The sequence below is a fragment of the Semicossyphus pulcher genome, unplaced genomic scaffold, assembly GCF_022749685.1.
Source record: "Semicossyphus pulcher isolate SPU_LCO1_2020_fin unplaced genomic scaffold, fSemPul1.0.p SCAF_16, whole genome shotgun sequence".
Lineage (NCBI taxonomy): Eukaryota > Metazoa > Chordata > Actinopteri > Labriformes > Labridae > Semicossyphus > Semicossyphus pulcher.
Genome location: NW_027211670.1, coordinates 20487516 through 20775873, shown reverse-complemented (window position 1 = coordinate 20775873; position 288358 = coordinate 20487516). Strand labels below are relative to the sequence as shown.

Below are 288358 nucleotides of genomic sequence, written 5' to 3'. Positions count from 1 at the left end.
GCAGGAAAAGAACCGGTGGAAGAAGTACTGTTAATAATGGTATGCCATTTAAGAACTCTAGTTAGCCACACCAGTGTGTCCAGAATGACTGGACCCTTGAACTGACACATCTAAATGGAACGCAGCCATCAATTAATGCTATTAAAGACACATGCTTTTCCTGCCATGGCATTTCAAACTGTCAAATGTTATTTGTTGATGTTTTTGGCAAATTGGAATTTTTGCATTTGCATAAACTTGTAATTTTATCTACTAAGTACCAAGTACTACTGTAAGCCAGGCCAGTGTGTGAACATGCAGAATAACTGGACCCTTGAACTGACACATCTAAAAGGAACGCAGCCATCAATTAATGCTATTAAAGACAGCTTTTTTTTCACTATGACATGGCCTATTGACCTTGTATGCCATGTTTGATTTGTGTCCAGTCTGAGCATGTTAAAACAAGCCCTGGCTGCTGTAGGGATTTGATAAGTAAAAAGTAGTAAGACAGAGAAATGAGAGGAATTAAAATAGTGGAATAAGAAATAACCTACTACATAAAGGCCAAATGTATTCCTTCAAATATTTCCAATCTACAAATAACCCTAAATTCATTGATTCATTATATTAAATATTTCCTTCTTCATTCTTGACGATTTAATCATCTAGCATATAATTAAGGGCTTCTGTTTGGTCCTTTTTTCAGCGTCTCAGGGAGAAGAAGTAACATGTTAAGTTTGCCCTTAACCTTTGGGAAGATCAGCCAAAGACACACTTCAACTTAAATAATTGTTATTTAAAACAAAAAAGGACACTAACCAAGACATAAACCGATTAACATAAAAGGAGTGGAAGCGTAAGCCATCATGGTTTTACACAAAATTCAAAGGATTTCAAAGGATTGCAGTCTGACTAGTTTCAACATATCAGGGTAGCACACTGTACTTTGGATGCCAATGTGTTTCTCTCTGTATTCATAAACATCTCTCTGTTATTTGTGGCATCACTCCTCTCGTTGCCTGGTGTGCATTATTACCTCAGAGACTTAGCATGTTGTTATTCGTGTTTGTAGGCGCAGCACTGTGAGCCAGCACTCGCAGCAGTCTGGATGGAGGCCGGGATCAGTCGAGCTGAGGAAAGTGACCTTCTCCACAGTATATTTTACATCAGGCCCCAGTGGCCCGCGGCCCTCAGTTCCAGCTGGAACACACTGTTGTGCGACAGATGCCACATTAAGCAGCACTCCCCCCGCCATCAACCTGCTTCCAAATATCCCTCCACTCTCACTCTGCCATGGCCTCTCTGCTGGACTACTGCACTGTATCCGTGTGTGCGTGTGTGTGTGTGTGTGTGTGTGTGTGTACTTTAACCAATGAGGTGAGCGTCTCAGAGGCGCAGGCCATCAGAGTCATATTGGACATGTGTGCGAATGTTTACACTTTAACACTTATGAAGGCTCTCCAAACACTTATCTCTCTCTAAAGTCCTGATGTTTCCCCTCATCCCATCCAGACTGAAATGATCCGTGCGTGCTTTAGAGATAATGGCGGGGTAATTTAGTTTCACTGCTGTTACGTTTCAGCCTCACATTATACAATTAGGTTTCATAACAAAACAATAAAGCTGTACTACGGTAGCATCACAGTACCTTGAAGAGGCACATTTAAAACCATTTTTCTCCAGCCTGACAAAAGCACATTGTCATTGCAATACTCGACACGTTTGTCCTCATCAGGTTACAGTGCAGCGCGGAATATCCTGTGGCTCGAGCAAAGCTGTGACAAATGACCAAAGTCTCTACAAACATCCAACACTAAGCCTGTAGCAGGCTTTTGAGCCCAACCTGAAAAGATTTCAGTCTTTGACAGCTCTATACTCCTGCATTAAAGGCCAGTGAATAACAGACGTCCCACAGGCCTAAATCATGTTTAAACTGCTGAAAAATAAAAACAGAACATAAAGAGCCTTCATCCTTTCTGAGGACAATAGCTAACAGCCGGTTCACACTGTACGCGTGGCGTGACGGCAGCGGGATGTCTTCATTTTCATTTTAAATGCATGAAAACAGGTTAGAGGCTTCAGACCGCCGGCGTGAGTCGCGTGTCAGATGTGAGTGTCTCGCGCTGCTCACGTGCCGAAAATCCAGAGAATAACAGGCTTGCCTATATTAACCGCGAGCTGTGCGCGGTTCTCGGCCAAAATACACAGTGAAAATGAAATGTGGAGTCCTCTTGACCTCGTACCAGCAATATTAACATTCCTGTAGAATATTTCACTGGGACGGAAAGTAAAGTACATCGACACTTTTTCAAAGTAAAAGCCCGATCTCGCATTCTTACTCCCCTCATTCGTAAACAATGCTTTTATTTTGATGTGTTCCAGGACTGTTGTGTTTTTTAAACTTTATTTGTAGCATTTCCAGGAAGTTGTTTGGTAGATAAAGTCACTCACAAGCTCCTTATTGCGATTCCTGCTTCATTTTCTTTGAGATAAAACGTAGTCATAAGTCTCGCGTAAATAACAACAGGTTACGGACGTAACTCTGGTGCGAGCTCTCTGTAGCCCTTTTTACACTGCAGTTCCACCTCAGCGCCGTAACGAAGCTCCGTCCTCATGCGACTTTTACCATTCTACATTGGACCACACAACGCCGGCGTAATGCTGCCCCAGTGTGTGTCTTTACAAAGCGTTCTGATGTAGCGGAAGCAAAACGTGCACGAGGCGTAAACAAACAGCGCGTGCTTCAAATACACACACATTGCGCTGTTCAGCCCTGCCGGCTCTGCAGTTTACTCAGACGCCGTTTCGCCTCTGTTACTACCTCCGATGCCGGCTCAGAGGCGGAACGACTTCGCCCCACCATTACGCCTCCGTGCGTTCTACATAGAAGACGGAGCATAACAGAGGCGTAATAATCCCGCTTAAACTGGCAGTGTAAAAAGGCTCATACGGTTGTTTTCATATGTTAATTAAGGTCCTGTTTCTAATGTTAATGAGATTGTTGTCTGAAAAGCCCCAAAACCTGTATAAACCCCGAAACGACCCCTGGATATGACAAACAGCCAGGTAAAGTGAAGATTGATTAATGTGTATTTTATTCACCTTTATTAATCATTATTAACAGTTTAGCAGACGCCTCTTCATTCTTTCCTGTATATTATAAGTCTTAATGACATTTACATATTCAAATTGTTTATGGCCTTTATTAAGGTAAAGCTCATGTACAAAGACAGGGCTGGAAGACCCTGACAGCACATGCCGCAGCCGTCAGGCTACACAGCCGTCACGCCATGCGCGTCCTGATGTTCATGTTTGCTGATGACATCACTGTGTTAAGTTGTGTGCCGTAAAATAGGCATCAGATGAGCGGCTGCAAATAAATATAATACCTGAAGCCTTCAGTCTGATGGCTACACAAAGCATGTTGATGACATCATTATGTTACATGTCAATTAAAACCTCGTCACAGGAAGCGTTCACTATCTGGCAACCGGAGATCTTTGTTTGCACAATACTGCTGAAAATGACCAAACACTCCAATACCTAATCTTCACTTATCTCTTAAGGACACATTCTGGATTGTAAAGAAATAACTTGTTCATGCCTATTATTGTATTTGAGCAATACTCTCACTGGCCATCACAATAAGCCAGGGAACAGGATGCACACACACAGACACACACAAAAGAATGATATTGATTTCTTCCTGTTTGCCAGCCAGTCCAACATCAGCCCAACTTCTTATTCACTCCCTGTTATTGCGCACAAGTCTTTCAAACCTTTGTAGAGTTTCTGCCGCTTGTCAGACACACAAACAAGCTCACATGAGCTCATATCACACCGAATATAAAATAATCTCCTTCCATTTAGAGCCGTTGTTCTCTTACTAAAGTTTAATTCAAGTCTTAAAAATGGTTCATATTCCTTGACCTCTGTTCGATCAATACTTTAACCACATCATTATTTATGGATGACCATAAACACCCCGGCCACAGTGACGGGTTAAAGGTTTTTCAGTAGAGCAGCACATTGTAAAAATTGATTTTATTCATTCTGGCTCTTTTCCTCGACTCTGTGTGTTGTATGGAGTCTTTTCAGAAGTGTGATATGTCAGGAACAGCCAGACATGCAGTATTATTAGCCGGGAGTCCGGCTAACGCCCACAGCCACCACAGAGTGTGATTACGCTTGCCCCTGCAGTTCAAAACAGATGCTCTTCACCGGCACTGGCAGCATGGAAGAGCCCGAGGCAGGCGGCTATTTTGGGTAAATTAGTAAAGACAACAGTTGCTCCCCAGGTTGACGCTGCCATGCTGAGGTGCGGTGCAAGGCGACAGAGTGGAAAACACAGACTCAACCTGGGCAGCACAGCCCCGCGGGCGTTTGTCATTTGGAGGCGCTCCAGCAGACAGGTGGCTGCTGTGGTCGACTGCTCCCCGTGCACCTCATCCAGGTAATTAGCCATTCAGCTCGAGCACGCAGCAGAAGAGGGCAGTCATTGACAGAGACGGCTATAATGAAGACAGGCTTGCTGGGGAGACATCATTTCTGTTCACTTCTTATCGTTATATTGCTGAGTGTGTCACTACATGCTGTACTAGGAGGCTTCTGTTTTATGCAGCTGCACACTCTGTAGAGTGAGAAAGAAGAAGAAGCTGTGTTCAGACGAATAGCAAAGAGTTGGTTACAGAAGTTTAACTGCAGGACAATTTGTGTTCACTGATTAAACACAAGCTGAGAACATTCAACATTACGTTATGTAGGAGAGCTCATCACCATCATCCAGAGAATCACACAGCTCAGTTGACTTCCTGCCTTCTCCAGGGACTGTGTCTGAATTAAATGAACAGTTGCTCCGAGCTCTTCTCAAGGCTGACCAGTAACCAATTGATGACGGCTTAGCTAGGTCAGGTTACTCTGAGGCACACCAACTAACAGGCCAGAGATGTGGAGCTGAGACTTGGTGACTTGAGGCATGATGACTCGGTTGACTTGCGTGTGTTCATGAGTTTGAATGTTAGCTGTTAAATATAAAATGATCATATTCAATGTTGTCAAGTTTCTGTCTAACTATCAAATATGTACGCAGCACAAACTGGGAATCATGATTGGACGACTCAAAAAGCTCCCGGGATGTGACGGTCATGATTGGATGTCTTGGCTGTCAGTCAAACTCCTCGCTATGGCAACATCAAAACGCAACATCAAAGCCCCCCAAAGAGAAGCCTCATCAGTCGTACTCGTTACTACTCAATGCGGTCTCAGAGCAGACCATCATCATGGCTGCGTCTGTGCCAAGATAATACAGATACACTTCATTGTCATACTTTTTGAACAGGTTATATAAATTGGCCAAGCTACTAACACCTTGTCTTTTCTCTTTATTAAGAGTGGATACTACAGGTAAGAGGGCTGCATCTTGGGTGGAAAAAAGTGACTTGACTTGCCTTAACTAAGGACTCGACTTGACTTTACTTGACATAACCTGTGACTCGACTTGACTTTCCCAAAAAAAAATGACTCAAGACTTGCTTGAGACTTGGACCAAATAACTTGAGACTTACTTGGGACTTGAGTAAAGATGACTTGGTCACAACACTGCTACAGGCCTTGCTTTAGCGTTGGACGCACAAGTCCTTCTGTATTTCAGGAGTGGCAGTTTAATTGTACCTAGCAAGTCAAGAGTCTGCTGCAACCTGGTTCACTACACCCGTATGAACCCAAATATACAGATTTTGATGCGAATTCATTGCAATAAACTGGGTGAAAGGATGTCAAATAGTTACATTATGATAGAGAATTGAAAAAAAAAAAAAAAGTAAAAATGAACGCTTTGAGAGGTTTGTCAGCAAGACAACATGCATCTTTTATCAATGGAGTTTGGAGCAACAATTTCAGATGGAATCTCAGCACATGAAAAGCATCAGCAATTATGCTCAACTTGAAAAAATGCTACCTGTAGCGTAAATCGTGTGATTCATGACACCCACCCTAATGTCTATCTTTGTTATTATTTATTTGCCAAGTACTTCTTTTAGCTCATGGGAAACTGTATTTAAATCTCCCTTTTCAACAGCTACGGCTACTGTCAGCGGTCAAGTACCAATTTTGGTAATTTCGATGCCAGGCTTTAAAAAAGTTAATGAAATATATCTGGAAGGGCAGGCAAAGAGCACAGACCTACACCGAGGCCAATAGCCCAGTCTTTCATGGTTTGTAAATCTGCAGTTCAATTACTTCATGTGGAAATACTTCACAAGCTCTAAGTACAAGATTGGTTGTTCCCTGTGGAAGCATCATTGTCTTAGCGCTGAGTTCATTATGTACTTCTAAAATGGAAAAATTTGACATTTCAGTTTTTATTCATTGAAAGCCAACAAGCACTTTCTAGTCATGTATATACACTGCCAGGCAAAAAGAAAATTCACCACCTGGATTTAACTAAGCAAATAGGCAAGAGCCTTCTATTGGAAAATTACTGCAGTGATTAATATGTTTCAGCTAGCAACAAGTTATTTAACCCCAACTGATGCAGTGAGCAGCTTCTCATTTCTTTAACAACCATGGTGTTGGAAAAGATGTGACTCATTGCCACATGGGGCTCAAATTGTGAAAGAGTGGCTCAGGGAGGATGAGACATCATTTTCACACATGGATTGGCCACCACAGAGTCCAGACCTTCACCCCATTGAGCATCTTTGGCCAGGCAGTGTATGTACAAATATTACATGCTGAAATAACATCATGAAAATTGTGGTTTGTTAAAAAAAAAAAAGTATATAAAACAGAAAGACTACATTCACAAGGAAAAATTGCTGCCAGTAATGCTTGTCGAGTCAGATCCTGATTCATTCAAACATGTGATGGGTTCATCCTCGGCCTCCCTCAAGTATCATGGAAATCTGGAGTCCTGCTCACAAACACACAAATAAACATCACAGAAAACATAACCTTGTTCTGCTTCTTAGTGTAATCTGTCCATCATGAGTGCCAGTGTCACACGAGTGCAATGCTGAATCGGTGGAGTGCTCTTGTGTAAGAGTTTTCATGCCCTTTTGCGGGTGCCTCAGGTCCTCAGAGCGGGGTCCAGGCTGAGACGTGAGTGGCCTTGACTTTGAAAATCCTGAGTTCACGTGTTTTTTAAAAAGACTTTATTTTCTTTGATGTATTCTTGATGTAAAAACTGGATCGTGTTGCTTCTGCAACGTGTTATACATTGGTGTTGACTGATTTCCTCTACTTCAGTCGAGCTCTTTGCAACACCACTTTCAAAAAGTGCTATATTACTATACTGTTCTTTGTCTTTATCATATAATGTTGGCTAATGGGATACTGCTAGCACTCTTTGTGCTTCAATGCACATTATTTTTCAACTCACCATTACTGGACAAAGTACAATAATGTACCCGCCTGCAGTAATTACAGCCTCTCTGTACTTTCAAGGAGAGAAAAGTTCAGCCAGTTGATTGGCATCTTTCTCCCAGTCAGCTCCGCTTCATTACAGTCTTGATTACCTATATTATGCTATTGTGCTCATATTCAGCATTACATACTAATTATACCTAATTGGCCAGTCAAACCCCAGTAACCCCTCCAGTGCTACATGAAAGCATTGACCTCTACCAACAAGCATATACCCCCAGTCGTGGTAATGAGCTGCTGTTTCCGCAGCATTATCCTAATGACGACTTTTTAGTGCCCTTTTGGCTGTCTGAAGTTTTGTAAATCGCTTGGTTTCAAGAAGAACGATGTGCGCAGAGTTTACAGTTTGGATTCTCTTCACAGAGCTGGAAGTTCTCTGGATGATTTCGTAGATAGTCTGGGATGAGTCAGTCGGCGTTGATGGGCAGTAAATGGGGAAAGGGAACTATGTAAATGGAAACCTGGCCGGTGGTGCTCTGTTGGGAAATCAGGTGGCCATTTGAATATGCAACCCCAGGGCCAGCGCTCTTAATTCCTTTCCCCTCAACATGCCACACAAGGAGAAAGGAAGTGACAAAATGGCAAGGAGTGCACGGGCAAGAATTTGCATTTTAATGTGCCTGTCGGAATCACTTTGGATAAGAGCTGGGAGTGTGAGAGACCACACAACCCCACGGGTCGCCACCAAACAACCTATAATAGCCGCCGCCCACAAAACAACATCCTGCGAGTGAGGAAGTTGTTGTGAAATAGAAAAAGGGGGGGATCAATGTTTAGAGACGGAATAAGTTTAGATCCTCAAGGCGGATAAAAGCCCAGGTAGAACGAGTAAACAGACGGGAAAATATTCTTTGGATGGTTCTCAATTAGGAACTTTTCTAAAGCTAACAACTAAACAACAACAACCTTGAAAGGACTTTCTTTAAGCGAAGGCGGTTAACATTTATCATTAATTGCAATGACAGTCTAATTATAAAGATTGTTCTCCTGAAGGACGAGTTTGTCACGTCTGAAAAAACAACCAACTCCCAAAGCAATAACTCGAGACGAGATGTTTCGGGGAACCAAACAATGTGCACACTGATCATTGTTCTTCGCCCTTTGTACCTACACTGTGGAAATATTCCCGTTCTCCAAATCAACAATGGAGATGCATTGTTTTTTTTTCATCTCTACAACTCCTAAGAGATGAAGATTGCAATTTGAAAACAGCTGCCTGGGAGTTCATCTTCACACGCTGGCACTCTGTTATTGCTGTTTAATGTCCTCAATCACATTGTCATTTGGCAGAAGGTGAGTCGAGTATCGAACGCCTTGATTAAATCAGTTCAATTTTATCCCCCCCGCCGTTACAGAGTATCTTTCCACCTATCGATGAGTGTGTGTCGCGCCCTGGCAGACGCAAGGGCACTGAGAGAGTGGCACTTAGACACTTCCACTGTCAGGGTCGGTCAGAGAGCAGACAGCCAGGCAGCGAGAGCAGACATCAGGATGCTATTGAGAAACCAGAGTCATCCTACAGGGATGCGTCGTTGTGGCTGATTCACTTCATCGATGGAGCCATTTTGTGCTTTCAAGGTCCTCCGTATAGCACAGCTTAATGAGTCCGCAGTCTCCTTGGATTACTAAGCGGCTGCTCCTAACTGTCTCTGCCTATCAATAGCTTGAATATTTAATAAATATGTTTCACTGAATTATGTTAACCTTGGATGACATTTTCTCTGGACCTATTTGCTGTACGTATCAAATTCCCTTACACTCACTTGTGCTGGGCCAAAACCTTAAAGTTATACACTTTGTTTCAGACTTATAGGCCAGACTGAGTGGGCACTTAAGAGTAACTTAATACAAAAGCTGAAAAGCAAAGTTTCATTTATCTTCCAAGTGTCTTCTAACAAAGTCTAGCTTTGTTGATGAAAGGGCTTCAGTTTAGTCAGCAAATCATTATGTCTGGTATTCACCATATTCACATGGCTGCCATTTTGCCCTCCTGTTGGGAGGCCTAAATGCTGTTATATTGTTGTACCACTGTGGCAAGGCTGTCCAGGCTGCACATCATATAAATGTATGGTATCTTATGAGTGTCATTTCACTGCTTTCTGACTGAGTAGTAGTTGAGCGCTGTGGGAGACGGCTGCCTCTCCAGTAGCTCTTCAGTTATTTAGCTCTTTTAACTCTTTTAATCGCTACCGACTGAAGAACTCCTTTGTCCCTCATGCCATCAGGCTGTACAACTCCTCACTTAGGGGGAGGAGGTAACAGGGACAGACTCTCTCACAAGCGGTAGCCACTAATTCAGCTCACAAAGTTAATAGTAGTTAACTTCTTTTATTCAATAGTAATATTTATTTATTTCTCAAAGGGTCATATGTGCAATAAAAATCTGTCAATGTGCAATAATCTCTCACCACAGTGCAATAACCTAATACCACAGTGCAATAACCTAATTTAGTTTAATTGAACTATTACCCACTGTTTACTTGTACATTTTCTAAGAGTGTATATTTTATATATTTTGTTATCTAATTTTGTACTTTTTTATATATATATATATATATCGATAGATATATATATTTTGATCTTTATTTTTTACCCTCTGTGTGCTGATTCTTTCCTATTGTATTGTACTGTATAAGCTGCTGGAGACTGAATTTCCCAGAGGGAGTCATCCCAAAGGGATCAATAAAGTTGAGTCTAAGTCTAAGTCTAAGTCTAAGTCTGATCAGCAACTAAAACGACAGTAACACCGGCCCTATTTTAAGGTCGAACTTAGCTAACCTTAGCTAACCTTTAGACAACAGCTAACGTTAGCATTAAACAACTTCCTAGCTAGCATTACTGTTTGGTAGTATTACATGATACAATTTCTTGGCTTGCTATATAGCTAGCTAGGAGCAGGTTGAATGCTAATGTAAGGCTAGCTTAGTCGTCCTAGCTAACAATACCTTTTGATGGTGTTACAACACACAAACTCCATGTTAATGGTTATGTAAGCTAGCAATTGGCTAAATGCTTATAGTAAAATGGACTGTACTTATATAGTGCTTTTACACAACACATCACACTCATCCTTTCACACACTGATGGCAGAGGGCTAAGTGCCAATCTCTCTTTTCATACTCAACGCTAATGCTAATGCTAATGCTAATGCTATGCTTTCGGAAACATTAGGGGTTCAGTGTCTTGCCCAAGAACACTTCGACATGTGGACTGCAGCAGTGAGGGATCGAATCCCCAACCTTCCGATTGAGAGACGATCGACTCTACCTCTGAGCCACAGCCGTCACTAATGTTAGCTGTTGGCTAACAGCAGCTAATGGGTTTTTTTACCTTGAAATATGGCCTGATGGCCAACTGGATTGTCAATATCCGTTATATTTAAAGTTGCTTATCATTCAAGAAGTGGTGAAATGATAGTTTTTGTTGGATTACGTACTTACAACATGCAAACCCTTAGTGTGATGTCAGTTGAAAATGGCCGCTTGTGAATGGCCGCTTGTGAACATGGTATTTAGAGGTGCTCTGAGGACGGACGTTGAGGTTACATGTTACAGTATAAGCGTCTTTTACCAGGCTAACAGGACACCAGGCAGATTTTTAAACTTTCAACATGTTGAATGTTGCAACATTTGTGATTTCGATGGACACAACTTTTCTGACTTCCTCCATTTCTCCCTCTATTTCCCATTCACTCCATTTTCCATCCTTCCTCTATCTTTCATAATTTTTTGTTTAGCCTCTCAGTCAGCCCGCCCTGCTCTCTCTGGGCCTTCCTTGCCCAGCTAAACCCTTTAGCACTCTGTTGTAATCTGACCCGGCCTTCCGTGCCATTATTGCACCAGCCCTCTCAGATCCGGGCCTAATGCAATTGGAAGAGCTTTTCCACTTTCACTGTTTCCCCCATTTTCACTTAATAAGCCCCGTCTCATTGTTTTTTAGGCCACAAACAGAATTTCACCTCAATTGAATTTATGCTTCTGCTCTGGGCTGCAGAAACGACACCCATCTGGCTCTAACGCTTATCACTGTACTGTTTGTTTGTTTGAAGCTGTAACACAGAAGTAAGACAAGAGGAAAGACTTGTGTCTTACAAGAAAATATGTGAAATCACATTTCATGTTTGTTACAAGTTGGCTCTTGACTTGAATTTCATGTTGGAAAGGTGTGTTTGGCGGTTTATGAAAGGGCTGGAATCTCATGGCTAGCTCATTCTTCTCCTGCTTGATTCAGCTCATTTAGCTGCTGTTCAAAAAAAAGCAAAACTCAGAGTATGATGCCTGACATAGAGCCCAATTTAGGGAGTCCTTGTGTGATCTATGTTACTTCCTGCCTTTACAGTAAGTAAATGAGCTAAAAAAAGGACCCGGCAAACTCACCAGAGCAGCTGAATCAATAAATCACAACTTCTGAGCTTCTTTTTCTCCTCCTCCCCCCAGGTCGTGCGTGCAGGGCCGGGGGGGGCACTTAAAGCAGGCTTCAGTCAGCGGAGATGAGCCCTCACTGCGCTCCTGAACAATCATTTCCTCGAGGGAAAAACGGTTCCTGTGGGTTTAACATGCAGCTGATGGCTCACTTGATTACCTCCAGCTCTCTCCACTTCCGTCCCGCTGTTTCCCGGCACTCTCTCTCCGGCTCTTGCTGCTTTCCATTCTCGTTTGACCCTATCGATTTGCCCCAACCCCGAGCTCCTGCTCACTTGCCTTTTCTTATTTGTTTGCAGAGTTAATCTGCAGCACGGCTCTGACCCATCGTCCTGACAATGAAGTGGAAACAAGCTGCAGTGGCTGACTGGAAAAGAATGGCAATTGTGTTTCAATTGCTCTGCAGCCCGAAAGGTTACGAGGTTAGCAAAGCAAAATACGTCCAGACCCCCAGGCCTCAGCAACAGAGAGCCTAGAGACAGGCATGGTCTTGTTATAATAGTGTATTTATAAGGTTAATGATAATAAATAGAATATAAAAGAAGGTTTGGAGTAATGGCATGTGATGTAAAATCAACTCCAACATTACAAAAGTCATTCTGTTTCTCTCCTGCACCTCCTTTGTTCACTGGACGACGTGAAATGATTTCCAGGACGTTTCATCCTGACAATAATTAAGACTCAACTACCCATGCTGCAACTTTTATTTGAGCTTTGATTTGGCAATAAAGTTCCCCCAGTCCCTGGCATTCTCATTTCCTTTTTTTTATTGTCAAAGAGCAGCAGAAATCAGAAAGGTGTGATGTGCTAATAAATGTCACCAATTCGAAAGATCACCTCTCGCATTTGATGTTATATCAATCTACGTGTGTGTATACTATTTGGAACCCATTGTTTCTCATGGTCTATATCTACCACAAGTACAAAACGGTGCATGTATAGACTGTGAAATTACACCTTTCACTACAGTTCCTATGTCTGTATCTGTAGAGTGTCTCAGATATAAAAAATACACTTCTTTTATCCATTTTAAGTTTCTGTCTGATGTCTGATAAGGCTGCACAGTGGTGCAGTGGTTAGCGCTGTCGCCTCACAGCTAGAAGGTTCCTAGTTCAAATCCCAGTTCAGACGAAATGGGCCTTTCTTTGGAGTTTGCATGTTAAAGACATGCTCGTAATTGGCGTCTCTTAAATTGCCTGTAGGTGTGAGCCTGAAAGGTTGTCTGTCTCTATGTGTCAGTCCTGTGATGGCCTGGCGATCAGTCCAGCATGTACCCAGCTTGTCGCTCAATGACAGCTGAGATAGGCCCCAGGCCCCCTGCGACCCTGAACAGGATGCGGTATGGATGGCTGGATGGCTAATGAATTTATAATGAAACGAATCATGCAACATCATCATAGAAAGGTAGGACGACCAGTAGCAGCACAGCTGAAGTTCGGTAAGGTAGCCCTCTCACATGGCCGGAGGTAGGGAGTATTGCCTGTTTGTTACATTGACCCGTGGTTTAGCGAGCTTAAAAGAAACAGGATCTATGACCCTTTTTTAGTTACAGGAAACAACAACATGTCCAATCATACAACACATACGCCAAAAGGATCTCATAAACCCTCTTCCTACCAATATTTTTAACGTGGACAGGCCACCAACTTGGGTCCCGGCGGGAAACAACTTTTGTATTTTCAAAATCACTAATGAAACAGAACAAAAAAGTCCTGAACAATTGGAGTGATAGAAGAATTACGTGACAAACATGACAAACATGAACCTCTGGGGTCTGCGTACCCTCGTCAGTTGGATTAGGGTTACTCTGTCTTGTCGCCTCCTTGACTGAGTTCCTAGAGCTGAAGCTTGGTGTCATCTCACACAGGCTGTTCCATGTTAATGTGACACCAAGACATCCGCTTGTACAAGTGCAGGTTAATTTTCTTTGAAAGGCCAGGAGCTGCAATACATGCCTTATTATTTACATGTTAGCTGCTCGATGGTGTACTTGCTCTTTTAATTACACTCAGACTCAAGTAGCTTGCAGCTGAAAAGGCCATGCTGTAGGAAGTAGGGATGGAAATCGCAGGGTAACTCACGATACAATACGTGACCCACGAGAACGATAGTATCACGATACAGCGATATTTGATAAGACAATCATATAATGATACATCACAATATCTGATTAACTTCTTCTATGGCCAATTTATTTCCTCTTACGTTACCTTCACTCAGGGGCGGCTGTGGCTCAGTGGTAGAGTCGGACATCTCTCAATTGGAGGGTTGGTGGCTCGATCCCTGACTGCTACAAGCGTCCTTGGGCAAGACGCTGAATCCCGAATTGCTCCAGAAGGCATCGCCATCGGGTATGAATGGGAATGGATCTGATTGGAGATTGGCACTTAAGCCTTTGCCATCAGTGAGTGTTAAAGTGTAAAGGCAGCTTTGAGTGGTCCGAAGATTTTAGCATTCATGTCATAAGCACCACCGCAAGGAGTCTTGAACGACGTGGTGAGTCAATATCGCAGGGAAATCTGTTTAGAGTGTCAAATATCTGTAAATTAAAATATTGATATTTGTCGCCAGCCTGTCGATAATTGTCTTGCACGAGTCAGACAATATATTCCCATATCAATATTTTAACCCACCCCTAGTTGGAAGTAACCCTGCGTGTTTCAGCTGTAAGAACAGACAATGTTCCAGTTGATTTTAACTTATTACGATTCCCATTAGTTTCAATTTTCTCCCTGGGCTCCATTGTTAAATAACAGCAGATTTTTTCTTCTTGGTTTTATCCGGCTCTTCTTTCTCGTCTTTTCAATCTCACTCCTGTGTCTCCTTCTGTCTTCACCTGCCGTCTAATTGGTAGAGGTGATGAGGCGAGAGTGCTGTCAGTGCTTCTAACACTCTTACTGTGAGTGGCAGGCAGGCACTCGTAGAGGATTCAGAGGGATTCTTGGAAACATAAAGGTAGACACGGCCCCTCATGAGTCACATCTGGCTGTATTATATTTAAAAGGCCTCCGGAGACAAACTCTCGAGTGGGTGTTAAAGGAATGAACTTCAGTGCTAAAGCAAAGCATCCTGCGCCCTCCTGCTGTTTTTTTCAGCCATGCTACAGAAAGGGCAGATGAAATTGACACGCTGCGGTCAGACCCACCATTTGAAAATAGCAGGTTTATTGTCATCCTCATTATCATAAATCATTTGAACATGCTGGCCAAACTCACCCTATAATTAGTTGAGCTTGGCAAAGGCAGCGTCCACTTGGCTGCAGCCGATGCTCATTTGTGACTTTGGCACATGGCTCACAGTTAAATTGTTTGCCTAATACTCTCAAAGAATTACTCCCCATGCAAGTCCCAACCTGTACGCCTGGACTTCTCCCAGCTTGGAACTGCTTTTGAAAGCCCCGGGTCTTTGTTCTATCTTAACTCAGATGCAGTGACAATATTTGGGGATAAAATATTGGCTCTAAAGGCGTCAGTGAGCAGCAGTGTTTGAAGAGAAAGTCCGATGGCTGTAATTACTACCTCAGCCCGACCATGAATTCTATCCCTGCTAAATGAATCAAACTTCACAAGCGATAAAAATGCGGCCTGATTACCATATCGTCTTCAGCTGCTGTGAGACAAATCCAGTTTAACCTCAACGCTTGCATTGTTAAAAACTTTCCCCAATAAATTATTCAGGCTTACAATGTGGTAGAATTCATCACTACACATTTGAGGCTCCACAATCTTTGACGTAAACAACAAATCATACCCATAGAGAGGATTTACAAGACCCTGTACTTCCCCTCCGCTTTACTGAGCTTTTAAGCCTCTTTTATCTCATTGCTTTGGCTGTAAAGAAGCTGTAGTTGCAACTTCATACAGCCAACCAGCACCACAAAGCAGGCAGAGAAGGTTAAGCAAACAGCTGGTGGAAAAAGTCAAGCTTCTAGCAGCTGGATAGATTATGAGAAGTTGGTGGGGACAAATGACTATAAAGGTGGACGAGGCTCCACCTCCTCATATTGTACAGCCAAAATGCCCTCGAAAGTGTGCGCTGCCATCTTTTAGAGCCAGAATCTGTGCAGTAGAGATCGGCTGTATACACATTTAACTCACCGACAAAATGGCAAAGATCGCTCATGTTGTGCGCATTCAACAGCAGAATAGCTTCTTGTGTTGGTATGAAGCAAATATTCACAGGTATGGATACTTCAATGACTGTAGTGTTGTTTTCATTACGTCTCCTCTCGCCGTTCCTCCTCTACTCTGCTAATCTGGAACAGATCGGCTGCAGGAGCCGGATTTGTCAACAGAGCTGTCAATCATCCTTTTTACAGCATCAAATAACTAATCAAAAGTAAACTTGTCAGAAAAATGAACACTTGGACACAGCATGATAAGGACTAACTATAATGACAGAAACCATGTTTGAGAAAAATGTATTTGGCGAATATTTTGATTTTATAGTTTGACTCATGTCCCATCTGTTAACATGGAGGAGGCGGGCTTTATGACCTATACTGCAGCCAGTCAGCAGGGGGCGATAGAGAGGGTTTGGCTTCACTTTTGGGGAGCTGTGATGTAATCCATATTTTTATACAGTCTATGGTGGAGACCAAAATAGAGCTAAAAAGAGAAAGGTATTGTTTGTTCGTTTGTTTACTTGATGACTCGGGATGAATGTTTATGTTGTGCCATGCCTGCTAGATGTGTAATCATGCATTGTAATGTTTGTAGTGGAGTATAATATGATCAATATATTACTTTGCCCCAAAGTGTATAATTGTAACTTAGCGCAGCTTCAACAATAATCAATAGTTTTACCACACTTAGGATTGATGGGCATTCAGGGACTCAGGGCACAAAATTTACTTTACAGCAATTTTTTTTTTTAAGCATATAATAATCACTAAATTAAGCTACCACATGGTATTGGTTTTCTTTGTTTCATGTATCAGACAGGTGAGTCAGAGGCTGGAAACGAGGCCACGCACCTGCTGGGATCAAGAACCACTGCCCAGGTTTGGCATTTGGAGCGCAACCATCTGTTGGGTGTCCGTGCAGATGCAGCTTCTCATGCTGTGTGCTAATGATCTTAATGAGATCATGGACGCAACGAGATCCCTGTTGAGTTAAGTGGAGAACATCTGCGTCACTGTGAGCTGATGTTTTATTTAAGAGAAAAAGAAAGGGGAGAGTCTGCAGAATGACATTACCATTGTACAGCAAGGTGTTGGGCAACCATCTGACCCAAGTCACAACCAGTGAATTTGAAGCTTCCTCAACAGACAGTATTTGCAAGTTGTGCAAAAAACAAAAAGCTTAGTTTATTGCAACTTTGAGCAAACTTCTTTCAACCAAAAGTCCCTTTAAATCCTATAAAACTTCTCTGTTCAAAGACAACTGAAACTAATCAGGTTTAAGAGTGTCTTAGTGTTAAAGCTCCACAATTACACTCACAGATTGTGAAGTTAGAGAAAAAGAATCTGAAGTTTTCTCGCGGCCATTAAATAAGCACCAGAAGTGCAATGTCCCGAGTCGCAACATGAAAAAATAATGCAGTCAGTGGAGGGAATGATGAAGAGGAGTGGCTCCAACTCTGCGGCTTCCATTATTTTTAGGACACCTCATCATGTTTTATCTCTTACATATCATTCACTGAGATTAATGCTTTTTTAACAGTAAGAACAATGCAAATAACACTTCAATGAAAAGTTAATTATGGAGATTTTCTTCTTCTTTCTTTAAGAATAAAGAAGGATCTTATAATATCACAAATTACAAACACTGAGGGCTTTGAATTATAATGTTGGACAGTCTAATCAAGTTCATATAGCTTATGGTTGTTTTATTTGCAGTGCTATTGAATAGGATTGCATTTCTATTGCACTTTTCCCTCTGTGATCACTTTATTTTCAAAGGGCTCACAAAACACTTGAGACAGCTGTGTCTAAAAGGTTAAAGGTTATTTTCATGGCCAAAGTTAAATGGTTAACAGATTTTTAGCTAGCATTAAATAGCTAATTAAGCTCTCCAAAGTATCATAAAGATCAGCTCAAAAAAGTAGACCCATACTTGACTCTGCAGAACAACCCAGTGGAACACCTCGATTTCTGGTGATGATTTAATGCCCAACTAATGTTAGCATTTCTCGTGCCGTCAATAATCAGGGCTCAGCCTTAGAAAACTTTTTGTCACCACATTCGACTCTTTTTTGAAATACAGTGTTGAAATTAGTCTTTTATTTATGTTGTTAATATGTGGGGGACCAAGTACGGTACCTTGAGGTCCACCTTTAATCAACTTCCTGTTTACCAAATCTATGTAGCAATCCATCGCATTATTCACTGCTGTTGAAGTGTTTAAAAGTCATTGTTATAAAAAAAGAGAGACATCTTAAGATATTCAGAAATTAAGTACATCCTTTCATACCCCCAGCATGACATGTTGTTCTTGTGCTGCTTTTTCCCTTTTTAACAGGAAGTCAAATGTCAAAGTCATTACCAACGAGCCAATTTTCTATTGCAGATTACAGGGTTAGCATGCAGCAAGGCTCAGGTTGACCTTTTTTTTATAATAATGATAAAAAAAATAACTCTTTTTGTATAGTACAATTACTGTACTTATACATTTTCCTCGAATTTAGTCTGCCTCTCTTAATGCCACAGATGTGTGATTACTCAAACCTTTCATCCTCCACTTTACACTGCTAAAATGAATTCAAAAAGTTGGATATGTAGGAAAGATGAACAACAAAGGTTTGTTTTGTACTGAACACCGGAAATGGCTGTGACACATTTTACTGTTGGGAATGTTATGATAGAGTAAAGGGGGATTAATGAACCAAAATGTCATTTGAAATGCTAATGAACACATCAGTTCTGTGTCTAACTTGCTAGCTTGAAATCCACATGATTTAGAGTCCAATGCCGTCAGCTTGTTTACCTGCAGGTTTTAAAAAAACCCCTCTATTTTATCCTCTTATATTGTTTAAAAGACTGTAAATAAAGAGCTGGAAAAATCTGCATCGACGTGTCATGAAAAAAAATGCAACCTCTTGAAGGAATGACTCCAAACCAATTACTTTGGAAAGCCGGCTAAGCTGCTGTTGCTGTTTGTTTCCGCCCGTACGAGAGGAAAAACAGACGCTGCAGCGGCGTTTGAAGTGAAACAAAAGACAACAGACTGCAGGAGAGACGAGTGAAAACAAACACCGGTTAGAGGATTTGTTCGCTCTCAAGAAAGAGATGGGGAGGAGGATAGTTTCTCTTATCCCGACTTGAGTTGCGGCAAGAATAAACATGAATGACAACAAAAGGAAATCTGCCAATTACTGCGAGGATTTGCATATGTGATTATTTTGTACATTTTGTTTAAACACGTGTTCAGCCGCCCCGACAACTGTCACCCACTTTTATCTCCTGTAATCTCACCCGGTGCCTCCCCCCTTCCTCTGCTTCCCCTCTTTTATTTACTTCTGCAACGTTTCTTTAGATTTTTTTTTATTTTCTGTAATCTCAGAGAAAGTGTCAGTGTCGGGCGTCCCGCTGCGTCACCGGCTGACATCTGACACAGGCCAGGCAGCAGAGTCAATAAAGCGCTCTAATTGAGTGCCACTGGCTGCTGTTTATTGACAAAATAAGACCTGGGAATTAGGTGTGTCTCCGTCGGGGTGCTCGCCGCCCCGTCGTCCCTCCTGCCTGTCGACAGCTGTCCACTTCCCATCCATCACCGGCTCAGCTCTGGTCAAAGGATTGAACCTTACTTGAAAAAAAACAACAACTTTACCTTCCCTCATAGTCCAGGTGGGAGTGTGTGCATGAGCCAGAGGGAGGGTAGGAAAGGAGACAGAGCGTAGGAATGGAAATGAGATGTGTGCCGCGTCTGTCTCCATCTACATCTGTGTAATCCTGTCACAACAGACACCAGCAGAGACGCTTCTCACAGTCTCTGTAATTAATTAGTGTTTATGCGTCTGAGCGTTATCTCCGTCGCCTGGCTAAAGCAGAGATAAGACTCTACCTGCTCAATAAGACCCTCAGGCCCTGATACAAAACTCCTTTCAATCTGGCTTTTAATTGTTCAGAATGCAGACTCTTATCTTTCCTCTCTCCAAACTTACTTCGTGCCTCCATGTAGCCATTTAGCGCCAAGTTATCAAAGTTAACGTACAGTGATGGGAATTCTGCTCTTTTTTTTTTCAATGACGCAGATCATTTGTCTCGTCTCGTTCAGCTCCTTCGCGGCTCGTCATTTAGTTCCACTTAAGCATTTTATTATTGGGTCAAAGTTAGCGATGCTTTGACCTTTGAGTGCACATTGTGGCGACCCTGAGTTTCTCCTGATCAGTGGGTGCGTCTGAGTTACTGATGTTTCCTGTGTTGTTTTCCAGGTTAACTAGAGGTGGGGTGAAGGCCAGGGTCGTCAAGGCAGATTCAACACACCTGATCTCACCTGGCTCATCTGTATTTAAAGACCAGCTCCAGTCATGTTTTAAGACGTATAAAATGCTCTGCTTGAAATAATAAATTGTGTCCAATAAGTTTTTTCTGGGGGCTGCACAGTGGTGCAGTGGTAAACCTCACAGCTAGAAGGTCACTGGTTCAAACCCCAGTTTGGATAAAATTGGCTTTTGGATTAGAATTCTGTGTGCATGTTCTCTCCAGGGTCTCCGGCTTCCTCCCACAGTCCAAAGACATGCTTATTAGGTTCAGTGGTGACTCTAAATTGCGGTGTGTGAGTGCAAAAATTGTACCCCGCCTTTTGCCCAATGACAGCTGGGATAGGCTCCAGCCCCCCGCGACCCTGAACAGGATAAGTGGTAAAGATAACGGATAGAAGTTTTTTCTGCAAAATATGTTTAATTACCTTATAAAAATCCTCCCAAGCCATCTCCTCCTTCTCCCTCATTCAAAATCCCTGAATCTGCATTGGCCCCGCCCACTGTGCACATTTCCAATTGCGAAAACAAAACACGTCTCTGCCATCGTTTAGTGGCAACTTGTTGAAACTTAGCTAGCTTGTAATGTAGTAATTAGTAGTCGTACTGTTAACGTTAGCAGTCAGTAGTGAGTTTGCAATAATTCCGATGACGGTTACAGCTGGCTCGCGCATCGCCATGGTTGCCATAGGTTACACATAATGATATTCATAGCGACACCCCGTCCACTAACGGGACGGGCTCCTTAAGTTTGTGACATCACAAACCCTGCCAATGTGAAAACGTGTTGTTCAGCCTGTCCTTGGTACACTGCAGTTTAAAAGCAGACAGGCCCAGCCATGGAGATGAGTGCTGATGTTGTCCCTGATATGTCTTGTAGCACATGAAGACCACCACATGGAGATGTTTACAAGGTTAAACACTTGATTTTCACTGTTTCAACATGATAGTGTCACCACTGAAGGAGTGCTTGGCTCTTAATGTTATCATGCAGCTGAGATGTTTCTGCATCATATTTAACAAATATGAGAAAGGAGCACCGTATTATTGAGCTTGTAATAATTTATCAAAAAGGAGAAAAAAAAGAGACGGGAGCTGACTCCTCGTTCACAACATCACTAATACAGAACAAAATTCAATCTGCCGTTCAATTGTTCGACACAAAGACTCTTATCGTCCTCCTCCATGCCTCCATTTCTCCAAATTGCCTTCAAACAAGTGATAATGGATTAGTGGATAGCCATGCCCCTTGTAGCCATTTACCAACAAGTTATCTGCATAAATGTGCAGTTAATCTCGAGATAAGTGCGGCGTCCATTTCTGCAGGGACGGTGACTGAGCAGCGTCTCCACCAAACCATCATCTCTCAGGCGCCCGAGCTCCCTCAGGCCTCCTCTCTTGCAAATCTCCACTTCCAGGTGGGAGCGATAAGGCCGAGATGGTAACGGGTCCTGCTGGTGGACTGGTGACGCCACACCAGCAGGCCTCGGCTGACAGTGATGAACGAGCCATCCAGCCTTCTGATAATTCGTCACTCAGAGGCACAGAGAGCTCCATTAATCAAAACAAGTGTGGCGGCGCCGCATTTTCCAACACCAACCTCCGTCTTTTCCTCTGTTTAGCTCCTCCACCTTAAACTGACGTGAGTAGCTGCACGCAGGAGAGCGACAAAGTGCTGCGCGATTGGATTTAGACCCTGAGTGTATGCACATAACGGACAGGAGGGAGCCGGTGATTTCTCTAACTGCCGTTGGAGGTGGACAAGCATGCATGGGCATCAAAGCCTCAGAGGGATCGCTGTCCTGGCAGGCATCAGACGGAGAGATGGGAGAGCTGGGAGTAGGTAGATTGATTGATCCGTTGCAGCCGTAATGCATCAGGAGTTTCCCGGCGGAGAGAGGCAGAATGTGTGCAGAACGATCGGCATTTCAGCTCAAATCTGGGTAGCGGGGCACAAATCAGCAGCACCAGAATCTCCTGAGAGGTTCCCATTACCGCTGCTATATATAACAGTAATCTTGTTAAGCCTCCATTCGGTCTGGGCCCTGTCAGGGGGGTTTGATTCAGTCAATAAGTGACCCCGTGGACTGTAAATGAGATTCAGGCTGTTCTCTCAGGCAGGCGCGCACACTCAAGAACAAAACACAATAAAGCACACATCTTTGCATGCACACACGCTCGCTCGAGCCTCCGGTTTGTTTTGTCTGATTATTTGTGTGTGCGGAGAACAGACCCTGTTTAACGAGAGTGGGGGGCGTAACCTGTGAGCTCTAACACGAGCCCCCTAATGACGGCCATTTGGAGCCGGGTCTGTTTACCCCTTCATTTGGAAAACACGCTTAATTAGAAATGGCTGTTTTTCAAGCAGAACAACTCGCGCTGTCGTCCTAAAAGGCCCCAAAAGAACGTCAGACGTTTTGTTGGGGAACATCTGCTGCACTTTTGTGAAAGAGAAAAGAATAAAAAGAAAGGGACGTGTTGTTGAGGGAGCGGGGAGGACAACATTTGCTGCCTAATTTTGTTTGTCCTTCTGTTAGCAGGAATTCTATCTTTGAATCGAACAAAACACCTGAGCATAAACAGACAAGCGGTGTGTTTCTGTCTCTGTGGACTTGGATGAAAATTAGCTAAACTTACCGGTAAAAAATATGTTGTGTCAATATGTTCGAAGTCAAAAGAGAATCCTCTCTGTTTAGTTTAGCCGTCAGTAATGAAGCAGGTGTGTGTGCAAGCAGAGCCCCTGCTCGGGCACAGAGGAAACCCTGTAGCTGTGTCGAGAGTAATGAAATAGTATGTGCACATCCCAGAAGTCCCCGGCCTTGTGCCTGAATCCTTGCGCCCAGTTACGATACAGCTTGATTTACCCCCCAAGAAAAGCAATGAAAATTCCCCTCAGAGTGACTCCATCAGTCTGTGCCTGCCTATCTGCAAATGCCAGCTCGTTTCTCAAGCTGGGCCCCCCCAGTTGGACTCCAAACGCTGCTAACTGCTCATTCTTATGCATCCCTGCTGCCAAACGGCACATCAACCAGGATGAGGAAAGAGCCTTAAGTTTCGCTGGATTATATTTGTGGGGCTTGGAGATATCAGAGGGAGCTGGTTAAGGTAGTTTTTTTTGAGGGGGGGAGTTATTGGATTGGTCCGGGGGCTATGAAGAGTTGAATGAATGAAATGGAAAGAAAGGGGAAGTGAAGTGATTGAAGCCTGGCGCTGTGTCTGCGCTGAACAGCTGGTGTGTGTGACACAGTGGAGCTCCAGGGTTGACTCTATTGTTTTTTTCTTTTATCTGAGTTTGGTGACAGTTGATAGCACGCTGAAAGTAAACTAAAAGTTACAGACAACTGTCTGTGATGGTGTTCAAATCTGTGACGAGGTTAAAAAGATCAACTGTTCATTTTTATGGTTTGATTTAAAGCTCCTGTGAGGAACTTTTTGTGTTGATGTTGGCGCCCCATGTGGACGAAGCCGTACCTCTCATCTCTTTGCTGATTTTGTCCTGTTCATGCTTAAGTGGAGGTTTTTGACAAGAAATATCATCCTGCTTCTGTAACAGTCATATTTATCACTCACTTATCACATCCATCCCCCCCCATCGGTTTGAGACAGTAAAAATAACTACATAGAAATAATTAATGTTGTTGCTGATGGTCTGGTTTGCTTTTCATATGTATATATATATATATATATCATAAAGAGTCATCAGAATTAAATTCAGTCTGTTTCATAAGCAGCAAAAAACTTCTCCCAGGAGCTTTAACCTCTATTGGTCTATTGTCTTTAAAGTGGCCCCAAACCAATGACTGTACATAAAGATGGACGACACATCTCCACCTACTCTCATTGTACAAAAGTGATGCCAAAATGCGCCCTGCAGCGGGTGCTACCATCTTGCTCATTTGAGTCTGTGCAGTAGAGATCAGCTGCTGGAGCCACAGCACTTATGTCCCGCCCCTTCCACTAACCAAAACACACATTTAATTAGCGACGACACAGCAAAGATCCTGCGCGTCGGCGTGTTTAACAGCAGAACAGCTTATTTGTGTTTGATCACAGATATGGAAACTTCAATGACTGTAGAGATTGTTTTAGTTGCGTCTCCTCTCGTCGTTCCTCCTCTGCTCTGGTAATACAGAACTGATCGGCTGCAGGAGCCGTATTTGTCAACAGAGCTGTCAATCATGAGGCCACACCCCCTTTTCACAGCATCAAATAACTGGACAAATGGAAAAATGAACACTTGGACATAAATCAGCACGATAAGAACTAACTATAATGACAGAAACCATGTGTGAGAAACATTTATTTGATTTTATAGTTTGACTCATGTCCCATCTGTTAACATGGAAGAGGTGGGCTTTTTGACCTATACTGCAGCCAGTCAGCAGGGGGCGACAGAGAGGTTATGGCTTCCCTTTTGGGGAGCTGTCATGTCGTCCTTCTTTTTATACAGTCTGTGGCTTAAACAGAAGAGCCTGAGATCGATTGCTTCTGTCTTGACAACGGTACAATCCTGGTATTTTCTGCATTATACTACATTTGTAGCTAAGTAGCTATTCGTCAGCCAATCCCACTCTCGATTATTTCTCTTTTCTGGTTATGCTGTCCATTTTAAAGTAACTTGGCTGTAATAACATGTTAAGGAGGTAACATTTTAAGTAGGTGAAAGTTAAGTTTATCAGAGAGTATGTGTGTGTGTGTGTGAGCGGAGCCCTGCTTGGCACAGAGGAAACCCCGTAGCTGCAGGGTAGGGCTACAAATTGTTAATCTAACTAATAAGTCATACAACACAGTATGTTTTTACCCGTTAAGTTTATTTCATGCACTTTGTAGTATTTTGATAAGTTCTGAGTATTAAAGTTCTCTTATTGCCGCAGCACTGTGGCTGTAGCTGGCTCCCTGGCTTCTCTGTATATCCCTTAGTCACAGCTGCTTCCTTCCACCATCTGCCCCAGTAATGCTGCAGAGTCCCAGAGAGCAGGGCCCTGCCAAGCTGCACACACCCCAGCCCATCAGCTATACCATTTAGACATTAATGAGAGGAGGGAACTCAAAGCAGCTTTCTGACTCCTTTGTGTGTTCGATTCTGTACTTCTCAGTCTCATAAGGACGGGCTGATGGAGGCTGGTGTGCCAGAAAAGACAAAAACTCTTGAAAACAGGAGCTTGCATTGTTTATTTACATCTATTGATCCCTGCAGTTAAGTGTTTTACAGGACGAAGTGAAGTTTAAGTGCTTTTTGAATGCTCTTTTACTCACTTCCAGTATAGATAATGTGTTTATAAATAGGGCCTGACTGATATACGGGTTGGCCGATATTACTAGGCCGATATGGGCCCATCATAATATATCAATGATGGCCTTTTTTTCCCCATATGCGCTGCCCATAGATGATATGAAAACTTTTTTATACAACATTTGAAGCAGAAGACATTGTTTGGGATGTGCAGAGCGCACGTTGACAAAATTATCAAAATACTTAGTACTATCTGCAGCACGTCATGAAGCAGAGCATCACAGCTGAGCAACTGAACTGTTTGAAAATATATATTTAAAATATTAAATATTCTTTAATAAAGATAATACTATAATCAAGCAGCCTCCTGAGTACCATTGGGTCGTCATATCAGTCTGAAAGTGGTGCACAAGCTACGTACCAACGTTTTTTTATTAATTCACCCTAACATTTCCACCATATGGGTAACTATAGTAAATGGTTAATGGACTGACCACATTCACCCTTTCATACACACATTCATAGACTAATTTAGGGCCACACAAGGCAACTGTACAACTAATCATTCACACACTACAGGCCATGCCTTGGGGAGCAATTTGGGGAACAGTATTTTGGCATGTAGACTGGACGAGCTGGGGATTGAACCTCAGACCTTTCGATTGGAGGGCGACCCACTCTACCTCTGAGCCACAGCCGCCCGCAATTAATTAAATTTAATCTAAAATCAGTTCTAGTATCGGCCTCAAAAATCCCATTTCGTGACGCCTCTTTTTGTTAACAATTAAAAAACTCATATTTGGAGTGATAATGTTCAGCGCCTGAAAAACTGTCCAATGTCGCCTTTCTTGCAGAAACACAACAGCCATAATGAATTCCTCAGGTGTGTTTGTTTCAGCCTCAATCTGCCTCAACAAGCAGCACACGACAACTGCAATGCTATCTTATCTCAGTTTGGTATTGTCACCTCAAATCAGATTTCACAGTGAATTACATGAATTAAGCCTGCCGTTGTTGGAGGAAAACAAGGTTTGGAGCCTTTCTTTGTGCCAGCAAACACAAAGGTTTTTTTTTTCTCTCTCAGAAGGGAAAAAGAACCACAGAGAAAAGTCTAAAAGTGCTAACAAGGTCATATAAGAGGCTTCTTTCACCATATATTACTTTACCTTTAAGCAATATAACCATATATTCCTGGCCACCCACTTACTGTCGATTCTATAAAGCAGAAAAGTTGTTGAAGACCGGAAAAAGTAATATAACAGCTGTCGACAGCTTCAGACGACAAGTCCTGGGAAAATAGTTCCAGTGTGTCTCATTTTAAAGAGCACGGTGGGCCACACACACGCACAGGAATGCAAATCAGCCGCTCTCTGCTAATCAAGTACTCCACTCCTCTGCATGTGTTAATAAAGCTGTCATCCCTTTAATTACAGTTCTCATTTTAAGTAGCTGGTTAATACACTACAGGAAAACTCTACTCTCTCTTCACATCAGTTCATGGATGAAGCAACAAATCCACATTATGCCCCGTCTTTTAAAAAGGCTACGGCACATTTGTGCACTTTACAACTTCCACCAAACATTTGCCCTTATCGAGCGCCGCAGCGAGCCGTTCCAAGCCGCCGTCCTCCTGTTAGTATGCTAAATAAGCTCGGCTGACTGAGGCGTTGCATATTCATGGCGGGTTTTGTTACCGCTGTGAAACCCCATTTTCACAATAAGGGACTTTCATTAACAGCTCTTTCTGTTGTGATGTTTCGGAAACATTTGGCCTTTCATCCATCATCTCGCCTTAATTTGTTCTGTCAGAGAAGAGGAGCACTTATACCATGGCCACGCACCATCTACAAGGGCTGCTGGGGTGTCAAAACATAAGGATGAGTAGAATTACCGCATGGTGGTTGTACTCCCCCGCCAAACATTTAACTTGCAGTTTTATCTTTGTTTCCCATGGAACAACAGCGGACTGTGGCTGGAAAAGGGGATATGACTGTATGGATACATAACCCTCAAAGCAAAGGTAGGCTTTACAGGAGAGCAATCATTTACAGGAGGGACATAATACCCGATGACAGAGGTAGAGCGATCAAAGATGGCGTCATTCTCTCGGACATATTACATAACAGTTATAAACCCAATGTAATAACATTTTCTCCAAGCGTTGCTGAGATGTTACAATCACAAGAATGGGATGGACTTGAGGTCACAGTGGCCTTTTACCTTTGACAACCAAATCCAGATAAGATCATCCTTAAGAATGGGTGGACATTTGTTCAGAATGTGAGGACATTCTCACCAGATGTTTCCGAAGATACTGTATTCACAAGAATGGGACGGGAACCATGGCCAGAAAGTGTTTTCAAGGAAATTATGATGTAACTCTGAAGCTGGTCTTTGGCGTTTCTGGTGAAAAAAAGCGAAACAAAATAAAAATTAGATCTTTTGACATTTGTGTTTAACTTCGTCAACTTGCATGTTGAGCAAGTATTATTGAGTTATGCCCAAAAGCGGTTTTCAATAGATTACAGTGACCTTGACCTTTGACCTTCCACCTCCAAAATCCTATCAGTTCATCTTTGAGTCCAAGTGGTTGTTTGTGCCAGATGTGAAGCCATTCCTTCAAGGCACTGCTGAAATATTCTTTTCACAACTTAGGGTCACTGTGATTTCAACCTTTGGCCCTTTTCCACCAAAATCTATCCAGTCCTGGAGTCCGAGTGGACGTTTGTGCCAAATATGAAGAAATTCTGATCCAGAAATTGCTAAAATATCACAAGTATGGGACAGACTAACGGACAGATGGGTTGATGTTTAGACAGACAGGTGGACATCCTGAAAACACAAAATGAGAAGAGGAAGCAACTCTCATTTGTGTGTCTGTAGCATCTCGCTTGATTGGCTCATATGTTAACAGTCTGAATAGGTAATTAAGACTGTGCTGCCTTGATTCACTTTGTAACACTTTGATAGGAAATGATGTAGTGTCCATCCTGTACACACCAAACCTACACTTGTGTCTCAGTGTGTCCGTTAATAATGAAAGAAGTCAGTCCAGCTTTATCTAGTGAGCCTGGCTAGTAGACTAATGATGTGACCCAGCTTTCAAGTCCCTTTCCTGCTCGTCCCCATCCACCTTGCTTCCTCTTATCACTCGCAGACACAACATACACTCTTCTATACACACATTCAAGCTGCAAATATACCCTACAGTTCTAATGAAACATGATTATGAAACAACAGAGAGAGAGGGAATGGACGTCCAAATGGACTGACTTCATATAGAAGCTTCAGGCTACAGGACTCGTGGACGTTCTTATCATCATTGGGCAAAAACTTTAATTAAAATGTGTCCTCTCAGTTTGTTATTGAGACCCAATTTGTTTTTAGGCAAAATTATTATTTATGCACACTTAACAACAAATATATTTGCCTTGGTTCTATCATCTCCCTATAAAAAAAACAGCTAAGACAGGGATTAAACAAAATACTTACTCTAATTAAGTTGTGTTTTTGTGTATCTTTAATATTTAACTTTTTACTCTTACCTCCCACATTTTACTCCAAAATTTCTATTCTTTCTCCACTTAAATTTGCACTTATTTGTTACTTTTGCTTTTACGCATTTGACAGGAATTACCAATTCATTTTATTTTGCATCATTTTGCTGCCTTCCCAACATCAAGACTAATTTCAATCTAAATGGTTTGCCCTTAGGGCCTGTGTCCACTAACAGTGTTTTTTGTGCTGGCAGCGCCTATTTTCTATACAAAACCAATGCAGTTCAGTGTCCAACGCGCAAAAACACCCTCAGCGTTAGCTTGCTTTTGTCGCTGCTCACAGCGCCCTTACCAATAGTTCAACTTTTGGAACACTGCCGCACTCGCCAATTAACATCAAGAAGGGGTGGGACTTAAAAAACGAAAGGATTAGCTTCTACTCCTCCATTGTTGTTCTCAAAGTTAATATTGTGAGGCTATAATATCCAGGTCTAGTGCTGCTGCTGCTGCCAGGACACGGTTCCTTTCCATTTTTTTTACGTGTTCTACATTAAATTACCTTGAATAAATCAAATATTAAGCATACAGAGCAATTTAGAACAGACTTATCGTAACCACCATGGGAAGCGGAAGTTCCAATAAACAACTTTCGTAACCTAGCTACATTAAGCGTCGGTGAGAAGCGCTCTGAAATGGATCGTGGCTGCCGCCGGCACAAAAAACGCTGTTAGTGGACACAAGCCCTAACACATAGACTTGAAGATACCTCAGCATATCTATGCTGTGGTCTGTAGGGAATGCGATGTCTGTGAGACTGTGTGACTTTGTAGCAGCATGGATGTCGAACAACATTGCTGATAAAGTTGGAGCCAATTTGCCGCCTTCCCAACAAGAGATTTCCCACTAAACTTATTTGCTCAATGAATCAAGATTAATGCGCATTTATTTCAGGAATCACTCAAGAAAGATTTGAGCTTGACATTTTCCCAAAGATGACGTGGTTCAGTTAGCGTTGCACAGAAACAGCCGATGAAAATAGCCTTCAGAGGACAAAATTTTACTGTTATAGTGTAAGTAAATTTAAGAGCCCGTACTTTTTCATATTTACTCCATTAATTGTTGAATCAGTACTTCTTCTTTTACCAAACTCATTTGTTCCAAAAGTATCTGTACTTCTACTTGAGTTAAGACCATGGCAGCACTCACTGCAGTAGTCAAGGCACTGAGCAGTGAATTCGTTTTTCTGCTTATGCAGGAAGAACTGCTGAACAGATTCCCCTCAGGTAAAAGCTCAGGGCTGGTGAACAGCGTTTCTGTATCTAATCTGCTTAGTAATACTCCTCAGCTGTCACCTGAAACAAGAAAGCTCAGAGTTTGTCATGGTGGGGTCTCAGCTGGTAGACTCAGCAGCTCTCTCCATCTTCTGCATCCAACCTGGTTTCTCCCTACACGTCGTCTTCTACAAACATGTCCCATCCCGTCATTCTCCATCAGGGAAGAACCACCATAATTGCACAAATCAGAACTCGCTGTGTTTGGCAAGCGATTCCTGAAACACTTGGCTTCACCTATCATTCTGTCAGTCACTTTCACTCCTTTCACACCTCTCCTATACGCTGTCACTGTATCATGACCACTGGCTGCGCTGTGACACCGCCGATACAAAGCAGACAGTTCTCAGAGATGGAGGATTCATTATTCAGACCCTTCTGCGGCCTGCTCCAGCTCCACCGCCTCGCACATTCCATCTCTCAGCCTGTGAAATAAAACCCCTGCCCGTCCTGCACATCTACTGTGACCCCATTACGCTTCCACATATACAACCCGCTGATGAGGGCTGTTGCTCGGGCTCGGCCATTCCAGAGAGAAAAAAAAAGTCATGTTACAATTTACCACCTTATATGTGCACACATACACGTTCAAACCACCTGAACATTCTTAATGGTACACCCACACACACACCCACACATGCATACAGAACAAAGCCTACTACTTACCTTTCTATACTTTGTCCCTGGCCTCATTGTTCATTCTAGATGAGAATACAGACACTATATATATATATTTATGTGTGTGTGTTTTTGTAACAGTCTGCATTAGAATAGGGCATCTGCAATATGTGATCATACTTCACACCCAACCCAGTTGTTAAAGAGATACAGACACAGAGAGGAACAGAATATTTGATAAATGCGGTTTTGTCGTCTCTTCCAGCAAATACAACCAACTCCCCATAAAATCAAATAAGTGTATAAGCAGTGAATTAGATGCAGCAGTGATTCTGGACTCCACTTCTATGCATTAATGTGCCAATGCATATTCTACGTCTGCAGGCTGCGTCTCTAGCAAAAGTCCTGGACTCGTCAAACCTCGTCTTTCCACTGACTGCAGTTGGGGATAATATGCATGTTAAAGGTGAGTGTCTTAAAGGGGAATTCCTGTTTTTTTCTCAACCTGGGCCTTATTTTCATATTTTAAAGTGTGTAAATGACTAGTGGGTTCAAAAGGGTTTGGAATCGCTCCAGTAGAGTGCTTCAGCAAAGCAGCCACACCACCGCTGCAAAGGCTGCAATGTAATCCTTTGGGGCAATTACAGGTAAGTAAGTTAAGTCCACTAAAAGTGTCTTTGAACGTACAGGTGGAGATTGTTATTCTAAGTGTCTGACAACATCTCTGAAAGCATGCTTACAGTATAAACTGGATTATAAGGGAAGTCTTGCACTTGCTTTAAATATCCTTGGCCAGTTACAACAGTCTTTACACTGAAAGAATAGTTCAGCGTACGCCACCTTGACAGTGCCAGCATTTAAGGGAACAGGTAGTCCCACATGAAGGAAGCTGTTAGCTGTATTAAACTATCCATGTTTGTAGCCCTTCTCTGCTGGATCATGAACAGCTCCACAAGAGAGAAATGTTTTACAGTTTCAACTGTTTTGGGACCGAATTTGATCGTATAAATGTCTTACTTCATTTCCATCAACGCTGTGTAATCCATCTTGTTATCCTGACTGAGCCAAGAAGCTAGCTAGTTAGCACACAGAGCTTTTATTCCACCTTTATCCACCTTGTTTATTACTCATTGATGGGTTTTATGTCCAATCCTAAGAATGAAAAACCGTGGATGGGATCTTATTTTTCTGACTTGCTAACGCGTTAGTGGTTAGCTTGCGAGTTTTAGTCGTTCACTACCTAGCCCTGCAATTACTCCTTATATAACTGTCAAAATCTTGACAGTAGCCTTATGTTACACTTGTAACAAGGGTCTGCAACCTTTTATCTCTTAGAGCTACAGAAGTTAAACTATGAAATCTGTCAAAGTCTACTTCTTTCTCCCCTCCTGATTTGAGTACAAACATGACATAACACACTAACCCTTCAGAAACACTCTTTGTCTCTCTTCTTTGCTCTTCTCTTGATGGAAGATAAATAGCAGCCAAGGGACGGTCAAAACAAAGTTCATGAACTACATCTATTAATAAAAGATCGACTTTTAGAAATTTTGATGTAAATATCAGAAGTGATTTTGTGTGCTTGGATTGATAAAAGAAGTATTTGCAACAAGATGTTTGCACCAATTATGTTCAACTCCACAAAAGTCTTGGGCCAGAAACCTGGATTTTTGAAATGGTGGTTAAAACATTCATATAAGGGTTAGATACCTCATACCTGTCAATGTGCATATATGAAGACCCACAAATCTTTGCTCTGTTTGCAGACTGACTGCATAATCAAAAAGTTTGCACCAGCCTCTTGTTTCATTTTCAATACTCGTACTCTTACACTTACTGCCCAGCTTCCTAGGTCTCAACATCACCCTTTATATCATTGAAACTTATGGACATGTTGTACATTGTTAGAACACTCAAAGCAATTGTTCAGTTTACATTGCAGTATTTTTGGCAACCAGGTATAAATCATCAGGATTTGTCTGTATGAAACACAAAAGAGACTAAGGGGGCTTTCACACCTGACAGCTTTGGTCCGAACTGTACTCTGAAAGTCGGGTTCGTTTGGACAGGTGTGAACACGCAATTGAACCAAACCACCGGACCATGGTCCCTGAGAAAAGATGGGACTCGGTCCGTTTCAGACGGTGGGCCACGGTCCAGTTCGAACCACGGTCCAGTTCGATTCAGGAGTGAACATAAACAGACTTAAAGTAGGACCAAATACAGGAAGCAAACCAAAACACTGCACGTTGTGGGTCGTTAACGTGTGCTGACTCTGGCAGAGACAGACACGCAGCCAGGCTGCGAGATGAGTAGAGGACAGACGTGGGGGAGCGACGACGAAAAAGAAATATGTTCTGACAAAACTATTTCACAAATGCTTGTGAAAACGCACAAGAACACGGAGGTGCTCAAACTTTTCAGTGACAAACTAAAGGAGAATGGAACTGACTGATCTGAGGGACGGTGTCGGTTAAAAGTAACATTAAAATCTGTGATCGTGTTGAGTATGATTGATGAGTGCGCGCTCCCTCTTTGTTTACTTCAGGGAGTTACCCACATGGAAATTCTTTTTTTTTTTTAAGATTATTTTTTTGGCTTTTTGCCTTTATTCGATAGGAAAGCTGAAGAGAGACAGGAAACGCGGGGAGCAGACCGCGGGGGCTGACATGCACCAAACGATCGACAGACCGGGAGTCGAACCTGCGATCAGTGCGACGAGGACTGAAGCCTCTGCACATGGGGCGCCCGCTCCACCGACCGAGCCAAACCAGCGCCCCGCCACATGTAAATTCTGACCAATCAGAGAGCATTTGCCCTTGTGCATCAAAACTTTTGGTCCGCTGGTAAAAGCTGCCATGTGAACACAAACCAAACTTTAGGCAAAATGCAACATTGTAACAATTTGGTCTTTAAGTTGGACCAAGCGAACAGACTTCAGATGTGAAAGCACCCTAACAGAACGTAATGTCTCCCGGCATTTGAAGGAGTCAGAAACGGTCAATACGTGTACACCCCTCAATTTTCTACATTCCTTTTGTCCGTGAGGGTCAACTGACCAAAAAAATAACAAGCAAACTAAAAAAAAACCCAACTTTTTTCTGCAGGGTATGCTTGTGTCCAGTAGTTTGCTAGCAGCAAAATGAATGTGTCACACAAGTTAACAGCACACGCTCCTTAGTTCGATAGGCCATTGTGCTTCTTCATGTTTAGTTCGTGCCGTGGTAGAACAGGCTGTTATTGGCTGTTATTCATGATTGTAGCCATGCATTTGACGTTTGCAATGGTGCACACCATGCATACTTTGGTTGCATTGAAGCCGAACTTTTGTGCTTTGCTGTGAACAAAACCCCCATTTTATACAACTGACTGAGGTGCTTAAGAGTGTCCCAAGGTCTGGGCTGGAGGTCTGACATTTTTTCAGTCTGAGAGTGATACCTAGTTATTAAAAAACTACTTACTGCAGACAAGGACTGAAACCTTTCTGAGCCATGTTTTAACTGAGGTTCAGGATGTGGCTCAGCTACATGCTTTTTCAGAAACTACCAGATGATACTTTTCAACATCCATTTTAGCTTTAAAGTTCCTCTGCGTGAAGCTTTTATAAACAGAAACTTTGAGAACTTTGACTTTACTTATTTTATGTAAATAAGCAAAGTGCATTCTTTATTACTTTAATCACCAACAGAAGTTTCAGCGCACAGCTTTAACTCATTTTTCTCGGTTTTGGTGGCAACACCTGAGCAACTGTCTCCATTTGGTGCGGCCCAGGCGGCTTCGACGGGTCATGTTGAATACTAAACAGGCGTAATCTATGGAGCTGTCAGGGCGGGGGAGGTGGCAGCAAAAGGAAGCAAATTTATGTGACTCTCACACACACTCACACACACTGCATCTGTCTGTTACCGCATCATCAGGCACACACTACTTTGTCACCTGCATGCTGGCACAAACACAGGTGGTAGTGAGGTAGGGGGGAGATGGTAATCGCTCTTCCTGCTCCCTTGGTCACAGGTTAAGATAAACTGCAGCTGTATTGAGATGGATCCCAGCCAAGGAAATGTGAATTTTAAGCAATAACAAACAGATTAGATAGAATAAGTAGAAGGATGCATGTGAGTGTTTGCAAGCCCATTCTCTCTGAGACGCCATTTAAAATGCATCGTCGAGTATGAATGTGACTCCAAATCCAAACATTGTTTTTGTTCTCTCGCTGTCAAGCTGCCGTTCCCTGAGGGCTTCTTCTCTGATCACAGCCAGAAGTGGGTCTTGGAACACCTTCATTAGAAATGCATATTATGCACAAGGTAAGCACTCTGAATAAAAAAGGCAAATTCAGTAACATTCAACATTCAAAAGTCGCTCCATACACTGTTCTGTGTGCTTATAATATGTCCAGTGTCTCCGGTGGATCGTCAGCAGGGGCAATGTTTGTGAAGCAAGAATTTTGGTGTTAAAATAAACCAGTTGGGGAATATTGAAGTAATCTACAGACTCAATTAAAATGTAATCAATGCAGTTTCCTGTTCAGGTTTTCATAGATTGATCAGGAGACAATTTAGGGACGGGATAATATTTAATTTATGGGTAGAATGCTGCGTTACTGGGCAATTTAAATGGCAGTAATTGAAACTGGCATTTTGGGAGACGGCAGACATCCCAAAGTGAACACGGATCAGAGGGCATACAGTGTTTTTTTTTTAACTTGCATGTTAATCAACGGTGACAGAATTTGAAAAACGTGTCCGTGTAGGTTCTCCAGGTCATGGTAATTCTAAGCTTAAACCAAAAGGCAACTGGACTTGGTTGAAGTTCTTGAAGACGTTTGACAACAAGAGGTGAAGCACCTTCAAGAACTTCAGTGTGAATGTCTTTAATGTCACAACTTCAAGAACTTAAACCAAGTCCAGTTGCATTTTTGATTGAGCTTAGGATTTGAAAAACCCATTACCTCAATTAAGAAACACCTGCACATCAGTTCTACATCGTTTCGAAATGCTAAATGTTATTCCAAAACGAGGTGTGGAATTCGCAAAACACATGACATTATTATACGACCTGCCTAATATTGTGTAGGCCCTCCTGACCCTGACCCATCAAGGCCTGGACTCCACTAGACCTCTGAAGGTGTGCTGTGGTATCTGGCATCAGCCGGTCCACTGGTTTTCCTTCCTTGGACCACTTTTGGTAGCTACTGTCCACGTCAGACCTGAAACACCCCACAAGAGCTGCAGTTTTGAAGATGCTCCAGTCGTCTAACCATCACAATTTGGCCTTTGTCAAAGTCGCTCACGTCCTTACAACAATTCCTGCTTCCAACACATCAACTTTGAGGACAAAATATTCACTTGCTGCCTAACATACCCAAGCCACTGACAGGTGCCACTGTAAAGAGATAATCAATGGTATTCACTTAATCCCTCAGTGGCTGATCGGTACACGCTTGAATTGTTTTTGGCAATTTCTTCTGGCTGAAAGAAATTGTGATTTCTTCCAGCCAGAGCTGGGTCCAGGAAGAGTTCCCGACCAGGCCCTCCAGCAAATAGACTGACCAACATGGGTGATCACCATAAAGGCTATGTGGTTTAGCCAGATCAGTGTTTGAAGCGGGCACGATGGTTAGATTGTTGGATTTCATGAAAATCAACCAACACGTAAGTTTAATTTAAAAAAAATCTTGCCATAGTCCGTCAAAGTGAACCAGTTGTTTTTAAAGAAAATGTCAAATTTACATTTGTTGCCAGAAAGTCTGCATTTTAACTGTATTACCACATAGCAATGCATTGGTTTTAACAACATTTTTACATTGCTTTCTGATTAAATTGAACTTAATGGAAGCCATGTCTGGGGCAGTGATTTTTCAGATGCTATAAAAGCAAAAGAGTAGCGACTAAAATCCGGTTCAGGCCGTGGACATTTGCAAATAATCCAAGAGACAAAGCACCAGCTTGGATTTTACTTTGAAATTCTATGCTGATAGTAAGCGCTGTTGCCTCACAGCTAGAAGGTCACTGGTTCAAACCCTGGTTTGGACAAAGTTGGCCTTTCTGTGCAGAGTTTGCATGTTCTCCACGTGCATGTGTGGGTTCTCTCCAGGGTCTCCGGCTTCCTCCCACAGTCCAAAGACATGCTAGACATGTTAGGTTCATTGGTGACTCCAAATTGCCCATAGGTGTGGGTGTGAGTGCAAAAGGTTGTCTGTATCTGTGTCAGCCTTGTGATTGAGTTGCGACCAGTCCAGGGTGTAACCCGCCTTCCGCCCAATGACAGCTGGGATAGGCCCCCGCGACCCTGAACTGATAAGCGGTATAGATAATGGATGGATTCTATGCTGATTTTAACAACCAACAATATAAATTGGCGATACTTAATTTAGCTGTCCTGCCTGTTAGCTATCAAAAAACCTTACTGAACTTAGACAGGAAATAAATGCTCATTCCATGCCTCTATCAGTGACCCAACAGTGTGATGTGGATCCACAGCTGTCCTCACTGTGATACACAGGTCTGGACATGCCCTGTCTGCAGCCACAGAAGACGATGAGGAACATTTCACTTTCACACACTGTTACTAAAAGGTCCACAGGCACATCAGCAGTCTGTTTGTTAACTATTAGAAGTATTGGTTTATCAAGGAAGAAGAAATCAGAGACAACAGTCTTATTCAAACTGAACCACATGGATCTCCAAACACTCACAGCTGAAATAACCGAGCAGCAGCTGCTGCTGCTAAATTGATATATTCTGCATATGCTGTGTTGCTTTGACTGTGAAAATGATACGTTGTGTCTTGGGGGACTTAACCACGAGGAACGTGCAAAAAGCTAAGGCTGGTAATAATTGCTGTAGGTCATGAACGGCAGCGTTAAGAGTGGAGAATCAAACAAGGTCTGCTTCATGCTCAATGCAGGGAGGCAGGGAGGGAGGCATTTCTTGTGTGCGAACCCCTCTGCTGTTTGATATGAGCATGGCATACAGGCGTATCGGCTCTCAGGTTTGAGTGACAGCATAGGATGATCTCATGTTTGCAGAACATGTCTGGCTGCAGCTGTAAACCCAGCGAGACTCCACATGTGAGCTGCAGCGCCGCTGTTAATGCCAATAGAAGGAACAGGTTCAGTCAATCAAATGTAAACTGTCACAGGGTTCCCTCCGGAGCTCTACTCACCCAGCCATGGCTAGTTGATTGGATCAATTAAGCAAACATACAGTATTTCTTGCTGGAAACCAAAGCCAGAAGGCACATTAATATCTTATGAGACAGCAATATATGCCACATCGATGGCACCTCAGAGGCAAGGGTAAAAGTGCTCGTAAAATCAAGTGACTGTTTAATGAGAGTCGTACAGCAAGCTGTGAGCTTCCAGCAGGGTTTTTCCTGGATGTTTTTATTCATACCACAGGTTTTCCCACCTGGGCTGCCCCGGTACACTACTAAGTAGTATACTCCCCTAACTCTACCCTTTTTGTACCTGTCACGAGTAGGGTCTGCACACGTGGTTTAAAAGCTTGTAGTAGGTGCTAATTTCATTCGTACCTCATCTTCCACACACGACTTACCGTCTGAAAACTCAATAACGCTAACTGATGTTTCAGGAAAACTTTATATAACATGCTGCCAGTGATGAAAGTCAACAGAAAAGACCAGACAGCAAGACAGAGACAAAAAGATGGGGGGCAAAGCTGTGTGTGCTGGGAGAGAGCAGAAGTGTAGGTGTGTATGAGGGGAAAGAGAACTGAAGGGAAGCAAGGTGTGAAGATTAAAGTAGTTTGTCACATAAAGTCTACAAGAAATGTGGTATTTTCTTGCAAATATGTTCAATAGACAATCCATCCCACCTTCACCCACTGGAACCGCAGGTACGCTGTCATTCTGCGGGAAATTGTACCACACAGAAGATCATAAAATATCAGGCTTTTAGCTTCACAATCTTTTTACTCGCTTGTAAGAAGATGACGTATTTACCAATACACTGCTTGGTCAACTGAAGAAGGAATAATCTGCAACTAATTTGATAATGGGTTAATAGTTTCGTTCATTTCGAAGCAAAAAAGATTTCTTACTTCCAGATTCTTAAATTTAAGGACTTGCTGCTTTTCTTCATCGTTTATGAGAGTACACGAAGAGCCTTTGGGTTTTGGACTGTAGGTCGGAGAAAAGAAGCAATGAAGGCATCACGGAAAACTCATTTTCCACAACTTCTTTAGCATTTTATAAGCTCAAACTCAAGGAAAAAATCAGCAGAATAATCACTAAAAAAAATAACGTGCAGCCCTAGTTGTGTCGAAGTAAAGCCTAACAACCAAGCATGAGACTCCTATGAAGTCTATACAGTCCTGAAACATCTATCGTGTTTGTTCGTTGCCTCCCCGTCCTTGAGCTTCAGTGTAAGTGACAGCCCGTCTGAACAGCATGACTCATCACTGCCATACCATAATGAGAGCGTCTTTGCATGGCAATCAACTCCCACAGTGCCAGCTTTTGCATCCACATACAGAAAGGCTGCCAGAGCTGCGGCACCTGTGACATCCCACCCGGGATGGATCGAGCTGCTTTCACCTTCTCCGGCAGGTGCTCGTCTCATTCCCACTTCTGACGGATCGTCCCTCAGCTCCTGCCGAGCATCCTCCAGAGAGGAAGGGGCTCGGTTGCGGCAGTATAATGTGTTAATCACCATATTCACACGGCGGCCATTTTCCTCTGAGGTTGTGCTAAGGGTGGGAAGCTAAAATGCTGTTATCATGACGTGCTTCTGCTTTCCAGGTTGTAAGTCATATGATTATCGGCCTATGGAAATCATTTTACCACTTCTCGATAAATGTGTGATATTCTGTGCACTTCCTGTTTTATTTTGTAAATCCTGGTGCTTGTGTATAAGGCTAGTGTTACTTCCTGTCATTGTTCAGTTTCCCGCCTGTTTTCTCCGACACACCTGTGTCTCATTTGTAATTTGTCTGACCTGTATATATATACCCCGGTGTTTCCACCTACCCTTTGCCAGCCCCCTGACTGCCTCATTGTGTGTCCTGAACTTTCCTCTGCACCTGAGTCCCAGTTGGTTCTGAATTCTTAAAAAAATAGCAACTAAACAAACAATTGACAGTGAAAATCTGGAGGGAAATCTGGCCATATTTCACAGTACAACAACATACTTATAACCAATTAGCTACCATTAGAAAACTGCTAAAGCTATTATTCATGCACTTCCTAGATAACATTGTTAGCTAACATTACGTTAGCTAGAAAGTGCCATTGCTAGTTATTCGTTCCAAGCTTAAGTGTGTTATTTTATCGCGTAAAACTACCGAACAGTAATATTAGCTTTTAGTGACTTCATGGCTAATGGTCATATTATCTTGTAAGTTGTTAAGTTAGCTGTTGTCTGACCATCGCTAATGTGTTACTCAATATGTACTTTTATCTTGAAATATTAACAGATTTTCACAGTTCATTGTCTTTTCAGTTGCAGATCAATTTACAGACGTTATAAACAGCACTTGAGCTTCCCAACCAGAGCAAGACATAAGCGGAAAATGGCTGTCATGTAAATATGGCCGATTAAGAGAATCTCAATATCAGTGACAGAAGCTAGCTCTCGTCTTTCTCCTGACTTCTTCACTACTTACTCCCTGAACATACATGCACACTTCCTCACTCATTCACTCAGCCGCCCATCCCCATCTTGTTTTATCCATTTCCAGTTGTCATCCAGCACATCCTTACGCTCTCACCGCCATTACCTGATATGTGGCAGTGACAGACCCACAGCATCAGCGCTGTGACGAATGCAGGGTCATGCTTTGAATATCATCTATAAAGCATGCTAACTGAAGACATCAGTCTTCTTGTTTGTTCATTCCTTTCCTCGCGTACGGCCTCTCTCTTTTCTCTCTCATCCTCTGCCCGTCCCACACTCGCTCCTCTGTCATAATATTGAATTTGCTCGCTGTCTTTGCTGTCGCCATCCAGTTCTTTATGGGTCTACTTTGGAGTTGTCCCGGCTCCACGGGAGGAGGGCTAGACTCCCTGTTAATGAGAAACGATGAGAGGGTGAAAAGTCTTGATTTAATGAGCCCTAAATACTGTAGCTCTCTATCTCTCTATCTCTCTATCTCTCCATCTCCTGAGATAAATCCCCTTGCCGATTTTACATGTGCTATACCATGTAACTATGCTCCTAACATGTAACACATAGTCTAGGGCTGTATCTGACTTTGAATCACATCGTCAAAATCATATTTGGCTTTTCTTTTGAAGTTCACAAAACTAAAAATCCAAACCTTATATCAGCTTAATTTTACCACACACGCCGGCTGTCAACCATACATTTAAACATTACTGGCATCGCTGTCTCCTCCTTGTAAATAATCTAACAAGGATTATAGTCAGCTAGTTAGCTAAAGTTAGCAACAGCTAGCCTCGCAAACAAGCTTGGGGCTAGCTTGCTTGCGAGGCTAGCTGTTACTGTTGTTCCAAAGAGTGTCCAATAAACATTGGATTATACATTAAAGCTGCTTTATTGAACATTTTGACCTGTTTTACTTTTTGTAATTACTTGTTCTTTGTTTTTGGAGAGGTTGAGACCTTGTGAACGATTCATTTGAAGGAATTCTTACCTTAAAACAAGCTGAGCACAGTTTGTCCCTCGGCTAATGAAGAAAAGAGCACAAGAGAAACACTGATTTTCACGTTTTTCTACTTTTTTTTAGTCTTTTCAGCAGTTTAAATCACCAGGTACATTTGTTATTGAGAAGAGAAGTAATAACCTTGTAAACAATGAACATTTCGGGGTCAATAAGAGCCTTTTTTTTTTTTGTTTAAAGCCAAGCTTTAGCTCCTGCTTGTTTTCAGTACAATGACTCAGCAAAAAAACAGACAAAACTATGTTTCTATTTGCCCACTTGAAGGGGGCAGTCCACATATTGTGAAGCCATGCCTATTGTAGCACTGAATGTAAAATTAAAAGATGAAGCTTTTCTATCATCATGATATGTAAATGTTTTCCATTAATATACAGGAAACCATTCACGTCTGTGGAGCTGTAACTCCAATAATGTTTGTCCTCTAGCCAATTTCCTGAAAGCATCTAAAATCAATTAATGCAAGTAATAGATTGTTTTGTTGGCCTGTTTAACTCCTCCTTCCTAAAGGTCAGTGGTGCCCTGACGATAGTAGACAACGTGCTGTAAAGTCAAATCCATGCAGCCACTTTCTTTTTATCCTGACCACTGATTTCATTCAGTCTTTTATGTTCTCTCTGTGTCCACCACACAGGAAATGTATTCAGGAAAAGGTCCACAGACTTCTGCCCAGATGGAAATGTGATAGCGCTTTACCCTTCAGCAGCAATGTGGACTTGCAGAACAATGGTTTAGCCAGTGAATAACGGTCCCCAAAAAAAGAGCGGAGGATGTAAAGAGCAGGAGATAGGGAGGACAATGAAAGAGCAAAGAGGGAGCCAAACATGAAACAGCAGCCAAAATTTTATTCCTCATCAGGCTTAGAGGTTTAGTTAGCAGATAGCAGGCACTGATGCCAGAGTCTGTAAATGGGAGATTTGAATTACAGAGCCCCTTTGAAACCTTTGGCTACTTTGAGCCTACTGAGACTCATTGGGACTTTTGTGCTCTTTTTATTGCGTTTGGAGCTAAACAAGAATCTTAGTTGAGGTTAAGGATCAATGAATAAAGTACATCAATAAAAATCCTGTCTAAAAACACTTTTGTCAATCAACTCTCACAAATTTCGAACGCATTCACTGTCAGGGTGATGAAGTCCATGCAGACAGATGGTTGGGATCACAGAAATGGAACTAACCATTGTGACGTTACCAACTGGTTTTTGGAGGACTATTTTAAAGCTTGAGTTTGGCATTGTAAACGTCGCCATCTTGGTTTTTTGGAGCCATAAGTGACCATATAGGTTAAAGAGGTTGTATTAGCATTATTACATCTCATTCCTGGTTGACAAGTTGTTTGTGTATGGACTTGTCAATCCCTGATAACCACACCTTAAATTATACCCTACTTTAGGGCGTAGTTACCTGTGCTAAATGCTAAATTGAAGAAGACTTGACTAGCAATCACACCCATAAAATCAAAGGTCATGAATCAAGTAAGAAGCAGGGTCATCTTATTCTTTACAACTTCTTTTTGCCATTAGGAAAGTCTGAATTTCCTTTCATTGTGAGACCAAGAGCCTACATTCGCTTCTTTTACACAGTGTCTGGAGGCATCAGTTGATTAAGCATACAACCTTTACTCGGCAGACAGGGTTTCAAGTTTTAAGTCCAACTAGAAACCAAACTCAACCATGCCTATCCATCTGTAAAGTCGTTAGCATGCTAACTAAGGCTAAAGGAATTGATAGTTTTGGATGTATTTGGTTATAAACCCAAGTATCAGACGAATTAAAGTTTAGACAGGATGATGGTGCAAAATACAAAGATAAAGGTATCACCAAGGTTTTTTTAATTAATCCCTCCGGGACGGCTGCATATTTACGCTAAAATTGGAAAAAAATAAATAAGGACTCTGTGATCGTGGAGGCTAAGTCAGGAGATCATGAAAGTCAATTTGATTGATCGAAAGGAAGCATTGCAATCAACATAATACTCAGATAGTGTCAATCAAACTGATTGACTGACCTGCAGCCTGACCGTTCCATGTTGCTATGACGGTTAAAATACAAGCAGAATATCATCCCTCGCTCCAGCATGTTTCTCCTACAACATAACAGGATGTCATGTTTTGAATATCACAAATGATATCCTTCATGAATACATTTAAACAGAAAATCTGATCTGCGTGCTGCGAGCTTTCACTCCGCTCCTTACTTTCGGTCCCTCTCTGCCTCTCAGACAGACTCATGATGAACTCTCTCTTGCTGAATTGATTACAGCAGCTGTTTGATTGTTGGCCGTCCATCTGCTCCGCCCTCTAAATTGTAACCCCTCCAAGAAACGGTGGCTGGCTACTCTCGCCCCCCCCCCCCCCGCCCCCCTCCAACCACCGTCCCCCTCGTCCCCTTCTGTGCCACTTCCATCAACAGCCTTAATTCAATTCCCCTGAAGCACATGAAATCAAATTTGCACACAGTTCTGAGCTTTGCCCCCGCTGATTTGTAGTGCGGGACAAATTATGTTTGCTTTGCGGAGAATAATCTGAACCCAATTACTTTTTGTACTTGTGCGTGATTGCAAAAAAAAGACACAGTTGGTGCTGAAAACACACTTTTTTTTCCTCCTGATTTAAAATAGTTGTTTGTTTGGTTTCACTAAACAGTTTGGAACTCCTTTGATGTGTTTCTGTTTACTGTTATTGTCTGCTTTGTGCTTTTACTTCAGCTGTTGTACAGTATGTTTCTGGGCGATGCGGCAGAGAATAAAGAGACAACAAGGTGGGTGGTTTAAGTAAAAAGTCAGAGCTGAGGTTTTATAAATCAAAGATTGTGTACAATAGCTAGAAAAAAAAAAAGCTTTCTGAATTTTCTCTGCTATCCTGTAGATATTTTAAGCTAACCTAACAGCCATTATTCTTTGCTCTGAAAAAAAGCTCATCTTTTCATGTAGTCGGGTCAGGTTGCGAGTAATTAGCATATTCTTGTCATTCACTCAACAACAGGGGGAAAGTGACCTTCCCTGAGCTCTGGCTATGTAATAGCTCCAATTTGTGTTTCCCCGTGTGTAATCTTTAGATTGTTCTGTAGTTCTGTAATTGGCTTGGCCTTTGTCTGCCTGGATCACACAACATGTGAGCTCTGGCTTCAAGAAAGGAAAAAACACACAAGAAAACACGGAAATAAACACAGCTCAAAGCTAGATTGGCGTGAATTACAAGGAAAAGGCAGATGTCGTATGTAAAAGGGCCGACAAAGTTTAGCAATAACTTAATTGGTTATGATATGATCACTTAGCCTCGTACAACAACCCCCGTTGTTTAATTTGGTATTTAACATATTTTAGTGTCGTCTTTCCCGGTTTTATTTTGTCATTCACCAATCATTCTCGTGTATGTAGCTTTACATCCTGTCTTTGTGTGTTTTCCCGCCCATATTGTTTACACCTGTTCCTTGATTATCACACCTGTGCCTGATGACTCTCACCTTTGTCTTTCCCCGTCTCTGTGCCAGTTCGTTTTCATCAAACTTTAACCTGTGCTTTTTGTGCAGATGCGTTCTCGTGGCTCTACCAGTTTTTCGCCATTTGTTCTGTACATTTTTCACTTCTGGATATTCTCTTGTTTGTTCCCATGGACTCTCCAACAGTTAGCCTTATGTTTTTTTCCTTTTTTGATTAAATATCTAGGGAAGGGGTGGAACTAAATATTGATATGGCAATATATTGTCATTCTGACTCGTGGAACTCCTCCCGATGGCGCTTCTGACATGAATGAGGGTAACGTGAACTAAAATGAACTTGCTGAAGAAGTTGACAGCAGGTTAAAAGAAGACAGCAGGATAATGTTGGACAGCAGTGAAAAGAAATTAAGAAATGCACCAACCACTTTTAAATCCAATGCCGTAATATGTTTACAGTTGTTCTGCAAATTTACTTGTTTCATCTCAGTTTGTGTCACATTCTGTGAAACTGACAGCAAATTGCAGTAAATAGATACATTGATCCAGCACTTTGGATTTTTAGGGGCATTTTGTATTCTTCAGTCAATCAGATATGGTGATGTATCATTATATGATTGTTATATTGCAATATATCAATCATCACAGAATCGCTGTATCTTGATATTATCGTTATCGTGGGCCATGTATTCCCACAATAGTAGACGCATCTAGGGCCTACTATTCGGTCCTCTACCTTACGTTTAAAACCCTAACTTTATGTACTTTCCATAGAAACCATCACTTTACAGGTATAAAAATATCAAACCTCATCGAGTAGGTGTTTTGATGGATTACTTATTTGTTGCAAAAATTAAATATGCAAGATCAATAAATCAATATTTTCGTTCCTATTAATGATTAAGAAAATACAGAATTATGGAGGCGACTGAAAGTTTCTTGGATGTAATAATATAAGTTTTTATATTATGAAAATATTGTGTTTCAATTATAAACTTTTTAAATTAAAGAGTGACAAACACTGATCAGTTTGTTTTTTTCTGGTGTGGGAGTCATAAAAAATAACCGTATTAGTTATATCTGTAGACAACAAGGGCATTTATTCTCTATGCATTGAAGAATATACTTAATTAGTAAGATATTATATGGAAGTGCGGTGTTCAAAGTGTGTTTGTTGTCGTGCATTTTTCTTTGCAATTTAAATGTATAGTGCAATCTGGATTGTAGACATTTACGCATCGTATTTAACAAATACTTATAATATAATCACTCTTTTATTATGCCTTATATTAATTCTGATTTGACAATTATACATTAATGCATGATTTTACGCTTTATATGACAGGTGGTCATGTGGGCTCCACCTGCTGTTTACTGACATCAGGTGACACCACCCACACTGAGCGTGGGCGACATACAGTACGGTATATCCATCATTATTTTGTGATGTGCAATGTGAAGCTGATCATTTAAGAACATGCCAGAACATGTCTGTTAAGAAGGAGTGCGTCACAGAATATAACACATCTTATCTGAATCACAGCCTGTAAATCAGGTCTGTATGTAACATTCATGTGCTGGCTCATGATAAGACGTGTACCTGTGAAATATGATTCCACCTGACTGTTAGAGGCCTTAATAATGAAGCATTTGAATAAATCTGAGTCAGCTGGGTCGTCTTGTATTCGTCTGCTCTGGCTCTTCACTCACTACAGAACTGTAAGGTCACAGCTGTTGGCTAGTATGTCCTCAGTTCCAACACGCTTTTTCTGGCTTGCTTTTGTACAGCGTGTTGCCATATGAGTGGAATCAATAAGAGCTTAAAGGATGGACATGTTGGGAAATACCCAAATTTGCTCTCACTCAGAGGAGGAGATTGTGTGCATATCGATGTCTTTTCTCAGCTCAGAATCATATCGAATCACATCGCTACCATATTACACGTGTACTAGCATCTTAGCACTGGCTTCCTGTTCAGTATTTCATTCCTTACTAGATTCTTCTGTTTGTGTTTAAAGCCCTGCAGGTTCGCAAACTGACTTATATTACAAAAGGTTTATATCCATACAGTAGGTCCTCTAGATCCTCACATCAAGGACTGTTAGCTTCCTAAGATCCAGGAAGTCTATCGAAACTATTGACCCCTTTAAAAAGCATCCTAAGACCCACTTTTACGCCATGACATGATTTATGTAACTCTTTTTTGAAAGCACTTTATAATTTGAATTTGTGCTGTTAATATGAAGCCACATTGAGCAGCTAGTTAGCTTAACATAGCCCGGCTCGATCAAACGGGGTAAAGCCAAAATACTCAAACTTTCTGCTGGTTAGCTAGGTGCTTCTTTTTGATGCTATAAATATATTTAACATTATAACTTCAATATTACAGTTGTGTAGAGGGTTATTCTGGTTTTTATGAGTATTGTTTTCTTGGTATTGGTAAAAATTTCGTCAGCTATTTGACGGGATCCACAAAAATGGCGACTAATGGCGACATTAGCAATTGCTTGGAGGGACTGATTCAGTTATATTTAGCCTTTTTTCGTGAATACAGCCTGATACTAATTAAGGCAAATGTTGACCAAAACTATGGAACTAAGATCACTATGCACATTTCCAACCGCCCCCTCCGTCGCGAAAATAAAACACGTCTCGTCCATCGTTTAGTGGCAACTTGTTGAAACTTAGCTAGCTTGAAATGTAGCAATTAGTAGTAGTTTCATTAACGTTAGTAGTCAGCAGTGAGTATGCAAAAGTTATGATGATGGTTACAGCTGGCTCGCGCATCGCCGAAGTGGTTGCCATAGGTTACACATAATGATATGCATAGCGCCACCCCGTCCTTTAACGGGATTGGCTCCTTAGGTTTGTGACATCACAAACCTGCCAATCTGAAAACGTGTTGTTCAGCATGTCCTTGGTACACTGCAGTTTAAAAGCAGACAGGCCCAGCCATGGAGATGAGTGCTGATGTTGTCCCTGATATGTCTTGTAGCACATGAAGAACACCACATGGAGATGTTTACAAGGTTAAACACTTCATTGAATTTAACAAAATTGTCAATTAACCCCCTTTAAGTCTTTTTCAATCCCAACCAGAGAAACTGTCACGCTTATAGTGCTTTAAATTAAAAAACTGTATCGTTCATACTGTGGTGTAAATGATATATAGCTAAGGGGGGAAGTCAGTGGTTAATCTTGATAGCATAGTGGTCTACATCACACTATGTGAGAGCAGAATGTGTCTCAATAAGGTACAGCAGGTTTCATCTTTCACTCCATGCAACAGTAACACAGTAACAGTCCACCACAGTCCACTCTCTTACAAACTCCCCGGGGCGAGAGCTCCTTAAAGACAGAAAATTGGTAGGATAGCTATGACTGAGCTGCGTGGCGGCAGCTCCACCTCAAACAGTCCATTCCAAACTCAATTACCACACATCTGCACCCCCGCCGCCAGCCGCGGCAATCCCAGGAAACTCCGAAAAAAAAAAAAAAAAAAAAGAGCTTTATCTTTGGCTGCTCGAGTAGCAGAACACCTTAGGCTTTGAGTCTGCCGAGCGCTGGGACTGAGACTGCAAATGAGGTCTGTCACATCAGCATTTGCAGCTTTTCATAGCTCCAAAATGTCATAAATCCTGGGAGGATAGAGGAAACGTAAGATTGATTTGAAAGGGAGATGCAGTTTAAAGATGGAAACATAACGCAGCAGGATGGCGCTGAATGCTGACATTTTCTCATCACGCAGGATGAGGAATGAGCACCGAGTAAAATACTAACATTTACTTGTCTTAGAGCGATTCCTTTCCTCCCCACGGGCTGCATAGAAAGCATAAATGCTGCTCTTTTATTGGCAAATACACGGGCTGAGACAAATGTGAGGATGCCATGTTTCTGGAATCATTTCGACCCTTTAAGCCAAGAAAAACTGCGTCCAAAAAACCACACTTCCCACCAAACAGAATGGCTCTGCGTAGGAACTAAAGTCCTTTGTATTAGCCTGATAAAAAAAAGATGCTAATTAGCTCTCCCTTTCAGGAATCGTCTTTGTGTGAGAGCATTCCTTCATTAATACAGTCAACAAGTGCTTGGGAGGGCGTCGGGGGGGGGGGGGGATTGGGTCTTGTCTCCCATGGAAGTTGGAACATTATGATGCCAGCCAGGGCTCAGTTTAATTACCTTCTCTCTTTCTGCCCCATTGATTTACATTGTGAGCCCTTTAATTATACAATTCATCACCTTTTTAAACATGAAAAACGGTGTAAAACGCATGCTAATTAAACCTTGTCGAAAGGTTTTCAGCGAGGGCCTACTAAATCACGCAAATGGGCTGAGTGAATGTATGTATGTATGTTGTTTCTGGGTATTTTTTTCTTCCACTTGTTGCCATCAATCCTCCTTAATTCTCAGCAGCCGGCCGACAAAGGCTCGATGTCCTCGAAAGCAGGTGCCTTGTATTCATTTTAACGCCTTCGCTTGCTGCGGCTTTCGAGTGCTTCGTTATTGTTTCTCTGTCATTATGAGATGAAGCTAATAGAGAGAACAAAGCTAGTGTCATCCAACGTCAATGGAGAGCGGGAATGGAGAGACTGGAAAGGTTCTCTGATAATGGAAGTTAATGGAATCACACCCCTTTGTTTTATCCACCTAGCTGAATGAGTAGGTGTGCCTCCGTTGGCAATTATTCACATTTACCATCATTTCATGCCTTTGTCATATGATATTAAACGATAAAGGTGGCGTCTGTGTAGCAAAGATTGATATATCTTTATGTTTTGTGCCATTGTTGTCCAAAAACTAATAAAGACACATCAATGGGGGGGGCTGGTTCTGCTCAGTTGGTAAAGCAGGCACCCCATGTACAGAGGCTACAGTCATCCACGAACTGATCGCAGGTTCTACTCCTGGTCTGCCGATCATTTGGTTTCACTCTCTCCTGCCCACATTTCCTGCCTCTCTTCAGCTACATGTTGACATGTTCTTTCTCTATGATGAACATACTGTAGGTACTGAAGTTGTTTCTTGAGTCAATACTTGGTAAACCACCCAGTTGCTTAAAATTGCCAAACTCGGACTCAGACATTAGTTTTGGTCAGATATTTACCCGATTCACGCCCAATGAAAATCAGTCGGGAAATCTGGTTTAGGCTGCTGCTTGTTACCAATGTTTGGTTTACTGACCCAGTCTTAAGCCTCTACAATGCTTAAAGATACAATCTTGAAGATTTTAGTTTTGTGCTTTTGAGCGCCACCCACTGGCAGTAATTGGTAATTACAGGAGCACACTTCCCAGTTTAACCAGACGTCTACAGTTGGCTCCCTTTGTCACGGTTGTAACTCTTGATTTTCCTGGCTGACGGTCGCTTTCCTTTTTAGACTGTTTGCTTCATCTGAGCGTCGAATTTGTTTCTTTTTCTTTGGTTTTCACTTATTTTTTTGTTGTATCTGTAGTCATCCATCTTTTCTTTCTTTGTTCAGCCATAGTAGATTACTGTTTCCTGGCAATGCTTACAGAAACCGCAAGTGCAGCCACTTAGCTCCGACTACCCTCTCTGGCAGACCAACCACTGCTGGGTGATGGAAAACACGTTGCTTGTGATTTTTTCTGATCGCCACAGACACCCGGCCCCGTAATAATACTATATACTGCCAATGCGAGGGAAGTCTACAAGGAGACGAGGCCACTAGCCACTTTAACACTGCCAGTTCAAGGCGGGATTATTACTCCACTGTTACTCCTGGTCTTCTATGTGAAACACACGGAGGCGGAATGGTGGGGTGAGGTCGTTCTCTGAGCCGACATCAAAGGTAGTAACAGAGGCAAAACGGCGTCAGGGTAGACGGTGGAGCCGGCAGGGTAGAACAGAGCCGTGAGTGTGTGTATGTGACGCTCGAACTGTTTACACCTTGCGCACGCTTTGCACAGTCTATCTTTTATGTAAGCTAGCACGCTATGATTGACAGGCTGACTAACTAACTAACAGGTTCAATCTTACCTCCAATTCTTGCCCTGATTCCCAAAACATTTTTTCTTCAGACTTTTTTCTTTTCTATCTCTACAGCAGCTTGTTCACATCTGCTTCCATTTGAGGTCACGTGACATCACACGAGATCATGTGAGGTTGTATGTTGCTCCCTCTGGCACCCACAATAATCCCAATAATATCCTGTAGTGGCTGTCGGGCCATTATTTTCATATCTTGTAGTTTGCGCCTGTTTGGGATTAGAGGGAAGAACATCAGTGAAGTTTCTTCTTCACTCAGAATTTTAAAGCTCCTGGAGCCTGAGCCCGGCCTAAAGCTCCGCATGTGTTACGCCTTCAAGTCGTGCCCATGCAAAAGCCCTTGTTGCTCTTCTTTGAGTAATGTATGTTAAAGTGTTATAAAAGCTTTTCTCAACATTAAAAGGGCTCAGTGGCACAAACATGGTAAAGACTAGAGCAGTGTAGTGGCAAGACACACTACACACTATATTGCAAATATATTCTACTAGATACTTGAAGCAAGTCAAAAATATAATTTTATACGAACTCTCACAAAATAAAAAACTGATTGTACATAAAACAAAATCTCTAAACAACACCTCAGAGACTCAGAAAGTCTTCATCCCTCAAATCTATCCCCTGGTGCGCGGATGTCTAAAGGTTTAGAGGTACAACTCACCTCCTCTCGTGGAAAAATATAAATTCTCCTTCCTGACGCCTCGCTCTGTCAGCAGCTGTCACCGCTGAAATGAAAAAATCTCGGGAAGCACAAACGGCACAAAAACTCATAAGAACAACTGCAGCCGAAACCATTTTGTTAAGGCGTCTCGGCGCGGAGGCTGGATGTCATCTTGTTTCTGTGTGTAAGACTGAACCGGAGCGGCCCTGAGCTTCGACACTGAGACGCAGAGGTCAGCAGTTCAGCTGTGTGAAACCTCTATGTCTTTATATTCTCTCTGTCCTGTATGAAGACTTAAAATGTACTTACAATGCATGAGGTAAAGCTGAATATATTGTTTCGAGGAGGTGAGAGGGCTGCGCTTAGAGCTGTGCTGCGGTATGGAGAATGTCAATCAAGCTGCAGAACTATTCCACAAGGACACGCACACCCTGATACACACACTCTAATACTAAACGGGTGCCGCAGTGTCATTTTCAAGTGTTTAGTTTCAAAACAGAAGCCGACGGTGCTTCCGCAATAACCTTGCCTGCTGTATAATAATATTTGAGAATTCCTCTGTATTGTTATGTCGTGCGGCTCGTATCCAAAGGCGAGTCATCAGTGAATTAATTTGTGTAACTGGCGAAAATATTTGGTGTCAGCAGAGAACCGGGGGCTTTTTAAATGTCACCTTCTCTATATTCCGGTGGATGCCGAGGCTTTTTAAATGGCACTGCATTAATGATGTGCGATTAAATGCTCACTATCAAATAGAGGCGGCTCCAATTACAGTTTAGCTGTTGTGTGGCCTTCGTGAAAAGCAACGCATACACGCAGCAGCGGCGAAATTCTCCCCGAGATGATACGTGCCGTTTCCAGAGCTGGAACAAAAGACTTCCTTTGTGTCTTTTTCCTCTCTTGATCCGACATCAGTGACCAAATTGAAATCCTCTCCTCTGTATGGTGACCTGCAAGTATCTGGGGACACGCGATAGGAGCGCTCACCGCCTCGAACAATGCCACAGAGTTAGGCTCTGATTCACGCCGGAAACGGATTAATTTCTCTGCAAATTAAGTGCTAATTCTTTCTCTTATCTTTGCCCCAGACTCTCATTGAGCGAGTCGCCCTTTCTCTCCTCGGCACCCTGTTTTCTCTCCCTCTCCGCTCGTGGCTCTGACTTTGTGTGACGGGGCTCAGGCGCGAGCTGTGACTGGCACTAGCCTTTGGCAGTGTGCTCGAGCTAAGAGACATGCCCCATATGTCCTCATTTCCTTTTTTAAAAAGACGACTGCGAGCTAATTTGCCCCCCTGAGCTGCTTAAGTTTTTAATGACAGTGACCGATTAAATTAGACGTGTGAAGTACACGCCTGTCAAACACCCGCAAAAAACGTTAATGTAGAGCTTTGTATACAGCAACGTGAAGTGATTTCCATCCATCCATTATCTATACTGCTTATCCTGTTCAGGGTCGCAGGGTCACTTTAGGTCACTGTTCTTTAGTAAAACTCCGGCCAGGGTAAAGACTTTTGGGAACTCCGTTTCCACGGAGACGCATAGACGGGGTAAGCGACGTATTTGGCTCGTGATGTCAGGCTGTGCGCCGTTATCTCCTTTGTGAGGTGTCACACACGACGGCGACATTCCTTGCAAAATGACGGACGTGACATAAACAGTGATGCTTAAGAGGACTTTTTACACGTTTACACATACAAGTACAGTTACTCGTCTACTACATCGAGGAACAGAGGCGTCGGTATAGATACATTTCAGACTTTTGACTGGCCGTGATTTTTCTTCTTTGCATGACTGGGTTGCACCGCCACCTGTTGGTGTGGCATTCTCATGACAGCGCCTCTGTTGTGTTTTTGTGTTTTCGTTTGGACAGGTTTTTTTCTGTGCTCGTGTGGACGGGGGGTTTTTTTTGTAAACAAAGGAGAAAATGATCTTACAAAATATTGCCAACAAGGAAAATGTTAAAAATATGGAACATAGCTGATGACAATCGTTGTAGATTTTCGTCATGATGAAGAAGATGATATTATGCATGTATTCTGGTATTGTCCCGTTGTTGCATCTTTCTGGCAGACTGGCTAGCTGAGCAGGCAATCCTTCTACCTTTATCCCCCATTTAATGTTATTTGGGGCTTTGAAGATGCTTTTGAATATCATTGCAGTGCTTGGCAAAGTTTCTATAATGAAGTGAGTCCAAAAGGTGTCTTTGAGAACCTTTATTTTAAGGATTAAGGATTATTATCCTCAGGACAAACTGATTGCGAATAGTAAAAAATGCAATAAAAATAAATGAGATATCCTGACATTATCAAAAGCCTGGGAAACAGAGGAATGATTCTTAGGATAATCTTCTTCTTCTGATGTTAAAAGAGTGAAGAAAATTTAGACCTGACCTAGACCTGTATGTAGACAGGTATATATATTTTGTTTGATTGTGTGTGTAAAATAAAAAAAACCAAAAGAGGCAAAAACAATAACACCCGTGTACGTGTAGACATGGCCATAGAGACAGACAACCTTCCATAGTTCACATTCACACCAACATTTTTAGTCCCGTTAACGAACATGTCTTTAGACTGTGGGAGGAAGTACCCAGAGAGAACCCACGCATGCACGGGGAGAACTCCACACAGAAAGGCCGCTGTGTTCAGACAGTTACACCGTGTGGCATTTCTTCTGTTTGCATATCACAGAACAAGACAATGACGGCCACAAGTCAAGTCCTCGGAGGCTGATCTGAGGAGACTCACAGACTTGCTGGCCATCCTCTGAGCAGCGTTTGATACTGGACCTTTCAGCTATGAACAGCCTCCACAAAAGAAGCTTCCTGTAACAAGGCGACGCAGTGAAAAGCTCAGCCCACCATCAGATTAGCAGCACCTAGCTCGTAACACGGGAACGTTCCGGCGTGTCTGCCATTTAGCCAACTTTGGAAAGGACACCAAGAAAGGACATGGATTCATCATTTATTCATGAAAGGTGAGCAGGGAATTCAAAGCTTTTTCTTTCTTTTATTTAAAGCGGTCTTATGGAGAATAATAAAATTCTGGTCGGGTGATCGGGGGATTATCTGGCTGCCGCTTCTGGTTTGACATCCCTAATGAGCAAACGGGCGAAATTAGAATGTGCCTACAGAAATGTATGCATGCATGAGCTCACATGCAAGGGTATTAATATGCACATATGCCCACATACACACAGGTAGGAGGTTGTACAGTTACATGTGCAGAAATATCCTCTTACATATGCAAACTCAGAAAGAACGGGCTCATTATGTTCGGCAACTCTGCCCACAAAGTTCCCGAATAAATCTGGTCTCCCGTGAGGGTTATGAGTCTCTTTAGATACTGTGACACGATTCAGGTGAAACGTCCTTTGAAGTCAAACGTGACTCATGCTGAGATTGACAGTGGCATTTAACTTCCCTTGGCAGCTTCTTACCCTTTCATACCTTGATTAATAAGCCAAACTTATTATTCGCTCAAACCCCCCTTAATATTGAGATAATGTGTCACATTAGTTTTTTTTAGAAGTCATTTTTCATAATCGTCGAGATAACCCTCGCTGAAAGGGGTGGCTGGGTGCGCGGAGAGCGGGGGTCGGCGAGGTAGCAGTCGGGGACAGCTGTAGCACTCTATAAATGAGTATGCTAATGCTGACTGACATTTCCTTGAACAGCGGTGAGGGAGAAAACGCTTGCTCCCAATTATCCTAAACATCCGAGCGAAATAGGAGTCTATACCCGTCTGGGGATAATTCGACAAACGCAGTAAAGGAACGCAGTAAAACAATAAAAAAAACGATGCATGTTAAGTTATTTTCTTGTTATTGATTAAACCCAGATACTCATCTGTGTTCATCTGTTTTTTTTTCATGAAAAATGCCTTCAAATGGTTCGGCTGCAATCTCGGATCCCATCGGCTACAGTCTGAGATGATAGAGCCTCTGGGGACACCGGTGAATGTGCCGGTCGGTAAGCGATAAACAACTTCCCATCAAGGCTTCCTTTTCCGCGTGCTGCATTGTTACAGAAAGAGAAACCGCTTTTCTTGTGATTCACTTGTTATTAACGGGTCTTACCTTTGCCGAAATTTCAACATCATGATGCAAATTTGTAAGAAGCAAAAATGAAGCTTTGTCAGGTCTGTCCTCGAGAGGAGAAGAAAAGTTTTTAATATGCTCGTTTGTTGAACGGAGGTCGGATCAATCTGATGCATTCGAGGAAGTCAGGAAATCGGAACGGCTTTTGTGACACAGTGTCAAGGGAATTCATCTTGAGTTACATTTTAGATCTAGAACAGATTGTTAGCTGTTAGCATGCAGATGTCTGTTTATAGAGAATAATAAGAAGCTAAATTGTCATCAGATGACGCTGATGGGGGCCATTATGGCCGATTGCACTCATCCTGCTTTTGCTCTCCTCACAGACTGTTTTTCCTGCATACGCCGCGGCCTGCTGACACGATTGGTCAATATGAGTCAGACTACAAGCGTAGTTCAAACACTTGCCTTCCCGGAAAATACACGTCCCTGCCTACAGATTCTACATTTCTATGTGGAATGATTAACGGTCCTTTTCGCATCTGGTTTAATACAAGCGGACTACTTTTTTGCTACCAGTGGAGTCCCCCCCACCCGCGATCGATTTGTGGACGATGAGTGAAAGACTTACCCTCGCTCTCGTCCCTTCGAGGTGCATCCCTGTAGTGATCGGCAAGAAATACAGAGAGTGAGAGAGAGAGAGACATCATCTTGTACGTGCCTCCTAAAGATGCTTCTGTATAATATAAACCTACTTGGGCCTGGTTCAAAGTTGTAGGCCGAAGGGGTGCCGATGTCTCTCCCAACCACATTCTACGTCATTAACAACAAGCCCCCTCCACACGCTGCTCACCTGCAGTTGGAGTCAAAAACATTCAAAATGTGAGTTGTGTTTTTGGGCGACTTTAAAAAACATGCTGCCAACGGAAAAGGTCAACAGAGCAGACAACAACAGGGAGAGAGAAACAGAAAAAGTCAGCTGGTGTGTGTGCAGTAATTGACCAGAGGTAAAGGTGTGTATGTGTGTGTGTGTGTGTGAAGGGAAAAGCAAGGTGAGCTGATGAGAACAGTTTGTGATTAAACACTAAAATAAGATGGAGAGAAATGTAGAACTTAAGTTACAATCTTAAAGATCTCAGTTTCGTTCTCTTTGGCGGCACTTGTGGTGATAAATGGTAACTACAGGAGCACACTTATCAGATATCCAGACAGTGTTGTATGTCTTTGTATTTTCACTTCTTGTTGAAGTTGTATCTGTAGTCATCCATCTTTTCTTTGTTTGTTCAGCCATAGTAGATTACCGTTTACTCGCAACGCTTGCAGAGAGCGGAAAAGCAGCCGCTTAGCTCCGCCTACTCTCTCTGGCAGACCAACCACTGCTGGCTGATGGAAAAGGCGTCACTAACTGGGCGCGGCTTGTGATGTTTCCCAGGAAAGTATACAGTATTACCCTGACAGGTTAAAGTGAAAGTGAAGCTAAACTTGCGTAAGAATATGTAACTAAACCTCTGATACCCATTGTTTGAAGGGATTGGTGGCTTAGATAAGTGACGTACGGAAGCTGTAGTGTATGAAAAGCACCACATGGACATGTAAAAAAATTAAATAAACTGGCTATTCATAATGAATTAAAACTTGAACTCTGAAGGCTGCATCAAAAAAGACATAACGATGATGTGAAGCACAACAAGGACAAGTTCTGCACGTGTACTACGGAACGGCAGGTTTATGTTGGTGATTCGTTTCATTACTGAAAAAATTGCCCCGAGGTATCTGAATGCTAGAATGACAAATTATGATGTCAGGTTCGCAGATGTGCAGGGAAATTGCAGTACTGCATGGGAACAGGATTATAATGATCACACAAGTGTTTAACAGTGAATTACTTTCCTGAGGCATGTTTGTGTATGTTCCATTTCTTACAATACACAGCCTTGAGGTTGTTGTGTTTTTACAGACATTACATGTACACTTGTTCCCCTCAAGAACAGATTATAGTTTCATCAATGTATGTTCTTTTTATTTGTTTTGACTCAATCGAGACAATAAGCACAATATAGATTCATCCTTGACATTTCAGCAAAGTCCTCTGACAATAACTTGCTGCTGTTTCTTCTAATGCTCCCACAAAGGCATTTAGAAGTGAACTGAATGACGTACATTCAATTTCCTGAGAATTACCTTTACAGTCTGTTTACCCAAAAATTAAAGTAAAAGCATTCTAACTTTTCTGGATGTGTTTTAAGGAGTTCAATAAAAAAATATCTGACTCTAAAGAGATCTGACCTTCAGGTATTGTAATTTCTCCAGTATAGTTTTAGTGAATGGAAAAATTCTTTGCAAGCTGTAAAAACAAACTTCAGTCTTTGTATAAACTAACTTTCTTTATTTATAGCAGCCCTTAAGACCGCTGCATTTGAGAATCTCGTGTGTTTGAGAAAGGTACTATCGTTCGCAGCCTCTTACAGATCTGAGAATCTGAACAAACACCAGAGGCTGGGGTTTAATGGGAGCTGTCCACTAGCAGCGGTGCTGAACTGCTGACTACAAGGCCGCAGCAGAATGGTAGTCTTTCACCGAGTTGTTCTCTGTGCTCTTTAAACACACACTGTGAGTAAAAAAACGGGCAGACTTTATTGAACACTGAGCAAGCTAAAGCCAAGCTAATCGATATTTTTTTATATTAACAATGGATCAAATGAAAGTGTTGCTCACGGAACTCAGATAATAATCACCCCGCTCTGCAGTCTCTGTCTGATCTACAGAGGCTTTAAGTGTACTTTAGATCTTTAAGAAATTAGTCTTGATGCCAGGAATGTTGGAAATTGTCCATCGCACTTCTAAGAATTCTGGTTCCAACCATCAGGTCAAAGCAGCTATATGTGGAACTTTCCTTTTGTGTCGTTTTCGGCGTCCCCTGTGGACAAAGCAGTGAGTCTCATCTCTTTGCTTATTTTGTCCTGGACGTGTTTGTGTAGTTTCTTTTAGAAAACTGGTTAACCTACTACTAAGTAAATAACTATAGATGGAAAAGTGTAACCAAAGCTTTTTCAGTCTGCGTCCTGTAAGTCACTGCAACAAAACCCGACCATGTTGCAGTCGGAATGGGCATCTTCTAGCTCAGTGGTTCCCAACCTTTTTTCCTTGGAGCTTTTTTGCTTGTATCTAAGAAAGGCTGAGCCCCCTTAGCCCGCACACACGTACACGAAAACAATAAAGTTAATTCAAATCTTTATTGGCCAAAAATGAACACCAATCAGCCGATAGTTCGCAGAGGTGTGGCCTACAAAGTAGCTAGTAGATTTGAATGAGGAACAAAAAAACATATTTTTTAAGTTAGTTGAACAGACTTGATTATCAAGTAAGTGCTTTTTTAATGATTTAATTTAATGTGAAAATCTAATCTCGACAATCTCCGGAGTCGGTCGCGTCCATTCAAGTCAATGTTCGTGATTCCACAGCACGCACCGCAGTCCGTCTCCGCCGCATCCCAGAAGCTTCTCTCCGCTCTGCTCTGCTAGAGATACGCGCCGAGTACCTGTTTTTGACAGAGCCCGCTTCAAGCACACGCCAAACTGAACAGAGCAGATCGTTCCAAACAGGAAGTCACACACGAAAAACAGCATACAGCATCCTGTCATTTCAAAATAAAACATCACGTACAGACCTGTACAGACTCCTGTTTTTTTCCGTTTTCATAACAACAACACACTGAACACTTTTAATGAAGTAGTGTACTCAACCATGTTAGAAGCACAAAAATCACAGAATGCTCTCCAAATGAGCAGATAATCAACCTCGGAGATGCAAACTGAACTGTTGTTTGTGTGTTGCTCTGTTTAACGTTGATGTTATCGCGTGATTTCGCATTTCTCGCGTGATAATGTAGTTCTCCCACGATCTTGTGATCGTGCAAATCTAGCTGCTTGGGCCAGCGCTCCGCTGCGCTGCGGATCAGACACGCTTCCTGTGGGCGAGGGCTTGCGCCGTCTGACGGACCAGAACCATGGCGCAGACGGAACGCGCCGGACACGGATCCTTGAGGATCCAGGCGTAAGGGGGGCCGGGACCCCAGGTTGGGAACCACTGTTCCAGCTGATGGTCTTGTTTACTTTTGTAGGTTATGAAGATGCATCAGTATTTAGCTTAAAGTGTTTAATGAGCATTTTAAACTCCTCACAGTTGGTTTAAATGTCATATAAAGCATGAAATAACACATTTTGTGCACTGAATCAGAGACTTTTGGGCATGTTTGCGTAAAAAAGAGACAAAAACCAGCAGGTTCATTGGTTTGCTGACCAAAAACTGATGCATCTCCTTTTCTGCTTGAGGTGTTAATAGGAAACATTACTGAATAAAAAACAGAATAACATTAAAACCTAAAAATGTGATCATTTGTCTCTGTTTTGTTTTCGGCTTGTTCTGCTGTCCTAACATCCATTTCTGTCTTTTAAGGCCCTCTCTGCTATTTATCTTAATATAACAAGGAAAAGGAAAAAGTTCTCATTACCAGTGCTGCATGAAAATTTCTCAAAATGTGAATGTTTTTCTTCTCTCCTCATTTTGTAACACCACGTAATCCTGAACAGGACCATTCTGTTCCCTACTTGAGTCGAGAGGAGCAAGGATAATTTTTTTTCCTTGACCCAATGATTAAATAGCTCCTCATATGTTATTTCAATTGGACTGCAGCCTATTCATCTGTTTGACAGAAAGTTGTGCATATTCCATATCAGGCGAGTTATTAATCCTGGTGTCATGCTTTTAGATTAGGGTCAGCAGGATTGATTTCTTCTGCGCCGGTTAGAAAAAGAAACAAGAAACGAGGAAAAGGAGCGAGCGGGAGGGAAGATTAAAGCTCACAACAACTATAATTTCTCATCGTCACATATGTGGGATATTCATACATATACATATATTCATACATGAATGCATGCAGTGTATGAATATATGCAATGAGGTCATCACTCACTACATGAAAAACAATTATTGGCTCTTTTAGTGTTCTGCTGCGTATGGAATCAATCTAATTCCTCTTTGAAATAAAAGTACCACGTCAGCACGGCGACTCATTGCCTCTGCCGTTTCTGATATTCTTTATCCTCAAGATGAAAGAGAATTTAATCTCAATGCATTTTCATTAGTCTTTGTCCCTTATACATGAAGTGCCCCTTACACATGAAGTGTTTCATGCCTGAGTGGTGGCACTTGTTGATTTTCAAGATACAGTGAGGAGTGCATCTTTAGGTCAAGAGGTCATCACGACTTAATGAAGAAGGTGGAAATATAATTCTAATTCTAGCTTTGGAGAATAGATCATATTTATTTATTCACAGCTATATCCCTATAAAACTGTATGGATGTTAATTAGTGTCATCATTGTCGTATGGCTTTTCTTAGTACACTGAGGGAACGCTAACATACATTCAAGCTGAGCTAACGTAAGCTGCAGCCGAAAAGCGTTGCTGAAACTCTGATTTTGGATAGAAAACTGCTTTATTTGGGGTTTTTACCTGTTTAATTTAGTTAAACTATAAATTTAGAGAAAAATAAAGCCTTAACATTTGGGATGAAAACATGCGTCCCAATTCAGGGCCTTCGAAGGCTGCATCATTCATAGCCTGTGCAGACGCTAAAGGCGAACTGAAATAAGACGGTCTGGTCTACAGAGGATTTCCTGTTTGCGTCACCAGCTGTCCCCGCCCTTACCTTTGCGTTATCAAACGCCACTCCTGTCGCCTAGCAACAGGTAGCAAGTGGGCTCACTAGCATAACTTACATGACATAACTTAACCTTTTAAGATAATTTGTTTCAAGGGCCCTTTCGTATATTTAAACATGTACAACAACACTAGGTATGTGGTTGAATTGAAACCAAAAACTTTTGTATTTAAAAGTGTATTCCACGGCTGCGTAAGTATCCTCCATCTTGTTTGGATTGGCGCGCAATCAATCTCAGGGTAACGTTCGACCGCGAAGGACGCAGCCCGGGAAAAGGAGGACGCTTTTGTAGGCCGCATCTACAGGAGCCTTCAAATCGGGACAGCCTTCACCGTGCTGCTGCGATGCCTTCAAATACGCCCTTCAAAAGGATGCAGCCCCTGGATTGAGACACAGCTATTCATTGCTGACATTTTGTTAACGTTACTTGCTAGCTTGGTTTGCTTGTTAGTAGGGCTGCAACTAACAACTATTTCAATCGACTAATCTGTCGATTATTTCTACCATTAATCGATTATTAATCGGATAAAAAGAAAAAAAGCTTTTTAGTATTTTAGTATTAGCATTATTTTCCAAACACAAAAAATATAATATCTTGTTTTCTTTTACAATGCAAAGTTAATGTATCAATAATGTAACTCAATCCTGATATAGTTTATTTACTTAATAACATGTGAAAAGGGAAAGTACAGACGAGGTCACTACAATAATAACAGGACATTGGGGATGCAGCCATGAACGGAGTATAACAGAGAAATGTAACTAACCAAAATATATTTTTATTTAAAAACCCGTAATGTTATGTTTGTCTGACGGACAAACACACAATTATACGTTAATTTAAACACAATGTGACGGACAGAAATACTTTCCGTCAGTGTTCTCTCCATGTCATGATGTTTTTATGAAGTCGGGCATTAGCTTGATCAAGATTTAGCTTTAAATTAGCTTTAGCAGTGGCATAAGCTTATTAACAGCTTTACTACCACGGTATACTGTCCTCCTCTGCTTTATCAGCGGCCCAGCTCTGGGCCCAGCACAAAGTGGAGAGGAGAGAAAATTGAGTTTAAGTCTGTTCTGTTTGTTTTTAAATGAAGCTTAGGAAACTGTAATCGTACGTTTGTCCATGTAAACGGACACTAATGTACCAGAGGCGGACACAGAATGAGCAACAACAAACGGATACTCCTCAATGAAAAATAATTCATGTATATCCCAATGAGAGACGGCGTAACTTCCTGTAATTCGTCACGTGAGCTACACAAGCCACGGTATTGGCTGACTGCCCCCAGTGACGTTTTCAATTTTAATCACTTTAATCGATTAGTTGTTGCAGCCCTACTTACTAGGGAAATTTTTGCTAGCTCTGCACAGTTGTTTTTCGCTATTTTCAGATGATCATTTATCTGTTCTTTGTGATTCCAGACTTGTAGTTGCCAGTGGCAGCCATAATATATTCATTTTTAACATTGGCTGGTGCTTTTGCTAATACTGTGTTGGGATGGGAACAACACTAAAAGCGACTACAACAATACTTTGAATAGGGCTCACTTTATATGCAAACTGAATACATATTCATTTCAGCTGTTCCTTGTTATTGTGTGCTGTATTCTTATGTCAACTATGAAAAAGGTAATACCTGTATAGATGGCCCGTTTCAAACAGAATCAGCCGTCACACACATCCAGGTCAATAGAATGAAAATGAGAAAGAGAAATATACAGTGCATCAGCAGCTAACTGGAGCTGGAATGAGATTGCAGGCTGATGACACGGCGGCTAATCAGGGCCAGCAGTTTGAGAGGGATGTAACATGTGGTCCTGCGGTCGTTTACCTGCGGGGGGGATTATCGATCAGCGCAGACTTTAGACCTGATTAAACGAGACAAGAGGCGTTAACTCTGATACGTGACCGAAAGCCGGAGCCTTACTGGCTTTGTTTCATTCCCCTGTCTTTGCTCTGCTAATGGATTTACCTATTAGTTGTGGAGAAGGTCATTACAAGAATCAGCTTTTTTTCTTCTTCTTCTTTTTCACCCAGACAGAAAAAGAAGCCTCCGTGAATTACACCTGCGAGAGTGGTGTCAGCACAAAAGACAGCCCGAGCCGCTCTGCGACAGACATTTGAGTGGCAGACAGTTGTGAAAATTGAGTGTAATTGTTTTGAAAATTGCCGCTGGAACGAGTCGTTGCTTCATGAGTGATTGTAACGTGTTCCCTTCACGAGGAGCTCGAGTCTCCATGAGAGGAGTTTTAGCGTCTCCAAACAGTGAGGGAATCTGTAATTGTGAGATTTTTCCCACGGAGAAGGTTGTTGATTCTGCGTTTGCCGCCGTTTTTTGTCATCATGACATTGCAAACTAAATGTAAGAGGACATGAAATTGAAAACTTTGCAAAGCCATTAAGCCGCAGCTCTCAGTGGGCCAGTTATATCATTTGGACTGGAGCAGTATCAGCATATGAAAAATATATTACATTTGCCTTTTATTGAATTTCAAGGCAGCTGAGCTCTGTTTTGTCAAAATTCTCCCACGGTGAATGATTCAGTTAGAGTGCATACCGACTTACTGCCTGGCTGCCTCGCTATCAGGCTGCAGTTTTATTCAGGTATGTAAAAAAGCTCTCAAGCTGGAATATATTTTTTTAAAGAGATTTTTTTTTTCCAGCCTGTGCTCAATTCTGTATCTTTGATGGGGGGGGGGAGAAGGGGGAAATGTTGAAGCAGAGTGGGGAGGAAGAAGCAGAGGAGGTTTTAGGGAAAGACAAATGGCGATGAGGAATGTGCCGTCGAGCCCGGCGCTCAGCTAATGGATCATGTGCTCTTCCCCCGGAGCGGTCGGCCTCGCCTCTTGCTGACCGCGGTGCCGCTGCACTGTAATTACCTGCAGGGAAGGAATGGCTATTGAGAGAGAGGCCAGAAAAATAGCAGATAGAGAGGATGTGAGTAAAGACGGACAGGATGGAGGACCACTTGTCGAGCCATCTAACCTGCAGGAGGATTCTCTCTGAGTTCATAAATGGCCTGAGTCATCTGATGTGGGTTTACAACCTTCTACTTTATTTATAGGGAAACTGGAAAGGGTTACACGTCGAGGGCTTTTGGTCCTTTTTTGCCCTTAAATTGCAACTTCTTTTGACTCCAACACTGACACCTGGTCAGTATTTTATAATCGCCCATGGTGATACAACCAGACTGGATTCACTGTGTGTTTGGATTCACAGGTTCCCTATGAAGGCTCGGCCCCATCACAAACTGCTACAGAAGAATTCACCTGCATGTGATACAGATCAAATCATACACATATACACATGTTAAAGTGGTAATCTTGAAGATCTCTTTGGCGGCACCTCTGGCGATAAACGGTAATTGCGGGAGCACACTTCCCAGATATCCAGACAGTGCTGCATGTGTGACGTCCACAGTTGGCTCCGGTTGTAACTCTTAATTTTCCTCTCTGACGGTCGCTTTCCTTCTTAGACTGTTTGCTTCATCTGAGCGTCGAGTTTGTTCCTTTTTCTTTGGATTTTCACTTATTATTGAAGTTGTATCTGTAGTCATCCATCTTTTCTTTGTTTGTTCAGCCGTAGTAGATTACTGTTTACTCACATCACTTGCAGAGAGCGGAAAAGCAGCCGCTTAGCTCCGCCTACCCTCTCTGGCAGACCAACCACTGCTGGCTGATGGAAAACGCGTCACTAACTGGGCGCTGCTAGTGATTTTTTACGTGAAAGTTGCCACCAGACACCCAGTCTGTAATACTGCAAATGCAAAGGCTTTCATCAGTGGGCCATAGGCTCGATCACCATTGTGTTACCTTATTCAGTGATAGATAGTGACGTAACAGACATTTATTTAAATGACAATCTTTGAGATTATCACTTTAATAAATAACTGGGGTAAAGAGATTGTAAATATTTGATCTAGTTGGAAAATGTGTTAATAGTTTTTTCTCAGCTAGTGGGAGGGGCTACTGGTTTATAAGTGGCTCCCTTGTGCTCTGGGAAGTCAGTCTTAGCTTGGTTACAAAGGGTAACTGCTTGTTATAGTACATAGTATTCATTTTTAAATGTTACATTTATACAGATTGTTTGACGAGTTTGAAATAGTACCCCAGGACAATTTTGATCTCGAGGCTTGATAACACAGAAACTGTATTTGCAGGGACACTTGATGATCTGCTGAACTGCTGCAGCCTCTGCTAACGAGCTAGCAGGACAGGCTAGCAGCGTCAGTCGCTTCAGGATACATTTTCCAACCGCTCCTCTGTTTGCCCTCCCTAACATGTGCTGTTCAACGTGTTGTACACTTTATTGTACACAATGTTTGATAATGACTTTCAGTTAGCTAACTCATTGTCCTGGCTAGCTGAGATTAGTCGCTAACAGGACAATAAACTGTTTTTCAAGCGATGCCTTTGTTTCATTGGTTTCTTTTTAAGCTAGTTAGCCATTAAAGCTTCTCTCAGGCTCTCTGTACCCTTAAACGTTATCACTGTCAAGAATACTTTCTATTGGTTCATTGGGGCTAATACAAGTCCAAATCTAATTAAGTTTCATTCTCTGGGAAATAATTGAAGGTATATTTTAAATGGAGTAGCTGGTATTTCATTAGTAATTTGCCTGTGTACTGCGCGAGTGACTTGAAGGCAGCCTCTATCTGTCGCTCAGACTTTTCATATGTCTCTGAATTATCCTGTTAATGTTCTCTAAGAAAGGTTAGAGGGAAGATTTTTCGACCTAGCAGCCCTCGTGCTTTTCCACGACCTCTGCAGCTCTCACAGACTATCTTGAGGGCAAAACAGCAACTCGTTCTCTGCCTTTGTTCCAAAATGTCTCCCTCCAGCAAGCTGTAACTCACTGTTGAAAGTGAACAATACTGTGAGAGTTTCTTTCCAAAAATAAACCTACATCACAATGGCCGTCGATAACCTTCACTGACATGTCGTTTTAGTTTTCTATAGAGGATTGAGATAACGATGCTAAAAGAAAAGTGCAGGGAAGAATAAAAATCCAACTGTTCAGACTCACACTCCAACCTCCAACTCTTTCTTTCTGCTCCTCTAATGAAGGCTAAGGCAGACGCCTTCTTGGTATTCAGTGAAAAGGAAGATGCTAGGAAAGGCAGGCTCGCCGCGGGCTCAGGGTTAGTGCAATTAAACGGCTGTCTTGTTGGATTATTGTGAATGTTGCCTGGGCAAAATTAATAGCAGCCAGTCCTTTTGTGCTCCCTGATCTCCCCCACCACCTCCACACACGGGTCATGGTTGTTCGAGTATCCAGAGGAGCTATTTGTGGGGTATAGCAGAAAGAGAGACAAGTAATAGTGAGAATGAAAAGAAAAGTTATTATATACTGTATGTCTTCCACATCCCCTGGTTTCCACTTTGGGACACTCATTCTTAAACTGGACTTTCACCAGGGAGACCGCGGTTGGTGAAACCACCTGTAAACACTGACTCAATATTTTCTGCCAAAATAAGATCTTTCTTAAATCTAACCAAGAACTTAGTACCTACAATTTGTGACCCAGACACAAAGTGGTTCAGGGACCAACAGTACTTGCTTAAGTGAAGGAAGAGATCCAGGAATGGCTCCAAACAGTAAGTCATTGTGGACTTTAACACAGGACACAAACACAGATCTCTTGTACTCCTGGGTGAAAAAGCATCCTTTGGCTCCAGGCCATGGAGCCAAGTGTACCAGCCAATCACAGCACGGTAGGGCAGGATTGGGCGAGACTCCAGCTTACTCCAGCTGAAATGCCATGTTGGTAAAATCTAAAAGATAATACTCCAGGGGCGCTGGTTTAGCTCAGTTGGTAGAGCAGGCGCCCCATACGCAGAGGCTACAGTCCTCGTCGCACTGATCGCAGGCTCGACTCCTGATCTGCCGATCCATTTGGTGCATGTCGTCCGCCACTCTCTACTCCCTACATTTCCTGTCTCACTTCATCTGTCCTGGCTTCATAGACCCGCACTTCAAAAAAGATGACAGAACACTAAAATAAAGAATAGTTGTCAAGGCAACGTTAAACTGGTTTTAGTATGTTGTAGACCGCATTTCTTTTGCGACCAGTTTCAACTGGTTGCCCTTCAAGAACACCTCAGTTGCTTACTTGCTAACATGGCTGATAGTAGATGAAGCCAAGGTTCTGTCACTACAAGTCTGGCGACTGTCTACACCAATCTGGCCAACTGTCACAGTAGCTTTAAAGGAGTACACTTGAAGAAATTTAATGTACTCTCTCATGGCAACCTTCACTTGGTGGTTCTAGTGTCTTTCAATGGAGGAAAACAAGTGCATTTCCCTCATAATGAGCACAGTGTGAGAACATTTACTCAGTAATTATCAGTAGGCCACCAGGCTTCCAAAGTGGAACATCAAAAGACTCAATAAATACCATTTGAAATGCTGCTTTTATGAGGAATTTGTGGGACTTGTTTGACCTTTTACCTAAAATAAGCCTCATTTGCGGAACAAAGACATCTGACGCAGAAAACATACTCTTATCTACAGTACAGAGACGCTTTCTTTGTAATCAGAGCGCTTCAAAGAAGCCTTTCTTGCATTAGAGACTGTTAATAAAACACAAGTAAGCTATTCTTGGTAATAGAAGTGTCAGAAGTGAGGTATTTTAGATGTCGCTTTCCATATTAAAGTGTTTTACTTATTCTACCTTGTAATGAATTGAAATGAGTATCAGTACACACATCACTGCAGTTAAAACATGAATGTTATTTCACAGCTGTTGGCTCCAGCAAATACTTCTTCAGTTTGCAGCATATCCAAAAATGTCCTGCAGATGTAAGAGAGCAAAATTAAATTGTATTGTATTTATTGTGTTTACATGGACACTATAAATTGGACAACAAAACTCAACAGAACTGGGATGGCACTATATTACATACCAGTTCTTCACCTTGTTATTGGCTTCGGGGGATCATGGGTAACAGATCAGTGACCGTGTAAGGATTTTCTTGAAAGTGGAGGTTGGGGTCAACATTGATCTTTGGGTCATAAAAGTAGCCTTTCAAAATTTGTGGGCTGGAACAGTGCTGCATTAGGTGGCGCCATTGACAGACAAGAACTTCGATAATGGGTTTTTATAGGCAGTGATGTACACTGATGTATTGTCATTTAAAAGGTCTAATGGATAATGAACCATGGCGCCTCGTGTCACTCTAATAAAAGGCGTGTTTGCATCCTAATGTTGGTTAAAAAGTAGTGTACTACCATTGTTCTCTTTTGTATTGCTTTGGCAAAATTATCCTAAAGATAATTCTATCAAATTCAGATGTTTTATATGTAGTTAATATGCCTGCCGGTATGTGACTGAGGGGCAAAAAGACATGGGGTCATGGGGCGCCAATTTAGCTCAGTTGGTAGCACATGGGCTCCTGGGTCGACTCAACCTTTGGCCATTTGGTTCAAGTCACTCTCTTCCCCATATTTCCTTTTTTCTATCCACTAGCTAAAAAATAAGAAGAAGACAAAGCTCTCTATCAGCTGTAGTTGTTATATCAGCAGCAAAGGACAACAAGCAGGTGGTTGAGGTCTGTAATTGGAATGTTTATTTGCCTTAACCAAACCAAACCTTCACTTTCTCACATTATAAAAGATATATTTTGTTCCAATTAGGATTTGCATCTAACTCAAAAAGGCAGCGATATTACACTGCCCTGTTAAAGTGGCTTCAGATCCTCGTTTCATGCAGTGTTAATATTATTTTGTCCCATCTCTAAAGACCAAAGGAGGCTATCTGTCATTAAGACTTTAGGTTCTTTTTTGTCATTAGTGTCCATTGAGCTCAGAGTGTTGTAGTATTTTTAAAGAAAAACCATGGGGAACGCACAAACTGCCAGATGTTTGTGTTTCATTTTTAAGTAGAAGAGGAACAGCGGCGTACTTATTCATTTTTTATCTTTTTATTGAATCAATTTTAATCTCTCTTCCTCGTTTTCTATTTTAAAACAGAATGGGAATCGATGCAATAATCCATATCTGTATAAAGTTCCCATCAGCGTTGGGAGATGGCGCATCTCGTTCAGAGTTTATTCGCCAGACCTTTTTGATTGGGACCGGCTCGTCTTTTTGCTCAGACAGATATCGTCTTGAACTCTGTTGGAGAGGAGAGACGGAATAAAAGAAGGCCCTTCCTGAGAGGATAAGTAAAAGGTTCAACAAAGGTCAATTCAGTGAATTATTTAATCTCTTTATCTCGGCATGGTAACAGTCCATCATTGGAGAGATGTGGGATGTTCAACCTACTAGAGGATTAATTTGGCGATTTGATAGAAAGCCTGCGGGATGGAACCTCAATCAATTGTCTTATATGTGTTCGCTGTTTTCTCTCACTTTTGATGTCTTCAGAGACTCATTACAGGCCCTGAATTTTCCTTTGCTCACATTTTTACTTTCAGTTCTTCGATGAATTTTTTACAAGGCCAGCAGATTTTCAGATGGTACCACTATCTTTAAATCCACCGAGTATGCATTGGTTTGTATCTCTGGCAAATCCATACATAATAAATGGAGTGAGAGTGAGAATGACATCGCTTTACACTGCAGCTGTGTGAGTTTAAGTATTATATTGCTACGAAATGTTTAGTTTCTTTTATGAAAATACAGAATTTGTTTTTAAGTCTTTGTTTCAACTCTTCGAATGTTTCTGGGTCGTCCATCTTCACGTCCGTCCATCCCATTCTTGCGAGACGATAACTGGAACACCTGGAGGTCATATCTGCAAATGTGGCACAAGCATTCACTCGGACTCAAGTGATTCGAATTTAGTTGGACAAAGGTCAAAGGTCAAGGTTACTGTGAGTGCTCCAAAGAACCTTTTGGGCTTCTACTCAAGAATTCATGTTAATTATGACAACATTTCACACAAATGTATGACAGGATAACAAAAATGATTCGATACTGAAAAAAAGTCAAAGGTCAGTTACCCTATGACATCATAATGTCCTGGGAACAACTAGCCATTTCTTTTTTGCACAAACGTCCGCTTGGACTCAAGGACGAACTGCTTAAATTTTGAGGGTCAAAGGTCATGTAACTGTAACCTCTCATCCATTTCATTCTTGTGAACATGATGGCTCAGCAATGACTCAAGGGAATGTTTATCTTTCCGAGAGAGCGCTATCAGCGATTGATAAGTGGTCAATCTATCCTAACACTGGCCCTCACGCATCTGTGCGAGAGAGAAACATACGCTGGTGTTATTAACCTTCTGTAAATGATTATGGTGCTATCTCTCCTCTTTAATGTAGGCCTAATTATGCTGTTCACATATTTAAATTACACTAATATACACCCTCTCTGCCCACACTGGCTGTCATTCTCTAGCAACTTGAATGGTTGGCAAAGTATACAGCCAAGGTGCTGATTCGAGTGCAGGCTTTTTCCTGCATAGAGACATTTTTGGCAAAGAGGTTTAAGCCAGCGCCAAAGGGAAATCATCTCTGAATGTGTTTCTGTAACTTATCAAACAACTGTTGAACTAAAATAACAGGTCTTTGACTTCCAGCCGTCAACTCTCCTCTCATCCACAGCCGCTATATTTCACACATGCGGCTGACGCTGCATTGTTTTCACTGAAGCTGAACTTTAAGCTAGCGCTAACGGGAGACTGTTTTTTTTATCATGTCCTGCCTCCTGCACCCCTCACCTAAAGCAAACGGAGTATTCCTTAAGGCCGAGAACGCACCTCACACGACAATCTCCTGTTGTGGGCTTTAATTGTGAGGAGGGCAACTCCAGAAATTGCAAGCTAGCAAACTTTTTGGAAGGTTTTTCTCCAGCAGGACACCTGCGGCAGGGCGCTGAGGAGCGCTTCATCCCCTCGTTTTTCTTTATTAACAGTTTCTTTCTTTGACAATAATATCTTGACGACAGGTCAGCACTCAAAGTGACGGCACCATGACGCCTATCTGAAAGTTAATCATCAATTTACTGTAGTTGCCAATACATTTTCTGCCGATCAATCGACTAACTGTTTCAGCTTCACTTGTACATTTTATATGTAATAATCTTTTTGTGTAAAAAATGTATTTCCCTCTGAAATGTTGTGGAGTAGAAGTAGGAAGTTGCATCAAATGTAAAGTGTAGTACTTGAGTTAATGTACTTTTCCCCACTGCCCTGCCTTCTCAAAATCCACACCCCTCTCCCTTTAACTCACTTCAATCCCCTTATTCAAATTTGTTTTGTAAATTGGGTTTTTAGTAAAATACGGTAACAGACTTACTGCCTTTATTGCATGCGGATCGAAAATGGTTTTGTGCGCCGCAACCCCCCAAAGGCCCATTCTGAGCCAGGAAAGCCTGTAGTGTAATGACTGTCAATCAGGGTTTTGAAATAGGGATAGGGATTTTCTTTTGGGAAAAAAATGCCTTTTGTCCCTTTGGCTGGTTCCTAAGTTAATTTCACTCTGTTGCACATTGTTGAACATTTAAGTGGTCTCAAGCTTCTTCAACCGTTCACCAATCCTTTACCCGATAAACACACATACAACCATTCACTATTCGCTCCCTATCTCCATGACTACAATTACTGTAAGAGTTATTAGTTAACACCACTCCGTCACTGTTTACACTCCTGAAGCTGAAGCAGGAAGCCGTTGACCCAGAGAGAATTCACTGTGAAAGACTAGAAGGGCCTCCAGCTGAGCGCTGTGGTGGTCCGAGCGTGCCCCCATCAGACGCGAGCGCTAACACCTCTCTGTTTACTCCCCGAGTTCAGTGTCTAACAGGCCATGAAATTACATTTCCACTCTGTGAGGGGAGGTCATGTCTTCAGTGCTTCACCTGCAGACAGCAAGCCGATACAGAGTCAAACTGTCATTTTAATTAGTGTCTGCTGCCTCGTATTGAACACTTATTTTAGCTCATACACCGACTCATTGATCTGTCCCCTTGTTGTTTTTTAGAGGGTACAACGAAGGGAAGAATTGACACACAGAGGACGGGCTGGACAATATTCACACATGTTCCGAGGCTATTGGAAAAGATAAATTGATCTGTTGACTTCTTTTACTTAGTCACTTGTCTTTTGTGCCCTTACTGTGAGTAAATAATACAATTCCAAAAAAAGTTTACTTTTACTTTTGGACTGATTTGATATTTTAACTGTTTGGAAATTTGACTTGTAAAACATTTGCTGTCAAACCCCATGTCCCATCCCCTTTAACAAAGCAAGACTGCTTCTGCTTTATTTCAAATTTAATGGCGCATCAACTTCAACATTTTTGTCCCCCAGTGACATTTTTAATTACAGCAAGGTAAAAACATAGGCACGTGGATCCAGGCTCAAACAGCACATGGTAAATGACAAACAGAGCACCTATTGAGTATGTTGAACTGTTGTTAAAACAATCATCTAGTCAGACAGTATTGAATGGGGAAACTAATCACCAGCAAGATCATCGAGAGAATTTAACAGCTTCATGGCCTGAGGGCTAAAAGTAATCGTTCCTCCTGTTCGGCCTGGCCTTTGGTAGTTTAAATCTCCGACCAGAGGGTAGGAGCTTCAATTCTCTAGAGGATGAAGAGGATGCTGTAAAATGTCTCAAGCCGTTAAAGTTGCTCTCTCAGGGAAAATTGGAGACAGATAAGGCAGTTTAACACCGATGATCTTACTGGCCACTTTAATTCGATGGTGTAAAATGTTCTTGTTTAAAATTGCCAGATTCCCAAACCAGACGATAAGAGCGCTGTGGAAGAGTGTCATGCGTGTCATGCACACCAAACCAGTGTAGCTTCTGGATACAGTGCAGTCATCGTGGGCGTTTTTTCAAACTATAAATGTACATGATGCACATCAGGGCGGCTGTGGCTCAGTGGTAGAGTCGGTCGTCTCTCCATCGGAAGGTTGGTGGTTCGATCCCTGACTGCTACAGTCACATGTCGAAGTGTCCTTGGGCAAGACACTGAACCCCAACTAGCTCCCAAAGGCATCGCCGTCAGAATGTGCATATTTCCTGATTGGAAGCGCTTAGGCCGTCAGTGTGTGAATGTAGTGTAAAAGCGCTTTGAGTGGTTGGAAGACTAGAAAACCACTATATAAGTACAGTCAAGAATATCATATTTTAATGACCTTTGTCTTTGTTTTTTGGTTTTCCAATCTGACGACTGAATAAAGACTCTAAGCTTTAGTTGTCAACCACCACATGCAGCCAAACATCCAAATGTCTTCACCCGTCTTCCTTCTGAGAAAGCACCACCAAAACCGTCATAACGACAAACCAGCAAGTGATTGCTTAATAAATCAAAACTGTCAAACCCAGTTTGTTCCCATCAAGCTCAGGCCAGGTTACAGACCTGTGGCTTAGCTGCAAAAATCCGACCGACTCCCATCTTTGGAGTGATTTATTGAAGTTCTTACATGGAGCTATAAATTGTCTAAACAGATACGTGATTGATCACAATGGCACCAACGCTTGGTGTAATTATGTCAGGTAAATGCTGCGAGTGCACACGTGATGGATGGTGATGACAACGAGGAAAGCTTTTCCGTGCACAAATGCATGAAATAGCTGTAAATGTTAATTATTTTTCTTGCAACAGACAGTATGAATTTACAACGTTTTTATTTGCTCTGACAGAAGCATCTGGTGCCTTTTATGTGCAGATCCATTTCCAGCTGACCCGACCTTGGTGCTGCCAATCACCGCCATCTAATATGGGACGGGGTCAATGGGATGACAGAGGAGAGCTGTTCTGGTATTTTCATAAACAACCAAGATGGCTGCCGCTGATATGGAACATTAGGGTGGTTGCTGCATCAAATCGGTAATAAGAGAACCGGATGGCGTTTCATGACACATACAAGGAAGCTACAGTAGGTCATTCTGAATGTCTGTTTATTATGATGAATTTTAATATGAATTGGAGGTTGTAATTAGCTGGCTAGCCTCGAGCATACCGCTATGTCACGATGTCTTGCGTTGTCAGGTTAACAATACCAGGAAAGTCAAAATTAAAGTAATTTAAAGTAGATTGAAAGTCATGTGATGTAGCAGCGTTTGATCATAACAGCACTCTGTAGCCACTCCCATCAGTGATGTCACGCTGCACTGACACACCCCAGAGTACACTTCTACCTCACTGCAGGCAGATGAAACAAAACAAAGCAGCAAAAACACGATTGTTGACTCTCATTTCGTCTCATTTTCCTATTACAACATGTGCACTAACATTACTTAAAGCTTCTTCAAATAAACCTGTTTAAATGTATTTAATTTTTAAAATAACTTTGATTTTCTAGCTTGTAGTTGGATTCATAATTCTTGGGTTTTTGACTGGAAACACATTTAATATTCATCCTGCATTTGAGTTGCTGTTTCGGCTTTAAAATAATCATTAAACGCCTGAGTAACAACGTGGGACTGGTGCTGCTTACAGCACCAACTTAGTCAACTTAAATGTGTGTTTTACATAAAGTGGAAAATGGAAATCAATTATCACCAAGTAAGCTGAGATGAATAATGGAGAGGAGCGTACGGAGTCATCGTTTGTGGAAGGCTGAGACATCTTCACACGCAGTGTAAATGATCAGTGTGTGAGCTACACGTCTAAATGCAGATCAGTAGTCTGCAGTCGGAGTCGTATCTGTGTATTTGTTCACTGTGATCTTTCACGGACGTCTCTCGCAACTCTCTCTCTCATTTGCACGATGAAAATGTGACGAATTGCATGTACTCCCCGGACTGAATTAGATTCATTATACATACACTATATATACATGAAACACTTTCATATATTGTGCTGTTTGTGCCACATACAAATGCTGTTTCTTCACTTTTTATGTGCAGAAAAAGCTGATTTCAGCTGAAAATCCTTCATAGGACGCTTCCTTTTACTGATCAAATATTCATTGATCAGTTTCACAATCCGTCTGATGTGTTACGCTCATTTTCCTTTGTTTCTTTCTGTTCGCAGCCGAGGCGGTCTTTACTATTCACATCAATGCACGCGGACCTCTGCTGCTTTTAATATTTCCAACCACATCATTCAAACTGCCAAACACTAATGAAATACACATACTGTAATATTCAACACCTGTGCTGCAACTCCCCTGGTGGGTCTCACAATCTCCTCTCGTATTCAGGTTTCGGGGGGGAAACGGCGATATTCACCTCTGCAGATTACTGGAGGTCATTTTGAGCAGAGGCAAAATAAGACGGAATAGAAATAAGAAGCGGCGCCTCTTAAAAATTCATACTGTGTTTATCCCTGACGTGATTTTGCCCTATCACAATGGAAGACAAGACAATGCATAGGCGATAAGATCTACTGGGTTTATTTTCATTGTCTCTGAACTCCACATCTCCTCCGAGGCACAGTCCGCCCTCAGCCGCGACCTTCTCCTCAATTACATCACAAGTTTTTGCTCCACTTGACTTCTTTGCATTTTCTACTTTCTTTTATTTTTAATTATACAGGTGCACGACTTAAATATTCCCTTGTTGCCTCCAAGAAAAACAACAAACTTTTGCACCCCAGAATAAAGAGAGCTTGTTCTTTAGAGGATGTGAGATTTAAAAAGTCAAAAGAGGTTCGCGGGAGCTGGATGAAAGCTTAACTTATACATGTAAATTGTGTAAATTGGCCTTTTTATATGCTCTTGTTGTCAGATTGCAACAGTAAAAGCAAGGCAATTAGGCGAGCTCCAAATGCATGCTCCCTTGAAATCGGCATTTTATTTAAGATGTATGCTGCTTTGAAACTTGTCAGGGGACTCTCAAATCCCTTTAGTTTCAGAAAACCACAATCCATAACTTTCTTATTAATTTTTCCGAGCAAAAGCCTTCATTTCAGCGTCCAGTTGACATGATAAACCAAGCATTACACTACTAGTATTCGAGAAAATAATTGCAGTTAGGCCATGTAAACCCTCCATTAGAAGTGCTGTTTTTGAACAAGGGAATTGTTAACTCTCCAAGGTGTCACTTTAGCTGCTTCTGCTGCGTGTTTGCTGAAATTGCAAGCAAACAGCTTTGATTTGGTGTTTGACCTAACACACTTAAAGCATCCCATGACAGCGCCCTCAGTCTCCCCTGTGTTACATTCTGCCTGACCTTTCCCCTTTTGTAGCAGCAGCGTGGATCTCTGTCAGCTTGTTTTATTTCTCTTCTTTCAATAAGAATCAACAAATAAATAACAACGTTGCCCTCGTCACAGCTTCAGACGTGATCTAGACCTGATTGCTGTGAAACTTGACCTCCGGATTGACTCCCAAACTTTCTTGACATGTATACAATCTCAAACTAAAAGCATTTTACGGTTTGTTAATTTTTTTTGACAGATCTATTTTTATAAAACAAAATATTTCTTTGCATTGAAATGAGCCTACATCCATGTTATTGGCTCTGTTGGAGTGTATTTATGCTCACTGGTGCTATGTGCTAATTATAAAATGTTGCTGTATCAATAAAAACTGCATGCCTACAGAATAGGACCGTTTAGGACCACAGTATTAATTGCTCTGTTTTTATGTGTTATCATGATTCAAATTTAAATGTTTTTCTGTTTATCAAAGATTTGTATAACGTGCGTCGATGCATCGCAAGCTGGAGTGCATTAAAGTTATGCTCGCAGAAATGGATCTTGTCTCATTGCTGGCGGCGTCACGTACTGGGGAGCGCCGGCTTGAGCCTCAAAGGTTTTGAATGAAGCCCCAGCACGATGTTCAATGTAAGCCTGTCTCTCTGCGCCGCTGGTATTTACTGTCACTCTGCCGCTCTCTCTCGTGCTTGCTCAACCAACGCGCACTCCACGACACAAGTTACCATTGCCACCCCTGCTAGCATTAGCTAAAAATCACTATTATGAAGATTTTATTTAAACACATCAACATATATTATGTAATACTTTCACAGCAGCAATTTTCCTTTGAAGTTAGGCTAAGGGTGGGAATGTCCAGTACTGTGTACAAATCATATAATCATAGGGAATCTGACAAACTGTTATCATTTCAAAGCTACATCATCGATCAGTAACTGAAAAAACAATGAATAGTGAAAATCTGGAGGGACATTGGGCCACATTTCAAGAAAAACAACATATTTCATGAGTCGTTAGCTAACATTAGGCAACAGCTAGCGTTAGCATTCCACCACAGCCGAGTAGAGCTGTTAACGAACATTCTAAATTCGAATATATAACCAAATTGTATTTAAAAATGGATATCTGATTATTAACATTCAATGTGAAAAATATCAGCACTACCGCGGCTGTCTGACAAGCTCTAGCATGTTCTCGTGTGTCCTCACGCTCTTGGTCGTCTTTGAATGCATCACCACGTCACTGTTGATATTTAACTTTAGTCTAGTTACAACGAGCAAATAAAAACCGTGTGGCGTGTGGTAATGGTATTGTTACATAACACAATAGGAAAGGTGTACATTTCTAGCTAACATTAGCCTAACTTTAGCTAGCCAAGAGTTATGTTAGCTAGCTAAAGATTTTACACCTTTAAATCGTAAACCTGGTGTAAAGCTGCACAACATTATAACTGCAATTGAGCTTCCTTGTGAAAATGGGGGAAGTCATAGAAAAGCAGGCTGTAAAATAGATTTCCATCCGCATATAAGACATAAAATGTATCTAGCTTTTAAAGAAAAAAAGCTTGGTCATTTTGGTAATCAGCAGTCAGCTATCTCAAAGATACACAAATCACCTGCAATTGTCTTAGAAGGACTTGTAAAAACTGTAAGGACGATTTGTCTTCAGCAGACTTTTCCCAAAAGACTTAAAGTGAGACAGAAAAGTTACTCTGGCCATCACACCTACATAAACATTTAATGAACGATAGCATTAATAACGGAAGCCTGAGTTCTGGAGATTTAAAGTCAAAGAGACGCTTTCTTTCCCTGTGTCCTCCTACCATGGCCACAAATAACGAGTAACACCGTTAATGGTCATTATGTTTTCACATTTCTGACAGGTCCTCTTGCACTTTATTATATCCAAGAGCACACTGTGGAAAACAAAAGCATGCTTTTAATTAGGAGTTCTACTAAATGCAATGTCTCATTTTCCACATACCACTGAGGGCAGATATACTGACTGTATGCTGAGTTAATTTTAGGACAGTGTGAGTGGCTCATAGGCAGGGAAGGCTTTAGATCAGGAGAGATCCACATCCCTTTTGCTCCCAGTGAAGATAATAAGTGGCTCTTCTCCTTATCACCAAAAAAAATGGTCTTCTTATTTGAGTGGGAGAGGCAATCTTCCCTAATAACTCTTCTCCTATTGTTAGCTTCTCATAATTAGTCTCTATTAGCCGAGAGGAGAGACCATGTATAACCAAGAAGGGCCAAAACCACAAGAACTAAAGATCTGTCGTCTTCAAGGCAGCAAAGCTGAGGGTCAGCAGGGGAACTTGGCTTTCACTTTATTCTAATCTCTCAGTCAAACCATTTCAGAAAGGACACAAAATTACTTTGCAAATGAAAAATGGAAGAACTTTCAGGTTAATTTATGAATATTATTCCATTTTCAGCGTGACTTTACCCTTAACATTTCAGCTGAATTGAAAGAAGACTCTGTGATTGTCAATTATCCGCTCAGGTAAAAGAGTTTTGACTTTAATGTTGGAGAAAAAGTAATAAAGTTCAGCAAAGACCAAGTTATAACCCCTTCCTGAGTTCTAAAACTACAGACCATTAATTATTAGGACTCCTTCGCTATTTTATATGATACTTTTCACAGCCTATTCTTCAGAGCAGTTATTTCAACCCCAGATACTTGTGCCCTATGGGGTTCCTTGTTATGATTGCAGTTTCTTTAGGCCTGCATGGACAGATTCTGGAGTTGCTACACATATTGCTTAGAAGAGAAAATATTAATTATTTTTCTAAAAATCTATCCATATAAAATAAGTCTGCTGTAACACCTGAACCACATGTTGTGAAAGCAGAGAAGTTGAAACCATTGGAGGTGGATAGATGGTTCAGATAGACGGGTCTAAGTAATGGATAGAGAGTTGAAATAGTTAACTATAAATGTTAACCATTTATCTTTCAATAACAGTCGCATATTTAAAATGGATAGCTGTAGACATTGGATAAAATGTCAAAATAAGATAAAAGCAATGGATACATAGCTCAAATAGTTAGCTTAAAGTAGTGAATAGATGGTTATAATGTTAGCTTAACAACATGCATTAATAGTTCAAGTGGCTTGAGGTGACGGATAATTGTTCACTACAAGTTAGCCTGAATTAATGGATAAATGGTTCATGTAGTTAGCTAATAGTAATGGATAAATGGTTCAAATACAGTAGTTAGCTTAAACTACGATCTAAAGGCTAAAATAGTTGACTAAGAGTAATGGCTAAATGGTTATAATATTTAGCTAAAAATAACAGATACATGGTTTTAATAGTAAGCTAAACAGATAAACCTTAAATTAGTTAGCTAAAAGTATTTGTTAAATTGATTCGGTAGTTAGCTAAAACTACTGGATAAATGGTCACAAAAAAGTTAGCTAAAAGTCATGGATGAATAGTTATAATACTTAAAAATAACATACATGGTTAAAATAGGTAGCTTTAACAACGGGCTAAAGGCTACAGTTTTCAGCTAAAAGTAATGGCTAAATGGTGCATGATAGATACAGATGCATGGTTTGAATAGTAAGCTAAAAGTAAAGTATTTAATAAATGGATTCGGTAGTAAAACTATTGGATAAATCGTCACAAAAGTTAACTAAAAGTAATGGGAAAATGGTTAGCTGAAAGTAATGGGTAAAAATAACAGATATATGGCTAACATAGTTAGCTCAAAGTCATGGATAAATGGCTACAATAGCTAGCTAAAAGTAAAAGATAAATGCCAATGGTTGTAAAGTTCTAAATAATGGATACACTGTTCAGATAGCTAAAAAATAATGCATAAATGATAGAAATCAAAAGCTGAAAAGTCATCATAAATGGTTGAAATGAAAGGCAATTCAGATGAAGGAGCACTTATCAAACTGTCAGGGCTGTTAGGGCCTGTCTTGCAAAGAAAGATTTAGAGCCACTGCTTTGGAGAATAAAATAAAATAGAAACTTTTGGACTTAAGAAACACATCAAACAGCAACGCAACATTTTCAACATGCTGTGATTTCCACCCCCGGTTCTTTCGCAGACATTGTTTTCTATGCCTTCGTTTTTGACATTTCAGTCGACGTACATGTGCAATGATTCACCTCAGCTGTAGACAAGCGTGATGCCTAGGTGTTTACTGCAGCCTGCAATCAACTGTCTAGTTTGACACTGAGTCTCGGTGATCTTGTCAGCAGATGCACATTTTGCACGCTACATCAAACAAACACATGCATGCACGAACTCAGACACAGGCACACACACATCACACAGAGCGATAGAGCCTACATGGGTTGTTAAGCTTGCGGCTTGAATCAGTGGGATAGATCTGTTCGGCATCGAGCCTTGTCATTGCTGTCATCTTAATTTTGGGCTTGGCATATCCTCAAATCGCCCCCCTGCCACAACACACCACCACCACCAATAGCTTCATCAGAGTGGAAAATGGATGGGACACCAACCACACACTGTTCCACTTCAACACGAACATGCCTCCCTCTCCCAATCAACACAGAGCAAACTTATGACTCCCTGGCAAAGTCTGAAAAAAAAAGGCCGTTTTATCTCACTTCTGCAAATGCTTGCCCCTCATTTCACCAAGCTCTCCCCTGTGAAATATATCCCTCCTACTGGAGCCAAAGCCCACAGGGGCCAAAAGCCAGTGAAGCCTCTTATTGAAATTGCCATCTTATCAGGCGAAATATCGCCGAGACATCGCTTCACAAATAGAGTGGTAATAAGTCTCGGTCAAGTGAGGTGCCTTTTTATATCAGCCCCCCTTAGCGTACAATGATGCAGTTTTTATATTACTCCGATGTTTGGAAGATAAAATGGCATCGCAGCAGTGGTCCACTCTCCAGGCTGCTCTGGGGAAGGGCTGTCAGAAACAGAGCTAGATGAGAGAGAGAATGCACACACTGCTGCTATAGTCTGTCATATATTACATGGTATATTGAGGTTGAATAGAGCAGGAAAGTGATGTAGATGGAAATTAGTGCACAAAAAAGTGAGGAGATTTCCCTGTCAAGACATTAAGACAGTTCCACAAATAGCCGTAAGCTTTATGCTACTTTTAAGCATCATTTGTATTGAATTGAAGTCGGTTCTTGAAAACCTCTCTGCCTCAAGCTCTTGACGACGCTGCCAGTCGATATCTGAGTACACATTTTCTGCTGTCTACTTTGAAACAGCTGCATTAAGATTTTTGCCATCCCCTTATCTGTCATTCCGTCTCTTACCGACATTCTCGCAGTTCAACCCCCACCTCCCTGATTCAGGATATGCTCTAATCTCAAACCCCTATCTTCAAAAGGCCATATGCCATGCCTCTCTTTTGGGGCTGCCTAAGATTGCCTCCCGGTAAGCACTTTCTGGGGAGCTCTGTGGGGATTGCTCTGTTTGATCTATGCTACCTGGACTACAATGGAGCTGCCGAGGAGGATCCCCCTCTCTCTGATCTCTTCCACACGCTGGCAGCATACTCCCGTCTCCCTGTGGGCTGGGCTAATGCCTTCTGAGAAATACAACCTATTTCATAGCTGCTCTATTCCAGCTATTTCAACTCCAATAGTTCAATGTCTGTAATCCAATTGGAGCTTTGAGATATCTGTGGCCACAGCTAAAGCCAAGCTGTGGTTCTTCAAGGTCAGTTCACCGACGATAAGAAAACCACGATCATGACAAAATACTGGACTCTTGCTTACTCTCCTTCACCAAATCTAGAGGATTTATTCTAAAGAATGAGATGACATAAGAGGCTTGAGCCTACCCAAGTTATTGTTAAGCTATGCATTTAACCCTAAACTCTAGGGTTTGGTATTGGTTTGGGTTTACCTTTTAAAATGTTGAGCAATTTAGTTTTTCTATATTTACACTCTGGGTCTATAATAAAAGAGTAAAACACCTTAAACATTTTAGACCTTGACGCTTTCATTCTTGGATTTGCGTTGCATTTGAACTGTGTTGTACCAAAGTGTTGTTGATACTCAAGGTTTTCTCATCAATAACAATTGGTATGATAGCTTACCAAAAGTAAGCACATTTCCCTTTGTTATAAATTGCCATCCCACGTCATCAAATAACAGCATCTTGCCATAGCCCCCATTGGCGTCTCATACCGATGCAAAGGGTAGTGTCTGTTTCAAGGTCGGTCTTCTTTTCCTTTCTTACATGTGGTAAATGTGAAATGATAAGTTGGTTTCTGGTTATGTTTAAGAAAAACATTGACTATTTGTTTCACCCAGGAGGCGAACGCCAGTTTTGTGGTTGAAAGTCCCGCATTGTTTGACCCACCTATTGCCCCCAATCATCACCCCAAATGGACTTCATTGCTGTTTCTACTATGTCACCTAAATTCCAACTGGCGAGATGGCCAGAGCACTTGCTCTGAGTGTCTACTTTGGCATCAGATGGGTCTGCACTGGAGTCAATTGAAAGCCTGATGCATCTCATGCTGACGCTAAAGGGATCAACTGCACCTATATTGGAAGCCAACGGGCGAGGGGATTACTACAACTCATAATAAATTATTTTTCTTGGTACACCTACTAACAGTGAAGGACAACAACCTGAGATATGCCATTAAAAATGCCATTCTGAGACAAATGTCCGGTCATGGGAGCCAGTGCAATTGTGGGCCTGACAATGATGGAATAAGTGTGGGTAGTATTGATTTTCTTTCACATTTATACGGAATTACTTCTAAAAGTCAGTATCATCAAATTAATGGAAGGGCCCAACCAGCAGTAAAAGGTCAACAGAATGGAGAAGAGAGTGAAAGGCACCACACCATCTCCCACCCTCTCAAGTGCCTGGTGCGTCCCTTGGGAAAGGTGGGCTGCCCTGAAGAATGAACAGGCAGTTGCTGTTCTCTCTCTCTCTTTCTCTGCACAGCAATCTTCGAACAGGCCACTGCTTTAATGTCAGAGGTGCAGGGTGAGAATCTGTTCAATAAAGAGAAAGTGGCACAGACACTTTTGGAGGTCTTTCTGAGATGTTAAATAGGGTATCATCTGCATATCGAAATCCACTGCGTTTAACACATCTCCAGTTTTATTAACTGCCGTTTTAACCATGTTGGAAATAAGCTTTTTCTTACCCCATGAGTACATAGTGCTTGGATAAAGTATGACCTCCTGAGCATTGCCCAAATTTAGTTCAGGAAGGAACCCCTAAACTGGGCAGAAAACACAAAGGCAGAACCCATGAGTTTGGCGATTAACTAACATAGTGGTTACCAGTGGCCTGTCAGCGTTTGTAATTCAAAAGGGTTATATTGGAGTCAAATTATATAAAGTACAGTAGCATACTTTTTAAATAGAATCTGTTTATACTAACGTTGCTTGGTATAACTATAAAAATACTACATGCCACAAATGACTCTTTGCTCTGGCTTTTAACCTTCTCTGAGGAAGCGGTGCAAACAATTCTAAAAGATCCTTGAACATACTCGAAAATGCTAAAGAGTGCCGCAGACGTACATGTTGAATTAAGTGTGAAGTATGTGCTTTTATACTATTTTGATTCTGGCTTTTAACACCACAACTACACAGTCTTTGTTGACCGCTATTGACACTCTTGACACGCATGCTTTCACTGTGGATCACTGAAGTTTACGATAAATGATGACCTCACAAACAGCAGGAGCTGAAAAAGTAAATATGTAGCCCGAGGTTTGTTGTTGATGTGCACACTGCTCTTCAAATTTCAGGGCCAAATTCTGCACGTTTGCACAAATGATTTATTTTTCATATCTGAAGGCGTCAAATATGATTCATTCAGCTTACTGGAGAACAAGTCCTCAACTAGTTAGTGAAATCTATCTTTTTTTGCCGTTACTGGCAGCATCTATGTGCTCATAAATAAAACAGATGATGAAACTTTATTCACTATACTGGAAAGAAGTGGTCCTTGTTTGTTTTTTTTAACTCAAACCATGCTGCTAACCTTTGTGACTCCATAGAAGCCAAGGATCAAAAGCTAAAGTGCGAATAGTTCACAAAAGCATCATAACACACTGGCAACTTTTTCAGTGAACTCCCCGGGGTACCTTTGCCAGTGGAAAAAATAGAAAAACTAAACCTTGATGCACACACACAGCTTTGACTGCTATAACAACAATTCAGGAGGGATTTTACCACCGTGAAAGCTCACTTCGCTTGTTGAGTTATTGATGTGTTGACCAATCTGTTCATAAGCTCACCTAAACCTTGAAAGCAGGCATGCCGCTGGGAATCCTTTATGTTGGTGAGGCAAATAAAACCATTATTTTAGGATAAATAAAGAAAGATAGAAGAAATGTTTCGTGGAAGTATAGGCCTAGTGTTTTAAAGGACCAGTGCGGACCAAGATTTAGGGGGATCTATTGTTAGTTATGGATATTTTTTTAATGTATAATCACCTGAAAACAAGAATTGTTACTCGTTACTGTAGAAAGAGCCCTATATAGAGAGCATGTCGTCTTTTGCAATGTTTTCAACGGTAGCCCAAAACACACACACCAAACATTGGCTCCAGGGCGGGCCTTTCTAGTTTTTTGTGACTACTTCAGGTTCTTTAACATGCTTGTAAGGGGAGGATGAGGGGAGCAGTTATTAGTTGGTTACATACTCAACACTAAATATGACTAAATGCTACACAGAAGAAGACAAGGATCAGATTCAAGATTTAGTCGAGGACTTATTTGGCACATCATCCTCAGAACAGTAAGGAATTTCATATCACGTTATCAAAAAAACACAGAGCAAAAATGATGTTAAAGTTACCACAACACACTTAGCAGAGTTCTACTGGATCCTGTATGTTTATAGACTTCCTTTAAAAGCATACAGGATGCTTGGGAGGGACATGTGGTGGATATTGATTGGCGTTTACAGCAGCCAATAGTGCTAAGTGTGTGAACATGCAGGGAAAAACATAGTAATAACCTTGAACTGCGAGCGAGCTTGTAAGTCCTGTGCAAAGTGTTTTATGATGCAAAGTTAGTAAACGCCCCTTTTTTTAAATGCTTGTTGTAAAGGATACCGGCATACAGAACACAATTAGCATGAGATGTGTGTGTTAAAAAAAACCCATTATTTTAAAAACAGTACCATTTTCAGAGTGGACAGCACTGCCAGATGCACTGAAGAGGCAGTACAGCTTAGATACACCCATAAATTAGACTCATTATGTAATTGACTATTAAAGATGCAAAGCCATATGCTTCAACAGCTGAACCTCTCATCCACTTCAAGTCAATTTATACCTTTAAGCTGCCCAATAAGTAAGTGCCAAATACTCTAAATGAAGCGGTATGGATCAATGACTGAACAATAATGCTCCCCTGACTATGATTAATGCTGTTTTAATGCACATATATCAGCGTTTGTATCTCCGCTCTCAGTGCAACACGCTTTAACCCCTAGAATTCCACTATTAGCACACAATACAGATGTTTACAGGCTCTTCTTTAGCGGGCCACACAATCATCTCACTATCTATATCTATAGAATTCTTTGTAACAGAACAAAACCTTAAATTAGCCCGGAGTCATCCCAAGGACAAGCATGCCGAGTCCAAGCTGTGTTATTATTAAAGGTTGTATGATTGTGAATGGAAGGACACGTGTCTATTGTGTGTCTCTGAACAATCGGTGACGTAGCATCCAAGTCCGTCCAATAAATCCAGTTTCTGTCCAGGTTATGTGTTCATGTTTTATGCACCCTCTCAATTGCAAATGCCCTTTCTGCATAACAATTAAAATTCAATTACCTGCAGATCAGGTGAAATGGCTTTTCTTCAAGAACATACGTTTGGCACATCTATTTCCCCTTTGTCGTTCCTAATGCAATTACAGGGAAGCATTAATGTGAAGGAAGATTGGAAATGAAGCAGTTTGGGGAAAGGAAAGGGAAGACGTGCGTCAGAACACTGATAATTGATAATGATGTCTGTGGTTAAGTGATAATGCCAAGCGTCCCTCTCGGTGCCTGAAGAAGCGACTGTGATCTGACACTGTCGTGGCATTTAAATTATCACAAGTTTGGGGAATTGGCGGCATGTCTTTCCTCGAGCTTTTTTCATAATTGACATTCATGAATTTGTTTGTGGAATTTACAAGCAAAGTACTTCTTTTAGTATTTTATACCAAGTTTCCAAAGGGCTCTTCAATAAATCACTGACAACACAAAGGAGCAATCACGGAGATTGAAATAATGAAAAAGAGAAAATGGGTGTTTTTTGAATATATCATTCTGCGCTGTGTGATCCCTCGTAAGAAAAGGAAGACAAATTGCAGAGTTGTCAGACACATCCCTCAATTTGAAGTCTGATTCTTATTTTTCTAGTTTTGGCCATCCATTATAGCCAGCCATGACAACACTGTGCAACGATTCAACTGCTGAGATCTGAACAGAGAGCAACATTTCAAAGACAAAGACTGATGGAGCGGAAAATATTCGCTGTCAGACAATCAGCAGCTTGCAAACAATATTGTCAGATTATATAAATGACCTTTTGAATGTAATGTAATGTTGTCATAACCCCTCATTTCACAGGGAAGCTTCCTCTCCTCCATTCCGGAAGCGAAGGGCGAATATTCACCAGTTATTTAAACGCAAATTTTGATCCGGCGGTCAAACTCATGAAGCAATGAGAGGCGAATATTCGCTTTGCGCTCGGTGTGAACGCACTGTTAGGCAGCAGGTCAACTCAAAAGATTAGCTTAGAATTATTATTAGATTTAGCTTACAACTACAAATACACACTTGCATGATCACAGAATGACATTGTAGTAATTCTGTCCAGATGACAAATGTAAGTACACTATTTACTCTTCTTTTAGCGCTGTTTTGGTCTCCACCAACTCCAGAGAAAGCTAGTTAGCTAAGCTAGCTAGTCGCTAACTTTTTCTGTCTCGTCTTTGAAAAATCTACTTCCTGCTAACTGCCACGCATCTGAGCTTTTTCACTGAAAACAGCTGCCTGCTTCTGCTGAGAATAAGTTGAAGGATATGTTTAAGACTGAACTAAAACAGTAGGATTTTAAGAATTTAATCCAAAACATTAAACTGAAAGATTATAAAACACTGTGTAGAGTTGAAGGGAACTGCAGTCAGGTGAGGTGAGCCTCTGCATTTATACAGAACACAGTCATTTAATACCTAACACCTTATGGGTGCAGATTTAACTGTACTGCCTTTCTTATGATTCTTAAGAAAAAAACCTTTAAATGGGGTCTCCCTTTTGGAACGTCTGGTATAAAGAAGAGCAAACACATGTCTGGTACATGATGTTTAAATGCGTACACACTGACTTATGGAAGCCGTCCTGGATGGCAGGGCAGTGGAGCATGAAGCTTTATGGTAGGAGATTACAACGAGAACTGGGCCTCCGTATCTCTGCCCAAGCCTGGAGGGGCTCAATGGTTATCTGGCCTTTTCTCATTAAGTGGGAGATGAAGGTGGGGGCTCGTCTTCGGTCATGCGTCCCTTAGAGAGAACCTGGACGGGGACATTAATAAAAGCCTTAAGTCTGAAGGGAATCACTCCGGTCATATCTCTCACGGCCGGAAAACCAAGTCGTTTCTCAGCGTGCCGTTCACATAAACCGCCACTTCCACTCTTGTCTTTTCCATTTCCACTAAGCGCCGTCTCGCACTAACTCAAACAAGAGCGCTGTCTTCTTAACCCAGACAGGGGTTAAATCTCCCAAAGCCCTTGAGACTGTTGGAATGTGTAACAGTTTAACAATGAGGCAGTTACGGTTGGCTGCTCTGTGTTTAACATTATAATATCATGTCTGCACTTGTCCTTAAGCACCGAGGGACTTCTAATGAGGAGAGAAACCTGACAATGTAAAGGATAGATATGCAATATTTGACCAAGAAAAGGTCATTATTATTAAAATGAGAAGTACATTAAGTTAGGTCTTAAATAGGTCATACATTTAGTTCAGAAGAATTGGAATCAATGGTGTGGAAGTATTGGAAACTTGGGGTCTAGTTAGACTATTGACTCACTTTGGTTTCTGGAGTTTCTTTTGAATAACCCCCTCTCCTTTGCTATTATTTCTCTAACAAGTTCATATTACATCAACACAGACCTGTAGCCATAAATATTTAAACAAATCAGTTTGAAGAGATGCATTAGCCGCCAGTTTCGTTAGTTTGCGTTTAACGGCAATGGTCTAATTTCTGGCTCTTCTTATTTAGGAGACACTCACACTGCTCGGTCAATAAAAGGTTGTTTTGTCAGAGTCTGTGTAGAATCTCTGCAACATAGGAGGTAAGTACAACTATAGCACGGTCTATAGCAGGGTCGGTAGTGGCCATCTCTGCAGTTCAAATTGCAAAGAACATAGCAATATGGACTTTGAAAAGGCAGTGATGTGATGATACTAATGTTCAAAGTCAAGAAAAGTGTCGTAGCCTAAAGTTTAGGGTGTAGGTTTCTGTTACTGTGCGTTCACACCGAACGCGAATAGATGCGAATCTGCGGCGAGATTCCATACAAAGTCAATGCAATGAGGCAAGTAGATGCGAATTTGTGTCGGGCGGCATGAATGACACAAATGAAACAAATGACACGATGCGAATGATGCAAATGATCATGACGCGAATTCGCGTGAGTTGAAAAAATGTAACTACCTCGGCAAATTTGCGTCATGTGGTGTTGTGAAAGCCTATCAACATCGAGATTCTCCTGACACCGTTGGTAACCATGGAGATAAGCCCTGCTTCCTGTCCTGCATTCCAGAAGCAAAGGGCGAATATTAGCAGGTTATTTAAATGCAAATTTTGATCCGGCAGTCAAACTCGCGCGAGTAACGCGGTGCAAATATTCGGTGTGAACGCACAGTTAAACTTCAATAAACTAAAAAGTGTAGGCGGAAGAATTCAACATATTGACTCATGGAAACGCATCAAATCAAGACTTTTTTCGGCTAGGAACACACGACCCTGGCAACATTTATATGCTACATAGAACCCATTATAATTACACCATATTAAATGGAGGCACTGACAACTAGAAGAAACATTACATTTCTACTGTAATACATTTCTGGAAAAGTGTCATCACAGTCACATTCTGGGATCGAAACACGGACTTTAAGTTTACTTGTGTTGTATACTCTTTTCTCTCCAGTTGCAACATGGAGCTCCATTTGATCCAATGAAAGATACCACACCAATGGGCATTAAATTAAACTGATAAGCTTGGTAGATTTTAATTAAACCGCACTGACCCACCGGTGGCTCTGACCTCACAAAGTCATGCTGTCCAAGCTTTATTAAGACCTCTAGCTATTTCAAATTCTATTGGAGATCCAATCGTTTTCAAGGATGTCTCGTCTGACTTTTGGGGAAATGTGTCTAAAATGCTGAACAAGAACATTTTCATTTGATGAAATGGTGCAGCCATAAAAAGCAGTAGGAGTCTTTGGTTTGAATATAACAATGTACAACTAATCGCCAAGTTGGAACCAGTCCATGCACTGTGTTGGGGATATTGTTGGACAGTGTCTTCATAATTTAACTCTTAGGGGAAATCAAGGAGGAAATCAGGTGTTGAGGGGTTAAATATTGGGACTGTTCAGCAGCACTGCCTTCTTAGTTTTTCTTTGGCTTTGGCTTTGTATGGCAAAATCTCTTCATGGGCCGGACGCCCAGACAGGACCTAGAGCTCCACCTGCACTTGACTTGACTTCTGACAAACTTTTAAGTCAGAGTTGGCAGTCCTAAAATAACGACCGAGTGCTATTTCCCTTTCCTAGAGTACATCACATTTCCTTCTTCGGCACTCAGGTCAGATGTCATCCATGCTCAGAGTGCAAACCTGGCCGGGATACAAGGATAAGACAAACTTCAAAGATGGCAGCTGAGTTAAGGCTTGGCAGAGTAAACCTTCAAGCCCCTGAAAATCTACCGAGATGGATGTCTAAAAAATGCTTTACAAAAAGCACATCTTATGAATTTTAACAACTCTCCCCTCATCTGCGACTGGGCAAGACAAAATGGAGAAACACAGTGTTCTGCCTGGAAGGTTTGACAGAGATATCAAAAATAGACTTTGCCAATTGCTCTGTGAATTCAACCAATTAGAGCCAACAGAGCCAGATGAAAACTTCCTGACAGGACGACTGATCTGAAATGTTGTTGCAAATTGGGGCTATAGTTTCGACTTCTTGGCTGTCAGGCTGTCAAGGTGTATTCTTTAATTTGTCTCAACAATTAGCAGATCCAGGAAGAAATCCCATTCAGGTCAATTTCTGTTGAAGTAATAAAGCTACAGATGGAATATCACGGATCAAACAAAAGAACAGGTCGCACGATGAAGACAGAAGTGGGAAATTGAGATTTTCCGAGCTAGTAGATAGATAGTGATAGTGATATACGTGCAGAGAGGGGAAATATAACAATTTCAGTGTAGATGAACTCCATACTTTACATGATTTTCGTGGCACAACTTCCCATCCCTGTGTTGAATTTCTTGCCCAGATTGGCTGCTGAACTCACATCATCAAATACCAAGAAGCAATCTTCAAAAAATAATGGAGCTTGGAATGAAACATGGAAGCCAATAAGCCATGAATAGAAATAGATTTACATCGTGATTATAATTTGAAATGGAAGCGGAGTTTGTGGTCAATGTAGAGTACAAATATACATTAGAAAAGCATACTCTGTGTACAATTCAATAAGCACCCCTGAGTGACACCAAAATAATGGTTTCCCAGAGTTCTGTAATAGTTTCCGCTGTGGGAGAAAAGTTTATTTTTATACGTCTGTTTTCTCAAAAAGATGATGACATGTTAAGTGTATACTGGAGGAAATCATTTGAAGAACTCTCTGGAAATTGTTCCAAGACCTTGTTTGCTCCGTTTTATCGGTTATATGCGTCAGTCTTGCACGTCGACAGAAACAGAATTGAAGGCGGTGGTTTTAATTCCATCTTTCTTTGGGTTTTCCCCGCAAATAAAGTTCCTCAGGATTTTCCTATTTGATGAGGAAACGCCAGACGGAATGAAAGCCAATCAATCCAAATGACAATGGCTCGGCATGTGGACGGGAGATTGTGGGGGAGCTTTCTCGCTTGGGCAATTTGATATATCTTCATCTGCCGTAATAACAGTCATTTTCTTCAGTCGGAGCCTTTCCTGGTTTCTAACTGGGTTTTGAATGACTACCTTGTGAATTACCTGCGAGAGTCGTACCACTAATGGCTTTTTAATCACCTTGAAAATCACTATATCCAGCGCTAAAACCCGCTCTCTTTTACATGTAGAAAAACTTCCCACTTTGCCTTAATGACCAAAGCAAAGAGTGTTATTGTCCTTCTGTTGGTGTGCAGGTAAGGATGGTTCATTCTTAATGGCGTGTGCACTTGCCGATCTCTTATTTTGCTCGCCTGTTCTTCTACATCATCTCAGACAAAGCAACAAGAAGCAACTGGAGTTATAAAAAGAGGAGAAAGAGAAGGAGACACTGTGATCCCTTTGCTGCATGTATGAGGAGGTAATCTAAATTGAGTCAAATTCATAAAAAGATGGTATTAGACTTTCATGGCGTAGCATCGCTGCTGAGAGTAACTAATAAGGGAATTAATCCAACCGCTACGGCTCACAGGCTTCCCCCCGCCTCGTCCTGCTTTCCTAATCTATCATTTCCCCCTCTTACAAACAAATACTACGCTCATTCACTCATGTCATTGTGGATATAATAGAGGAAATGCAAAAGCATGAAAATGCCACCAGTTTAGGTGTCAACTCTTGTTAGTGTAAAACTCGTGTATCTAAAATTGCAGCTTGCAGAGATTTGGCATCGTGTTTGAGTGGGCAGCTGAAAGAGAGTCACATTTAGCTCTGAGTATTTGCCAATTCCTAACAACCATTAAAGTGATATCGTAATGGTTTGGGAAAGGGCCAGAAGCCTTGATCCACTGTGTCATGTGTGCACACTGAAAACATTTAACCGCTTCAGTGGTGTCCTTTATTACATTCTCAGGAAATAAAGGGACTGTTTGGGCCTCAGCTAAAGGCAGCAGCAAGGGAATCTAAAATGCCCCTTAGACACATGAATACAGTAGCAGTGCGATATGACCACAGCAGAGGAGCTCAAATTGATGACTGTCGGTCTAATTTGAGAAGCTCAGACGGACCAATGTGCCGAAAATACACCAAATAGTTCAGATAGATTTTTCTTCCTGATTCCAAGACCTTAATGTGGACATTGGCCAATACCAAGTACCAATTCAATACCACTGTGGTAGTCAGTAATTAAAAACAGCTGTATTCTACTCACTGTATGGATGTGATACATTGGTGTATGGCCTGGCTCTGGTTAGACCATTTGTAAAACAACACAATATGCAGAGAATAAAGGCCATAAAACTTTCTTCAGTTATCTAAATTGACTAGAGGTGGGATGGGATCAATACGGCAAAATATCGTCGTCCTGACTCGTGCAGCACAATCATCAACAGGCAGATATGAGGCGATTTACCGACAGATTTCCCTGCGATCATGACTTCTCCCGGTGGAGCATATGACCTGAATGAGGCTAACGAGAACAGAAATTATTGGCCGAAGAAGAAGCTAATCAGATATCACTGTGTTGTGATATTATCGTTATCCTGGGCCGCGTATCGCGTATTGTATTGAGTTACTCTGCGATTCCCACCCCTAAAACTGACAGTCAACAATGACAAAAAAAATTGTAAAGAAATTAATAAATAATCAATTCCGCATGGAGAAGATTCTTTGACACAATTAGCGAAGAAATCTGTGGATGATTCCACCCATGGTTAAAAAAAACCCCTCAAGAATGGGTAACACTGGAGGAATCCTAACCTTAATAGAAGCTAAGCTAACATTAGCAGCAGCTTAGCTCGCAGCCCCTTTGGACGAGCTGTGTCCGCCGATGTGTCACAATGGTTTTTAGAAACTGCTTTATAAGTTAATTGTAGCTCTGACTTATTCTGCACTGTTGTTGTCTGCTGTCGTCACGTGATAAATGACCTGAAATCGGTTCTTCTTCACAGCTGTTAAACAGGTGGCAGCCATTCTTCATCCATGGTGGCAGCGCAGTGCAGCTTTAAATAGGCTATTGTTTAGAGCTGCAAAGAAGGATCGATTTAGTTACATTTTTTTCTGATATAAATAAGGATATCGAATCAGTGCACAGACTGATATACTTGCCCAAAAACCAATCCTAAATTAAAGGCTTTTTCAAAGATATTGCCAATGCAGGTGTATCAGTACTGGATCAAATCTTGGTACAGACACTATCAGAGAAAAGATAGTTTAATGGGACTTCTTCCAACTGTTCATACACCAATACTTTGGTAGCGAGCATGCATGTCAAAAAGTGGTCAAACCAAGAGTCTCCCAACTTTATTCACCATTTGACCCTAATGATAACAAACCACGAAGAGCGCGACCTTAACTTTGGGTTTTGAAGGACAACCCATTGTCAGTTTTGACTGGAAGCGAATTTGTATGGAGTGAGGGATGTCACACACAGAGGGCTGCAGGGCCTAACAGCTTTTTGGCCCAGTGTTTGCCCCTTGGGAAGATCCATAATTCATGTGGGAGTCATGCACTTGTCACACTGGCTCTGTATAGTGAGTTCCACAAAGAGAAGTGGGGATGGGTGAATGGCAAACACTGTTTAATGCATCTTCCAGCAGGCGCCAAGTTCAGCTCAGTTCCTTCACCTGTCTGCATAGGAAAGTCAAACAAGGGGTGCAAGTAAAGGTGACCTTATGGTGTGCATGCATGTTTAACATATGATTGTTGATTCCACACATAGACTCAAGATTTCAAAGCTCTGAAATAACTTATCTGGGGAATGACAAAAGCTAGATCAAAGTCTAAAATCAAGTAGGTGACACTCTCTTGCATGCCTGCATATTTTTTCATAATAGACAAGAGGTTTGACAAAATGACACCAGACAACAGAGTTCCACAAGCTACCTGTAGGTACAGTCCTCAATCCCAGGAGATTTGTTGGTAGAATAACCTGAGATCTCTTCTATCTCCAAGTTTCTCACACAATACTAGTCCTCTCTATGATAACGTATTGCTTTATGACTTACAGTGGAGTCCCACTTCATTTTAACAGGATTTCCCGTAAGGCCTCTAACTTCCCTTGATCTGTAGCTAGACGAAACGAAAGGAGACACAAAGAGGACTGAGACAGCTGCAATGTCCAGCTTATTGAACAAAAAATCGAGTAAGTCATGAATGAGATTCTGTGAGGGCATCACGGTTAGCACCGTTACCTCACAGCAAGAAAGTTCCTGGTTCAAATCCCGGTTCGGCTGTCGAGGGCCTTTCTGAATGGAGTTTGCATGTTCTTCATATGCACGCATGGGTTCCCTCCGGGTACTCCTGCTTCCTCCCATAGTCCAAAGACATGCTCGTTAGGCTAACTGATGACTCCAAATTGCCTGTGAATAGGAATGTAGTTGGTTGTCTGTCTTAGGGATGCGCGGTATTAACAGCATGTTAGCAGAATCTTCAGATTATGGCTTGAAAATGACATATATCGGCATCAAACTTTAATTATGCCTAAGTGCTCAATGATTCCCTAAAAAAGCTTGACGTAATGCTAAGACATTAACTCTGTGTGCGCGCGCACTGCGTGCACCACCCCTCTTCAGTCAAGCGTGAAGAAAGGTGCAAGATGTCTGCGGTATGGCAGTTTTTTTAAGTTTCCGAAACGGACAGCAAGGTGGTGCTCAGCATCGGTCATGCGAGGAGGGGCCAGATGTCATTCATTCAACACTACAAATTGAATCGTCCATCTCAGGAATCTGCCAGAGGGCCACTGCAATAAGTGTAGGCATAATATTAACTCCACTAAAGGGGAGCAAATCGGCAATTGGGTTGGAAAATATCAGCATAATGGATATCGGCAAAACATCCAATATCGTGCATCCCTAGTCTGTCTCTACATGTCAGCCCTGTGACTGATTGGCGACCTGTCGAGGGTGTACCCCACCACTCACCCAATGACAGCTAGGGGTATAGATAATGGATGGATTGATTGAATGGACGGATGGATGGAGATTTTGTAGGCACAAAGAAAAAGAAACAGAACATGCTGCTCTTCAGGATGTTTAAACTCTTAATCCAACAATGGACTTCCCATTTCCTCGAATGCATAGCTAATCAGGACAGATGTTTTGTGGAAGACTTACATATAAATGAATCTCCATTACGTTCAAGCCTTTGCCATACAAGTGCAAGCAAAGCTGATTAAGCCTATCAATGAAGGATAAACCTTTGTGTATTTCAGTTTGTTTCCTGTGGCATAATTTCAACGTTCACTGTTGCACTGATATTGATGCATCTTACACCATCCAGCAATGATCGGTTTGACAGAGTTAAAAGTACAAGCAGCCATAGCGCTGGGGTATGTTAAAAACACATAAAGAAAAGTTTCTGATGTACCAGAAAAAAAAGAGTCTGCGCTCAGGGCAAGACAAAAAACAGGAGGCGATCGATGGAGGCGACAAACACAGATAACCACTGGTGTAGCTTTTCCTCGCTGAATGACGAGGTCATGCATCACAAGCGCACAAACACAGTACGAAAGTTCAGCCGTGCAGGTTGAAGGCATCATTGACATCTATGCTTGAAAAACCTAAAAAGTCTCAACCTCACATTCAAGAGATATCGGATGAGGAATTGCATCCACACACTTTTTCTCTTTTCCTTTCACAATGACTCTCCATCATACCCACTTGGCACTATTAACACACGGGGGTGTGCAGGAGTGTCTGTGGGTCGATCCTCATCTGTGTTGCCATGGAGAAAATAGCTCAATGCTTTGAGGTCAAGACTGGGTCAGTAATGGAAGAAAGAAGACAGTTATCACCCTGTAAAGACATCGCCTTGGCCTGTCGAGGTGATGCTCCGTCTCTAAATGCTGTCTTAATATCCGGTCTTAAAGCTGTGATTATAAAAGCTGAAATACGTCAATGTGAAACTTTCAAGGGGTGTCAGAGCGACTCAAGTGGTGCATCTCTCATTTTTTAAGCCGTCTTTAGAGCAGTTTCTCTGTAACTTCTCCAAAGAAAGGTGTTTACATGCCTCCATCGACAGTCAGCGATGGATAAATTGATCCATTTTCTCTTTCAGATCATAAACATCTCATCAAACCGTAACGGTATTGTGTGGCGGAGAGATTGGATAAATATTCAACGACGCGAGGGGAGTAGGTGGAAAGTGAGAGATTTCAATATACCTCCATAAAGCAATAGACTGCAGCAATATTCTCTTTATACACAAGATATCAAGAGCTGGTGAAGTGTTGTTGGCGTCGGAAAATACATCCTCAGATGTTCTCAAAGTGCCCCGCTGCAATTTTAACAGCTTAATCAGGAAACTCGGACTTATCTCGTTCTGTGATACCACCCACTGCCCTCAGAAATCATCTTAATATCTTTTGTCACACATCATCACCTAATTACCACTGACAAAGAGCAGCTGGAAGGTACATATTAGAGAAAGTAATGATCCAATAGTAATGATGAGATATAGACATTATGTAGATATGGACTGTACTGATTAACCTAATGAAATCAAAGTCACGGCCACACTGGTTTCAAGGATTTTTAAAAAGAAGAGGATACAATCAATCGAGAGGGAGGAGTGTTCGTGCTGCAGAGGGTGGTTTGTATAGAGTAGTCATAGAAACAGTCTATTTTCAGAACAACTGCACTTCACAGGTACTTATCTGAATTACCCTCAATAGTGTGAGCATAGTATAATACGTTAGGTCTAAATGGTAATAAAGGTAGATGTTGTTGAAGGGGCACTCTGTCGGTTATATACATGTAGGCTCTTCAGGTAACGATCTCAGGTGAGTAAATAACCCTGAGGATGTCATCCGATTGGTTTGAGACTGTAGATGTTATACTCGGGTTGTGGAGTTAAAGAACAGACAGGAAAGGCCTAATGAGAGACACTGTTGAGTTGTATCATGGGAAACGTAGGATCCAGTGGTTCTGGAAACTGACTCATACTGTGAGACTCTGAATCATACACTGTATAAAAAGATGGATGCCATATCAGCTCCCTAAGTGAAGCCAAAACATTTCAAGCGCCCCCTGCTGACTGGCTCCAGTACAGGTCATAAAGCCCGCCTCCTCCATGTTAACAGATGGGACATGAGTCAAACTATAAAATCAAAATACACGTCAAATTAATTTTTCTCAACCATGGTTTCTGTCATTATAGTTAGTTCTTACCATGCTGATTTACGTCCAAGTGTTATGACAAGTTTATTTTTAATTAGTTATTTGATGCTGTAAAAATGATGATTGACAGCTCTGTTGACAAATATGGCTCCTGCACCCGATCTGTTCCGGATTAGCAGAGTAGAGGAAGAACAGCGAGAGGAGACGTAACAAAAACAATCACTACAGTCACTGAAGTTTCCATACCTGTGAACGTTAACCTCAGACCAACACAAAGAAGCTGTTCTGCCGTTAAACAGGCCGGCGAGCGAGATCCTTGCTGTTTATTCGGTGTGTGTGTTTTGGTTAGCGGAAGTGGCTACGGCGGCGGCACCCGCCGATCTCTACTGTGCAGACTCTGGCTCCAAATGACGTCACCATCACAAGATGGCAGCGCCTATCACAGGACCTATTTTGCCATCACTTTCGTACAATGGGAGCAGATGGAGACACTTCATCCATCTATAAATACAGTCATTGGTCCGAATCAGTGAGCTGAAGTGTAAGTTTTCTGCAAAGGTAAATATGTTAATAATGCAGCCACATCTCACATGAGGGTTTTGAATTTTTATTTGAATCACTGGAGGGAAAAGTTCAAATTTAAAGCTCCTGTGAGGAACTTTTTATTTGTGTTGATTTTGGCGCCCCCTGTGGACAAAGCCGTCCCTCATATCTCTTTGCTGATTTTGTCCTGTACGTGCTTAAGTGGCGGATTTTAACAAAAAATCTGACCCCAGCAGTTTCAGGCATTTAAAATAACTACATTGAAATAATCAATCTTGTTGCTGATGGTCTGGTTTGCTAATTAATTAATTTCAGTCTGTTTCATAACCATCGAAAAACTCCTCACAGGAGCTTTAAAATGTCATGACTTGTTCAAATTCCAGTGCAACTGTCTTTTTAGTAGTTTGCCTTGCCATCCAGCAAAGGCTGCATTAAAAAGTCCCCATTAGCTTGACCTTTGCACGACCTATTAGAAAAGTTATGTGATATTGCTTGCTTTGAAAATTGAGGACACGAGCAAGCCAAGCTGTCCGGAGCAGACGGCAGCGACACCAAAACATCTGAGAAGCAGTGTGTGGAAGTATTTTAGCTTCTTCGTAGTGGCTGGCAAAGTAATTACAAAAGATAAGCCTGTTTGTTGGCTTTGTACCAGGCAACTGTACGACCCTGCAAAAACAACAAATGTGCAGACTCACCTGCTAATGTTAGCTTGTCGCCAGAGTAGAACAAGCAGATGTACCAGAGGAATCATCCAGTGTACAGCCTCGTGGGACTGCCCAACTACTCAGCGCACTCAGCTTTAGCAGGCCTCTCGCTACACCAATTAGATAGCTAGATTTACATGCTGCATGTATTAATATTACTAATATCATAAAGAGCAAATACAGGTGTGTAAAGAGGTTGACATTCTATAGCTGGATAAAATCAAATTCATTCAAACTTTTCATGTAAGTGAACTTTCTTACAGTAGAAAGATGACGACTCTTCCAGTGTAAAAGCAAAACTCTGCTCAACACAGATAGCCATGGGTACAATACATGCCTCTAGTGTATTATTAGGCCCCAGCTATAGTTGACATCTGAGAAGGTGGACTGTAGTAACAGCCATGTTCCTCAAGTATATCTTGAGTGCTTCTCTGCAATTGCTGTAAACAGAAGGTTTGCATCCAGATAACGTTGTTAGATTTTTTGTACGAGAGGAAACACAAATAGTCAATCACAGTCCTTGCCATCCTCTTGTGGTATCTCTATAGCTGCACATGTAGTTATATTTATATAAGGAGGCTCTCATCAGCCATGGCAGAGATACAGTGATTACCTGCCTTGGCTCTGAGGCGACACTGTAACCCTTAATGTACAACTACAGGCTAAATCAAGTTTCACGCATGTGTACCCAAGCAGAATCTTTGGCAGAAACATCACCTCACAAACCAGCGAAATTTGTCAGCCTAATGACTGCATGTGTAAGCTGCTCTGAAGCTAAGAGGTGAGCGTCGGCACAGCGAACAGCCGACAGCTCTGCCCGTGCTGAGCAAACAGAAGCCAGGAATTTGTTAGCTGGCTAATGCAGGCCTGCTGTCAGCCAAAACTGACACTGTGGGTGCAGAGCGGAGCAGGCAAGGGCAATGTGACTGAGGGCATGTGGGGCGATAGACATCCTGGCACTGCAGGCTGGCAGGTGTGTGTGTAAATCTGTGAGTGTGTGTGTGTGTGTGTGTGCTAGCTGGCTGGAGGGGAGCAAGTGGAAATTGATGGTTGTACAGGCACTGAATGGCATGTGTGGTAGGTCTCAGACATGGTCCAGAGGACAGGCAGACCTGTTCAGGATGTACCAGACCTGAATGTACAGGCTGACCTGAAAACTGCCGGAACCAAATGTTACCAGGACCAAGAGAAGGACGGAAATACACGTGTCCTTGTTCTAATGTGGAAATATTAACCTGTATAAGAGAAATACAGATTTTAATCAGAGGGAAGAAGTTTAATGCAGAGATTCGATACAATTCAGGGACATGCGACCGATATAGGAGTTGTTCCGATATCGGTACCGATACCAGCAGTGGTATCTGTCTGCCGATACTGCTGATGCTAAAATGCTGTATTTGCATTTATTTTGTATATGCAAGCACACCAGTCATGCACTTATCCAATACCACAATTTGATAGCCCCCTCCACAGAAAAAACAAAATCAATAGGCAAATTATCATATGATGATAACAAACAACAACAATGACATGCTAGCAAAGAGTGCAATGTTGGTCAAAGCTAGCAGAATGTCAGCAATCAGTGTTTTTCGAACCAATAATATGTATTTTTTTAAATCCTGCTGGTATCGGATGGGTAGTCGGCGTTGGCCGATACTCAAGTCTAAGTATTGGATAAGTATCAGAGAGGAAAAACTGGACACAGAGCATTTCTGATCCATTTGAGACGATCATTGGCTCACGCAATCAACTCACAAAGAACCAGCAAGATATGATTCAACATTTTTATTTGTAAACTCTCCCAGACATTTAAACAAAAACTTTTAATATAAAGAAAAATATATATCGGTAGGCTGGGATATCGGTCGATGCATCTTAAAGATGACTGATGTTTTTACTTAACGTCCGTGATATTGGATCATTGATTGGATTGTACTAGTTTGATTACAACCCTAATCTTACCTCTCTTACCATTTTATCGTCTGCTTCAAGCTGGCCAGAGCCAAGGATATAATGATTAGTCGCTCTATTCAGTAATCCTTCTCAGTGAAAAACTTGTGTTAAATTCTGGACACAGGTGTTAACTGTGAGAATACTTTCACTTGTAAAGAGTGTTCATCGATCTGTGAGGATACAAAGAAAGTTTTCATAGGTTTTGAAAAGTCTAAAAAGTTTGTCAGTAGTGAAATATCAAAAAGCAAGTCGATGACGTAAATTTGAAAAGATCGAAAAATATTTCATTTATACTATGAAGAGGAATGTGTGAAGATGCAAGACAACTTCAGTCCTCTTTTTATTCTTCTGGTGCCTCATTCATCCTTCATGTGTTAAACTAGTCTCTCGTTTTACTGTTCCTTATAAAATAGAGAAGCTTGTAAAACTCTGCGAGAAATGTCCTCCGGCTACTATTTGCCTCCTTTATCTTTGAAATACTATATTTCTATACAATTTTTTACTTACACAAGACCCAGAAGACCCAGTAATGATGTTATAAATGAACGCAAAGGCAGTTTAGTTCTTGAAATAAACTCCTGAGTGCTCATTGTCTGAGTGAAACAGGACCAGGTAAAATTGCAAAGATCAGACAGAGACCTTTAACATAACAACACATTGATATTTTTTCTACTGACAAATGTGTGATCAGAAGATTTTAAAAGATATAAGCCTCCGAAGTTACTTCAGCTACAGTGGCTTCAAGGTTATAAAACACATCTTGTTTTATATGACACATCCCTTGTTTCCATGACCTTTGACCTTGTTTCCTGCTTCAAAAATCCTTAATTCTGCCTTTCATCCACCCACCTCCACAAGGTCTCATAATTCATGTGGAAGGTGCAGTTGGTCAGCCCTGAGGCCCCGAAGGACGGGGAAAGTGGAAATGGCCTGAGGGGTATCAAGAGGGACTGATGGCCTTATAGATTCTCCTTTAACAGGTTGTCTTTCAATAGTTTTCCTCACACAAAACAGCCTCTGCAACCTTCAAGTTTGGAAGGCATTGAGCTCTCAATGCCACATTCAAATCCAAAAGAAAGAACTGCTGGCCAAATCTGTGACCTGCACGCTTCGCTCTTCTTCTTCCCCCTCGCCTCTATTCACACTGGATCCTTTTTTTTTAACTGAACGTCTTAAAAAGTCGTGACAAAAAGCCACACTGATTTTTCGCCCTCAGTTTGCAAAGACCAATATGTGCTTTCTGGATGTAAAAAAGCGAGGACTTTCCAGTAAACTTTCTCAACAGTTTGTTGCTTCTCCGGCACATTCATATTGAGATTCTGTCAGCGTAAAAACCCTCCGACTCTCTAATAATCTCCCCTCATCTGCAGATGTACTTTAGGTTCGCCGCTGATAAGGCTGCAGGGAAAAGGGATCAATACTCGACCAATCAATCCGATCAATAATCAGGGAGATTAAGTAAGCAGTGCCGGAGAGAGGATTCTCAAGTACTCTCGTCTTGCATTTCTAATGACGGGCGCACTTGAACGCAACTTCAATGACACGAGCATTCATTTTAATTCCACATTAACTTTGAAGCCTTTTGATTGCTTGCCACGTTATAACTGCAAATTCCTGCAGTGATAACAACTTTTTAGATACAGTAAATGCCTTTGTGCATTAGTGCCAGACTTGCATTCAAATGCGTCCACACACTTTGAAATTGAGGTAGATCCAATAACAACAGGTGCACTTGAACACAACTTCAATGACACAAGTATTCACTTTAATTTCACATTAAAGAGCAGCTCCAGTCATGTTTTAAGACTTTTAAACAATGCTCTGCTTGAAATAATAATTTGTGTCTGATATGTTTTTTCTGCAAAATACGTTTAATCACCATGTAAAAACCCTCCCAAGGCATCTCCTCCTTCTCCCTCATTAACAATACCTGAATCTGCACAGGCCCCGCCCACTTTCTAAATTTCCAACTGCCCCCTCCGTCACGAAAACAAAACACATCTCTGCCATCGTTTAGTGTCAATTCGTTGAAACTTAGCTAGCTTAAAATGTAGTAATCAGTAGTAGTAACGTTAACGTTAGCAGTCAGTAGTGAGTTTGCCAAACTTACAATGGCGGTTACAGCTGGCTCGCACATCGCCAAAGTGGTTGCCATAGGTTACATATAATGATACGCATAGCGTCACCCCGTCCATTAACGGGATAGGCTCCTTAGGTTTGTGACGTCTCAAACCTGCCAATGTGAAAACGTGTTGTTCAGCCTCCTAAGTACACTGCAGTTTAAAGGCCCAGCCATGGAGAGGACTGCTCATGTTGTCCCTGATATGTCTTGTAGCACATGAATACACCACATGGAGATGTTTACATGGTTAAACATTTGATTTTCACTGGAGGAGGTCTTTAAACTGACAATCTGGAAGATTTCGGTTCTCAAATTTCGTTCTCTTGGGCGTCATCTAATGGCCATATTCGGTAATTTTGGGAGGACACTTCCCAATCTAACCAGACGTCTACAGTTGGCTCCCTTTGTTACGGTTGTAACTCCTGATTTTCCTGGCTGACGGTCGCGTTCCTTTTGTTCCTTTCCTGTTTTCCTTCATCCGAGCGTTGAATTTGTTTCTTTTTCTTTGGACTTTCACTTATTTTTGAAGTTGTATCTGTAGTCATCGATCTTTTCTTTGTTTGTTCAGATTACTGTTTACTTGCAACACTTACAGAAACCAGAAGTCCAGCCACTTAACTCCGCCTACACTCTCTGACGGACCGACCACTGCTGGTTGATGGAAAACGCGTCACTAACTGGGTGCCACTTGTGATTTTTTCCACGAATGTTGCCCAAACACCCAGTCCATAATAATACTATATACTGCAAATGCAAAGGCTTTCATCAGTGGGCCATCGGCTCAGTCACCATTGTGTTACCTCATTTGGCGATAGATAGTGACTAAACAGACATTTATTTACATGAAAATCTTCCAGATTATAACTGTAACTTTTAAGCCTTTTTATTTCATCCTACATCACAACTGTTGGCAAATTCCTGCTGCGTAACAACTTTATAGATTCGGTTAATCTTACATTTTTACAGTGTATTTGTGCTTTTACACACTTAGAAACTAAGGTCAAACTAATAATGGCGGGCGCACTTGAACGCAACTTCAATGACACAGGTATTCATGTTAATTCCTCATTAACTTTCAAGCCTTTTTTGTTTCCACAGTGTAACTTCTGGCAAATTCCTGCACTGATTACAACGTTTTAGATTCAGTTAATCTGAGCATCACATTTTTTACAGTGCATTCATGCTAGAAATGCATTTAAAACCCTCTCCACACTTCACAAGCGAGGTAAATCCAATAATGACGGTTGAATAAACTGTTTCAGGTAATCTTTTGTCGCTTCTCATCCATAGATCACATCGAGATTAATAACAGAAGCTGCCGCTGCTTTGCTCGTTAGCTCTCAGGTAGAGCTGCTTCTGCTGTCGACCACGCAGGCCTGCGGGCAGAAACGATGTGTATCATTACCTGCTGAAATTCCATCATCCACGCTTTACGTGTCTGTTACACTTAAAAAGCATCGCAGAGCTTCATTTTTTCCTCCAACCCCCTTTTTGCCTTTTTAATCAGCTAGCGCGCAGATACAAAGTACGACCATCCCCGAGCCTGAGGGCGCACGTTTTCATTCCAATTACTACCTAAACACAAAGAGGAGGATGACAGTTTTTGAGGATCTATTTTAATATCAGGTGTGTTACAAAAAAGAGACTTTAAATGAGTTTTCAGTGCAGAATGAATTCAAAAAAACACTGCTGTGCAAATAAAGTAGCAGTTGCCCAAGTCAGGCTCATTGAATGCATCTTTTTGTTTGTAATTTGTAAGAAGAAATTGTAAAGAAAAAGGAGGGAAAAGTCCATATCTGTAATAATCTGTGCAATGGAATCATATGATTTAAGTACATGAATTGATAAGTTAAGTCCTGGGGTAAAAATCTATGTTAGAGTGGATTTTGAAGCATGAGCCTGACGATATGGAGTCTAATATTACTCATATGACACTTTATAGAATCAGTGTTTTGTTTAATATGTGAAAGAGAGGGAATAACATTCAATCCTGCAATCACTCCCTTTATAAATACAGAGAAGCGGTGACTAGAGTCCATTCCCTGTTACACAGCGTCTCCCATTGTCACACTCAGGGTGAGACGCAGCTGAGCTCCATATGAGCGATTACTCACTGCCCTCTACTGGCAGGAAACAGGAACTGCAATGATCAAAACTGAGGACTCAGGAGGATCATGTTTGTTGCTGTGTAAGCAAAAGGAATAAAGATCAGCGTGGTGCAAAGGAGCTTTAGTTAAACCCATCATGGTCATTGTTGTACTGTGAGAGGCTGAGCTCATTCTCCACATGTTTATTGTAATATCAGCTCTTACAAATGTGGACAAATAAATAAAGTAATGAGGATTATGTATTAGGAATAGGAAAAAGCATGCTCACACTTGCACACTCATTGCATGAATTGATCAAATTGAGCACGCACACCACATTTATATGGAAAAATATACTGAACACACAAATTTATTGACACTTAATGTCTGTGAAGCTGCCAGGATAACACACTAAGAATGTTTGTATCACCTTTATACTTCATATCTTGCCTTAATTTAATGAACATTAAATAAACAATTTTACCAAACTAGACTACACTCTTTACTGTTGCTGTGTTTTACAACTCCACAGAAACGCAGACTTCTCTAGGGGCCTCACAGACCCAGCAGGTAAACTTAGCTAAACACAACTGTCCTACACATAATTACATTTTCATATGCTTTAGATCAATGGTTCTCAACTGGTGGGTCGGGGAGCTGTTTTATGTGGGTCGCAGATGTGTGCTTGACAAAAAAAAAAAAAAAAAGTTGTGGCAAAAATTCTATACTGTGCTTTTATTTTGAAGGACAGGGGTTTCCTGATGGTTTCCACTGATTGGGTAATCCCAGCTACAATTAGCCAATATTTTCACAAGCCACTTCTAGTTACTGTGTGTTAAATTGTAAGTGTTTTAATTGATATTTATTGATCTATTGTTTCTGTGATTGATTATATGTATATGTTCTTGTTGCTGTTGTAACATGTCTGTAATCTCGACGACATGGTAAATGAGTGAAACCTCAAAGTCCTTTCGAGAATAAACAAAAGTTTGAAATGAAATGAAACAGTCTTGAAACTTGACGAGCCTGACAGTAGTTGCATTTATGTTTCAATTTATTTCTGTTGAAAAACGGCTGCTAGTTGAATGAATTGTAGAGGGATTATTTTCTCACACTGCCACCTGCCGGTCATTTTGCTAGACTGTACTGTTGTGTTTGTGAAGCTCACATGCTGTGATGTTTCATCCATCTCAGATCCAAACTGCAGCATTTTTCATTAAATAAGTGTGTGGTTGAAAATTTTCAGAAATTTGGCTCACGATTTGTCCTTAAAGGGCCAGTTTGCTGATTTTCAACCTCAGTCCTATCATGCTATTATGGGGAGCTAATGCCATTATGGTAGGAAAAAATGCAATTCAGCTCTGTGCCTTTGGAGGACACTGTCCGCTTCTCCAATGGGCCCTTGAAAACCTTAGCCTGACTACTAAAACGTGTCATCTGGCGGAGGCCAGGGAGCTTGCTAAACTACACTTCCTCAATCTAGGACGCCCGCCTCCGATGTAATGTCTCGTTCAAAACCGTCAGATTTGAAATGTAGACTGTAAAAAAATATCAAAATATTTTAAAGAAAAGGTCGGTTATTACTTATATCTTTAATCATTAATGAGCATAAATAGAGCTCTGTGATTTTAGGTTGTATGTATATGTATTGTATGTGTAGAATAAGCGCCTCACCATCCAGCTCGATATCATATTATATATACTGTCCCTGCAGTCCTATAATGATCAACACAGCAGCTCCATCCTGTAACGCTCCACGTCCAGTGATAAGAAGCATCTTTAATGAGCTTTAAGCAGGAGCAGGGAGTAAAGATCCAGCGTGTTTTTACTTGAGCTAACTAGAGTCCAAAGCTGAACAAGTGTTAATTTAAGTCCTTCTAATTATGAGGAAAATGTTTTGAGACCGTAAACAGCAACAGAAAACCACAAGAACTGATTAAATGTAAATATTCTGTGTGGTTTGGAGCCCGTACTTGTGCTGCGGGTGAAACCCTGACCCTTTACAGAAACAAACCACGCTCCATCCTCCACTTTGATTGACACGACACCGCTGAATATTTAAAATCCGGAGTGAGACGTGTCCGATAGCTCGAGCACTGATTGAGTATCTGGGGGTGGATGTCCCGTGGACGCGGGCAGACAGGTTGGACGGGAGGTTAATTAAAAACGAATGATCTGCTGTTTCCTGTCTTTATGAATTAATGCCATGTCAAGGTGTCACTCAAACTTTAACGACCAAATATGCTCGGCTGGCGAGGAGCTCGGGGTGTAAATTATTGACAAAGATTGTGTATCCTTTTCGAAAGTTGAATACTAAAATAGTCTTCTGATTCATTAATGAACTCCAGGAGAAACATCCATAAATAATGTGTTCAAAAATGCAGGGAGTATATTGTCGTTACCTGAGCCAAAACCAATTCTTTTACATGAATTACAAGTGCAATAAACATTACTTTAAAATAAACTAAAGTAGAGGAAAACCCACTGAGTGCACATTTTTGACTATAGCAGAATTGTCCCATTAACTTTCCTCTGCTGTTGTTGAATTATTTTTGTCAACTTCAGGGGATAATAGATGAGAATTTCTTCACCGTGAACCATTTATATACTTACAGGCTTATTATTCAGGCCCCCTCTGGATTTATCTGTCTGGACCGGTAAGAGATAATTGAACCCATAAGTCAGCAGGTGTATCTTTGTAATGTGTGCAGTCTCAGAGGTGTCTCAAGCAAATCTTATAGCTGTTCAAGCAGCGATAATTTACAGTCCGTGTGGAGGGAAAAGAAGTGAAACACAAAGCACAGCAGTCCTGCAGGTAACAAATTAGGCCTCTGGGTTCAAAGCCTCTGTGAATCCACCATTTCTGTACTTAGATAGATGGATAGATGGATTATAGGTCTCAGGATTAAGTAGCCAAAACCCAAATTGTTCCTCATGCTAGCATAATGGGACGCAGATGACTGATATCTAATTGTGAGGTGATGATGCATTTGTGTATTACTTATCGTTTGGAGTACTGTAACTCCTTGTATGTCAGTGCAGATCAGTTGTCTCTTCCTCTTTCACAGCTGCCCGTCTTCTGACTGGGAAGAGACGACATGATCACTTCACACCAGTGCTGGCTTCTCTTCACTGGCTTCCTGTCAGTTTCAAGATCCAGTTTAAGATTTTATTACTTGGGTTTTTTTTTTAAGTTTAAATGGGCTGGCACCATCCTACTTGTCTGCTCCAGTCAGAGCAGTGAGGTCAACACATCAGATGCTCTTGGATGCTCTGAGATCCAGGCTCAAAAGCAGAGGAGACAGACTTTGTGGTGGCTGCTCCTTCCCTGTGGAACAGTCTACCTGTCAATATCAGAACCCCCCAGACCCTTAAGAGTTTGAAATTCTTGCTTAAGACCCGCCTCTCTACGTTAGCTTTCAATTCCAGTTGAGCTTGACATTTTATTATGCATCATATTTAATTCTAATGTATTGTGTTTTTATTGTTCATTTTACATATTGGTTCTTTTATACATTGCGTTTTAAGCCTGTACAGCACTTTGGTCAACCATGGTTGTTTTAAATGTGCTTTAAAAATAAACTTTGACTTGACTTTACAAGAAAAGACACATAGCATGAAACAGGTAATATTTGTGTGGGTAAGAACATACCAATCCAACTTGTGTCGAAACCTCATGACAGCAGGACATAGGGTATCAATAATTCAACATCTGTTCAACATGCTCCAATGTATGACCACATTTAAAGCCGTTTCATACTATCTTCATCATATCGCCACATACACATTCAGAAACACAATCAACCCACACAACAAGCCTGCAAATATTACAATGACCAAGCAGACACGGCGGCCTACAACACAAGCAGCAACAACCAGTAGCAGATAGCCAGCATGTATGACAAGCCTGTCACAAATAATGTAACTTACCAGTGATGTTTTCAGCCAGCAGGTGTCGGTTTGAATCCAATCCAGTAGAAATGACATGGCATCCAATGGAATATCCAGTGTCCAAAAAGTGTTTAGTTCTTCATCAGGTCTTCCGCCTGGTGCTTCAATGCGCCTAACTTGTACTTTTTCATCATTGTAGCCATCACGGACAGAATTGCTAGCTTAACCAAGTCATGCTAACTACACAGGTCAAAGAGACAACCGCACCTGCGCTTCAAAATACACACATTTCTAGGGAGAACGAGAGAATTATAGAGCAGCGCCGTGATGCCACATCGCCTAATGATTCTGAGCCGATTTTAGAACCCCTCAGGAATATTTTTAACACTTTTATTGTACGCAAGGGAGATAGAAAAGCTGCGAGAGACTTTAAAACTCCCGTCAGCTAAATCGAATCTATTAATGCTGCGCTCGCGCATGATCTGACTCTTTTAACGGTTCTTTGGAACGAACGAATCGAGCCGACTTGTATTTGGGAGCCGTTTGTTTTTTTAATTATTATTTATTTAGTTAAAATTATTTCTCATTCTTCCACTAAAGACCATTTGTTAGCGTCTAATAGCTTTTTTTAATGGTATTTTTTTCTTTGCTTGAATTGCAAACAAGCCAAAAGTAATAATTGCATCCCACTATGTTAATACAGTAATGTTGACGTGATACTGGGACGTATTTATTTGAGCCAGAGTAGCCTATAAAGCCCTGCCAGCACAGCCAAGCGAGCCAAAAAAGTCAGGAGTCTTTGTCTCTGAAGATTTTATTGCTTCAATTGACTGCATTTAGCATCACCAGTGATTGGACACACACAAAATATGGCAAAATTCCCTTCAAGCACTAAAAAAAAAGATCATTGACAAGAAGCAGGCAGAGATGAATACAACAGGGAATAAGTTTGTGGGGGAAAAAAGATAAGAATAAAATATATAAATTACACGTATGTGCCACTTGGGGTCGTTTGTGTCTTATTGTTGTAAGAGGAAAATGTTTAATTTTTTTGGTAAACAGATTAAATTAAAATGATCGCCAAGTGAGCAAAACAAGTTCTTGAAATACTAACATGCATGATAGATGTTCATTTTCATTTTGTGTGTGTGCAAGGCAAACACGGTTTTCCTTTTACATAAAATAGTTTGAAGACAGTTTCCATTATGATATAAAAAAATAGGCTTTTACACAATTGTAATGTTTAGAGCTCATTCAGAGTAGATCAGTCTCTATTTCCTTCTAAAGCAGTAATTTCATTTCAAACACAAAGGGAATTTGACGTTTCATTATAACTTATATGGATATACGCTTCGCTTTCTTAAAATTGGGCCGCTCTGTTCTCCGTAGCGTTGTATAAAAGTTTTCGTAACCGGAAGTCCCACCCCTTTTCATCCCCTCTCTGGCAGACTGAGTGAGTCTCACATTTACACATAAACAAAATTCACAATTTCGATCATCATCCATCCTCTTTAACTCTAAAAATAAGATCGCCGTGGCTATCAAACTATTATTGTTCTTATCAGTAGCTAGATGATGATATAACAATTTGCTTTCCAACACTTTTCTTCTCGATGTTATAACCGATAAACTGACTCCATCTTTCTCTGCTCTTCCGCAGCGCTCTGTCCGCTGACAAGGCAGCATGGTAAGGACTCCTGCTCTACTCTAATACTCCAGTAGCCATGTCCGCATCGTAATTAATGTTGTATTTCGTCTGTTGGGATATGCAGTAACGTGAAATGTAAACTTGTGGTTGTATATCAGCCGGCAGAACGGCTACATAGTGGCTAGCGTTGGTTATTAGCATTAGCATGTAGCCGCTCTCCTGGGCCACCCGGCTACAGCCTGTTTCAAATAGCGACGTTCAACAGTTTACAGCACTATCAATTAAATCGAGTAAGGAAATGCTGGTGTGAGATACGGTTCCGTTAACACTATCAGTACATTAAATTCAGCTATGGCTGTAGACTGGTGCTGTTACGTATTTGACGTTAGCCATAGGTTGCTAATGTTAGGTGCAATTACCTTCATATGACTAGAAATGTTTTTAGTCAGCAAGACGTCCAAGCATTTCAGGCTGTTGTGCTCGTCATGCATCACAGTCTTGCAAGAATAATGATGGACCTAGTGCTGGGTTTCGCTTTATACCAGAAACATCAGTTCCACCGGTCCCCTAACATTATAACTTTACTCTTCAACATGTATCTGTGTGCCGTGATGCTGTGCCTGAATAATAATCCGTTCTGTTTTTGATTTATAGCCTCGCAAGATAGAAGAAATCAAAGATTTCCTGCTGACAGCCAGGAGGAAGGATGCCAAGTGTAAGTTGAACTGTTACCTGAATTGTCTAACCCAGAGAAAGTAAAGGGGTTACTTGTTCTAATTCAAAATGTGTAGTTTCACCTTAAGTCATGTCTGTGTCGCTAATCAGCTGCATCTGCAACCATGTGACATTTTTCAGTGACGCATCGTGACACATTGGAGACTAATTAATACATGTTCTTTGGTTTAAGTTGGGCTTTTATTTCAAGGAACTCCTCTCGTGTCTGTTAAGCAGCTAAGTAGATGATACACGTGATGAATTGTATCTCAACTGGCTTTTTCTTCCTCCAGCCGTAAAGATCAAGAAGAACAAGGACAATGTTAAGTTCAAGGTGCGCTGCAGCAGGTACCTGTACACCCTGGTCATCACAGACAAGGAAAAGGCTGAGAAGCTCAAGCAGTCCCTTCCCCCAGGTCAGTTTTATTAACAAGATGTCAACCTCTGAAACACGCACACAAACTGACTCAGACACACAAAGTTGAGAACTTCAGTAAGTGACAGAGTGAAGGGTTTGTGCTTCAAAACGGATTATGAACATTTGCCTTGGACATGACTGTTCTCTCTTTAAGACGCTTGTTTTTCCTGGGTCTAATCAGAGATGCCAGAGTAGTTTTGTACCATTGGTGGCTTAGAGCATGTTTAAAAGGGGAAGTATATCAGTGCGTAAGGATACACATGGAGCGTGTGCTACATTTTGGCTCTAAAGGATAGGAAGCAATGTGCTGACAATAAAAGGCTCTTAAAAGTATGTAAACATGGCAGTTTTTCCGAGCATTCATATAAATACATTGCATTTGTTCTACAGTGTAGAAAATTGATTCAATGTGTATATTTGGACTTGGGAACACAAGTGCATTTGTTATTTGTTAACGAATTGTTTGAGCTGCAGTTGTGTACAGTTGGCTGGGTTTTAAAGGTCCTCAGGAAAAGGACAAACAATACAACCCAAAGGAACAATTGCTGAGTCTGTTGCCAAGGTAGTTTTATATTATTAGAACGGTCTTTGGTCTCATGAAGACCACTGAGCCTCAGGTCAGAATACCTTGAGAACAGCCTGAAATCAGCCCACAGATGCTGAAACAATACATTGCATTGATGGAAGAGGAACAGAATTCACTGCCTGAGAATGGATAACAAGGCTTTGGACAAACACTTAACAGAAAGGAGACATTTTATTTGGTAGCAGCTAAATGTTACTCATCTTGTAGTGGCTCAAAGTTGATGCTAGGATTGCTACAGTATGTAGTCCATGGTATGTACAGGTATACACCCACAACACACAATTGCATTACTTTCCTACTGCTAAGTGAAGAGAGTAAGGAAAGTTGACTGTCAAGCAGTGGTGGGGGATTTTACATCAAAGTAAGGGCTCAACAGAAATTGAGAAATTAAAGGAGATGTTTGGTGCAATCAGGGACTCTGGTGTTGCTATATTTACTGGATGTAAAATGTCCTTACCATGGCATACCTAGTTGCCACCCAAGGATGAATGTGCACTATGAAATGCTATCGAACTACCCTGGTCCATGTGGGGATTTGTTTTTTGTTCATCCAAATGAGCTTTCTTCAAAGAGGTTTTTCAAGTTTTTAATTACAGGTAGCTTCAGGTTAATGAATAGAGTATGAAAATAGTGTGTGGGCTGAAACTGATACTCAAAAGATTGTCTCAGATATTCAAGTTCTAGCCCAGCAAAAAGAAAGTAATGTGTAAATACAACTCTCATTTGCATGCTTCTTTATCAAAGATTTGTCTGCTCATTGCTGCTGTGATATTTTGTCACTGAACTTTTGTCTAACCTGTCGTCTTTCTCTTTTCAGGTCTGGCTGTGAAGGAGCTCAAGTAAATCCGTGATGTACAGATTATTGTAATAAAAAGTGGAAAACTAAGTTATCTGTTTGTGTTTGGTGTCCTACATTGTCACGTCATGATGCAAACATCAGTTGAAAAAAACTTTAATGCATCAGAAAGCGTTGCCAGCCTCTTGGGTATTATATGGTCTGCAGCTAGTCTGTTAAAATAGGATAGTGTACACAGAAATCATCCAAATGTCACATAAGCTCTAATCGCATGGATAAGTAGGTTTATAGCACTGCTGCACTCAATCCAAATACATGTTCAAATACAGGCATACAATTTCCTGTAACTTGACTCTGTATGAGAGTTTAAGTGTCCCAAACATCTAAACCTGCTTGGTATCACACCTCCTGACTCGTTCGTCTCTCTGCTATATCCATTTAGTACACAGATAAACTTGGTTATTACCAGTGGTGGTGGATGAGGAATTTTATGAAAGGATACAGTTTTCTTAGAAGTTTGACATACTTTTCAAGTTGAAGCTTTGCGTCCTAAATCAGTTGCTTATGTGTTCCACTAAATAATTTAAGCTTGTGTATACTAAGCAAGTTCTTTCTACTATTGTTAAACAACAGGTATTAAATTCACCCTGTGGTTAATTTTGGACATGAATGATCTACAGGACTACTCATGCTTCATAAAAATCCCCACTCTTGTCCATGTTTAAAATAACACTAGCAGGGAGAGTTATCAGAATGGGTGAAGGGGTCTTTGAAACATCTGGGATAGTAAGACAAACTGCATTATCCACTCCCTTTGGTATGAGTTCAGTAGTATAAAGTTACTTGGGGAGTATGTACAGAGAAAAGACAGATCCATGGAGACTCAACACCATTATTATTATTTTTTTTAATTAAAGCAGGAAAAACTTGCTCATGTTGATGTGGGACGTCCCCTATAAAGACGAGGATTACACCCTTACTGTAGGTTGAAGTTCGTTGTAATTGTCTCAGTTAGCCACTAGATGGCAGTGCAGTAGTTAACTCCGCAGAGAGACTGGTGAAATAGCATTAAACCAACATTATGTGGGAAGAGAATTGTATCACTGCACAGTGAATACGTTTATTTGCCCTGTAAGTCTTAACTCAGAGTAGCAGACTGATTTTTCTGAACTCCTCTGAGGGTTTTCTTTGCGCGCTCCCGTGCCTACTCTTGTCCTCTGCGCGCGTCCCCGCCGGTCACTGTGTTGTGTGTGTGCGTTTGGAGCAGCTGTCGGTCGGGTCGGAGCTGTGGGACCACACAGAGACGGAGACATGGGCGCACTGTGATTATCTCTTCTTTCATGAAAAACCTCAGTCGGATTTCACTTCGTTACACTTCTTCTTCTTCTCTCTCTGCGGGACTTTCTTGCACGTTGTTTTCCCTCATGTGTGGCTGAGAGAGCAGTTTCCACAGACGAGCATGCTCTTATCATTGTCTTTGTTTGATATGAGACGGGATTAAGGCAGCCCGCTGTAGTAAAAGGAGGCTAATTTAAGGCTGTAGCCCGAACTTTTTTTGCGGGGCAGGGATGTCTTCGGCTCGGGTGGAATACATTCAGCCCTGGTGGACCTACTGGCTTCACAATTTCCCTCACATCAACCTGAGGTTTCAGCCCATTGACAACACCTTCCAGCCTGAAGACGAGAACTACCAGCAGGTCAGTGGGAGATGGGACACGGGGCTTTATCAGGAGCACAGTTACAAGGGATGCTTTACTATAAGTGGCCTACTCATTATTCACGGTACTGTCACATATTGCACTTCAGTTTACTTAAAAATCACTTAAATGCTTAATAAGTCTCTTGAAACTCCTTTGGTATTACCAATATCTGTAATAGGAGGTTTATTAGCAATGTGCTTTCTACTGCTGTCAGATTCATATTACATTTTGCATTATTCATGGCAAAAAGTGGCCCATTGTGTCTCTGAATATCCTTCAGAGCACTAAAGTGCACCCATAAGAAGATAAATACAGTCCCATAGGCGACTGTAGATGAGGGAGACGAGTCTGCAATTCTTGGAGAATGGATGCTATCTGTTGTTGTGTTTTTCAATGCACAAAGTACATTAATCAACATCAAATGCAGCTTAGTTAACTAAACGGCTAATTTTCAGTTGTATATCCGTTTCCCTGTCGTTGCAATGCATCCTAGAGTAAAAAAGTAACACAATATAGTACAAAATAGTTAAAATGCTCACTACATTACATGAAAAAGCATGTAGAATACATATAAACAACACCGTGAGTGGTAAAATCCAAATTACAGATGGATATAGTTATTTTACACTTGAAATAAAGCGCCTGTGAGGAACTTGGTTAGTGTTGATTTTGGCGCCCCCTGTGGACAAAGCCGTACCTCTTATCTTTTTCTGATTTTGTCCTGTACATTTTTTGGGGTGGTTTTTAACAAAAAATCTCACCATGCTTTCTTTAACAGTCATATGTATTCACTTTAAATTTCTGCCCTGGAAAATGTAAACAAAGGCAGTGTGCAGTTAATCGCTTCGTCTGACACCTACCCCCAGCCAGCAGTTTCAGGCATTAAAAATAACTACTTAGAAATAATCAGTCTTGTTGCTGATGGTCTGGTTTGCTTTTGTAGGTCATATAGAGTCATCAGAATGAATTTCAGTCTGTTTCATAACCAGTGAAAAACTCCTCACAGGAGCTTTAATCAACATCAAATGCACCCTAGTTAGCTTAACAGCTAGTTTTGTTTGGATAGCTACTTGTTTCCCTGTTGTTGCAATGCACCCTAGAGCAAAAAAACTAATACAATATAGTACAAAATAGTTAAGGAACATACTACATTGCTTTATAAATCATATCCACTACAGATAGACCTAACCAACACAGTGAGAGGTTAAATCCAAATTACAGATTGATACAGGCTTTTTACCTGTGAATCAGTACAGCTAACAGTCAGTATTGTTATTTGCTTGGTCTTTCTAAAAGTAGCCTATCATTTCTACTCTGTCTTAAAATCTTAGTGCACAATTGACTCATTAACTATTACAGAAATGCTGTTTACTTGTAGTAGCAGAAAATGGAAATAAATACTGCTGTAAGTTGTTGTTTTGTCTGCTGGAAAGACACATAAAAGTATCAGGAAGCACACTAATCTGGTGCTGATTGTTGGCATTGCCATGTTCACCCATGGGAGTGTAAGTGATTCCTATCTAATCTCAGAGGCGTTTCTAACCGTTTTGTAGTGGGCTGGGATCAGATGTTGGATGACTAATAATCAGCATGTGAACACATGTCAAGAAGCCTACTATGAATCTTTTATTATTACACTGTTTAATTTTTCAGGCTTACAGCTTAGCCTCTCGTCACTGCAGGCAGGTACACGATGTTGAGAATAGAGGATATTAAAGTTCATCCCTGCTGCGTCTTAGCAGAGTGGTTTTCAGAGTGAGGTCAGGGGACTTTTAGGGTCCAAGGAGTGAGAGACTAGATTTATGAAATGTGGAAGTGTTTAATTTAGGAAGTTAAGTGTCAGACAGTGGCATTGAATTAGTTGTGGGAATCACAGCAACATGGATATGAGTGTCTTCAGTCAAACATGAAAGAAATGTTTCTAAAAAGAGGTTGAACTTCGAGAAATTTCAGTTAATAGTTGAATTTAGAGAAATAATGGAAAGAGAAGGAACGGAAGAATAACTAGGCTAGTATCACCAAGTTCAATAGTGTGAGGAATTAGTTTCACTTTATCCATTTTCAACCAGCCTACAAGTATGTGAAAATGGGTGTTATTTATGCTAAATTACAGTTAGCTTAAAGGATAATGGTACCTATAAGTTAAAAGGTAGCCCCACAGTGACTTTGGTTATATCAGTTACACAGCAAAACTTAGCTTAAGTTTGCAAATATTAGCCAACATTAGCCACTGAAAAGTGTCATCAATGAAAGATATTTTGAACAAACTTTTCTTTATTTTTCTTAGTCACAACTGTGAAAGTGACAGGATAATGGTAAAAGGTAAAACTACAATGACTTCAGTAATGTCAGTTAGCCTACGCATTAAAAACCTAGCTAAAGTTTGCTAACATTAGCTGCTGAAACGATTGCCAATCAATGAAAGATATCTTAAAACAAAAATGTGTAACATTTGCTAACTCAGAGCATCAAAAGTTTACTAGTTAATGGTAAAACCGGACACTAAAGAGACTTGAGACATGTCACTTATGCAGCAAAACTTAGCTGACATTTGCTAACATTAGCTCACAAAAGCCACAGGAAGATGTGTCAATCAATGAAAGATATCTTAAAAGAAATGTGTGTAACTTTTTCTAACTAACAGCCACAAGAGACAGTTACAGGATAACAGTTAATGTAAACAGTAACACTACAGTAACTTTAGTAATGACAGTTATACAGCAAAACCTAGCTGAAATTTGGTAACATTAGCTTACATTAGCCATAGGTCACACTGGACCAAATTTTGTCATTGTCACATTTTAAGCGCTCTTGGTGTCATGTTAGAACTGGAACTGACTGAGAGATCACTGAGTGGTAAAATTAATATATTAATTCAAGAATTATACAATCACTTCTCTGCAGCATTCCTCTGGTGTTGCCTTATTTGCCTTATCCAGCAGTGTTGGTTTCTGCTGTTATAACTTTTTACAAACAACTTTTTGAACTCCCGCCCTTAGATTCATCCATGCAGTAATCCTGAAATCTCTTTTTCCACTTCACTTCAGAGTGTGGGGAAAAACAAATTGCAAAATGACCAGAGAACAAAGGTTGTGATTTCCATCCTTCAGGATTAAGAGAGAGGATAAGTAGTTGGGACTTTTTCCCAGAACGGCTTAATAAAACAATACCATGCGTGTGCTTAATGCAGGCCAAATCACGTTTGATAGTAAAATACAACAGTGGGTAAGAAAACCACAGTTTGTAATGAGCCTCAGTCAACTTTGATACCTGCTTTCTAGCCTATGAAGACTATGGACTGAGGCATTCATGTTCACTATAATCAATAACAGCTAAAAAAGGTAAACTGCAGTAGATGCTGTTGCACATAAAAAGAGAAGCAGAAATTTAGTTTTGTAGTAAAATCCGAGCAACACCAGCTTTTTAGTAACATAATGGATATGCCCTTTAGAAAACAAGCGATCCCCATTTATGTCTGCTGTTATCAGTCAGGCAGCATGTTCAGTAGCATACATTAGCTCCAAAAAATTTCGAGCTGTTTTAGGAATAAAATAGGCCCACTTGCTCTACATTGAATTTGAGTTTTTTCACCCAATCATGGTCGTTTTCTGTGACTAGTTCATATGTCCCATGAGCATCTAGCTGATGCTATTGGCTTCACAATTAACTGTGATAAAAGACCACAAATAATGGCCGCAGGACTTGTGATGTAGCCTGTTGGTTTGTTGACTGCCCTCTCGAGTTTTTTTAGTTCCACATTTTGGCCGTCGCCAGAAGTGGAACCAGAAGTGGAACCAGAAGTGGAACCAGAAGTGAGAGAAGTGGAGAGTTTGGAAATGCCAGTCTTTGCATGTGGCTAGTTATAAGCTAGCAAGTAATCTAGTCAACCATTGTGTTTCCTTCAGAATGAAATTGTATTTGTGGTTGTAGCTTACAACAAGAACCGAGTAAGTTAATATAACCCGTCACTCAAAGTGACCATCCCCCTAACTATGCAGCACTTTAAGCCTTAACATAGTTTAGACAAGAGAGTTACATGAACATTTCACCGCCCGTAGAGCTGTCATAAATAGAGAAGTTAGCTATAGAGACCAAAACTGTTCGTTGTACCAGGCTGTAAACATGTTTATTTCTGCTACGCATTTTAATATGGGGCCAAATAGGAATTGACTCAACTTCGGAGCCAGCCTCAAGTGGCCACTTGAGGAACTGCAGCTTGGCACTTCCACATCAGCCTAATTTTTCAGTCCTGGATATTGTCACCTGGCTGGCCCGGGATGCTACCCTTTGCTTTTGTGTCCATCTCCTCACCAACAGCAGTAGTGTGGTGAGTTTCTGCTCTACATGTTAGATCACAGCTCACTGGGTTTATGATGTGCTGGTATCAGGGAAGAAATGGACAGACGCAGACTGAGGGCTGATTTTTTTTCTTCTCATGCTGCCAGTTTTCATTCAGCGAACTACAGTGGAAGTGTAGAGTTTTGGCCACAGGGTGTTTAGGGGAAGATGGTGGTGAGGCTCAGCAGGAGAGCTGCGCCTCCTCCTGAGAAGACTGTCAACCACAGACAGACAGGCCCTCCAGTCAGGAGTGGGAAACCCCATCATCACAACCATCAACCGCTCTTGTTCTTTGAGACTTTTATTTCTCCGTTACTCGCACTTCCTTTTCTCCGACACAAGCGCCCTCCTGCTCTCTTTTGTCTCTCTGTCACAGATATAGGTCAAGCCCTTCATGCTCCCACTTTGTAGAACCATTTTCTTTGAAGCACTGAAGCTAATGACACAATTTCAAGCCAATGCAACGCTATCTAGGCCATTACATTGCCTGTCCTTTGTGGGCTGGAAGGCTTAATACTGATCGCTGGTTTCACTGCTTTAGTAGGAGTGATAATACGCTGTATATTCAACCAGGGGAAGAAGATAAGGGAAAACAGGTGATATATTGCCCCTGGGTGCGCTTGTGTGGTTGTTAGGTTGTGAATTATTTAAGGCTGGTGATAGTGTTGCTAATGAAGTGACTCATGTCAGTATAATCAGTGTAGTAAGGCCAGCGGTCTGTTGTAGGTGCCAGTTGGAGACGTGTTGGGCAGTAAACACTGTGTGGTTTTGTTTCACTGCATCCTTATCCTTTTTTTTGCCCTGGATTCAATGATAGCATTGCAACTGAAACATTTGTAGTGTTCAAAAGTAAAAAATGAACTGAAAAAATAGGGCTGCCTTCTAACACTCTTTTGACACTGAGCAATGCAGGAGCAACAGCACGGCAAGCTGTAAACTGAAGTTCATTTTCACGAGCCGAGTTCTCCTCATCTCAAAAGCAAACAGTGATATAAATAATTTCAAACACTTTTAAAATGAGCGTTTCAATGACTTTCTTCTTTGGTGGACACATGACTTTAGGAGGGGCTGCCAGCGGCGCTATATAGTGCTAGCTTATTTGTAGGTGCTCCCAAGTTTTTATCATTTAGAAGGTTTTTAGTGGGCGCCGAATTATCCGCAGAGGTCTCCTCCACCCCAAAACAACAGTACCCTTTAATTACAAACAGGTAAAAACTCTAATAAAAGCAGTTTTACATTAAAATTCTCAGATGCTCTTTAACAGGGCTTTGAGGACTCTCTCTTTTTTTAAATAAATCATAGTTAAAAACAACTTTCACATGACTTGAAACACTAAGAAAGGAGTCAGTAAGAAACTCTGACAAACATGGGCCTCCTGTAGGCAGGTACAAAGGAGTTTGGTGTGGCGGCAACCTGAAAAAAACAGAGGAACATATAGGTTTGTCTTTGTATGTTACAGTCAAACCTGATGTCCCTACCAAAGATCAAGAGTTCTAATTGAATCGTGTAATGTACAGTATGTGGAGTCCATTCTATTGTAAGGAAATTGCTGAATCGATGTTTAGTCGGCCTCTTCCCAGGGAGAGTATTGAGCAGTTGAGCCTTTAACCGGGTCTGTATTCCTTTTCAGATGAGCTGTAATTGGCTCGTTGTAGTGTGGGCAATCCCGGTGAATTCCTCTGCTGGCTGCTGGCCAGTGAATGTGATGGAATGTGAGGGGTTGTGATCTTTCCCTGTTCTTTGTCTGTGTGTTTCTGCGTGTGTGTCTGTGGTAGTTTTCTCACACTCTGTTGGACACTGGTATTGTCAGTAAAGGAATGTCCCTCAGCTAAATCACCTGACTCGAGTTCTTCCTCTAATTTCTGCCCTCCGTCAATAAGAAAGTGATTCTTCTTCATTTTTATGGTCATTTCGCAAAATCTCACCACATGCTGCAACAAACTGCAGAATTTAGGGTTCTGTGTGCTTGACACTAACTACTGTATGTCATAAGACTTGTTGTCTGACTACTACACTGGAAGGCTCAGCATTTATTACCGCCTATTAGCTGCATCACACTGCCTGCCTGTTCTCTCCAAGAACTCAGGATTGTCTGGTCATTTCTTGACTGTCTGTATTTGAATAAGTTCGCTGTATTTCACTTGTTCAGAGAAGTGAAGAAATGTCTATGAAGACAAGCTGTTGATAATAACATCATCCTTATTTGGTGCCCTAGTTTAAAATCTGCCTACTTAAGCACATACACCTGGCCAATGACTGATTGGAGTGAACATGATAATTCTCTAGAAGTTTTCAGTCAAAATTGTCTGCAGGCACATCCATCCATTATTTTAAAAGAGGGTCCCATGCACTGTTAGTGTTAGTTTAAGTTTATAACATACTGAGGCCTTTACAATACGACACGATACAGTAGGATACAACGCGATACAGTACGATTTGGTACAATACGGTACAATACAATACAGTATGATGCGGTACAATACAATACGGTACGATACGGTACAGTACAATACATTATGATACGGTACGATATGGTACAATACAATATGATACTGTACAATATGGTACGATATGGTACAATATTGAACAATACAATATGATGCGGTACAATACGATAAGGTACGATACGGTACGGTACAATGCATTATGATACGGTACGATACGGTACAATATGGTAAAATACGATATGGTACGATACGGTACGGTACAATACATTATGATACGGTACAATGCGCTACACGATCCATATCATCCTGATATAGTTATAGTGTAGATCTCCTCAGTGATCACTCAGTCCTCCTCTGCCAGGTCTGTCTAATGTTTCAAATGTGTTTCTCTGCCCGGCCCCCTGTCCCGCCTGGAGGATAGAAAGAGGACAATAACTGAAACAACTCATTCAAAGATAGGACAAGGGCCTAGTTTTTATTTGTGTGTGAGCCCACGTGTATGTGTGTGTGTTTTGCGCCAGATATCATGTGGAGGTCAGCAGGTCCTGGTCCATATGACTGCTTATTTTTTGGAAGGTTTTATTAAATATTCCTCTGTTTCAATTACTATGAATGTCTGTTCTTCATACCCATCCTGCCCATGCTCTCTGATACTATCCAAGCAAGTGCATATCATTTTATTGGTATATATGCAAGCTAGAACACTAACATAATGCTAAAGTGTAATGCTGGGAAAACAAGCATGGGAAAATGTGCTTTACGCTGACCTTTGCTCGCCTGTTTGCTTTGTGGTGTTTATTCTGTGTCTATCAGTCTTTTGGCCTCAGACTGAACATGCTCTTATTGCTTTTATCATAGCCAATTGCCACTCATTAAATCACTAAATTAGGCAGCTGCATTCGAAAATAATTAAGTAATCAACAACTTAGAACAATCCTTGATTAAAAAATTAATGTCGTAGTGGATTTAAATGTCGCCACCACTGTGTTTCCAACCCTTCTTTGAAATTGTGCAAGATATGCTTTGTTGGTTTCTTGAAAAGGCGTCGATACGACTTTTAAATGTTAATCCAGCCGGTCATTAGCCTAGCTTAGCATACATACTGCAGAGACTCCAGGAAGTCGCTGCTCTTTGCCAAGAAATTCTCTGTAACGTCCAAGAATCATTTCTTTGTTTTGTTTTTTAATTGGATTAATAGACTCTGAAATGTTTATTAGGTTGTTTTTGTTTCTCACAGCAAAGCTAGCAGTTTCCCCCAGTTTGTCGTCATTATGCTAAGCTAATGTTCTCATCTCCTTTTTGGTAAGACAAGAAACTTCTTGTAAAAGCAAAAGTTCACTCGTTTTCTCCAGTTTTTAGTTACGGGGTAAATGTTGTCTGTCAGTGTCACATGCCTCATGGGACGTCATATCTGGAGGTCATAGCTGGTCCATGTTTATTTCACCATCAAGTATGTCATAGTATTATCTGTGGTTGACAGTAACACAGTAATGACTGTAAAAACTGTGGATGTAAACTCAATGCATGCTCTGTCAAGCACAGAAAATTGTTTAACACGTGTTGTTACGCCACTGCTCAAGGAGAAAAAATAGATCCTTATTACCTTAAAGAACATGGGCGTTAAGATAGACTTCACACCTCTTGTACATGAATATTTTCCTCCTCAGCAAAGAACGTTAAAGACTAAATAGCACCTTCTCACTTTCGCCTCTCACCGCTTTAATATACAGCTCCGACATGTTTCTATTGAAAGCCTTCATCTTGCTATTACCTCGCCCTTGAATGAAATGAGATAAATGAACACGCCACAGACAGACTATTCAATTACGGGAGCAAACACACACTCCATACACACTCCGTCTTCCTGCCTCAGTGGCTCTTCTCACAGAGATTCCCCGTAAACAATGTTACAGCCGAGTGCATCCACACGGCCTCCCCCTCCTCTCTTTTTCTGTTGTCTTTGTTTTCCACGTTTCTGGTTCATCAGCATTTCCTTCACCTTCCCCTTCTTGTGCACTGATGTCAGACCTTCCTACACCAATATAAATGGATGTGTCAAAGCTGCTCAAGTGCAAATGAATAAGAGAATTTATGCAAAGTTATGAGGATGATATATTCTCTTACCCGAGTGTGTCCTTCAAATGAACTTTTTAGTACGTGAGCTACAGCATTGAGTTTTAAAAATGCGGTTATTATTGTGTCGTTATGTTTAGAGTTTAGTTCAATGTTTGCTCCTGATGCTAAATTACAGCATCCCATGACAAGCAGCTAAATCACACTGATTTACGGATTTTACAGCTGGATGCCTTTGTGTAAGCTGTGTTAAGTTTCTGTGGTGGAAAATGGAGATTTATGCACACAAAGGGCTGCGAATCCATTATCTGTTCAGCACCCGTCTGATTGCACTGGAAATTGACCAACTCGTATTCCCCCCTCCTGAAGAAAATCAATCTTAAAGCTGTTATTCTTGATTTCCACGCTCCTTGTCTGACCCCAGCCTCTCTCTGGCGGAGTGAAAGACCGTGTAACGTTATTGTTAAAGCAGAGATTCACCTCAGCTCGGCCTCTGTAGCTGTCATGACGTCTATTTTTAAAGCCGCTGGGAAAACCAAATCCAGAATTCCTTTCTAACTATGTAATTTAGTGTCTTATGTACAAGTGAGCATCTAGAAAGTATAAAATGAGTTTAAATCCAGTGGAGATATTCTTATTTCAGTATCTGTGAACTATCCTGACATTGGCTTTGAACTGGGCGTGGTCAGACCCATAGATTCATTACATGTTAGTCGAGACCAATGTATAGATGGAGGACAGCAAAATATAATAATATTATAATAGATATATATATATATATATAAAATATAATAATAATATAATAAAAAATAGCCCCCATGCAGGCACTGCCACCTTGCAATGGTGACATCATTTGGAGCCAGAGTTGCGCAGTAGAGATCGGCAGGTGGAGCCTGCGTAGCCACTTCAGCTAGCCAAAACACAAATACTTAAATTACTGAAAAAGAAACAACAAGGATCCTGCACGTCGGCGTGTTTAACAGCAGAACAGCTTCTTGTGTTGGTCTGAAGCTCTGACGTTCACAGATATGGAAACTTCAATGACTGTAGTGATTGTTTTAGTTACGTCTCCTCTCGCTGTTCCTCCTCTGCTCAGCAGGAGCTGTATTTGTCAACAGAGCTGTCAATCATCATTTTTACAGCATCAAATAGCTAATTAAACATAAACTTGTCAGAAAAATAAACACTTGGGCGTAAATCAGCATAATAAGAACTAACTATAATGACAGAAACCATGTTTGAGAAAAATTTATTTGACCTGCATTTAGATTTTATAGTTTGACTCATGTCCCATCTGTTAACATGGAGGAGGCGGGCTTTATGAGCTATACAGCAGCCAGTCAGCAGGGGGCGATAGAGAGGGTTTGGCTTCACTTTTAGGGAGCTGTTATGTCAGCCATCTTTTTATACAGTCTGTGGTCGTGACTCAATCTTTGGAAAAGTCACACAGAAGCTGTTTGGACGTTTATACCCAGTGTTAGCGGAGTCTTGGGGTAGCGTATTTACTAATGCTGGGGTTGACTGCTATTTGCGGTTGTCACAGGGCGGGTGTTTAGCTCTGTAATGGTACAACACTAGCTAACGCTGCTGAGCTATCAATTAGCACTGCATTCATACATTTAATTACAAACATGGGCATCTTGGCTAACGTTCTATGTGTATGCTAGCTGCTAACTGCAAGTATTTTCTAACTCCCTCGCTTATTCAGTGACCATTTGAATATTTGCAGCTGGAAGGCTTCCTCTGATTATGACTTAAACATACTGTCTTTATGCTGATCGCCAGTGCTGTGTGCAGAGCCAGGTGTCAGATGTTGATTAAAACTGCCCCACCCACGCAGTCTCAAGAAATGGTAAAAAGATGTTCCTTTGTCTTTGCTTTCTTACATGAAGGTTTGTGTTCACCCATATTTTTATGGATTCATAATCAGACTCTCAACTTTGCAATCATTTGCATTTGTATTATTTCAAACCATATTTCCAGAGGCTTTACTTAGTCATCCACTTAGTCTTTGTTTGTGTCATGCATACAAAGAAAGAGACATTCACATTGTCCCCTCTGGCTCTCCAGAAGGTCATTAACCCCAATCTGTCTCTGAAGTGCCTGAAGCTACTGATTAGCATCACCTGATTGGCTGGATGGTATGGCCAAGGTCTGTACTAATAAGGCAATACGTCCATCCGGCCTGCTGTTCCAACAACATTTCAACAGGAAGTGACAGCACTGAGCGCCACCCATCGTGCAATCATGGAGGTTTATGATTGTTTGATGTCTTCTGCATTTTAGTTGGTGATGAGGAGGGCAGTAAGAATCTGCAGCCGCTCAGATCAGATGTCTGATCCTTCCAGAGCTGCAGGAACCGGGGCAAGTGGATTCACGCAGCCACTTTCCCCTCCAGCAGAAGCAATAATGAAAGTCTGCTCCTCTATGGATGCTGTGGGCCGAGGGGGGTTGGGTTCCCTTTGTTGTGGGGGGTGTAGCACCGTAATCATGACCTCTGACCTCCCTCGGGGAAGGGTTTGGGCTTTGGGTTCACAAGGTGTCAAGATAAAAAGGGAGATAACTCGGTACAATGCACTCAAATGGAGAGTCGAAGGGTATCGGATTTTTGAGACTGATGCTGATTTTAGAGGCGAAAAAATCATCAATTGCCAATATTGCAGCTGATATAGTGATTTTTGTTTTAGCTGGAACAAATCTAAGACCTTTTCCACGATCACTTTTCATTAACATGACTTCACAAAAGGTACTCAGAATGCTGCTTTCTTAAACACATACGTTTGTACTGCAGACAGCGTTGAGAGTATTTTAAACTATGGAGACACCGCAGGATAACATCATTTCTAACTCAGTTTTTTCTGCATTATATGCTTGTAAAAAAGTTTATATTGACAAATATTAGATAAAGATATGAGGCGATACAGATATATCTATGATACCTATGTCGGCCCAATTATCGGCCATTAGCCCTTTCTACACTCTAAGCACTGCAACGAAGCTCTGCCATCATGCAGCCTTTGCCCTTTTACATTGGACCAAACAATGCCAGTGTAACGCCGCCCTATTACACCACCACCACCATCCTGAACCATTGATACAAGGCAGGACGGATCATGCTTTCATGTTGTTTACGCCAAATTCAGACCCCACCATCCGAATGTTGCAGCAGAAATTGAGACTCATCAAACCAGGCAACGTTCTTCCAATCTTCTAGTGTCCAATTTCACTGAGCCCGTGCGAATGGTAGCCTCAGTGTCCTGTTCATACCTGACAGGAGTGGTACCCAGTGTGGTCTTCTGCCTTCTGTAGCGCATCTGCTTCAAGGTTCGACGTGTTGTGCGTTCAGAGATGCTCCTCTGCATACCTCGGTTGTAACGAGTGCTTATTTGAGTCACTGTTGCCTGACTATCAGCTCGAACCAGTCAGGCCATTCTCCTCTGACCTCTGCCATCAGCAAGGTGCTGCTGCTGCTCACTGGATATGTTCTCTGTAAACCCTAGAGATGGTTGTGCGTGAAAATCCCAGTAGATCAGCAGTTTCAGGCGCCATCAACCGTGGCACATTCATAGTCACTTAAATCACCTTTCTGCCCCCTTCTGATGCTCGCTTTGAACTTCAGCCGATCATCTTGACCGTGTCTACATGCCTTAATGAGTTGCTGCCATGTGATTGGCTGATAAGAGACAAGCAGTTGAACAGGTGTACCTCATAAAGAGGCCGGTGAGTGTTTATCTTAGTAAGCATGGTTACGAAAGAGATGTTCATGAAGGATACAAAGATTTTTTTTTTAACCAAAATACTTAAAAGAAAATCTTGAGCCAGCACTACACCTCACAAAGCTCCAGAGACCTTCAGTTTGTGAAGTGTTGAGGGCAACCACGCATGGCAGATTTGAAGGATCCTTTAGTAGCCCAGCCTCTTCTTCTTCCCTCCTCCTCCTCGTCCTCTCATCCATAACCCATGGGTCTCTTTACTGGGACTTAATGGCGTCACAGCTGTGAACACGAGCAGGCCCAGCCGAGTGCACTCTGCCGGAAAGAGTCCATGGTCCCCGGGGTGTTAACCCGAGTGTCAGGGAGGGACGGGCAGCAGCGGGGGGGAAGACACTGAGTCGGACTGCTCCATTGATCTGTGGGGAAGGGGGGTGGGCGTCTTTTCTTAGTGATGCCATCTCTCAGAGCTGCTGTCACTCGACCCTTCATGACTGTGGAAATAAAGTGGTGTTTTACACCGTGCAGCATATTTATGCATCAAAGAACGACTTGTCAGAAGAATAATATCAAGCTGCTTCATGATACAATTTGTAAAAGAACTCTGTGTTCTGTTTTTGCTCTTTCAGGGTGCAATCCGCCACATTTTTCACAGCAAAGGCAGTTTTTTTTTTAAGATTATCTTTTGGCATTTAGCTTTATTAGATAAGAAAGCTGTAGATAGACAGGAAACTGAGGCAGTTTTTTGGCATTTCCTTTGGTTTACGGGGAGTTTTGTTTGTTTGAAAATAACTCTGAAAATGTCATCAGGGTTGAACTTTGGACCAGCTCCAACCTGGAGATGAGAAATGTTTGCAGAAACTCGGAGAGGTGGATTTGAAGGTTATTGAGAAGTTGCAGTGTTGAATTATAGAGTTTATTTTTTTGCTTTACTGGACTAAAATTCAGAATATCTCTGAGTACCATAACTTTATCGACGTGCATGAAGACGTGCAAAAAAATCCTATATTCTTCATCCGCGGGATATGAACACGAGCAATCAATTTGGAATATATATACACATATGCCATGCATTTTAACTTGTCACGCACTTGATCTATCAGATGCAGCTCTGAACAAATTGGCTTTGTAACCACACCGATTGGCCAATCAGATGAAGCCCAAGCCAGCCACCCCTAGATGAATTGGTTTGAGAGGAAGAGAAGGGCAAGAAAAATGTGCTTGATGAAGACAGAGAACAACACTTCTGCTGCTCTTGTGCAATAATTTTCCCAGTTAGGACAAAGGAGAGATAATAATATTTAAGAGAGGAGTAAAAGGATAAATCTCCTCTCATGTCCGGCAGCAGAAAGAGGCTCCTGCTGCTGCTGCTAGGTTTCACTCTTAAGGTGAACCCTCTCCTCTATCCATCTCGTCTTCCTACTCTAACTGTCCTGACACGCGTTTAACCCCTATCATGTTGAAGGAATGTCACTGTCCATTCAGGTTCTCTCCCACCCACACACACACACACACACACACATAATGCACTTCATCGCACACACTGCGCCTGGAGACCTTCTCCACCTCCGCACAGCTGTCTGCCACCTGCTGTGGAGCAGCCAAGCTTGCAGAAGACACTTCGTATCGCTTAGCGTGCGTTTAGCACATCTCCAAGCCTGTGGAATTCCACTGACGCATTCCTCCGTCCTGCTCTGCAGATGTAGCGTAACAGATGGGCGTGCTTTCCATCTCTATGTATTAATTATGGTCACTACTTGTGTGTTAAAAATTGATTTAATTGGTGCTCAGCATAAGGCACTATATACCACTCAGTCCGTTGTGAGTTTGCATCTGTGTTGACGTAGAGCGCGTCCTGCATCTCCTCTGTTGTCTCATTTGTCCTGCTCCAGTGAAGCAGCTTTTTAAACAGTGCAGCGCTTAGAAGGAGGTTTATATGCACATTTTATGGCGGATTCTTTATACATGAGCACTGAACATTTGGAAAAAGAATTTAAGTGACGTACAACACACAGGACTGTTGAGCTTTAGATGTGGTCTTATGGGCTGCAGTAGAGTTTGATTTGTTGCTGGGCGCATTTTTCACTTGCTCTACCTCGAAATCTGGACGGATTTGGATTCGTCTTCCTTCTTATAATTTTTAGATAAAATCAATAATCTGTTACCATAAAATTCAGTGTATAAGACACACTTTAAATACATTCTGTTTAATCTAAAAAATGTGCTGTGTCATATATACTGGTGCGACCAAAACGCAGAAAGGTATTTTATTGTGTTACATTATTTTACTCAGACGATGGTGCTACAATCTAGCTACAGCTTCGTCACGGACATGCAGCTGTGCAGCCGCCATCCGCGCAACAATGTACGTAAATGTAGGCCGCTAGCAACGGCATCAGTAGCTAGCATGCTAACAAGCTAAATTTACTTGTAAGTTAAAAAATTAGGAAAAATAACTTAAATGTGTCAAAACTGAAAATGTGTCATTTTGAACTTATCAATTCAGTAAGATAAACTTAGTTAAAGTCGAGCTGAAACGGCATTCTTAGAGTATCTAGCTTCTGTTTCGTGACGTATTTCCGAGTGAAACAGGACGTGCAGGCGGGACGTATCATTAGAGGGATTAGATTTGATCGTTGAGAAGTGGGCGTAGACAGACGTTCTCCACAGCGCAGTAGCTAGCTAACTGACCGAGCGTTCTTGGTGCTCTGCGGCTAAATGTTGCAGATTGATTGGTTGAAATTGTTTGGTGCTAACTTACGTAAGCACGCGTGAAATTTAGTTTTACCGGAAGAAGAAATGATCAGATTTTGATATAAGAATACGAATAAAAGGATTTTCTGAATTTTTTTGGCCTATATTGTCAAATAGATGCACAATATTACCGGGGATGTGATCTGAAAGGATTAAAATGACATTTTTAATTTCACCTCGACTTTAAGTAGTTTATCTCAACTTAAAATTCTCCTTGTCGACTCATTTCAGTTGAGGAAACCGATTACCGTAAACCTTTCAAGTTGCATTAACACAAAACAAATACTGTAAAATTTGGTGTATAAGACGCACTTTTAATACTTTTTTTTTTCATCTATTTATAGAAACATGTATAGCTGATATAATATAGCTGATCCCAGCTGTCATTGGGCGAGAGGAGAGATACACTCTGGACAGATCGCCACTCATAGAGATAGACAACCTTTCGCGCTCACATTAACACCTACCGGCAATTTTAGAGTCACCAATGAACCTAACGAGCGTGTCTTTGGACTTGAGGGAACCCACGCATGCACAGGGAATCCATGCAAACGCCACGCAGAAAGGCCCACTATAGTACATCTTGAATGGGATTTGAAGCAGTATTCTGGTATTCTAACTGACCCAGAACAGCCACCTTTCCCTTCAGATTTAGTATCCTAATACATGAGCCAGATTCCGATGTCATGAAGGCTATGATGGCATGTTTCTAACAAGAGAAAACGTGTGTTACAGGTGCTTTACATTTAATGCGACTACTTTTTGAACAGGTAGCTTCGTATTCTTTAAGTTCAAACAGAGGCCACATGGGAGTATTTGCGAGTAACAGATCTAAAGTTCCTCTGAAAAATCGTCCTCTTGTGTTAACGTTGCCGGCTTCACCTCCCTTGAATCAGTCCATTAGTCATCCTTTGGGGCAGAGCTTATGGCTTGTGTGTCTTGTCACGTAGTTGTGTGTTCATTATCCTACATTAAACAGGAGATTCTTAGGTTTGCTCACTATTTTGGGAAAGTCGTAGCATTGTGCAGCGTTACAGCCTCAGGGCGAAGCCATCTACAATGCACTTGTAACAGGAGAAAACTGGGCCAAGCCTTGAGTAATGAAGAGTCTATTTGAGGTAGCCGTGCGGATGAGGTAGCTGTGTCGTCCTCTTCCTGTGTCTCCACTCTCTCACATCCCCACCGTGCTGTCTCACTGTTTTCATTTCCTACAAAATCCCCTCCATCTTTCTGTCGCCCTCTCTTCCTGTTTCTATTTTGCCTCCTCGTCTAACTCCCTCCACATCTCAGGGATTGCCTTTACGCTCAACTAGATCTTCCTTCCTCTCTTTCCCGTGTCATCGCCTCCAGCCTCGTGCTCGCCCCACCCCCCCGTCTATAGGGACAATCAAGAGGAAACAAAACAGAGAGGAAGAAGTGGAGTGGGCCTCTTGAGTTAGAAATGAGTAAGTAACGAGATGGGTGTTAACATATCGCTTCTGTGGGAAGCTACCCCGACCTAATTTAGGCGGCAGTTAAGTGGTCAGAGCTGTCGATTTGATTTTTACCAAATGTGTGCACACTCCGGTCGGGGGAAGATAAATGGTGTTTTATAACTTAATGGAAGGTTGGAGCACTCGGGAAGTGATGGTTGCAGGATGGGGTTGTGGTGTGTCTGTGTACACGTAAGAAGGCTATGTGTGCGACCTCACACTGAATGGAGTGTACATAATTCAGGAGCCATTATTTTTGCACGCTACTACCGAGAAGAAAGGAGAGGAGAGAGAGTGATAGACTGGAAGAGAGTGGAGAGGGTTGTCTTGGCCACATTTGCTTTTAAAGCAACCTTGCACTTCATGTTTCTCAAAAAAGGATATATTTTTATGTCCTTATGAAGCCACGTGCAGTTTTTGAATTATGCACTGGATTTTTGGGGTTTTAAAGTTGAGATTACTTTTGCAATTCCGACTATTGGTTGGTACCGAGTACCGCTTCAATAGAACCAATACAAAAAAACATTCATTATTATTTTATAGCTGTTGTTTTACTACTAACCCTGTATGCATGTGATATGATTTCTATCATTCTTTTATGACCCGGGTACACACTGAGGGAATCCTAACCTAAAAACAAGCTGAGCACCTACAGAATCTAGCTAGGCTAACGTTAGCTAACCTCTGGACGTCTCCTGATGTTCTGTGTTCCTGTGAAAAACACATTTTTAACAGGAAACTGCTTTATTTTCAGTTTTAACTGTCTTAAGGTTTAATTAAAAAACGATACAGCCTTAACTTGTGTGATTGGAAAGCACAGATTGCTAACACCTTAATAGCTTTGGCTAACGTTACATTTTATGCTAGCAGCCGCTCTTCTTTGCCACTCTAAAACATTAGTTACTCGATGAAGCCTTAATATATATTAATGCTACATTGAGTTATGTTTTGGAGAGGAAGAAACAAGTTGATTTTTGTCGAATAAAGTCAAATAAATCATTTTAAAAGATAGGTGCAGCGCCTGGTGTACTTGTCTGTACCCAATACTAAATGCTAGCTTGTGTGGCAAACAGAGTAATTTCCAATACTGGTATCATTATCCGAACAACTCCCAAAAATCATGAAATTTACTACTAAAAGACAATAAAAAACAAAGTTTATTCCTATGTAGGTAAATTTTTCCACCTTGTACTTCATTGCTCAGCTGTGGAGTAGAATAACGCCGACAAACACAGACAAGGGCATGTTATTACTTTGGCTTACGTAATAAGGCTAACTGACAACAGTTGCCTGTTCACAAACCTGTACTTCACAGATTTGATGGTGCTTTATAATTCTTTTTCAGTATGTTTTAGGAATAGCGCCTCCTCAACTGGTCCTAGCATAAAAATACAGCTAACTCGCTACGCTAACAATAATCCAATATCCTTAAGAACAGCCTCGATGCAATTATTCTCTGTTTTAAGTCATTTTTCTTGTGAAGTGAACCAACAGACAACTTTTTTTATGTATAAAATATAGTGTAAAACAAAGTGTATTCCTCTGTTGGCCCATGTGAGCCAGAGACAGTTCCCCTCAGCGGTCTACAGTTTTCCCCTCCTGCCACATTCCCTCCTTTCACTGCATCGCCTGGCTGCAGGAGAATCACAAGACAGAGGCCCTGCAATCTAAGCGGGCCTGTCACATGCTGCTTAATTCAAATAGGGCTGTTGTAACTCGCCCTTTCACTCGTCCTCTTCCCTTTTGCGAGGTCACCTATAAGAACGGCTGGGTGGTCCTGTGTTTGTTCGATCAGCAGGAGATCTCCCCCCTCCACCACCCTTTTTCTCCATCTGTCTGACAATCAGAGGCTCCGTCCCATCCCCCTCGACGTTCACATGATCCACCTGCGCCCCGCATCCCCGTCTCATTTACCGTGCTCACCTCAATTACACCACGTTTACGCCAACACCCCTCCTTCAGCTTCTATCTCCGTCTCTTTGTCTCACCTTTGTGCTCACTGCCATCCATCTGTCTGAGCACACCCATTAGCGCATTTACAATCCCTTCACTTAAACCAAGGCGCTACATTCCCACTAATTTCCACACCTTTTTAATGGGGCACTGGAGTAAATGAGGAAGTCCAGGGATCAATGGCTGGAGATTGGCCTGTCCTTCCTTTGACACCTCTCTTGCATCCTCCTTTTCTCCTTTTTTTTGTGTCAGCAGATGTGCGGCCTTCACCATGAAAGGCATGTAGCCGTGAAATGGGACAAGATGAGGCACTGCACCCCAACAGATGGAGCAAGGGAGAGGAGCGAGGACGGGAAGAAAGATTGTTTTTTAGGGGGAAGGGAGCGAAGGATAAAAATGAAGATTCATGGTGCAAAAATGCAAAATAAGTGAGCTCACATAATGATATTTATATGCATCTTAAAGATGTATTTTCGCTCTTTTATTAGCAAACTCGACAGCGCCGGGACTCTGTCAGATCACATAAACAGCTGTTTTTTTGGCTTCTCGAGGATTTTTCAATTTGCGATTAACTCTGCTCTTTTATAGCCACCATTGACATAATCCTGCAGATTCTTCCATTTCTGAATTTTAATCCCACTACTTGACTTGTGGGACACATCACATCACAGCGTGAGACCAGATGGCTCAGCACCAAGAAGATTTCAAACAAACTAGAAAGGAAGAGTAAGTGGGAGAAAAAAAACACACACAGGGAGCGAGCTTGAATAAACCCATCTGCTCACAGATGGATGCAGAATTCATTTGAGAGCGTCAGGACAGTCTTGTTGCTATTTTTGTCACAGCACTCCATCTCTTGCAGAAGGTGGGATGGAGGCTAACGGAGGAATAAGAGGGAGAAGACGCAGGGATGCATGAGGAGGTGTCTGTTCTCCAGCTGGAGACACCACAATCAGCTAGAATTGTTTCTCAGGATGGTGCACGCGTAATGACTTCACTAATGGCATTAGTTTGACAATTGTTTGAAGTGTTTTTTTGGACATTGTTCCATTATGATGTCCCCCTTAGAGAGACATTTAGCAGACGACAAAGGCGACTGTTTCTTTGGTAGCCTTTCCTTATGGGTTCTGGTACAGAACTACTCTAATGGTCTAATTACCTCCCCAATCACTAACACAAACTTAACTTAAACTTAAAATGATTGATTTGTCCCTGGTTTGGGGATTTATGTGATGTGGTCCAGTGCTTTATGCTAGCAAGTAAAGCACTAGACTTTATGCTAACAGTGCTTTATGCTAACATGTAGGCTTACAGTATTGTAGCTCAACAGGGAGCTATCGTATTAGCACTCGCTTTAAAAGCTATTTTGTTTGGTTTGGAAGAATATGTCCACAACTAACACCGACAAATGTAGACAACAGCATATTATTGCTATGGCTAACTAGCAAACAGTTGCCTGTTCACAAATCCTGCAGACATTAGCACTCATTCAAAGTAGTTTTTGTGGCCATTAGACTTATTTAAGTCCAAGATTAATTCTCCTGTAGATTCTGTTTTGGTTTTATCAAATCCCTTGGATAACTTTCTTCACCAGTTAGCTTAGTTGTTAACGTTTTCTACCATCTGGCTAATCACAGCTCAGTTAGCATTAATTCACTTTATTTAAGCTAGGCTAGTTTGGTAAAAGGTTACTCTGGAAATTAGACACATGGATGCTTTTAATGTCTGTATTTCTCTTTTTAAAGAGGGGGTATTATGCTGTTCTCACATTTTAAGACATATAGTGTAACAATGTTGGATGTTCAGACTAAACGTGGGTGAAGTTTCAAATCTGTAGGCAAAAGTATGTTAGAGTAATCCAGGCTTCTCAGCTCAGTCTGCAGGCTGCTGTGAACGCCAGGTTTCACACAGCTTTTTCTACATGCTGCACTTTGTGACATCACAAAGTGCAGGCTTCGGAGAGCTGGAGAAGAAGAAAGAGGGCTTGTAGGGGCTGGGTTTCTTAAAGGGACAGAGCTGACTGAGTCTTTTCAGGCAGAGGCTGTGTGAGGGCCTGCACAGAGCAGGAGTTATGCTAAGCTACTCCACAGGTATTACAGTGTAAAATATGAATTAGCATAATAAACCCCCCCTTTAACCTTTGAACTTTGTCATTGCATTTTAATGTGTTATTTTTTTTAATGCAGTGGTTAAAAGCAACTAAGTACATTGACTCAAGTGCTGTCTTAAGTACAGTTTTGACTGACTTGTGTTGCTCCTCTTTGTCCAGCTTTAGTATTAAAACACTGCTAACATGTTAATAGAATGCTAATATTAGTCCACACTCTTCATAGGGACTTTCTGTAATGAGTAATTTCACTCTTGGGTAAGTGGACTAACAGACAAATTCCCCAAAAGTAAGGTTACGTAAAACTTGCTGGAAAGCATTAGTCATTAGTGGCCCTTCATACCAGGTCAAAGTGGTTGTTCTGTGCTTGAGGCAAATATGATGCTGCTTCTTCTTTCTGACTGCATCATGTCATCTCTTCCACTCCTCTCCCTCTCTGCAGTCCCTCATATTCCTGGGCTGCGTAGCTGCTGCGGGCCTCGGCCTCAACCTGCTCTGCCTGGCCATCTACCTGAGCTGTCTGTGCTGCTGCCGCAAAGACGAAGAGGAGGAGAGCAAGAGACCCAACTCCTGCTGCGTCACCTGGTCCGCTGTCGCCGCTGGACTCATCACATGGTGAGTAAAACAAGGCGCAGACAGGATGATTCAGTGCTGATTGGAGTGCACGCACACACTCTCTGATGTCTGCGTGTGTATTGGTCACTCAGTATTCCTGAAAGGGAGCGGTGAATGGCGTGTTTTCATCGCAAAGATTCTCAATCTGTTCCTGCACTTGTTTTCCCTCGAGATCCGTAACGTACGAGTTCATAGCGCGTCGAGTTTCTGTGTATTTGTCCTGTTTATTTATCTGCCTCTCTCTGTTTTCCCATTTGTATTCTCAAGGTGTTCAGGGTCTCTATTTCTGGTCTACATGCCTGTCAGCCCAGCTCACTTTAGAAAAAACCTGAACTCCTCTTTTCAGTTTGGCAGAAAGTTGTGGTTTGGGTTCACAGTAACTTTGACATCCTATTTTATTTCCTTCCTTTTGATGAGATCTTTCTTTAATCTGTCTCTGCTGAGACTCTTTTACCTCTGTGAGACACTGACGATGAAATATCTCTGATAACATTTAGCCTTTCTGTATGATTAGTGGTTTAAAAAACAGACAAAATTGACAGAAGAGCAAATGTTTTTGATATTTTAAAAAGCAGTGTTTTCCTTGACTCTCGAGCACCATCATCCTGCTGTGGGTGTATTGTGAAGATTCTGCTGACAATGTTTCAGTGTCTGTGACAGCCATCTGGCAGACAAACCTCTCCACCTTTATACCCTGGACCTCTGAGTCTGCCAAATATTAAAAAAGTATATGACATGTCAATATAATTTTGGGTGTAGACCGCAGCTCAGTCTGTAGGGATTTGGTTTGGGAACTGGAGGGTGGCCGGTTCAAGTCCCGGTACGGACCAAGGTATGGAAATTGTGGCTGGTAGCTGGAGAGGTGCCAGTTCCTTTCCTGGGCACTGTTGAGACTGCTCGGGGTGCATGTCCATGTGCAGCCCCCTCACTCTGACATCTCTCCATTAAAGCATGTCCAGAGGGTCCTGTTTGTGCGTGTGTGTATTTTGGGCCTTTGTGTGTGTAGCATGTTTGTAATAGAGTGTAAACATTGAATTTCCACTCAGTGATTAATTTTCTTCATGTGCTTCTCCTCCTCCTCCTTCTTCTTCTCGTGCTTCTCCTTCTCCTACTTCTTCTCGTGCTTCTCCTCCTCCTACTTCTTGTCATGCTTCTCCTCCTCCTACTTCTTGTCATGCTTCTCCTCCTCCTTCTTCTTCTCGTGCTTCTCCTCCTCCTCCTTCTTCTTCTCGTGCTTCTCCTCCTCCTCCTCCTTCTTCTCGTGCTTCTCCTTCTCCTACTTCTTCTCGTGCTTCTCCTCCTCCTACTTCTTGTCATGCTTCTCCTCCTCCTACTTCTTGTCATGCTTCTCCTCCTCCTTCTTCTTCTCGTGCTTCTCCTCCTCCTTCTTCTTCTCGTGCTTCTCCTCCTCCTCCTCCTTCTTCTTCTCGTGCTTCTCCTCCTCCTCCTTCTTCTCGTGCTTCTCCTCCTCCTTCTTCTCGTGCTTCTCCTTCTCCTATTTCTTCTCGTGCTTCTCCTTCTCCTACTTCTTCTCGTGCTTCTCCTCCTCCTCCTCCTTCTTCTTCTCCTGCTTCTCCTTCTCCTTCTTCTTCTAACATGAGAGAATCTCTCTTTTGAGAAGCCTACAAAGCTGTATTTTATTTTTAGCGCAGGCTAACACATGGAGAAAATGAAGCAGAGAGACCTCTAAGTTATCAGAAAGAATTTCAATTTTAATGCAGATTATATACATTTGATAATAATAACCTAATAATAACATAAAGAACCCTTGCACTTCCTTTCTCAGTCTTGACAGGATAATAACTCGGATATTTCAAAGGTCTTGGGCCTAACGCAGCTCAGGAATTATAATGGATCTTTGAATCTTAACACTTGCAGCACTTGTAAATAACATTTCCCCCGGCTTAATGTCTGAACCTGCAGACTATAAAGCTTATGAGCCTTGGCCTATTTACTTTACTTCTATAAAATCCTTCTGTTTACATTGCTGACTGGATAATGCAGCCCAAGCAAAGGACAGCATGTCACAGGTTGTTATCATGAGTCAAATTCTGTTTTTCATTCGTCACATTGGTGCAGATCTCGTGTCACCATCACAAGACAGGAAAATAATAATAATTTCATTCATTTAATGTCTAATTATAAAGTCTTATCCCGAGGAAATTAAATTTGTTGAATAAAACACTTAAATACTTTGAGGAGGAGAAATACTTCCTGATTTCTCCGATCGTATCTGACCCAGTGTTTCCCCTCAGGAGCGCTGCTGTAGACGTGATTTGTTTTGGCTGCGGGCGGCTCCTTCTCATCAAGCTTGCGTTGAACTTTAAACCTTCCCGATGTAAAATAATGTTTCGCTGGAATAAAAGATGAACGATAGCCGTATTGTAGCCTGTAGCTGCCACGCAGATGACCTAGAAGATTCCATTACTTTAACTTACACCCAACTTTATCAATGAATCAATCCATTTTTTATTTATGCGGCACCAAATCCCAACAAAAGCCGTCTCAGAGAAGGTCTGGGCCGTAAATTGTGTTGTATTATTCGAAGAGAGCCAACACTAATCCATCATGAGTTAGCAGTTGGCTTCAGCTGCAAGAGAAAAGTTTCTGTTAAGAGGCAGAAACCTCGAGAAGAACCGGACTCATTTGGTCAACAGACATCTGCCGCGACTGGCTGGATAGAAGAAGAGACTCACATTCTGCTGTTGTGTCAAACTCTCATCCCAATCCTTTAATGCTGCTGATTGTCACATCCCTTTAACTATAAGGTCAGATATCCACTTACAGTCTGATCTAAAGTAACCTAAATACACGGACTGATGCAACATCAGCACTTACATCACCAGCTGGAACCTATTGAGTCAGTCAGTGAGACGTGCTCTCCTCACAAAGTAGCTAATCGAATTTGTAGCCAGAGGAGCGGATACTTCTCCCGACCATGTGACAGGTCATGTTTAGCAACCAGTGGGCAGTATTAGATTAAGCTTCAAGCACTGTTGTACATTTGTCCTGTTTCAGAGGAGGTTCACTGTTAAATGGGAACACACAGCGGTTTCATGGTGTCAAGTATCCTGAAAGCTCAGCGCTAAAGGCTAAACACAGGCCCATTATCTATACCACTCATCTTCTATAGGGTCGCAGGGGCTGGAGCCGATCCAAGCTGTCATTGGGTGAGAGTCGGGGTACACCCAGGACTGATTGCCAGTCAATCACAGAGCGGACACATAGAGACAGACAGCCTGTCACGCTCACATTTACGGGCAATTTAGAGTCACCAAGGAACCTAACGAGCAACAAACTCCTCACAGAAAGGCCCACTACGTCCGAACAAGGATTCGAACAAGGAACCTTCTAGCTGTGAGGCGGCAGCGCTAACCACTGCACCACCGTGCAGCTTGTTCTGCACATAGACTGTATAAAAGGAGTGGGCGTGTCCTCTTGGTTTAAAAGTTAAGCCCCTGTTGAGTAACTTAAACCTGCAGTTTTTCTTGTGGCCAGCGGTGGGCGACTCCACTGTTCGCAAGAAGTTTTTTGCTTGTATGAAACCAACTTTCTTATTGATGTTATGGCCTGAATCTCTGCAGCATGATGTTAACTTTGTAAGTAATTTCCCCGTTCAGAGTAAAAACGCAGACAAATAAGGGTGGGATTTAGGGTTTGATTACATATTGATGAGTCGCTGTCATTGCAAACTGTCAACCAGGATAGAGAGGTTACAAGGCAAGGTTTATTTATACAGCACATTTCAGCAACAAGACAATTCAAAGTGCTTTACACAGAACAACTAAAGCAAAGAAACACATCATAAAACAGGACATTAAAAAGCAAAGTGAAGATAAAATAAAAACAGCTAAAATAGAAGCGAATATATAAAAATAAAAATAAAAAATAAGGGTAAAAGCTGCAGTGCAGATATGAATAATTAGAATAGTTATTAAAATAAAAGTATTAAAATCATTGAATAAAAAGCAGCTGTGAACAGGTGAGTCTTCAGGCTTGATTTAAAATTTCAGCAGACCTGCAAATGCGTTTCCTTCTTGTCCAAATATGGTCACTTCTGGCTCCAAAAAACAAGATGGCACCGGCAAAAATGTCCGACATATGCTTTCAAAACAGTCGTCAACAAACCAATGAGTGACTTCACGTTCACTCATGTGACACCATCTGTAGGTGAATCAAGCTCATGATTATCACCCCCTTTCTTCTTTTTCATATATTTGCCCACATCTAATAAACCAGATTTATAAAAGTATATGTGAAAAAAAAAGAATAATGAAGTGCATTAAAGTTTTAAACAGGAAACATAACACAGTCAGCTATACTCAAAGCTACACGCTGGTGGCTCAGAGCACAATGACGACCATGTTAAATTACCTTTAAATCACTGCCCTGAAACGCAGCACTAAAGCACTAATCATAAAACACTTAGCTTGATGTCGCACATATTTATCCGGTGGCTTCTCTCTGTCGCGGGCTGCAAATGGCTTTTTGTTCCACACCAAGTCGCCCAGTCTTCATTACGTGATACTTAATCATTCATGTTGTCGTTTCTTACAACATAAAGCGACTTCAAAGTGTCAGTCCTCCTCGCGTTAAAGATTTATGTGACAAGATGGAAATTAGAAGAGTAGAAATCTGCAGTGTGGGAAGTGTGGGCCCTGTTATGTTATGACATACAGTATGTTTAAGTACAATACATTTAAGTCTTGTTGCATTTTGACAGATTGTTGGAAGCTTTTGGAAGCTCTTATGAATTGATTGCCTTTATATGGGATTAGATTGTAAACCTATTTGTGAACATGTCTCTCTGCCTCACGGCTTCTTGGTTTTAAGAACAAGCTTTATTTTTAGTTATTAAGAACAATAAGTGCTTCACGCTGTGTCCAGTTAAATCAAGTGACAGTTCACGACAATGGCAGGTTGAAAACGAGGCCTCAGGCCGACTTTAAATGTGCTGAAATAGTTTCTATGATATTACATTTTTCCTTTTCCAGTCTTTCTTTTCTCAACCTTGCATCACTTAAGCCTCTTTCACACGCGCAGTGCTCTTCTGAAAGTGTCCCGACACTGTCTGAGTGGGCGGCATGTGCGAACGCAGACAGCCGAATTCTTCACCCCGACTTCATGCGCACTTTTTCCTGCCAGCCTCTGAGTTAAATGTCCGCAAGACGTCGGAATGAGCCGATGTTTGAGTGCAGCAGGTAATAGCCAGGAACATTCACCGTGAGCGAGTGGGCGGGGTTGATGTCGTTTATATCATTCCACGAAAGTGAAACCGGAAGGGCAGCACATTATCGGATTAGGGGTCGGACTCACGATACGATAATATCACAATACAGTGATTCTGCCATAATTGATATATTGCAAGACAATCGTCTAATGATACATCACGATGTCTGATTAACACCTTTGGCCAATTCATTTCCACCACCGCGAGGAGTCATGAAGTAGTGACGCAATGAGTCAAAATCGCAGGGAAATCTGCCATGTATTTGTAAATGAAAATATTGATACTTCGATAATTGTATTGCACGAGTCAGGACGATGATATATTGCCGTATCGACCCAAACAGGATGATCAGAAGCATCTGAGGTTGAAGGAGAACGCCTGCAAATTGGAGAGATGGAGAGATTCAGGGGCTTCTGGCTGTGAGGACCACAGTGTACTTTTACGTTATGTCCTGCCGCCCCTCAGTCAGACGGGGAAAATCTCCTGCTGTGGGGACATGTGTGAAAGTGCAGCTCTGGAAAATGCCAGGGGCAGACTGTCTTGAAATACTCTGGAAATTGTCATGTGTGAAAAGGGCTTTCGACTTAGTTTTCACGCTTGTTTTGTGCAGTGATTAGCTTATAACACCACAGAAAATCCTTTGCAAATATGTGGTTTAAAGGTCTTTCATTTCAGGAATGCATATTGCTTATTTTTGGGGGTAATGTGTTAAAATTTCCTTCATATTTTGATGGAAACTACATTTTCCATCCATGCATTATCTATATCCTGTTCAGGGATGCGAGGGGGCTGGAGCTGATCCCAGCCGTCATTGGGCGAGAGGCGGGGTTAAACCCTGGACTGATCACCAGTCAATCACAGGGCTGACACACAGAGACAGACAACCTTTCACACTCACATTCACACCTACAGTCACCAATTAACCTGACAAGCATGTCTTTGGACTGTGGGAGGAAGCCGGAGTAGCCGGAGGGAACCCACGCATGCACGGGGAGAACATGCAAACTCCACACATAAAGGGCCGCTACGTCTGAACCAGGATTCAGATCAGGACCTTCTAGCTGTGAGGCGACAGCGCTAACCACCCCAACTTCACATTTTTTAAATGTATTTATTTTTATTTATTTTCCATAAACCCTCTCGTGGAATAACGTCCAAGTCTCTACTCGTTAATGATCAAGTGACAGAGTTGGTCGACTCCCCTGACGTGACTCCCTTCCTGCTAAAACAAGATAATTTCCATCTGTCTGTTCTTCGCTCCTAAGTAGCAGCTCAGGCTAAATTCAGTAGGAACCTCTGTCATATTAGATACGGTGAAAAATCAGTGCTATAAAATATGTCATGTGCTCATATTTTTAAATTCTGTGTGTCTTATATTTACAGAGTGAAATCCCATCAGAGTGACGTGTTGTGGTGTGGAGTCTAAAGAGCTTAACGTGGTCGGACTTGATAAGTTGTTAGACTTAATACTGAGAGATGAATGAAGTGTGAGGAAGCATCCTGCGGGGAAATCAACACTCCTTCATTTGATTTCCAACTTTGATTATGTCAATCGGCTGAGCGATCTCCCCGTGGAGTTTGTGTCTGACCTGCAGGAACAGAAAAACTGGCTTCATTTTAATCTCATCAGCGCGGATCCTTCCCCTCGCTTCACCCTTACGTTCCTCCCTCCATCCTTTCACTTCTTTACTCTGTACGTCCTCTCCCCTCCTCCACCGTCTGTCTCTGCTTTAAATCTCTCCCTCCTCCGTTCTAATGATGTTTGACAGACGCTGGAGCTGATTCGCTGTGAAGTCCATCCTAATTAACTCTGGAGAAAGCAGAGCAGATGTCACTCAGCTGTATTTGGAGCTGTGCCTGTGGTGGAGCACATTAATATGTGATTATACTGTAACGTAACTGATGGAGCTGCTCATGCTGGGGACACCTGGACTGCAGCATTCGTACTATTTAACTATGATGTAACATAATGGGCACAGATTGGTTGTTGGCCGTATTCAAAATAAATTCCAATTTGCCACATCAAAGTATCGTACAGTTTTTCGGAGGCAGGTTGTACAAAGATTAGGTTTTAGTTTAAGGTAAGATATTTGAGAAGAGGCAGTGAGAATTATTAAGTACACATAGAAAAGGCCACAAAACACTGAGTTGTTTAAGACCGTAGTCATATCTTTTAACATTAAAGTGACAATGTGGAAGATTTCCGTTTCGTTCTCTTGGGCGCCCCCTAATGGCGGTAAGCGGTAATTGCAGGAGGACACTTCCCAATTTAACCAGACGTCCACGGTTGGCTCCGGTTGTAACTCTTGATTTTCCTGGCTGACGGTCGCTTTCCTTTTCAGACTGTTTGCTTCATCTGAGCGTCGAGTTTGTTTCTTCTTCTTTGGATTTTCACTTCTTGTTGAAGTTGTATCTGTAGTCATCCATCTTTTCTTTGTTTGTTCAGCCATAGCAGATTACTGTTTACTCACAACACTTGAAAAGCAGCCGCTTAGCTCCGCCTACCCTCTCGGGCAGACCAACCACTGCTGGGTGATGGAAACACATCACTAACTGGGCGCCGCTTGTGATTTTTTCCGCCAATGTTGCCACAAAAGTGAAAATCAAAAGAAAAAGAAACAAATTTGACGCTCAGATGAAGGCAAATGGTCTAAAAAGGAAGGCGAGGAAAATCAAGAGTTACAACCGGAGCCGACCGTGGACGTCACACATGCAACACTGTCTGGATATCTGGGAAGTGTGCTCCCACAGTTACCTTTTATCACCACTGGTGCCTCCAAAGAGAACGAAACTGAGATCTTCGAGATTAAAACTTAAACTACAATAAGGTTGATGACAGTGTAGCCAATAAAATCCAACACGTGTAGAAAGTTTGCCTTTATTGAAAGAACAGTGACGATATAGCAGGAAGTGTGGGGAAGAGGGAGCAATCATGACATGCACCAAAGGGCTGAGGTCGGAGTCGAAACAGCAGACGATGCGAGGAGGACTTTGCCTCTTTATATGGGGCGCCTGCTCTACCGACTGAGCTAAACCAGCGCCCCCTGTTTGTGTTTCTTAAAGTACTTGTATAGAAGTGCAGTATTTGTTGACTTCTTTGGTATTAATAAGTGCGAGGGATCTTAAATCAAATAATTCCAGAGAGCTTAAACACCCCTCTTTGGGTGCGTATAGGTGTTAAACATTTGCCCTCAAACTACTCCGAAGCAGCTAAATTTACACAGACAGAAACACCTTTTCCAGGTAAATGGAGACATTCAAGGTTATATTTTCAATATGCATGAAATATGTATTTACAAAGGTGACTGTAGCCAAACAGAAAGCTAAATTAAGGACATCTTAACCAGCAGTGAGGCAGAGAGGAAGAGCTGTTCACATGGTGTCACTTTTGGAAACGATACAGGAATATTTTGGCACACCAGACTCTCTTAATGAAACTGCTACAGCATCAGCAATAACAGCAGGCGTGTTTGAAAGCCCTGCTTCACTTTTTTCGGGTCGCTTATTTTTAGCAACTGACCATTTATTAATTGTTTTTGCATCTCAGGCCTTTAATTGGCTTTTTCTAAAGTCTCCCTGCTCTGAAAAAGAGACGTTGTGGGTGAAACATTTATCAAGCAGCGTTTTATGTTTTATATTAAAGGCCTTCTGATTGTTCAGAGGATTTTTTTGGGGTTGGTCCTTGCCGAGACTTGTGAATCTAAAATGCATCCGTCTATATTTGTCATCTCAGAAGAGTCATTGCTGCCGTTTTGGGGCAAAAGCTCAAATATTCAAAGATGTCGGAGTCTATTCATAGTGGCCGGGGGCGTTTTTTCGCTGCAGGCCGAAGCTTTTGGTCCCTTCTCTGAATTCCCCTCAATGTCTTTTATCCACTTTGTCATTTATCAACGTGACAGTTTGGACCTCTGCTCGGGACATGCCTACTCAAATCTATGATATCCTTTCTCTTTGAATTAGACCGTGGATAATTCAAGGAGCAGCTCTGACGGAAGTAAAAGGACTGAGAGAGCGAAAAAGAGGGGCTGAAAAAACAGAGAAATCCTCTCTGCGCTCCCCGTTCCCTTATTTTAATTAGGTTCTACCCTTAAAATATTTGCATGGTTCAAAGAAGTGCAAGTTTCTTCCGGCTGCTTTTTTACCCAATACTTTTCTGCGACTGCGGAATTAGAGGAACTGTTACGGATATGAAAGGAGGGCAACTCACATGTATGTTTTTCTTTTCGGTGATGTATTTTGTTGGTAAAGAAAAGAAATGGCATAAAGCACATCTTTTTTTGCTGTGTTTGCCCTGTCATCTCGCTCTGCTTTTGTGTCATATCATTGGTTGTGTCTCCCTGTCTGCTTATATAGAGTACTGTCTGCTTGTATCAATGTCAGTCTGTCTCTTTTGATCCGTCTGTATTTTTCTTCCTTTTTTTTTACCGTCTCTTTAATGCATCTCCTCCCTTTCCCCAAATCCCCTCCCTCTGATTTATGTAAAACCTGCAGAGTGGGTGGTTTACCTGCAGGGGGTCAGTTAATGAGTCTGTGTCCTTGTTTTACTAATTAGAAAGTAGCCCCTGTTTTTCTGCACCACCTGCGTTCAGCATCGCTCCGCTGGTTCCAGGTGAATGCTGCAGGAAGCAAAGCTCGCCATGGTTTTATAGCCCCTGCTCTCTGCTTAGAGCTTATCCAGAGCATCAGGGAGGCGTCTACAAGGCTAAGGTTATTCTACGAAGAATCAATTAGGCTGACTCCTGCTTACCTTCCCTTTGGTACTGACCTGACTCGCCCTGGCTTATATCTGGAGCATGTTTAAAGATGGGAAAGTGGTGGCTTATAGCACTGGTTCCCAACCAGGGATTCAGTCGCTTGAGGTTTGGTCTTTGTGGAATGGTTAAGGGTTAGAAATCTCGAACAAAAAACGAATAGCCTACTCATAAGTCAGCTTTAACAAATGTGCTGAGAGTTTATTAAAACTATCTAGCAGTCAGAGAAGTTAGCTTAATGGATGAATGGTTAAAAAAGAAGCTAAGAGTAAAAGATAAATAGTTCTAATAGTTAGCTAAAAGTAAATGCTGAAGAGTTGAAATAGATAACTAAAGGTAATATAAAAATGGTGGCAAAGCTAAAAGTAATGAATAAATGGCTGAAAAAGTTAGGACTAGTTAGTAGATAAATAGTTTCAGTTAGCTAAAGTGACGTTAATGGTTGAATAGTTAGCTAAACTTAAGAGGCTAAAGCTAAAAGCTAAAAGTAATTAAATGGTTAGCTTCAAGTATTGGATAAACGGTTGAAATGGTTAGCTTAAAGTATTGGATGGACGGTTGAAATGGTTAGCTTAAAGTAATGGATAAACAGTTGAAACGGTTAGCTTAAAGTAATGGATAAACAGTTGAAACGGTTAGCTTAAAGTAATGGATAGACGGTTGAAATGGTTAGCTTAAAGTAACGGATAGATGGTTGATATGGTTAGCTTAAAGTAATGGATAAATGGTGACAAAGGTTGAAGTAATGGAAATATGATGATTAGATAAATGGTTGAATACCACAGTTAGCTAAAAGTAATAGGCAGGCCTGAATGGTGATCAAGCTAGTGAAAGCTTAAAGTATGCTAACAGTGGTATGCTAAAATGGTAAGCTTGAAGTAATGGATACATTGCAATAAAGCTTTAAGTATGGATATATGGGTATAAGCTCAAATTACAGCTAATGGTTAAATAGTTTACGGTTAGCTTAAAGTAATTGATGGTGATGCTAAAGGATAAATGGTCGAAATGCTTTGGTAAAGGTAATGAATAAATAGTTGAAATTGTAGCTAAAAGTAGTGGATAACTGGTTGAAATGGTTAAAGTCATGGAAATATGGTGATTGGATAACTGCTTGAATAACATAGTTAGCTTATTAATAGAAAGGCCTAACTGGTGATAAAACTAGTGTTAAGTATGCTAACGGTTAAAGGGTTGAAATGGTTAGCTTAAAGTAATAGATAATTTCAATAAAGCTTAAAGTAATGGATACATGTTGATAGAGCTAAAATCAACTGATAAATGGTTGAATAATGTTAGCTTAAAGTAAGCTAATGGCTAATCTGTTAATGGTCAGTCAAGGATAAATGGTTAAAATGCTTTGGTAAAAATTATAAATAAATACTTAAAGGAATGGATAAATGGTGATGGTGTTAAAAGTTCATCATTGAATTGTTAGGTTAAAGTTATGGACACATTGACATCACTGAAAGTAATGGATGTTTGGACTAACTGATGTGATAGCTTTGAGTGTGATGATGAAGAGGTCGGGCAAAGCTGTATTGATGTTTTATGGTTGATTAGATAAGTGAAGAGGTGCTCATAAAACCTTGCAAAATTAATGAGGCAATAAAATATTGTTCAATAATAAATCAATAGAAGTGTTGGCTCAGCTCTAGTTTAGCAGATATTTATGGCTATTTGCTAATGGCAGCTATTTCTGTCTATTTAATATTAAGTGACTTTAATTATCAGGTAGTGAGTGAGTCTGAGCCAGTGTAATCACCCGATGTAAAATCCAATACAGCTTTTAAATATTTAAGCTTGTGTAGTTGTGGTGTAAAGCTCGATAGTACAAAGTCAATGTGTTGATTCTGTGGTCAGTTTAGAGGCTATAATTTGTGCCGTGGTTGTGGGCACATATTTGAAACACACTTAAATATAAATGAGAACAACAAATAGAGATGTTTGCATAAAAAACAAAGTGTCATAAAGATATGCTACGTGGTCACTAGACATCAGATCAGTTAAATACACGTGCCGGATTTTTAAGAATACATTATGCTGGTTTTACTCTCAATTTGTCACCCATGGTAAGCTGAATCATGACTTGTAAACATGAAATGATTCATGGAAATAGGATTGACTGCACGGCAGTTGAATTGTGTCGACTATAAGTGGTGCACTTGATAAACTGGTGACTCAGTGTATAAAGAGTTTCCCCCAGGAAATATGTCAGCGGTGATGTTGAAGCTATTTCATACCCTTGTAGATCCTGTTTGTGTCTTATTTTATGATCAATTTAATGATGTGTTATTGGTCTAACCAAAAAACATTCTCATTACACTACCTTTATGACCTTTTCTGTGTAACTCAACGACTCACTTCCCCTGTGGGTTAATGCTTTATTTCATAAAAGGGTAATCATTTCCTCTGAGGTTGGAGTATTGGTCTTTATTTCAGCTGAGGCAGACCGCCTCGAGTATAAAACACAGCAGAAAAGCCTGGCATTTACAACATTGGGATTGTTATTTGTTTACCAGTGTGACCTTCAGCTCTTACACTGGCCAGACTCCCAGTGCCGTCACATATTTTTCTTTTGAGACGTTAAGTTTTCTGCATTTTCTCGTCTTGTAGGCTCGCTGAGAAGCATTTCGAATCTCATCCTGTGGCAGAACGTTTCAGCACTACTTAAATGTGTGACTCTACGTGGGTGATTATTTTCTCCCGTGCTGATGCTCCAGCTGAACAAATGAAATCCTTGGATGAGTGAATATGCAAAACAGATTTTTAAATTATGCATTCCAAAACAGTGTGTTGTATAATTTCTGGTTCAAAGAGTGTCGTTTACATAATTAAACACAGAGATCCAACAGTTTCTTGCTGCTTCAGTGCTCTATAGATACAGTATATTTGTTTTGCCTGCTCATTGTGGAGGTGCAGATACATGTTAATAGGTTTGCTGCACATTGATTACAGTTTCAGTCTCTTATCTTGGTGTATTTCTTAAAACAAAACTCCATTACATTAGGGATGGGACAAAATATCGTTACGGCAATATATACATCGTTCAAGATCTCCCTGTGATTTTGACTCAACTATTTTAGGGGCATTTTGTAATCTTCAGTTAATCAGATATCGATAAGTATAATTATATGATTGTCTTGCAATATATCAATTATCGCAGAATCGCTGCATCGTAATATTGTTATCTTGGGCCACGCAGCATATAGCACATATTGTATCGTGTTTCATATCACATATCGCATCGCATATCGTAACGCATCGCATGTCGCATCGCATTGCATATCGTATCACGTTTCATATCACATATCATATTGCATATCATATCGCATATCATGTCGCATATTGTATGTTGTATTGCATATCGTATTGCATATCGCATATCGTATCGTGTATCGTAGCGCGTATCGTAGCGCGTATCGCATCGCGTGTCAGATCACATGTCATATCATGTGTCATATCACATATCACATCACATATCGCATCACATATCATATCGCATATCGTATCGCATATCGTGTCGCATATTGTATCGTATATCATATCGTATCTCGTATTGCATATCGTATCGCATATCGTTTCGCATATCGTATTGCACATCGTATTGCATATTGTATCGCATATCGTAGCACGTATTGTAGCGCATATTGAAGCGCATATCGTATTCCTATATTACATAGCACAATAAGTTAAAAAGCAAAACAGTCTATGAGTCAGACATTGTGTTCGAACGTTCAGCACATAAACAATCCATGAAAGAGGCAAAAACAATATTTTAGCGCTTCAACAACCTTAATTGTGTGTGAGGACACAGCAACTACGTCTTTCACATCCACTGTCACTCATTCTGTTTGGATAACTATGTTTACCTCGACAAATATTTATTGAATGGACAAAATAACAACCTGTTAAGGACGGTCCCAAAGTGCCTCATTACCTTTTGTTTTCCTGTTTTACAGAAAAGTCAGGTTTGATGGAAAAATTGATGATAATGCCAAATTCCAGGGTGAAAAAGAAGACATGAAATATTCATTAAATGTTGATTGGGTGCTGTTTTCAGTTGTGCCACACTCCTTGTAGGTAGTATATCTCTACCTCCCTCCCTCAATGTTTTAGAAGAGGCAGAACATCCTCATTTTAAGGTTTAATGCATTGAATTTCGAGGTTCCAACTAATGGCTTTGAAGCTGACAAACTTTGAATTTTAATGACTGAAAAGATCACCACATACATACAGGATGTTCAAGCCAAACTGTGCTGCTGTTGTTCTCTGCTCCTCTCATTAATTTGACAAAGGTTCACCTGTGTGTCTCTTCTCTCTGCAGCGTCGCAGTGGGTGTGGGATTCTATGGCAACAGTGAGACCAATGACGGCGTGTACCAGTTGACCTACTCCCTGTACAATGCCAATCACACGCTGGGTGGTGTGGACAGTCTGGTAAGTCAGGCACAGACCTCACATTAGTGTCACATGAACGCCATTACATCTGTATAAAACAATAGAAATGTTTCACTACCTTTTTTTCCTTCCCAATACAGATTCAGATACCTAGACTTGAGTATCCCTCTCTATATCAGTGCTATAAGAATATACTATTATAGAAGGCTATATTAAAGAGCAGCTCCAGTCATGTTTTAAGACTTTTATACAATGCTAATAAACACAATAAATTGTGTCTGATGTGCTTTTCTGCAAAATACATTTAATTACCTCGTAAAAATCCTCCCAAGGCATCTCTTCCTCCTCCCACATTAAAAATTCCTGAATCTGCATAGTCCCCGCTTTGCCCATTTCCAACCGCCCCCTCCGTTGTGAAAATAAAACAAGTCTGCCATCGTTTAGTGGTAACTTGTTAAACTTAGCTAGCTTGAAATGTAGTTATTAGTAGTCATACTGTTAACGTTAGCAGTCAGTGGTGAGTTTACAAAACTTACAATGACAGTTGCAGCTGGCTCGCACATCGCCAAAGTGGTTGCCATAGGTTACACGTAATGATACGCATAGCGTCACCCCGTCCATTAATGGGATTTGCTCCTTAGGTTTGTGACGTCTCAAACCTGCCGATCTGAAAACGTGTTGTTCAGCCTGTCCTTGGTACGCTGCAGTTTAAAAGCAGACAGGCCCAGCCATGGAGATGACTGCTGATGTTGTCCCTGATATGTCTTGTAGCACATGAAGAACACCACATGGAGATGTTTACAAGGTTAAACACTTGATTTTCACTGGAGGGGGTCTTTAATATTTCAAAAGCCGTATACTTCTAACCCTGTATGGATTCAATGTTTTAACAATTTAATTGTTTGGCCTGGCTTTGAACCCAACCTCTAAGAACAAGCTGAGTACCTAAAAGCTGCTACGCTAGCTAACGTTAGCGGTACCTTAGCTAGCAGCCCCTCATGACGTCCTGTTTCCACTTAAGAGCATCAGAGAGCCTGAGATGAACATTAAACTGCTTGAGTTTGTCTTTTTGCCAGTTTTAATGGTCTTAACTTTACATTTTAGAAAAATACAGCTTCAAGTTCTGTGATAAGAAAACAGTGTTTGCTAACGTTTGCCCAGTTTGGCTGATGTTCTCGTCTAGCATGGCATTTGTTTTTTGCCTCAAATTACCTCAATGAAGTTCCTCTTATCTCACACCGTTATATATCATAATTTTTGTGTAGGCTCCTGTTTTGGAGAAGAAGAAGAAGTAAGTCATTTTTGGCGAGGCTAATAATTATGGTGTCTGATCGGTGCATTGACTAGCGTATGTGCCGATGTATCTGAGGCATTTCCATCACTGGTAACAGTATCAGAACAACTCTTTTAGCTTAGTGGCATCTTGCTTCTTATTTCTGACAAACTGAAAATATTCAATTTAGTTTGTCCTTATTCACAGCACAGTTTATAGGCCCATAGCAAGAAAGAAACAGCTCTGAGCGAAGGCTTCAAAATGCTGTTTGTGATTCACACAGACACAAAAAACACTCACGAGAGAGGAGGTAAGCCCCGAGGACTCAATTTAGTATGCCTTTAAATGTTTTTATGGTTCTTTCATGGCTTTTTACTGCTACACACAAATTGACAGCCTCTGAACACAAAAACTCTTTTCCCCCAGACAGACAAACACACACGCTCACCCTGCTGAACCTCTTCCCAGCCCGCTGTGGCTTCAGCAGAACAAAGAACTGTCCTGTGTCTTTTCTTGTGCTCACTTTAGCTCGTTATGTGTGCATGAACTTTTTCTATTTTTATCTGCCTCACTTTCAATCTAAAAAGACACCCATCACACGCTGCTAAAATGTAGCTCACTGCTTTAAATTCCACACGAATGCAGTGAAGTTGTGATAGTGAGGACTGACGTTGGCCTGTGACTTTACTTGGACTTGCACTCAGGGATTTAAAATATGCTTTGACGAGGGTTAAGACCTGTCTTCTCTCAGCTGAGTTGAGATCACTGCGGGTCTACTTAAGATTTGACTTGTCACCTCTGTTTGAATTGACTCGGGACCAGACATGACCTCCTGTTTTGATTGACCTGATACTCTTAGACTACATTCCCGTCCGGCCTGATTTGAGACTTGTACAGAATGACTTCAGACTTGACTCGAGATTTTGGTGGAGACTCGAACAGAATGACTTGAAACTTTGATTTTAAACTCGTCAAGATTAGCCGGGGACTTGAATATGTAACTTGTCTTGGCACACATTAAACCTAATATTTGACTTGAGACTTGACCTCACTTTTGTACATGTTCACATGATAGTAGCCTTGAGAAGTTTAAAGAGAACTTGAGATTTCTAAAGATTGATTTCAGATTTCACTTTAGACTTGGGTGGGTAAATTGATTTGACATCTACTTAGTAAATCGACCTAAAACTTGACCTGAGACTTGAGACTAGGATTAACTTGAGTCTTGTATACAATGTTTTGAAAATTAAAGGGATAGTTGGGTTTTTTGAAGTGGGGTTGAATGAGGAACTAAGTGTACTACATGCAGCACATCGTAAATTCTAACAAGTTTAATTAAAAAAACAAGTAGGAAAGCGATTACCTTGGGAAAAGTAAGTAAAAGAACTCGTTTGAAATGATGTTGAGAATGAACATGCGTTATTTGAGTAAGCTGTACTTTTTTTTAAAGAAGATTTAAAAGAACTCAAACCATTTGAGGACCAACTCTTTTATTTATTGTTAAGGTAACTTAAATAAATGAAGTAAACAGTACCCATTCCATTCAGTGTATTTGAACTTATCAAATAGGTAAGATGAACTTAGTTAAGTAGTTTATCAGAATCAGAATCAGAATATCAGAAGAGCTTATAAATAATAAAAAAGAAGAAACACATGAAAAAAACAAACAGTATAAAACAACCCTGTCACTCGTCCACAAGACAATATTTCACACAGTCCTTAAAGTGCATAGTGTAAGACAGTGTAAGACAGCAGTGCATGTGTTATGTGTGTCGCTGCCTGGCAGAATTTAATGCAACGACGGCTGTATCTCAACTTAAAACTCTCCTGTGTCGACTCATTTCAATTGAGGAAACCGATTACCTTAAACCTTTTAAGTTGCGTTAAAACACAAAACAAATACCGTAAAATTTGGTGTAAAAGGCTCACTTTTAATACGTTTTATTCATCTTTTTATAAAAACATTTATAGTTTTTTTTCAATAACTTCCATGTCATGTGACCCAGTGTCCTCAAAGGATGTTAATACTCACTTGGACAAATAAGACACACCTCATTACATTAGATTTAATTGCTGCTTGTATTTTATATTATTTTTATTAAAAAATATATGGGGGGTTTTTTTGTTCCATTTTTTTCAACGGACCAATCGCAATTGGAGATGGCACAATGTCTTACCCTATATACCTACACATGCACTCTTTTGCGTGGCTAAAGTACATGGTACTCAGGCCCTGTGTGCAGCAGTGCTTTGCTGTACGTATTACACGTACTATTGATAAGTACTCCACACAACCCCACGTCAAAAAACCTGAACTGTCCCTTTAAATTTAGACTAGACTTAATTGGGACTTGATTTAAATTCTGCGTAATCTGTTAGCCTCATTAGTTCAGGTTCACATAAGACTCACCCTGAGACTTAGAAAGATAACTATTGATTTCAAACTTGAATATAACCTTTTAAGATGAATCTGGGGCTTTTATAGATTGACTTGACTTAAACTGTGATAAACAACACTTCAAACAGACTTTCGCTGATGAAGTGGCTGTATGTCGTCTCCTTTGTCTTGTGTGACCAGAATTTGTCCTGTGATGGCGTCAGAGCAGGCAGGGACTCTGAGTTCCTTGCGGTGGAAGAGTCGGGATTAAGCTTCCATCTGCGTTAATGGAGATTAATGTGGTGGTATGTCAACCACTTACTGCTGGGGCTCAACATGGCCTCAGTAATAAACACTTTGCGGTGAGAGTATAGATCCCACCGCACTCTCGCTGCAGGACCGTGTTAGGACTTCTCACGCTAATGAGGAGGGAAAAGCATGTCAGATTTTAATGGAGAGTAGATCTTAGCTGTCTCTCCGATTGATGCACTTTATGAATGATTAAAACTGGAAACATGAAAGAACTCTGCGATTACTGATGTAGAAAGATCAGTGGAGCTGCTCTACATCGTCAATTGGGATTACCATGTAACGTGCATTAACCAGCTAACATAAACTCTGAACATTGTGAACATGAACATTTGGATTTACTCCATCAATATCGCCACATGTTAAGGTTGTATTTTCGTAAGACAGAGGGTTGTGTCTTGATCGTGTGAATTACTCACATGGTCTCCTGTCATTGTTGTAAAGCGCTTAGCCACGTTGATTTCTCAAAGTCATATTAGCAAAAGGAGAGAAGTCATTAACATATAGCGCATTGAAAGCTTGTCAGAGTTCCTCCGGGATGTGTGAACTCGTGCAAACACATAATTGGACATGGTGGTCTTTATTCCAGCACCTCATGTGTGTGAGTGAGTGAGCTTCCGTGTGTGTGCATGAGTGAGTTCATTGCACGCATCTATAGACTGTTGAGGAGTCTAGTTCTTGAGTTGGACAAAGAGCCCAGTGTGCCACACACAGTTCCCAGTCTCCCCCCACCTAATCAACCATGAGCCCAGGAGACAAAGCTGTTTGACGGGGAAGGACAGGCAGCAATGCTGGCCTGTCTGATTGGCAGAGTCGGGATTGAAATCTGTATTGAAATCCTCGACAATGAAGGCCTCACTGCCGTTTGGCCCACACAAATGCCTTTTAGCCCGACTCCAAGAGAGCTTAGAAGCGAGATCGCGTCCAAAGACTCGGTGTATAAGACAGGAAAGGAAGGCTGTTAGACTCATTATCAGTAGATGCTTTTTTCTAGGCTACTATTGAGACCTTGATTAGCTACAGTCTGGAATATATGCTTATGATGTGTTTATGCACACAGAGGCATATATACTCGCACAGAAACGCACCGTCTTTCACAGTGAGGATTTGAATTGTACAAAGCACTTGAATACTGAATGCGATGCAATTTGGAGACATTACTTTCAACAGAGATGTAAAAACGGGGCTGTAAAAATCTGGAAACCAGCCAACTGAGATGTTTCAGCCATGCCGTAATGGGACTGTTGTGGCATTTGAAGTATTTAGCCACACTAATAATAACTCTATTGTTTGGAAAATGGGGTTGTTTGAGAGTTTTGGCAGCCAGCAGTCGCCCGGCGGACCAGGTCGATGTCTGGGTCAGTCACTGAGCGCTTGGCCAGAACTCAAACACGGTTTGGAAGTTGGCCCAGTACCTAATTGCAAACATGCAAATTTCCACAGCATTCTCTTAATACGCTTCCCTTAATGATACAAAATAATAAGGTATGCATAATGTCAGGGAGCAATTATTAACTGAAAATGTGATTTGAATTATATTATGTCTTCTAGTGAATTTTAGTGGTTGGTTCAATGTGCAAACTGAACACACTGTTCCTTTCATATTGGTGCATTACAACACTACTATGGTGAAGATAAGCCTGAAGATAAAGCACACAATGTGCCATTTAATTTACTCCTTAGACTTGACCGACAGTATGTCCATGAGCTTTGGGTAGCGACAGAATGAGGCTGTGAATTGGATGGCAGATATGAGTATCCTTCACAGGATTTACATGCTGCTAATGGACCACCAACAGAAAAGTGAATTTGTTTCAGAAAGTGATGTTCTGTTGTGTTTAAATGAACTGATTAGGGGGGGTAAGGACATTGATTAAGATGTCTCCTGGATGCTTCCATGTGGATGTATTCTTGGTAGGTCCAACTGGAACATAACCGGGGGTATGCGCAGAATGTGGACTCCAGAATCACTTCTGGGTTTGGGAAACCTTTGTGTGATGAGGAGCTAATTTTTGGCTAAACCATTGCACCATTTCCTTCTGCACATGATAGTGCTCTGAATCTTGTGGGAGATGTAATTCCTTGGGATTCCCCAAACAGAGCCGTACCAGGACAAGTGATGGATAACTGACTCTGATTCGATTCCTCTTGTCTGCACAACAGTAACTTCAGCTATAATTCAAGCCAGGGCAGCAGCGTATCTCCTCTATCCAACAATGTGGTCTCGTTGAGAAGTCTGGAGAGTTAAAGGTGGAGACATTTGTTCAAATACAAGCCAAGGAGGCGTCTTTAGATTTTAGGAAGTACAAAGTACTCAATGGGCACCTGCCATTCTCTGGGTGCAAAGGTGGACATCTCTTTGACATCTGGATGAGGCTTAAGTATGTGAGCTTAAACGTGCAATCCAGGTGAGATATGACTAATGGACACTTCTGCTGACTTCCACACTTTCTCTTGTAACTGGATGGGCAGCCTTGTTAAGTTGAAGGGAAAGTACTACTCACAACTGGCCAGAGGTCATCTCTAAAGCCAAACCACTTTCCACTCCACTCCACCTCGGTATGAACTCTTGCTCTCCTAAGAACTAAATTGCAGACATGCACAGAGTGGTCTGAATGGCCCTCATTTGTTTCTGAATCACTGTATTTACAGCAAACCATTTTTTCACGATCCAACTTCCTTCCTTTGATCAACATCTTCCCTGTGTGGGCCGTTGGTTTTTCAAAGGGCCTTAATTTATGCCTGCCCGGGGGTTCATCAACAAACCAATAAACACTTGGTAGTCCCTCTGCAGTGCAACCTCTTAAAGCTCTGTGGCATCAAGTATCCAAGAGAAAGAAAAGGAGATAGGAAACAATGTATTTTTAAAGAGATGTTCTGTTGAGCCTCGTTACCCAGCGCTGAAGATGGTCTCTATCTTTGGGAGGTGAAAAAGCGGCTGAAGCACTTCAGATCCATGTTCCATTTCACGCTCTGGCTCCCACATTCAATTTTAATTATGGAAAGGCTTTCCACCATCAAACAGAGTCAAGGACTTAGACCAAGAAAGAGGTTTAATCCGATGACTAAACCTTTGTTATACTTGGACAAGTACGCTCATGGGTCCTCACTTATCAGGTGATTACCTGGCGAGTGGAGAATATAGTGAAAGTGACTCTTGGATTCTTGCTCAGCCTCTTAAATGAGCCCAAACTATGTTGTAAACCAAGAGGGCCATGGCAGCACTGGGGAGATAGATTTGTTGAATTGGTTGGCGATTTCTAAACTGTATAACCGGTCCAAAGTTTGGTAATCTGGCAGCGGTATTTCAAGAAACTCCCAACTTTCGGAAACTCTTGCAAGCAAAATTTCTGTTTGAGAGTCTCTCTGTTTCGTGCTCCCAGAGTCGTCTCTGAAGCATCACTTCCTCCAAGGCGTACCGGCCCCAACAGGCTTAACGGTAGAGATCCAATTCCAGTGATGGATGTGGGATGTATATTTCTCAAGAGCCTGAGAAGCAGAATTGTAATTTTATGGGCAGGAAACTCACAGATAATGCAACAAAAGAGTGTTTTAGATGAAAATTAATGGTCTGATGTAAATGACTCTGTAGTTTTAATAGTAAAACAATGGGTTTCCATGTATCATGCAAGTACTTAGGTCTTTTTAACGGCATGGCGTTGGATCTAAGCCTCTGTGAAAGACATAATTCATAAATCTAAAGCTTTTATGTGTAATTATAGATAAGATGTTATCATTTTATAATAGAGCCAATGAGGCAAGCCAAAGGATGCAAGATAATGACTACACCAACCCCCACACTGCTGAGGGTCTGCAAATGAATACACGCTTGTGTAACCAGAACCTTTACATGATGCCCATTGATATATATTTTCTTCTCTTTCCTTAAGCTGGATTCCACATTTGATATTTGACAGCACTGTCATGTTTCCAGCCCAAGGCCTTTTGTCATTTGTCACAGTTGTCATTTATCAGGATTGCTTCTGTTTTTTGTTTGTTGTGAACCCTCCGGCGTGCAGTAAAGAATATCCAACTGTAAAATAGCTTTGTGCCAAACACATTACGCTGCTTGTTGAGAAAGATATGAAGCGGAGAATGCTTCTCCGTGCCCTCAAAACACCAGACTTGAGATAAAGACTGAGAAGACTGGGAAAGGGAATCATATCGTCTTGATCGGTGCAGATCACTTACACGATGAGGATCAGACCAAGACGGGGAGAGATTAGCAGGACTGCCTGTCTCCCCAGGCGCTTCAGATAAGATTCGCACACAGGAGGCAAAAATCAGATACAAGCCTTCATTTCTCATCCGCGATTTCATCTGCTCAGTCTCTGAGTGACTGAGTGATCAGACAGAAAACTACAGAGCACCCCAGGCCTGTGAAAATGAGCTCAGTGGCTGCCTTTGTGTGGTTCTTTTGTGTTATTTGAAATTCTCAATGTGCAGAATCTTCATGTTTCCAACTTCTTCCAAAAAAATGTGGACGTTGAAAAGACTACAATAGTTCATTTCCAAACACAAAGAGCAAAGGAAAGCACCGTCTGCCTCAGCAAGAACATTCTTATGTGTCCGCTGAGACAGGCAGGCAATCTGTCCAGGGTGTACCTAACTCTCTCGCTCTCACCTATTATCAGCGGGTAATGGCTCTAGCACTCTACGACTCTTGAGAATATGCAGGTATAGCTAATTGGTGGATAGATATAGAGCTGCTAGAGTCAATAAATCAATTACTTATGTAAACTAAAATTAGTCACAAACTGTTTTTATGATTGATTATTTGGTTCAGACCTGGGATTGACTGGCGACCAGTCCAGGGTGTACCCAGCCTTTCACCCAATGACAGCTGGGAAAGGCTCCACCCCCCCCCCCCCAACCCTGAACAGGATAAGCGGTATAGATGATGGATGGATGGATTATTTGGTTCGGTCATTTTTCAAGCTGAAATGTCAAATATTTGCTGGTTTCAGCTTCTGAAATGGGAGGACTTGCTGTTTTCCTTTGTCGTTCATGACAGTAAAGGAAGAGGCGTTTGGTTTCGGACTGTTCAAAACAAGCCATTTGAAGATGTCACATTGGCCTCTTGGTAATTGTGATGAACTTTTGGCATTCTATGGACAAAATGGATCCATAACCAAGCTAATTCTTTGATTATGAAAACAATTGTTAAAGTCTTAGATCAATGGGGTGGCTGTGGCTCAGAGGTCAGTCGTCTTTCAATCAGAAGGTTGGTGGTTCGATCCCCAGCTCCCTCATGTCTACATTTTGAAGTGTCGTTGGGCGAGACACTGAACCTCAAATTGCTCCCGGTGTGAATTTGATGACTGACACTTTACGTAGCAGCCTCTGCCATCAGTGTGTGAATGAGTGTGTGAATCAGTGATTATGATGAAGTGTAAAAGCAGCTCTGAGTGGTCGCAAGACTAGAAAAGCTCTATTTAAGTACAGTCCATTTACCATTTATCAATGGATAGCCGTGCTAGCAGTGTAGCTCTAGGATTCACATTGTAAGTCTGTCTGTCTGTAAGACAAAAAACAACTTCATAACCTTTTCTTCAGCAGCACCAGGAGGTTCGTTTTGACTGAAATGTCCTGCTAAAGACTATCTGTGAAATATATTCAATTTGCAGAGATAATATATTTAAATAACTGTGACTTTAATCCAGAGAAAGTGTCACGGTTTGGAGTTGAACAAAATGTTGACGACCCAGATGCAGACTTAGATATTATGAATTTAATTAACAAAAGGCAAAAACAAAATCTAAAAGCCAACAAAGGACAAAGAAATAACATCAAAGGGCAGAGCAAAAAAAACCGGGAACAGATAATCCAAGAGAACACGAGGAGCTATGAGGAAATCAGGGGAGGCACGAAGACAATCCAGTGTAGAAACACGAGGAACAAATTCACAGGAAGAAAGGACAACAGGTCACAGACATAGACTCTGTGTTCCTACCCTTCTGTGCCAGTTCACTGAGACTAAATACACACAGGGAGATCAGGGACAGGTGAGATCAATCAACACAGGTGAACACAATGATGGCAGGGCACACAATGTAAAAGGGCGGGAAACGGAACAAAGGAAGGAAATAAAACAAGACATGACATACAAGGGGCAAGAACTACAAAATAAAACAGGAAACACTAGAAACCAAACGCAGGACTAACAGGGCTACAAAATAAAACGGGACCCGGGTCTGAATGCTGATTGGAACCTTTCCCACTAAGCAAAAAGACCGGGTTTTAGTGGGTTTTTAGACCAGCAGATAAAGAGCTTAAAATGGCGTACCTGGTAAATCAAATACACGCTTAACACCGTCTTGTTATGTGAGAACGTTTGCACACTGATGTTGGCATTTAGCTCAAAGTGCATTGGCACCTTAAAAAACCCCAAAGAGTCCATCGCGAACGTCGCTGTCGACTCTCAGGCTTGTTTGCAACCGTTCACTTTGGGCTGCACATTAAATGCAAACCCAGCTAATTACATCCACCCAACCTCTCCCTCCCTGAGCTCCAGCAAACCCAGTCCCCGACAAACACAGCAACAATATGAGTTTGCTCTCCTGTGAATGCCAAGTACGCAGAGCTGAATGAAAGCATTTATTAGCCTTTTTAATTATGAAATAGCAGGATGTCTCTGTGAATGCCATTTCCCTGTAAACAACTTCTCCCTTCAAGCAAAGTACATAGTAATTAAACCCGAGGAATCGGTTAGCGTCCGTACAGGAGAGGTTCGCTCCAAACATATAATCTGGTCCTGCTGTCGTTTGGCGGACAAGGTAAAAATCTGATGAGTGAGAATAAATGACTCAGTCTGTGTTAGTTGTGTTTGTTGTCAGCCTTAGAGGATCCCACTCCCCCTCTAGGGAATGGATTAGTCGCTATGTGATTGCACGGCTTAAACAAGTAAACAAACTATCCGTTTCATTAGCGAGGTATCAATTTGGAAAAATAGTCTGACAAACAACAAGCTCACATGGAATAAAAACACTCCCGCAAAAGCAAACCTACTATTTCCCCTCCGGGCTCTCTACTTTTGGACGATTTCCAAGCTGAACTGTTCAGTCAAAATGGACCTCTTCACCAACACCCACGCTCAGTATTCAAGCTCTCCCACACGTCCCCTGTCTCTGCTCCGCGGCTGATTGGCAGCACAGACCGGCCTCATGTTAATTTCACCTCTGGACACTTTCTGGGGAAACTTTCTGAGGCGGAGAAATTGACCGAAGGCTCCCACACATCAGCGAAAGTCTGTGGTGTGTTTCACTCGAGGATAATTCTGTCGATACATTAATATTTTAAAAGTGGTTGAATAAAAAGACATTTTATTTTGAAAATGGTGCTGGCAGTTTTACAAAATTTTAACCTCACAGGATGGTAATAAATCAAACATCATGTTACCAGTTACATACCAATTCATGTATTATTATTATTTATGAATGTTTTAATTCTGGTGAAAATGCTTATTAGTTTTAGTCACATTTACTCATTTACGTTCCGTCTTCCTCACGGAGGCGGAACGGTGGGGCGAAGTCGTTCCACCTCTGAGCCGGCATCGGAGGTAGTACCAGAGGCGTCTGTGTAAACAGCGGAGCCGGCAGTGCGGAACAGCACCGTGTGTGTGTATTTGAAGCACGCACTGTTTGTTTACACCTCAAGCACGTTTTGCTTCCGCAACACTGGAGCGCTGTGTAAAAAGACACACACTGGGGCACTGGCTTTACGCCGCCGTTGCTTGGTCCAATGTAAAATGGTTAAGGCTGCATGACGGCGGAGCTTCGTTACGGCGCTGCAGGCGGAACTGAAGTGTAAAAAAGGGCTATTTTTACCCTCTGTAGTTTTAGTCGACAAAAACTCAAAACATTTTAGTCCAGTTTTAGTCAATAAAGAGTCACATTTCAGTCATTACTTTTAGTCAGAACCTTTTCTCTCTTTAATCTAATTTAATCAGCCTAATGCTGTAAAGCACTGTCCTTTCATTAATTATTCCTCAGCTAAGGTTATATGTATTTAGGAACTTCTTAAACATAATGTTACACATGTAAAGCCACAGAATGAAGCCATGCAGTTACAGTAGCACATACTGCATATTCCTCTCTTGCCTTATTTGCAGCAGCAGTGCTGCTTTTTACCATTAAAACTTCTTCTATTTTCATCATTGCTTCTGATTTAAACCGTCTGACTGAAGCAGACAGCTGATGAGCGCTCCTTTTTGTGCGAAAGAAGTGTCAAATGACGCGCAAAACGCCCCTTTTTCTGTGAGCGTGAAGCAGAAAGACTGGGTTAACAGAGAAAGTTCACAACCAACTTCATGATAAATTTTGCGTGCGTTGCTGTCAAGCTGCTGACCGCTTTGGGACATCATCACCTGTATGACTGGGTCCCACTGGGTCGGATTCAGGGGGATCTGCATGCCCGTTAACAAGTTCTATCAGTTACAGGATGCATTGCTTGTATTTTGACGCACTTTAAATGTCCGACAGCCGAGTGTTACACATTTTAGTCCCATCTTGTCTCGTTAACGAAAACATAACATACGTGTCGTCAGAGTTTTTATTATCAACGATCTATTTTTAGCTTGTAAACGTCTCGTTTTCGTCATGAAAAAAAGGTCATCATTTCTCGTCATAATTTTCATTAACGAAATTAACACTTGTTTGATGTTAATTATTTCCTGTAGTCTGTCATCGTGGTTTAGCGTGTTAGCATGCTAAAATTGCGCGACACAAAGTACAACTGAAGCAGATGGGAGTGTCATTAATTTAGAAGGTATTTTGGCATAAACAAGAAAGGTTTGACTTATTATTGCAGCAGTAAAGTTGGGAATCAAAGCAGCTGTTGTTCATTCATCTCCTCCCTCCTCCCCCTCCTCTGCCCTCCAGGTGACTGGCACCATGGGCAGCATGAAGAACGGCCTGCAGATGCACCTCGCAAGGTTGGACGAGATCTTCGCCACGCGGGGCGACTACGTGCAGACCCTCCAGTTCATGCAGCAGATGGCTGACAACGTGATCAAACAGCTGCTCGGGCTGCCGGACTGGGAGGACGCTAAAGTGGACCTGGCAGCCATTGCTGATCAAACGGCGCACGTCGAGTACTACAGGTGAGGAACAGGATATACATGTGTTGTGCTTGTACAGTGCAGGTCGGATAGGATGCGAACGCTGGTGATGCAACACGTGTAGACAGAAGAATAAATGGAACCAAGCAACAGATTCAGGATTTTCTCATCCACAATCCACAGCATCCACAATTTCGTGGGAGGCAAACATTTTCGCATGAATTTCTAAATGCAAATCAGTATAGAGCACAGTTATTTATATCATAGGAACAAGATGCATCTACACACACAGCCATGCATGCTGGTGCTGGTTTATTGAGGAGGACGGAGTCTGAGCATGGGAGTTAAAGAGATGCTGATATATTTGCGTCTTTGATATGAAAGATGAAGCCTTTAGTATCATGTATCAGTAGCATCATCAACGTGCAGCTGAGTCGATAATTCACGTGTAGGTAGTTCCACTCTGCACATTATGACCTGAATACATCACATGATATTTGGTGGATGGGATGAAGTAATGTGATTGCATGTGTACATCATCAAGTCCACTGCAGACTGTGGAAAATAGAACAATCCTATTAAATCATTAGCAACCATTGCATCAACGCTGCGCTGCTGGGAGCAGTGAGAACTGTTATCTGAGCTCTTGTCTTATTTAGACTCGTGTTCTTATAATTACAGAGCAGAAAGAGGCCCATAGCTATTTTTCTAGTCCTCGTGTAGGGCTGATGAGTATTTCTGTGAGACCGCAGGAACAGACCGGCTGCTGTGTTCGTATTGATCTGTAAAGCGACTCCTCTGCGCTGCCGATAATTCAATACCCCTCATAGCTCGGCGCTAATAAAGAAGGCAGGCCGAGAGCAGACAGCCAGACAATGTCAGCTGTTAATGGACTCGTTAGTTCTTGTCACCCTCCAATAAATAGTTTGTGTGTGGTTTGGGCGTGCGTGTGTCTCTAATTTGAATTTGAGTAATTAAAGTCTAAGTGTTGTGTCAGAGGTGGCTGTCTGTCTTCAATTAAGTCATCCTGGATTATTCTGTTTGCTCACAGTGGACAAACATTCGAGACTCTTCCTGTTCTTTACAGCCTGACCGATATATCAGAGATTATCAAACGATATTGGCCGATCATTGAAATATTGGTATTGCCAAGTGTTTTCCAAAATGGCCCGATATGGAAACTTTTTACTGAACATATAATGCAGAAAATATGCTTGATATATTGTGTCATCATTTAAGGTGCTTTTTGACCAAAAGTACCAGGAACTTTTAGTTCCAGGAACTAAATGGTTCCTGTGGCCATTGTTGCCTAAAGTCCCGGGAAGATTATGCAAATCAGGCCAAAGACGTATCGAGAAGCAGTAAAAGTAACTGCACTACGCCGCCAGTCCTGCTACTGACAGGCTCAGATCGTTATAATAAGTGTCTGACAACACTGTGGCAGCCATGCTACTTTACCTGATGCTCTCTGTTGTTGTCTGTAACCAAGTCTCGCTCACGGAGAAGTCTCGTGCTGAAATCTTGCGTGAGACTGTAGTTGTTGCTGGAAGAAGGAGATAGGAGTGAATCGTAGAAATCAGATAAATCTTCAGCCATGACAATCTTTTCGATAGCACTGAGCAACGCTTTCTGTACTCCAACACAACAAACGGCGCTTCTCCCTCTTCGACTTCGTCTTCTCTCCCTCCTCTCTCCTTCTTCCTGCGACAACTACGGCCTCACGCGAGATTTAAGCACGAGACTTCTCCGTGAGCGAGACTTGGTTAGTGACAACAACAGAGAGCATAAGGTAAAGTAGCATGGCTGCCACAGTGTTGTCAGACACTTATTATAACGATGTGAGCCTGTCAGTAGCTAAACAAGCGCTTTTAGTGGCTGTATATTGGCATGTGCCCGGTGCCCTGTTTAGTTAAATTGTATCTCATTTGGCTGCTGCCGGCCGGTGCTCCCTCCCTGAATACTGGATCGATTTCAATAATTGTTGTCTCCACTAGTCACTCACACACAAACACTTGGGGAAATAGGGTCTAGGTTGAAAAATCCCGAAGTTATCCTTTAATTTGTTACATTTAATATTTACTCTTGTGGTTTGTTAGTTTAGATTCAGTGCCAAGGGTGAAGGTGCATTTGCTTAGGAAGGAAGAACCTTTTGAGCTTATAACTTTAAGGAAAAAAAAGTCCACAATGCCACCACGATAGAGGGGTAATAAGAAATCTGTCTTCGTTTTTAACAATGTTAGAATTTCATTAAGCTGACGCTTTTGTCCAAAGTGACGTGTAACTGAGAGTTAGTACAGCACAAGCCACGATCTAGACCATAGACTGTATAAAGAGATAGTCAACATGAAAGCTACTCTAAAGTGAAGCCACCCTCCGATCTCTACTGGGCAGCTCCGGCTCCAAATGACGTCCCAAGTGGAAGAAGGCAGCGCCCGCCTCTGGGGGTTCTTGGCTTCAATTTTGTACAATGAAAATCAGTTATTGATCTAGACGGGAGGGAACAACTCGAGTGAGTGCCAACAAACAGCTTCAAGTGTGATCGGACCCAAGTGTCGACAGGCAATGCACAGAGTGTATTGATTTTTTATCAATATCGTCATCAGTAACATCAATATCATTAAGAGTGGAGGTGCTCATGAAAGAGCTGTGTCTTTAGCTTCTTCTTGAACATGGAAAGGGACCGCGGACTGAATTTTCAGGAATATTAAGTGTTTGAAATAATGAAGAAAACGTGCAGTGAAATTGTAATTCTGCTGTTGGTAGATAACTGTGACCTGTGACCTCTCCTTGAAGAAGGCTGAATAATTGTCACTGTAATTATCATCTTGTAACTTAAGCTCGCCTCCTGCTATCACAGATACAACTTCTTAAGGACATGTACTTTTCCATTATACATAAACCCACCGCGCTCCGTCCCTACGTGTCTCTATTCTGCACTCAGTTTGACTCTAATTGGATTAAGATAACACAGACAAACACGGTGGCAGTGTCACCCCAGAGCCTTCATGTGCATGTTGATGTCCCAGCTCCTTGTACTGTACCACGCCAAGGGGGGGGGGGAGATGAAACGAGGAAGAAACAGCATGGAGGTGGTGGCGAGGGAGAGAGAGGGGCAAGGCGGGGGGAAAGGGGCCGAAGGCAACGAGACGGAGGGGAGGGAGATTAAAGGGAGTGAAAAAGCAGAGGAGGAAGAAAAGAAAGATGAGGGAAAGATGATGTAGAGTGATGAAGACACAGATGGAGAAGGAGAGAAATAATTGAAAGAAAGGAAGACAAAGTGGACATGACTCTTTTTTAAATAAAGTTCAATATTTCAGAGTGAAAGAGTGATACAACAACCACACAGGGAACATTCAGCCATGGATTTGAGTCCATTCATTATTCACCATCTGGACAGGCTTTCTGTGTCCAGTCAAAGACTGACCAACACTCATGCAGCAGATGGTTCCCCTGAACAAGGCAATAACTGGACAGGAGTATACCCCCAAAGCAACAATAACTCCTCAGCTGCCAGCTATTGCATGTATCTGTGGAGGTGAAAGTAAGTGGGACAGTCTCCCCTCTGGGTTCAAACTTGTTTTCTCTAAGTTATATTTCCCCACTCAAAGGACTTAAAGGACTTAACATTCTGGTTGATTCCTGCTTACGTTATTTTTCCATTGCTTGTTAGACTGAACTCCGTTTTGTAATTGACCCTTTGCTAACCCTAATCTCCCTTTTTGTTGCTTTGCCTGTTAGGATCTTTGTTCTTGCGCGACCCGTAGCTTTAAAGGTTACACTAATAATGGGGGGAAATCTCCACATAAAACTCTCAGCGAGCGTGATTTTGGACAAAGGTAGACAAAAGCAGGGGTCTCATTTTTAGCCCAGTTACCATCAATTTTGCCACAGCCAGCAGGTTTCTTTATCAGGAGCTAGCTTGTTAATTAAGCTAGCTAAATGAGCTAACATTGGTGTAACAACACCACAAACATTTTTACATCAATTGCAACTTTAACCTCTTTAGTAGTTAAACTGTATTAACTACACTGGGGAAAAAACATCTAACAAAATTGGCCACCAACATGCCGAAGCTGTAGCTAGCTTCGGGGCTAACTCCCGTCACTTTAACACACCAGCAGCAAGCAGGAAGTAAGACAAGGGAGCACGGCTTGAGTCTCGAGGAGTCGTGGCTTTACTACACACACCCTTAACTGTACAGTCGTTTTGTTATTTTCTTACAGCTACCGTTAACACTTTTCTCCGCTCTTCTGCTGCTCCAATCCCCGTTCACTCTCATGCGCACGCTCACTTCCTGTCTCTCTCACTCACTCGCTCTACCACCCACGCTTTCGCACGCAGCTGCTCCCAAACAGAGCTACGCTTCTAGTATAGCAATGTGATTAATACACTTTGTCATATTAGCTATTAAATTAAATTAATAAGTGAAATTCTCACTTAAAAAAGAAGAGTCTGTTAAACACAAGGGGGGTGGGGCCGGGTTTCTTAAAGAGACAGAGCTGACTGAGTCGTTTCAGGCAGTGGCTGTATGAGGGCTGTATGAGTTTTTTAAACTGCAAATTATGCTAAGCTACTCCACAGGTATCACAGAGTGAAATATGAAGCTTGAAATTAGCATAATACCCCCCCTTTAAAGACCCTTGGTGTAACATTCCTCTTTAAAATGTCCCAAAACAAGACAGATGTTACATATTTTATTGAATTGCGTATTTTATTCATGCTAACGATGCATTTAATTCAAGTCCCAAAATCCCACTTTACATCCAAACAACATGAAACTGCATCTTTTGTTATTGTTTTTCCTTTTGCTTTACCACATTAGCATTCACCAGCAGCTGTTATATTTTGCTTTTTCTGTCTCCGCAGGTGGCTCATGTACCTGCTGCTCCTCATCGTGGACCTGATCATCTGCCTGCTGGCCTGTCTGGGGCTGGCCAAGCAGTCTCGCTGGCTGCTCACCACGTGAGTCTAATATGCCCTCGGACACCTAACTATTCCCAGAGATAAGAGCTGTTTTCTGTTTATGACGACAAGAGGCAATCTGTTCTATTTCTGTTGTATGTGTGATTTTCCTACCCTGCGCGGCAGACGGAGAGACAGAGAGTGAAGAGGCAGAGGGAAGATGTATGAGAGAAGATTAGCAGACTAAGTAAATCACATCTAAGTGGGATCCAAACAAAATGCATTCATTTCATTGTAGTCACAATCATGCTGCAACAGCTGCTGCAGATTCTGTTTGCCCAGATGTTACAACAAGGAGCTGAATGTGCACAAATCAGACTTTATTCCCTCTCGTAGCTGAAACCAGACCGTGTTTAAATTTGATTTCAGTTTATGCCTTCACCCGCCGTCGTGGAGGTATAAAAAATAATTTAATCTGAGAGGTTGAACATTTCACAAATCTGGCAGAATAATCCACATGCTGTCCTTTACGTAAACCCTTAGACAGGAAAAAAGCTGCATTTTACCACAGGATGAGATGAATACGTATGAGTTGGTGTAGACAGTGCGAGCTGGAGGCAAGATTTGCTTCTCTTCCCATGGGAAATTGCCTGTGAACAAGTCCTTGTACAAACACTGCCCTGCTAGCCCTGTTGTATTTCACCGCTTGCCCATAGCGTCGCCAGCGGTGGGCTGAACTCGCTCTGAGCGCTGCCGTCTCGAAAGCTTTGCTCTACAAATTGGATCGGAGAGCCGTGGAGAGATGGGAGCGGAGACATTCGATGTTATCAGCTTCCTGAAGATTGTTATTCTGGTTTAACACTTGACCTGCTTTTAACGCCTCAGACTTGAGTGACATTCGATAACGGACACAATGCACTGCAACGCCTTGAGTAGAAGGTCATTTATTATTCAGCTTTGTGTTTTCGGGTCTTTTTTTAGTATCAATGTTTTATTGATTTGACCTTTTCTGAGTGACCAGAAAGCAAGAAAAATTTCAAAATAAGAGCAGACGCAAGCTAAATGGAAACAAAACTAAACATAACATGTTGTGGTTCAGTCTTTTATAGATGGCAGGAAGTGAAATTTCAATAAAAACAGGATTTGTTGACAGATTTATGACTTAAAAACAGTCCCACACATTATAAAACATGCCAGACATTGCACAGAAATAGTTCACCGTATTTTAAGTGTATATATATAGCACTTTATTTCAGACGTAAAGGTTCATGTCAGCCTAAAAAGTATATACAAGTATGTATTCCCATGCTGTGCTTCCGCTTTTATTTAATCTCCTGACAGTATCTGAATCCATCTCCACTGGAATGTTCTGTTTTGTTATTTTTTGGCTTTTTAACTTCCTGCTTTAAAGTAGCTTTCACAGGGCATGAAATCCACCGGGGCCTCCACTTATCCAGCATTCATGTCTCCCTCAATCAGTCAGTTTAGGGCGTGAGCTGCACTAAACTTGCCCTACTAACCACAAACCCCCCCCTCACCCTCCCACCACTCTGCACACACAAGATGAGTCAGTGTCAAGAGTGTCGGCGCTCCCAAGAGCGGCTCTCTTCCAGTAGAGTGAAAGTGCATGAAGGCTTTCTGGAGCAGATTACACTCTGGGGGCCTGCTGACTTTTTTTTTTTTCCTGGTGTTTATAACTGGCTGGCTGTGTGTTAGCATGACACGCAGTAACAGCTTAGACAACAAGATACGCCCACATGTGAGAGAAGGAGAGACATCCATAGACCTAGCTGTCAGCTGTTTTTATTTAGATTTCTCTTTGGTCTGTTTTCTGTTTCTGCAGGGGCATGTCGCGAGCGATTTCTAAAACATTTTTTATGCTTTTAGTTCCACAACACACATTTTCTGTCCTCCTCCTTTATGTAGGGGTGGAAGATATCTCAGAAACTGACATTTTAAAACCAGAGTAGATAACACAGCATCTATTGGGTGAGTTGAACTTTACCATGTCAGGCAAGAGATGCAAACGAGCAGAGTGAGCCGGAATCAAATACAATAAAATCACAGCATTGTTAAGAAAAGGAGGGAAAGGGTTAGAAGTTTCTCTGTGTAACACTTAGACATGCAAAGTCGGGAGTGTTAAAGTAAGCCATAGTACTTTATAAAGGTGTGTTCAAAACAAAAGGGAAGCACAAATTCAGTGGAAAGACACAGATATTCACAGATCTGTACCAGCTACAGGAATTACATGAATCATACGACACGATTAGCATGAATTTGCATCATTTCTGTGTTTGTGCAAGTTTAATTTATTCCACTTGAGCCAGACATGCGCTTGGCTCTCTGTGTATTGAAAGCCTTTCAGTGTTGTGATTTACCTGACATCCTGAGATTGCTTCATTTTAAAGTTGTTTCTGTGTCTCGTCTTGCAGATTTTACCAAGCAGGAACAAATATACGAGATGATGTTTTCATTTTGGCATCTTCAACTTGTGTATTGCAAAGAAATTACAGTGAAATCTGTTTATTTTGGGTTCATAGTGCTGTGGGAAGCCAGATTGCAGCCCATGTGTTACTTGCTAGAAACTGCAACACTGCCAGTCGCTTAAGATGGTGGAACAGGTGCTCTGCAGCTGAAACAGAACCCTGTTAGTTGGTGTCCATTACTTTTTTTTGATTTTCTTCCAGATTCAAAATGATAAAACAATTTCTTCAAATTCTTCTTATGAAGAAACAAACTCAACGCTGTTAGTTAATAATTGGCCTGTCCAGCCTAGAGCCATGTATCCATGGTGTGCCACAGGGAAGTGTACTGGGGCCTTTTTAGTTTTGAAAACATATTTAGTATGAATACCTCACAACAAATGATACTAGATACAAGTGCAGAATGCAGCTGTTTGGTGATGACGCAGTCCTTTAAAATTTATTTAATCAGCAGTGGCAGGCTTAAAATCAAAGTCATGGAATTTCTGTTTGCGGAGAAACTCAAGACAAAGGTCTGTTTGTTTGATGATTTATTAAAAAAAGCATTTTAAAGAGATTGGTCAAAGCTCTAGAGTGATATCACAAGTTTTCAATTACCTCTTGTGAGTATAAAGTCAGCAATAAAAAGGCGAACTAATTCAAAAGCCAAAACAAACTTTAATGAGGTGCATTCATAGTTAGTCTACCTTCAAGGGTCCATTCTCTTAAAGATGATAATCAAAAGGCAGAAGATGTGTTTCAAACTTGAGAAAACAATGTGATTGTTAAGACAGGCTTTTTGGCAGCATGTTCCCATGTCTGTATTTCTGCTTTGAGGGTCAGATAGTTTCCTATAATTAATAATATAATACCATATTTTTTGTATAGACTTTTAAAACAGTAGTTAACTGTAAGAGAGTCCAGTTCTATAGTTAGAAAATCTCTTCCCACACTGATGTAATTCAGACCGACTTGACCTCATCCTTTGCCAGAGTCATCTGCCCTGCTCACTGGCCTCTGTAACTTTTTTTCACTTGATTTGCTCTGCGTTATGTTTTACACCCGATTTCCTGCTACTGTGTGTGTAGCTCAGTAAATCCCCTCAGCCCACCAGAGCACATAACTGAACACAGACTCGCTTGGTTTGGATGTGACCTGCTGGCACGGAGGAGGCACTCGGAGGTTATATCCCCTGCTTGCCCAGTCACCCAGCGTCATAGTTATCTCACAGAGACCAGTATCACACGCCCTGAAACCACAAACTGTCAGGGGTAGGCTTGGCAAATCAGCCAACATTTTTGGCTTATGACCAAAGCGATGTGCAGGCTCAGTGAGGACATAATTTGTGACCAAATAGGGATTTTTTTCCTGCTCAGTTTGTTTGATTTAAAAGAATTTAAGAAGCTTTGCAAGGTGAAATATTTAAAAATAACCATCAATTAAAAAATGTAATGGAGAAAATCTGAATAAATAAACAAATATTTGTGTTGTCATCCCTTAAATCTCCTTTTAATCACTTATTTTTTACATGACATTACAGCAAAATCCATTTTTTTGTGGTTCTGCTGTTGTAAGCCAGATTGCAGCCCATGTGTTACACGCTTGATCCAGTAAAACTGCCAGTGAAGATGGATGAACGGGCGCTCTGCAGCTGAAACATAATTGTTGGTGTCCATCTTATTATCAAACACTTGATTACATTTAGTTTTGAATTAAACTCAGTATTTTAAGTATAGAATCGCCCTGTCCAATCTAAACACTTTTATTTATGGCGTTCCACAGGGAAGTGTATTCGGGCCTTTGTAGTTATGTATATAAACAGTACAAATGACCCCACAACACATTATATAAAGTGCAGAATCCATTTGTATGTAGGTGATACACTTCTTTACAATTTATTGAATCAGCAGGAGTGGCAGGGCCCCAGTCCAGTAACTAGAAATCCTGATTATTTATCTGTGTCTGGGGAGCACAGACAAATGACCTAATAATAGACATTTATGCACAGACATACTCGATATAAATAATCAAATATATGATTAATAAAAACAGAGGACAGAAACATTCAGGGCACTTTTGCATTATTTAAAGAAAAGATACTGTGATTATTCTTGTGTAACTGTCTGCACACATTATTGTGGTAAACAACACTGAACAACTAAGACAGGAGAGCAACCTTTGCATCTGTTCTGCTTTCTGATTTCAGATCAGGACAAGGTCTCAGTGAAGCCTTGCTCTCTTTGCTATCTGTCTCCCTGTGAAGTGTCAGGGCCTGTGAGGGCTCTGTATCTGCGAGAAGGAAGGAGACAGACTACAAGAGCGAAAAAACTGATAAAGAGGGATGCAGGAGGCTGAGAAATAGATAGGGGAGAGAGGGGTGGGGGAATACAGAGAGCAAAGAACTGGATAGAAGAGATAAAGGACAAGTGGTGGCTTGTAAGTTCAGTGTTAGGAGCTCGGTATCTTCTCAGCGCATTGTGAATTGAATTAGTAAGAGAGCTGGGGAAAGACGAACAGGGCCTGGACATGCATACGAAAAAAACATTTCAACACAAGCTGCAAGGGGACTATTGGAAAAGTGCCACAGTTGTCAAATCAACAGGAGTTTATTGGATTTTCTGGAGTTTATTTCACCTAACAAGATCTGATTTATGATAGATACAGAGTTCATCTTTAAATGGGTATTGATCTTTTTCTGGCTTATTATAAGCTCACAGACAGGAACATCAGTGGTCCCCTGCATGCAGGAAACTCTCACCCAAATCTTCCCATCTCTCCCCCTGTATTGTCCTAGTCTCTCATGTCATTAACCGACACTGTGAGATCATCAGAGTGGGAGTAAGCTGTTAAACCAAACCACATGTTTTTGTCCTCATGGGTGCAGATAACAGTCATCCACCCAGGGGGCTGTAATCCAATGTAGTGCCAGCAGATCATGTATGCTCTCATGCTCGTTCTCTGGGTCATAAAGCCACAGCGCTGCAGCTGCGTGAGGCTGCAAAATCTGCAAAATCCACTCCCGCAGACACAAACATGACCTCTGACTTCTTCTGTAGATGACAGACCACTGAGATCATTACTCCTGGCCCTCGGGCTCACGCTGTTTTATTTTCTAAAGCAGAAGCTGTTATGGAAATAACCATATTTGCTCCATTATTCTCCCTCTGTAGGATACTGATTTTACTTTTTGTTCATGTATTTGTCTGTATTTATTATACAGACAAATACATGTCCATTTTGTCCTGCATCTCACGGCATATTACTTCTTTCTTGTGTCTGAAAAGACCAACTTAAAGTAATAATCTCGAATATCTCGGTTCCGTGCTCTTTGGCGGCACCTATGGCGATAAACGGTAATTGCGAGAGCACACTTCTCAGATATCCAGACAGTGTTGCATGTGTGACGTCCTCGGTTGGCTCCGGTTGTAGCTGTTGATTTTCCTCGCTCACAGTCGTTTTCCTTGAGTGTCGAATTAGTTTCTTTTTCTTTGGATTTTCACTTATTGTTGAAGTTGTATCTGAAGTCATCCATCTTTTCTTTGTTTGTTCAGCCATAGTAGATTACTGTTTACTCGCAACACTTGCAGAGACCGGAAAAGCAGCCGCTTAGCTCCGCCTACCCTCTCTGGCAGACCAACCACTGCTGGCTGATGGAAAACGCGTCACTAACTGGGCGCCGCTTGTGATTTTTTCCAGTCTGTAATACTGCATATGCAAAGGCTTTCATCAGTGGGCCATAGGCTCGATCACTATTACGTTACCTCATTCGGCGATAGACAGTGACTTAACAGACATTTATTTACATGAAAATCTCTTGAAATTATTACTTTAAAGATACACAAAAATAATCACACGTACGAGCCTGCACACATAAGGTTCGTTAAAAAGCCACAGGGTGGTTGGAGCCAGTCAGAACATAAGCAGGCAAACTGTTTCTATTCAATTCAGTGGTTTTATTTCGCAGTAAAGTTACATAAACAACATTTTGCCAGAGGGTCAAAGCACAATTTGATCATGTAAATGCAAATTAAATTGAATAAACATCAACATCAGTGGGTGCTTAAAGCTGAAGCCATCTCCTCAGATTTCTAAAGAGCCAGTGTCGTGTTTATAATTTGTTTCTTTGTGCTGCGGGTTTAAACGACAAACCTGAGTTACTCTGCCAGTTTTCTAATGAAGTGATTTATAATCGATACAAATTACTCTAAAGAAGTTGGTGTACATTATCAATCATTGTGTTTAAAATGAAAGGCTTTAATTCACGTGGATAGATGGCCAGCTTTATAAAGCCATCATTTGGTGGTTTGCCGAGGTCTCGGTTAATCTTCCTGATTGATTATTAACGTGCTCTGACCCTGCTGCTCTGTGTCCCTGCAGGATGATGGTGTTTGGAGTGCTGACGCTGGTCCTGAGCTGGACGTCTCTGGGAGCTGACCTGGCCACTGCTGTGGTGAGCTGCTTTGATTTCTCACCCCTTTGGCCCAGTATGAACTATAGTGAAGACTGGTCTGCAATCAGTTCTTGTCATGCCTGTCAGTGGTGATAAATGGCTGTGACTACACGCACACTGCACTTGAAAAATGTCTTCATGAAGGGATGATTATGCACCGCTGCATATTTGCTTATGTGCATATACCTGCATGTGGAAATGAATGCTTTATAAATTCTGCAGTGTGTGCAAATGTATTACTTTTACATTACACCTCTGCATGTATTAGCTTTTTCTAATTAAGCCTCTTTTGCCAAAGTTAAATGTTTAAGCCTAAATCGAGTTTTCAGAAATATGCTCCCTCGCAGAAACGCAGTGTCACCGGCAGACGTGTTAGCTCCACTTCACCGCTCAATCTCAGTCTATTCTGACATTTGCTTGCTTTCTGTCACCTCATGTGCTTTCAATCTTTCCGGCAAATACCACGCCACCAAAAATAGACCAACAAAAAGATCAACAAAAGAACAAAATCCCACACCCAGACCTTATCAGCATCATTATACACGCCTGAATAAGTTGATTCAGTGTCAAGGATTACGACAACAGGAATCCAATTGCAGCTTGAAAAGCCCGTCGTGCTGAATGGGTGAATAATTTCAGTGTTTTGCTCCATTGTGTTCCCACACAAAAAAAAGCCCAAAAACTGTTAAAACGGCCTAAAGGGTAAGAATCCGAGTGATACGGGAAAACACAGAAACATTGTAAAAAATAAAGATCAGTCGGATGAGCGCTGGTGTCTGACTCACCTGCCTCAGGCTCCTGTTTTTCTCAGGTTTGTTGTTGGGTGTTGTGTTGTGACTTGGGGCTGTAGAGGATTGTTAGCATGTGTGAACTTAAGTTGCAGATAATTAGCATCGGGTGGAAAGCAGCAGGAGGTGCGATCGGTTACAAACATTACAGCCTGGTTTCATCTTTCCTTTTCGTCAGTGTAAAGACTCGACTCTGTGTGGTCTACATTTGTTAGAACGATGGTAGGAATCCCGGGGGACTCCTTGTGATGCTAACGTGAGGACACAAAGGAGTGTAAAACCCTGCAGGCATGCAAGGTTCAAAGTGCTGTACAGTACCTCAGCGTACCTCAATTAATCTGTCATAGTTTTCCATTCAGTATGTTGTGTACAAGTGGAAAAGTGAGTGTGCTGATCATGCTATAGGAAAGGCAATGGGGTCACTGAATTCAAGTCAGTGTAAGTAAGTCTCCTTATTCAGGGGAGCATTAATAATCAGTGCAAAAGTCATGATAATCAAGCCATTAATTACTTGCCGTAAAAAATATCTTCAGGTTTGGGAAGTCCCCTTAAGGCAGTGGTTTCCAAACGGGCCCCCCTTAGGGTGGCGCCAAAGATCGCTGGGGGTACATGAGGCTTGTCTGCTCTGAGATGGTCAAGATCAGATTTGCACGTTAAATAAAATCATTAAATAGCACTTTGATAAACTAAAACGACAAAGAACTACGGGCTGATTGGTGTTCATTTTTGCTAATAAAGATTTGGAATGAATCCAATTTATTGCTCTGGTGTACGTGTGTGTGGACGAGGGGGCTCAGCCTTACTTAGAAACAAGCAGGGGGGCTCCAAGGAAAAAAGGGTGGGAACCACTGCCTTAAGGTAATGTAAGAATCAGACATATTTCATAGTAACGTTTGGTAATAACTGTCTGAGGCGAACAAAAAGCAAGTGATCCATCCTCTGTGAAAATCCAGGTTTGACAAACAAATGATCAGGGGGTCTGAAAATCCTTGGAAATGATCGTCTGGAGAGTTTTAATATCTATAAACATGGTTCTAAATATGAATTCAGAATCCGTTAGTGAGGGACTAGATTTTTGGTGTCTGGTGTGTTCTGGTTTGTAGTCCGAGTAGTCTTGTCCAATGGCGTTCTAGCTGCCTGTTGTTTTATGCAGGTAAACAGTCAGTGTGGAGAGCTAAAGAGCGGAATGCATCGTCCGTAATGCAATTACAGCTATTTTATTAATCTCTATACACGGACATTTGTATATAAATGTAGCTAGTCAGGTCGTAGATGTCAACTGTATATTCCAACTGAGTTCTCTGAGTTGGTTGTCGGACTGTAAACAATGAACAGCGCAAGGAAAAGGAACTTGTCCTTCATTACCAGAGAATACATCATCATCAGAGGTTAGCCATTGGGTTCCAAGACCGGGAGACCATGAGTATCCACACCAAGTTTCATAACTATCTGGCCAGTAGTTGTCAAGATTTTACTTTTAAATAATAGTATTAATAGTCACATCACCTGTTCTCAACTTTGTCGACAATTCAAGGTATTTTCTGTGAACGTCGACCAAGTGGAAATCTTTCTTCCATTTTATCGTCTCATTACAAAATAAATCATAGCCGTTACATTCATCTGCTTGCAACCTGTTAGTTAGTTTGGCTACCGCTGAACTGTATGTTCAAGGTCCTCTCAGCCTTTTCTCTGCTTGAGAGCAAACGAATGAAGACAGCTTCAAAAGGCCTTGTCATTTCTCAGGCAGGGATACAAACGGATGTGAACAAAGAAATTACGTGAATGTCCTCTCAGTTAGTGTAGGCACAAGAGTGTGTTATTCTCTGTGTGTGATTATGTGTTTGCACTTTGGACAAAAGTAGTGGTACAGGAGTGTGTGTATTAACCTACTTGCATGAAGGTTACATCTCTGTGTGTGTGTTTGTATATGTTGCGTGTGGATGTACTGCTCTTACAAAGGAATGACATTTCTAGGCATTATATACAATACACTCTATGGCTGTGGGTATGTTTTGTTGTTTTGTTTTGTCCAAATACTGATAGTTTTAGAACACAGCGTTTTAAAAGTGGGGCCAACGTGGAAGTGCCAAAAACTGCAGTTCCTCAAATGACCACTTGAGGCTGGCTCCAAAAGTGAGTCAATCCCCATAGAGCCCCATGTTAAAATGCCCAAAACATGTTAAACAGCCCTGTACAAAAACAGTTTTTGTCTAGCTAGTTCATTTCCCTTCTCATGACCACTGTTTAGATTCTGCTAACTGTCTGCTAGCCTGCGTCTCATTTCATCTCTCTAATCTCTCGTCCAAATACGGTCACCTCTTCCTCCAAATATCAAAATTGGCAGCAGCACAAAATGACAATTTTGAGACTTAAATGGTATAATAATGGTATGTCACAAACCACTGGGTAATGTCATAGCGGCTACATCCACTTACGTATTGTATACAGTCAATGCTTCAACCCGAAGACATCCCACTTACGATTATAAATAAAGAAGAATACATAGATACATTTTTTGCTTGATAGATTATTTAAAATAGCTTTTTTCAGTCTGTCTGTGTAAGAAAATATACATTTAATGTGATGTTTTCAATAATTCTGAAATATTTTGCTTCAGTCTAAGCTCACATTTCTTACTGACTTAACTTTCTTTTCAATTTTCATGAAATAGTTCCAACTCAGATTCTCGACTTGATGAATAATACCAGCGCCAGCCATCTGTTGTCTTTCATTTGTGAAGCAAACAGTGGACAGGTCATCCGTCCACTGCACGGCCAAAATTAATCAATACTTGTATATAAGCAGGGAAACATACCAGAAGCAGTGCCAACACTTACAGTCCAAACATACCTCTGTAATTTGACAATGTATTAAAATCACAGCAAGCCTTCCCTCACTCTCACTGACCTCCTCTCTAATCACTGAGGGTTGATTTTGCGCTAATATATTTGCCACTGCAGCCAGACTGCTGTGCCCCACTTTAAATGAGAACATGATTTGTTGCTGTGCTCCAAACATCTCAGACAACCAACAGACGTGCATGCCAGTGTGGCACATTAGTGTGTAGACAGTGTATTTGTTTGTCTGTCTGAGGAGCTCAATGAGTGGCTGCAGTCTGTGTTGACAGGTGTGTATGTGAGAGATTTTCGGTCTCGACTGAGTGCAGATGTTTGTGTGTCTGCAGGGCAATCTTCAAATTGTTTGTGTGTGTGTGTGGAGGCTACAACTAGATTACTGCCTCAGATCAGAATGAATTAATGCATAATGAATGCACCCCGTCGCAGAACTCTTAATTACAGACAGCGGGTAGTCAGGACTCTGCATCTCACAGAAAATCACTGCCTCCCCTTCAGGATTCCTAACAAAGACTCGCTTGTTTGTTCGGCCCTCGTTGTATCCCTCGTTTTTAACAAAATAGCCCGGGTTTGCAGAGGATTCAAACCTGTTTTATCTCATATGTGTGTGAGGCTCATTAGCGCTCCCCCAGAGAAGGTTTAGCTCCACGTCGGGTGTGTTGGTCTTGAGCCCGGGGGACGTTTAGCATTCAGACAGCACAGTCAGGAGGAGACCACCACTCTTCAATTTTGTTGTTTTGCCGAGGCAGGTTCCTTGTTAGCACTGTGCGGTGGAGTGAAAGTGGCTTTGACTGACAGAAATAAAAACTATTTCTGTCTAGATTTCATAAAGAGGATTATAACAGCAGCCTGTCATTTCTTCCTTACTTTTGTGTCAAAAAGTTCTATGGATGATAGTCCTCATTATAATTCAGCTTTGTCAAAAAGATTATCATAGTGTAAATTAAGCAATATCACACTGTGCTGTTGTACTGAATATCAGCACGGCTGTCATTCCGTAAGGTAATCATAGCTGTTCTGATATTCAGTACAAAAGCACAACCTAGAGTGTGATAGTGCTTTTAAACAACAGCTCTAAAAGAATATTAGTAAACAGTAATTAGAAACAAAATATTGTGTTTATTTTGTTGTTTATTTAATCTTTAATTTGGATCTGACAGCACGACTTTTTCCGTAGCTTGACTTGAACTGCACATTTGTTACTTTGTGTATATCAGCACACTCAAATTCAGTCTTATATATATAAATATATATCCATCTTTGTGGTGAAAAGTTTGCTACAATGTAGACAATTAATGTTTGCAGTAACATCAAGGAAAACCTGAGATGGAATGATACACAAAGTTTAAAGTTCCAGTGCTGTTATACTCTATATAAGCACTCATGGAATGCCTCTTGTCCAATCAGATTACTTGGTTGAAACTAGCTGTTGTATTATGACTTTTAATGTCAAGTATTTTGAACATGCGACTGATTCTTTCCTTCCTTAAATGCCAGTTCATGAATTTCTGTTTTTACCTCCTTATTTCAACAACCATGTGTTTTTGTCCACTCCTCTAACACGTCTCCTCTTTTATTTCAGGGCACGAGTGATTTCTGTGAGTGTCCCGACAAGTTCCTCTTGAGCCAAACAAAGACTTTTATTGGTGCTGGTGAGTAACAGTGTGAACAACATAAATAATGTTGCTTTAATGGAGTTGTAATTATGCGAGCATTAAGCTGCAGACATGACCCTGATTGGGCTTTTAGTGAGGTGAAAAAAAATGATGGTTGAAATGCATTTAATGAACTTCTTCTTCCTGTTTCCACCAGATGTTGTTCATTACTACATGTACTGCAACCAGTCTCTCGCCAACCCGTTCCAGCAGGTAGGAAACAGGAAGCTCTGCTCAGCTCCTACTCTTTTGTGATTGGCATGTTATACAGGTTAACATGTACAGGTTTAAAAGGGACTTTAAGCAGGCTTATAGCTAACACTGAGGACACTGTAGTCATGTCCTGGGTGTTTTTTCTGGGAATTTGGGGGAATTATCTATAATTTAAATCTTTAGTTTTTGACATATTAATGAATTTCTAGACTCAGTAATTAATATATTAATATACATTTTTGCTATATGGCCAGCAAAATAAATAAACAAAGGCCTTATAATGGGTATTTGCATCTGAGCCTATAATAAACATTGTTTTTGACGTATTATTTTATACATACTGTACAATATGGTCAGGATCTTCTGAAGATGGATCATCATGTCACCTTTATTTTGGGGAATAAAATTTACGAAATTAATATTAGCATTGACTATAATATTTATGTATGAATTCAGTATTTCATTTAAAAAATATGAAACGATTAAGGCCCTGTGTCAAGGTTACATAAAATAGTTGCTCAAACTGCATTTTAATGAGTGTATTTAAATGGGGAGTAGGTCTTTTTTATATATTTAAATGTAGTCATTAAAATGCTGCGGTTTTATGAAACCTTAGACATTCTGAAACTTCAACTTTTCATTAAAATTTCTCTCACTTTTAACCCAAATGTTAAGACATCTTTTGGCCTGTGAACCGCTGAATCAGTGCTCGTTCGAGAGTTCATTTCTCTAACGCTCAAGCCTCATCTTTGTCACGCTCTTCCTCTCTGTTCTGCCCCCTCTGTCTGATTAATGTCCTCGCTTCACCTCTGATAGAACGGTATCTGATTGTAAATCATTATCTCTGAGTCCGTCACAAGTATTGTTTGGTCTTTCTCTCCAGTATTTCTTCACTGTTTGACCTGTATCGAGTAAGCGGGCCAAAACACACCAAAGTGGAACAAACTGCCAAACCAAACTAGAAAAATGGCACAAAAGTTGTTGCAATTTTGCAAAATCTTCTAGAGTGCTGTGAGTTTACTCTACAGAGACGCAGAGTAGGGATTGTGGGTCACATCACTGACTTCGCTGCTTACATCAGTCAGCGCTAAAGTCAATTTCTGCAAGCTGTGGCTCAGCAGAGCTCAGATCTTATTATCCGGCTCTGGTAGACATACCCTGAGGATAACAAGAGCACAGCAACAGCAGAGGTCGGACAGCCGTCACCCCGCCTGGTAAACAAAGTCAGCTCTCTTTTCTCTGCCACACTGACGCCCAACAGGTGCAAAGTTCAAGCAAGCTGGCAGATACAGGAAAGCACTTGGATTTGCAAACATACAAGCTCTCCTTCACCATCTCTCTCTCTTGTGAATTCTCGTCCTAAAACACAGCAGTGCCCTGTAGTTCTACCCTCAGTACCCTTGTACTTCATCGCTCTGGGCATCACTCTTGCATCAACTCTGCCTCTTTCCTCAGCTCTTTTTCTATTCTTATCATCGTCATCCTTTCTCTTTTCTTCTACTGCCCTCCTCCATCCACTTTCTCTGCCCTATTTTTTACTTTATTTGGCTCAGGAAAAGCTCAGCCAAGCTAAAATAAAAAGCCAAACCTGATCAGGCCGTTGGATTGTGCAGCGATGAGCAGTTTGACCAAGGACAGTCATGCAGATGCAGAAAGAAATGTCAGATCAAAGGAAGGCAATTACATATGACGATGGTCGAGGTAATTGACCGTATCCTGTTCAATTTAACATTGTGCTGCAGGCCGGGGGGGTTTCCAGGCTCCCCTTGTTAGGTTTGGGGACTGTGACGATTTGGAGATGCGGCAGATTATTTCATTTATGGTTGTGCTTGAATGCTAATTTAAAAAGAGGCATGAGGCAGAAGGTGCTGTCTGTCAGGTGGGATGTGATTATCCACTTACTGGATATGAAACTGAATGGGAAGGCTTATTTTGCCCCCTGTTGGTGAGAACAAAGTCCCACACAACCACAAAGAGACACTAAAACTACAGAATCTTATATTTAGTAGTAATTGAACCACCCTGCTAGACCGTAATTTTAAGCCAAAGAATTGTTCATAAAAGCAAATGAACTGTTATCTACTGATATATAGCTGAACTGAAGTAAAGCTAACTAACTGCAGCTAGCAATTTTTTTTAGCTTAGCTTAGGCAAGCTGCACTTCAGCTAGCCTGCGCTGAAGCTAACTTACTAACTTTTCCAGACCTCTATCTTGTCATTTAAACATCAATTCTGATGCTAGAACATCTGAAAAGAGTTTGTTTCACCACATCTTAAGTAAGTAACAACATTTAGACGCTAAAACTACAGAATCTTATATTTAGTAGTAATTGAGTATCAGTTAGCCGCCTCGCTAGGCCATAATGTTGTGATATATTTGGTCAAAATGTGACTTTCCAACATGTGCCTTACACTACAGCCCATTTTAAGCCAAATTAGTGTTCATTAAAAGCTATATATAGAACTCTGCTGTTCTAACCAACGTCGGCTAGCTTAGGTAAGCTGCACTTCAGCTAGCCTGCGCTTAAGCTAATTTACTAACTTTTCCAACCTCTATCTCAAAGACTAATGCTGATGCTAGAGCATCCGGATAGAGTTTGGTTTACCACATCATAAGTAGGTAACAACATTTCACACAACAACACTTCTTAATGAAGAAAAAAGAACACACTAGATGAACTAATCCTGCTAAAAGCTCATTAGCCTAGCTTAGCTAGCCCTTTAGATTGTCTGGACGACAGCTGCTGTTTTAATCTGACAATGACTTGTCTTCTTGTTTTGGGAGCATGTTTAGGTTTTATATACAAGTTACACACTTTGGCTAAGCAGCTTTCAGAGTTCAGCCTCTTTTTCTCAACTTCACTGTTTTTAGTTTTTTAGCTACAATCTTAATAGGATCATTCAGTGCTGCCTTGTAGGCACATAGTGTTGTCAGGGATTGTGTTTTGTCTTTCACATGCTGTTCTATGTTTATTTCTACATGTTATATTTGTGAAAAATGTCCATTATAATTGAATTTTTAAGTGTTTTTTATAGATCAAGGGCCCAACTAGCTCTTTAATCTCTCCCTTTCAAACATAATTAAATTACAGAAAAATTAGATCCATTATGTGAGCTATGTATCCAAGCTTTTATCCATTTTTTTTCCCCGTTTGTGGAAGGACATGTTTTTTTGGAAACTGCTCAATGTCATTTGACAATAGCTCTATTAAACCGCCTTGAGGATCTTTGCTTTCTATGTTCTTATTAGCTTTTTCTTATGAGCCTGAAGATTTCCATTGATATCAATGGTAATACTTTATTTTCATGCTCTTTACTAAAACTAAAAATACTTTCTTGTTTGCAGCCTCTCACCATCTTCCAGAGGTGCCTGACCACCATGCAGATCCAGATCCAGGGTCTGCTGCAGTTTGCTGTGCCTCTGTTTCCTTCAGCTGAGGTATCACAAACACAAACTCTATTTATGACTCTTATACTGGAGTATAGAAGTGTCAAATTCTTGTAGGAGTAGCATTAGTAGGATTTTTTTGTAGAAATAAGTGCTTTCAGTGATGTTTGTTGACCTCTCCACAGAGAGACCTGCTGGGCATCCAGCATTTGCTCAACTCCTCGGAGGCCAGCCTGCACCAGCTGACCGCCCTGCTGGACTGCAGGGGGCTCAACAAGGTTCGTTTAATGCTTCTCTAATTGGCAACACAGCAGCACAAGTAGGTCAACAGGGGAGTAAGTGGCCGCGCAGGATTTCAGCAAGAAACTGAAAGTGGAACTTGGAAGAGAGCAAAGGCGAGGCACAACAGAGAGAATGTGAAATTCAACCAGTCCAAGCAAATGTTCTTAACTGCTTCTTTTTGATTTTCCTGCACTGTTTAACTTGTGCAGTGTGCCTCACGACTGCTGTGAGTTTATATGAATAATGTGGGACTCCCGCTGAATGAGCATGACATGAATGATATATATGTCTTCCTGGAGACGACACGCTCCACTGCTTCAAATGCTTTTTCATCTTTGCTTCATTTTGTCTGCTGTGAATTCTAATATGACAGCAAGAGTTCCCCTACAAGCAATTTTTATCGTTATGTCTGTTTGACCTCTTTAGGACTACCTGGATGCGATGGTGGGGGTGTGCTATGACGGTGTGGAGGGTATGCTCTACCTCTGCCTGTTCTCCGCCCTGGCAGCCTGTGCCTTCACTGTCATGCTGTGTGCCATTCCCAGGGCATGGAGACAAATGGCCTGCAGGTGAGTTCGTTCTCTGCCTGCCTGAGCGACCTCATTTCCTCCTGCAGCCATCTCTATGCAGCTTTCTGTGCTGTATGAGCCAGACATTAATAATTTTATATTTTTAAAATTGTGCCCAGATGTTTCACTACAAATACAAATCCAGTTGTGTGAGTGCAGGGCTACAAAATACCCTCACTAAGTAGCTCTTACCTTTATGTCTTCTTAAGTTACATAACTGTCATGTAGTAATGCAAGTGTATAAAGGGGCTGTTTTGAAAACTTCTTCTAAAGACACACGCATACTCAAACTACCAAGAAGCCTGTCTCTTTGTCCACCTCTTGATGTAAGAGCTTGTAAATGTAAAACCCAAAGCTTACTGAAGCTTACTAAATAAAGTCCTCAGCGCTAAAGAAGGGTCCCTGCTCTTAGCTGTATAACCATGCAATAATAACACACCTTTTTTTTTTATAAAAGTTTGTCAAATGTTTGCTTTCAAGTCTCTGTATTCTGATATTCATACGGTACTCAAGAAACACATGGCTTCCTGGAAGAGAGGAAATTAACCGTAGACCTTTCTGCATGCTTTTAGGAATAGTGAGCAGCAATGTTACGCAATGTACGGGCGGCTGAAACATTCAAAACTATAGTTCAAGTTGAAATCAGACTAAGCAAGGGGGAATTCTGTCCCTCCTGTTATTATTCTGTTTAACCCCTCTTTTGGGTTATATAATCATTCTCTAAAGTTTTAAACTACAGTGCTCATAATGCTTTGGGGAATGTAACCAGGAAGTACAGATTTGTGATGGACGCTGTCGGCTATAGCTTCAGCCCCTTTATTCTATATTTGTTGAAATTACCATAAGATTTGGTGTATAAGACGCACTTTTCATATATTTTTTTAAATCTAAAAAGTGGGCTGTGTCCTATATACCGGTGCGAGCAATATACCAGTATAAAATGCAGAGAGAGGTTTTTTACTGTGTTGCAGTATTTTACCCCGACGATGGCGCTATAATCGTAGGCTAAGCTCAACTACCGCACCAGTAGCTAGCAGGATTGCAAACTTGACATGGCGAAAACAGATGGTAGGCTATAATTTGAGTGTGTTTTGAATTTGTTTCAAGTGAAAATAAATGTAAATAGTGTTAAAATAAACAAGTTATTATTTAGAAATAGTTAGTTTCCTCTGGGATACCCCAAAATACAGAATGCGTCTTATATTTCGGTGCGATTTATATTCCGGATTTTCCGAGTGATTTTAAGTTATGGAGATCTGAGATAATGACATCTTCCTCATCTGGCTCCTCTTCACCAATGTTTTTCCAGGGAACGAGATTATGACGACATCGATGAGGAGGATCCGTTCAACCCGCGGGCGAGGAGGATAAGCCCACAGAACCCCAACCTCACCAATATGCACAGCTTCTGCAGCTACAGCAGCAGCATGGGCAGCCAGAGCAGCCTGCACCGGCCCGCCCCGGCTCTCACCAACCCCCCAATGTCCGAGTACATGTGAGTGAACAGAAATCTGATGTCTAAATATCATGTGATATAATTCCTGAGGATCTGACCGCTTCCCTTTTTTCCTTTTTCAGGAACCACACAGTGCTGTTCGGGGGAAACCCACGGTACGAGAACGTGCCTCTGATAGGACGAGGCTCTCCACCCCCCTCGGTGCGTTGGGTCCCAGAGGCCAAGTCCTTCCTATGATGTCACTTCCTTCTGAAGTAACAGACAGATTTAGCTTTGAAAGCACAGGAAGCTGTTTTATTATAAATAACTGCTGCTATTCACCATATTCACAAGACGGCCATTCTCCTCTGACATCACGCTCAGGGTCGGAGGCTTAAACACTGTTGTGAAGTTTTACTGCTGTGCTCCAGGTTTTAAGTCGTTTAAAAGGTATCAAGGATAATGTATCTGACAAGTGTTATCATTTTACTGCTTCCTGATTGATGAGGAACTGAAAAGACAATTGATAGAGAAAATCCAGAGTGAACTTCAAGTTTTATAAACTGTTAGCTACCGCCAGACAAACAGCTATTGTTAGCAAACATTACCATTAGCTAACATTACAATTGGCTAGCAAACATTATTGTTAGCTAACATTACAGTTGGATTGCAAACATTACCGTTAGCCAACATAACAGTTGGCTAGCTAACATTACCGTTAGCTAACATTACAGTTGGCTAGCAAACATTACCGTTGGCTAACATTACAGTTGGCTAGCTAACATTACCGTTGGCTTACATTAAAGTTGGCTAGCTAACATTACCGTTAGCTAACATTACAGTTGGCTAACATTACAGTAGGCTAGCTAACATTACCGTTAGCTAATGTTACATTTGGCTAGCTAATATTACTGTTTGCTAACATTAATGTTAGTTACTGTTAGGAATTTATGTCTTTCCTATTAGATCGTGTTACACTACTAAACCATAAAATTAGCTTTCACCCACTTCCTAGCCTAAGGTGATATCATCTAGTAAGAAGCTTGAATGCTAACATTAGCTGTTGTCTGACTGTGGCTAAGGAGTTGACAAATGTGTTGTTTTAACTTAAAATATGGTCAGATTTACCTCCGGATTTTCACAGTTCTTCTGGGAAGCGGTGAAATGATAACGATTTGTCAGAGTCCCTATTTTTGTTCAACTTAAAACCTGAAACGTAGCAGTGCAACATTATAATGGCATTGAGCTTACCATGGCCAGAGGAAAATGGCCGCCATGTGACTGTGGTCAATTTCATTAAAACTTTAACTCAGTGAAAGAGGTCACTTCCTTCCTCAAATTTCACTTTTACATCACTAAAATATTAAGCCATACTCTGTAAACCTCTCTTTAAGTTAAACAACTTCTTAAGCATTTCTTTTAAATATTTAAAGAGAAACTCTTTTGCTGTGGACTGTGCCTTCTTCTGCTTTCCATAACTTACCGCAGGCTGACTTACAGTACCAAAGCAAGGCGAGGAGAAGTAATGTAGTTAATATTTAATCATGAACTGAGCATCATTTAGCTTCTCTCAGGCCTGATTCCCTGGAGGAAGTGACACGGGTCTTAACCCATAAACTCCCCCGCTGACTAAAGGTTTTCTCCCTCAGTGAATAATTTGGCCCCCAGCTGGGCCGCTTGTCTCCTGTTACTTTACATCACGGAGATAAAAATAGAAACATTTTGGATTAAATTTTTATGGGGCACAGCCTCCTAATATAAACATTCTGCAGAGGTGTGTGAAGAAATGCAGCAACTAAATGCATCATGCAGGTATCTCATCTACTTCAGATCAGTTTTTCTGACCTTATTTTTAAAGTATAATTAAGAGAGATATCATGTCAGGAAATACAAACCTAACACATATTTTATTTTCTGATTAAACGCATATTTTTTATTATGTATAGAGGTTTAAATTCCAGATTTTTTTAACACAGATGAGAATATTTTCTACATTTAATGTGAATATTTTAATCATTTTGCTTGTCAGACATTATTTTCATTAACCTTCACTTTGAGTTCAAACTCTAGTTAACTAAAAATGTGATGCACTCTGCCTTATGACTTCTTTCCTAATTAAAACCAGCAAGCACTGTATAATTAAATTCTCCCTCATGACTACAACTGTACAGCACCATGCAGTAGTCTGCGGCTAACAGCTTCTTTTATATATTTTTGTTTGTTCGTTTGTCATGTGTTTGTTTGTTTGTTTGTTTCATTTTCTATATTTCCTCTTTTCTTTAATCAACTTTTGGAGATATACTCTCAGCAGTATAGAAACCGAGTAAGTCTTTTCTACTCTTTTCATCAGGACTAACTCCCTCACTTTTCCTCTGTTGCATCTCCGTCTTTTACTTCTCCTTCTCCTCACATGTCTTTGTTCGGTTCCTGTGTAGTTGTTCCTTTTTGGCATGGCTTTAAACTCTCAACCTGTTGTCCTCATTCCAGAGAGTCTGTTTGGAATAGTGAGGGTTTGTCTGCCCCTGGTGTTCACAGGGTGATATTGTAATTCTGTCCCCACTTAGCCTCCCTGTGCATGCAGTTTTTCTCTGATATTTCAGCTCTATAGCTTCTGCTGTCACAAGGTGGAAGCACCAGGCAATGTGTAGTTTATCTGGGTATTAAAAGACAAGGATGTATCAGTTATTTTTAATTTAATGACTTAATTTATATGTTAATAATAATAATTTTACAGTTAATGTGTGCTACAGATAAAAAAATATCCGAAGATAGCATTTGTCCTGAGCCAGTTTTGTATGGTTATATGTTAAAGGAATACTCCGCTGAAAATCTTATCTTTGGAGCATAAAACACAAGATTGCATCTGTAGTTGGCTTAGATTCACAGCAATTACAATGAAATTGAATGGCAAACCAGAGTCTAAAAATGTAGCAGAAAGTGGGGCGCCGGTTTAGCTCAGCGGTTTAGGACGTGGGCTCCACGTATAGATTTATATATAGACATTTCCGACTCTATCGACTGTCCTATCTTACACAGACTAAGGCGAAAGGAAATAAAAAGAAAAAAATGTAGCAAAAACTCAAACCACTCCAGTAGCAATACATTCACCTATCTGAGTAAATAAGTGCTCATGTTAGGACCAAAATAAAGCAGGATGTGGACTTAAATTTGCCAATCACAGAGAAAACAGGGACAGTAAAAAGTAGCCTCTAGCAGTTACCTTCTCAGAATAAACAAGCAAGTTGAAAGGGGCGTAACAAGGAAGGCAACTGACCCAAAAAAACAAAAAGGCAAAAGCGCTCTGGCAGGAAGGAACAATCCAATACTTGCCCTTTACCAGGGATGTAGTAATCTGTTTACACGCAAGGCAGGTAAAGGCTAAACTAGAAAAAGAGGGATGATCACAGTAGCAAGGTGTTAAACTCCAGGTGAATGCCAGGTGCTCTTGAAGGCTAAAAAGTAAACTTTCGAGGGAGGGAAGCCACTGGGCTTTCATGACTCTTCCTAGCCAAGCCCTGAGGAAGACCCGATGAGGGTCGAAACCAGTCTGCGTTTATTTATTAGATATTGATATTTTGTACGAGAGATGCCCTGATTTAATCCTTGGCTCGGTGCGAGTGTGCCTGAAGAAAGCCCAGTGGCTTCCCTCCCTCGACAGGTCAAGGGAAGTTCAAATGTAGCTTAGCTGAGGAGGGAATTAGGGGCGCATGTTGGGGTGGGTTCTGAAATCCTGTTTGAACATATTGGGATAAACTGTTGGATGTGATGGGAAATGTTGAGAAGTACTTTGACTTTTTTAGCACTATTTTTGGCATACACTAGATAGGAGGCTTGTTACCACTCTCCAATCTGCCCGTTTAATGTGAAGCTAAGGCTAGGACACAGTTAGCTTAGCTTAACATAAAGAAATAACAGCCAGCCTAGCTCGGTCCAAAGGTAACAAAATTAGCTCACCAGCACCTCCTTAAGCTTACTCAATAGTCCAAGTCCAAGTTGTGTTTTTAGGGAGTGTTATGTGCTAATTTCTTAGCTAGAAGCAGTGACTTTCTGAGTCTTAAAATTAAGTAGGTATAGAAATCAAGGTCTGTACTTTAATACTTATCAATAAATGCAGTTTGAGTTATTTTAAATTACATTAGTACTTCCATCTCGTGCTACTTTATTACTAATACTCTATATAAAGATAACTAGCAATTTCACCTTATCCAGTCTTAATGCTAAGCTAAGCTAAAAATCTCCAGCTTCAAAAACAGTAGAACCACCAGAGAGGAATCGTGCATAGTGCATCAATTTTATTGTCCGGGATTTTTTTACTTCATCGTGCAAAAGTAGGAAGCCAAATGGTAGTTCCTTTAAAGTCAGGCAACCTCGGTATGGTTCTTCTGTACCCTAATGTTAGCTTTTACTTCTAGCTATTGCATAAACACTGAAAAAACTATTAAATTAGTGTTCATTTGTGACATTTATCTTGCAGAACAAAAAGCTAACTAAGAGATTATTTTCTGCATAATCTAAATTGTTTTATTGGCTATTGGCTTTTCAAAATAAATCTATCTGGAACCAGGGTAATGCTAACTTCCTGGCCTCCAAAAAAACATAATCCTTGGAGAGATCCTGTAGTCTGGGTCGTCATTGGAAAGGATTGTAGTTTCTTTGAATCCAAGCTGCTGTCATCTACTAAGCTTTAACCTTGAAAGAGACATCCTTCAATCCTACACGTGATGAGATAGTGATACTCACAAGACAGATTTTCAGTGGACTGTTCCTTTAAACCACCATGATAATATGTTTTCTTTTTTGGCTTATAATTAGGCCCTGACCATACCTGTGAAACCTCAACGTTGGCTCTCAGAATTAGCTTGTAACGTTCTCTCTGTGTGCGTCTGTGTGTCTACCTCTCCCCCGCAGTACTCCCCGAGTATGAGGGCCACCTATCTGTCCATGACCGAGGAACAGAGAAGACAATTTGGGAACGACTTCCAAGCATAGACTTCTTTAGCTGTCCGAGGATGGAAACAGCCGCACACACACACACTCAACAGAGTGTGTGGCTTCACCAAGCATCACAGAGGACAGTGTGTAACGTGTCGACGGTCCAGGACTGTGTGGTGTCAGGACGATGGAACCACATCTGTACGCTCGTAAATGATTAATCACACTTTTCTGTCCAAAGTCACGCGTGGAGGAAGTTGCTAAACATTTCTGACATGTGCTGTCAAACTTAACCTGCGCTTAATACATTGTGTTCCTTTGCTGTCGTCAGGCTTTGACCTCTATTGTTGAAGAATTAAGGGGGAAAGGTGAGACTGCAAATATTCAACTGTCTACTTTTACCGTAGTTCTGCCGTTTAAACTTTAAAATGAAACAGGTGATTAATGACTGAAGTTGAAGAGGTGACAGGGGCAATTTTGAGGATTAATTTCAACCCTTTTCACAATAAAGTCAAGAGTAAAAAGATATTTTATTATTATTATTATTCGTCTCTCCTGTTTTAAGTCATTGTTCAAAATTCACTTTCAGGTCTTATAGGAGACAAATGTGAGCATGACAGCTGGTGTAAACACGGCATATTATTTTCCATGTTTCGGCGCTTCAGGCTTTTTATTTATGAGGCACAAAGCCAACAGTGGCAGCACACAGCAGCCAGAGGAGGCTTTGTTGAGGTATAATTTATTTACATTCACACACAGGCATGCCTCGAGTGAAGCTTTGTGTTTCTGGAGACGAGTCTACCCTGAGATCACCGCTTCTGTATATAAGTTGTACAATAACAGACTGTTGTCTCATTCTGATGTGGTTTATTTTGGATTTGTTTCAACAATGTGCCATTTTTATATATTTTTTCTAGTTTTTGTGTGGCAATGTCACATAGGATCACTTTTTTGTATTCTCTAAAGGGCCAATTATTCATGTTTCTGCATATCTAACCCTGCTAATACAAAAAAAGATGTAGTTTCTGACATAACTCGGGAAGCTGTGCTCCTCTAACCATGATTAATTAGAATATTCAGGTAATATTTCTATCAATTCAAACCATTCAAATAGTCCATGTTTGTATTGACTAATGATGATTTTCTGTAGGGATATTAAATACATGAATTTTTGCTTATTAATTATTTTTGTAAGTGGCATTTCTTTTAGCATGTTGTACAGGCACTAATGGCGGTGCTTAATTTTGTGTGTGACCTTAAACTTCAGGGTCTAACTGTGAGTTGAATAAATCAGTTTTGAGTACAACTTGATGTGTCATTACCTTTTTGTTCGTGTTTTTTTGGGAGCACAACACTGAATGGAAATCTGTGAAGTGGACACACTGAACAGAAACTCAACTACCTGCACTTATGAGCTTTAAAAATGTTCAAGCTACAAGGCTGCATAGAATTGCAGCAGTGTCACACAAAATGTAGCTGGTTCTTATACACGGGCATTCTGTATGGGCCACTTGCTGCATCCATGACTATTTTAGTATACTCAGTCCCTGACGCCCCTGTTGTGTCGCCTCTGCTGCTACCAACACTTAGAAGCACTTGGCTGCTAAAGTTTCAATAGACATGGATCTAACACATTTAAATCTATAGTCCAAACTTGTTTGCATAAATTAATATCTTGTATCTAAATACTGTAAGTAAACGTCTTTCCTTAAGAAGATACAAAATGCAGTCCTTTCCTACTGTAATGTTGTTTTTATTTAAATATAACTGACAAGCTAGTTGTCTGCTGTGACAAAATGGCTTTTGAGTAGCAAAGCAGATATATCGATAATAAAGATATCCTCAACAGTCTTATTTTTTATATCTTTTTTTGTTTGTTTGTTTTATTGATCTGAGTTTGGTAGATTTTATTGAATAAACTATATTTACATATTGTGATACTAGTACATAATATATAGGCTACGTTTTTTTCGTAAAAAAAACCCAAACACTTTTTGTTACCTAGGTTTGTTTACTTTTAAAAACTCCAAAAACGGACTTGTATTTCTATTTATTTTTCATTGTGTGTTTATATTTAAATCTGTGGACCTTAAATTGTGACTAACAAGTTGTTTGAAGCACAGTAAGGCCATTTGTAATTCTTCCAGCAGGTGTCAGCATAGTCATCGCAAAAACGCTGCCCAGTGAAAGCAGCATTAACTCCTGAAGAAAAACCTGTTGTGGTCAACTGCACATATGTATATGTATTTTAACGTTAATACTAAACACTTCAGAACGTTTAAACGGCTATTAGCAACGGCTAAAATGTACAGCAACATTTGCATTTGTAGTCTACGGAAAAATAATAATGCGAAAAATACAAATAACATATGAATCGACAAATTACGGGTGAAATTAATTGTGTTTTAATACTTTCTTTTGCATTTAATAAAAATACGTGTATGTTTATTTTTTTAGAAACGGAAGTAGCATTGTTTAGCTAGTTTATACTGTTGCTAGCTTGATTAGCAACACCGGTGGAGCTCGCGTGTCTCCAGGGACAACATGCAGGCAACGCACGCTCACGCGCTCACACACATACACACAAAACACAAACACACACCTACAGCAGTAGAGGCAGCAGCAGGGCAGCGGAAAGGAGAGAGGAGACACACACAGGGAAGTGAACGTAGCAGGTGGGCTGCTGCTGGTGTCACCCACCTCTCTGTGTCTGAATTATTCTCATGTTCGTGTTGCTAACCTGCTGCTGGGCAGAAACACAGGAGAAGAAACGGCGGAGCGTCGACGCACTTTGAAGGAAGAAGACAGACTAGCTGGGACTCGGTTTATAGAGAGACAGACGCTGCTTGGCTCGGTTTGAGGTGCTAAGGAGACAGAACATTATAGACTTACTAAACAGAGCCCAGTAGGTGTGTACAGTTTAAGAAAAAGAGCTGCAGGTGTGTTGAAGAAGAGGTAGCATGCAGGTGGGGACAGTGAGGAGGATGGTGCAGTGTCCCGTCTGCTGTTGACGCTCCTTATTATCCTTCAGTCCGACCGAAAGTGACCATGAAGGACACGGGGGAATCAAAGGACCACCAACTAACTGTAAGTTCAACATACACACTGTCCTTTCAATGTTGCTTTGAATTCCTGTGTTGACAGTAATGCAAAAATGCCCTCATAAATAACATTTTTATCAATTAGGAAAAGTCTCACAATGTAACGCAAAGAAAGAAACCCAAAAATCTGCTGCTAATTGTACATAAAGTGGTCCCTTTATTAGTTTTACTACAACAATATACTTTAATCCAATTCAAACACTCTGCCACTTAGTCGACTTTATAATTTTTGATGAACTTGTATGACATTAATTCTTACAGTTATAAAAAAAACAGTCTTTCTAAAACACACATACACAAAACAATGAATTTAACCCATTTTGGTTTATTTATCTTTTTACTTTTCCCTTTTAAACGCATGATCTCTTAACACTTTGGCAATATTGTCTCTGGTACTGTCATACTTATAAAGCATATTAAATTGAATCATAGACTTACGGGGTTATGGTTATTGTTTAAAGGGTGCAGAATACACCTCTGAATATAATGCATTATAGCGCAACACAAACACCCAATGCTCAAACGTGCAATTCAAACACTTCTATTACAGAGTCAGAAAACAAGCATCTTAAAAGTAGAATTTATGGAAGTAAAGTTACACTGGATTGCATCAGACGCTACAGGCCAACCTAATAAAGTGTGTTTCTGTTGTTTGTTTTTTACATGTTTCTTCTTATAAATCCTAACAGCATGCATCGTTGGTGTGTTACTGTATGTATGATTTCCCAGCCTTACAGCACCCGCACCGCTGCAGCTCATATCTGAATAATTGAAGTGGCTGTTTCAGTTGCCTGGCCTCTCTCTTGTCCAGCATGTAATACACTTTCTACAGGGTGCTGACAGAAAGAGTGGCTTATTGTTTCCCCCATTTGAGTGATGTGGATCGCTTTAACTATTCTGTTTTTATTATGACAAAAACCCCTGCTGCAGTGTATAAAGCTCAACAGCAGGCTACATCCAAGTTGTCTCATTAGCGGGCATGCTGTGATTGTTATTGTCTCTTTTTATCCCATTTGGCAACTATGAAAAGCTATTATACTGCTAATTTTACACACACTTATACCATTACTATTGGCTTTGTAACCATAAGTATTATCTGTTGTTGTTGTTGTTGTTGATGTAACAAGAACATATGTTGTTGTTGTAATAACAACATATGTTGTTGTTGTTTGTTGCTCTGTCCGCCTGTCTCTATCCTGAATCGACCTCTATCACTCTCTTCGGCCCATCCAGTCGAGGCAGATGGCTGTTCAACATGAGCCAGGTTGTGCTCGAGGTTTCTGCCTGTTAAAAAGGAAGTTTTTCCTGCCACTGTGCGGCTCATGGTGATTCATGTTGGGTCTCTCTCTAAATAACACAACAAAGAGTACAGGCCTAGTCCTGCTCTTTTTGTAAAGTGTCAAGAGATAACTTTGGTTATGATTTGGCGCTATACAAATATATTTGAATTCCCTAAGTGTTCATCAGTTATAAGGCTTTTACGTGATTAAAAAAACACAAAAAGAGGGCGCAGATTTAGCTCAGCAGTTAAATGGGTGGCCCATGTACAGAGGCTTCAGTCCTTGATGCTCCCCATTTTCAACACTATCCACTGTCCTCTCACGTATATCCCTTTCCCACCGAAATTAGCGCATTGACGTTTTTTCAGACCAAGGAAGATCCACTCATAGATGCCGATTGTCTCTTTTTCCATTGCCAGTGAAGTATACTCCTGTTGGTCTCTTTTATGCTGCGTCACCGTCTGACGTCACAAATGCGCCCGAAACTGGGTTAGTAAACAGTGAAGATGTTACGGTTAGGTCTTTATTGTATCTATTACTCATTCAGTCTGTTTATCAAACTCGGTGATGACAAATTTGGATGTTCGAGCATTGCTTGGACAAAGACAGTAATTTGTAGCTGAGATGACAAGGAGTTGCAGAAGTTACCGACGGAGCATAGCATCGCACCGGAAAGGGGGCAAAGATTAGCGTGTCGACACAGCCTTTCCCATTAAGCAAAAAAGTTGGTGTTTTTTGACCAGTGGGAAAGCAGCTTTAATGAATGCATAAAAGGCCAAAAAAAAAAACATCTTAAGAAAGTCACAAAAAGTAAAAACACCAGTGTTGGGTAAAGAATCAGCGTCTCTCCAACCCTCTCCAGCGGACACAGGATGTCCAATGAAGGGGCTGCTAGCCCAGCTGCCACTACAGTCGTCACATACGTTGCTTTGTAGTTGGAAGTGGGTGTGTGTTTCAGCATGTACTTCATGTGTGAGCAAAAAACAGCAGGCTAACTGGATTTTGTTGCTAAATCTGCTGTATGATAGGCTGCTCAATGTATCCATATCAAGAAAAAAATATCCACATTTATCATCTTTAATGTAAATTTTTTCACGATCCCCAATCTAGATCAATTAATCGCTCAGCCCTATTTCCCCTGAATAAGTGGGTTAGTATTTTCTGCCAAATGTTCTCCAGTGTTAATGACGGGAGGCTAATTTCCCCTCCACAGCTACAGGTGTCTGTTTCACATTTGAGATAAGTGATTGCTGATTAAAGTCATCACTCTAATTTTTTCTCAACTGATCATTAAAGAGGCTGTGAAGTGATTAAGAGTGAAAAAGTGAATCAATTATTTCAACCATTTATTTTCTAAGCGTGTTTATCACAGTCAGGGTGCTGAGGGCATGCAAATTATCCCAGCATGCATTTGGACCAGGACCTGAAGCATAGACCTGCTAGCAGACTAACATAAACATGTTAATGCTCATATTTACATCCATGGACAAATACAGGCTCTTAGTTGCATGTGTTTGGGCTTTGGGTTAGAAACTAGGGAGAAAAAAAGATGTAAATTCAAAGCCAACAACAAAATATGAGCGTTCCTTCTAATCTGTTTGAATGGGGAAAAAATATCCTACATCCTGTGCTTGACATTTCAAAGATTACTCATGCAATTTAGACCTCCATGAATTTGGTCTGAACATGTTGCCAGGCATTGAATTACAACTCCAGATAAAACTGCATTATACAGATTCCAGACACACATCCTGTTTGAATAAGAACTCATCGAGTAAGTGTGCCCGTGCGCTGTCGGTCTTTCCTCACCATTAAGGCATTAGTATTCATTTTCTAACCTATAATTTCCGTAAATTGAATGTCTCTGTGTGGATTAAATTCAAGGACAGCTTCATTGAATTAATTCTGTGTGCCGCAGGTTGCCTTGAGGATCCGACCCCTCAGCGATGCAGAGCAGGAGGAGGCGGCTACGATCGTGGCCCACAGAGTGGACGACCAGGTTAGATCCTTTGTGTGTGTATGTGTGTGTGTGTCGGGAACCTGTTTACCTCTGCGCACATACAGTATGCATGCACATGAGTGATGGGGTCAGTTTGTGTGTGCTCGTGTGGGAGAGGGCTTCTGTCTCTGTTTCAGGAGCCTCTTCCTGCACAGATAAGGTATCTGCAGGGACCTCTGTGAAGCTCTTTTTAAAAACAAACTCGTTTGTAAAGCTCAAATGTCACGTTTCATTTGTAAATGAGTGCTGGATGACTCACACCTGGAGCAGAAGGGCTGACCTTTCAAACAACTCATAGGAAGCATCAGATTCTCTCATAAAAAAAGCCAGAAGTTGTGCCGCTTGGTGAATGCCTGGGGTCTCATTGGAAATCAGCAACTGCAAGGCTGTGTCACACGTCTAATGCAACACATTTGTGCTGATGGCAGTTCAGTCTCTCAGTGTGTAAAAGCAGTTATTATTTCTGTCACGGATCATTCCTCTGACAATTATGTTGTTCTTTTCTGTGAATTAATGGTTGTTCCATGTGTCTACAATACCCACAATGCGTCACCAAAGCAGACAGTTCGGTCAGTGATTCAGTGATGTGCTTATAATCGAAGACTTGTATTTGGATATATTTCTGTTTGAGCGGAGGTGATCAATTGTTTCACATAATGAACTAGCAACTGTTTACATAATCAATTAGTTGATTCTGAAGTAGAATTATGAAGCTTTAAAACAGAAGTTCACTTGTTACAGCTGAATAATCAAGAACATAACTAATAGATCATCTGTAATAAACAATAGTCCTATGTTGTAGCTTTAGTTTTATGACTACAGCAGACATTGTATTGACAGTTTCTAAATAGATAACACTAAAAACGTTATGTCTTTTTCCCTACTTCCCAATGTGCGATGCTTTCTAAATTATCTGGCAGCTAAACTGCTATCAGTGGAGCCATTATGCTTATTGTAATATCCATTAGAGTAAACCAGGGAGAGGAATGTTTCTGAATTAGCAGGCTTTAGTTTGGCTTTGATAGCCACAGTAACTGAAGAAGACCTGTTTTAAATTACAGCAAAGAAATATATTATGGATTAGATTTATTTATCTTTGCACTAAAAACTAATTTATAACTGGACTGGATTGTTATCACACAATAGAGGTTTTCTCCTAAAGGATCCCCATTCTTGAAACATGACCACTGTACCCAGTATGTTTTATTTGGGCTGCAACTAAGGATTTCTTTATCAATTCATCTGCCATTTATTTTTTACAATCAATCAAGGATTGTGTAGTCTGTAAAATGACAAAGGAAGTTAAAGTGATGATTTCAAAGATTTTCATGTAAATAAATGTCTGGTAAGTCACTGTCGCCGAATGAGGTAACACAATGGTGATTGCGCCCAGTTAGTGACGCGTTTTCCATCACCCAGCAGTGGTTGGTCTGCCAGAGAGGGTAGGCGGAGCTAAGCAGCTGCATTTCCCATCTCTGTAAGTGTTGCGAGTAAACAGTAATCTACTATGGCTGAACAAACAAAGAAAAGATGGATGACTACAGATACAACTTCAAAAATAAGTGAAAATCCAAAGAAAAAGAAACTAATTGGACGCTCAGATGAAGGCAAACAGTCTGAAAAGGAAAGCGACCGTCAGTGTGGACGTCACACATGCAACACTGTCTGGATATCTGGGAAGTGTGCTCCCGCTATTACTGTTTATCGCCATAGGTGCCGCCAAAGAGAACGAAACTGAGATCTTCGAGGTTACCACTTTAAAAAAAAAGCTCATTAAAATTTCTTAATTACTAAATTACTAAAAATTACTCTCATAAATGACAATGAAAGCAGCAAATCCTCACATTAAGAAGCCTGAAACAGACAACTTTTTACATTTTCTCTTGAAAAATGACTAAAAATGATTTATTATCAAACTAGTTGGCCATTAATTGTCTGATCAGCAAATTGATAAATAAACTAACTGTAGCAGCTCTAGTTGTTACCATGTGACCTCTCATATGAAAAGTACAAGTAGGAGCTCCATGAGGACGGTGTTTTCCAGCAGCCCCCCCTTTGTAGCCGTCCCTCTTGGAGACCGTTTAGCAGGACCAGCGGTGAGTGTGTGATGGTGATGAAGGTGGTGCTAATGATAATGAGCGTCTTGACTGTGAACCTGCTGAGGTGTCTCCCCACTCGCCGTCGGCTGATTGAGGCAAGAGTGGGCAAAGTAGCAGTGGGAGGCTTTTCTTAATTAACCAAGATGAAGCGGAGAAAAGAGACAGCACAGCAACAGTTGACATAGTGACTCAGTTCTGCCTGGATGTGTTAGTAACCAGTGCTGGAGGAAAACATTATATTCATTTGATTAAAAGCCTTTGTGCTTCCATCTGAAGACAACGCTTCCCGTAACAGATAATCCACTGACTTGTTTTTCTGTCTTCTCAGAAGTAATTCAATTACAGCGAGCCTTAAGAACAACATCAGCACTTCTGTCTGCCATGACATCATTAAAGCAGGCTTGGCACAGGGGATTAGAGCATAGTGGCAGGCAGGTAGAAATGTTGCTGACACAGCCACCATAACAAGCCTTTGTTTTTGTCCTCAGCTCCACCAAACCTCATTCAGAAACAAAGGGTTTTTGTGTTTCCTTTTTAAATGTACCTGCGGTTTGTTGGTTTTATTCCTGAAAAGCACCGTTTATAGATTATTTAGTCTGTGGAGAGAATTACAAACTGACAGATATATGCTGAATGGGGTTATTTAAGGTTCACTCAGGCACAATCACAGTGCGGGATTAGCGGAGCTTACAATGCATCCGCATTATTCAGACAGTAGGATTTAGGGAATCTGTTTACCTGTGTCTTGAGATGGACTTACAAGGGGGTGCCCTTACATGATGTAGTGAGGTCGTGCACAACAACACAGGGATGAGATTATAGTGCATGGCATGGCTGAATCTGTTTACCTGTGGATATCCCTCCATGGCCGTCGCTCACGAATATGTTTGCAGATATGAACTGTACATATTAGAGATGTTTTGATACCATTTTTTTCCTTCCTGATACCTTTTCAGGTACTTTAGTATCTGTTGATACTAGTACCCTTCTGATACTCGTTTGATTTAAAAAATATACTTAAATATAGATGCATAAATATACATAATATCGCTGGAAAAACACTGATTGCTTACATTTTGCTAGCTTAGACTAACATTACACTCTCTGCTAGCACCAAACTGTTGTTTTTTGTTATTGTCACAGTAATTTACCTGAAACCACTTGATTTTATGGAGCTAATTGGTTCTGGTATCAGATAAGTATATTGACTAGCATTCTTGCCGATACCTGAATTTTGGCAGTATTGGAGGCTGATACCGATACTGACATCGATACTGGTATCAGTATGTATACTTTTATCAGTATCAATACTGGTATTGGTATCGGAACAGCTGTGACATACATGAATGCAGAAATGTACAGTACATTTATATAACATTTAGAATTCCAATCAGTTCCAATTTAGGCAGCATTGGAGGCCGATACTGATACCGTTATCGGTACTAATATGGTTATTGTTACTGGTATCAGTATCTGAACAACTTTTGATGTGTATATATATATATATATATATATATATATATATATAAATGCAAAAATGTACTGTACATTTAAATAACATTTAGAATACCAATCAATTCCAATTTTGGCAGCATTGGAGGCCGATACTGATACTGTTATCGGTACTAATATTGTTATTGGTATTGGTATCTGAACAACTTTTGATGTATACATATATATATATATATATATATATATATATATATAAATGCAGAAATGTACTGTACATTTAAATAACATAGAATTCCAATGAATTCCTATTTAGGCAGCACTGGAGGCCGATACTGATACTGGTAGCGATACTGATATCAGTATCGATATCAGTATCAACTTTTGACGTATATATATGAATGCAGAAGTGTACTGTACATATAAATAACATTTCCTGTCCCTTTCACACACTGTCCGTCCATAAATACATGCGCCTGTGTGTTGAGTACTTGGCTTTCAAGGCAGACAGGGAGCAACCATATGGACGAGAGGTAGCGCTCAGACAGATTAGCGGGATGCCGGTGGCTGGCTTGGCCGACTGGGTGGGCGTTTGCAGATCTGGCTCTTCTGGCAGAAAGCAGACATCTCAGAGCTGCCTAAGCCTGCAGAGATGAGCTCATTGGAGGGGTTTTAGCTCAGGTTAAGCCTGCTGCCACCTGCTCTTTTCCTCTCTCTTCCCCCACAGATAGACAGTGCCGGGAGAGTCAGCCAATTCCTTTCACGGACCACCTGTTCAATGGGCTTTTCCTGTCCTTGAGTGAGTAGTACACAGGTCAGAGGTGTAGGGAGGTGGATTTATGAATGAGATATGAAATGGCTCAGGTAGAACTATTAAGCCATGGTGTTGTAGAAAGTCTTACCAGCGTAGAAAACTCACTTTTTTTATACAAGAAAAAAGATGTTTTTTGCTGTATCCAAGAAGAAAAATGTATTCTAATGGAATTTATTTTGGAAACTGATTCAGAAAACTTGATTCCAAAAACAGAAGCGTTTAATCGTATTTTTCAGATCTCACCTGTAAGAAAACTGTCATGGGGGCAGGAGACCTGGCCTGAATTGTCCTGGCCGGCTTCTCCGTGACGCAGGTTAAGGAAATTAAGAAACCGGCCAAACCGGTGTTGTCAGGGACGCTATGGACAAAAAGAGCAGAACTCCAAGGGAGACCGGATCCTGTTTTAAACTGGACATCACAAAAAATGTACACTTTGATTACATTATAGCGTCTTTAAGTTTAAATTTTAACGCTGGTTATGAGACACTTGGGCTGTGCCCAATACGAATTTTGCCCGTCAAATTGGATTTGTCTTCAATAACAAGATTTGACTAATCGTTCTTTATTTTCTGATGAGACTCAATGAGCTCCTATTCCGGGCTCCATGAGTTATATGCTTACCTGTAACACGCAAAGATATTACTCGACGTTAGCTGTCAGCCACACATTAAAACATTAGACTACATAAGCCGACTTCACTCATGGTGTTCCAAGTCACGCAACCATCGCTTGTAACAACATCTTCATCACAGGAGGCATTTTAGTCTTCAAATGTCTGGATCTGAAGATATCATTGAAACAAGCTGAGCTAAAGTTAGCCTTAGCTTAGCTCGTAGCCCCTTAAAAACAACCAAAGACAGTCAATGATCTTTAACATGAAACTGCTTTTGACCCTTTTAAATACTGGTTATGTTTGAACACAAACTGAGCTCCTCTGGATGTCACCTGCTTGTCAAAGAACATTGCAAAAAGACAGATTTCCATTGACCAACTGGTTAATTCAATGTTTTTATCAGTTTTAACAATCTGTTTGTTTTGGAGAGGAGGAGGCCTCGGGATAATTTGTTTCGAACCTTTCGAACTCTGAACACAGAAGTTTCATTTGACACAATGTTGCAGCTAAAACAGTATTGCACAATGTTACTTTCATGTGACTTTAATTCCCCCCAGAAAGTAGCTATCGCCCCTGTCAAAATAACCTATAAAAACCTGTCTCAAGCATGGTTTAATACCTGCAAATAAGTTTATAGTTTCCACTCAAGGGCAAGGGTCTCAAACTCAATCAGAGAGGGGGCCGAAATTAAAAACTGGGTCTAAGACGAGGGCCGAACAGGGTCGAGATTCACAGGTTGTGAACCTGGCCAGAGAAAACTGTTGGTTCGAAGGAGGTGTCAAGGAAGCCACCTATGTTAAGCTGGAAAAACCGTCCCTTTACAGAGGTGGTGGCCTAAGACACCAACTATCACCCACTTACAATGCAGTGTTGAATTCTCTACTCAAACAGCCGAGATCACACTCGCACTCATGTGAGCTTAACGACCCATCAACACCAGTTGGTACTAACGACTCTCAGTAATACTGGGTTCACAGCTCAGGCTAACGACTCGCAGCTGATTACACATCTGTTAGCACTAATGACCTACAGAGGCTTATATTTCTCGCTCCGTCCACCAGTCAGTTAGAACTGTAGAAGCCTTTTGAGACATCTTCAAGAATTTCAACCAAGAGTTTGACACATGTGTCCCAGAAGGCCGAGTGTTACGTCTGTTTTAAGCCAAACAAAGAAAAAAACATAATTCACTTCAAAATCCAAAATATCATCGAGCTCAGAGGAGAAGTAAAGTGTTGAAAATTGTCCCACAGTTAATTTTTTATACCAAATGTTTGGTCATGAACATGCTGTTGTCTGCACTGATGTACTCATCTGACCTCGGAGCAGAGTGAGAGTCGCCCTGGACGGTATTTACCGTAACACGTTGGAGTAAAAGACCTAGAGAGGCGATATCATCCCGCCTTAAGAGGCTCACGGGAACGCTATTTTTATCCCCCAAAGGGATAAAGATGGCTCCTACATCTTAGAGGACTCATTTATCTCACTACTGACCCCAGGTTCAAATGACTATAGATACTCATGGTTGTTTACATTCGATACATTTAAATCCTAAGATCTTGTAATGTATTTGGACAGATCTTTAGTTTTTAATGCCAAAACAGTCTCATGCCAGTCGTGATTAAGTCAGTGCAGTAATGAAGCATGTTTTTGAATGTTCGCATAAATGTGTTTGCAGCCTGCAGGATGTGTCTCACTCAGCCTTGTTCAGCTCGTCTCCTGCAGGGCTGGGCTGTAGCACACAGTGGAGAATGCTTTATAGTGAGGCCTCGCCACCATGGCGACACCTCGACAAGGTCAGGGCCATTGTTTGTTCCTCTGTTCCTCAGTAGTATAGAGGAGTACGGAGAAGCAGCGGGGAAAGAGGGCCTTGTTTTGTTGCGTTTCTTTTTTTTTATGTCGGCAGATGAACTGGTTATAAATACGCTCTGTGATGGATAATTTGTTTGCCTCGATTGTTGGCAGGCTTGTCACTGCAATTTGTGGTGGACTGGTAATAAATACAGCACTAAAAGCATCGCTGGTGGCACTTCATGGTCATCTTTTAGAGAGTGGTTCTGTTGTCTGCGGATAATAGACGACTTGAAAGCACTTCTTCATAACAACAAGAGGAGCAGAGACTTAAAAAAAAAAGACTTTCCTGCCATGCATTTATCCGTGTGTTTACCTGAAAAACCCAAACCTCTGAGCCGGGTGCGTCATCCTGACCCCGGAGAGAGAAAATGTCAGCCAGCAGGCAAACAAAGATGCACCATTTTGCCTGCCGGTTCCTCTGTAAAGGTCAAGTCGTCTAAAACAATACGCAGCATTCAGCCCGGTCCAAGTACAAGTCTACTTGATTACAGTGTGCCATGAAATGGCAAATTTTCTGCCTTTGTGGACTACAAAGCAGCTCACCTCAAGGGCTCAGTGTAGAGTTTCCACCGCCCTCCACACAGCGCTGTTAGTGAAAGGAGATTCAAATTGCCCTCACCTCAGAGGCTGCACGTTAGCCTGAATCAGCGAAACCAGCTCCCCCTGGAAAACAGACTGCTCTGAACGAGAAGGCATTGTACTTGTCTTTTATAATGTTCAAAATGCTGCTGAATATAGAGGAAATTCAGTCAGTCATCCTGTTTTAATGTTTCCTCACCATCAGCTGATGGAAACGCTCTCTCTAACACCATCCATCGCCCATCAGCAGAGCACTTAACTTGAAAATCTGGGGGGAGAACCTAAAAACGGGCACACTTTGTCCATCCAGAGTCCTTTTTTACGAGGCAGAGCGTTTGAATGGCTTCAACAGGAGGGGGGGGGAAAGAACGACAAACAGCCATGTCTCTTTTTTAGCTGTGAAGATTTAACACGCAGAAGCAGAGCCAGGAACGAGCGCTGGACCTTCAGGGTGGCACAGTGGACATACTCTGACATTTACAAGCAGCACATAAGCAGAGTTTATTTTGGGTCACACAAACAGAGTAGTCCTACTTTTACAAAGCTAGGTTAATATGTCAGCACAAATAGGACTGTCTGACCCCTGGAAGTGGATAAGCTTCGCTTTCCTCCTTTTACTCCGACTGCACTTCTCCTTCACGGCTTCCGAGTGACACTCTCTCTGATTCCTCCTCATCCCCGCCTCCCTCCCTCCCTCCCTCCCTCCCTCTCTCCCCCGTGGCTCTTTTACAACGAGGGCTATTATGAGAAGGTCTGTGCATGTTTGTGTGAGTTGTACGTGATCCCTCTCGATGCCCTCTGCGCTCTTCTACTCCTAATCTCGATGAGAGGAGCGCAGGGCGTGGCAGCTTGCTACAAGGGGCCTCTGAAGGAGTCTTAGAGGCTGGAGTGGCCATGCTGTCTATTCTTCTGAACAGCTTTGAGTAATCGGGTAAACACTTATTTCCCCAGATGAACCACTCTGGGGGGGTTCTGCAAGGCCTCTCCTGTTAGGAACATGTCGGAATCACAATGAGTTCATTATGCAATTTGATATAAAAACATTGTTATACAATCCAGCTGTTACATAATGAACATGATGCAGCAGATGTGAATTGTTCGCACCATGCTGAGGCATCTTCGCAGTCGGGAAGAGGAAGGAAGTGCCTCAGAATGATGCACTTTTTATGTATTCTGCTTTCTAGTTGTTGGGAAAAACCTAAAATGTGATTTAATATTGCTATTATTGCTTTTAGTCTTTTTACGTGTATTATGTTCTGATACCATTTTTTCCTTCCCGAGACAAGGGATGGGAATTTCAAACATAAATACTGTTCGATATTCACTGGGAACTGTTTGACGATTACTTGAAGACACCCCTCCCCCGCGCACGCAAACTCACACAGACACACGGGCAGAGAGAGACTTCATTTCGATCTCAAATGACATTGTTGTTGTGGACTAATGAAGTTTTAGCTGGCAACGTTTGCACTTGACCTAATTTTCGCTGTGTTTTTTTTGTAAGAGTTTGGCTGCAGAAGTTTTTGCATGTTTCTCCAGTTCCAAATCTCCCAGCGCCACACCCCTTTATTCTTCTCTTGTTATTTAATGGCGGTTAGCAAACAGCTTTCAGATGCGCTACAGCCACCGCCTGGCGGTAGTACCACATTACCACCAGACATCAGTAAAAACAAAGGAAAAAATACATTTTTAAGATCAGATAATGGCTGCAAGAATATAATGAATAAATGACTATTGGAAATATTCGGAAATCATGACCCATCCCTGCCCGATACCTATTCCAATACTTGGACTTTCGTGTCAGCCGATGCTAGTGCGATATAAGTAATATAGTGATGGAAAAACACTGATTTCTGATATTGTACGACCTTTGATTACCGCATTTTAGGCAGTTTCTTGGGCCAATACTGAAACTGGTATCGGCCCCGGTATCAGAAGAACTTGTTGCTGTATTTGCCTTTACCGTCCTTATCTCCCACCACAAGTCTGTCTCCTATCGCTGTATTTTCCCTCGTTGTTTAACTTCATATTGACTCTCCCTTCATATTGTCTTGCTTTGTTTGGGTGTCTGTTGTTGTGTCTCCTTCTTAATAATTGCTTTGTTTGTCAAACCACTTTGCAAAGTCTAGTGTTTCAAGGTACCATATCTAGAAAGTAATTTTTTGGTGCATGTGTGTGTTTGCATTTCCCTGTGCAGGTGTGTTTTATGTAACAGATACAGGACTACGATGTCCCTGCTTGCCACCTAATACCTCTTACACACGCAGGAAGTGCAGGGCAGCTACAGGGCCACCGATGTGCCATGTTATTAGGCTCCTGGCAGGAAAGGCAGGCAAGGATCTATCCATGTAACATAGCTAATAGGTCATAAGTTGATACTCAAAACAAGCAAAGTGGACGTCAAAAGCCAGGCATTCTTATTGTGATATGAAATGTTAAACGAAGAGTTGAAAGTGGCGAGCTGAAAGAGCAACAGGTATCCTGACAGGTCGAGGTGAATTCAGGACAGAGAAAAGAGGCAGCACTGAGGACAGACAGATTTCCAGGCAGCGATTTGTAGAAAGAAAACATCTCCCATATGTCTCATGCTCTGAGGATCCAGAGGGAGTTAGTCTCTAAGGTTATACTCTGAGTAATACCTCAGTCACATGTTGTTTGTCTGCTACGGCTCATCCAGGAGGCCTTTCCACAAAATGACAGCATCGGTTAAAGCTGGAAATGATTGAAATGTTTACGCACAATACCCACAGAGGAAGAAGTGTTACCTTACCCGACCTTATCTGCAACAGTGGCAGATAGAGAGAGGAGTCGTTTCTGCAACAACAGCCTTGTAGAAATGTTACATGACGAAACGGCCGCCTCTGGATTTTAACAAACCAATCTGTTACGATACTTTCTTTGTCTCATGGAGCTGCTCGCTGCGGTTCTCGAGTATATTTGTCTTTATGCTTTACATGAGTTCTTTCATCTTCATAAATCGGAGAACAGAGCATTTTCAAACCCCGTGAGACTACTTGAAAACACTAATGGCTGCTTTTGTGTTTTCACGTGGACGACATCTCTCGCCCTGTCATGTCTGATGAAAGCAAAAGGGATGAAAAATAGCTGCTATTACTGCTGTCATTACATGTGAGCGTGTGTGAGGTTAACGTGACACAATACTTAATGGACCCTTGCACAGCTCCTTCTGAAAGGGCATTACTTACCGAAGATTCAACACGTGTTGTTTGTTCTGCCTTTAATCTCATACACCTAACAGAGGAGAGCTACATGATTATGATACAGCCAATCATAATGTCCAATCAAGACAGAGGAAAAAGAAGTACAAAAGAGGAGGTGTTGCGTCGATAAGTACTCAAAGTGGTCCGGTACAGGACAGCCTGTTCTTTTAAATATGGACGGCATGTTTTCATCCCTGTTCTCAGATAAATACAAAACTCAAGTTAGTTGAACAAACTGAAGAACATTTTTTTTCTGTTATGACCTTTGAGATAAATAGGACCGACTGAAAGCAGCTGCATGAAAGAGAAAGTCTCGCACCATGCAGTTAAAATAAGTTGCTTTAATCTTTCACTAAATGAAATGTTCTAAAACAACCCAACATACTTAAAACTATCCTTATCGGCCACTTCTTCACTTCTTTCAGCCCTTTTACTCCTAAAAATACTTTTAATCAGTCGGTCTTTGTCACTATTCTTTGTTATTGCAGTCGATGGAAGAGATGCTGTAGCTCCAACTTGCTGAGACGAGGAGTACGCTGAAAACTTTCTTTAAAATGTATTATTAATGAGAACAAGTTAAGTCTCTTTTTTTAAATGCAGAACACTCACCATTCACAGTTTTCTGAAGACGTACACCACTGAACTTCCACGGGATTTGAAGGCCTCATTTAAGCTCACACGGCTGCTCTGCTAAAATAGTTAAGCCCAGTACTTGTTGCAGACTCAGACATTTGGGATGTTTGTCAGTCAGAAATTGTCTTCACCTCATAGTGACTCCTTATTAAAATGGACGCACTTGCCTGCCAAAAACCGGTGGGGGTATTGCACCGGGCGTGATCCGGGAATCTTCTGAAATAGTATGCCAAACGTATCTGATATCTGATATCTGTTATAACTGATGCTATAGCGGGATATGTCCTCACAGCGGACAGGATAAAACAGTGAGGGGTTAATTTACATTAAAGAAAAAATGAACACAACTATTCATGCCTTTCCTTTTATGGCTTGAAATTGTGCCATCACTGCTCACCTGGTATTTTACATTTTTAAGAGAAGAAATCAAGCTTCTTTTTGTAACAGAAACAAGGACACTTCAGTCGGAGTAATGCCAGCCTCCTCTGAAACTTCCTCTTGACCTGATTTTAATCCTGAGATTTCCGCCTTTGACCTCATTTTTTTACGCCAGATCACAGCTGGAGAACTTCCCCTGAACTCTTAAGTTGAACTTCTGGCACTTCAACAGTTGGCCCGTCTTTAAATGTTGAACCACAAAGTCATCAGCGCTGTAGCTTGATCTTTATACTGTGTGTACGTGTGCACGTCTGTGCGTCGTTGTCTGGGTAATTGGCGACTGTCCCCTTTTGTATGTTGTGGTCGACCCCTGAACTCTGGCCTCAAGGCTACCCCTGACATTTAACAAGCTCTGGCATCCACCTACTGAGCTTTCCTGCATGTTGATGTACCCTGACATGTTTGTGGATGGTGATGCAGCCAAGAGGATGAGTAAAAGATTTGCTGGTAATCAACCTGATTGCCTCCATCATCGACGGTTGTGCTTTCGTTTTGTTAGTTTGCTGGATTTTTTCAAAACTGGTGAATTTGTAACACAAGAAAAATATTGTTTCTTCTATTTAGATCATAAAAAGTCTTATTTTGCCATTTATTTAATATAAGAAAGTCTGGCACTTTAATATCTTTTGATATATCATGTCAAGCGCGACAATGATGGCTATATTAGGACACCCTGCTCCCTCCACATCTTAATTAAGATCAGGGGTTCAATGAATAGCTTTCATGGATGACTAATAGCTGTATTGTTCCCCTTATCCTTTGTAACCATCTGTGCCCGGGCTATCCAATAAAATGCATCTGCTGCACGGCCTCAAAGCTGAGATGGCGAGGGGAAATGAGAAAGGGAGGAAAAATTGTAAGAGAAAAGAAAAATCTTTGATCATTTGTGGTGTTGCGTAAGAAGCGAGGAAACCTATAGCAAGATTGTGTTTGTCTGCAGGTGCAAACACGAGTGTCTGAGTCGGAATAATAGCCACCTCCGTCTGTATAGATGCTGCATTCAGCCAGACGTCTTATGTAACCTCAAATGAAGCGAGGCCTTGCTATCAAGCACCCTGTATCAAATACACACTGATCCAACACACACCTGCGATCATCCCGAGTCCCTGAAAGCGGATCTACATTAGCATTGTTGGGGTGCAGAGAGGGCAGCTCCGAGGTTTTCTATCAGATATCGCGCTTCAATTGTGCCCGTTGGATTTTCCAAAGCTTCGGTTGCGTTTGTGAAAGAACAGCTTGAAAGGTTGCCCCGTAAAGGTCAGCGCTCAGACCCGATTGCTTTCTTTTTGTGATCTTGATACTTTGTTCTTTGCTTTATGCTGGACGCAGCACACAGATGTCAGTGTTAACAGGTCTCTGGTTATGTTAGCGTGCAACCCAAAGATAAGGGAAATGGTGTAGAGGGAGCCACACACAAGCACGCACAATACTTCTTCTATGGTAATATGGATGCTTTGTGCCAAGTCATTACATCAGGTCTGCACAAATGAAGAGAGAGTAAGGCTGAGTGTAGGTGGTCCTCATCTTTGTTCTGTCATTTCAAATAATTCACTGCAGAACATGTCGACCCCCAAAAACTAGGCCTGTAGGTTTTATTTGCATTTTTTGTTATCTGTCGATTGTCCATGAGGAAACTTAATTTGTTTCAAGACAATCGCTGTTGTTATTATTGGTTTTGGTTCCTTTTCCTGTTGTCAGTTTATCACTTACCAGGCTAATGATAACACTTACCAGCCAATGATAGCCGCTCTGCTGTAATATGTGTGCAAAAACAATCATGCTAAAAGTCTGTGAAGGTTCTCAGTCATCCAGGTCGCGGTACTTCAAAGCTTAAAAGGCAACTGGACTTGGTTGAAGTTCTTGAGGACGTTTCTCTTTCATCCAAAAGAACGTCAAGAACTTCCACCAAGTCCAGTTGCCTTTTGGATTAAGCTTTGACTTATCATGCTAACACGTTCTCAACGACGATGCTTACATGCAGCTGCTAAACAGCTGTTCGAACATTTCTGTCTGGATCAGATTGGTGGACTACCCTACAGAGGGGAGATTGATGACATAAAGGGAAGACGAGATATGTTTCAATGCGTCCCAAGAAGAACATAAATGTTTTGAACTATGGTTTATTTCTAATTGTTGGTAAAAAAAACACAGATGTCAACCTGCTAACGAATACTAGAGGGTAGGTCAGGGGTTCGTCAAAGTCGGCAGGATTCATCTTTTGGCGACCTTTAATGTCTGTGCCAAATTTTACACAAACCCCTCCAATGGTTGTTGAAGTATTTCAGTCTGGACCAAATTGGTGGATTGACCTACGAAAAGGACATTTTCCTTCTTCTTCCGTCTTCTTCTGGTGAAATTTCGTAGAAAGTTCAGCCAGTTGCCCAAGGATAAAGCAATTATTTTTATTGGGGGTTAAACAGTTTTGGAGAGAGAGGACATATTTGTAATTGTATTTTTCCACTTTATTGTCAGTCACCAAAATGTTTTTTCATCCACATCCAGGCGGAGACTTTATTCAAAATTTCTCCCACGACTGAAATAATACAGTCCTCACGGAGCCTTAATGAATATCCCCAGTTGCACATAAATTCACAAAGCATCTGAATCTGACGTGGAAACAAGCTTCCATGACAACAACAAATGTCACGTGGAGATGAGTGTTAAATGAGGATGGTGTCTCCGGGTAAAAACAAGATGCACTGATGGTCATGCTCTCCAGATATGACACGCTGATACCTGGCCGGCATTAAAGCCCTTCCCTTAATCTCTCCGACACATGCGGGGTCGACCCTGGGAGCACGATAAAAAAGGATGTAACCTTGTGACCTTTGCAGGCAGAGCAATAAAAACAGGACACAAACGTAAGCGGTAAAACGTGACACCGGTGAGTACACATGCTTTGACGTGTTTTGGCCCTATCGCTAGTATTCAGACCCCATGTGTGTGTCTTTGTTTAAAAAGGACCGTCTCTTCTGTTTGAGTTTCTATTTAAGTCCTTAATTGTAGCTGCTGCTCTATTTATCTGCTCTAATGAGTATTTATCTTCTAGTCAATTAGGGCTTGCAAGAAAACAACCTCTGGAGGGGATTGCAATAGAATTTAGGTAAAAAACAAAGACACACTTTGGACAGATTTGCTCCATATGGATTGATCCAACAGCCTTCACACCTTGAGGTGCTGGTTTAGCTCAGGTGGTAGAGCAGGCGCCCCGTGTACAGAGGCTACAGTCCTCCGCCCACTGATCGCAGATTCGACTCCCAGGCTGCCGATCATTTGGTGCACGTCATCCTCCACTCTCTACTCCCTGCATTTCCTGTCTCTCTGCAGCTGTCCTATCTAATAAAGGCAAAAAAGTGAACTCCTGTTATCCTCCAAAGATTAAGAAATGATAGACAAAGTAATGATAAAAATATGTTCATTGTATGGACATTATTGGCATCGCGGCTGGCAGCTCTATCGTTAGACATCCTGTGTCTTCTTGAATTGCTTTATTTTCTTTCTTACTGGTTTTACCTACCAGGTATATTTGTTTTGAGAAGGAGGACACCTCTGCAGATAATTCAGCTCCCGGTGAAAACGTGAGCAATGAAGAAAGTCTGTGTTTCAGAGAGTCTAAGACACAGATTTTAACCTGAAACTGCTTAATTCAGGGTTTTACCCATTTTTATAATCTTCACTTTAAGCCTTAAAAATGTGTGATAGACTAAAGTGCACAATCAGACACAGTTTCTTATGGCAGTATGAATGACAGCCAGTAGATTGAGATTTCCAATTGCTCTTTTGTCATTTTACTAGAGCCCTGAGCCATCATTTAGGCTCAATGAAACCACTGCCTATAAAAGCACTTGATGTCTCCACGACTGCTGACTTTTGTTGCCCGTCTTGGCAGTGTTTGCCACTTGGCACGCGGAAATGGATCGAGTCAGCGAGATCCTACCAGGGCAGGCCGGCTTGTGAAACCGTACCACATGCAGGCCTTGAATTATGGATCCACGGTGGGAGCTAGCAGCGCTATAATCATCGAGATGGCCAACCGAGTCAACCCCGCTGCTTTAACGACCGCAACAGAAGGTCCTGTTGATTAGAAAGCCCATCAGCCAGCAGAGGCGGCGGTCAATGGTGCTCCATCACACCCTGCTGCTTTTTATGGCGTTTAGATAACTCCATCACGCTAATTGGTTTCATGTCGCCGCATAAGCAAGCTGTTGTCTTGACTTTGGCTGATCTTTGGGAGGGTATGAATATTTTAGGAGGCTCCTTTTTTTCGTAGCCACGGTGTGTAAATTCACGCTTTGGCTGTTTGTTTTGTCAGGTGCCCAGGGTCAAGTTAAACTGAAGACATCCAAAAGAAAAGTGGTTGTAGCTTTTGTTGCGTCCATTGTTAAAGGAGACAGCATGATTAAAACCGCTAAAAATGACACCACGTTACAGACGCTGTCGACCAGGAAATTGCTTTCCTTTTCACCGCATGCCGTTCTTGACTAGTTTGGGCTTTCGGCCATCTTGTTTTGTCTCCCTTAGTGGCAGCCTTGAAAAAGAAAAACAGCTTATTGGTCTCACTTGAAAGAGCAACGAGACTCATTTAGACACCAGTGGAAAATTGGACCCTGACATCACTTCACGCACGATGTGTTTCTGAAGTGGACTGTAGCTTGGAGAGCTCTTAGTCGACTCATATTCTAATCCCTCCTGGTCTTGAAGGATCACGAGCTGAACCAGGGACTTCTTTTCTGATATTGAAGCTAAAGGTCAGACAGCATTAACAACATCACGCTGAGGACTCCACTCAATCTGTTTCCACTTCCTGTGTGACCCACTTTCTGTCAAATGATTATCGATCGACTCAATTGTCCACCTTCAGACTTTTACCATCTAAGGGTTAGACCATTACCAAGAGGCTGGGGAAACCGACACATAGCTGATAATTGTGCACCAATGCCCAAGTCTTAGAATCAAAGCCATTGTCCCGGTGATAATTATTGACAAATTAAACTTGCTACCTTCTCGTTAAACAGCAGCACCAGAACCAGGCAGACCTACCTATTAATCTGACCTGGTTTTATGTGTTTGCTGTTTTGTGCCACTTGTGTTTGTAGAGTTGTTGCCGTGCAGCGTCCACTGACTCACAGCCCATTTTCTCAAGTCTCTTGAGTTCATGATTCAGGTAGAGCAAATAGGCGGATTAATCCATCACAATTGATCTCAAGTGGATTCTACAGTTCTTGCTGCCTGATGGCGACCAGTTTGAACGTCTGATCTCTGTGTTTGAAAGAGCTTCGCTTTGTTTTGTGGCTCGGAGCAAATGGTTGATGAATCCGTGTGGAAGTGAGTTACAGACACCGGAATGACTCGGTAGAGTTTGTAATGATAAAGTACCTTTTGTTGCTTGTGGCGTATGACCTCATAATTGTAGCCTGAATACAGAGAACGATGGCTGCCAACTGAAGATTACTGTCTTGATTCATAATCCCAAAATATTTTGCCTGTTCAACAAACCAATACCCAAAGATATTCAGTGACTATAATTATACAGTAAACACAGAAAACATTTACAATGAAGGAACCAGTGTTTTTTGTTTGTTTTGTTTCTTTCAGCCATTTTTGCTGTTTAACAAAATTTTATATAAAACATTGGAAAACATTGAAAAGGACTGAAGCCCAACATGACGTTATTACATCTCTTCTTTGTACAACAGTCTTAAATGTAAAGACAATACACTTAGTGTAACACAAAAGACATTCAGCAAATTCACACATTCACAAACCTGAAAAACACAAAATTTTATGGCAATTTTTGCGATATTTTCTGTAGATCCTGTGATTTTTTTGTGATCTTTGCTGCTTCACTGTTTAATGATTAGTATATAAACTATTAGAAAACATTGTGAGGGACTTAAAGCCTAAGAATAACTTGTTTTGTTTGACCAACAGTCCAAAATCCAAACACAATATTTTTACTACAATGTTAGACAAAGAAAAGCAACATATTCTCACCCTTTGAAAAGGGAAAAACAACTGAACAATTAATCTATTATCAAAGTAGTTGATACATTCTGTTCATCAATTAATCAACTTATCATTGCATCTCTTTTAAGATGCTCTCTGCACATAGATCAAGAAAGCTGTCACTGCCTGAATGTTTGAAGTGTAAAGACCAGCAGACGACACCACCTCTCATGCATATCCCCCCGGCACACTGCGTGGGAGTCAGTGTGCTGGCCTCTGCTCTCGTGGTCAGTCATGCCTCGTGCCACCCTGCCTGCACAGACCTGCTTGTTGCAGAGGACGTGAAATGCTGCTTTCTTGGTTGCTATGTATGTGACTCCATGTTTCCATGCGACTGTGTGAGGAGAGGATGTGTGGGAGATTTAATGGTTTCCATGAGACTGCCAACTGCTCCTTAACCTGTTCTCTACGGTAAACATCAACACATTAAACAGCTCAGACTGGCCAGGACTGTTAATTACCTGGACGGTGGACAGTCCGTGTTGGCACAGCAGCCTGAGGTCAGGAGGGTTACCTGTAGTCCATTATTGGCATCAAAACACATGCCCAGGCACATGCCCAGACATCAACACAGTGTGCTGTCATCAGAGCCGGCAGCGTACCGTCTTATCGGGAGACTTTAAGAAAATTAGAGGCACAGAATCTGCCTGAGCAGCAGCTGCTGGGTGTGGAGCTTCATACTGTAACTCAAGAGACACAGATGACAGATGGGACAAGAGGTGTTATCAACACCCCCGGGCATTAATGGTTTTCCCAAGAGCATGCACACGGACAAAACTGAGCGAGGATGCGTGCACTATTTGATACCTGCTATACATGCAATTATGTAGGAGTAGTGTTGCACGCTCATCAGGTTTCTTAGGGTACACAATTAATGCACGTACCCACAATAAATACAGTAACAGGTGATGTTCACACTAAGTATTAAGCTAGTTGTCACAGACAGGGTTGGATGTAAAGTATTATTTGCTACAATTGTATTCATGTTTATGTTCAGAGGTACAATTTGAACTTGATGGCGGTATTGCAGAAGCTCAGGAATTACAGTTTTCCTTACTAAAATGTTCGAGCCCTAATCCAATGATTGCTTCATGCTGCTGCAGTCTGACAAGGCACACAAACAAACAGCAGACGTGTGTCTTCAGCTACATTGGAACACAATATGTGACAACATGTAGAGTGGGCGGCAATAATAGAGTTTGACTGTAAACTGCTGATACCAACAACTTCTTCCCAGATGATAGTTGTTATTCACAATCTTGTTTGTATTCCAACAATGCTTGTGATAATCTAGTCATAACAACTATAATAATTCAGAAGAACTAAGCTCTCTGACTCTCCAGTGTATTTTCTGTGCATGTCTGATATTGTTCTCCTGCACCACATGCTGTCCCTCCACTCTGTCTGGTTGCCCACTGCTGTGAAGTCAGATTTTGTGACAAACTGTGGCAAACTTGGTTAAAAGACTCAAGAAATGTGTGCGTATTGGAATTATTTATTTATTTACTTTTCCCAACAGTTTTTATTGGTGATAAAAACAAGCACGTTATATACAGTATATACTGCGAGGTTTAGGTCACCTTATTTTCTCATTCCTATTAGGGATCGACCGATTATCTGCCGGGCTGATTATTGGCGTCGATATTCGGCATTTTGACGCACATTGGCATCGGCCATTTTTTTTTTTTTTTTTTTTTTTTTATCTGACGGCCGATAAGAGTGCAGAGTGCTAAAACACACAGCGGAGAGGAGAAAATGTCATATCTTTGCAAATTTTATTTAACTTTGTTTTATTTACTTAATAAAACTTCAGGAAGTTATTATTTATTTATTTAAATTTTCAGTGAACTTTATAAGAGATGCTGCTGACCCTGGGAACTCCCTGCGCTTTTTGTTTGTTTGTTTAATAAACATATGCTTAAAGGCATTTAAACAAAGTTAAGTGTTGGAGTTTGTATTATTCAAAATTTTTGATGCCAATATTTTAACTTTTACTGCAAATGAATATCGGCTCCAAATATCGGTTAACGGCCTCCTTGACTACTAATAATCGGTATCGGTATCGGCCCTTGAAAAAACATATCGGTCTATCTCTAATTCCTATCCATCCCTCTCCCCACCCAACCCCTTAAAAACAATAACCCACAACACACGCAAAAAAAAGTAAATTGTAATAATATAATTTAAAATAATTAAATAAAATTAAAAGGGGAAGACAATGATAAAAACATTTAAAAAAATAATACTAAAAACTGTGAGATTGGAAAAAAACAACAAATAAAATCTTAAGGTAAAATAAAAAACACATATACCTCAAACACTACACCTGTTGGTTACTACACCTGTTTATATGTTTCATTAAGGAGTTCGATCAGGGGCCTGCTCTATGGGAATTAGTTTAGTTTAATGAATTAATGGAGACGGCTGTAATATCTTAGAACATCTGAAATTTGGTTCAGATTGATATATTTGAAGAATAGCAAACAGGGAGTTTGTGTTTCGTGGCGTATTATTGAAGTTTGGCGTCTTTTCATCGGGTTTTGTTTTTTGCTAACACTTTCTTCGAAGGGGTGTGCATAAGACTGACATGACACCTTCATAACCACGATATGACACCTGGAGGAGGAGTCAAGTTCAACTGCAAAATTACACAACATTTTGTATATGAATAAAAATGGGACTGCAGAGCATGTTGATGTAGAAAACACTGCAAGCCTACTCCAAACTCTTCAGATAATTTGGACATATTTTTAGATGAATCCACCTTGTTTGAACACAGTCCTGCTGCTGCTTGGACTCATACGCTCATCACTCTGTCTCATTGCCATTTCTTAATAGACTGACTCTTCAGTCGAGACTCACTGTGGCTCTGAAGGTCACCGGAAAGGCTGCCTTTAAGTGGCTTAAGTGCCTCTGACCTTAAGTGCGTCTGATAGAAAGAGAGGGAACCGGTTGTTCTGATATCTTTCCTGTGAAATGCGATCAGAACTCTTGCGTCATTGAAGCTGGACGCTGTGCAAAGTTAGAGGAGAAGCAGGAAGTTAAGAGGATGGGGAGGCGGAAGAGGGGGTAGGAGGGGGAGGATAGAGAGGAGCATCAAGTGCTGCACACATGGCTCCTCGTCTTCTACGTGCATGCAAGGATTAAATTCTTGGAAAAATGGCACGAAGAGACAAATTTCTAACCCAGTAAACTCGAGGAACGAGCACATGTTGCATTCACCTCTCCCGCCTCTCTCCCTTTCTCTCCTCTTGAATTTCAATCGAGGGGCTTCAAAGTGAGCGGCTCACTGGTTGAGGGGGTCATCAAACAAGCCGGGTGCTTCAGCGTTACAGGCCTCTGAGGACTCTCCAGGCTCAGCGCTGGACTGTACCGATCAGCTGAAAAACCTGGCTCACTTTCAGCTTCCCCACGGTCACATCTGATGTAAACTGGAGGGCTCTCTGTACTGCCTTTTTTCTGTAACATATTTTTTACTCAGCAAACATTATACAAAGAACAAACAGCATGTTATTGTCTATATATATTGATATATATATATATTGAATTGCTCCCAAAGGCCTAGCCATTGGGTATGAATGGGCATAGATCTGTTTGGAGATTGACACTTAGGCCATCAGTGTGTGAATGAGTGTGTGAATGTGACATGTAGTGTAAAAGCAGCTTTGAGTGGTGGGAAGACTAGAAAGGTGCTTTATAAGTGCAGTCCATAACCCCTCAGATGTCTAACTGTAATTTGAATTGATAGATCGAGTGTTGAAGCACCTTATTTTCCTCTCTACTATCTTGTAATTTATTGACTTTTCGGCCAAATACAAAACAAGCGGAATCAAATCTGTGAGGGGCATACATTTCCGTGAGCTGCTGTCAGCCTGTGCCGCAGGTTGCAGCCACTCTGATTCAGTGATTTGTCAACACAATTATAATGATTTCCCTCCGATGTCATGCTGCTATTTCTATTCAGAATCTGTCCCTGAGATGTCCTTAGAGAGCTGCGATTTGCCGATAATGTCAGTTAAGCCTCAGCTTTGTCTCAGAGCACAACAGGAACAATGAGACATCTCAGTCTTCCCGTATTCTTCTGCTTTACATCTTCGGCCGTCAAGACGTCTCTCTCTCCTCCAGACGCCACTGTTTGAATGTCCTTGACATGTTGGCTCTTGGTTTAGGCATTATGTTCTGTAAGCAGCATTCAGAACATGGCAGATGGCCTGAGTGGATGCTTATTTGCATTCATGCGTACATGCTATGAAGTGTCCCTGAGCTGTTCTTGTCACAAGGACAGCCTGACGTATACTGGGGAGTTTCGCTTTCCATTGACATTCCCATTTTCTTTTACAACACAAGGTGATGAAATGTAGACATAGCGACTTGATAATTTCCTTTATTTTATGGATCATTTCTTTTGTATGTGACAGCTGTAAGTCATTTGTTTTCTTTCAGACCAGATTAATTTGAAGCTGCACAGTCTGTATGTGATCTTAACCTACAGTATGTGTTTAGTATTACTTGGTAAACTCAGGATTCAGCCCAGTGTTTTCTCTGGAGGAAGATGAAGACACAAATAGGATTACAAAAAGTGTTGGAGTGAGCCGAACTTGAGAGTATTTATTGTCACAAATACAAATTACCTTCCAGGTAGGATCAGCTGAATTCACAGAACGTGTCGCCCCACTGACCTCATTCAGTTAATGTGTTTCATTAAAACCACTTGGCTTGATCAAAAGTGTGGAAAGGCTGGTAAACAAGTCTGCAGAAACTTGAGACTTGGTGACTTGGACCCGAGTCGACTCGAGTCACTGTTTTGATGACTTGAGGCAGGATGACTCGAGTGTGTTCATAAGTTTGAATGTTAGCTGTTAAATATGAAATGATCAAATTCAATGTTGTCAAGTTTCAGTCAGCGCAAACTGGGAATCATGATTGGGCGACTCAAAACGCTCCCCGGTATGTGATTGTCATGATGTCAGTCAAACTCCTCGCTATGGCAACACGCAACTTCAAAGCCCCCAAAGAGAAGGCTCATCAATCGTACTCGTTACTACTCAATACGGTCTCAGAGCAGACCATCATCATGGCTGCGTCTGTGCCGAGATAATACAGATACAATTCATTGTCATACTTTTTAACAGGTTGTATAAATTGACCAATAATATCATTATTAGACGGGCTACTAACACCTCGTCTTTTCTCTTTATAAAGAGTGGATAGTACAGGTTACAGTGCTGTATCTTGGGTGAAAAATAAGTGACTTGACTTGCCTTAACTAAGGACTTGAGTTGACTTGACATAACCTGTGACTTGACTTGACTTGCCAAGAAAAAATGACTTGAGACTTGCTTGGGACTTGAGCAAAGATGACTTGGTCTCTGGCAGAAAGGAAATGAATAAATGTCCAGCTTCTGACACTACAAGTTACTTTACCAAACCTCCTGACAAAAAGGAGAAAGCTTGACTAACCCGACTCACCTCAACATTCTAAAGTTGGCAGTTGCTGGTTTCAGTCTTTAGAATGTTCCGGAAACCAACTGCCAGCTCCACACTACTCAGACACAAGCTGACAGGACCGACTTTTGTTGCCTACTTTTTTTTGCTTTATTTTACATAGACGAAGTGGAGGTGGTCTACCTGGCCTTTAAAGCTGTTAGGCGTGTACAGGAGAGGCAGCAATCAAGAAGAGCTAGGAGGAGACTGTGGTCCAACTTTTCACGACTCCACCAAACCCGACTGGACGTGTCAAACTCGAACAGCTCCGTCCGACAAACACAGACTGTCGGCGCACACTGACCTGACAGTTGGTGTTGGTTGGAGTTGGCCTGGGCAGCGTGCAGCCACCTTTAATTGATCAAATGAATGGATAATAGACACATTAGAGTCTTGCTGTGTGGATATATCAGATTACTGAGCTGTGATTGTCTTGTGTTTAAAGTGTTCCTGATGTATTGTTGCAGCAGAATCAAACATCTGCAGCAGACAGAGGGACATCTGCATTCTGTTTTAGCTGACCCAGACAGCTGATGCTCCGGCTGTGCGGCCTGTCTTTTTAACAGCTTTTTTATTTCCCATTGACAGCTGTGTGAAACTCATATTATCATTTAATGTAATGGCCACTATAATTTTGTATTTCAGGATTGTTTTGCCTCCTTTTGTTGCCTTACTTTTGCCGCATTTTAAAGCTGGTATTGAGGTCGCCTTTGCTTGTTAGCTTAGCTATCGAAAGTGATCGACAAGCTAGATATGATCAAGTAAATAGGCGGCTTGGCTTGGAGACACCTGCTGAGACTGTGCATCCTTTGTTCATCCTCTTATCCTTCTCTTCTTTCTTTTCTTTAGCTTAATTTATTAGTTTCATACAAGACTACCTCGAGACAATATAAAAGCATGTGTGTGGGTGTTCTAGAAACCTGTAAACATTTAAGTGTCAACATAAACACAAACAACCTCAATATGGGTCTCTCTTTCCTATCTTATTAGGTGGTGGTTCTGATGGACCCCATGGAGGACCCTGACGACATCCTGCGTGCCAACCGCTCCAGGGAGAAGACGTACATGTTTGACGTTGCGTTCGACTACTCAGCCAGCCAGGTTAGAAAATAAAAGATCAAATAAAACAGAAAATGCATGAAGTCTGACCCAGCGTTGCACAGAAGTTGTATTCCTAGAAGGTGCTAGTTCTTGAAGTGCATTTTCTGCTCCCTGTGCAGGACGAGGTGTACAGAGCGACGACCAAAGGACTGATCGAGGGCCTCATATCAGGCTACAATGCCACCGTGTTTGCCTACGGACCCACAGGTTTGTGTGTGTGTGTGAGTGTGTGTGGGAAGCGTCAGGAAAACAATGACACATCTTATCCACGTCTGTTTTTAATTTGAGTCCAGGTGTGATCAGAAAATGAGTCATTCTTTACCTCCCACATTTCAAGTGGGCACAGACAGATTGTCAAAGACTAGCTCGGCACTATTTGTCCATCAAGGTACCCATCTGTCTCACTGATTCATCTGCCTTCTGTCTGTCCATCTGTCTCACAGAATGACAGCTCTTTTTTGCTTCTGGTGTTGAAGTAAACACGCGAATTTCAGTGTTTATATGCACCGTGTGTGACTGTGCAGTCAGGCCAGCAAGGGACTAATTACTACGGCACATCCTGAACTTACAGAGACAATAAACACTTCGCTTCTCGCTTAAGCATTTCAGCTTCCGTAAAGGTGTTTGGGCCAGAACATAGTGTTGACTTTGGTTCACTATTTTAAACTACTGTATATGTGATTGTTAAAAGAAAAGCTAATGGAAACAGATCTCAAGAAAACGACCAGAAATAAGTCATTATCACCGGAGAAGGGAGTAAATATAATGTATGGATGCATGTCCGCTAGGGCTTCCGTACTTGACATCATGTTGTTTTCTCTTGTAGTTTAATGATTGTAAAATTACCATCGCAAAACTATTAAATCTCGTATTCTTTCTTTTCAAGAGTTTGCTTAAAAGAAAATGATTTCCTGGACAGCTGTAACATCCATATAAAAACCCAAAGTTTAACAATAAAGAGTTAATTATGTTAATGAAAATAAACAGAAGTCTCAGCTGAAATAAGACAGACCCTTTAAAACAAAGTCTGCCACATACCTGGATAAATAATCCAACCAGCTGTGGGTGTTTTATCTCCCTTCATAACAGCACTCTTTAAGGAGACAACATTAAAGGCCCAACATTCAATCTGTGATACCTGTGGGGTAGCTTAGCATAATTTACAGTTAAAAAAAACTCAGGTCATTTTTCTCACACTGCTGCTCTGTGAAGACTCTGCCTGAAACGACTCAGTCAGCTCTGTCCCTTTAACAAACCCCGCCCCTACAAGCCTGCTTTCTTCCGATTGGCTGCACTTTGTGGCGTCACAAAGTGCAGCTTGTAGAAAAAACTTCACCCACGTTTAGTCTGGACATCCAACATTGTTACATTATATCTGTGTCTACCCCCTCTTTAAAAGTTTCACTATTACCTGATGTAATTGAGCATGACAGGCCATACCAATTTATATTTGTTAAATGTTCTCTGTTGTCAGGTTGTGGGAAGACTTACACCATGTTGGGGACAGACAAGGAGCCGGGCATCTACGTGCGGACGCTGAACGACCTGTTCCGTGCCATCGAGGAGACCAGTGACGACATGGCGTACAGCGTCTCCATGTCCTATCTCGAGGTCAGAATCTTAAACGTTTTTTCTTCTACTTACATCCACATTTATTCTCCAAGTTAATGCAAAGTTAAGTTGCAGTTCATTTTAAACATTCCTTATGATTTCCTTAAACTTGAATTGTCCTTATCCATGTAGGTTTCTGTCAACGACACAATTAGAACATCTGATTTAGCCGTCCTCTCTTTACACTGATAAGATCTGAGGCTGTTAGCTGACGCCAATTGGAGGGAGATACGACCGGTGTCCTTTTACTACTGTCCTTTTAATCTGAAATGAGCTGAGCTGGCGTCGTCATCCACAGCCCTGCAGAGAAGCTTAGACTTTGCAGAACACGTTGATTCCACATGATTTTATAAGCCTTGTGTTTCTTTTAGGTGTCATCTTATAGGCAGTTTTTTATCTGTCTTATGTAAAGCACCTTTATAAATGTCTTTGAAAGGGGCTTTACACGTGCACTTGCTTCACCTTGCTTTGTTCAGGCTTACTGCTACTACCTTGAAAAGCCTTCTTCAGAAAACCGTCTCTCAAATATAAGTGATAGACGGCCACATGTCTTGTTGTGAACCATAAATAAACCCAAAGTTGTCGTTTCTTTGGTTTTGTCCAAAGACCGTTAACGATGGTTATTCGCTATCTTTGACATGTTCTGTTTTCAGTGGTGGTCTGAAAAGCCAAATTAAGCCGCTATTTCACCCATTTATCAGGTTTTTCCCCCTTATTGTTTTTATTTATTGTTTTTTCTCTCTTTTTTCTTCTACGGTCAAACAATAATGGGCTAAACACACCAGTAGTCCAAGTAGATTGCAGCTAAATTGTATCATTATACTTGTCTTGCTTGTCTCTCCGGTGTATTCTCTGGAGAACAAATAGTATTCAGCTATTGATTTAATTTTTTCTCTCATGCCGACACAAAACGTACCTTTGTACCTTGAGCCACCGATGAACCTAACAAGCATACTGTATAAATAGTCTCCAATGATCTCTTTGCACTTTTCACCTTGCATGTAAGAGCTACTTGGTTTTTGAAATACAGGAAATACATCCTGTAAACCTTTAAAACGCTGCCTCATTCAGCATCGTTTTTTCATGAGTTTAAGTGAGTAATCTGTCTGTCATAGCGTCCTCCTGGAAAAGGATGCCGCATGAATATGAAGAGGAGTGAGTCAGATTTGTTCAGATCGTGTCGGGAAAGGAAATGAGAAAAAAACGAGTGTTGGGAGATAAAGAATATAAAGGGACAAAGAGGCCGATTCTGAATACAACCTTGTATAAAAAGAGCAAATGTGAAAGAAGAGTCTGAAAATGGCAGCACTTTTTGGGAACAAAGCGAGGAGGAGGGTTAACATCAGACATTGAAATTACATTTTGTGTTTCTCAGCGCCAAAAGCTATCATTATGTTCAGTGATTGACAATGTTATTAAGGCCTGGCTCTTTAATGGCGCTGTGGGTGGGTGGAAGTGAACATTTTCCTATTAAATTGCCAATCACAGAGTCTGGATGTTCTCTGGCCTGTGCTGAACTCTTCCGGATGAGTCCCGACACAAGGCTGCGCGTGACGTGTGTGTTTGCCGTTTCCAGGGAGCGATCGGTTGCCACCGCCGCCTCGCCACAAAGAGGTTAAACTCCATTTTACAGCCTGACGGAGCGATGAGCACACATCTGCTGCTTTGCTTGTTCAAATCATGCGTGCAATCTCTAAAACACATGCACACAAACACACGCAAATAACTCGAATCTGTAGGGATAAAAAAAAAAGCAACTGTAAGTTATTCTTTACACCTCACATGTTCATAGGGTTTGTTTTGGTTTTGTGGTTTTGTTTTACAACTCTTGTCACATTAAGGATCCCGCACTAAAATATTTACTGTTGGATGGATGCAAAGACATTTGGTCCGTGTTAAACTGCCCCAAACAAAGATGACCTCAGGATGAATGTTGCTGATGTTGCTGATCCTCTAACACGTCATTTACCACCATCATGAGGACAGAAGTTTAGTTTCAAACTCAGCTGTGTTTTATGTAAAGGGATAAGTAGCAAAAGTTAGCATGCTAATAAACTAAACTAAGACTTGTAAATTTGCTTTCTCTCGTTGTCTTTTTAAGCCCGCTGACATTAGTATTTCGTTCAAAGAAAAATTATGCACTTTGAACTACCGGTAAATTAAATGGAGCAACGCCTGTGAGCTAGTTCAGGCAGTCAACTCGAGCTGCATTGCTATACACACTTTACATGGCTAATTTCCACAATCAGATGACGAACGCTCCCTCCAAATTGGGCTGTCTATTCAAGCTGCAAAATGTCCCATCTCTCCCTGTGCTCTGTCATTGCCACCGCTGCCCTGCACCAGTACTGCGCTCAGTCTTTCAGCCCCACCACCACCCCAGCATCCACCTGCAGGCTCGGGGGGGATTTAAAGCTCCTGTGAGAATGCATGCAACCACTGTCAGGGGTTGGTGTCAAATGAGGCGATTAACTTTGTGCTGTCAAATCAGCCAATTTATAATATTTTCCACAGCAAAGATTCACAGCGAGTGACATGTTTGAATGTTAAAAGAAAGCAGAGAGATTTTTTGGACAAGATCAGCAAAGGCCTAAGAGGTACCACTTTGTCCACATGGGTCGCCAACATCAGCACAAACTGAAAGTTCCTCACAGGAGCTTCATGAGATTATCTCATCACTCCCTAAATTTCTTCCTAAAAACAAATGTTCAGGGAGTGATGAGGTCGGAGTCTAGACCCCAAAGTCAAACAGTGTTTAAACATTTTAAACATGAGACTGAACTAAACCAGTAAACCGTCACAAAGAGCCACTAGTGTGCCCAACAGTGTTATGTGTTGTCTTAATTACCCTTAGCTTGTTAAATGTATTAATTTATTTATGTATTTATTGTTTCTGCTACTGACACTGGGTGTATGTTTGTGTTGTAGTTATTAAAAAGTAGATAAGGGGTAGGAAAAAATGAGTGACTTGTTTGTTATTTCTATATATTTATGTCTGCCGGCCTGTTTCTTGCCTTTAATTCAGCTTCATTAAACTAAATGAAAAAGGAAGTACTTAAACGTGCTTTCACTGCATTTTGCCATAATTGTCGGTGTGAACCCACTAATGCATGCTTTGCTAAAACAGCAGCTATAAGTGTGGACGAACCTGAATTGAGACAGTGTCCTTTACCTGCCATGAAAGAGCACAGATGGAAAACATAATAACACCAACTGTCAGTGTCAGTAAAAGCTTCCCCCTTTCACGGTTTGTGGCTGAAGTGTGCTCGACAAATAAAAGCTGTCATTACAGCTCCGACCTCCCCGCGGTTTGTCGTGCAGCGGTCACTTTCCAGGATGTCACTTCCTGCTCTGAGCTTTAATGTGGGTCTGGGGTCTTGTGCAGCACCATCAGTCTCAGCCCGGAGAAGTCACCTGAGTTTTCCTTTAGTGAAAGGAGAGCACTGACACCGACTGATGACGGCCCGCCACCCAAAGAGCCGTGGTTTCTAAATGACATGTTGCTGAAAATATAGCACTTGATGTTTTTTTTGGTCCGTGTAGGTGGCCTGAAAAACTGAATGGGGCCTTTTGAGCACATAAACTACCTCCAAGCTGAAATATGTCTTGAACTTAAAGGTGTAAAAGTGTATTTAACTACGATTTAACTGATGATTTTGTGTATATATGTGTCTTTTAGATCTACAATGAGATGATCCGTGACCTGCTGAACCCATCGTCAGGCTTCTTGGACCTGAGAGAAGACTCTAAAGGAGTGATTCAGGTGGCCGGCATCACTGAAGTGTCCACCATCAATGCACAAGAGGTTCGACAAGCTACCTGAAAGCACAAGTTTTCATTTATTAACATACAAAGATTGAGATTTAATAAAGTCTATCGTGTGTTTTCAGATCATGGAGTTGCTGGTGAGGGGCAACAAACAGCGCACCCAGGAGCCCACAGCCGCCAATCAGACGTCATCTCGCTCCCACGCCGTGCTGCAGGTGGCCGTCAAGCAGCAGAGCCGCTGTCGAGACGTCATGCAGGAGGTCCGCTTCGCACGCCTCTTCATGATCGACCTCGCCGGCTCCGAGCGAGCAGCACAGGTGTGTGTGGCAGAAATGATGTTTCATTGATCGTTTGACAGCTGGTAAAGTTATTTTTGTCGCCAAACTTTAAGTTCAAAGAGTTTGTCCTTGTCCCTGTAGCACACACAGCTTCTTTAAACTGTGCATGGAAACATTACACATGTATAGACTGGCAACTACACGGCTCTGCTCTGTGGGTCTGTCTGCTCTAAGCTGCAGTCTGCTCACGGGGGAAGCTTGGCAGCACATCTTTACAACAGACCAGAGGATTGAGGTTCCCATAAACCTCAGGGAGTTTCATAAAAGCCTCTTTATATCTGCCATTATGGCCCACTATGCAGTTTATTAAAGTAATACACCAACCCTTTGGCAAATGGGATCACGACAGTGAAAGGGAAGTTAAAACTTTGGCACTTTGATTCAATATTTCAGTTTTATGACTTCCACTCATTCCTCATTTTTGAAGTCACTTTAAAATTAACAGAATAGTAACTTTATTTGTACATCAGCTTTTAAACACACACATTTACAAAGTGCTTTACATGAGAGCGCTAAAGTGAAATCCCAAGCAGGCAGACAGGCATACGTACAACATACATACATATACATAAAACACACATAACATACATTCATACACATATACAAACATGATGCACGGACAGAAATTATGAACACGCTGGCCTAAAGAAATCTGTTTTTAGCAGCCGTTTAAAACCGACCACAGATTCAGCCGACCCAATGTTCTGGGGTAGACTGTTCCAGAGTTTAGGAGCTGCAACTGCAAATGCACGATCACGTCTGCTTGTGAAGTGCGATCGAGGAACTGATTTAAGATGTTTACATACAAGCAATATAACAAACTTTAACGAGCTGCAACAATAAATGCTACTTTTGCTTCGCAATAATGTAATATTATCGTACATGCCCGGTTTTATACATGTTTACATGGAGTACTGTTCATTCTCTAGTTTTGCTGATGTCCAACCCTCAAATTTTTACTATTTATACTAAAGACAACAGAATAATCTCACAGTGTGGACTTGAACATTTCATGAACATGACAAGACATCAAAAGTTTATTTGCATAAACAACGTTGTGATTGTGAGTAAAAGCTTCTTATATCTCTTCAACTTAAACAATCGTACATCTTCTCTCTCCCTTTTTGAACCATCGTCTGAACAAGATTGCGTCATAAAACAGTTATATAACAAATTTATGTTTATTACTTTGATGAATATTTTATTAAGTGAAGGAAAATGAAAATGTAACAGAACTAAAACACCACAAAAGAATCACACCCTTCAAAGAAAATGGAAAAACATCAAGATCAGAAGCAGATTCATGACTGCCTATTAAATCATGTAACAGCAGAGCCTGTTACACGCTGTTAGCTGCTCTGCTGAGAACATTGTCTCTGGTATCATACTGACACAGTCGATACTCATGTTGAGAAGAGCACGGCTTTATTATCAGACATTAAGAGGAGAAAATCTTTCTTTCTTTTGTGGTGTTTTGTCTTTATGATCAGTCAAGTGACGATGTTGTTGCGAGCACTTTTAAAGTTGAATCTGCTTTCGGTGCTTCTCATTGTCGCCCACGTTAACACTGCTGTGAACTAATGCACACAGTTTGTGAGTGAGAGCATTATTTACCATGGAGACAGTTTGAAAGGTTTGCAGTTAAACTATTGATGAACGACACATGTGGCCTCACGCCAGGAAACAGGGACATTTTCTCTGCCTCTAAAGAAGAGGAGTGCATGTAGTCAGTGAAAGCTGATTTAGATCAGAGGAGTGTAAATGGACCAAAGATGGGGAGTAACGCCATCTGCTGGGCAAGAGTGGAAACATAGCAGCGACTCAAGGTTTGGAAAAGGGATTTTTAAGCCCCTGAAAATGTGAGTTCAGTTTTCAAGTTGTGCTTTGTAAGAATTCAAATTCTTTCAACAACATTCAAAATATAAAAAGAACACAGATTTATTCCCAACATTTTGTTGCAACATCACATGGACAGTGCAGGTTAGAGAGGGTGAATAATCAAGTAATCAGAAGTATAAAATATGAATATAACAATAGAAATTAAACTCCCATTTAAAAGGCAACCAGTTAAATAATAATAATAAATGTCACTGTCTATGATGACTACAGAATTAATAGAAATATTGTGCAAAACTCAAACCAGTTACAAAACATCCTGCGACTTCAGTCTAGCTGGGAACCTTTCTTTAGTATCATTTCCCCTCTCTCTGTCTACCCTCATTTCCAATCAGCTGTTTGCTCTGTAATAAAGGCAGGTAATGGCCACTGAAGCTCAGAGGTTCACCTCTATCTCTCTGTCTCTCTATTAGACTCAGAATCGGGGTCAGCGGCTAAAAGAGGGGGCTCACATCAACCGCTCCCTGCTGGCTTTGGGCAACTGCATCAACGCCCTGAGTGAGAAAAATGGCAACAAGTACGTCAACTACAGAGACAGCAAGTTGACTCGACTGCTGAAGGTAAAGCAAACTAAGAACTTACACAGGACTAACTTACAATAACAGTATTTTGTGATTGAGATATCATCTATGTATTGTGTTTACCCTGATGTCTTTGACTGACAGGACTCGTTGGGCGGGAACAGCCGAACGGTCATGATCGCTCACATAAGCCCCGCCTCCGTGGCTTTCGAGGAGTCTCGTAACACGCTGACGTACGCTGACCGTGCCAAAAGCATTCGCACACGGGTGAGCTAACGACACATTAACCTGTCTTTATTTACCACTGAAAAAGTACAGATTGTATGAGATAACTACGTATATCTTTCCCTTTGTTACTGCACATTTATATTTGTAAGGAAGTTTAGCTGTTAAGAGCTTATTACTTGCTTTAAAGACGGTTTTTTAACTAATAAATCAGTATAATACGGTGGTTTATGTGATGGGATCTATTACCTAAAACATTGCCTTTCCTGTCCCTGTGGGCTTCAGGTAAAGAAGAACCTGATAAATGTGTCCTACCACATTGCCCAGTACACAAACATCATCTCAGACCTGCGCAGCGAGATCCAGCGGCTCAAGAAGAAGATTGCAGATCAGGCGAGCCGCCAGCTCAACTCAGACCGCGCAGACATCCGACATGTCCAGGGTAAATCCTCGTCCTGCTGCCTCTTACAGAACATCTACCAACTGAAGCAGCTTTACAACACACAGTTTATTTCAGGGTCATGACTGCTTCCTTTTTTCTCCTCTCCACCTGTAGCCGAGGTCCAGGCCCACTCCAGCCAGCAGAGTCGGGCGGAGATGGACCAGTTGAGGGAGCAGCTCCTGGATGCTTTCCGCCAGCAGATGGAGATCAGGAGGAGCCTAATGGAGCTGGAGAACAGCAACATGGAGATCCAGATCGACACCTCCAAACACCTGCTCACCATTGCAGAGTCAGTATTTATATGTTTATGTCGGATTTTTATCTCTCAGACAATCAGACTTCTTGAACTGCGTACATAAAAATGAAGCTGCATGAACTGATCATTATGACCTTATTGCTGGCAGTTAAAATGTAAGTGTATTTTTTTCTCCTAGCTGGGAGCAGGAGCGCAGTAGACGCAGGAGGAAGTGGCGTGCTGAGAGGAGGAAGGAAAGTGTCAATAAGGACGACAGCGAGAAGGACTCCGACTCCCCTGAGTCTCCTCCCGACAGCACAGAGACGCAGCAGGTCGCGATGGCCCGAGAAAACCTGGTTACCCTCATGGCTGAACAGAAAAGGATCAACAAACAGAAGGTAGGATTCCTCGTCTACTTTCTAAAACTAATAGAAAATAGTTCCTTTGTATGTTTCTGTTGTATAAAAACTATGTCCTTCTTTTTCCTCAAGGCGTTGCTCGAGCGCAGATTCCTGGAGCTCCGTGAAAGAGCGCGCCGCTTAGAGGAGCTGCTGCCTCGGCGGGTGAGCTCAGAGGAGCAGCGGGAGGTGCTGGGCCTCCTCTGCAAGGTCCACGAGCTGGAGATCGAGAACGCAGAGATGCAGTCCCACGCGCTGCTCAAAGACAACGTCATCCGGCACAAAAACTTTGTGGTGCAGCGCTTCGAGCAGCACAGGCACCTGTGTGATGAGATCATCCAGCAGCAGAGACAGTTCATCGATGGTGAGCCTGTCAACAGAAGCACTGAAATATAATGGAAGAGCCTTGAATATATATCTCTGGTTTGGTCAATTTCAGTTATCTGTTAAGAACTTAATTTTGACAGACAAAGGGTAAAACCTTCACTGTCCTTAAACTGATTGATTGAATGGAAATCAATCTGGTCTATATATCTTGTTAGGGTCATTTTTCAAGAAATAATGTCAAACATTTGATAGTTTTTGATTCTCAAATAGCAGAATTATCTGCTTTTTGTTCTTACAGTATAGTATGTTGAATATTTAGGACACTTTATGTCATTGCCATGCTGATTTAAAGACCAACAATTCATTAAAATCAGTCTTTATTGATCAGTCTGGTTTTTGTGTTCGAGTTCACTAAATGATATGTGTGTTTGTGTGTGATCCAGACCACAGTCTGCTAGTGCCTCCACACCTCCAGGAGCTGTATGAGATGTACATGAGGGAGCTGGATGAGAGGAAACTGGACAGAGCCATGGCCCTGGATAAAGTGACCACCAGACACACCATCAAGGTAACCACTGCATGGGGAATAACCTTAATTATACAAAGATATTGATAAGGTGGACTAGATGTGTATTTGTTCAAACCAATGACTGTATATAAAGATGGACGATTCGTCTCCATCTGCTCTCATTGTACGAAGTTGAAGCCAAAATATCTGAAGCAGACGTTCACAGATATGTAAACTTCAATGACTGTAGTGATTGTTTTAGTTACGTCTCCTCTCGCTGTTCCTCCTGTACTCTGCTTATCAGGAACAGATCGGCTGCAGGAGCCTTATTTGTCAACAGAGCTGTCAATCATCCTTTTTACAGCATCAAATAACTAATTAAAAGTAAACTTGTCAGACAAATGAACTCTTGGACATAAATCAGCACGATAATAACTAACTATAATGACAGAAACCATGTTTGAGAAAAATGTATTGGGCTTGTATTTTAATTTTATAGTTTGACTCATGTCCCATCTGTTAACATGGAGGAGGCGGGCTTTATGACCTATATTACATCCAGTCAGCAGGGGGCGATAGAGATGTTTTGGCCTCACTTTTAGGGCGCTGTCATGTCGTCCATCTTTTTATACAGTCTATGGTTCAAACGCATCTTTTCTAATCAGTGTTCTGCTCTCATTATCAGGAGGGCTCTCTGCCCCGGATCACTCTGCCCGGTCAGGGTCGTGACAACATGCAGGACGTGGACTCGGACCAGGAGAGTGTGCGCAACATGTACTCTGATAACAGACGAGGACAAGCCAAAACCCGACGACACACTTTGCCCCCCATTCTGCATGAGCCCGAGCTGTAAGAGGACATACTGTTCACATACTACCAATTATACCACCTCTGCATTTTCACAAATAATAACCTGATCTGTCTCTTTCTCTGTGACAGGGACAGCAACAGGGTTTTTAAGAACAGCCCTCACGCCAGGCAGATGAAAAACTCGTCTGTAATGACCCCGCCCCCCATCCACATTAACGGGAAGGGCAACAGAGAGGTGAGGACAAATTTAATAGCCTATATTATCCCTGATTCATTCTGCTTTAGTAGCTATCCCTGAGAGGGGCCTCGTGCAGGAATGTGAATTAATACAGACTAGTCATGTTCGGCTTTTTACTTCAGCAAATACGGGTTCCTGTTTGAATAAAAACACTCACATACACTTCACTCTGGCAGAACTGTTTCATTTTCAGCTCACACTGCTTCAAAACAGACACCCAGCTGAAACACTCTCGGCTCTTCGGCATTCAGGGTTTTTGCTCAGCATTCAATGTGGAATGCGCAAAGAGCCTAATTAAATCTTCATTAGGGCTTGAAATAATATTAGCTCCATCTAATCTTCTCTCTGTGCAAATGCGACTCAGAGAAGATGAAGTAGGAAGAGTTATGAATGCCAGAATCCCGAAAAAAAGAGAGTCAATTAAGATGACACTCAAATGTGACCTCAGCTGTCTGTTGTGTTTGCAGCTGCAGCCGCTCGTTCCTGAGGGCTCTCTGAGCTACAGCCACCTCAGCCACAGTGTGAGCAGCCACCTGGACTCGTCGCCCGAGAGCAGCGAGGCCGGGGCCGATATCCCGCTTTCAAGAAGAGGTGAGATAATTTTATGAATCAGTGTCAAAAGCACAGCTACAAAAAGTGCAACCATGTTTAGCATTGGTACATGGATTGTAGGACTGTAACTGTTGATTATCAAGATCATTTTATCTACTTCATTAGCCTCAACATTTTTTTCTGCTACATGCAAGTAGATATGAAGTGGGTAAAGTAAGTATTAAACCTCTCCCTGTGTCTCCACAGAGCGACAGCAGATCCTAAAAGGGGTCCAGAACATTGTAGTGAAAGCAGCCCGTCGACGCTCCAAAGCCCTGGAAGTTGACGCCCTGCGGTTGCACCTCCCCCCCTCTCCCCTGGACCCCAAGAAGCAGAAGAGCAGCCTCTCCCTGAGCGAGGCTCCGCCCGCAGGTTTGCCGATGCGGCGCGGCAGGCAGCCCAGCCCCGAGCTCAGACACGCCACCTCCGACGACAACCTGTCCAGCAGCACGGGGGAGGGGTCCAGCCTCCAGGTGACCTGGACGCGCCCACGTAACCGCCAGGTCACCAACAAGAACCAGACGCCCCGCGAGGTGGACTTTGAGGCTCGCCGCAAGAAGAGGCGCTCTCGCTCTTTTGAGGTCACGGGTCAAGCTGTGAGTATTACAGACGACCTCCTCAAGAGACACTGATGTATTTACCGATAAATTGCTGATTTATATCAATTATATATATAATTTAAAACATACAAAACAGGTAAAGTTCCTGTTTTTTTCCTGGTTTTATGGTCTCTTATGATATGAGAGTCGTAAACCCACGAAACAGTTATCACAGGGCTAAGCAGCACCTCTTTTGGCTATCGTTGGGATATGTTTTAGTGTTATAATTTCATCCTCTTCTCACTTTCAGCTGCCTCAAACCAAGACAACCACAGCTCAGAGGTTTCGCCCTCTGGACAGCACATCAGACCCTCATCTCCACAATAACACCCTGCCCCAGGCTCCCCCCATGCTCCGCCCCCAGTACAGAGGGGTCCCTCCTCTCGCCAAAGTCAGGGCTCCCCACAACAGCCAGCAAACAGGTAAACACTGCTATTACTGCCTGATTGGAATAAGTCCCCTTCCTCTTATAATGATCTTTTTATTGAGCTTTTATTTTCCATCTCTCTACAGGCTCAAACGGAGATTCCTCCTCATCCTACATGAATAACCTAAAGCGGGGGCCTCAGCTGCGGCAGCCTCAGCCGCTCCTCTACATCAGCACTACAGGCACGGGTGGCCAGCGCACTCGCAGACACTGAGCCGCCGCCCACTTTTATCCTCAACACCAGCACTAACACCCACACCAGCCGAGCCTGGAGGGGAAAGTCAGCCCCGTTTAAATGAACAGTTAGCCCCTCGCTGGCTGACATCAGGTGCTTTGATGTGGACACTGACAGACTCTAAGACTTACAAGTCCACAGACACAAAGATTGCTAGACGTACAGTGCAGTTCTGTCCTGTCAGGTGTTTCCACCTTAGCTTGCTGTTGTGCTGAATTATGTTATCGTCAAGTAAGAATGGATTTAAGCTAATGATTAATGCAACACTGATCTCGGTTTGGTCATTTTCAGTGCTTGTTTTGGAGGCAAGAAACTGAAATATTAAGCTAATGGGGATGTTTTGATTCTCATTGACATCATTACTGTAAGAGGAGAGATAGAAAAGATTAGAGGATCTCACACTAAAGACTCTGTAAATCCTGTTTATGTAAAAATGCCTACTTTTCTCCTGTAGTAATGTTTTTTTCACTTTGTCGACGCACTAATATTTGAGCACAAAACTTCATCTTAAATGTCGTGCACTTTTGGATTTAAACTCCATGTTTTATTCTCCCAGGTCTATGCCTTTTCTTACCCAAACCTGACTGTTAAATGTCATGTCTGTTTGTGTAGATGTGTAGCACCACATGTTGCTTTTCCAGGTTAGTTTGCTGTATTTTTAAGAATTTATTTAACTGTTGCCTTTTATTTTGTTGTCACTGGCATTGTTTTCATAATTAATACTTTCTATGCTTTATTTTGTACATTTTTTTATTTGTACCCAAATAAATTCAAATGACAAAAGTGATACGTTGTTTTTTCTTCTTGTATAAACACATTTTCTTTTTCGTCTTTTTCGTCTTTGCAGGGGTGAAAAAAAAGAGTATCAATTTATATGGTCACTATTGACATCCAGGTTTACAACATTGCACATTCCTGCATTTATTGATGTAATATTCTAATATGTCCATTAGATGGTGCAAAGTGTACTCATTTAGGCAGACATTTAGATAATGAACTATCAAGCATCCAAGCTACAGTGTGACATCTCATGGACCGTCTCTCTGACAACACAGAGGCTACTGTTTGTTTCTCCCTAAAGAGAACATTAATATCTAACTTTGGTGCGTACAGCACTTGTTATAAATGTTGAAATCCTATTCATTGTGGGCCGATACTTTTAAGGGTTGCATTTATTTTCATGCATATTACAGTGCAAGCAGACTTTTCTGTTATTTTATTTCCTTTATTCAGACTACACCACATGACTAGTATTTAGGCACCATTCAGAATACAAAAAGTATAGTGTGAAAAAGATTGTATAATTTATCCTCTGAGTTTTTAACAATACACACTTTGACAGCATTATGTCAGTGTTAAACTGCTCCATAAACCTTCCTGTAGTACTCAATAAAAGCTCTACTGCATTATTGATGCGTCAAAACTCACTGGCATCATAAATCAGGGCATTTAGTCAGCAGTCATCCGGATAACCTTCTAAGACTTCTTTTTCGTTTACAAATTATTTAAATTCACCTCCTAAAACATCATTTTACTTTTAACAAATATTGTCTCGGACACAACCTCCTAAAGTGAGTTTTAAAGACAAAGCACACAAATGAATCACCAAAAGAGTTCACCCCTTTGTATTTAGGTAAACCTGAATCGGAAATACCGCCTCCTCTGTTTCACAGACTGCCGTCTTGTCCAATCACACCACATATGTTATATGATTGACATGTCAATGGACCAATGAGCAGAGGGATTACGGCTCTCTGGCGGTAGTGCACGTACGGCTGATTTGCAACCCGCCGAAGCAACAGCAGAGAAGGAGGAAAAATGTCGCTGGCGTCGAAGCGGACCGTTCTAGGATCAGTGTCCTTTTAAGAAAAATCTGACGGCGATTCGGTGAGTGTGGGACAACCGTCACTAGTTGCATCCAAGGTTAGCGGTTTCATTTGGTCTGTCCCGTGTTGGTCCGCTACAGTTTTTACCCGTTTTCATGTAAAGTTTAAGGCCTGCTGTTTAAGAAAAACCTAGCAACGGCCGCGCCTGGCAGCCATGATGAATGTTTGTTACGATTTATGTAGCAGCGTTGATACATTTTGCGTCGTTAGGTGGTACCCTAAAGACAGCGTTTTTGTCATAAAGCCATACATCAAAAATTACCACTTGGTAATAAAATGTTTATAAATGGCAGTTGAAGAGGGAAACGCTGGTCCTTGTGGTTGTTTCCAAAGTTAATAGTTTTCACACAAGAGACTGCAACTCGCGCACTGAGAGCAGCGCGAGACTCAAACAGTTAAATCCCACACTCATGCACGCGCCACGCATTCCCCAGCCGTTAAAAAAGTGTTATTTAATAAGAGTTATTTTGTTGGAAGACGCTTTACACTTATTTGAGATGAAATAGAGGGACAGTCTCTGGATTGTTCTGTCCAATCACAGGCTTCTCTTCTCTCTGACAGACTAGCTGATGAGCTGTGGCAGACAGCAGTGGCGATTTTTGATATTTATACTGTGACCTTTCTAACGTGCTTGCTTGGCATTTTAAAGGTGTCAAATTGGCACATACTTCTCATCCTTTCCATTTAAGCTTTATTAAAGTATTTTTTTTATTTTGCCCACTTGATACGTTTTTCTTTATGTCTGCATCTGCCAGTGGGCCATCAGGGCGAGAGTAGGCATTAAAATATCATTCACAGAAGACAAAAAAATATGCTAGCTTAGTTTGGCTTTTCCACAAGCTCATACGTAAATAAATATGTCAAACTTATTTATTTACACTTTAAGTCAAAGTTATAATTGTTTATAGGGCCATTCCTGAAGCTAAAGCCTTGTTACTAACCATACTTTATCTTTTCTCTTCTTTCAGAATAAACTTCTGCTGGGGTGTTGCAATGAGTCATTTTTAGCTCTATACATCTGTTTAAAGAAAGTGAGATTTTCTAACAGTTTCGTTGTTAGAGCTTTTACACTGACGCTAGGGAGAGGGTCAGCCTATGTTCCTCCTTTGTCAGGTCATTTTTAAGCAGAACCGTTTCAGAACTTTGGAGATTACTGTCACAGTACATGGGCCTGTAAGGTAACCTTATCTGATTTATAAAACCCTCCTGAGCCTCCTCACTCAAAGTGTCAGAGACATGGACCCATCTACCCGGGTGGTGGGTCTGGATGCCCAGGGGAACATGGTATTCACTGTGGTAAAACCAGTAATGGGCATCTTTCAGGTGTCCTCAGAGCAAACCGGTGTTGCACAGGGGGGCATGAGCCTTCAGGGTTTATCTGAAAACACATTGATCCTCCCTCAAGCACAAGGCCAGGTTCAGCTGGACCAGAACCAGGTGGAAATGCACACCATACAGCCTCATATTCAGACCCATATTCAGCCTCAGATGCAGGTGTCTGCCCCAGAGCAGATGGAAGATGTGTCCCAGCATCAGGACCTGCCGCAAAACTCGAGCACAAATGCAGAGTCAGCCACACGGTTGCCTTTTGCAGAGGTGTCGTCACTCCTTGATCCCAACATGAAAGGATCGAAAGCTCGTAAGTCAGCATTCATTTAAAGATGTTGATGCAAATTTAATATTCAGATTTGATAAAATGCTGTTAAATTCTGACACTGCTGCTCTGATTCACCTGTTCTCGTCTTGCTCTCATTTTAGGGAAGTATCTCATCTCTTATGATGAAATCAAACGGCGTCTGCAGGCCCCGGAGAAGATGTCCCTGCGCTCCCTGGCAGCCTACACTCGGGTCAGCAGAGGCCCGGCCAGCAAGAAAACCCTTCTGGAGTCCCTCAGCGTTCTTGGGCTTACGCCGAGCACGACTACCTCCGTATCCTCGTCTTTCTCCAAACTCACAGAAGGTGACAGAGATAGTTTTTATTTGATAACATGAAGAAGAGTGCAGGAGACCTAAATGTGTTTGCATTTATGTGCGTGATTAGGTGACACTGGAGCTTTGTGTGATGATATGAAGGACTTCTCTCATGACTACATCGACTACGGCAACATGGCGAAACAGCTCATCCCTGAGATTAATACAGTTCAACACTGGTCCAAAATTATAGAAACTAAGTAAGTAATTTATGTACTTGTTGTAAGACTGCCCTTCACTGCCCTAAAACTGTCTTCAGGACAAAGTTAAATGATCTCAGTTTCACCAGTTTATTGTCAAACAAGCATGCTAACGTTTCAGCTTAATGAACATGTTCGCATCACAAACATAATAAATGTGTCTTTTTCTCTCAGGAACCACCTTGAGGATATGAGAAAGTGTTTCAAGGACCCCGTCAACAGTGGTGCGTTCGATAACGTCACTCACGGCCTGGGTCTGGGTATGTTGGACGTTGCACTGGACATGGTCATCATGGTAATCGATCAGCAGATTCGTATCCTGTCTGGCGCAGCGGCATCAGACCCAGCTGACTCCGGTCCACCGATGCGGCGAATCCGCAGGCGTCATCGCAAAACTCGTTTGAACGAGAGCGAGAAGCTTCATAAGATGTCAGGAGGGGTCAAAGATCAAGGGAAGATCATTTCAAAGGGCAAGGCGCGAGGCAGAGCCAGGAAGAAGGTACGGCAGGACACTGGATCAGCTGCTCCTGTGGAAACACATGCAGAACAGTGCAAGCCAGATGATGTGGAGAGTAATGTCCTCACCCTGGTTTCCGTCGGGTATGAGACTGTTTCCAGTGGTCTCACTACAACTGGAACTGTTTGACACCTGGTCACGTGACCAGTCTAAAGAACCAGGGGTGTCCAACTGGGGAGAAAAAGGAGAGGATAAACAGGGCCCTCATTTGAGATGGGCCAATAAAGATACTAAAATGTATAGTCGGTTCTAAGAGAAGGAGCTCTAAGAGATTGTAAAAATAATGTGCTACACTCCTGTAACGAACCACACAGACCCGTTTAAAGCAACACTCGGTGATGATGGGACACAGGCTCTGCACAAGTTCAGACAGGTCTTTGAAAGGAGTTGTGTTGAGCTCAGCATCAACTAATAATATCACATCATGAAGTCTCATAGAAATGACTTGACAATACACTTTAAACTTATGGTAGGAAGGTTTATTTACTTATGAACAAATCCTGGTTACGCGTCGGTGGTCTTAGTTCTAAGCTAAGCTAACGAGAGGCCTGTACTGTAAAGCAGGATTTGCGGTTAGCCTTGCTTTGTGGTATAGGCCTCAGCTCCTGCTGCTACATACATGACTTACCATACAGAGATAAGAGTGGTATCAATGTTCTTGTCTAACTCGTAGCAAGAAAGCAATGAAGCGCGTTTCCCAGAATGTCACCGTGATTCCTTTTTCTGAAACACTTGTTCCTCTAGTAGCACATTTTGTATGTTTGTCGTCTGATGGAATCTAACCATGTATTTTTATATGCAGTGTTTTCAGCGAATACACAAAAATCCCCACTGTTTTAACTATAAATGCAAGCATTGTCTTCACGCAGACACATAAAGTACTGTAGAATAGATATTAGAAATGAATTATATTTTTGCTGGTGTAATAATGTCTCCTGTTTCCATGATGTATTTATTCTTGTTTAGATTTACCGTTGAATGTCTTATCGTTGTGTACTAGATTGTTGAAAAAAAGTCTGTTTTTACTTGATCCAGAAGAGTCGAGTAAAATATAAAGATTTAATTTTCATAACTACTTTGATTCTGTTATTGTCTTGTGATACATGTTACACATGGAGCTGGCTGTTCCTCAGTATGCTGATCATAGAGTCAAGATAGAGAATAGCCACATATATTTCTGGGGGAGTAAATAATATTAGTAATTTAACATAATTTGATGGTTGATCATTCGAAATCTGTTTAACAGTTAGCATTCTGCTTAAAGTGCTTTCTAGTAATACACTTGTTTACGAATCATGTGCCAGATGCTCACCCGTCTGTGTTGTTGTCTTGGCAGGGATTTTCTCGAAAGTGAAAGGAATTCTGGGAGATTTTACTGCTGTAAGCATACGTTCAGCAGAGTCAGCCAAGAACAGAGACACACACACACACGTGGGAAAGAGAGATCAGCTTAAGTGAGGATTTGCCTTGTATTAACCCTTAGAGGAGACGGAGCTGGAGGACGAAGAAGAAAGACATGCGTAAAACATAGACAACAATTATATCTTGCACAGAACAATAGTGCAGGATGAGCAGCAGTGCGATTAAGGTTAGGTGTAATTTAGGTCAAAGCAACAGCTAATGACTGCAGAAATCTGGCAAGAGGAGAGCAAAGTTCTGTGTATTTTGTTTGAAGATGTCTACCTGAGAAAGTTTCACTACCAGGGACGGAAGGACGGAGCAGGATGGGACACCCGACTGTGCCGCTCATCTACACTTACGCTCATTCCCAAAGGAAAAAAGACAAATCCAGTCGGCTGGATCCCTACCCACCCAACGGTGAGTGGAGCTGAGTTATGACGCTTTACAGGTTAGATCAGTAGATGTTGCATCCTGATTTAGACATCATAGTGATCACCTTGATTCATTCATAGAAACTGTTTCAGTAAGGCTTCATGTTCGCACAAAATTCACATGATTTGTTGTAAATGAGCCACAACAGGGATAGATGTCCTGTAAGTGCGTCCACATGCTTGTATTTTAAGTTAATGGGCTGCTATTGGCTTAAGTTAGCTCAGAGACAACAACAACATCAGCCGCCAAGCTCTATGTTTCTGTGCCCTCATTATAAGGTCATTCGAAGGACAATTCAAATAAATAGATTGTTAAAGTTTCTTTAACCAAAGCACTCTCTCCTCTGAGCTGGTCAGGTTGGCAGTATTGCATAGTTGTGGGAAGCGGCTAAGGAACAGCTGTTATGTAACACTCAGTTAATGTCCTCGACAGATGTCAAGTCGATACATGGAATGAGAGCCAGAATCAATCATGGAAGAGTTGTGTTTGGATCAAATGAATGTTATTGAACCAGAAACACTATTGGCACAGCACTGTGGTTTGAAGTGGCAATAATACTGTCATGTGATTGGTCAGTCTTTGGGTCTGAATTAAATAACGTGAGGTCAACATTTGACTTGAACTTTTTCATTAACCTCTGCTCAAGACCTACTTTGTTTATCGCTAATTAGCAAAAAGTAGCATGCGAACACACTAAACAGAGATGGTGACAATTATAAACATCATACCTAGTAAACATCGACGTGTTAGCCTTATGAACATGTTAGCAGAGCTTTTAGCCACACACAACCCCATGCCACAGAAAAACAGGTTTGTAGACTGACTTTGAAAGCCTGAAGATTTGTTTTTTGTTGGGTTTTTTTGGAGCCTGGTGTGAAGGCCAGGTTGTAGCTGGAGAACGACAAGTGGTGGGAAAACACTGGGTTATCAAAGCCATACAGTTGTATTGTCCATGCGCAAGCCTAATTCAACAACCAAGCCATCCTGACTTCAGGAGGTTAACCTCAGCGGCTGTAATCTCACACCTAGCAGGAAGCTAGCACCGCCCATCTGTTACGAAAGTGGCTTTGCCCCTAATAATGTATAACTTTAATAAGTTAGATAGCATAAAAATGTCCCTCCATACAGCTGGGATCGACTCTCTTTTGGAGCCAGCCTCAAGCAGCCTTCCTAGGAACTGCAGTTTAAGGCACTTGGCTTCATTTTTCAGCCTTGTGAATTGCTGCTGTATGCTCCGCTAAAATGAGATGGTGACAGTTAAAATACTGGCTAGCATTTAGCTTCATAGAATCACTTGCCAAAATAAAAACAACATCTGGTGGTCTAAATCAGAAAGAGCAGAAGCTAATGTGCTTTTCTTGCCAGTGGGATTTGTAGGTATATCTTCTGGTAAATTTATTTGCAAGAGTTGAGACAGTCTCTATTAGTTTTATACCCATGCTTCTCTCTAATCAAACTATATAGACTTTCATATCCCCTGTGTTCATACAGCATTCATACCTGCTGGTTTTATTTGTGCCCCATTTTATGACTCTTGACACGTCTTCATTTTCCCACACTCCTCCACAGACAACCTGAACAACGCATTAGGCGCCATCAGAGTCCTTGGTTTGGAACTGATTGAGGACGAACTGAAACCACACCTGAACACAGTGCTGACCAACATTAAGGAGAGGAGTGAGTTCCTTTATACTGTCATTTTTCATGTCTAATTGGAATCAATTAATCATCAGCTGTAACACTGGTGCTGTGCTGTATAAATATACCACAGCTTGTTATTCCAGGGTGTAATGAGAGGGTTCAGGGTTATATTTTTGTGTCATAGTATGTTCTTCGCCTGATTTGAATTGCAAAAGAACCCTCCTGCTGCCACATGCAATTTAAATATTTATGTGTTTCAATGCTAGTGTACCTTAAGACGTCATGCCTCCCACTGTTTTGAATAATAAAACCTGTAAGCAGAACCACACCAGTGGGGGGGGGGGGGGAGCTGGGGTTTGAGAGGCTGTGAAGGGATCAGGTGTGTGTCAGGCGTAAGTCCTCTGTAGACGTTAAGCTGCATTTGTGTCTCCTAGTAAGAGAGCAACAGGGGGGGTGGAGGAGGCAGGAGAGTAAAGGTTTAGTGAGATCACAGAGAAAGTAAGGCTGAAGCCGACTAGTTACATTCTGCTCAATGATTAAAGAACCTTACATTTGATTTAACTGTAACCTCCTATATTTATTGTGTTTTTGTATCAGTGTTTTGTTTACATTCGTACTTCAACTTGTGTCCAGACAAAGGTGCTGCTGAGCAGGTGGTGATCAGTGGGATCCTGCCAATTCTGGCCCTGTCTCTGAGGACCAGGGGACCTCTGACGGTGCTGACGGCTAAACTGGTGGCTGAACTCGCCAAGGAATGCAAGTTATTTATAGATATGTGTTTGTTACTTATTTATTGATGAAGTGGTTGAGATCATCTGGATTTTCTGTCTTCTTATTTTTTTGTTATCGGTGTAGCTTCTTCTTGATTCAGTTTGTTTGTTTTTTGCAGCTGTGATTCGTAAAGGTTTTGGTGACTCGGGTTTGTGCACCGCTCTGCTGTCTGTGATGACCAGTCCGGACCAAGAAGTGCTCTTCCACGCTGCTCGAGCCATCTCACGCACATCTTATGACAGCTGTAAGTATTGTTAACCATTAAAAATAACCTCCTGCTGGGTTGTGGAAATGGTCTGTTCCGTGATAATGTTGTAGCTTGTGTAGTTTAATAGGCTAATTAAGTGTTTAATTGTAATCTAATGACTAAACAGACAGTTCCCAACAAGATTTGAAGCCTCCACCAATGTAGGCTTACAAAGTCACAAATCAGGAGCCTGACCGATATAGGAATTCTGAGACCGATACCACGAATGATTTTGGGGGGGGTAGATTCACTGATTACAGATATCTTGGCCGATATAGTGAATTCTTGAGCTGGAATGCTAAAAATAAGTTTTCTTTGTTGACTGTGTACTGATCGTGCACTGATATGACTTAATTATGACATAATCAAATTACTTCATCAAAGAATACGTAACATCCTGGTTCCAGTGCGGACAACCATCTGCTCTCTAAATCACCCAAAGCATTGTTTTCTGCATCATGTGTTCTGTAACAAGAACAACATATAAACATGCCAATACCAATATTTCTATGACAGGCCCATATCGGTAGATGATATCGGCCAAATGATATATCAGTCAGGCTCCAAAAAATCTGCTTTTATGTTAAGTGCAGATGATTTAAGTCAAATAAATCAAGCTCCTTTGAGACAGAGGCTGCTATGGTCTCGTTGGTTTTCTTCTAAATCAGGATCAATTAGATTTATAAAAAGAAACTGATCCTCTTCCCATCAAATCTGACAGTTAATGTGTTTTAAATTACTATAAACTCTACTTATTTCAGTGCCTGTCTCTGTCTCTCCAGCTAAGCTGCAGGAGCTGTTACTACGCCGAGGCGCTGTTCCTCGTCTTGTCGCCATCCTGCTCCGCTTCCCCGACGAGGAGGCGCTGGAGGAGGTGTGCCTTCAGGCCCTCTGTAACGTCAGCGGCATGGGAGTGGCAGAGGAGGCCGGGATGGTGTGGGAGAGGGGCGCGTCTGTGAGGCCGGGGGAGTCCGTTTTTCACGGCGTCTCTCCTCACACCTGTGGTTTCGCCTCCTCTGTGATTCTGGTGTGCGTGTCTCAGTGGGCGCCGGGTCAGTACGCGGTGAAAATCGAGGTGTTCCAGCGCTGCTCCTCCTCTTTCTGGAGCCTTCACGGGAACAGGCAGGGCGCTGGCTGGTTCCGGTTCTCCACCCTGGGGAGCTGCTCAAATCTGTACAAGGTGATAAAGTTCTCTACGAAGAATGTTCCTCGGACCAAAAGCCTGAGGACTCGCGTGTTTCACTCTTTACTCTGACAGCTTAAACACTGCAAACACGGAGGACTGTCGTTCAAAACTAAGATGGGTCAACTAAAACCTTTCTCATCACACCACCACCAAAACAACACGGGACATTTAACACACCATGCTGGACAGCCTCGGACATATTCAAACTGCAAATGCCTCTTTTGTATTTCTTCTCCTCTTTAGTTGAGTTTGTTCGTTAGAAAAGGGCTGCTTCATTCTTAAAACAGGACTTATACAACCACATGCTTCAGATAAAACAGTCAGTCAAAGATCATGTCAGAGATTCAGCTACAATGCCGTGCAGTCCTGTTTGTGTTCCAATCAATAAATATATCGGGGTCAGAGGAAAATGCTATCAATTTAAACATGACAACCTTAAAAATGAATGCCATGATGTCATTAGTGTCGATTTGTTCACAAGTGCTTGAAATAATCGTCCTGGGCAGAGATATTGATCTGTTCTTTATTATAGCTCATTCATTTTCACTACAGTATTGATTATTTGGATATCATGACAGCCACATTAAATAATAAAGCAGCTCGACTATCAATGTGTGTATGTATCCGTACACCGGGATGACATCACTCATTTGTGCTCGCGAATAACTTATGTGCATGAATTTATGTCCTGCCAGAGTGCAATCAATATTATGTTGTCTTTGACATTCTTTAGGTGTAGATTATATGATGACACTTTTTATGGTCTGTTTATTCATTTAAAGAATACTGATGAAGAACATAACTACGGAAGCCCTGAGCGGACATTTTAAATACTTGTCGTTTCTGGTCGTTTCGAGATCTCGACTTATTCATCACGTTATCACGAGATAACGACGCGGCAACACCATAACGTTGGATGATCGTAACTTGAGTTGTAAAAGCACAAAAAAACAGGCTTCACTGAACTCATCAGCGTGGGCAATGGCAGCATGTCCTGCTCTGTAATATCGCAGTGGCCAGCCTCTTGTTTTCTAGACCGCTGGAAAATTATTCCGTTATCACGAGGAAATGGGCCAAACTAATCCATTAGAACGGGAAAACCAGCTTTGTTTTCTCGAGATGACGGGAAAAATAAGTCGAGATCTCGAGAAAACGACCAGAAATAACTCGTTACTCGTCACAGGAAAACGGAGTAAATAAAATGTATGGATGTATGTCCCCTAAGGACTTCGGCACATTACCAAAAACACTTCCACCACTTGCACCATGTGTTCAGTATAAATGGAAAATAACTGACGTATTTTTAGCATGTGGTATTTCCTGTATTTGTCGTTACTGCTCTGTGGTTGTTTACCTTTTCATGATAGTGTATCAGGGATTCCCGTCACCTTAACTCTGACCTCCAGACGAGGTGCACTGTGTCAACAGGGTCACCAGACGACAGGCTAAGCGGCCTCCTGGAGACGACAGATCTAAAATGTTGGCTGCCCTCGTGTTGGCTGCCCTCGTGTTGCACTGCGCTCGGTAATCTGGCTCACATGGGTTGTAGGCTTCAGGAAAAACTACTATGGAAGTTGCAACGACACAGGCTAAAGGCCGAGCTCGTACATTTAAAGTGTGCTTCATACAACATCCTGAATTGTCTGTTTTTTTTCTCTTACACACAGTTTGTTGTCTGGAACAACCATGTGCATCCTTACTGAACCAGCTTATTACTCGAGTTCAACACTAGATGGCAGTCATGTGCTTTGTAGAAACCTCTCCGGTCTTCATACTTTGATATATTGGAATAAAAGACCAGTTTATACACGAGCCCTCACACATGGACTCACTCTAACATCTCAGTGGATATTCTCACATATTTACTATCCTTGTCTGATGTGAAAGTGCTGTGATAGTGTGTTAAGTTAACTCGAGCACTTGCCCTTTGACTCTGTACCTGTGAATGCCAACACAGAGACAGACACAGTGTACCCCCCCCTCGCCATCTTTCCCCCGCTCCTCTTCCTCTAATTAGCTCTCTTATTGGTTCCATTCAGCTCGAGGCGTCCGAACGCAGGGCCACGTCCTCCAATCAATCCTAACTTTATTACTCCCGGAGCGTCGTAAATATTTCATGTGATAGAGATGAAGCTTTGGAATTATTTACAGGTAGACAAGAGACACGCCCACCTATTTCTGATTAACCCGATTGTCCTCTGGAGGAAATTAGTCCGCGGAGCACTTGTTAAGTGGAACAAAGACGTATTTACTCAAGACCTGATAGGCCTAACAGACATCAATATTGTTACATTAGAGTCTTAACTAGACCAAACATGCTTTTTATGATTTATCATGTGTCCTGCATGGCGGTAAACTACTTGGATGAAAATACAGGTGGGATTAATTTGTGTCAGTCGGGCCCAGAAGCTGTTAGAGTCGAGTAGATCCTCTCCTCTGGGACAGTGAGTTCTGTCAACGTGCCGATTTTACCGGCTGCAGTCACAGAAAGCTCGTCCCAACAACAGAGAGATTACAGTGAAACCGAACAGATGTAAATGTACCGTTTGATTTGTGTTGTATAAATTATACTGTGCTCTAGGTTAGGTTACTTTATTTGAACCCAGACTTTGTCAACATGATGCACAAGGTGACGACAGTGCTCCGGACTAAAAGGGGTAACCCTGAGCAAAAACAAGGTAAATGAAAACAAGAAGGGCGCTGGTTTCGCTCGGTCGGTAGAGCAGGCGCCACATGTGCAGAGGTCACAGTCCTCGACGCAGTGAACGCAGCTTTGACTCCTGGTCTGCCGATCATTTGGTGCATGTCATCCCTCACTATCTACTCCCCACATTGCCTGTCTCTCTTCTCTTGTCCTGTACAATAAAAGGCAAAAAAACAAGATAAAAATATGTTTATAAGACTATATATTTGAAAGTGTTTATATACTATCATCCCCTAGAAGTTTCTTTCATACATTTAATTGCATTTGAGTCACTATAAATCTTTAAAAATAATGTTGCCCCTCGCCCCTGTTCTCAACGTGTTTACAGAATCTTCAAAGACTCTTCATCTGGCTAAAATAAATTCCCATTAGTTCAAGATAAAAAAAAACTCTTTACATTCACATACAAAGGGGTTATAATGGGGCACTGGAAGCTGCAAGTTTGACTCCCGCCTTCGGCCCCTTTCTGCATCATTTCATCCCCCACTCATGTCATTCCAATGTTTCCTGTCTCTCTTCAGCTGTCCTGTCAACAAAGGTAAAAATGGGCAACAACAACAAAAGAAAATCTTAAAATAAATTGATTATAATGTCTGTTTTATTGTGCAAAAGACAGAATACTAATCATCCAAAATTGGAGATTCTGGCTAAATTTGTTAGCAGCTGTTGAGCTGGCTACAGAGAGGACATGGGCGTGTGATTGGCTGAGAGGGCTGACTATACTTTCATGGACTTTCAAGAGTCACTGGTACAAAACAAAAAACATACGTAACATCCTCAATGAAATAACAACATACTCTATTGATATATACTCTATGATATATAAGAAAATGTCTTGTTATTATACACAATTATTATAAAATGTCTCTATTCATTTGATAATAAAAAATGACCCATTTTACACGAAAACCATGAACTCGCGTCCTAACTTTATTTCTCACTGATATTAACATGATCGACTGTTTGAGTCTCCGTTGCCTCCGTCGTTGCACGAACCCGTGATGCGTCAGACAGATGAAGTTTTTAATCAATAGCTCCACTTCCTCTCCGTAATCGGAGACGCAGGAAGCTTGCATATATTACTTTTAATATAACACTCATTAATAATGCATGGCCAAGTCTGCATTATGTGCCCTGAAACCCGGATAACATGGCTGAAGATGCTTTTATTGCTTGTCTTTGCAAATGAGTCGTTTAAACTTTAATCCTCTTGTTGTTTTTCTGCAGAAACGACTCCATGTAATTGCATTAGGATTTCATAGCACAGACTCTAATTACTGCTTTCGTCATTCCTCTATTGTGGCCTTCGGTATTCTTCGCCTGCAGCATGCTTCAGAGACAGACAACAATGGTGCACCTTGGTGGCTCACAACACAGCCTTTGTCTTTTGATGTGGACGAAGAAACGCAAAATGGGAACGCAAACGCAGAGGCAGATTTGGGATATGATTCAATAATTACACACACAGATACACACAAACACAAACTCCGCAGACAGACGCGCACAAGCACGACATTCAGGAGGGGGTTTGTTTGACGGAAGAGCGGACGCAATCACTTCCTCAGGGCTTCACTTCTTGTCTTTAAACTCTGATTGTCACTCAGATAAGATGATGGACTCTCGATTCTGCTCCTCTCTGACATGACGCCGCAGCTGCAGTCGACCAAACTCCGACCTCTGTCACAGGTCGATGGCAACTCTCATCAGCAGAGAGTCGGGATTAGCATTAACCAATCGATGCCTCTGTCAAGTGCTGGTGGGTTTTTGGACGGATCCACTCGACTGTATTGTGTGCCAGTCTTGCAGGGGACAGTGGCGGCTTGACCTTAGAGAGGAGAACTAGTAAGAAGAATTCAAATCTAAAACCAGGGGACACTGGCATAAGCAGCCTCGTGGGTGTGTTTACATACATACATAGTGCGTCATGTCGTCTGCACGCTGTTTTCACACAACTTACACAAGTACCTGGCGCATGGCTGATACAAACACTGCTCGTTCCAGTGCTTTTGGCTGCCTAGTACTGGCAGGGTTTTTAAACAGCAGTGACAAGTGCTTTATTTGTTTGCTTTATTTGAACAAGGACCAATTTGTGTGTAACACTGCTGAATGAATCAAAGCAGCATTATTAAGTAAAAGGCAATTATATTCTCTTATTTTAGTGTTGAGTATAACTAAGGAAATTAAAGACATACAGCGCGTTAGCATGACATCATCCTTGTATGACAAACATTAAAAATTGCCGCCTTAATTCAGCTTAAAAAATCGTAAAGCGTCATCATGCATTGTGTTGCACCAATTTTCTTACAACCTTCCTCAGTATAAGATAGTAAGACAGTGATTACTGATGCAGGCAAAGAGTTAGAATTACATACATTATATGGAGACATGTTGCCATCAGCTGTGCATCTATTATAGTGAAATAATCAAAGCAAAGGCAGCAAGAAGGAATGGCGATATTCATGCTCGTCAATAAACTAATGTCTGTCAGGTAAATTGCATTCTGGTCTATTTGGACGAAGCTTTGGCGAAAGTCATTTTCATCCATTGTACGCTTCCTGAAGTCCAGGAGGATTCCACTGACGGTCCCGTCAACCAACAGCTAGCTTGACTCCAACACCAACAACCATGACCATTTCCTGATTCAGCTCTCCTGGAATCTCTCGGTTAATTACTGAATTCTAAGCGGCCTTACCAACAGGCGGAGACCAAAATGTCTCTGGGCGCTACAACCAATCAGAGCAACGAAAAGTGTGACCAAAATGAAGCCAATGCGGAAGTGCAAAAAAACTGCAGTTCCTCGAGTGTCCACTTGAGGCTGGCTCCAGAAACCAAGACATAACATTTTGGCAGATGGGAAATTGTCCATTTGTACTGCAAAAATTTCCCTGGAGCGATCATGGTGGACCGCAGGGATGAGAAGACCGGTTATTTTGTTTCCAGGGCAATCAGGCGGCGAGTCTGCCACGTCTTTAGTCTGATTAATAAACAACTGCAGTCAGTCACCGCCACTAAAAGAATCTCCTCTGTGGGAAACATGATGTTAAACTAGTTCATTCACGAGTTAATGGATTAGCTACAGACACAGACTGTTGCACAGACAGCTTTGTCCGCCGCTCCTCTCCAGCACCAATCATCATAATATGGTCACTTGGCTCCAGAAAACCTGCATGAAGGCAGCTATATTTTGGAGCGCATTGACGGTGAACTCACGGCGGCTACGTCCATTACTTACACAGTCTATGAGTGTGACAAAAGGATAGGCTGCTAACAGACATTTGGCATGACATGATTTAGTCAACATTTACATCTAGTGTGAACTACTGTCCAATTTGTTCAATGGCGATGGGACAGCCGAATCATTCCTCATTGGCGGCAGCCATCTTGTTTTTTCATGAAAATGCCTAAAGAATGCTTAAACCTGCCCCATACTGGATCAGCTGTTCAGGCTGGTCCGACCTGATTCGTGTCAAACAAACCCTCACAATGATAAAGCAGCAAACTCTGTTTCTTATCTCAGTAAATATAGTTACACAATTCCACTTGAACTCACGACATGTCCTGAGTAGCACCAGAATAGATGAAAAACGTTTCTTTAACCTTCTTCTCTCAAGGCTGCAGTCTGTTGCTTTGCTAGCAGCGCTAAAGCTGCATGCTAACTGGAATATCATGTTAGTTGTTGTTGTTCTTCTGCCTGAATAAAGCCGTGATGATGTCTTCTGTGTCTCTTCTGAAAATAGTGCAAGGCCAGACAGTTGTCACTGAAGGCACAACAAAAGCACGCCGCCTTTCTGGTTGGTTATGACTCACAAAAGGAGCTTACATCACACCATGTATAGAAAAGACTTTAAACTGTACTTTTCAAAATGTATTTTTAGTCGGCGATGTGGATTTTTTCAGTTTAATTCTTTTTGAATTAAAAGAAGAAAAGTTTCTGCTTCCTGCTAATTGCAACTGACTAACAACGGAAGTTATTGTTTAACTTTTTGAGCTGCCAAACTCGATTCTTCTTCCTGAAACATTTTACAGTAAATTCTTCCTTTTGTTTCACCTCAAGGAGAAGAGGCCAAAGTTTTAAACAGATGACAACGAATTTGATCACGATCAGAGAAGTGAAACTGAACGTGACCTCTTACAATGACAGCAGACCCAACAGTCAGTTGAGATATTCGTCCAGTCCGCTCTGAAGGCTAGCGCACCTGTGGTCACCCCGTCACTGTACGACTTGTACCAGGTTATGACAAGCAGATGTTCGACTCAACGCCGAACACCAAAGAGCCCAGCTCGTCCCAGACAGACTTATTTTTACCCAGAGATGTCAGAGAGCTGAATGGTCGGTTCAAACGCCGGCTGCTTTTACTTCTATTTCTGTCCCGACATCAGAAAGCAAACGTGGCACAGATGTATCTCTCTCCTGCTGCTCTGAGCGACAGAATAAGGCTAGTACAGGAACAGGCAACAACAACCACGACCATGCACTGAGGCTGAGCTCCAGGCGGGTGTGTGTTTGTGTGTGTGTGTGTGACTGGAAATGTGTGCGGGTCGGTGGGAGAGGAGGCCATCTGTCCTGGCCTATTACCTCCATCACAGGAGGGCCTTTTCCACACACACGCACACACATAATCTAATAGATGCTGTAGCTTACAGGTGCTGTCAGAACGGACAGCGTACAACTAATTGTTGACATTGTTTTCGCTCAGGGCGTTTTGTTTAATGGCTGCTTTGAGGGGATATTGCATTTTGACATCATCAGCAGGGGGGGTAGGAAGTTGGCTAAGGGACGGAGGGAAGGGCAGAGCGGCGGCGCACAGAGATGACACGGCAGATGGCTGATTGGAGATTATCGCCATAGGAGGAAGCACCAGGAAGCCAATTAGGTGATGGGAGTGACGCACAGACGGTGGAAGGACCAATCAGAGTTCTTCAAACTTGATTGTGATTTTCAGTCTGAAGGGCTTTGGAGTATAAATCATTCAAATATACAACTCATGAATGCAAAATGCTGCAAATACAGAAACGGAGCCAGTGCCAAAACCCAATCAAAAGTCCAAAACTAACTGAACGACTGAAACTTACTGCATTTTAAAGAATCGTGCTGCAGACAGCAAAAACTCAGACTCAAATATATAACTGGCACACAAACCCTGAAAACAAATGTAGCAGAAAAGCTGCATATCCAGTCATCACAATGGAAGTCCTCCAGGCCTGTAGGGGGCGCTAAAAGGAACTGGATTTGGCTAAAATATACCATTCAGCCACCAGGAGGACAAAGTTTTGAGGCCGTGCCAGGGCAGCACAGTGACTCAGACTAAAGGAGGACAATTTGACGACGGGGAGAGGTACCAAGGTGGTGTTCTTGCAGGGGTGTGTTCCCGCTAAGTCCCGCTCTGCCTTGATAATTCTCCTGGCGGTATAAAGCACCTGTACTAGTTGGAGGTCGAAGCTCAGACACATCCTCCTTTGCTCATCTCGTAGACCCAGCAGAATACGCACAAAGCACTGCTAGCTGCATAGCAAATGAAGCTAACTTGCTAACAGCAGCTACACTCAACTTTAGCAAAGCTATCTGTCCATCAGAAACTAATGTCCATAACATTTCTCACAAAATCTGAGAATAAAGTTAAAGCACTTAAAAATCACGCTGCACCATTTAGCGCCACCTACAGGCCTGGAGCATGATTGGATCATTTCTTTTGCATTAGGATGCACTGGATGAGTTGGATTTGCGTGGTTTCTAAAGCTGCAGCCTGTTTCTTCTAATGGAATCATTCAGGCTGTTGCAATGTGTTTGCCTTTGTTGGCCAACATAACACAGAGTAGAAAAACTAGATGCAGTTTTGACCACATGCACGCCCTATCTAGGTGAGATGTGTGTCTGCATGTAAAAAATGCATGTTTGTGTGCATCAGTCCAAACATGTGGAGGTGTGCAGCGAGTTCTGAGAGTGCCGAGTGTGTCAGACGGCTGACTTAATAAACACTTTTAAGAGCTTATTATGTCTGAGACCTCTGGGACGTTCTTTCAAACAATGATAAAATGACAGGCAGAGTGTGTGTGTGTGTGTGTGTGTGTGTGCGTGCGCCTGTGTGTGGGAAAGATTGTGAGGGAGGCTGACAAGAGGAAAACAAGTAAAGAGACAGTTACAGACTGAGACTGAAAGACAAAGATAGAGGCAGAATGTAAGATGAGTCACACGCAAAGCAAACAGAGGAGAAGAAAAGGCGGCAGCAGCAGCAGCAGCAGCAGCAGCAGCAGCAGCGGGACAGAAATGAAAATAGAGACTTATACTCTGACAAAAAAACATCAAAATGATCCTCGAACTTTCTTTTCAAGCTGCTCTGTTTTCTCTCCACTTACAACGTTCTTCTCATCTCATTTCTCTGCTCTCTGTTTCAGCAGAAGAACAAACTCGCTGCTTCCCTCAGCCTGTGGGTTTACAGTACATTATGTGTTGTTGTCATTGCGCTGAATAGTGATGACAGCGTTAGTAAGCACGGCTATCACTTTGCTTCAAAATGACGACAATAAGCTGCTCTGACAGGCCTAATCCTCGACAACCCTCTCTTCCTCTGAGGTTTGGTGCATAAATGTGATCAGAGGTTCTTGATTCTGATTGGTCCATAGGTCATTCTACAGTCTGTTATTATGTATAGCAGACCTCTGCTATGAATAGCAAACCAGTAATATGTATATGCATGCATTATCTATACTGCTAATCCTGTTCAGGGTCGCAGGGGGCTGGAGCCTATCGCAGCTGTCATTGGGCGAGAGGCGAGGTTACACCCTGGACTGATCGCCAGACGATCACAGGGCTGACACACAGAGACAGACAACCTTTCACGTTCACACCTACGGGCAATTAAGAGTCATCAATGACGGGCATGTCTTTGGACTGTAGGAGAGAACCCACGCATGCACGAGGAGAACATGCAAACTCAACACGGAAAGACGCACTACATCTGAACAGGGATTTGAAGGAACAGGAACCTTCTAGCTGTGAGGCGACAGCGCTAACAACTGCACCACCGTGCAGCCCATTAATATGTTTATGCATTATATATATAAGACAGACATCGGTAGACTGGTCCGATGCATACTGGAGATTTTCTCAGTACGACATCCGGGTATTTTTGTCATACTGCACATTTTGCTTTTGTTTGCATACTGCATACTACATTTTGGCCAAATCAGTACGTACTGCTGGTATAGTATGGCATTTCGAACACAGCAAGTGATGCAAAATCTACGACCATCTCTCCAGCGTCCTGATTCTTTAGTAAGTTGTATAATAAGCAGGATAATGTACCACAAGTAGGTCGTTATAGCTGAATAAACCCCTGCAGAGTGAGTTTTGCATCATCCCGTCAGGGTTTATTTCTGATATAACGCACCCCTCGCTGTACGTTATACTTTACATAGATATGAACACGCACAAATGGATCCTAAATTACAAACAAAGACACATAAAATGTTGAATGAAAAAACAGCTGATGATCAGACGCACTCACCTGAGCTGACACGTCTGTTTTTAAAGTATCAGGTATTTCCTGCTAACTATGACTCACCAGGAGTTCAGCACTGAAGCTCGAGGCTGTTAAACACACAAAAACCAACACTGTTTTTTCTTTTACACTAAAGGAGAGAAAAGGTAATCGAGTGTAAAGGCCCGGTTCTGAAGGGGGCCAATTAGTTTCAACATGGAGGAAACAGGATTTGTCAGTGAATGTGTGAAGGGCAGACGAGGAGAGCGAGAGAGGCAGTGAGAGGGAAGGGTTTATGCTAATACATGTCTCAGCGCCGCTCCTCGTTCCTGGTTATTTCAGGCCTGGAGGAGGCGAACCTGAGAGTGAAACCCACTCGTGACCCCCTGAGAAGCACTTTGTCTGACACTGGGATGATTGACTGCTCTGGAGCTGCAAATATGCAAATGTGGTTAACTTTTACACGGCGCAGGTTCAAACTTAGCTCGGACCAAATTGGACAATTAGCTTTGGAAGAACGAAAAAATGGCACAGAACATGCATGGCGAAGTTACATTTAATTATATACAGATGATAATAAATGCAAACTCATTAGTTATACACAAGTACGACCTGTAGGGCGACCTTTAACCATGCATTTGCAGATGCTCCACAGTAGGCTTCCCTCACATTATTATGTCCACAATAGATACAATTATTCAGCTGTTAGCTATTAAATCAAAGGTATACAGCACGCCAGCAGCTCACTTAAGCTTTCAGATAAATGCTCAAATCAGCAGTGACTGAACTGACATGATGACCAGTTTTATTTGCGTGTTAGCATGCTAGCACATGCCAATTAGCATTTAGTACAGCAGCTGAAGCTAATGGGAACGTGAGCAGCTTTCCAGGCATTTCATCATCAACCAAAGTATCGGCCATGTCCAACTCTTCCCTGTTGGGGCTGGAGGAAATATTGATGGATCATTAAAATTACAGAAATGTATTCTGAGAATAAAATTAACCATTATGAGAAATGTCAGGGCAATCTATCCAATAGTTCTCAAGATGTGTCACTCACAAGCAAAACTGTGAACAGCATGGTGACACAACAGGAAAAGCTAGAGTGAAATGATTTATCCTAAAAGTTTTGGTGATCCTAGAGGCCTAGAGCAACTCTGCTAGCATGGCTACAAATGCTGCTAGTGGATATTTACCTTTAAAAATAGCTATAAAAACAAATAACACATCAATGAAAAAGAGGGAAGCTCCCCAAATAACTACGAACGTTCAAGGCCTTCTTGTCCCGTTCCATTTGCACACTTAATAGGGAGGCTAAAGTGGTGTTAGCCGGCTAGCAGGTTGTATAGCAACCCTAAGTATTGTGGATTCCTCAAAGTGATAATCTCGAAGATCTTAGTTTCGTTCTCTTTGGCGGCACCTGTGGCGATAAACGGTAATTGCAGGAGCACACTTCCCAGATTTTCCTCGCTGACGGTCGCTTTCCTTTTCAGACTGTTTGCTTCATCTGAGCGTCGAATTTGTTTCTTTTTCTTTGGATTTTCACTTATTTTTGAAGTTGTATCTGTAGTAATCGATCTTTTCTTTGTTTGTTCAGCCATAGTAGATTACTGTTTACTTGCAACACGCGCAGAGACCAGAAAAGCAGCCGCTTGGCTCCGCCTACCCTCTCCGGCAGACCAAACACTGCTGGCTGATGGAAAACGCGTCACTAACTGGTCACTCAAGGTTCTTCCTTGAGTGACATGATGGGGTGGGGTCATGAAACTATTCCTGGAACTGAAAAAAATATCCTTCAGTCCAAAAATGCCAAATGTTAAGATCTTTGTTCGAGCCTGTAATCAAAAGGTTATATCAATACATCTTTTAGTTCCCACTCTAAATGTGACTGATTGAGGCCGGGCTGAGTGCTGCTGCTCTTCAGCCTAATTAAGATCCTCTGCTGATTACAGACCTGCCTGATTATGTCTGCGCAGGGTGAGAGCTTTCACACCGTCAAGAGAAGATCTTTGATATCATTGAACAACACAGGACAGATACGAGCTTAATGGAGCTTAATGGAGCCCATTTTCACTCTTTGATCCCTCTTGAAAAACATCATCAACAAGTATATGTGCCTCCTGCTCATCCACAAGCAACACAGCAGCACTTCTGAATTTGTTTTCCTGCCGTCCCCCACCTCCCATATCTCCCCGGATTGAAAGACAAAGCTGCCAGGCTTCCCTTCCTGTCCTCCTCCTCCTCCTCCTCCACCTCCTCCTCTCCTTTTATTTCTTCTCGTCTCGCCCGATCTGTCAGCGAGTGTCTCCCAGCCATCACTCTGTCTGACAGACGGACTATCTCTGAGTCGTCAGTCACTCCTCTGCCTCTCTGCAGCCGTCATCTCCAGCCGGCAGGGACACCCCCTGCAACACAGCCGTCACACTGCAAATGAGGAGAGGCCCCATTTCTCCTGAAACAGGGGGAGCATGAGGGGAATATTTCTCCTGATTAAAGAGGCTCCCTCCTCACAGGGTCATTAGCATTACGATCAGTGCTTTTAACAGTCAGGAACGAGGTGTGACCTTGAATTAGAAGAGTGTGCTTCTGCTTTAATCAGATGTTACGCACTCTGCCCCGTAAAAAAATAAAAATTTTATGGCAATATTTCTCAAGTTGAAGGCTTACAGAGAACACCAGAGTAAAGCTGGTGCTCTCTGTAATCGATAGAATAATATTTGAAATTGGCGCCATAGCTGTGGAGAAAGTTGTACAAACAGCTTGTGGTTTCCCCCAGTCTACATTCCTACATCACCCAGCGTGCATTGTGCCCCTCCCTCTGAAAGGAACGGCCCAGCGAGAGACGCTGGAGTGAAATACTACCGTTTCTCTGCAGGCAACGGCTCAGAGTGGGACAGAATCTGAAATACGACAGTAACATACCGGTGGATCGTCTAAAAAATGTTCAGGTCTGCAGTCTACATTTCAAACCTGACGATTTTGAACGAGACATGACAGCAGAGGCGGGCGTCCTAGATTGAGGAAGTGTAGTTTAGCGAGCTCCCTGGCCTCCACCAGATGACACGTTTAAGTAGTCTGGCAGAGGTTTTCCAGGGCCCATTGGAGAGGCGGATAGCGTCCTCCAAAGGCACAGAGCCAAACGGCATTTTTCCTACCATAATGGCATTAGCTCCCCATGATAGCATGATAGGACTGAGGGTGAAAATCGGCGAACTGGCCCTTTAAAGTGAGAGAAGCAGGATTTCAGAGCAGATTTTCTTGACAAGAGTCAAAAAGGACAATATCAGATCCAACACAGATTCGTCTCAATAAATAAACACCATCGAACACTGTGAAACCTAAGAGACGCCCAAAAAAGTTCCATCGGGAGAATGTGATTGACAGAGGAGTAACACACAGACACATGTCAATGACAAAAGACTCTAAAGTGAAAATGGCCCTTAAACTTTTTCTGACAGAATAAAAAATAAAACATTTGTGCGAAAGTGACGAGACATGTTAAATAAATGTTATTTTGAAACCGTTCTGAACAGTTTGCCCTCAAGTTCTTGCAAAGAAAGATCTTATGTGCCACATATAGGTGTTCACAATACATGAACACAGTGGTGTACTCAGGGGTGGGGCAGGGGGGGTAATCGACCCCCTTGGTGCCCCAAGTATGGAAAGACGCTGCCCTGTCATTGATAAAAAATGATATAGTGCCCTCTGGGTGATCTTCCAGCGGATAAATGATACATGTTGGAAAATTAGTTGGCCTCCGCATCCTCCTACATGTGAGACAACATGCCCTCATGGGAAACCACAGCCACCAATAGGGCATCTTGGAGGAAACTTGTCTGTGAAGGTGCAGTGCCTTAAGGCAACGACCTCCACCGCACCGCAGGAGACAAACGCAGACTGAGAAAGGAGAGATCGTCCAAGAAGGCCCAGACAACACCACCACTGTTCACGCCTGCCCACACTGCGCCGAAACACGGGGAAACACGGCTCCAGGATCGGCCTCTTCGCCCACCTGAAGAGCCACAAGGACCAAGAAGGAAGACAGTCGTACTCGACCCAGAGTGACCGCCGATGATGACCTATAAGCCTGCCTAACCCCTTCGCACCTGTCTTCAGTTCTCAAACCCCATTCCTTTCCTCTGTCTTATCTCAACACAGGAACCACTGGGGGGATGTTGAACCAGAAAGCGCATCGAGAAGTGCCCACACACTGAGTCTCGAACCTCGGGTTCCTGACGACTCCAGCTACCTCAACCCCATTCGACCCCCTCTCACCCCACCCTACCTCGACCCTCTTGGTCTTGTTTGTTTTCATACTTTCCCTCTGTATTTCCTGTCTTCACCAAAACGCTCCGTCTTCCTTCTGCTCCCCCTTCATGACGCCTCTCTGCTCTGAATCTTATTCCATACACTGCTTTGAGCTACATCGAGTAAACAAAGATAATAAGCTTTTGGTCACCGCTCCAGTTTGTCTTCAGCCAATAAAAGCAGCTCTTCTCTCAACAAGTGGATGAGTAAATAAAAAAATAACCACAAACTCAGCAAACAGATGACAATTGTTTGGTGTGCTGTTTGAAGTGGCATCAAGTGCAGTTTCCAGTCCAAACATTGAACACTGCTGCTCACACAGATGCTCGCAGTGACCTTGGTCTGTCTGTGTGTCCTCGCACAACAATGTTTGTGTGTGTGTGTTTGAGCGGCCAAGCTTTCATATATTCTGTGTGTCTCGTTGGATGAAGCCGAGGCTGTGGTTGGATGATGGGAATATAAACTGTTGATCCACTTAGGGTGCGTTTATGTTTGTATGAATGTAAAAAGCCATTATACCCGATATATTCACACAGCACCATGATTTTTATTACATGAAACCTGAAGTAAATCAGAGTAAATATCACGGGCTAATCATTTCATTAAGCCATGTTCTATATATGATACTATTATTAGCTACACAATCTTCTCTACCCCCCCAATCAATACACAACCGCCCACACAAGCTAAGCCTCACTTTATGTAAATTTACAACAATAACTATAGTAACATGGATGTAAAAATTGTAGAAGGTAATAAAGGCCCTGGTATCCTGACTCCTGACCTTTTCAGTATAGATGCACCATCCACAAAAATGCATAGATTTGTCTATTAGGTGATATTAATATTTAATGTTATTATGTTTAATAAAAATGTTAATAGCACAATGTTAGAAAAGTATTAAAATATAATTATACAACAGTTAGTTCTGACCAAGTAATCTGATTGGACGAGAGGCATTCCGCGAGTGCTGATATAGAGAACAACATCACTGGGACTTTTCACTCTGTGTATCACTCCGCACACTTTCTTAAACATGTGTAACACTAGCTATTCGATTGAGTTGAAACCAAAAACTTTTACATTTTTAAGTTTATTCCTCGGCTGTTGGACAATAACACTCTCATCATTGTTCCCTCATCAATCAATCATCATCATCCTTATGCAATAAGAACCCTCTACAGTGATGGTTAATCTCAAACTTGTTAATGCTAACTACTATCTAGAGGCTAATAAAAAACATTCACGTCGAACAACAAGAGAAACAGTTCAGAGACAGTTAGCTTCCCACTCCGTCAAGGTTTTGCTTAATCGGTTCACTATATTTACACAGTGGCCATTTTCCTCTGAAAAATTGTCATCATTTCACCTCTTCCTGATTGATCAGCAACCAATAAGGCGATAGAGGAAGAAAATCCAAGGGGACATCAGGACATATTTCAGGATAAAACAACCAATATGAAATGCTTTAGCTACCCTAAGACACAAACTAACATTAGCATTCCACCACTTACATTAGTGTTTGACAGTGTATGTGAGTACATAGCTAGCAAATAATAATTTAAGCTAGTTCTTATTGTTAGCTAGTGAAAGGTAGTGCTAGGTAGCTAAAGTTAATGTTAGCTAGGAATTGGTTGAATGCTAACGTTAGCTGTAGTGACAACAAAGCTGTTAGAAGCTAATATGTTAATTTACTTTGAAATATGGCTCAATTTTAACTTGTCTTTTCAGTTGATGATGGACTGAAGAGTGTCATGTCATAATCCTTATGTTTACATGATTCGCTAACCTGGAATTGAGCAGTACAACATAACAGAAGCCTCAAAGCTTCACATCCAAAATGGCTGCCGTGTGTTTGTGGTGAACTTGCTTCCGCCTGCCTTGGGGCTGGGGTTTAAGCTTATGCTACCAAAAATTACATATTAAGTCAATATCAATGAGATTTTAAATTGTTTTCTTTCTTCTAAGACTGAGCCAGCAAGTTAAAGTTTCTATAATCTGTACAGGGAGCGCTATGTACGCTAAACATGTCTATTTATTTCAGGTCTCACACACACACACACACACCAACAAAGACACCTAAACTTGTGTGATTATTGTGTCCATAATGACAGCCATTAGTTATCAGCATCTGTCTCCTCGTCATATTCCTCCACAGACCAGCAGCCCTGCGCTGACATTGAGGCCAGCTGTTTCCTGGTGCTCTCATGTGATTAAGACTAAAGGAGGAGGGGTGCGCCGGCGTTTCCTGGGCGAAGGAAATATGAGAGGAGACACGACGTCTGTCTGTCCTCGCAAGGCCGACACAATACTTTAATCACCTTGCACCTTCAATTCATTTCATCCTCCCATCCCAGATGCCCACAGCAGCCAGCCAAAATCAGAAAAATCATTTTTTATGTCTTACATTTCCTTCATTTTCTCTCGTCCTTCCCTGTCCTATTTCTCCGCCTGTTTCTTCCTTCCCCTTGTCCTCAACTCTCCGTCCATCTTGTTGTCCTCTCTATTTATTACTTATTGACCATCTCTGTGTCACTTTCTGTGTCTCTCACCCTCTCTCTCAGTGTCTAAACATGGTATCTATGAAGACAAATGTGACCCCAAGGATGCAGGGTATCTATTTCCCAGCCAAAGTCAATCTGCCACCGTGTAATGAGGATGGATCCTCACTCAGAAGGACAGAGCGGTGGAGAGAGAGGGCAGGGAGGGGGAGAGAAAGGAAAATATAAATTATCATTATTGTTTTTTTGCACTCATTTATCTAAGAAGAGTCATTGGTAATATCTGGAAACATGGTGACAATCACGACAACAACAGTATCAAACAGTCTGGGAAGGGAGGAGTCAGACAATCAGACTCACTCAGAAAGTGAAAAAATATATACTATAATAAATAATAATAATAATAAATCTATTGATTAAAAAACATTCCTTTCAAAACTGTATAAAAAGATGGCCGACATGACAGCTCCCTCAAAGTGAAGCCAACCCCTCTCTATCGCCCCCTGCTGACTGGCTGCAGTATAGGTCATAAAGCCCGCCTCCTCCATGTTAACAGATGGGACATGAGTCAAACTATAAAATCAAAATACACGTCAAATACATTTTTCTCAAACATGGTTTCTGTCATTATAGTTAGTTCTTATCATGCTGATTTATGTCCAAGTGTTTATTTTTCTGACAAGTTTATGTTTCATTAGCTATTTGATGCTGTCAAAAGGATGATTGACAGCTCTGTTGACCAATCCGGCTCCTGCATCTGTTCCCGAGTAGCAGAATAGAGGAGGATCGGCGAAAGGAGACGTAACAAAAACAATCACTACAGTCATTGAAGTTTACATTTCTGTGAAGAAGTCACAAGAAGATGTTCTGCCATCTTCACTGGCCTCCATGCTGCCAACCAAAGAGAATAATGTAAGTTCTTTGTGCGTACTACTCTGTACTAACTCTGTTTCTGGCGCGTGTGTGACGTCACACGGTGACGCAGCAGAAAAGAGACAGACAGGAGTATACTCCACTGGCAAAGGGAAAAGAGACAGCATCTATAAGTGGGTCTTCCTGAGTCTGATAAACCTGATTCAACGCACTAATTTTGGTGGCAAAGGGGTAGAAATATTGCTGCATTTTTCATCCTTACAGATATATTTATCTCTTTAGCTGCTGAATGCTCCACCATGGTCAGCTGGTTGTGTCTAACTTTGCCTGTCCAATGTTTGGTGCTGGGAGGGCTGTGTACACTATCAAAGCGTTCTCACTGAAAACAGAGGCCTGCTGTGGCTGGATGTGAAGGAACCAAAACGGCAGGGTCGCTGACCAGACAGCTAAAAAATGAGCTGAATCTGACTATAAAGCTCGTAAAGCTTGGTGGATTCGGGTGATAATACTTTCATTGTTTCAATTTTGCCATTTGAGTCATGGTTGTGATGAAACTAGCGAACATGGCCACTTTATAAACTTTCCTTTATCACGTCAATTATCGCCAGAAAAGTTTGGCTAACCGGGGATTTGTTTGAAACTGGCGACGTCTCTGTGTGCCAACATATCAAAAGTAGAGTCCAATGTTATTACTACTAACGTGTATAAAGGCAAATGCTACAAAAATAAGACCCAAGTTAATGAACCTCGTCTTCCTGTTTGCTCTATTCGTCTTTGTTGCATCGATAAAATGTAAGTACTATAAAGTGTAAGTGCATGCTGCTTCCTTTAATGAACTTAGTAAATGGCAATGTGTGCGGCCGTAGGAGTAAATAGCACACAGAGGTTATGTCAGTGTGTGTGTGTGTGTGTGTGTGTGTGTGTGTGTATTCTGAGCATGACAGGGTAATCCATTCTGTTATGACAGTAATTCTGAGGGATTGTATTGATTGGCCCTGATGGGGGCTAAGATATCAAGCAGAAGGACACTTGTCTCTGTCTGGCTCTCTCACTCCCACACACACATTCACGTCTAGAGAGGCCACAGCGGTGGATAGAAATAGAGAGTAATCACGTAGTTAAGTGATTAGAGGAAGATTTCAGTGTTCAGTCTAAGAACTGCTCTTGGCCGTGCCCTTATTAAGTGCACAGTGTTTTAACGACTGGAAGGGGAATTCAGAGGCAGCTCACTTCATCACTGTCCTGCAGGAAACAGATGTGGTCACCTGAAAGTAAGGGCCATTTTATGTCAAACTGGGTCATTTGATCAGCCATATTTAAAGCCTTTGGAAGTATTATATCAAGTTTAGAGACCCATTAATCATCTCATAATGTTCATAACTGTTAGGAAACCTCGATCAAAAAGACTTTGTGGGTATGGCCGATCATATTTTAGAGTCAGAATCAGAGGAGATAGCAGGAGCACTGCAGTCTGAGAATACTCATTTCAGCGTGTCACTGAATGGACTAATAAAATTCAGTGCTATCCACATCAAAGTTAGCAGTTAGCATACACATGCAACGTTAGCTGAGATGCCCCTATTTGTTCTCAAAGCTCCGTCCACGTCGGCCTCGCTCAGATCCAGCAGGGCAGCGACCCCAACTTTGAACAGGCTCTTTCACCTAGCTCGTCATCGCCCCCTGTTTTGTAGGTGTGTATTTGAGAGTAGTCGTAGATGTCGATGGTGTCAAAGTCTTTGACGGAGGAGGAGAAGGAAACATCCAGCAGTGCTTTCCAGGCGCCTTCAGTAAACATGGTGAAATGAGTCGGCATACCGCTCTCTATACCTGCACGAGCCATCCATGACCCTCCGCTCTGACCTTCGATGCGTCGTGAGAAGGATCGACTTTGACACTAAAATGGGAATGAAAAGCTAAATGTTAGCTCTGTAGCGTTAGCTTGTGCTATATGATGACTTAAGCGTAACTTACTCTCTCTGCGCTCAACACCTACCGCTAAAAAACAATATCTGGATATCTGGGAAGTGTCCTCCTGCAATTACCGTTTTTCACCATAGGTGGCGCCAAAGAGAACGGCACTAAGATCTTCGAGATTACAACTTTAAGGAAAGTTTATGGTAACTAACAGTGACAACATTTTGCTGTAATAGAAACTGATTTCTAATATTTTAGATGCTAACTATAATGTACATAAGACCCTCTATGGTGTAGTCAGAAGGATCTTGTGGATTAGGTTTGAGGGATTTCTCTCTGACAATCCAGATTCAGGCTTTTGTCACATTCACCTGTCACGTAAACGAATGCGATGTTCTGGGTCAACGACATGATCAGCTGTGAGTGTCTGTCATGTCAGCGTTCACTGTCGGTACATCCTCAGCAGCTGAGTGTGATGTCTCAACATGTGGCTGTCCAATAAAACTACATCGTTCAAGTGAGTCTTTTGTATTCAGACCTAACGGGTACCTCTCTTCTCATTATTCAGTAATCGCTCTTTAATTGGTCTTTTAATGGAGCTTTTTATCGAGCACTTAATTGGTGTTTTGCAGCGTCGCCAGCAGTCCGCTCCGCCTGCCAGTGAGAGCGGGGGTCCTCAGGGCGCTCTCAGGTGTCTGAGCTGATTGCCTGCCTGCCTGTTTGCTCTCAATCTGTCAGCTTCGCGGCCACGCTGGCAAGAAAGGTAGTGAAATTGCATGAGAACATTGTGAGTGTGTGTGTGTGTGTGTGTGTGTGTGTGTGTTCCTTCATCGGCCTGGTATGCCATCCTTCAGGCGGCTCCGCGACAGCACCCATCTGCCAGCCAAAACAGAGGCGCTGGTCGGAGAGAATCTGGCACAAACTGGTCCAAACACAGCTCACCTCACTTGTCCAGCTTCCTTTAACAAGCTTTTATCTTCTCGCTGTCATCCTCTCAGCTTTCACACAGTTATTACTGTCCTTTCCTGCTCTGTCCCCTCTCTGCTCGTCGTCTTCTTGAGACTTAATCAGCTCTCTTTGTCTCTGTCTGCTGCGTATTTCAATTAAAACTATTATTAAATCATGGATTCTCTTTACTGAAATCTATTATTATATTTTATATTTGCTTTAAATCCCGTCTTATAGTATCAGTTACTCCCTGTATCCCTCCCACTCCCTTCATGAACAGGTGGGTGGAATAACTCTGTATTCATAGTGATTTATCTCACTGATAGAGCGGAGGGCAGTGGGTGTTCTGCAAACCTATTAATGTTAAACTGTCCTCTCTCTATCCTCTGCCTCTGCAAGGTGAGCGGGTTTGACCTCTGGAATAGAAATTATGAAAGGTCAAAGGTCACACAGGTAGGTTCGGAAGCCCTAAAAGCAGTGGCAAGTGCAACCCCAAAATCCTTAACTATGATTGGCTATTTGCCTGGTCAGAGGTGGGACTTATGTTGTAATCAACTATTTGTGCTGTGTTGCGACAGTCTGTGAGTATCTTTCTTTGCATTTCAGTGTGGCACATTTCCTTTATTACTTTGATGTTTTTACTCTGGTCACACATCTTCTTTTTTAATCCTTAAAGAATAAAGCTTAGAAGAAAGGGGTAATTAAATGCATTTGCGTGCGTGTGTGTGGACACATATTTCAATCCACCCCTGCATCACTCAGTGCCCCAGTTGGGCCACGGCATTCAAAAAAGTCTGGCTCCGCCCCGGAGAGAGAAAAGGAAAAATACTGGTGATCCACTTTTTAAGTCGAAGCTAGTTTTCTATCAGATGTTTGATTTATATTCTGGTAAAAAGCCAACTTCATTTTTTTATTGTTTTAATTTTGTTTTAATTTGTGAATTAAGAATTGAAAAAAAAAAGTTTTGCCGGGGTAATTTGTTTTTATTTCGTGGATCATAAACTTTTTTCCCATCAGTTTAAAGTTTTGAAAAGAGTTTTAACAGGTTTTTAAAAAATCCTGGGATCAATTTTCTTTCTTTCTTTTTGTCTGTGAAAACAGGTGAAAAAACAAAGTTTTGATTTGTGAATTTTTTCTATTTTTTCTATTTTTATTTTTTTAGACTCAACTCACCTGGAAAAAAATATTAATGTTTCCAGTAACACTATAAAATGAGCCTGAATAAATAAATGTATCACCTACTATAGCATCTTTTTCATTGACTAAACAAACTTCATTTCATTGACTTAGAAAAAGGTTAATGGAAAACTTTTTGTCACCTGCTAAATTTCTTTTTCAACTGTTTCTTCCGACATTAAAATAACTCTCGTAAAGAAGTGATCCAATAAAAGCTTTTTTTCTCTCCATCAGGTGTAACTTTTTTACTTCCTGTTTCACAGTCAAAAAAACTTCCATCCATCCATCCATCCATTATCTGTACCGCTTATCCTGTTCAGGGTCACGGGGGGGCTGGAGCCTATCCCAGCTGTCATTGGGCGAGAGGCGGGGTTACACCCTGGACTGATCGCCTGTCAATCACAGGGCTGACACATACAGACAATTTTAGAGTCACCAATGAACCTAACGAGTCTTTGGACTGTGGGAGGAAGCCGGAGTACCCGGAGGGAACCCACGCATGCACGAGGAGAACATGCAAACTCAACACAGAAAGGTCCACTTTGTCTGAAACCGGGGTTCGAACCAGGAACCTTCTAGCTGTGAGGCGACACCGTGCAGCCACTCTTTATTTATAACTTTCTCATTTTTACCTGGTCTGAAGTCACAAACACAGGACAGACTTGGAGAAGGCATCATCACATTGTTTTTGTAAGTTGCCCTTCAGGGCTTCCGTGGAGGGTGACTCCAGAGTAGAGAATAAGCTTTCTGAAAAGTGAGTTGTAGCCATGAAATGTCCATGAAATTGATATGTGTGTTTTGTGAGTGTGAGTGTGTGTGTGTGTGTGTGTGTGTGTGTGTGTAGGCTTGTCTGGCACCAGCCTGGCTAATTGGAAGGTGATTATCAGCCCGTCACTGTTGGAGTGTGACTGACAGACTTTCTCATCAGGTAGCAATGAGTCTTTCTCACAGCGACAGACAAACAGTTACAGCAAACATACGCAGGTGCTTGTCCATAAATACTCGCAGGGCTGTTTCCTAGTTTAAACAAATAAATACGAGGCTGTACACAAAGACAAACACATGTTTCTGCTCACTCCGGCCTGCTGTGTCCAGGTTCAGCCATGCAGAAGGTAAATGTTGTTCCAGGAGATTATTGAGGGTGAGCAGGTTTAACCTTTACAGAACACGTCGACGGCAGCCGCAGGAGCCAACGTACACACAAAGACAAAACATGATGCTTTCAGGAAGACTGTCTAGGAACACTGCGGGGAGTTTACACTGACTTACTTTAGCTGCTGTCACGTTACAATCGAGCCACTGAACACTGTCAGATCTGGTTTGGGGACGCGTGGCCCCTGTCCAGTGATGAGCAGGCTGCTTTTCGTTGTGTTAATGTAGTTGGCAGATTAAACGCTGTAGGGTCCTCCTCCCTCTTCATCTCAAAACTCCAATATATACCTGGAAAGTAGTAGCGAGAGCGTAGCAACAATTGGAGCACAAAAACAAGCGATACATACTGAAAGGTCGCAGTGTGGTTAGCTTTAGGAACCAAAACTGTTTGATTAGTTTAGTGGTAAGGTCGTGGTTTTAATTAACATAAGGAGTTACATTAATAGACAACTTTTTGCTACAAATGGGACAAAAACTTTGGTCAACTTTGTCCTGTATTTGTTTGACCCCGTCTATCCTAGCTTACCTGATGATTCCAGGTGCATCACTGAAGATGTATGTGCACAGATTACGTGAAATTGCAACCTTGATTGCAGTGTGCTGTGTGGTCTTCTTAGTCTATGTCACATGCTTTAAAGGTATAAGAAGTAGGATTTTTTTTTGCATTTTGTCAACAACACATTCAAACTGGGCCCCTCCTCCTGGGCTCTCTGAGAACACGCCCACCCCGCCAAGCTAACACAGACAGCATCATGGTTAGCTTTGCAGTAGCATGCTAACCGCTGGTTAGCTTGTCCTACCCTGTTTGAGGCACCTACCTGTCCAACAGAAAGAAGGCCACCTCTGCATCGCTCTTTCACCATGTTCGCCGGTCTGAACAGGGCCAGTTGCTAATTTGAACCACTCCCACACTCACCTATACGCTGTGATTTGCTCAGGGAACCACGACAGCGCCCCTCCTGAAAACGTCCCGTGTAAAGCAAAACAGCAGAACAGATGCAGAGGGAAGGGTCTCACAAGGGACTGCACACACACTCACCAACACACATGTAAAGAGGCCCATAAGTGATGATTTATATTATATTACATTTGTGAAATTTAAGAAACATTACTTGCATGCACGTAAACACATGCACACACAGGTCCAGCTGCAGGTAATGAAGCGGCTGTCATCATTAAAAAGACATCATCCATAAATGAACAGCCATATGTTCCTGTGATATACAGTGTACATACTGTCTATATAAACAGTAGAGGGTTAATGTGTTCTTCTAATAAAGGGTATATGGGCGATGGATTATGACACTGTTCAATAAGGCAACTTGTGTTGTTAAAGCCTGTGACAGAGACGTATTTCGATGTGTTGTTTGCAACATTTTGAACACAATTCAGCCTCCATAAAACCATAGTTAAAGGACTGTAATGATAGGGAATATTAAAGGAAAGGATTAAGGGCAGAGCTACTTCTAGATTCAGGTATCAACAATTCTGTAATTATCATTAGTGTCATTACACCCTCTTCCTCTCCTCTCTTCCTCCCCTCGCCGCTCCCGCTCCTCGTCTCTCCCATCAGTGAGGTGTAATCATCAGGAGTTATCAATCACGGCGTCCTGCCTTCAGGCACACAACTGTAATACCTGCGCTGACGGAAATGATTCATGTCCGCAGCTTCGCTCATTATCCCAACACAGACACACCGCGCTGGATGAAACATTTATCTCCTGATGAAAAGCTGGAGGATTTTGATTTAGTACACAAGCAATTTCTTTTATTGGTCTAAATTTAGAGTTTATGGAGGGAATGAATGAAATGTTTTTTCTGTGACAAGTAAAAGTGGTTTGTTTATCGTCTGCTGCTTTAAAGAATCACATTGAGAATATGCAGCCTGAAAGTCTCGAGTCCAGTTAGCTTAGCCTCATCTGTACAAATGCAACAAGATGCAAAATTGATCAAAGAAATCAGAACTAACTTTTAAGAGTTTTTTTGGAGTGAATGTGCAATAAAATATGAATAATAACCCTTTAATATGGATTTCCTTCAGAAGATAAGTGTAAAGGCCTGCAGAGCTCATCCCAGGCAGGTGCAAACCTCCAAAAACAGAACATTATTCATGACGCAGTGAGCCTGTATTCCTGTGCGCATTCTAAAGCATATGTCGCAAGTAGAATATTCATGTTCAATGCAAGAGTCCCGAGCCCTCAGGTGGTGCAGCAGCCGTGTGCAGAACACTGGTGGGCATGTGCAGGCGACACAGCGGCAGCTTGTGAACATCCACTGTTAGGCGAAGATCCAGTTTACAGGAGCAGTTCTGTTGCCGTTCTTTGATGTCTGAGAGTTTGGCAATAACAGTAAAAACTGTCAGGCGGGGGGGGGGGGTTGAAAGTTGTCCCAGTGCACTCAGTGCTGCAGGTACACAGAGCTTAATATCTGTAACATGCAGCGATGGAAGAGTCAGATCGTTTAGTGAAAGAAGGACTAGTGCGTTAGCCTGGGGGCCGCACATACGCTGACATATCTCCACCGTAGGCCTGTAAAGTTGGCACATCTTACAGACATGTGGGAACATTTGTGTTCATCTAAGAAACAGAAATCCAACATTCATTCTCCTTTAACTTCAGTTTTGGCCTCCAGCGAGCTTAGGAAACAAGTGTTGTTTAAAGCAGCTACATTTTCCACTGTCTTTAGTTAGTTGCTAACTTTGTCTCTCTTGCTGTTTAGTGTTCGGCAGGTGTCTTTTTTCTTTTGCTAAAAGCAACTGCACGCTGGAAATGACACAGGTAAGCAGACCAGAGTGTAACATAATAGTTGGTTAATGGTTCTTTCGCTACAAGCAAATCACTTCTCGTACACATAGTTATTTGGTTCCTTGTAATTGATTTGAGCAGCTCCAAGAGACCATAAGATTTAGAGAGGACAAAATCATATACAGCTCTGGAAAAAATAAAGACACCACTCCAAATGTTCCTTAAATCAGCATCTCCCTCTACATGTCACGGCCAGCCCGGTCCAGATCTGAACCCCAGTGAAAACCTCCTGAATGTGATCACGAGGAAGATGGACGGTCACAAGCCATCGAACAAAGCTGAGCTGCTCCGAGAGCGGCCTAACAGTTGTTTAAACATGAACTTGTTTCCTTTGACTTATTCCAGCTCTGAAAAAGCTAAAAGTGTCTTTTAGTGATGTAAACCAGACGTTATTTCTGCTAATAAACGACCTAAATGAGAATATTTGATGTGGAAGTAGAGAGAAGTTAATTTCACGCAAACACAAAGCTATAAATTACAGAGCCAGAGAAAAAAATGTTTCCACATTTTTTCTCTTAATTCTGTCCGGAGCTGTATATAAAACTGTTTCATAGCACGTGATGGACCTTTATATCTACAGAGCGAACAGGTCATCTTCAATAAACTCCAACACTATATTTCTACAGTAGCCCCAAGTGGACAAACCAAATACAGGCTCTAAAGCAGAGCCTTTTTTGGGGGGTGTTGCTGCCAACATGTACTCCCATAGATTGTATAAAAAGATGGCTGACATGACAGCTCCTTAAAAGTGAAGGCAAACCCTCTCTATCGCCCCCTGCTGACTGGCTGCAGTATGTCATAAAGCCTGCCTCCCCCATGTTAACAGATGGGACATGAGTCAAACTATAAAATCAAAATACATGTTTCTCAAACATGGTTTCTGTCATTATAGTTAGTTCTTATCATGCTGATTGATGTTTACTTTTAATTGAGGGGAAGTGAAGACGTGTCAGCCATCTTTAGATACAGCCGCTGTGCGTGCTCGAGAGGTTGAGCAATCTGCGACCTTTAGCTAAATGCAACTAAATCCTTGACACTGCTCTGTTAGGTGAACGTTGCAAAATCACGCTGTAAAAATACTAGTCGTCAAAATAACTAACAATTTGGAGATCGCATTTTATAGTGTTGTAGATGGTCAAGGACATTGAGCAAGTCCTTTTCACTTCATATACTGTTAGAAGTTGCTTCGTCTTTTTAATGCTGATAACCGACTGTATAATTAACTGCACATTATTTGCATAATTTGATAAAAACTACAGCGCCTAAAGTCCAGTATCTTTCAGTGGAGAATGTTCTGCTTTTAAAGTTGTTAAACAATTGAAATGCGTACTTTTATGAGCTACACAACTGGTGATAAACACTTTTAAATCCATCTGAGGAAGTTAATTTCAGTTAGGAAATAAATCGTTGATTAAAAGGACTTTAAAAATGTTTTTTGAGAACAAGTTGATTTTTATAATCCAGCAAAAAACTAGCAAAACTGTCACAATGGAGCTTGTACACCGTTTTGACAAACTAATTGTGAACATAATTAGACTAAAAGCTGTGCAGACGTGTTTCTCCATCATGACAAAAGTAGGACAACAAAAAGACTCAACCTGAGGCTTGTTTTCTGGTAACTTGCCGTGTATAAAAAACACCTCTGACGGCTCCTTGTGCATGACCCACTACCCTATTACCTTACTCTACTTAGCTCTGTCACTTTGATCAACACCTCATCTCCCGCTGTCACACTCTGACCTTCGCCGTGCGTCCGATGAGGCCGTTTGTCTGACGGATGTCTGCGAGACGCCGGCGTGGATGGAGGGCTGTGTAATGGAGGCAGCAGGGACGCAGTAGCAGTCTTATTTCCTGCTCTCTTGTATAATGAATTGACCGGCTGAGCTCATCTGTGTGAGTAAATGCGGGGACACATAAAGATGGCCCCCTTTTGTTGCCTCCATGAATGGTTTAAGTTAGCCATCATTCTCCTGGACGGTCTCTATGACAACATGTGCCAGGACACGGTCTCTCATGCATGATTCCTCTTTAACTTCTTACCAAGGCCTTCCTTTGTTGCTATACTTCCCCTTTGCTCTCCTCCCACTCTCCTGGTCCCGCTCATGTACACTTTGAAGCATGTTTTTGGCACTTTTTATGAGCACAACAAGAAGCAACAGTTGTCAAAAGATTAACACATTACACATGAAAAAAGGTAAAACATTTTAAATTCTTCTAATAGAATGTGCAAATTGGCCGTGTGGTCGTTCTGGCCTCCTCTCCTTCTCCACGTCTGTCTCATAGTCAGTCGTCAGCCCCGCGGTGAGCTCCAGGGTGCAGGTCATGCATCAGAACAGGTGGGAGGGAGACAGGGGGTGCTGTTTCTGGAAGACCCCCTCTTTGAGTCCCATCTGTTTGCCGGTGGGGTCACACTGATGTGTGCGCTGACTACAGAGCAGGGAACAGCACTGATTAGGAGAACCCATGTGGACAAAGCCGCCGTGCCGCCAGGACTCTGAGCTTCGCCAGGACTCTGAGCTTCACCCGTAGAGCGTCTGGTTTTACCTTTTGCCATCAGTTTTAAAGCAAGACAGGTCAAAACCTAAAGGTCAAGGTGCGCTTTTGTTGGCAACACGGTTCTCGGCCAAAATACACGGTGGAAATGAATTGTGATGAGTCCAATTGATCTCTGACAGCAACATTAACATCTCTTTCTGTAAAAGTCACAGGCATGAGAGTAAAGTAGGCTTTTTCAAAATAAAAGCCTGATCTGGAATGGAATCTGACTCCTTGCTTTTATTTTGAAGTGTTTCCGGGACCGTTGTTGTTTTTTTTAAACTTTATTTTAACTTTTCCAGGAAGTTATTTGATCGATAAAGTCGCTCACAGGCTCCTTATTGTGGTTCCTGCTTCATTTTCTTTGAAATAAAAACATAGTCATAAGTCTCCCTTGGGGTATAAGTATATTTCTAGTATATATATGTAGTAAAAATAAATAATAACTTCATGTTACAGACGTAACTTGAGTGCGATCTGTCGCTCTCTCCCCCTCGCTCCCTCTCCGTCTGTTCGTCTCGGCTCGTACAGTCGTTTCTAATCCCGTTTCTAATGTAAATAATATCGTGTTCTGTTGAGACCACCCCACTGAAACCTTTAAAACAAAGACCCGAAATTACCCCTGGATGATATGCGTGCTGCGGACGTTCTGTAGGTGAGGACAGCCATGTCCGCAGACGGGCAGCGGAGGAGCAGCCCCAGACAAAGTATCCATGATTCTCTCTCTGTCTCTTTGGCTCTGAAAGTACCATGACTCACTCACTCACTCAGTCACTCACTCACATACAAACCCATGTGTCGGGCTGACCCCGGCAGTCAGCCAAAAAAAGAAAGGGGGTTTAGCTCATTGTGTGTGCAGAGGCTACAGTCCTCGGCACAGCAGCCACGGGATCGGCTCCTGCCCTCGGCCCTTTTCTGCATGTCGTTCCTTCCTCTCTTCTTCCCGTGCTTCCTGTCTCTTTTCAGCCGTCCTGTCCAATAATGGCAAAATGCCCTAAACTTAGAGTTTAAAAGTTTGGCCAAGGATCAAACCAAAAACCTTTTAACAAAGGGGCTGAATTCACGGTCCTTCAAGCCCTTCAAGTCTTGTATCCACAATTTCCGCAATATTACTTTTTTTACACATCAACACCTGTTGAGACGGTACGGAGTGTTTCGTTTTTAAGGACTTTCCTGTGGTCTGATGCAATTTTGTGGAGGGACATGACACCTGTACAACTCTTGTCTGTCCAAAGTACGTTTTTATGCGACTAATTTGCACTTTCTTATGATGTGAAATAAGAGTAACAGATTGATAAAGTTTGCTCCAAAGCAGGAAGCAGAATTTCAGAAGCAGAAGTCATTTCAGGACTCCAAACTCATCCAAACGTTAGCGATACAGGTTTTAGATCAGAGAATGCTACTGTCATTTGTCTGTGGAGCAGTTACATGGATAGCATGTGCACCAAACACTCATTTTCACCTTCCCTGCGAGTGTGTCTGTGTGTGCCATCACGCGTCTGTCTGGATGTGTTAGCGTGTGGATGTTGTGTTCAGTCACCGGGGAATGGCAGAAATGGTGTCTGATCTTGAGGTTGACATTTATCGCTTTATGATGTCATGTGTAAAGGACAAAAGGAGAAAGTGAGAGATTAACTTCATCCCTGTCTGTCCTCTGGTGGGACACGGGGATCAGCGTATGACAGACTTCTGCTGTGACCCCATTGCTTTTGGGTCACACTGAGCCGCCACTCGCTGCCTTGGACTGTGAGTGGACGACAATATATGGAGGAGAGAGCCTTAGCGGAGGACAAAACTGGAAGATAAATAACCACATGATTGTATAGCGGCTTAGCTTAGCATGTTATTTGTTGAAAACATGCTACAAACAGGCCCATCTGCTTCCATCCGTCAGTGTGCCTGTGGTGCACTGCAGGTTGGAGGTCATGTATAAGGACAGTTGGGGGAATGCTGTTCCTTGAAGACCTCCTTATGGGTTCCCATCTGTTTGAAAATGGAGGGTCAGATAGTGCGTCCTATAATGTAAACATAACAAGGCCCATAGCCTGTAAAAAGTCTGTCGTACGTTGTCCAATGATCTGCAAAAAACCCCCACAAAGGCGTACTTGTTAAACTTCAAGTCTTAGTAGAAAAACGAGTGCGACAATAACAAGCTGCTGATGTCAGAAACGTTCAAATCCTACTGACCTTTATAATGAGTTCATGTTGATTATGATCATAATAGATTATTAAAACCTTGCCTTGACTTTTTTGCATCCCCTTTGAAAAGTAAAAACATCATCCAACTGAACAGTCGTCCAAAAAATGAGGGACTATTTTCTTCATGAAAAGAAGAGTGTCATGGTTTAGGCGGTGTCCGTCTCTTTTCCTGTTCTCCCCCTCTTCCCTGTCTGTCTCTCTCTGAGCTGTGTGTGTCTGTGGGCGTGGCTACTCTCCCCCCCGCTCCACCTGGCTGGCTCACCTGTTTATCATCATCTCATCAACATTGCAGTATATGAACTCCGGCTCTCCTTCCACTCATCGCCAGATCGTTCCGTCACCTACGTGGTACCAGCGCTACGGCCTACTGATCCTGTTACAAGTATTTTTGGTCTTGTGTTTTTGCTTGTTCCTGTCTTTTTTTACCTTGCTTTTTACCTGTGCTTCAGGTGCTACATCCCGTGTGCTCAGTCTGATTGGTGCTTTTCCAGCCTGCCCTCAGCCCTGCTCTCACCACGACTCCAGACCTGCCCATCAGCTCTCAACATCATTTTCTTTGAACAATAAATCTCCTTTTGTCAAATTGTTAACTGGCTTCTGGTCTGTTCTGCTTTTGGGTTTTTAACACAACCCTAACAAAGAGAGTTGTTTGGAGAACAGAAAATGGCAGGAAAGTGAGCGCAGAGAAAGTTTAGGATGGATGAATGTGGTGTTTTATTTAGGAGGTAGGGCAGACCGACAGCTGCGTCCAAACAGGCCTGACACTCTTATCACCCTGCATGGGAAATATACTTTATATGTCTCCTGTGTGTGAATGGTAAATGGACTGCACTTATATCGCTTTTCTAGTCGTCCAAGCGCTCAAAGAGCTTTTACACTACATGTCACATTCACTCATTCACACACTGATGGCAAAGGGCCTAAGTGCCAATCTCCAATGCCCATTCATACACCAATGAGCAATTTGTGCTTCAGTGTCTTGCCCAAGAACACTTCGACATGTGACTGTAGCAGTCAGGGATCGAACCACCAACCTTTCCGATTTAGAGACGACCGACTCCACCACTGAGCCACTGGTGTGTGCGTTGTAAAGCTTGTGCGTGTATGTGTTTCCTCTGCTTAAGGACTGTGGTGTGTTGGGTCACTTTGGGCTGAGTCCGTTTGTGTTTTAACGGGAGGAATAACGCAGGTTGATGTTTGGGAATGAATTTAGGCAGCATCGTCCCACATCCAAGGCACACCTTGGTAAATTGAAGAGCTACTACTTAACAGTCCCTATGTTGTATTTTGATTTTGTACGGACATTTATTTTGAGTTTGGCGAGTTTTCAATTGTGCACACAAGATATTTAATCTACTCCGGAGTTCGTCCTGACATTTGCTGAGCTTAGCCATCTTCCCAAGAGGCTAAACCCTTCTGATATTAACAATCTCATGGCCTCTCCTCGTGTGCTTCTGACAGCTTTGTTTTCACTACAGGCAAGGTAACCTCAAGGGGCTGACACCTGGGTTTGGAGTGAAAATTGACATTCTTGTTGTTCTCCTCCTTTTTCACATTCACACAGCGGAGCAAAGCCACACCTGGGAGCAGATCCTGTGTACAGCTATTGTTACCCAGCATCCCAGAAGGCATCTCGATGGTGATTGTACCTCTTACATCTGAGCTGCTGCGGGCATTACAACTGGTGACACAGTGGCACTGCTGCACACGCACTCGTGTTTGCATATGTGTGTAGGAACATTTGTGTTTTAATGTGTGTGAGCAGGCTCAGAGTTCTGATATTTGGCAGCACAGGAAATGTGTTGGCAGTGAGCAGCCTGAAGAAAGCAGCTCTGCCAGAGATAAAAGCCAGGCAGCTGGTATTACAGTGCCACATCTCAGCTGTCTGTGCCTGGCTGGTGAGGATGGTGTTAGTTGTACATGTGTGTGAGAGTACGTGTAGAAACACTAAAAGTGCTGAACGAAAAACTCTGAGTTAGTTCATTTTTACAACTTTTCAAAACAGTGTGTGTGTCCGTATGTGTGTTTGTCTAGCTACCATTGTGATGACCACCGTGAGTTATTAGCCCTTGGACTGAGGACCATTTTGCGAAGTGAGGACATTTAGGCTGCTCCTCACTGTTATGGCTTCCAGAGGATGTTTAAACTTTTCTCTCAAAGATCAAAGATTCAGAGGTCCAAAAAAGTGCAAAAATTAGTGTGTGTGTGTAAATGTGTGTTTTGTGTTTGTTTTGCACCAGTGGTTATCAGCTGGTCTCGCCTCAGGATCCACCACCACCTCCTTGACGACAAATTGCGACCCAAATTTCTGAAAATCTTCAAGCACTCAAATTTATTTAATGGAAAATGCTTCAGTCTGAATGTAACTTCACAGTATGTCAACATCACGAAACACAACGGTATAATAGTCAACCAAAATGACCAGCAGTGGCAGTGCATAAGAAGAAACTATTCCCTCTATAATTCATTCAATTAGCAGCCTTTTTTCACACAAAAAAAAGTGCAATATAAAGGCAGCTGCTGTAGGGCTCATCAAGTTTCAACATAGTCAATGTAACTGTAGCTGGGATTACCAAATCAGTGGATTCATGGAGTGTGAATAAACTACACTACTACTGACCCAAGGACCCATCCACATCCGTGACCCACTTTTGGGTCCCGACCCACTTGTTGAGAACCACGGTTCTATATAATATCAAGCCATGCAAATTTGGTTGGTATAGCTCATGATCACAATTATTTTTGGCTTGAGCAAGCCAGCAGTTTAACTCTTTGGAGTTCCACAGGGATCCCGTCTGGGGCCACTTCCAATTTTCCCTTTCATGTTACATCAGAAACAAATGACATAACTGTGAAGTAATGTGGTGAAACTTATTAGCAAACAGCAGCTTTTAAAAAACATCCGTTAATCATTCATTTGAGGTTGTGCTCCGGGCCACCTGGTGAAAAAAAGTCTAATATTTATTTCTTTAGTACTTTTTTTCTCTCTACATATTCCTGTATAACCCATTGTCACTCTCAGTCTCCCGTTCCTCCACCCCACAGCTTCTTTTTTATCTTGTCCTCTGCTCATCATCCACCCTCACATCCGCTTGCCAGCCTGTGATCGCCTTGTGATCTGCTTAAATCCTCCTTCTGCAAACATAGCCACTGTCCCTGTAGTGCTGATCTGTGGCAGCTCATCCACACATTACAAATGTGTTTCACCGTCTGCGGAGCATCAGACAACACCCCTCTTTGTATTCCTGTTGTTTCTTTCACAGACACTGTAGCCTCGGATTGATCCTGGCTCAACAAGTATTGTATTAAAAAATATATTGACGAGTAAGAAGGACAGAAGTTAACTACCTTGCAGCTCTTTCACTCAAAGTCAGGCACAATACAGAGACGTGACTTCTCACATCACGACCCAAAGACAGTGCTGACAATCTGGGTATAAAACCAACACTCCCTAACCTGCCAAAAGCTGGTAAACCTTGGCTGTCACTGCATCTGTTACCACAACACGAGGCTTCTCTGCAGGTGCAATTCCCAGTTTAATAACCACTCTCAACAAATGACAAATTCTCACCTTTTCATCATTTTTCATTATAACTTTAGGACGAGTTGTTCGGAAACATGACATTTGAAGTCTTTTCATTATATTCTAGGCGTAAATCAAGATTTCCTGTCATCACTTAGCAAGATTTTAATATTTCTGGCAGTCTTTCTGAGGAAATTAAGACACTTTATATAATGTCAATTTCAATCTTCTGAAAAGAGTTCAAAAGATCTCAGATTTTCACATTAAAAGCTCAGTGTAAGTATGATGTACTTGCTTTTAACTGAGCATTCGTGTGCGCATGATGGCTGCAATGTGTTCCCCGCGTCTGTTTGGAGCGTTGGCTGTGGACGTCCTCAAAAATTAAAGCTACGGGGACGCGAGATGCAGTATGCACATCAACACTAGGGGCAGTGTAGAGGCAGAGGGGATGTGACGGGGTCAACACAGCAGCAGGGACAACAATGGCGGTTTTAAAAAAAGTTTTAAAAACAAAATGATGAATCAAGTCCGCAATATCAACATCTGTTCAGTGTGTCAGTAGCTGGAGACAGATAGGTTCCATTTCAGAAGTTGCCGTGGAAACCTGCAAAATTAAATGGAAACAAGTCCGGGATCGTTGCGTCCATGCACGGAGGAAAATGTTGGCGAAACGGAGTGGGGACGGTGCCGACGGTGTGTTCTGTCCACCGTGATCTCAGAATGAACGCCATGTCTTGTTGTTTACATCCCGCGCATACGGTAGTTCCATACGGGCTGAGCTCTCTGGTGCGCCCTCTAGAGGTATCCTCCAGTAACACGCGTAGTGCAAGTATGTGAACAATTATGTTCACGATGCAGACGGTTGTGTAAGCGAACGCAAGGTTAAAAAGCAAGTGTATCTCTGTGACCATCGCCTGTGCTTGTTTGCGCTTATGTTTCTATTCAACAGTAACGCCATCCTGCTCTTCATCCTCCTCTTTAACCTATGGCTATTCAGTCTCCCTCCCAGCCAAGCAAGCGAGAAAGATGAAGAACAGAATAGGAGCAAGGATGGACGACTGATGTTCCCATTACTGCTCTGTTCATTTGAGCCCAGGAGGGGAATAAAACTGTACATTACTGGACAGACGGGAGGAGTCTGAGGACTATTAGTCTGGTCTGCCCAGAGCAAAGGAACATTAGAAAGCAAGAACATTTCATTTCACACACCTCATGTACAGTACAATAGATGTCTTCGAGCAAGTGTATGAATATATAGTTTTCTTATATTAAGAATCTGTTGAAAACAATGTGAACTAAATCTGCTGCAGGTGAAAAATTAATTGCCTTTTTCTCACACACCTCTGATATTCTGTTCAGAAACAAGACACGACTGGAAGACAGATGAAAGGCGACTTGAAGGACGGCGATTCAAGAGATACTGTCAAGCCTTTCTGATTGGCTTGACACGCGGCTCTTCGGGGGCCACGCACACCCGAGTGTTTTACTGAGCGTGGATCGCTCTTCATGAAAAAGGCATTTCATGTCAGTCAGTCAGCGTGGGAGACAGCGCTTTTAAAGCGGGAGGTGTCGAGGTCAAACGGCTTCTAACGGTTGATTATTTTTAGAGGCAATTATGCAGAAACGTTTGTCTCTGTTTATAGTAGGTAGATCTGTTGAATGGGTGACGCTTGTGGCCTTGTCAAAGCATAAATTAAAAAGCATGTAGACATGAAGGCGTGTTAAAAAGAGACCAAAGGGTAATCATCAGAAATAGTTCAGAATGTGTGATAAGATAACATAAAATTAAATTAATGTGGGCCACAGATGATGTGTTATTATTTTATGACAGATGAGTGTAGGTATGAAAAATAACATCATTGTATTACAACAGTAATACTCAAAGTTACTACAATGCCTCACGATGTAAACATAAATGAATTAAGCCTGAATAATTCCTCTCTTTAGTGCTTGAATGTCTGTAAACAGGTTCTTATTTCCACAGTTTTTATAAGATATAAGAACATATTTGTCGCTAACTGAATCACTGAGTTATGGGTCTAACAGCTCTTCCGGTTAAGCCATCCATCCATTATCTATACCGCTTATCCTGTTCAGGGTCGTCGGGGGCTGTCATTGGGCGAGAGGCTTGGTACACTCTGGAGTGATCGCAGGTCAGTCACAGGGCTGTCACATGCAAGCTCACACTCACACCTACGATTGAACCTAACGAGCACGTCTTTGGACTGTGGGAGGAAGAACCCACGCATGCACGGGGAGAAAATGCAAACTCCACATAGAGTTGCCCCCGACGTTCGAACCGGAATTTGACCCAGGAACCAGGAAGCGTCAGCGCTAACCACTGCAGCACTGTTCAACCCAGGTTTGGCCATTTTAAACGCAAATAAGAGTTCAAAGATTGAACAAGAATTCAAAGCTTAATCCAAAAGGCAACTGGACTTGGTTGAAGTTCTTGAAGACATGTCACAGCCCCTTCTAGCTCCGTCCACCAGTCAGTTTAAAACTAAAGAAGCCTTTTGGATGAGAGGTGAAACACCTTTAAGAACTTCAACCAGTTGTCCAGTTGCCTTTTGGATTAAGCTTCAAATTGCCATGACCTGAATGACTGAGGACTTTCACAGACTTTTAAGAAATGAATCTGTCTTGTCATAAGTGATGGAAGATCATTTATACTACAGTAAAACTTACAGCACCAGATGCAAAAGTCACCTCAGCTGACTCCTTTAAATGCAAAGGAGCAGCGGCTCTACTCCGAGCTCTCTCCCAACGTCAAAGCTCCTCTCCCCGTCTCTAAGCCTGAGCCCTGCCACACAACAGAAGAATCTCATTCTCTGTTCTCTGCCCAAAGCTCATGACCATATGCGAGGGCTGGAATATTTACAGACTGGTAAATAGAAAGTGTTGCCTTTACAGTACGACTCCAAAGCACCCCAGTGTGGGCTGAAGGTCCAGTGGAGCCAACGGAGCTGTGTCATCCGCAAAGAGTAGATCGAAATTTTGGAGATTGAAATACTTTTAGAGATTCAAATCCAAACTACATTTCTATACTGTATATTGTTAATAATGGACACGATAGGTAATAATGTTTTGTCTTCTAAATACGTTTCAGTCAGGAACACTCTCGTCATAGTTTTAACCATTTATTGCCAAATGGAAACACAGTTATGTTTGGCGCCGAGCAGCATGCTACGGCTTTCCAGAGGAGCGCAATGCAAAACCACCGGCATACAGAGCGGGCAAATGGCTTACAATGTTACAGTTTCATTTAGCAGACGCTTTTGACCAAAGCGACTTACATTTGAGAGATAATACAATGCGAGCAAGGATCAGGACAAACTTCAGACTGAAAGGAGGAGGCCAGGGTGGTGGAGGCAAAGCGTTTATAGCAACAGCGGTGTGAGCAGCGTTAGAGTAGCAAGGATAAGTGAGAAGGAAGTTGCATTTAAATAGATCGCCGTGTTGTGAAAAGCGGCTGTCATTGGTGCGATACTGATTAGCAACGACTATTTAATCAGCTGGCTGTCAGCTGATTACAGCTGGAGCGTATGACTCCGTGTCCTGCATGAACTAACGCTAAACTTCATTTAGCACATTTGTGGGTTTGTTGCGACTGGCACGTGCGACTTTGCTCATCGTCTGATCTCAGTTAGAGGAACAAAGGCGACTACGCTACTTCTTTCCCTTTTTTTGTCGTCCAAAATCCATCACTAAAAAACAGGGACACACACACACTTTGGTTTAGCATACTTTTAAGGCATTGACGTAAATTCCCTCCCTGGGCGGTTAACCTGACCTTAACCCCAATTACTAACCTTAACCTGGCAATTAAGACAGAAACCACTTTACATCATGCTGAATGCAGCTGCAGTAGAATCCAAATGGGGACACCAATCAGACATGCTGTCCTCAGTCAGCTGGTTCAAATTACCCCAGGAAACCTTACACATATACACACGAACGCTTAGAAAAACAGAAATGTCCAGGTGTATCATGGGAAACTTCCCACGGGCAGGGTTTAGTTTGACTTTCATTTTCTAGCTATTGCACAGTCCCGTTTTTTCTTTTTTGTTCCTGAGGTTGGAGGGCACAAGAGATGGGGAGGGGATGTAGAGCGTGAAGCCATTTAAGTGGGTTTGGGAGTCTCAGTGACAGTCGACAACCCTCACAGAGATATTCATTACCTCTCTTACTACCATCTACACGCCCTGCTGTGTGTTTGATTCAGTCACTTCTCCTCTGAGTTTGAGTGTTTAACAAAAACATATTGTACACTTGTTGAGTTCAACTCGAGGCGATCACAGTCGTTAACAAAGGTTTTCTGTGACCTTTATCACTTTTTCTCTGTGACGAACAATGAGACATTATCAAGGAGATTACTTTGAACTTTGCTTTGACCTTTTACCTTTTTTACTCATCAAGCTGGTGATTTAATCCTTCAACATCTCGGTCATCAAACAGGTGGATCAAAGTTTACTTCCGATTCCAATGATTATTATACAATAATATTTACAATAGCAGCTGTAGCAAAAAAAAATCTGTAACATCGATTTTTTGTCCAAAACAATCAGCTGATCGAGAGCTTAAAGGTATAATAATGACACATTCAAACTGGGCCCCTCCTCCTGGGCTCTTCGTCACCAGAAGCTCACTCTCACTCTCCCGTGCGAGAACACGCCCACCACGGCGAGCTAACACCCACAGCATCACGGTTGCCTTTGCGCTAGCATGCTAACCGCTGCTTAGCTTGTCCTACCCAGTTTTAGGCACCTACCTGTCCAACAGAAAGAAGGCCACCTCTGCATCGCTCTTTCGTCATGTTCGCCGGTCTGAATGGGGCCCAGTTGCTAATTTGAACCACTCCCACACTCGCCTATACGCCTGTGATTGGCTCAGGGAACCACGACAGCGCCCCTCCTGAAAACGTCCCGTGCAAAGCAAAACAACAGAATAGATGCAGAGGGAAGGGTCTCACAAGGGTCTGCGCACAAACTCACCAACACACACGTATAGAGGCCCATAAGTGATGATTTATATTATATTTGTAAAAGTCTATATTTTATTTTTGTAGGAAAATCCTACTAATTATACCTTTAACTTAATCCATTCATCCATTCATTCTTTTGCTTCTTTTGGGCCAGGTTGCGGTGGCAGCAAGCGAGGAGAGTTGACCCGGATGTCCCTGACCTTGGCCACATTTTCAAAAGGGATCCCTAGGCGTTCCAAGGCCTGATGGGATATATATTCCCTCCAGCGAGCTCTGGGTGTGCCCCGGGGTCTCCTCCCAGTGGTAGGTGCCCAGGAGCCATCCTAATCAGATGCCTGAACCACCTCAATTGTCTCCTTTAGATTGCGAAGGAGTAGCTGATCTCCTCTGAGCTCCTCATCTCCAAAGCTGAGCACGGCCCACCCGGTGGAGGACACTCATTACGGCCGCTGGTTGCTACCCAGAGTTCATGACCAAGTTGAGGGTTGGAACGTAGATCGACGGGTAAATCGAACGCTTTGCTTTCAGGCTCAGCTCCCTCTTCACCATGACGATCGGGTACAACGCCCAAATTGCTGCTGATGCTGCATCAACCCGTCCGTCAATCTCACGATCACTTGCGAACAAGACAACGGATACTTGAATTCCTTCACTTGAGCTTTACCTAACGACAATCAAAAAAACGGCAAACTTGGGTTGAATCAGGAAGTAAAGAATGGTAAACCAGATACCAAACATCTGACTACCCTCAGTACTTGACAGTTTTTACATTTGGCCTGGCTACAGATTTTGTTTGGTACCAAAAAGTACAGCGGCTTTAAGCCCAGTCAACACCTATAAATAGACAGATTTCTGGATCTCTTTTCTCTACTCAATTTCTGCTGGGAAATAAAGAAAGTCATTGGAAATAACCGGGAAGAGGCCCTCTAAAACAGACCCAGACGTAGGGGCAGTGCATAATGTGATTACAGTGAATTAAAGAGCATTAAACGCTGAGCAGCAATTACTCCCTTACTGTGTGAGCCTTTGTAACAGATGAATATATCAGGATTTATTTAAACGCAGCCGAGCGAATGGCTCTCTCATCAGAAATAAAATCAGCATGAATAAATAAGTCGACAAACGAGAAGAGCAGCGCGGTGCGGCGATGAGAAGAGCCGGCTCGCTGGATAGTAATCAATAACAGCAGCTTCCATTTTTCGACCCGGTGTTGTTGAACAAGAGGAGAACAGCAGCAGCGGGCAGATAAAGGCTGCGAGAACTAGCTTTGTGCGTTTGTCTGGTTTAAGGATTGTTCTCTTTCAATCTCTCCTTTTTCTTTCTTTACCTTGTTTGACTCACTTGATGGCCTCCTCTGTCTGCTCTCTCTCTCTCTTTCTCCCTGTTGCTGCTAATCGCTCCCCGCTATCACTGTGTTGTTGTATCAGGTTAGCGGTCGATGGCGTGAGGTGACAGCAGACAGGTAAGGATGAATGGAGTCCTGGCTGAGGCGGGTATCCGCGCACGGATCACTGGCGCTGCTAATTCAGGCATAAACACATTCAAATAGCACACAAAGGAAGTAATGAAGCATGGCTGATTGGACGGTGCAGACACAGTCCCTAACACAGGTACACACACACACGCACACCAGTGATACCAGAGAGAGACACATGCACACGTTACAGGTATGAAAAAGATGGTGTGCAGCTTGCATTGGAGGGTGTGCATGTTTAACTGTCAGTGCTTCACAGAGAACTGACCAAGTGTGTCTTTTGTCTTTCCTTTCCTGTTTCTCTCCTCTTCCTATACACTCTCCTCTTTTCACCTTTCTTCCTCTCTCCTTGTTTTGCCTCCTTTCTCTTCCTCTCCTAGCTCCCCACTTTTACTTTCCGTTCCCCGTCCTTTTCCCTCTCTCCTCCTCTCATTACATCTGAGCCAGTGAGTCTCCTCCTGATGCTGATCTCTCTCCCCCGAGCGCTGACAGGTACGATGGGCCTCACATCCTCGGCTCGGCGCCCGATGACTCAGGGAGAGCGATCAGAAAGTGCGATGTTCTCTCCCCTGAAAGTGAACGAGCTCAGATATATGGAGAGTGGGAAGGAAGAAAGCAGGCGAGCGCAGGGAGACGTGGAAGTAAAAGAGAAGTGAGAACACACAAAATTACCTCAGTCCGTGTCTCTTTCAGTGAAGTCCAGGAAATGTAGCTTTTGTTAGCATACATAAAGTGTGCACGCGCAATAAAGCTACTTTGGAACTGTCTGTGTGTTGGCCTTCTTTCACAGTGAGCCTGACAAAAGCTCTGCATGCCAACACACAGCGTCCTCATTCATTTGTATGAGGCCTCTGTGTTCGCACAGCAGGGAAGCAGATACAGACGCCCGCAGGAAAAATAATCATTTGCTATACGGCAAAGCAGCATCTTCCAGAGAGATGCCACGCCGGCCAATCACATGTGTGCAAGTCTGAGCGAGTTCACGTTTAAACGATGCAATCACCCCTTCATGTGATGGAGAATTTGTGCAAGAACACAGAAATAAATGACTTACTGAAACATGAACGGCTGCTGAAACACACGTTCTCCAGCAGCTGCTCCAGTTTAAGCTAAAATCCTTATAGTGTTACAGACCAGGATATCTCAGCAACACTTTGAGGGAATGGCTTCAAATTTGGTGCAAACGCTGCCTTGAAGTCAAGTATTAACTGATAACAATGTGGTGGTCATAGGTCAAAGGTGAGGGAAACTGTGACCTCCTTAAAAATTTGTTTTTGGGCATAACTAACTGGTTAGCGCTGTCTCCTCACAGCTAGAAGGTCCCCGGTTTGAATCCCGGTTCGGATGAAGTGGGCCTTTCTCCGTGGAGTTTGATGGGCTCCCCGTGCATTCGGGTACTCCAGCTTCCTCCCACAGCCCCAAGACTTGCTCGTTAGATTCATTGGTGGCTCTAAAATTGCCCGTAGGTGTGAGTGTGAGCGTGAAAGGTCGTTTGTCTCTGTGTGTCAGCCCTGTGATTGACTGGCGATCAGTCCAGGGTGTAACCCCGCCTCTCGCCCAATGACAGCTGGGATAGGCTCCAGCCACCCGCGACCCTGAACTGAACAAACGGTATAGATAATGGATGGATGGATGATGGAAAAATGAACTGATTACTTTTATCACAGAAAGGTCAAAGGTCAACATCAGTGTGACAACTACCATGCCATTATTCCCCCCCTTTCTCATGAAAGAATATCTCAGGAACACTTGGAGGGAATGGTGTCAAATTTGGCACAAATGTCCACTTGGACTCAAGGATGAACTCTTTAGAATTGGTGGTCAAAGGGTCAAAGGTCAAGGTCACTGTCACCCATTGTTCTATAAGTTTAGAAGGAATCTTTAAAACTTCTTGTTCATTTCATTTCTCCCCTCGCTTTACCCTACCCTCCTTCTTGTTCATTGTGCTGGAGTAAGAAGGGTCTACTGTGTGTAAACTGCAACTTGGCGAGTTGTAGGAGGCATACAAGCATGAGGCGGTCAGTCTAGATTAATGCAGTG

General features: G+C 41.8%; 4 protein-coding genes across 6 annotated transcripts; all 4 read left to right on the top strand.

Annotated features, from left to right (window-relative positions):
* The first annotated feature begins 114419 nt into the window (after positions 1–114419).
* ttyh2 (tweety family member 2) lies at positions 114420–192952 on the top strand. Of its 2 annotated transcripts, XM_069665075.1 has the most exons (15): positions 114420–114856; positions 136156–136328; positions 150637–150748; positions 163548–163768; positions 168593–168688; positions 175468–175540; positions 180766–180835; positions 180996–181051; positions 184398–184490; positions 184625–184717; positions 185148–185290; positions 186600–186785; positions 186869–186947; positions 189022–189048; positions 191634–192952. In XM_069665075.1, exons 1-15 carry the CDS (start codon positions 114728–114730, stop codon positions 191712–191714), a joined length of 1632 nt encoding a protein of 543 aa, XP_069521176.1. In that variant the 5' UTR covers positions 114420–114727; the 3' UTR covers positions 191715–192952. The 2 variants fall into 2 exon arrangements, with proteins under 2 accessions (XP_069521176.1, XP_069521177.1); XM_069665076.1 differs by lacking the exon at positions 189022–189048.
* Positions 192953–194705: 1753 nt separating this feature from the next.
* kif19 (kinesin family member 19) lies at positions 194706–236230 on the top strand. Its single transcript, XM_069664796.1, has 20 exons — positions 194706–194744; positions 197957–198037; positions 222215–222325; positions 222445–222532; positions 223800–223936; positions 227616–227741; positions 227827–228021; positions 230352–230498; positions 230604–230726; positions 230970–231126; positions 231241–231415; positions 231561–231759; positions 231853–232123; positions 232530–232654; positions 233280–233443; positions 233534–233639; positions 234110–234233; positions 234441–234829; positions 235083–235254; positions 235346–236230. Exons 1-20 carry the CDS (start codon positions 194706–194708, stop codon positions 235471–235473), a joined length of 3057 nt encoding a protein of 1018 aa, XP_069520897.1. The 3' UTR covers positions 235474–236230.
* A 1066-nt stretch (positions 236231–237296) lies between these two features.
* LOC138593813 (uncharacterized) lies at positions 237297–241813 on the top strand. Of its 2 annotated transcripts, XM_069664896.1 has the most exons (6): positions 237297–237381; positions 238349–239019; positions 239139–239339; positions 239421–239550; positions 239725–240049; positions 241743–241813. In XM_069664896.1, the coding sequence occupies exons 2-6, from the start codon at positions 238617–238619 to the stop codon at positions 241752–241754; spliced, it is 1071 nt and encodes a 356-aa protein (XP_069520997.1). In that variant the 5' UTR covers positions 237297–237381; positions 238349–238616; the 3' UTR covers positions 241755–241813. The 2 variants fall into 2 exon arrangements, with proteins under 2 accessions (XP_069520997.1, XP_069520996.1); XM_069664895.1 differs by lacking the exon at positions 241743–241813 and having other exon boundaries at positions 239725–241061.
* On the top strand, positions 241792–245814 carry LOC138593076 (rap1 GTPase-GDP dissociation stimulator 1-A). Its single transcript, XM_069663914.1, has 5 exons — positions 241792–241885; positions 243470–243577; positions 244175–244297; positions 244431–244556; positions 245342–245814. The coding sequence occupies exons 1-5, from the start codon at positions 241792–241794 to the stop codon at positions 245812–245814; spliced, it is 924 nt and encodes a 307-aa protein (XP_069520015.1).
* Positions 245815–288358: the final 42544 nt, after the last annotated feature.

Bases quoted from the DNA above. Each gene is read 5' to 3' on its own strand.
- LOC138593076 (XM_069663914.1), top strand. From the start codon at position 241,792: ATGGGACACCCGACTGTGCCGCTCATCTACACTTACGCTCATTCCCAA. The intron at 241,886-243,469 runs GTGAGTGGAGCT...ACTCCTCCACAG, and splicing joins GGATCCCTACCCACCCAACG to ACAACCTGAACAACGCATTA. The intron at 244,557-245,341 runs GTAAGTATTGTT...CTGTCTCTCCAG, and splicing joins ACGCACATCTTATGACAGCT to CTAAGCTGCAGGAGCTGTTA.
- kif19 (XM_069664796.1), top strand. From the start codon at position 194,706: ATGAAGGACACGGGGGAATCAAAGGACCACCAACTAACT. The intron at 232,655-233,279 runs GTAACCACTGCA...TCTCATTATCAG, and splicing joins CCACCAGACACACCATCAAG to GAGGGCTCTCTGCCCCGGAT. The intron at 233,640-234,109 runs GTGAGGACAAAT...TTGTGTTTGCAG, and splicing joins ACGGGAAGGGCAACAGAGAG to CTGCAGCCGCTCGTTCCTGA.
- ttyh2 (XM_069665075.1), top strand. From the start codon at position 114,728: ATGTCTTCGGCTCGGGTGGAATACATTCAGCCCTGGTGGACCTACTGG. The intron at 163,769-168,592 runs GTGAGGAACAGG...CTGTCTCCGCAG, and splicing joins GCGCACGTCGAGTACTACAG to GTGGCTCATGTACCTGCTGC. The intron at 175,541-180,765 runs GTGAGCTGCTTT...CTTTTATTTCAG, and splicing joins CTGACCTGGCCACTGCTGTG to GGCACGAGTGATTTCTGTGA.
- LOC138593813 (XM_069664895.1), top strand. From the start codon at position 238,617: ATGGACCCATCTACCCGGGTGGTGGGTCTGGATGCCCAGGGGAACATG. The intron at 239,020-239,138 runs GTAAGTCAGCAT...CTCTCATTTTAG, and splicing joins CATGAAAGGATCGAAAGCTC to GGAAGTATCTCATCTCTTAT. The intron at 239,551-239,724 runs GTAAGTAATTTA...TTTTTCTCTCAG, and splicing joins TCCAAAATTATAGAAACTAA to GAACCACCTTGAGGATATGA.